This window comes from Rhipicephalus microplus, chromosome X (assembly GCF_043290135.1).
Source record: "Rhipicephalus microplus isolate Deutch F79 chromosome X, USDA_Rmic, whole genome shotgun sequence".
In the NCBI taxonomy this organism is placed as follows: Eukaryota; Metazoa; Arthropoda; class Arachnida; order Ixodida; family Ixodidae; genus Rhipicephalus; species Rhipicephalus microplus.
In genome coordinates, this window is record NC_134710.1 from 373,010,019 (window position 1) to 373,292,208 (window position 282,190).

Below are 282,190 nucleotides of genomic sequence, written 5' to 3' on the forward strand. Positions count from 1 at the left end.
CACCCAAATCTGAGTACACGGGCCTACAACATTTCCTCCTCCATCGGAAATGCAGCCGCCGCAGCCGGGATTCGAACCCGCGACTTGCGGGTCGGCAGCCGAGTACCTTAGCCACTAGACCACCGCGGCGGGGCACGGACGCACGGACAGACGGACAGACGCATGGATAGACGCACGAATGGCCATGCGGATGGACGCAAACAAGAACGAACGGAGGGACAACAGCACGAATTGGCTGGCGGACGCTTCACCCAACTCATCCTCCCGCAAAACGAATGGGCAGAGCCGGCACACAGACGATGACGATGATAATGACCCACAGTGGCGATGAAGACAAAGAGACAAGCGGATGATAGTGATTATAATCAAGCAGAGATGATGTAAATAACAAACGCCCGCACTAATTTTTAGTATTTCGTATACTATGCTACCAGCTACGTGAAAAAAAAATCCTCAATAATTTGTAGTGCTCTTCTTGAGTCAGAATATATTAACCAGTTGTCCCTTTGCTTGATTTAAGCAAAGAATTTTGAGACTTGTAATATTGCAACAAGCTCTGCTACTCTAGTTGACGTCTTTTGATAAAGTCGGAGATCCTGTTCTATTTTATATTCCGGTATGTGAAAAGGTGCAGTCAAGCTTTCATTCATCATATTTCTGTCCCTAAAAATACACGTGTAATGGTCTCGATAACTGCATACTTGCGCAAGCGTTAAAAATTGTGCTTCAAAGTATTGTATTGCAGACTTTTTCTCTATTCCTTTGATGTGAAAAGTGACTGCAGACGATACGAGCTGCCAGGAGGAAAGCTCATATCTGGGCACAAGTTATAATGTTCTTGTTGAAGTTTCGTCTCATAAGCTCGCAAGGTGTCACCAATTTGCCCGTTTCTTTGAATGAGTTTTTTACTATGTGAACGGGCATGATGTCTGCGATAAGCGCAGTAAGTGGCGGCAGAGTTCTTAAATGCGAATAAATGGAATTAGTGCTTTTTTTTTTCTTCTGCGATTACGAGGTCACTGAATTGAGCGTGGTAAACCCAGACAAATACGAAGACTGTGGGCTACGACGTCGTTTAGCTTAGGTTCAGTTGTCTGATATATACATATTGCATCTCTGGGAATGCATATGCGATGGCTTGTCCAACTATATCTCTATTAAATAATCCTCAGAAGAAATTCTGTGGTTGTTTCAACATGCAATGTTGTATGGGAGTATTTATTCATAGCTGACTAGCCATGTCCATGTGTATATCTATGAGCCACGCTTTTGAACAGCAGTAAAAACTGCAATGTTCGCTATGAAGCCTGCAGTTGTCAAAGTAACACACATCCAACCCGTAATAAAGCCAGCCGATCTTCTTACTATTTAAAAGAGCGTATTCGCCTTCTCAATGAATTATATAGAAGATATGTATCATCCCTGATCAAGTATTCGTAATTTTATCATCTTAACCACAGTCAAACCACCGCAGGCCCAAAACATCTAAAAAAGATACCATCGTAGAGACAAGCTTCAACTAATGAGTTAAGATAAATTTACGCGTAACATTAACATTTTTAAACTCTGCTGTAAGTAGTAAAGATTCCAAGTAGGGGCGGCAAGTAGGAGCAGACAGCTAGACGACGACCAAAACTTTCAGAAGCCACTGCATCTGCTCAACGTCAGCGTTTCGGATCTGGGTCCTTATTTAAAAGCACGCCTTAAGCTAGAAAATTTTCACGGGAGAACAGTTCATACAATCACGAGGTGGTATATAACATAAACGAAGCCGGCCGACCAATGGGAAAACACACGAAACAGAAAATCTGTGAATTTGACTCCTGGCATAAGCAACGTGTCGACCAGAAGCAAAAGCCAGCAACATTTTTCCTTTCTCGCTTTGTGTGTTTCACTTCGGGCACACCGGTCTGACGTCTACGTTTTTTGGTATGCGTCTTTCATATTCGGCACATTATATTCGGGAGTAAGGGCGTTTATATTGCTGGCCACTTCTGAGCGCAGCCCCGTTCTGAACTTATCTACAGCGTCATGCCATTAGCACGTCGATCCGTCCCTCATGCGCTGAACATGCTGTTGATAAACTGTGGGACCACATTAATGACTGAGTGAGCTTGGCGTCGTGGTTATAGAAACAGTGCATCGGTGAGAGCGCGGATATTCTTTCGGTCGATGCTTGATTACACACGCCGCTTTACTGCCACCGAATCAGTCTGTTTATTGCGTTTATTGCGATAGCATTTGACACTCATGACGGATTTTCGTCGTCACCATCATATCAAGGGTTTCGTGTGTGTGTGTGTGTGTGTGTGTGTGTGTGTGTGTGTGTGTGTGTGTGTGTGTGTGTGTGTGTGTGTGTGTGTGTGTGTGTGTGTGTGTGTGTGTGTGTGTGTGTGTGTGTGTGTGTGTGTGTGTGTGTGTGTGTGTGTGTGTGTGTGTGTGTGTGTGTGTGTGTGTGTGTGTGTGTGTGTGTGTGTGTGTGTGTGTGTGTGTGTGTGTGTGTGTGTGTGTGTGTGTGTGTGTGTGTGTGTGTGTGTGTGTGTGTGTGTGTGTGTGTGTGTGTGTGTGTGTGTGTGTGTGTGTGTGTGTGTGTGTGTGTGTGTGTGTGTGTGTGTGTGTGTGTGTGTGTGTGTGTGTGTGTGTGTGTGTGTGTGTGTGTGTGTGTGTGTGTGTGTGTGTGTGTGTGTGTGTGTGTGTGTGTGTGTGTGTGTGTGTGTGTGTGTGTGTGTGTGTGTGTGTGTGTGTGTGTGTGTGTGTGTGTGTGTGTGTGTGTGTGTGTGTGTGTGTGTGTGTGTGTGTGTGTGTGTGTGTGTGTGTGTGTGTGTGTGTGTGTGTGTGTGTGTGTGTGTGTGTGTGTGTGTGTGTGTGTGCGTGTGCGTGTGCGTGTGCGTGTGTGTGTGTGTGTGTGTGTGTGCGTGTGTGTGTGTGTGTGTGTGTGTGTGTGTGTGTGTGTGTGTTTAAAATGTCGAAGCAGCCAATCAGGACTCGAACCAGCGACACCCCTGGTTCCACAGATTGATTGATTTGTGGCGTTTAACGTCCCAAAACCACTATATATATGATTATGAGAGACGCCGTAGTGGAGGGCTCCGGAGATTTCGACCACCTGGGGTTTTTTAACGTGCACCCAAATCTGAGTACACGGGCCTACAACATTTCCGCCTCCATCGGAAAGTTCCACAGACAACCCAACCAGGCGCAATGTCTGCGCCAGTGTTATAATGGTGAGCTATTTATATGCACCATTTACAGCTGGTTGTACGCAGATGTCAGAGGAGCTTGAGGATGTTTTCTAGTACGCAATGCTCCTACAAATTCAGCCAGAATGAAAACTGCCCTTGAAACTTGTACGAAAAAGTGGTACCTTTCTGCGCCCTCTTGTGACTTGAAAAAAAAAAACACCACTGGGCACTACTTGCTTCAGATGCCACTGCGTGGCAGGAGACGCGTCCGCCACAGTTTACAAAAAAGCAAAAAAATATCTAATAGCGTCGGGTTCTATATTGTTGACACTTGCAGCGGGTTCCTCCTCAAACACGAAAGTGTAACAACTGCGACAGTTCACTCTTGTGCTGTGTCTAGCCGTGTGTCCTTTCATATACGTACCTCCTTGTGCTTCAGTGGCGCGCTGCAAGCACTTTCCGTTCTTCGTGTGACATTATATTCGCTCGTTATCGCATTCCTTGACTCACCCTAGCAGCGAAACTGTGACTTTTTGTCAGGAGATCTTTTATAAAGTTTATTTACTTTGAAGTCACCTCGTCTCTGTATCTACGGACTAATACAGTCACTTCAATGTGACGATACAGTACGGATTTCTAAATTTGTTATTGTTACAAGTGTGAAGACTAGAGGTGGGAGAAAAAGAGCAAATACGTAGAGTAAAATAGTGTTAATACCGATCAGCTATTCTTTTTCCGAGAAAACAAGGGGGAATAAAAATGAAGAAAGAGAGAGAAAGAGAAATAGGAGATTAGTGGAAAGGCACGAAGTGCGGCAAGACCTTATCGCTCGTGTCTATCTCGAATAGTACGCAACCCTTTTCTTTTCCCCCGAGTGTTTTCAGCTGCTTAGATTGTTCAAGTGATTTACTGTCTGCCTCAAACATAGACATTTGAGGTTGATTGAATGATTTGTGGGGTTTAACGTCCCAAAACCACCATATGATTATGAGAGATGCCGTAGTGGAGGGCTTCTGAAATTTCGACCACCTGGGTTTCTTTTACGTGCACCCAAATCTGAGCACACGGGCCTACAACAAATCAGCTGTCGCAGCCGGGATTCGATCCCGCGACCTGCGGGTCAGCAGCCGAGTACCTTAGCCACTAGACACCACCATATGATTATGAGAGATGCCGTAGTGCAGGGCTTCTGAAATTTCGACCATCTGGGTTTCTTTTACGTGCACCCAAGTTTGAGCACACGGGCCTACAACAAATCAGCTGTCGCAGTCGGGATTCGATCCCGCGACCTGCGGGTCAGCAGCCGAGTACCTTAGCCACTAGACACCACCATATGATTATGAGAGATGCCGTAGTGGAGGGCTTCTGAAATTTCGACCACCTGGGTTTCTTTTACGTGCACCCAAATCTGAGCACACGGGCCTACAACAAATCAGCTGTCGCAGCCGGGATTCGATCCCGCGACCTGCGGGTCAGCAGCCGAGTACCTTAGCAACTAGACCACCACGGCGGGGCGACATTTCAGGTTAATTATATCTCTATTGAAGATAATCTAGTTTGGCATTTAGCTCAACGCTTCACTGCATTAAGAGTCACGCCTTAACAATAATGCTTACGATGTTAATGGCAAATTCAAACTGGCCAGATAACCAGAAAATAATACGCACGGAGGCACCCAGCATGCTCCATAGAGTGAATGTCAACGCACTGTTCTTTCCGTCATCCTGCGCTGCGCATGGAAAGAAACCTTATACGCTCGCTAAAGTTACACGCAATCACACCGTATACAAAAGCGCGAGGCACAGCGTTGAAACTGCTTTTCAAGAGTATTCGCGCAAACTGGTGTCAGCTTTGGCAGCAGAAGAATGAAGATCGTGCCGCGCCAACCAGAAGTCTTCTCAGCACGCACCAATGCGGATATGCAAAGCGAGTTTCAGGCGTCGACGGTTGGTGCCGTCGAGCTTGGCCGGTTGTGAGGGTGCGTCGGCGAGCGATGAGTTGTCATGCGGGATGCTACGCAGCCGGTGCCTAGCGCACGCTCTCTCACGACGACGCCAGCAGTTGGCGTCCACGATTCTTATATGCGTATCTATCAGCAGCCTTCCGCATATACGCGCATCCAAGTCGCATTGTACTCCGTCTGCGATACGTTTATCATCTGCGCACCTGCAACAATGCAGTCGCCAGCTTGCGCCCAGCTATACGTCACGTGAGTTGAAATAAAAAAAGAAAAAGAATTGATTGATTGATATGTGGGGTTTAACGTCCCAAAACCACTATATGATTATGAGAGACGCCGTAGTGGAGGGCTCCGAAAATTTAGACCACCTGGGGTTCTTTAACGTGCACCCAAATCTGAGCACACGGGCCTACAACATTTCCGCCTCCATCGGAAATGCAGCCGCCGCAAAAAAAAAAAACAGCCTGTGTTTTAAAATGGCGTAGAAACGACCATTCCCGCCTATTGTAGCAAAATCCCATACTTGTTTCTTAAGCCATGACACTCGCTTTGTCACATTTATTCAGGCGAAAGCATTAGATGCCTCAGTGAACCCGAAAAGTTAACGCCGGCGTCGGCGCTTGACGTCATCATCACGTCACGAGATGGCTTAGCACGAAGACATTACACGACGCTGTCGCTTGGTCAAAGATGGGCAAATGCTGGAGGTACTGCGCAACCTTGTGAGCTGCACTAAACTTTACTCTTAGAAAGAGGGGTGGGGGGGCTAATACAATTGACTGACTGAGATGGCTTTGACCGCATAGTCGTGTTAAGCGAATGGATAAGGCTAAGACCGCTCAAGTTCATCGACCATCCACCTTTGCGTTACAGAATATCGGTGTAGCTCATGCACTGTACACCTTATCAAAAGATGCGACTTGCCTCTCAGCTCGTCGCAAGCGGCTTCTTTTTAAGCACCTATGTGCTTCCTTTTAATCAGATGATAACGCCTACACGGTGGCGGAAAGATTAACGCGAATGCACGCTCGACACGATGCAACATTAGGACAGCGATAAGATCTCTTCTTAACGAACAACTGATATCACTGATTAAGTAAGTAAAAGTATGTCAACTGGTATTGAACCTCATGCTTGACACCCGCGCTGAAATTGCTTGTCTCGTTAGAGACATTCTTGGAAACACCAATAGGATCGACGTGTTTAAGAAGCGCACAGACAACGCTCGTCGTCCTAGAAGGAAGTTATACAGCGAAGAAGACGGAACAGTGCACAGCGCCGTATACATACTCGGTTCCAGAGCCGCCTGGCTCTGTCGAGGCGTGCCCATGCCAAATTCCAAGCGGGCCGGCACCAACCGACTACGGATAAGCGGGCCGCCGGCACATATGGCGTTCGCGAGTGGTCGCTCATCGAGCGCCGTTTCATGCACACAGTCTGCGGCGTGGTGGTCTGCGCGCGCGTGTGAAAGAGAACCACAGATTCGTCCCGCATGCTTTGAAACTTGAAGGGCGCTGCGAAGACGGCCCACACAGTACGCTTTGGCGCACGCTCATTTGCATGCGTTCGTGCGCGCTCGAATTCGAGGCGACGTGCCGAAAGTTTTGGCGGCGAGCTGTTCCAATATCCCATTTCGTGCGTTCGTCCGAAAGTTCGCCGCCTGCGTCTCGGACTTCTCGAAAAAAGCAGAGGGAGAGAAAGAGAGAAATTCACACCCAAATCCTTATTAGAAATGTGTGAGTATGGAACTAGTTACCGCATAAGTACTATCTCCCAATAACACAGTCGTAAACAAAATGCTATGCTTAGCTTCATCTGCAAGACACCAAAGCACTTCCTTGATATATTTCGTTACACTTCCAAGCTTTCTCATACAATTCATTGCTTCATCCATCGCGGAGATGTTTCCAACGCGTTTCTTCCACATTATGCCAACTACACTGGGAGGTCGCTTAAAGTGCCAATGTTCTTCGTGAAAGCACGCGTTTCTGGGTGACTTATAACGATTCGCCCCACCCACGTTGCAACCATTCACCAGGAATAGGTGTTTCTGGCTACTCCATAAAACATTATATTCACACCGCCACGCATTGTGCATCGGCGCATATTTCAGTTACGACTGCTCCGATCACAGCCGATTGACGGCGACGCGGCGTTTCTGTGAACCGCTGTTTCAGGGTTTAACTTGCGCGATCAAGAGGTCGCCTCTTTCGGGGTGCCAACAAAGGAAACAAAAGGGTGGGCCTTTCGAGAACTGTGTTCGGCCGCCAACAAATATTGTCCCCATATGCGTGCGAAAAGAAGACAATTGTAATAATTGATGGGGTTTAACGTCCCAAAATAACCATTTGATTATGAGGCGCCGTATTGAAGGGATTCAGAAATTTTGACCCGCTGGGGTTCCTTAACGACCTTCTAAATATAAACACATGGGTCTCAAGCACTTTCGCCTGCATCGAACATGCAGCCGCCACGACCGGAATCCGATCCCGCGACCTGCGGGTCAGCAGCCGAGTGACTTAGCCACTAGACCACCGTCGCAGGTCGTGCGAAAGGAAGAGGCGCCTCACCCCGACCCCCTAATCATGTAAAGAGGTGTCAACTGCTCTCAACATTTTTGCTCAATCGTACCCAAAACTTCCAAAAGTTCTACAAATGGTGGTGTTACCTGTCCCGTCTCTCTTTATTGTGTAGGGCTATGGACATGCAGGTTTCCTTTACTATACTATACTGCGGCACAGAACCTTTTTTTATTTGTATTTGGCGGAACATGGGAAGGTAGCATACAAGAGAGCCGGCTGTCCCAACATCATAACAGATGTACAATAGAAACACACATTAAAGCAAAATTAAGAATAAAATAGAAAAAAAACTAATCAAATGCAACATGTACAATGCTATGTACATTATAGGGCATATAATACATGAATAAGTCCAGTATGTATGTTAATAGTCCAGTTAATATATCGGGCTCACACTACGGATATATTCCGTACAGATAGCGGCAAGGTATGATATGAACTACCACAGTTCATTAGATTTGTGTTCATTAAAAAATTGCGGAGGGCGCTCACTGCTCGCCTTTGATTATCCCAATGTGGCCATGGTCCAAGTACTTTGGTAATCATGAATGGTCGTCTGTCAAGTCGGTTCAAGCGATCCCTCAGTTCAGCGCGTTGTTGATCGTATTGCGGGCATTCTAAAAGAATATATGCTCCTCTGGCGCATCGATATGATCGCAGTGCGGGGACGTTCTTCTTTTTACGTGGCATAAAAAGTGAGGTGTGTATGAAACACCTAATCGTAGACGGTGCAATAGAGAGTCGAATGGTCTATCAATCTTTTGATTAGGTGAAAATCGGAGAGACCGATCTATTTGATATAAGAGGGAGGACTTTGTATTTTCGTTAAACCAAGCATCTTTGGATAATTCGTGGCACAGTTTACGTTGCCATAAAGAATTGTTTACTTAGCACCTTTTGCCCCGAAAAGCAGGAAAACTAAAGGCACGCTGCAGTGGGAAGCCATATATATATATATATATATATATATATATATATATATATATATATATATATATATATATATATATATATATATATATATATATATATATATATATATATATATATATATAACGGCGAGTGCCATTTTTTTTACAATCGATGCATTGAGCCTGCCCCCTGCCACCCACCCCTCAGCACCTTACTTGGTTTTGCACTGCATCTGCCATCGGCACACCATTGACAAAGTGATGATGACGTGAAAAATATTACATCATGTGAATGCACATAATGTGACCTCATGCAGCTTTTGTCCATCTGTGACGTCATCGTGACACGACGTCATTGGGTGACATTATTTTTTCTATCACTCGTGCTAACGGCGCCGACATTGTACGCAGGTAAATTTTCGCGTTTTAGTAGGCATCTAAGGCTATCACCTTAATAATTACTGGGGTTTCGTTATATGTCATATAAACACGATATATACGATTATTAGACATGCTGTTGAAGGGGGGGGGGGGGGGGGGGCTCCGGAAATTTCAATTACCTGGGGTTATCTAATGAGCATCTAAATCTAAAACGGGCCTCTAGCACTTTCCACCAGCCGAACATGCTGCAGCCGTAGCCGAGGTTCGATCCACGACCTATATGGGTCGGCAGTTGGGCACCGGAAAGATAATATCGCTGCAGCGGGTATGATTTAACGTTGGCGTCTATTTTTCATACGATAATAAATCTGAATACTGAAGTTAAGGACAACAATGCTTTCAAACACTCACCCGGCTTAAACCTACTAAGTGTTTTTCTTTGGTGTCCATTTAAACAAATTCAAAGTCGAAAATTATCATCGAACCTAGTCATGAGGGCTGGGTACCGAAGCACATGTATATCACCTTGCTCGTGTATGGCAATGATGACACATCGCGATTGCGTTTAGACTTATCCATGCACGCAACTACGACATTTTCAGGTGTAGTCATTGGTATCCTCTATGGACACGCGCTGACCATAGGCGCCAAGTACAGCGGTGGTGAAATCCGGCTGTTCATGTATCTCCGGCCAGAAGATAGATGCATCTGAGGTGAGTTTCAAGCATAACATCTCGTAGACAATTATTCCAGAAAACGGAATAAGTAAGGCTCCTCGTATATGGCTTTCGGAAGACATAGATACCATTCTCTCGGTTCAAGAAAGTCCGCGGAAAGTTGGCTCTGCACCTGTCGACAGGATCGCGCCAAAATGACGGGTCACCATGCGCGGCGTGGCTCGTCGTCCTGTTCGCTCATTCATTGAGTTACGGGCGAATGGTCTCGCAGAGCCCCCTACAATGGCTATTTGCTCGGTAATAGACGAATCTCGAAGGGAACGTTAAGGGCACGATGAACACTGTTATGGTGCTATCTCAGAACTGTATACCTCGTAACACCGCTGTCATTACAACGTTGTCGTCGTGTGATCGTTGTCATAGTGCAATCCGCTGAGTCATGGAGCTTCTCTAAAACAATTCGGAGCCACAATGTACTACACGTAAAGGACTTTGCAGGGCAAATGGAATTGAATTCAATGTTTGAGAAAGAGAAAGTTCAAGTGAAAGGTAGGGAGAAAAATGTGAAGATGATTTTCGGTTGCTACCCTGCACTGGGGAGGCTGTAGGGGGAATAGAAAAGTAAGAAGGAAAATAAAGTGAGAAAATGCATGAAAATTAACTATTGAAAAAAGAGAGAAAGAAAAAAACACGCAGACGTATGAATTGGAGAGGCAGATGCACGGGTTACGGCCACCTAGTTCAAGGCTCCAGTGGCCTCGAAAGCCCGCCGTACCTGGTCGAGAAGCGCCACTAAGGTCACCTTTTCATGCACGGCGAACCAGCTCTCCTAAAACTCCGTTATCGAATTTCTCGTCGGAATGTGAGGCACGCTAATGACGTGAGCTCACATTCACACGTAATGGGGCCGAGAGTCGGCTATCTTCCACACCACTCTCAAGTGTGCAGGCGTATGTTGCCTGGATGGCACGTTTTAAACGAAAGTGCGGATATGTTGTCTACAGGCGGTACCACCCACACACTTCCTTACACGCGCACCATGGCAGCGCGCGTCAACAAGGAAGAGGATACAATATCCCCGTGGTGTTCTTCTTAGTGATTCCGCTATCATCAATATCCTGTTAATCCATCAGTACGTCTTAAGCAAATACAAACCAGAAACTGTCGGAAATTTTCAACAGGTCAAAAATAAAATCTTTTGTTATTTTTGATGATATGAAAATGCTCATTGTATTGCGAATGGATGGAAGCGCAGAACATTCAAAACTATCGAACTGTTATTCGAAGTGGCATTTTCACGAAAGTGCAAAAAGAACGTCCTGTCATTGTTTTTCGTCAAGAGCGTACTCCAGTAACTCTGATAGATGGCGCACGTTTTCATCTTGAGGAGCATTTTAATTATACTATGCCTTATGCGAAAGCAGACTTTTCAGGCACGTCTATTTTCCATTTCTTGGCAGTAGCCTAATGCATGTATGACTAAGGCGGCGTCTCACATTTAGTGACGATATGTGAGTGCTCCCTTGTTGCCATCAGATACGTAGTAAAGCCATCCTGTTGGAATGCAGGGGGAAAAAAGTGGGTATATAAGGTCGATGGCTTCTATTCTTGTGCGGCGACGGTGTAAGTGACCCAGAGATTACGACGTTGAGAACGGGGTCCGTTCGTCTTTGTGCTGGCGCATAGAGCACGAAAGGGGGAGGTTCGGCATCAAAGACTTGGGAGAGGTCCGCTAAATCCCCGTTGGCCGGGAAGTCAAAGGCGGACAGCGGGGTTCCACGGCTCTCGCAGCGTCGCCCCTCAACGTTGCCGCGGAGGCTTTCGGCGGGCGTGGTATACGTGCCTGGAGTGTACGCCATGGTCACCGCCTTTGCGTGCCGCAAATCAGACGCCGCCGGTAATCCCGCTTGCGCGAGGGAAACCTCTCTGGAAAGCCGAGAAGTGCGAACCCTTCATTAAGACTTCAATCGTGAGCCTCTTTTTTTTCTTTGTTTCTTTTTTTCGCAGCAAACGCACCGGAAAGGCAGGGGTGAACGGACTTGTTATGGCGTTCGTCATGAAACTATCGGAACACTTACGCCCTTTTATTTGGGCTTGCGCAACAATGCTACGTACGCAGTACGTTACATTGCGTAGGCTGCAATCGAAGCACTCAACAACACTCTTAGTTTACCGTATCGACCATATCGACCATATTGAGATGAGTTTCTTCAACCTAGACATATGATATGGAAATGAAACAGCATTCGAGTGTTTCTTACCGCGTTGCCGTGGGGTAGCGGCCGTGACAACGGCCACTGTTATCCAAGTCAAACCAAATCGTTGTATCTGCGGTTTTACATTCTGTGCCATTTTAAAATCTCACGAGAGTGACACGTAGCCATAACGATACGTGCCGTTACGTTAGCGCGCCAGACTTTTTTTTTTTTTTTGGTATGCGAACGCATTCACGCGAGAGATACGTTAACGACAGCGCACGTGGACTTCACTGCGTACGTAGGCTCATTACGTACGCCCAAGTAAAGGTGTCTATTTTCATCACTTAACGGTGGCCCGCAACACGACATAGCAGGCGACGCATGCACGGGGGCAACAAACGTTAACGCTAAGCGTTGCGATCACGATTCTGAAACCACCTATGCCGTTACTTTCGTTGTCATGCTGGTTTTACAAATGGAGAATTTTACTTTAGCGTTAGCATGGCTGCGGAGGTAAAGGGAATGCAGAGGAAACTTTCCACAAGAACCGGTAGCAAGTTCTCTTTTCTTACACTTTTCTTTCTTCACATTCACATTAGAATTACTCCCAATAACATCCACTATTTTTTCCTTGGCATCATTGTCCGTTCTCATTATTATTGTTTCCAACGAAAAAAATCTACCTTCAATTTGCACTTCTTTCTTTCAACCATGAATGTAGATATTTAGAAAAAACTTAAGATTCAGTATAAGTGCAAGGGTGCCAGACGGGGCAAAAAAAAAAGAAAACTACGACCATCTCCCAGAAGCGAACCCTGATGAGGTGCGAAGCAGCAGCGTTGCCCTCGATCGGGTGGCGTCGCGGATTGAATGGCGCTAATGCGGGTGCTGTGGTGAGCGCTGGAAGATTCGTTTGGGGCGTTCGCTGGCGTAGGTCTTGTAGGTGACACGCACAGACATCTTTCAATGCCTACACTAGGCGCGCGTAGGTTTAAGTGCCAACCACTGGCACACGTATGCACGCGCCTACGCGTCAAAAGCGTCTGGTCGCGCCTGTGGAGTAAAAGGGCGCGCAACCACTGGCACGCGTCCACCGCGTTAGCGCCCACGCGTCCAAGGCCGATGCACAATGTTGCTTGACCGTTTGGCTTAGAACTGTCCAATCTCAGCACAGAACGGCACGTTCTTAACTGGAGCGGGTTTATATGTTTTAGACGATATGAGAACAAGTTAAAAAATTGATAGTGCTTCACCCACCACCGTTTAGACTACTTTAGAAGTAATTGACATTTCAGTGCCCATGTAACTACAGCGGTATGCACCAGAAATCAACATCGGTGCGTGCGCCACACCCGCGAATGAATATTCGCGTCTAGCATACTGTACGTCTATCATAGGCGTGTGCAAGGTTCTCCTTAGGGAGGGGGGGGGGGGACAAAAGTTTGTCCTAGTGCCCCTCCCCAGGGCTGACTTAGCGCCCCCTCCCTATTATGTTAACATATAGAGTTGACATTGAGCTCTCCCCTCCTCTCCTCTCTGCGGTGAATGAGGCGACGGCTGCCCTCCTGATCAGGTTTACAAACCACGGGGTTCCTATACCTGCACTACCAAATTTACTAACAATATCTTAAATAGGCTGGTACCTTCTGTATATTTACACAACATATTTTATATCAGTCAACTGAATAATCACGCCTGCAACTTCATGATCTGACAAATTTAAGTCAGTCATAAGACTGCAATTGAGGCCAGAGTAGCAGGCTTTCGGCTGATGTGTGTGTTTGAAATATCCTCAAATGCAACAAAGCACACCTGGTTCTTATTGATACTACAGATATTGGCCATAAGATAGGAACCAAATACTGCGTAGAATGCCTTCGGGCATTTTCCATAGTTAAAATGTGCTCTAATGCAAATAACTGTGCCTGACACTTCATGATGTCACAGATATCGGCCATAATATTGCAACTGACCCCTGTATGGAAGACTTCTCGACGTTGTCTTTAGTCAAAGTATTCTCTAAAACGACAAATGACACACAACTGTTCATGAAGTCACAGATATTGGTCATAATATTAGAACTGAAACCTTTATGCAAGACTTCTGGACGTTGTCTTTAGTCAAACTATTCTCTAACACGACAAACGACACCCAACTGTTCATGAAGTCACAGATATTGTCATAATATTAGAACTGAACCCTGTATGGAAGACTGCTGGACGTTGTCTTTAGTCAAAGTATTCTCTAAAAAGACAAACGACACCCAACTGTTCATGAAGTCACAGATAGCGGTCATAATATTAGAACTGAATCCTTAATGGAAGACTTCTGGACGTTGTCTTAAGTCAAAGTTCTCTCTAAAACGACACGCAACTGTTCATGAAGTCACAGATATCGGTCATAATATTAGTACTGAAACCTTAATGCAAGACTTCTGGACGTTGTCTTTAGTCAAAGTATTCTCTAAAACGACAGACGACACCCAACTGTTCATGAAGTCACAGATAGCGGTCATAATAATGGAACTGAACCTTGTATGGAAGACTTCTGGACGTTGTCCTTAGTCAAAGCATTCTTTAAAACGACACCCAACTGTTCATGAAGTCACAGATATCAGTCATAATATTAGAACTGAATCCTTAATGGAAGACTTCTGAACGTTGTCTTTAGCCAAAGTATTCTCTACAACGACAAATGACGCCCGACTCTTCATGAAGTCACAGATATCGGTCATAATACTGTAACTGAACCCTTCATGGAAGGCAGCCAGAATGTTCTCCAATGCAATAAAACACACCCGACACATCATGATGCAACAGATATTAGTGACCAGAGTGGAACCGAGCACAGCGTGGAACACTTTCGGATGGTATATTTATTTGTTTTCAAATACGGCAGCTCAAAGTGAGGCTACTACAAAAGTGGTGTACATATATACAAAATGAAAAGATTTAAACAGTAATATCACATTAAGTGTGCCAAGGTAAAACAAATATCACTACCCTTTAGTGCACCCCTGTATTAAATGAGAGAAATAGGATATTATTATAATACAAGTGCCTCCAAAAAGTCAGACACACTGGTATTAGGAATCAAACCAAGTAGATCAATCCAGTGTTTGATAACTTTATTTGAACGTGTTAGAGAGCTCTACAAATGACTTCTAAGCTGGATGGTGATCGCGGATCAGTGCTGTGTTAAAAACTTCAGCACTTTGCTGGTAGTTTAAATATCTTTTGACATCTACAAAATGCATCTGACACTTCTTGATGAGACAGACATTGGTTTTGAGATTACAGCCAAGCACTGTGGCTTTCACATGTCATCAATTGTCAAAATACCCTATAATGCATTAAAGCATGCCGAAAATTTTTGATGGGACAGATACCGATCACAGAATTGCACCAGAGCATCGTACAGAAGTTTTGGCAAGTTTTCCAACAGAACTAAACTGAATATGCTTAAATGCATGCATATATATAATCCAGATTAATGCATATATAAAAAAACTCAACAGAAATGAAGCACTCCTTGGAAACACATACAAAGGTTCAATGTTCGGAACCATCGAATAATATATTCAGCTCATTACAGTCTGTAGGAACAGATAAATACATGCACAGCTCTGAAAGGTCTCATAAGTCACATGAGGTACTTTTTGCATTTCTTCTATACAAAGTGCAGTACCGTACTAGTGCACCTTCATTCATTCTGTGCATACATGTGGTGATCTTCTCATCCAACTATCGTTTCATCGTGCTGCTGATTTCAAATCAGGTGCTTCTCGAAAGGTTTTCAGTTATCTGTCCAGCTGCAAACAGAACGCATGTTATGTTATAGTAAACTGTAAAACGACGGAGAAGCGCCTTTGTATGTCTATAGCTATGAGTATAAGAATGAACTATAAATTAAGAATGTATGTGTTAGAATGCCTCCAAACAACGTATGTGCTTGCGTGGCAGAGAAGCAGAAGAAGCGAGAAGTGAAATAGCAGGCAATACCAGCAGCACTTAATCATGCAACTTTCTTTGTCGATCACCACAGCAACGCACGCTCGTGTTTCTGTCTTGTACGTGAATGGAAATGAGACCGCTGACAGCTGAATGTTTCAACGTTGGTGGTACCCGACACAAAGTCACCTCACACTGCTACCAACCAGCGCACACTTGTTATTAGCTTGACAACACACGAAAACGATTTGCACCGAAGCCAACGAATGTTTCAGCGTCGTACAATCCGCGAATACACTTCTATAAGTACATACGTTTTCACATCACGGAAATGTGTTGGCTTGTGCCAGGTTCACTTTGAGCGATGATGAATACCGATGTTGAAAACAAACACAGTGCAGATGAAAACTCCTCCGTATGAACTACGCGATGTTTCGGGCGTCGTATATGGTGTCTATGTAGCGACGGAAACTACCGTAGAGTTTTTTCAGCCAATGTTCCTCGCATGTGCTGGTTCATACGAACTAGATGGTAGAGGCCTGAGCTGGATGCAGATAACACCGATATGAATTGCCTCCGCGGTAGGCGAGGGCTCACGCTCAAACCTTCGAACCTCCGAAGTCTGTTTACACTCGTTTTTAGCACAGAAAGTCACAGATCAAAGCACAAGAACACCGACATGCTCCTTTCGCTCGGCCGACGATCGCATACGGGACCGGCGCTAGCATAGCCGGCCGGCATTCACTGGATATGTCGGCGTCGCTCGAACTCGGCACGAAACTGCGTCACGCTGGTAGCACTCGCAGTCGCTCATCGTTTCGTTGTCGTTCTAGATTACGAAGCGGTCATTCAGGAACGTTTGGAGTAGTTTCCATGCTTGCTTTCAGCACTAGGCTGTGCCTTCGAAACGGCGGCCATTAGGCACAGCATTCGGAGTCATCGCGGCCTCTGGTTGGTTGGCGCGCGGCTCCTGAATGGTTGGCGCCGCTGTACGCGTGGTGACGTAGCGTACGCGTGGCAAAAATATCAAGCTCGGCTTGATCCCTCACGCCTCCTCGCGTTTGCCCCTCCGACGCCGATGCCAAGAGGCGCATTTGACGCTTTTGACGCGTAGACGCGAGCATACGCGTGCCAGTGGTTGGCACTTTATTGCACGTGAACCGACGAGTCAGTGATGTAGCGAACGGTGGTCGTGGCAGGTGCTGCTGGCCACGGACGCCTAGATTGGCGGGTACGGAAGTGTTTCTCCGGCCGTTCAGTTCGGTGCGTGTGCCATTGAAAAAATAATAATTGGAAAAGCTCCGATACGCGCCGCCACGCGACGCTCTTCTCCCGCTCTCCTGCAGACGACGCCGTGCCCTAGTAACGTTGGCCGTGCCGTAGACCTGCTTGGAGAAATGCCCTTTGGACGTCGTTCATGTGGTCTCTGAAATTATGATACGCTAATATGTATTCTTAATTGGACTTGATACACTGAGTGTTGTTCTCTGTAGCATGCTATCATCGACACAGAGTCAAGCAGCGTGAGGTAACTTCGTGCGGTGCAGCTGTTCGCAAATTTCGCCTGCATGATACACACATTAGGCTGACTACTTTATCTGCCGCGCTTTTCATTATTTCTTTTAGTGATCGTTTCTCCCATTTCCACCTGGATAGGGGCGCATTTTTTAGGAGGCCTTGTTCTCTTAAAAAGAATGCAGTTTATGCCGTTCAGCTCTGCATCAAAGCATCACATTGCTGGAAAACAAAACCGCAGTACTGGTAATGCTACAGTCATTTTCACCAGCACAATGATCGGCGAAATTTTCTTGTGGGCACGACACTTAACGTATTCTAATTTTCCACAGTACGAAAGTGTTGCGAATTTGACGTTATTATCTAAGCGCAGGCCACATGTATGCGAATATGAACGGAAAAATGATGGGCGACGCTGTAGTCGCCTGTGAATTATAGGGCACCAGGGATCTGTTACTCCATAGCCAATGTACTTTTTTCCCTCAGCTGAAGCTTGTCGTTTTGAAGCACGACATCGTCAAAAAGCTTGTTTCGCAGAAATTATGCCGTCATTATTTATGTGTGAGTGGAAAAGCTGCGTTGGCCGTGAGCGAAAATTCGAGGTAGATGCAGTGAAGATGGTGTTTGCACTTCGTCCTTCCTTATGGCAAAGTGTAGGTCTCCGCCGAGAAGAGAACCAAGTTAAAAACAATTGGAACCAATTGAAAAATTTTCACTTGGTTTCAATTGATTCCATTTGTGAATTAGTACACCAATGGGTCATTTGGACTATTTGGTTGTATGTCATGTGGGTCAAATGGTGTAGTAACGTATAACCAATATGGGCAATTAGGAATATTCTTATTCGGCCAATTGGTTGGATTCCAATCGCGTCAAATACTGCGGTCAGTACATGGCGGGAGCATAGACAGAAATTTTTTCAGGGGGGTTCACACCGACCCGATGGGGGGGGGGGGGGGCACAGGTTTCAGCTTTCTTCTGTGACGTCACTTTCGGTGGTAGTTTGAACAGATAGTGTACGTGTACATTAAGTCATGAGATTCCCCTTTCCCCATGCGTATGGTTGTTAAGAGAGTAAGTAAAAGTACTGGAGGAATGATTGATATGTGGTGTTTAACGTCCCAAAACCACCCTATATATATGATTAGGAGAGACGCCGTAGTTGAGGGCTCCGGAAATTTCGACCACCTGGGGTTCATTCACGTACACCCAAATCTGAGCACACGGGCCTACAACATTTCCGCCTCCATCATAAATGCAGCCGCCGCAGCTGGGATTCAAACCCATGACCTGCGGGTCAGCAGCCGAGTACCTTAGCCACTGGACCACCGCGGCGGGACAGTACTCTAAAAAGTACTGTAAAATACAGTAAACGAAAGACACATAGACCATGCGGAGCAATGGCTTCTCGTATTACCATTGAATAAACTATACTTCGAAAACGCATTATTCCAATGACCCACCCGATCGGAGAAGGCATCGTTAATCTGTGTAAAGCGTACATGGCGTAGTCCTCGTTCGGGGCAAAGTGCGTTTACCAGGTCAAGGACGGTTCCGCTTACATCTAGGAATGAGAGGTATACGCAGCATTTTTTTGTACATTAATAATTACATTTTGGTTTTGCTTACTTTGCTGAGCGAATTTATTACTGTCAATGTTTGTGACTGCAAGCCTATGGAAATTATATGTTAATCGTAATATCTCAAGCAGCCCTGACGCAGTGGTAGCTTTTAGTCAACATTTTTTTTTACTTTACTGCGTGAATCCAAGCATGCTTGCGGTGCACAATAAATATTTTTTTCGTAAGATATGCTGCATGTTTGCAACACGATTTTGCACACGTTATTTTCAGACGAAATCTCAGTTGCACTGTGAATTTTGATAAAAATGAAGTACTCCAATAGGTTTTATCATGCAATTTGCGAAGGCGATGTAATCATTGATGAGAAATGTCACTTGGTCTCAATTGAAAGTGCGCGTGCGACCGTACTATACCGATTCACAAAAACCAGCTGATTCGCTGCGTATATGTGCTAAAACACTTAAATACGCACTATAATATGCGGAATGTTCTCGTCTCTCTTTTTAGTAGCTTTCGTCACTCGACTCCCAGAAACGATAGCGTTGCGGCAAAGTGTTTTCCGTTGTTTACAAGTGTGCAGCCGACATTTCCCTTCAAATAAACAGATTCAGAACTGTACAGAATATTTCACCACGCAGCATACGTGTATTCATGTTTCTAGCATTTACTTCAGTCTGAACAGGAGCACACCTTGAAGATGCTTTCATCCCTTCTGCCAAAGAGGCATCAGCACACCTTGAAGATGCTTTCTTCCTTTCTGCCACATAATATTTCCGAATATGCCATTCCTTCCACTGCCGAGAAGTTTGCTGACGTGTACTCGAAAATGTCTCAACTTCGGCATCGCAAGGGGAGTTAGCAGCATGGGCTGCGAAGTGGAAGCAAAGGAAGCGAAAAACGATGAGCATGTCTGCGAAGCAAGCGGTTGCCAATTGCCCAGACGTATTATTCCCAAACGTGCACCGTCTTCTAAAGATTCCGGCAACTCTGCCGGTGAGCACAGCTGAAGCCGAACGCTCTTTTTAATCGCTGAGACGCCTAAAGCTGTACCTGAGAGCTACAACAACAAATGAAAAATAGTTTGGTGCCTACCCACCACCCAGCCCTAAGCTAAGTCGGCCTCAAGCTCTCACTTTAAGGCTATTGCAAATGGAGTCATACCCCAATCCACACGTCCCCCACGCCATATACCCGGAGCTCTACGATAATGATATAAGCAACCAATGCAAACTCACCCCGGCTACGCTTAGACACGTGCTCTGGGAGGGCACTTATATATATAACAATGTTAACCCTGATGCTACTTCGGTGAGGTGAGCGGCTGCCTTGCGTAGCTCCCGCCAAGCCGACCAGAAATGGGCCGTCCAGCCGGCCCGTGATGCAGCGGTTCCAACGTCAATCCCAACGTGGGAGCCCTGAGCACGTTCGCGTGCTTCTTGCAGGACACTAATAAATATTATTTCGTCCATCCATCGCTCTCTGAGCATTTACCGTGAAATACAAATCCACCCGGAAAACATTCTTTCTGTTCTTTACCGGGAACCTAGACGGCTTCAGCTAAGTGTGTGCGTATGCCAAGCATAGGCGCCTGCTACAAATCAAGGAAGAAAGTTAACTGAAGTTTTTCTTGGATTGAGATTTTCTAAACGACAGTGAAAACATAGTTCTTAATGATGAATTGATGTGGTTTAGCATCCCTAAACTATGATATGCTTACGAAAGGTGCCGTAGTGGAGCACTCTCGAAATTCTACCACTTTGGTTCATTAACATGCACCTGAATCAAAGTGCACGGGCTTCAAGAATTTTCGCGTACATAAAAAAAACGACAGGGATTCGATCCCGCTACCTGCGGGTCAGCAATGGAGCACCATAACCACTGCACTACCCTGGCGGGTAGTAAGAGTGCCGGTTTTGGTAAAATCAGTATGCGCTACTTTTCGTCCAGCTGTAAGGAAGCAAGTTCGACTGTATGAGACATATTGCTGAAAATCACTTTGATAGCACGGCACAGTGATTCCGTTCTCTCCCGTTGCCTACTTCTTGCTTTTCGGTGGCACCTTTTGCCTGCAGACGTGTTTCGCGGATACGAAAGGTGTGAATGGCCATGCAACAACTCAAATTTACATGCAACAATTCTCGCCGATTTCGCGTAACATATGGGGCATATAGTATGACAAGTAATACGCAGGATAATCTTCGTGTCAATTGAAAAAGACAATCAACAGTATTACGCAATGTAGTGTGTCTCTTTGCTGCGTGAAACATTCCTTGCACAAAGTTTCTTGTGCAAAGAAAGAAGATGAACAAAAATGTCAATGAGAAAAGTGTAGATCGGTTTACAAAACGTCCGATTAGACAGTTTTGGAGATTATATCTGTTAATTACTAGTAATTTTCAGCTAACTACGAATGCTCGCGAAGTAGAAAAAAATATCATGTGACAAACTGACTCGCACCTACGCGCGCCATGATTTTGGAGCTCTCCATGGTGGAGTTCTCTAACGTCCCACGCGAGAATGATACGCTTCCCTCGCACAGGTTCAGGACAGCGATAAGCAGTCAAAACGGTTATCGCTTTTGTGGCCGATATTAAAACGTGTTCGTCGCGAAGCCACCACCATCGTCGCGGCCCTGTCGAGACAGCGAAACCGGGCAAATGCTATGGTAGTTCGTACGTGGAACGTTGTGGAGGACTAGAATTATCGCGCACACTGGCGCGCGAGCGGGTTTGTCGCATGGTATTCTTTGCATTTCGCGAGAACTTGTAGTTAGCAGAAAAACACTAATGAATAACTGATATAATGTTCGACATTGTATAATCGGACGTTTTGCAAAATGATCTACAACTTTCCATTGAAACTTTTTATCCATCTTTGTTTCTTCAAAAGTTAGTTAATAAACAGATAAAAATAAATAATAGTTCAAAGCACAAAAAATAGCCTGACTAACTTCAAGCAACGGTCAGTAACACGCATTTGGTCATGTCGTATTTGCGTGCGTCGGCATTTATTAAAACTCTGGCTAAAGATATAGCTGGGGAAACCTATATATAATGTGTGGCATCTTTTTTCAGTTTTATGTTCTTTATTTTTGCACTGTTTGCCGCGCTGCCGAAAAATAAAAACTTGTCCTCACTACATCTGCTCACAATGCATTTCTCATTATGCTGCTTTAGGTTTATGACCACCATGTTTTTATTTAACAACCTAAGTTACATGCTGAGTATTTTAGTAGGCCTTTCTGAGGTTGTGATTGGCCTGCACGTTTGCCTAGACAACACTTCAGAGTGCTTTTAGCCGTGAGGGCATAGTAAACATATATGTATAAATATATATTGTACACTCGCATACAAACCAAGTTAGGTGTATGAACCGAATAATCTGTTTCGCGCATGTGTGTGTGTGTGTGTTTGTGTGTGTGTGTGTGTGTGTATGTGTGTGTGTGTGTGTGTTCTTTTGTGTGTGCGTGCGTGCGGATGTGTGAGCTCTTTCGTGCATGAGTGCATGCGTGCGTATGCGTGCGTATGCGTGTGTGCGTGCGCGCTTGTGTGTGTGGGTGAGTGCACCCACCTTAAGCTACTCCGCATCTGAAAATTATTCTTTTAAATTTTACTTAAAACTTCTTTAGACTGCAAGTAGCACACATCACTTTTTTATTTGTATTTAATTCATTTGATACGGTGTTACTGCGTTTTTCTACGCGCGAAAGAACCCGTCTTCTACGTGTACCTTAAACGCTAAGTGGCGTCTGTGTCTGTATGGAAATATACGCTGCTTGTGCTCAGCCATAACTTTCCACTGAGTTGTAAGACGCACGCCAAGCAAGACTACTTCGCGTAAGAGCACATTTGCAGGAAGATCTGCTCTTGTATAGCTTTCCCTTAATTGCCGAAAAAAGTTGTGTGCGAGTAAAGCAGGTAAGCTTGCGCATTGAAGGCGTCAGTACCCCATGATATCTCCGCTAACATTCATGGTGCAGCTGAGCTATCATTCAGATCGTTTTGCTCTTCTGAAAGCGGTCACCGAAAAATTAAATAAATCAATCAGTTGAGTTCACTCTCCTTTGTATTTTCTACTCATGTGCTGCAGAGGAAGGCACACAAGTTTTCTTGAAAACTGGCTCATGGATGTTCGCCTCGATCACTATCATCACGACAGGAGCTGGGGCACGAAGAAAAGGAAAGAATATAGCGCCAGTCACCATCAATTCTGTTATTTGTTCTCTTTGAGGTGGTTGGGGGGGGGGGGGGGGGCGACGAAAGATGAGTTGTGCCACCAGGCGCGCATGTCCACCGGGCGCACCATCGGGCGCGCCGATCCAGGCGACCGTGCACGTGCATGGCGAACGGACGAGGTGGCGCTGCGGGCGCCGGAGCGAGTGTGCGGCAGGCGACTGAGATAGTTACGTCAGGGCGGCACACTGCGAGGAGAGCGGTACGTCAATGCGCAATAGTGGCGTGTCCTACTTGGCCCCACGCCTCTAAGGTTCAGGCCCTTCACAAGAATTGCTCAACGAGGAGCGTGCCCTTTTTGTGGCACTATGGAGGACCTGGTTCACGTGTTCTCTCAGTGCGCACTACCAGCTGCCCTCCATCGAAGGATAGCTAGCTTGTTTGGCCACCCAGGTGTTCCTTTCAACACCGTTCGTTTTCTTCATCCCCTGTCGCGACAAGCGGCTAAGCAATACGTGCTTCCGCTTGTTGAGTGCTCCTACAAAGTGTGGGTGGCACGGTGCTGTGCCGTCTTTGACGGCAAGCGACCCGGGCTTCACGAAGTGCTTGCAAAAGTACGGAAGGAGTTCTGGTTCGTTCTCCACCGAGAGTGGCAGCACCTAGGTGCAAAGAAGTTTTACGAGACGTGGCACCGTCCGGCAGTGATTTTCAGTGAAGCAGGAGGGCAGATAACCATCAACTTCTAATGATGGCTTTCTCTAAGGCTCCACGACTAGGCCTAGTGAGCCAGTCACCCCCGAGTTTGGTCTGCATGGTCTTTCACCCGAGCTTCGCATGTGCTAAGGTGATCCTGTCACCTTGTCGGGCTTTACCCGCAAGGTCCGTGTTGGCCCCTTCCGTAGGCTCGGCAACTTTACCCGTCGAGGCGGAAGGTGGCTCCCTTCTTCGAGAAGGACTAAGCCGGCTTTCAGCCGTGCCGGTTTCCGTGGGTACGTTTGGTTTGCGTGCAGCGGCACTGGCCTCTGCACCAAATAGTAGTCCCGTAGACCCCACAGGGCGGATTGTGTCTTACTGCGCCCTTGTGGTGAGGAGACGGGCCATGACCGCAAAGCGCCTCGCGCCTGAGTGATAGCCCATCTGCCTGAGGGGGTGTCGTCGCAGGCTCTCAGCCGCGAGACAGTGTGAGGGCACGGGCACTTTGGTTGTGGTGACTGAAGTTACTGCGACCGAGGGCTCTCCGCTGCCACGTTTTTGGGTACGTCCGTTTTGCGTGTGGTGGCGAGAGCTACCGTGCCGAAGGGTAGCCCCTGTGTCAAGTCTCGCTGGGCCCTATCGGTCAAGAGACGGGCCATGACCGCAGCGCACCCTACGCGCTGCGATAGCCCACCTTGCCGGGTACGTTCACTTTGCGCGTTGCGACTGAAGTTGCTTCGCCGGAGGGTAGTCCCTTTGTCGGGCCTCCCCGGCTTGTACGCCGGGAGGCAGGCCGCGTCTGTTCGGCGCCTGGCGCCAACGGTGGCCCCCTTGCCAGGGCATGGCCGTCTGCCCGAAACAAATCTTCCCCCCACACAACCCTGGGGAGAGGTGGTGCCGGGACAGATGTAGGATGATGATGGGTTGATGAGTAAGTGTGACTCTGGACAAAGCGTTTCGGCGCGCGTCTCTTCCTATCTGACAACGGCACCTGCGGTGCGCGGCGCGTTCGTACGGAGGACAGCGTTACAGAGGCTAGTCAAAAAGTTGCTTCGCGCTTCAAATATTGAGGACTGTCAGTTTTTCGGCCCCCTCTGCCGTTATGACATGCAGGTGAAATGAAGTGGTAGGATTTTTAGCCATGTCTTAGTTACATGCCCAAATTCAATCCTATATAAACTATTCTTGCTGTACTAAACTCAATTGATATTACGACCTTGTCCTGGTCACTGGCATGACCAGTTCAATTGGATGAGCCCTGATCCACTTCTGTTCTTTTAGGGTGAGGGCCTCATGCCAGCAAAATTGATGCCTTCGGGTAGCATCTCAGGTTTTATTGGTCAGGTACCAGCTTATAAAGGAATCACGGGGTACGAGTGGCACTAGCTAGCGCGACTGGTATTACCTACAAAGATGCGCCCAGTGCCCACTAATGTGCATAAGAGAACGGCTACGTCGTATTTAGAGTTGTAAAAGATGAAATTCACTGCACAAAGACTGTAGGTTCAGCCCCTATCATCAGAATGTTGTATTTTTGTCCAGATTAAGTTATCTTTGTGCCATATTACTGCACTTCATTAAAAAAACTACGCATAACCTCCCCTCTGCCTCCACTGCCTTCATTTTCTGTCGACTTCACCAGGTTGTACCTGACAAAGAAAACCAGTCATCAATCTATTGTCATTATTTTCTTTTTTTTTTCTATTGTAGTGCTTTCGGCACACCAGAGAACCAGTAACCTCACTGTGATCTGCAAACATGTATACATATATCACAATTGACGTTCTGTAAGTAACAACTAAACAAACTAAAGCAACTTGGTCACTAGTTTTAATGAACCCTGCATCATTGTTGCGCATCCTGCAAGTAAGCTCAAGACCCCCCTTCCCTCCTTTTTTAAGGCACTAAAGAAAACAAAAATGGAACAGTACAACACAATCAAGTTGTGTTTTGATGCACCAGCAGAGAATAGCCCTTTTGGGATAATATAATAATAATAGTTGTTCAGGTTTAATGTCCCGAAACCACGATATGATTGAGAGACGCCGTAGTGTAAGGCACCAGAAGTTTCCACCATTTTGATTCTTTAACGTACACCTAAATGTAGGCCCGCTCGCCTCAAGCATTTTCGCCTCCATCGAAAATGCTACCGTCACAGCCGGCATGAAAGATGGTGGTTTTTTGCACAGTTAGGCCTAATTAGGAGTCGGGCTAGTTAGTTTTCATTCAACTTCAATTGTCTTTTGCAGCTCAAAATACAATTCTGACAGAAAAGAAGCGCACGCGCAGCACTGCTTAGTTCTTCCTATCTCAGCAAGGATGAGCTCACAGAGGTGTACACGCGCACATACACTTAGAAAAGTTTTCCGGAGTAACTGCGCACTTATCACAAAAAGGGCTCTTTGCTCCCCCAAAAGACGAAATGTGCGCTAAAGATTGCACACAGCACCGCAAGGAGGGGCACTTTCCTCCTTGTGGAGTAAAGCACCCATTCTTTGGGGTAACATGCAGGCATGTTACCCCAAATCATTCTACTGTGCAACAGGATTCCTGAAATAATTGAATACGCTAAGGAGGCTAAAAACATAACACAATTTAAGAAGCGAATTTACAATGTAATAAACAGAACACAAGTCTACAGTGTATGTAAAGGAAATATGTAATGTATGTAATATTTATAGTATTCACTGTTTTTCAACTTGTATTGTATTTCAAAATATGTTATGGTGTTTTGTACTGTCCTGCTCTACCTGCCCGAGGTGCCTCACGAAGAGGGGCCAAGTCAGGAGACACACTCTCCTTTTGCCCCCTTCGTGGGCATTTCTGCGGAAATGTCCGAATAAAATAAATGAAATGAAAATGAAATGTTGGCGCCATGTGCAAACGACTCATCGGTGCATACACAAGCCTGTTTCGTTTCGAACAGTTCTGTAGCGTGGTGTGGTGTAGTGATTAGTGTACGTGCAAGCTGACTGAATGATCGTGAGTTGATTGATGTATATGTGGTGTTAGACATCCCAAAACCACCATATGATTATGAGAGACGTCGTAGTGAAAGGCTCCGGAAATTGAACAGATGCAGCAAAAATAAAAGTGTCGCTCGCACACAGTCGTCATAAATTCTCCTCTCTTGTTTACATATGAATGCGAAGCAGAAGGCGCGACTCCCTCTCCGGCTCGGAAAGCACGTGGGCTGCGCAGCGCGTGTGTCGTGACGATCCGAAACTAATGGAACTGGGCTCATCACTCAGAGCCAGCGGGACACCTTCAGCGAAATCGCTTCGTCCGAGTAATAACAAAGAGTAACAGCTCGCCGACAACGAAGCAACTACGAAAGAACGCGCGCTAGATGCACTGACAATGGCGAGTGCTTTCACGTCATTAATTCAGCAACTGTACAGACAACACGATCGGTCGTGCGCCTTCTACGGTTGCATTGCGACTGGCGCAGCGTCCTGCCACTGTGTCCGTGTTCCGCGTGAAACTCACCTGCGTCAGCATTCTGCGACCGTGGTGACTTTGAGCACGGTGCTAGTGACAGTTGAATGTGGTTGCTGTTACGTTGAGATTACATGCAATGCTGGTGGAGAGTGTACCAAGCGGAACAGGAAAGGTGTTTTAATACGCACATGCAAGTTGTTACTGTACACACACAACACGAAACTACGTATGTGCACATGGTCCTCACGGCGTCTTGCTGGGCTTAACAGCGTCGTCCGTTGTCGCAAGCAGGAGCACTGCTCAACCGTCACTGACCTGCAAGGCGTTCGTCGTCATTCAGCTTCGTCATGGTGCCCAGCGCCATTTCGCTGAACACTAACTGCTTCATCCGCGTCATCCGCCGCACGACACATGGATATGCACTTGTTCTACGCACTGTTGAAACCCCGTGATGGACAAAGAGATTTGTAAACGTTGCTAAGAGTAATGTAACAGCCAGACGAACACTGCGTAACCAATAACGCGGCGCAGAGCACAGATATTGTCCGCCACGGCTCAGCACGAGACCTGGGGAGGCACACATTCCGCCGCCAGCCGCGGCCGCTCACTGCTAGACCAGCTTCACTGCGCAACACGTAACCATAACAACGCCGCCATTGTGCCTACTGAATATGGCCGCCATGATGTCATTTCCGCCACATCTTTTACGCCCTGCGCCGGCTGGGCATGCCCTCTCCTTACCTTTTTCCTTCCTCCGTGTAGTACAGAGTCTAGCAAATTACTACCTAGTGTGCTGAGCGCGTGCATTTTGTACGAGGTAGGATGGTCCGACAAGTGCATGACTGCGCTTAGTTGCCGCAAGCGGCGCTGCGAGTCGAGTGAGTGCCTGATTGTGTGAAGAAGTTCTGGTAGGTGTTCTGTGGTTTTCTCGTCCACTTGCTGCCGGAGCCTCGTTACGAGTAAGATAAGTGTTTGACAGCTGTTATCTGTCGTATTGTGAAGTTCGATTTAGCCAGATGTGAGCAGCAACATACTGAGATGTTAAAGGCTAAGGGGCAATGCAAAGAAAGGACATGTTTTGTGGCTCTGTGTCGAAGAGGTTATCGGTCGAACGAGGAAAGGGTATCTTTGTTCACCCAACGCCTCCTCTAGGAAGATGCTTGCCGCATGAAAAAAAAAAAACAGCTGCCACACCCTTTCCTTCCTTCATCATAGAGAAATAAAGAAAGGTGAAGAGTGGACACTCCCGTAGACCCCAGCGGCCCAATCGACCCTAGCACACCTGGTGGTTGGTGAGAGCAAGTGGCGTGCGCTTCCTGTTTCGGTTTCACTGGCGCAATTTTTGAATTTCTATTTTTTTATTTTTATTTCGATTAAGTTATAATAAAGAGAGATGCAGGTAGTGATAATTCACTACGATTTTATTCATCGCGCTTGTTCTTGTTCTTTTGTTCACTTGTTGATCACTTGTTCTTTTGGAACAAGTGATCAATGTATATATCAGTCAAAGAGACAGAGTATCCGCAATGTTTTATTCAAAGGGAAGGTAGAGTCTGAGAATATAAAAAGCACAATATGACAAAGGTAGACAACAAATGCATCTCGCCTTACAAATAAATTGTAACAAATATTGTAACAAATACAGAAAGAACACAGACAACGCACACATCGCTAGAGTTGGCAGAAGCCGAGAAGCTGGTGAAGTATGACACACTGGGCCCGTGGGTAAGTAAGGATCTATGGAAAAAACACAGCGCACAATGCTGAAGAAGAAGGAAGAAGTGACATATACACAGCAATGAAGTCGCGAGTCACGCCTGGGGTTAACCAAAATAATGCATAGAAAAAAAGAGTGCACAGAAACCACACGACACAATATAGCAGAAAGGCAAAGCTGCAGTGGGCTGGCTGTGCTTAAGAACAGCTAGCCCAAAATGAAAAAAAAAGCAGACTTGATGCCTGCTTGTCCTCAGAAAGGTAGGGCTTTGCAGCTTGCTCACTACGTGAAAGACAAACTTTATGCTACAACCATTGTCTTGTGGCTCTTCTTATCATCAAAAACTTAAGATCCCAAGTGATTTGCGTCTGGGTGTTGTTGTGACGCTTGCGAGCTAAAATAGATTGTAGTCATCACTTATCCAGAATTGTGAACCTTAATTGGTGTTACGAGAGCGGTATTACAGGGCTAATAAATAGCAGAAGGAAACCACTTTGGCTCATTATTTTTCACAAAGGCTCTACATCGTACGTTATCACTCACAAGCTATATAAAAATAAAATGGCAGCGTCCGCAGCCCCATCAAACGCTACAAGTTTGAGTATTCTTTTGAAAATTTTGATGGGCGAGATGAGGAGGTTGATGAGAAGCTAAAATACGAAAAGCGTGATAACGTGAACCGTGCCCACTTCATACTGTGTTCCTTACCCGCTCGAAGACATTTCAACAAGCGGTTTTGTTATCGATATATTACTTGAGCTGGAGTGATAAAGCATACACAGTGACCAAGCGAGCCACAGTAAAGTGTACAGTTCGCCCGCATTTGCTACAAAAATACAGACAGGATACCCAACATTCTTTTTAAGGTTATGCAAATCACTTCGAGCGAATACACAGTGTCCCTACTCCTCATAGCGGGTAACCAAAACAATGTATGCAACGAATGAGTGGTTAGTTTAGTGAGGCTGTCTCCGCAGTCTTTTGATAGTTTTCCGCTGTGCTGCTACTTTGGCTTGCAGATGTTTAATGGTTTGCTTGTACTTCATTGATGGAGACATTGTCGCTGGCACACAGGAACGCACTGCAATAAACAAAAAAATGGATGTAAAAGCGAAGAACAACTAATCCCATACGAGCACTTTCCTCGCTCTTTCAGACCCAAGGTGCACAACTTTCTGTGGTGCAAAGTTTTCGATTCCACTACCTAAAAACAAATTATTCACAATGTTGACAATGCACAAAAAAAATGAAAATCACTGAGAGCCCGCCCTTACATTTTGTAAGTGCACACGTAGTGTCCTTTTGAGGATAGTTTCCTCAGAATGTCCTAACCATAAAATAGCACATTAAAAACAGCTGCAATAAAAGCATAGTCACCATTTTCTCTAGGGCACTCAGACGAGGAGCTGTTGGCGGAGACATCTTCTGGAGGGTCTTTTGAAGCTTGTTCAGTGCCTCGGACAGTGCTGTCGGAACAACCTTGCGAGCGGCCTGCGGAAGTCTCAATATCAATCCACTCTGGTGTTGAAGTGAACATACAACTTACCGGTCACACAAGTTCCTTTTGTGACAGCTGAACGACTGGTTAAGGTTTTCTCCGGCAAGACGAAGTCAGCAGAAATTCTTTCACCAGCTACAAGGGAGCTGCCACCTGCAGAGGTTTGGTCAACAGTCAATTTGGGTAAAAAAAAAAGAAATCGCGACACTGAACGCACCCTGTTCATCGGGGCACCTCAATGTGTGGGAGCCGCTTTTTGAAGCCTCTACCGCAGGTCCTGAAGAAATGAAATTACGACAATGTGTCAGTAAGAGGCTTAAAATAACACACACTGAAGCTCATCCGCACCTTGCAGTGCAGCTTCTGCAGTCATGTCACAGTCACTATTTGAAGCGACGCTCAGAAAATCTGCATATATGTGCAGTTGGTACAAGTTACAAAGCTTGTAGCATGGGGAAACTTAAACAACTCTTTCAAACGCATAAATTGGTAGAACGCGGAAGAAAAGAGAAGGCACCAACAAGGAAACAAGTAATTGGTGATTTTTGGAATTATCAACAGTGCCAGCTTTCACTGATGAAAGGTACAGATGCTCGCGTCCGTGGCAGACGCAGCACGCGTCGCCTCGGCTTGACGCCGTGCCGCCTTTGCTATACTGCATACGTTGCACAATGTTCCCGTCTAGCCGCCGCATAGAGCCGCAAACTTTCTTTTTAGCGAACCTCCCCGTCCTTACAAGCTACAGAAAAAGGTTACAACTGCGTGAATGAGACGCCACGTAAGAAACAAACTCGCACACACGAAGCGCAACGTGTGTGTGTGCATCTTTCTATGCTTGTTGCATGGTGTCTTATTCGCACAGGTGTAACCGTTTTCTGAAAAAAATGACCGAACAAGACCAACAACATGTCATTCAACAAGCTTCGCTTGAAAACGTGCCTCACCTGTTATCTCACGCTTGAAAACGCCGACGCAGCCGACGTTGACGAAAGCGACGAAAGCTTCTCGCTGTCAGTCATGCATGGGCTTGTCGCTGGGTGGATGGTGTTTATGACAGTACGGCTGAAGAAAAATAATCGCGTAAGGTGTGTTGAATAAATTGTTTTTATGTATAAAGAACATGCCTAGTTTGGGCGTATAATTATTATTTTGTGAAAACAATTTTGTTGCAGTGATTATAACTGTTTTTGTTTTGCGCTTGCGTCCTCTGACGTTTGATGAGAGCACTAGTTGATTACGTAATCGTGACGCACTTCTTGAGGCCAGATTTCGCGGAGTGTCCTCTCTTGTCTTCTTCTTTCTCTATGCCTTCATTTTGAAAATGTTCTCGGTCGCTAGTGTCACCTGTGGCGAACGGTGCAACAACGCAACACTTTGCAAAGCCTCCGAAACAGTGGTGCACAGTGGCAGGTCTCTAACAACTCTCGACTGACGCGCCCTTATGGGTCGCAGATGAAAAACACCTAGCTTGTACCGCCCGTCGCCGTGATGATGGATGGATGCTATGGATGCTATGAGCGTCCCCTTTATAACGGGGTGGTGACAAGTATGCCACCAGGCTCGACAAAAAAAAAAAAACCTTTTTTTCTTTTTTTTTATGTTGGCCTAATGCCTCTACTTCGATAAATTCTATCTTAATGGAAAAAAAGGTAAATTTTCAGCTTAAGTTCTCTGCCAGTTACGGCACACTGTCCATATTTTATTTTTCCAATATTTATTTTTGTCCTTTCTCTCTAATTTTCTGCCACCAATACTCTAACCGTCTCTTACTTATTTCAATCGCGGGTGTGTTCAGCTTTCCATTGTTGTCCCTAAAACCCAAGGCTTCCTGTAGGCTCGTGCCCAAACGTACACCTGGGTGGATATCTCCACATTCAATCAGAACATGCTCCGCCGTTTCCTTATCTTTCCCGCAGCATGTGCATTGTTCTTCTTCTTTACTGAATCTTGCTTTATAACTACGCGTTCTAAGGCAACCCGATCTCGCTTCAAACAGTAAAGCGCTTCCCCTTGAATTATCGTAAAATGCCTCCCTCCTTATTTCATTTTTGCCCTTTCGGTAGTTACTCAGAGCCGGTTTTTTCTCCATAGCTGCCATCCAGTAAATCCTCTCCGCCTCCCTGACTTTTCCCTTAACGCTCTTTGTTGACATATGGCTCACAATACCAGCCGTATATTTACTAGTGAGTCTTCTAGTTCTTTTTCTCCACTGTGTGTCCACGCTCTTCCTATACAAATAACGGAACACCTTCTCTGCCCATCTACTCTCCTTCATATTTCTTAGCCTTTCTTCGAACCTTATTTTGCTCTGCGCTTCCCTCGCCTCAAAACCTGCCCACCCCTTATCGCCCTTCACAGCCTCGTTTGTCGTCTTCCCGTGAGCACCCAACGCGAGGCGTCCCACAGTCCTTTGATTTACATCCATTCCCGATTGCACCTCTGCCCTCATGCACACCACTGAGTTCCCAAAAGTAAGCCCTGGAACCATTACACCCTTCCACAGACCTCGAAGCACCTCATACCTATTGTATCCCCACAACGCTCTGTGCCTCATTATTGCCGCATTCCTCTTTCCTTTTGCTGCCGAGGCTTTTTCCTGTACCTCCATGTATCTATCACTCTCATTTACCCATACTCCAAGGTACTTGTATTCACTTACCCTCGGTATTTCTTGGCCTTGTATGGACACCGTCTGATCACAGGGATCATTGAATACCATCAATCCACACTTCGTTACACTGAATCCTAGTCCAAGAGCTTCACCTTCCCTTCCGCATATATTCGCCAGCTGCTGTATATCATCTCGACTGTCCGCAAATAAGACGATATCGTCCGCATAAAATAAACCTGGAAGCTTCTGCTCAATCATCATGCCGCCCTGTTTGTGTGACAGATTAAAACCAATGTTGCTACCTTCTAGCGCTTTTTCCATACTCACCATGTACAGCATGAATAACAGTGGGGACAAAGGACATCCCTGTCTCAGACCCCTGCTAACCTCAACGTTCTCTTTGCTACGCATTCCTTCCCACTCTATGCAAACTGTATTTTCTCGGTATATCTCCCTCAAAAGCTGTATACAGTCGTCGCCCATGCCCATTCCTTTCAATATATCCCACAAAATTTCCTGATTAACGTTGTCGTATGCCCCAGTGATGTCTAGAAAAGCCACGTACAAGGGCCTATTCTCTATTTTAGATATTTCTATACACTGAGTGAGAACAAACAGGTTATCGTCTAACCGCCTGTCGACTCGAAATCCGTTCTGAAGTTCTCCCAAAATATCGTTATGTTCGGCCCATGTTTCTATTTTCATTTTTACTGCTTGCATCGCCAACCTGTATAGTACCGATGTAATGGTTAGTGGTCTATACGAGCGAATCTTGTCCTTTTCTCCCTTGCCTTTATAGATTAAGTTCATTCTACTTTGTCGCCAACTGTCCGGTATTTGTCCGTCCTTTAAGCTTTTTTCTACTGCTTTTAACAATGCTTCTTTAGTGTTATGTCCTAGTTCGTTAATGAGGCTAACGGGAATCCCGTCTAAACCCGCGGCAGTGCGCTTTGGAATTTTTCCTTCGGCCTTTTTCCAGTTGAAATTATCAAGTACTAGCTCTTCCTCTGTTGCTTTCTCCGCCACACTTTTACTCACCGGGGAGATCCCCTGGACGCTCTTTTGAAACGAATTGGCTGTTACCTTTTGGATGTAACCTAGCGCTTCGTACCCTTCCAATTGATTTCCTCCTTCATCTAGAATATGTTGTTGCGTTGTGACAGACTTCCTACCTAGCGCCTTTATGTGGCTCCAAAAAATCCTAGGCGCGGCCTCCTTTTTTTCGTGTATCTCTGTCATCCAGCGTTCACTTTCACCTTTAATTTTTGCCTCTACCAATTTCTGTACAAGGGATTTTTTCTCCAAATATATTTCCCATATTTTTTTGACTTCGTCCTGCGGCCGCTTCTCCTTTTTTGCCTTTCTATGCTCCCGTGATGCTTCGCGTCGCTTCTCGATCGCCTCCCGGATTTCCTTGTTCCACCAACTTTTTGGCTTCCTTTTTCCTTTCCAGCAAACAGTTTTCTTCTCTTTCCCTATCTCCTTCGTCATTAGATGTAACAGCTCACTATACTCCCAGTCATTGCCTGGTATTTCGCCTACTTCTTCCTCGACTCTTGCGGCTATATTTATTATTTGTTTGTCATTTAAATACGAGCTGCCAGACTTTGATTCCATGCTCATATTTTTAGTTTCGTATCCCATTTGTAATGTTATTCGTTTATGATCACTACCCAAGCTGTTAATGCCTTCCTCGTCTATCCTCATTTCTGTCAGTTTGTGGTAAATTCCTTCAGTCATGAGACAATAATCAATACTTGATTGCTTGTTTCCGACTTCCCATGTGATCTGGCCGTCACATTTAGGCCCCGTGTTAACTATCTCCAGACTATGTTGCTCGCAAAGATCTAGTAATAACTTCCCATTGGTGTCTGAATATCCGTCAAGGTCATGTATGTGGGCATTCATGTCCCCTAGAAGGATGATTTCGGCCCCATTACCAAATTCCTTAATATCCGCACTCATGCAATCCACTATCTCCTGATTCTTTTCTCTGCAGTTATTCCCCGTCCACAAGTAGGCTACCCCTAGCCTCGTTTCCTTTCCACCTACTGTGCCCAGAACCCAGAGGTGCTCTGAACACGTCTGTTTCACTCTAACCCATTTGGCTCCGCGGTGAATTAGCATTCCTACACCCCCACCTTTCCTTTCCGATATGGTCCTGTTACACCCTTCCCAAACATAATTTTTAATATGTGGTGGCTCTTCCAAGTCTCTAAGGTATGTTTCTGTAACCGCATACACGCCTATCTGATCTTTGTTTAACTGCTCCTCAATCTCTAACCATTTTGCCTTCTTTCTGCCACCCTGCATGTTTATGTAACTAATTGCAACACGCGCCTTTTTCCTTTTTCTTTTACCTTTTTTCTGGTTTTTCGCAATTCTACCTGTCAAAGCGTCCTCCTGGTTGTTTTCCCTGTTACGAGCTACCCCGGACTCCGAAGGGCCCGTGAGCCCCCCAAAAAAGCTACTGCGCGTCCTGCCAGTCGCCAGCCCACCTCGTGTCCAAGCCTCTTATCGTAATGAATCTTGTCTCTTTGGAATCCACCCCACCTGTGCACTTCCCTGTTTAAATCCACTACCTCGAAACCCTTCTCTCGACTAATTCGCCATATCTCTTTGTTTGCGTCGACAACCGCTCTTTGCAGGTTGACGTTGCGTACTGGTACTTCCGGTACTGTGCATACTACAATTTGCACCTGGGGGGACACGGTGCGCATGTCATCCACCCCTTTCGCCAAGGTCGTCGCTAGTCCTGACGATTCTTTTTTCAGGACGTCATTTAACCCTCCCGCAATTACAACGAGGTTACGATTGTTAGCTTTAGCGGCGAGTTGTTCACCCGCTTGACTCATTACTGTCCCCAGCGTTTGTCCTGGGAACGTCCCTATCGCAACTCTCTTGTCGCCTTTCACCCTTTCTTTGATTGCCGCTGCGCATCGGACTAAATTTGAGTCACCGGCGATGATGACCTGTTCAGACATTCCTTCTGAAACCTGCACCTGGCTGCTGACTAGGTGACTAGCGTGAGTCACGGCTGCTGGTTTGCTCCCTCCCTCCCTCAAAACTACTTCCCGGTAGCTGGGCCCTGTGGCCAATGTATCTGCCTTTGTCATGCCTGTTTCCTTCATCTCTCCCGCCCGGGGGGTCGTCGCCATAATGCTTCCGCCGTCACCTGCGTCTTCGTTCCCCTTCACGACCTTCGATAGGCCCTTCTCGGCTGCCCGGAGCCTTTCCTCCATGGCTGACGTTTTCTCTCGCTCCTTCGCCAATGCATTCTCCAGCTCTGCGATTTTCTCCATGAGCCCACTCTGGACCGCCATCATATTTTTCATTTTCTCCTCGAACTCGCACTGTCTACACTTGGCGTCATCTTCTGCTTTCTCTTCCGCACTAATTTCCACCTTCCTCCCTACCCCGCACTCTGAACACTTTACGGTCTTTTTGACCATGGCTAGCTCAGTTTACCGATGCCCACGTGTTAGAAAACTGTACTAAAATACGCTGGTCTAAGCCAAAAAGAACCACAATAATACATAAATACGCTACACTTCACAGCACCTGCGCATGCACGTGGTCGGTCTACGCGCAGGCCTCAGCCACGTGGTGGCTGGAGCAAAAAAAAGACACAGTACAGAATACTAAAAAAAAAACGTACACCGTACTAGACCTAATCAAGCTTTACGCTAGCGCCTTACGTTCTCATAACGCTACATACAGAGGCAAGCTGGAAACATGCAAAAACACTTATCTGTAGCTGTCATTCCGGAGCTCTTCAAAAACACGTCCGACCTCAGGTACGTCAAGCGTCAGCCTCCGATATAGTGTCCGTCGCGAGCGCCACTGTGCGGAGCTTGTTTAAAACTAAAGGCAGGCCAACTCCGCGGGGAGCGCGAGCCATTCCTCAGGCATCTTTCTAGAGGAGGCGTTGGTTCACCGCACCGACGGACCCAGCACGGCTTGCAGAATGGGAAAGCAGGATGATGAGGGCAGATAGAAGGCTGACGCCGAAGGCTGTCGTTTGCGAACGGCATTTTGAGAGTGACTGCATCGAACGATCTTTTCATATTACGGTGAACGGTGTCGTGAATGAAACCGCCCGAGAGTAGCCGCGCCTGAAGCCCGATGCTGTCAATGTGTACGTGTGTGTGTGTCCGTGTGTACGTATGTGTGTGTGTGTGCGTCTGTGTGTGTGTACGTGTTTGCGCGTATGTGTGTGTGCGTGCGTGCCTGTTTGTGTGTATGTGCGTGTGTGTGTGCGTGCGTGCGTGTTTTGTGGGCGGCAGCCAACAGTGAGGTTATATTACGACATTATCTTCATTTGATATTGATAAATACGAGTACTGTGAAAGCAGTCGCGTAGGTATTATACAATAAAGCGTTTTGAAAAGAACTCTCCGAAAATACGGAAAAATTGAAAGTTGGCCTCGCGCGGCTAGGCCTACTGAAAGCTTCACAGCGCTTGCGGAGAACGCGGATTGAACGCAGATGGATGGATGGATGGATGGATGGATGGATGTGGGTGTACCCTTTAGACCGGGCGGCGGCTAATGCCACCTAGCCGTAATACTTCGTGAACTAACCATTAGATTTATCTTTTTTTTTCCTTTAAATAGTGAGGTTGAGGATTCGTACTTTGCAGTGAAGGGTTTCATTTTCACTCGTGCCTTGACTTTAGCCACCAATCAGATAACCCCCTTCTAGTTAATTCTACCCTCTTAAAGTCTATTTTGCCCTCCCTGTCCCTAAACCCCAGTGTTTTGAAAAACTCTGCGCCATCATCCTGAACTATAGGGTGAAGCCCTTTACAGGACATTATCAAGTGTTCGGCAGTTTCTTCTTCTCCACACGCACTGCATACTGTGTCTATCCCTTCGTATTTGGCCTGATATGTCTTGGCTCGCAGTACTCCCGTCCTGGCCTCAAACAGTAGAGAACTACCCCGAGTATTATCATAGATCCTTTCCTTGGCGATTTCCTGCTTAAAAGTTCGATAGATCTCTAGTGCGGACTTCTTAATCATGCCAATTCTCCACATGTCAGTCTCCGTTTTCTTCTCTTTCTTCTTAACCGATAGTTCTTTTTGGTTTGGCCACCTGCTGTTTTCTAAGTATTTACCAGTCGATTTTTCTGGTTCGCTTCCTCCATTTTGTATGGACAGTCTTCATGTAAAGGTGCTGAAAACATTCCTAGCCCAACGCTCCTTCCTCACTTCTCTCAATCGCTTCTCAAATTTTATCTTGCTGCTAGCTACCCTGCCCTCAAACGATGTTCATCTCATACCACCTTCTACTCCCTGATTTGGTGTATTCCCGTGAGCTCATAAAGCGATCCTACCTATTCCACGTTGCTTAATTTCTAATCTTGCTTGAACTTCTGATCTCATGCACAAGACCGCATTGCCGAACGTCAGACCAGGAACCATGACCCCTTTCCATATTCCTCTCACAACATCATACCTATTGTAACTCCACAGTGCCCTGCTTTTAATTACCACTGCATTCCTGTTTCCTTTAGTCGACACGTATATTTCGTGTTGCCTTAGGTACTCGGCCTCATTGCTTATCCATACGCCCAGATATTTGTATTTATCTGTTATATCTAGCGTGACCTCCTGTATTATAAGCTCGCTATCTTCGTTATCATTAAAAATCATGACTGCTGATTGTTCCTTACTGAATCTAAAATCCAACCTATCTCCCTCATAACCGCAGATGTCCATCAATCTCTGCAAATCTTCCTTATTGTCGGCCATTAACACTATATCATCTGCGTACATTAATGCTCGTAGTGCCTGATCAATGAGTTTTCCTTGTTTGACTAAAGAGAGGTTGAATCCAAGTCCACTTCCCTCTGATTTGGCCTCTACTCCTTGTAGGTACATCATGAATAACAAGGGTGACAGTGGACACCCTTGCCTAAGTCCCCGTTTCACCTCTGTGGGCTTGGATACCTGTTTTTACCACTTTATAACTACCTTGTAACTTTTATAGATTTCCTTTAAAAGATTAGTGACTCCATCTTCCACACCCAGTGTGTCTCATATTCCACACAAGTCATTTTGAACCACGCTATCGTACACTCCCTTGATATCCAAAAATGCTAGCCACAGGGGCCTGGGTTCCTTTTCTGCTATTTCGATGCACTGCGTCAGTGAAAACAGATTGTCTTCCAATCTCCTGTGTTTCCGAAACCCATTCTGCAGTTCCCCCAGCACCCCTCATCCTCTATCCATGCCTGTAGTCTTTCCTTTATAATCTGCCTCGCCAGCATGTAGACCACTGATGTCACTGTTATAGGACGGTAGTTGTTTATGTCATCTTTGTCCCCCTTTCCTTTATAGATCATGTTCATCCTGCTAAGTTTCCATACATCAGGGACTTCACCATCGATTATTGTTCTGCTCACTGCCTCTCTCAAAGTATGTTTAGACTTCGAACCCAATGTCCTTATCAGCATAATTGGAATGCCATCTGGGCCTGTTGGTTTACTACTTGGAACCTTCTTCTCAGCCCTTTCCCACTCTCGTTGTGAAAATGGAGCCATTGTGCCACTTGATTCATCTCTGTATATTGTGGTGCACAAGGCACTTCTTTGTTGAATTTTTTCTGCCACCCTTGTTCTTATATATTGAATAGCTTCGTCCCCTTCTAGCCTAGCACCTTTGGCTGTATTTAAAAACCTCTGCTATAGGATTGTTTCATTTCTTAGGGAGTTTAGATGGTTCCGAGATTTCGCAGCTGCCTTTCTCTCTTTTTTATGTACTTCTGCCAGCCACGGAGCACCCTTTCTTCTAATCTTTCCATTGATCAGGAGGGATGCTTCTCTTCTAGAGCTTAGAAAGATTTCCCATTTTATTTCAACATCATCTGTCGGTTACCCCGTTGCTTAGCATGTCTGTGTTCCCTAGAGGCTTCCCGACGTTTTGCTATGGCTCTCTTAACTTCCTTATTCCACCAACTTTTGGGTTGTGTCTTCTTTTCCGGGGTGACTTCTCATGTGCCTTAGCAAGCTCTAGCCCAAACAGTCTAATTAGATTTGTGTACGTCCACACAGTTTTATTATCTTCAGTGATTACTTTCTCAATTTGTTTAGTAGTAATTTCTATTTGTCTTTCAGAATGAAATTTTTTCTGTAGTTGCTCATCTTGTCTCCTTCCCACTTTCGCTGCTCTTCCGTGTTGGTCGCAAGCGCCACCGCGCGGGCTTGTTGAAAACTGAAGGCAGGCCAACTCCGTTGGGAGCGCGAGCCATTCCTCAGGCATATTTCTAGAGGAGGCGTTGGTCGGAGCATTGCTATAGCATTGCTCTGAGGAACAGCAACAAGACATATTTCTACTGTGGTTTCACGATTTCACATATTTGCGCCAATGCAAGCGCCGGATGATAAAGTTGTGACAGCAAGGTGGTAATTCACTACGGTGCTCCAGGGGATATTGTGCGTGCTTTCGTATTCAGTGGCCGATGTATGTGTTCATATTGACAAACAAGTAACGGTAAGAGATTTATACTGCTCCGTGTAGAGTTTCATGTGCTCTGTAATGTACTACGTGTATGTGTATAATGCGAAATGTTTTGCTGCGCAGGTTCACGATTAGTTCATTTCATTAGTTTTTCGTTGTCGATTATCTTCGACTTTTTGTGCTTTCATATAACTTTCTGACGCAGGTAGAAAGTTGTCCGTGTGTATTATGTGACAATTTTTATGTTCCTGAATGTTATCTGGTTTAGAATGCGACTTGTCGGCAGCTTCGAACCATCTCCTAGCGCTGATAGCGCGAGCCTCCGCCTTCGAGTCAGAGCAACCAATATGCTCACTGGCTGACTCTGCCAAACGCGCTAAATCCTCCAATGCTAAATGTTTATATCCCGGCAGCCTAGTTTATGCGCCCGGAAACCGGTGCAGGGTTTTCCATCGAAGGGGGGCACCAAAACTGCTGCCCCAGCATAATTTCCTACTACGTAAAGGCTCTACCGACTGTTCACCGGCTGTTTGTAGTACCATACCGGGGTGAAGCATGCACTCTCGTCGCAATCGCCGCCGTAAAGATAGGCTGGCTGGATGTTTTGACATGGTAGTATTGAAGCAAGCACTCGTAAACAACCTGCTTGTGCCAGAACTAAAAAGAAAGCGCCGCTGCTTTTACGTATTGATTTCAATAAAAACTCGCTTAAATCGGGCTTAATGCCATGTTGTAAGCTTCGTTTTTTCGGGTTTATAGAAACGTTGGACCCTGTGGATACCTGCCGAAGAACGGAAATTTATTTAGATGGGGAACTTGTAAAGTTTGTTTTTGTCACATCAGCTTTTAACTGTATCGTGTGTATTAAGATACCAGATATACCTTCGGTCCAAGTGACCCAGACTGTATTGCAATATTGGGCTGTTCAAATTTTATCTAGGGCATCGCAGATTCACGCTTTTTTTTTTTTTTTCAAATAAGAAATTACGAAACATGGAGGCAGATACTGTGAGTAATGATAAACAGCATAATTAAATTTGTATTAGTTGCCTCATTATACATAGTGTTCATGTGATGTCACTTCCGCCGTTGTAGCCCTCTTCCGGCAGGCCTGGGTACCTCCCTGGGTACCTACGGCAGTTCGCGTGCTGCAACGCGGTTTGTTGGGGGCTCGTCATCTGTTGCTGTGTACGATGTTGAATGGGAAGCATTGTGGTTTTTCGTTGTCCTACTTTAACGAGCTCATCAGATCATGAAGGCCTCGTTTTTTCACTCGATACAAGACCAGATAATAGAGATGGTCGGCACGTATACGAGCCGCCACGTACATTGGCTGCCTGCCACGGCCTACGAGGGCTCATTGTCTCACTACAAACACTACAAATTGCGTGGCCCGAGAACAAGTGAAAGCCCGAAGTCTCTCAAGCCGCAATTTTAAGAGTGGATGAGCGAAGCGCAGCAGCTCCCATCAAAAACAAGTCTTGCAGAGCTGGGCAAGTTTATAAGAAACATAATATTAATTATTGTGACGAGGAATATATTGCTGCAGCCCACGCCACCAAAGTAGCAGCGCCCCCCCCCCCCCCCCCCAATTGTTTTAAACAGTGCTGCTGTTGAGCCTCTTTGATTGAAATTTGTGGAAACAGCCGAAGAAAATATTATGCAAGGCAGATAGAGACTTCGCGTGGTGCATGCCGCGGTAATGCCGGCCATCACTTTCTTTTTTTCGCGTATGTTTTGACACCTTTTTCACCTTGTATTTTACTTTTTTATACGCTAATGTACAGTCGAGTGTCTGAAAATGATAGAGACCGTGTTAGGAAATTAATTGACCAATTTTTTAAAAAATCCCGACCCCCCAACTCGAACCGATCGGCTATGCTTCAAAGTGATTTAATATTGCTTTGCATCCATTTTCACAGTTTGTTTCGATGCAATACCCGAATTTCCGCGATCGCTATCACGATTTTAACCCCCTTCCTAACACGCTGACTGTGTGCACGCAGTGGCCGCGACAAGTTTGTATATACAGTATTTTGGTAAGCTATCTCTGTTTGCTGGTAAGTGCTTAGCTATGGCACTTACCCAGAATGAAGTTACACCTAAAGACACAAATATCACCAAGTTTCTTCAAGTAGTTTTTTTTTTTGTTAATCCGTGTCAGCCAAACACGCCGGTACTTTTCGGAAAATCGCTGTGTGCGTTCTCAATTTTAGGTAGTAACTTTCGGCGAAGAAACACCCTGAAGATCTGCTCCCTCTTCGGGGACTACAAAATCAACTTGCCTCACTAGCAGCCCTCAAACTTGCATCGTGAGGCAAAAATAAACAGGCGCAAGCACAAGGAGACAACACGACAGCGGTGGGTGACGGAGTCGGTAGGTACCCGGGCATGTCGGTGGCGCATTTCGGAAGTAACGAAAGGGCGCTGCGTGACGCATGTGCACACTATGTATAATTATATGAAATGTTCAAACTTCTGCAAATTCAAGCAAGCCATCTTTAATAGCATACCCTTTTGCTTTCTTTGTGCCTTGAGATATACAATCTGTCATGAAATGTGTTTTGCCAATGTATGTGTATAGTAAAATACTAGTTGAAAAAACTATTCAGTTGTACAAATTTTTTTTAATCCCCTGCGTAAGTTCCATTGGGCCCAATGCTATTACATTTAAGTTTACTGAAATTACTGTAGAGGGCATTCCAGTTCTCCAAACTTATTTTGTGGTATCATCCAATCCCTCTTTTGTCATAATGATGAGATGTTGCCTAAAAGATAAGTATATACAGCGCTTTGCATTCTGAGGACTAGGTCAACTGCAGCCCCCACGTTTAGACATGCACCACTCTGTCCACTGTAGATATCGTAGCAAGCATGCTACATCGGATGAAGAAGGAGTAGCCATTGTAGAGTCATTATGACAACTTGTCAGTGCAAACAAATAGGATAAAGTAACAAGGTACACAAACAAGTGCAGATTGAAACTTGGGTTTAATCGTAGCAGAAATATATACAAGAAAAGACGAGGGGAAAGCAGGGTTACAGGGGAAGGAACAACATCATGTTTTAGATTGTAAGATTGCGTTTCTTGACTACACCTGATGTTCTTTCCCCCTTAACCCTATTTCCTCCTCATATTTTATGCTATAGATTTATGCTACGATTAAACTCAAGTTTCAGTCTGTGCTTGTTTATGTACCTTGGTACTTTGTCCCATTTGTGCTGCAAAGTTATAATGGATCTATACCAACTGATGTAGTCAGGGGTCTGCCCATAGGACCGGAGCCAGCCAAAGTCTCGGGAAGATGTCGAGGAGAGGAGCCTGAGCCGATATGAGGAACGTTTATTTACAGAATTAAGATTTTGAAGGTTGCATGATACATGATTGTAGTAGCATCAGGAAGCTCTCGATAGGAGCTTCTGGGAGTGTGTACAGAGTGTCTCGACACTCGCGTTTCAAGCCCTGGTCTTCCCAAGATTCCCTGCTGAGGAAAACGATTGAGGCCTAGACAGTCCAATGAGATTCGTCTCAATCTCCACCCCCAAGATGTGAAAGTCAAACACTACCTCCTTCCCAACTGAGGGGAGAGGCACGCCCAGTTCATCGCACGGCGAGGGAGAAATATAACACAGCCCACAACCCGATAATATGCACAACGCAGCACAATGCAATAACGTGGTGTTGTTACTCCTTAGTGCAGACAAACTGTCTTGTCGGGTGCAGCGTTGACTCCTAAATTCGGGCTGCGGCGCTGGGCAGGCCACGGCTTCTGGTAAACTATGATGACATGAAGGCACCACAGAGTACGTGGGAAACGTACCCAAAGATGGATATGAGATGCTCGGCTAATTGTTCGGGCCGTCTCTTAGCACATTGAACAAAGCAAGCAGCCTCGACTTCCGACAGCTTTTCCTAAGCCGTCTATCGGTTGGGCGTGTTCAAAGGGTTTTGGCGAAGGGGAGACGACTGTGCTGAAGAATTCAAAGCACAACTTTCTGGTTATTGCTATTTTTGGTGCACTTCTGGTAGCGCTCACCCAGAACAAATCATGGTAGGCTTAGCTGCAATGTCTCACACATCCAACGGCACCAAGCCAGGGAGGCCGATCATAACACAACTAGCCCGCCTATCAACTCTTCTGCAAACCGTTGTAGAGGAAGCACCAAGAATTTAGCTAAAGACACCCTGATGTATTTGGAAAAATGGAAGTGCTTCGCTGCTGAGCAGTGTTGTACCGGAGAAATTCATGAGAGCTTGGGCACAGTGACTCAAATCATGACTGTAGTAATAGTCCTAAGTGCACAAGTGCAGGCAGAAATTCACATTCAAGTAAGCCCCATTGTAAATGAAAGGGTTTCAATTTCATTTCAACTCCTGATATTTTCTTTAGCTCTGGATAACAAATTTAAACAGGGCAATTTTAATTTAGGTATTTTCCCTTTAGCACACTTTTTTCTGTGGTCACTTGAAGTTCAGTCAAGGGAATTGTCACTGTATTGTGCCAAAAAGTATATTGCTAATTTAGCTAGGTGTTCACGTAAATATATTACACAGCAGAGGCATCTATTATCTGGAACAGCAATATATATTGCTGCAAATTTGAGCACTTGTATTGAACATTGTCATTGTTCTCCAGTTTCTGTTAAATACCTGCCTACATGCTCTGTAATATCATTAGAAATGCAGAAGCTTGAGCTAAAAACTGAGCAATAATTAATCAAACCTATTCAGCTGGCACTAGCACTTCAATTGCCATTGCCCGCATCTATCTTAGTACCAGAATAGTTTCAAGTCATGTGGTTACAAAAAAATTTTTGCTACACTGTATGACAACGACTCGGGCATCTATGCATTAGCTTTACGAGTCCTGCCATCTTGTACTTCATATATTTTCTTCCAGCAGGTTTATTTTTTCATTTTTTTTTCTATTTGATATGTGGCTTTAAACAGGGTAATTGCTTTTTTATTTACTCCTTCACGGCCAGTTTGGCATCAGAAAACATCATAAAAATATTTTATAGCTTTTGCAGATGCATAAGATGAATAACAATGATCTTCAAGTTTTCTGCAACACTGCACGCCCTCCGTTACTTCTCAGATGTCACATTTTTCCGTGCAGTGTGTACTAAAAGCTACTAGCATTGACATATTTTTTCCACAATATTGAGGAGTTGGTAAAATATCATCTCTTGAAGGTATTGCACTGGATTGTTTTTGACGAAGTGCTACCAGTGTAGAAAAATGATTCTCGCATGTAAGTAGAGGATATTCAGTATGAAGGAGGCCTGTATGTGACAGAAAGAGTCCATACTTCAAGTCTACTGCACATGCATACTGTAGTATATAGTAGTATAATATATAATATAGTAGTATGTGCCTCGCAACCCAAACTGGAGTGGTGATGATGAGTATGTACAGATGAGTAGATGGAACGCATAAATAATGCTCACAATACACACACACACAGAATTTGCAGCTACTCAAATACACCGCTGCTTCTCAAAGAAAAAGTGGACAGAGAGTAACGAAAGCGAAAGGTAGGAAGGTTAACCAAGCTCGGCTTGATTGGTTACCTTACACATGTGGTAGGGGAAAGTGGGAATAATAAATAAGATACAGAAGATAGACTTAGATAAAGAAAGAAAAAGAAATGAACAGTTAGTGAGAACACCTAACAGGAGCTGTTAGCTCATAGTCACTCGTGAAGTGCGATCACTTTCAGATAGCTCAGTAGGGCTTTCATTGCCTTGTGCTCATGTAAAAGTATTCAAACAACTAGATTGGTAATAAGTAGGATTGAACTTTAACAAAAAATATTTTAGTAATTTACATTTTGCATAACGCAGCATAAGCTTCACTAATGGTGGTGACAGATCACAAAAAATGATTGAAAAATTGGACAGAAAGAACCTCGAAGTAGGGTAGAAAATGAATAAGCAGAAGACAAAGATAATGCTGTGGAGTCTGATGAAAGAACAAGAATTTGCGATAGACAACTGGACCGTTTAACCAGTAAGAGAGTATGTTTATGAAGGTCATATATCAACTGGGGAGCCTACTTACATAAAGGAAATGCATTTAAGAAAAAAAGTGGCCTAGTATGCATATGGCAAACACTCTCTCAACTCCTGACCGGTAACTTGCTCTTATAATATAGTGGAAGCTGTTCAACTATTGTGTTCTGCCAGTTCTAGCATACGTGGCAGGAATCTGGATAACAAAAAAAAAACTAAAAAAAATGCTAAGGACCACCCAAGCATGTAATGAAACGAAAATCGACAGGGGTAAGCTTAGTGGATAGAAAAACCACAGTGGATCAGAGATCAGAGAGGAGTAACTGATATCTTAATAGATAGTAAAGGGGGAAAATAAACCTGGGCAAGTGGAGTCATGAGGGCAGAAAATATATCAGTTAGAACATTGGACTGAGAGATGAGAAGTGCTATCTAGCATATGAATGGAAGCACACATTTATCTTTTATAATTATCTCCAGGTTAATCTCTGTTCGGTCGAATGCATGTTTGCCAAAACATGATTAACATTACTTGTTGATTCCCCCAACACACGTCTGACTTCAATGCTCAAAGTTATTGACAGGGTTGCTTAAAAGTTATTGACAGAGTTGCTCTTATTGAATAACAAGTTGTTGGTGAACATGATGATCATTAAAATAACTATATTTCTTGGCGAAATGCAAATAAGCCCAAAAAACGTGGCAAGTGACTAGAAAATTCTGCAGGTGTCTCAGTGATAAAAAAAAGCCCAAATACATTTTCTATAAGCGGAATTGGCAACTCTGATGGAATGACAAAATTAAGAAGTATGCAGGCCTAAAATGGAATCGAATCGCACAAGCCAGGGTGGATTTGAGGTTTTGAGAGGCTTTGTTCAGCAGTAGACAAGCAGTAGACCAGCTGATGATAATCTCTGCTAGATTGTGGCTGCAACATAAGGCTGTGTGTGCACTGTGTTGGTTTAGCAGTTAGGGTGCTCGGCTGCTCACCCAAAGGCTGCAGGTTCGATTCTGGTCATGGCAGTCGCATTTCGATGCAGGTGAAATAGTACAGGCCCGTGTACTGTGCGATGTCAGTGCATGGTAAAGAACACGAGATGGTCCGAATTGCCAGAGTCCTACACTACGGCATCTCTCATAATCATATCGTGGTTTTGGTATGTAAAACCCAAAATATTGTTACACAAGGCGAGGTAACTTAATGTTACACAAGGCGAGGTAAATTAATGGGGGTTTTTAATGGGCCCTGAGTCCGCGATCACCGACTAATGATGATGATCACCGCCATGGCTCGTACCCACTCAGGGAGATCGCAGTGGAGGCAACGTCGTCTTCCTTCTCTGCCCACGCTTCCCTTGTTTTTCCTGGTATCAATATTATTATTGCTATTATCATCCAACATAATACTGAATCTTTGCAAGATTACACACAAAGCAAGGCTCATTTCACGGTCCTTTTTTTTTTTCTGTGCAACAGAATGGAAAATAAACTTTGATTTGATTTGATGTCCCTCCTTTTTTCGTTTAACCTGCTTACCGTGACACTTGGACCCTGCCCATACAGACAAACACATGCGCACTCCCTCTCTACAAGGTGTTTCTTTCACTCCAAGCCTCAGGATGTTTAAAAAGAGGAAGGGTGTTCTGCAAAGCAGACTTAGTACATGTTGTTCTCAGCAGACTGAATTAGTTGCTAGTATATTTGGGAGATTTATTTAGTTTATTATAATAACTCGTAATTTTGAGAAGTGCTAACCTACATTTAGGTAGGTTAGTGAGCCAATGTGAGCATGCTTAAATGACATCTAACTGCAATGTTTTTAACAGTGTACTAATTCAGTGTCATTTTTTTTTCAGCTGGGAAAGAAAGCTTGCAAAGTGTGAAATACCACATGACTACGCTGCCACCTGCATAAAAAAACCACTTATCCTATTGGAAGCAACCGTTCCACCTCTTGTCTCCTGACTGGGACCGTGTTCCTTATTTCGACAATGGTAAGGTGCGAGCACCAAGAACTTGTTGCAATTTTACAGAAAATTCCTGTACTGAATTATAGGGAGACCATTATTATCCTCATCTCTAAGCTAATGGCTAACATGCTGTTTTCACTGTAGCCTGATTTTGTAATTAGATTTTTTAGTGTTAGGTGTTGTGGGATAACTATACCCTAAAAAAAATCATAATTAAGGAGTATTTGTGCCTAATATTAATCATTGTCATCTGGCTTGCTTGCATTTCTTTCCTTTAAAACAGATGCTGTAAGATCGATTGCTACATCATGCTTGTACAGTAAAACCTCATTAATTCGAACTATATTTTGAAATACTGCTTAATTCGAAGGATTTCCGGGGTCCTGTATATTGCAATGTAAGTTTGAGTGGATAATTTCAAGTGGTGGCCGGCCCCAGTTCGGTTAATTCGAAAACTTTGGGTGCCAGTTCCAGATCCTGATTTCGCCGTGAATCGGCGGAAACAACGGCCCTTAATAGGCACAAGGCAGTTCAACGTAGCGATGCAAATGAGTGGCAGTTGAAGCACTCCAGCCTCTCTACTTCCAGCGCACACACAGACACAAAACGGTTTCGTGGTCAATCAAAACGTACGCCTGTAGAAAACGAAACATGCTTCACTGCAACTCAGTGGTGGTGCGCGGACAGCATATTGCATGTTTCTCACAACGTCAGCAAGTAACGGCTTATCCATTCTTTCTGGGAGTGTAAAGAAATTAATAAAAGACAGTTTTGGCAAAATTCGCGATGTATGCCAACCTACGATTGCCGGTTGCTTCAGCAATTCACGTCTTTGCACTGCTAGCAGAATTCTTGCCAACTCCTACTTTGAAAACTAAGTTCAAAAGTTTCAAAGATATTTTTTGCAGCCAAAACACATCGGGAATTTCATTGTACTGGCCATTAATAAATTCCTAATGATACCAGAAAGAATGTGCGAAGGGTCAGATCATGATGTACGAACGCAGCGAGGGGCAGACGATATGTTGCCCGCGTGTCACTACTGTGTTGCAGTGAAGATGTCTTGTTTTTCGCAGGTGCACATTCCAGTCGATCACGACAACATTTTTTTTTTTTTTTTTTCGGTGGCAGCAGCGGAGTTTATCATTCCTCTATGTTCGCGGCAAAATGAAGCCCAGGTATTGCTGGAAAACATAACCATTGACGCCGCAAGCTAGCCGACACAGCAAACGATGAGCACTGATTACTTTGAATAGTTCTGTTTCTTGCATCCAATTTTTTGTATGTTCTGTTCATTTGAAAACCCGCTTAATTTGAAGATTTCTCGCGGCCCAATTGACTTCGAATTAGTGAAGGTTTACTGTAGTTCGCAAGGCGTTTGTGGCTGAAACATCATGCCGGGACCACGGTGACAATGCAGAAGGAAGCAGACTAAAGCTATATTTGCATTCGCATGCACCCCAGATATCACGCAGCATGCTTTTAAAAAGAGAAGCAGTGTTATACGAAGCACACCTTATGCATATTGTTCCCACTATGCTGTAGCAGCAACTACAAATTTTTGTTAATGATGTTTAGTTTATTAGGCTTACATTTATAACTCGACAAATACTCACCTAATCATTAAAATCTCGCTGAGACAAATGCCGGCATCATCAAATCACATTTAACTACACTATTTTGGACAATGTACTAATTGTGTGTTAGCCTTTATTTTTTACCTAATTAAGGGAGCCCAAGAAATGTTGTGGGGTCTCGTTGTGGGGAGCATCATGCTCTTGTAGTGAACAGACACAGCAGACGCGGTCATACAAAACCAAAAAAAAACACGTTTATTTAACTGCCTTTAGAACGACGATATCGTCAGCCAAATTATTATACATCATTTGTGCTCAAACATGCTAGAACAACCTTACACATAATGATACAACACTCAACAGTATAAAAAACACAAGGCGGCAACGCCAACGCTTGACTCACGACTAGGGCCCCCGGCAGATGGCCCGCGGTGCTGTGCACCAGGGACCCACGCGAGAGACATCCGTTCGCGCTTACTGCCATGCGCCAAAGAAAGCAGCTTAGCTCTCTCGCGCTGCCACCAAGGCTTCCCACCAGGCGTCACCGCTGGCGCTACCGATCTAACCATGATGATGATGACAATGGTGGTGATAACAAAAGCTCGCGAGCAGAACGCCACCTACCACTGTGGCGACTCATAATACAGCTTATGTGCGAGACACGTGCAGCACGTGAGGCAAACGACTTTACAGGGGGTGTTAGCACCCCTACATCTTCCCGATTTTAATTCAAACCATATCCCGAAAAAACAGCAGCATTAAAGAAAACAGCTGCACAAACTCTTAACAAAAGATGACAACACATGTCCCTAAAGAATTTCTGTGCACCATGACACCGCTGCCGGTCGACACTGCTGCACTGTCTCTGCATTTCTGATGGAGGCGGAAATGTTGTAGGCCCGTGTGCTCAGATTTGGGTGCACGTTAAAGAACCCTTGGTGGTCGAAATTTCCGGAGCCCTGCACTACGGCGTCTCTCATAATCATATGGTGGTTTTGGGACGTCAAACCCCATATATCAATCAACCAATCAACTGCTGCACTGTCTGGCTCGACGACTTCACCTCAGTACCGATCCCACAAAGGCAATGTTTCCGTCAGCGCGAGGAACCATCACTCGTGCCAACACATCTTCTGGTTGCGACCAGCACTCACGAGGCCGCCGAAGTGCAGGCTGTTGCTCAGGTCCCAGGCATCCCCATCGCCTGATGTGTCAACCGCATTCCTGGTCAACGACCAAGACAAATGTGCAGAAGACAGCACGGGTTACATCACTCCCTCTGCGTACACTCAACACACTCGAAAGAACGATGCAGTAGGGCACAGGGAAGGGAGCTTCAGGCTCCTCGCCCACGTGGTACGACGGTCGGTACTGCTAGCAAATACATCAGCAGCGGCCGAGACGCCCAGCTAAAATGAAAACAAAGGTCGTTTTTCCTAACCCGTGCGGATAAAAAAAAAAAAAGAGGGAAGCAAAGTGCAACGCCGCAAGCCACCAAGTTGTGCCACATGGGACAAGCGGCCGCGCAGCGCCTTAGGCCTAATGAGTCACTTGACAACAACCGGCATCCACCCAGCCTAGACGCAGAAGAGGCAGCCGCAAGAAGACATCCACTCTGTAAGGTGGCCCTACTCCGCTCGCCGCACACAGCAGCTTGCCAAGCGATCGTGTCATGACGCCTCGGCGTCGAGCCGTAGACAACAGCAACGACGCCGGAGTCCCTGAGTCCAAGGAGATAGAAAAAGCTATTTACAGAAAAACGGACCACCGAGGCTTTCATACTCGCTTGCTTCGCGCCTTGCCTACAATCCACATGCTCTAAGCTTTGCTCACCCCAGGATGCAAACTGCATGGCTCTCGTCCGAACTCAACAACGTTCTTGAAAAACCAACCAAAAAAAAAAAAAACACTTGCGAGCAGGCAAAAAAAAAAAAAAAAACTCATTGTGCCAACAAGTTCAAACGCATCACAACAACTGACCTCCTTGCTCTCAACAAAGCACACCACTAATGCTAGCAATGGAAATCCCCCTCGACACCCCAGGCCTACTTTTCCCCGGCTCAAACAAAAGCTTGTACTGAACCGCAAAAACTGTCGTCCGATGCTCCAAAGGCTCCACGTTGGGCGCCAGTGGGGGGTCTCGTTGTGAGGAGCACCACGCTCTTTGAGCGAACGTACACAGCAGACGCGGTTGGACCAAACCAAACAACACACGTTTATTTCACTGCCTTTAGAACGATGATATCGTCAGCCAAATTATTATACATCATTTGTGCTCAAACATGCTAAAACAACTTACAGATAATTATGCAATACTTAACAGCATAGTGAACACAAGGCAACAGTGCCAACGCTTGACTCACCACAAGGGCCCCCGGCAGATGGCCCGTGGTGCTGCGCACCGGGGACCCACGCGAGAGACAACCGTTGGCGCCTACTGCCACACGCCAAAGAGAGCAGCTTATCTCTCTCGCGCCGCCACCAAGGCTTCCCGCCAGGCTTCTCTGCTGGCGCTATCGATATAGCCATGATAATGATGATGATGGTGGTGGTGATAAAAGCTCGCGAGCAGAACGCCACCTACCACTCAATGGTTGTGACCCTTGAAATGTGGCTTATGTGCGAGGCACATTGCCACGCAGCGCAAACAACTTTATAGGGGTGTTAGCACCCCCCCCCACAATGTAAAAATTAGGATGTGTCTATAGTCGACGACAACTTTCTGTGGCAGCAAAACCAAAGCTATGTGGGCGGAACTTATGCACATGTGATACTGTGCCAAGTAATCCACCGTGTCCGCCGGGTGTTTTGATTTGGAATTCACCAGTGCATTCCGCAACATTACATTCTCACATTGGTGCCGTGTGAGCAAAGTTAAACGTCCTTGCATGTTAGCATGCAAATAATTATCATCCGTGCGCAAGTAGCGTAGAAGTTGTGCAAACGTGAATGACATTTTTCGAAAGGGTATGCATATATATATATATATCTAATTTGCAAGAGTAGTATATCTTGCGAGTCATGAAATTTACATAGTTTGTAAGAGTGGTAAAACTTTGCAGGCAATAAATTTAAGTCATTTGCAAGAGAGGTGTAAGCTATGAGACACATTATTTATAGATTTTGCAAAAAGCAACTTATTGTTCAGCTGGTCTCGTCTGCAAAACACACAGGCTGTGTTTGAAAGGAAGTGTCATGAGGTGTAATGTTATTTTTTAATTTAAAGTAATCCAATAAAAAAGTGAAGCCCTTTCAAAAAATAGACTATTTCTTGTGGATGTCACCGTATTTAAATTCTTGGAAAACAACAACGTGCGAGATACGCACAAGCACACATCAAGGTATGATAGTTTACATTCACCGAGTTTATACTGTTGACTGTGTTTACATTAACGGGAACTCTTACATTCCACTTATGTAGCTGTCACTGTCATACCTCTTGCTTTGGAAATGTGACCTGAATAGAATTGCAAGCTGGTTGAGGTTTGCGTCGATGAGGCTTCCACATTGCCAAAAGTCCTCTTCGATCTTTTCAACATGAGTGCATGCCCGAACTAGTTATCTGGCGTTATGAGGTCAATGTTTTCGTGCCCTAGTTTTTCAATGCCGGCAAGGGTTTATGTTGCATTACTCGCAGAAATGGTATCTTTCACATGGCTCTATATATTAGTTCAATAGGTTTCAATTTGCAATGATACAGAGGAAGCCTCAAGACATCATGGCCAACAGCCTTCGCCAAAACATCCACAGGTTAGACGGAAAACATCTCTTTAAATACTGCAGCTCTGCCTTTAATTGGTCTGAGAAAAACGGGATATTCTTCTTTGTCAGTCAAGGCTGAATGTCTGCCTTTCGTGTTGTCGACGTTGGTACTTTCTCGAGGTGAACATTCATGGATAAAGAGCATTATTTATGGCTATGTCCGGCGTTGACGCAGGTTTCGTCAAGGTAGTATGTAGGTCTCGAAGTATAAACAACAAAAGTGAGGTATGTCATCGATCGCCAACACCGCATTTTCGTAATGCAGGACAAGCAATGTAACAATATGCACTGTTCAGCTGACCTAAGAATGCCCAGGCAATGAAGACATCATACAGAAAAAAAAACAAAGGAACACATGAATGCATCAGAGAAACTGCAGGGAGACGCGAGCCGCATCTCATGTCTTGCATCACACAAAGTACAGCGAAATGCAAGCCATGTCTTTGGTAGTTTCACAGCAATTTTAAAATAATTTCAGTTGCTGGGTGAATAAAAGAATCACTTATTCATTATTTTCTAACAAGATGCATCTTTCAGAATAGCTCCCATATGTGCCGTTTTCGATCGCAAAGTTGTCGAATGGTACGTAGGTACTGCCGTCGCCACACGTTGTTTCTCTCCAACGGCACGAAATTCCTCATCTGTTTGCGAAAGCAAAAGCGGATGCCAGTAAGCAGCCTTTGCATCATTCGCACACTCATTTCAGGCATATTCATGCCACTCACTGACCACATTTCGAGAGAGTTTTGCAGCAGTTGAAATTCAATTTTTCAGAAAGTACTGGTGCACTTTTTTTCGTAGAGCTGCCAGAGAGAAGCTGTCGTAAACTTTGTCTTGTTCTCCTGGTTTTCGTACATGCAGTTGTGGCTGGGAGACACAGGCGCTTTCACTTCGTTGACTTGGGCGTTACACCATTTACATCGAGCTTTATGCGGAATACACTGCATTCGCTAACGCCAATGAGTTCACTGACCTTCTGACATGCGCTTCGCACAGGCAGCTGAGAGTCTCTTCTGGTTACATGCGCGTATTCATTGTTCAGAATTGTCTTGGTCTGTATGGAGAGCTTTTCGTTTGACAATGCTTGTCATGGCTGCGAAGCTAGTGGGCTTGGGAGATGCAATGGACTTTCCTCCGTAGGCAGTGTTGAGCTGCAACTGGAAGACGCCATCTTTGTTTGAAGGTAATGTAAATGAGCAACGGAAGCAAAAAAAAAAAAAAAACCTGAGAGCATGAAATGAAAATTTCATTACTCCTCGTTAATTTTACTGGTGATTTAATAAATACCATTCATGAATAATGAAGCAGTCAATGGTAAATTTCAGTTGACCAGAACCGTATACAAATGCTTTCATTAGAGGATTGCATGCTGGGGCGCAGTAAAACAAGTGTGACTTGCTTCCGTAGCCTAGGCCTTGGTGCCACAGAAAGTTGTCGCCGAGTATAGATTGCCGCATGCGTCAGGAAACAGCGCCCTCAAATGAGATCACTGTGAGGTAGCCATTTAAGACTACGCTCCCTCCTTTTGTGGGTGATAGTGTTGTCACGTGTTTTTATACTTTGCATGCTTTATCAGTTAGAAAAAATGGGCATATAGTTAGTACATTGCTCAAAATAGCTCGGTCAGATATGTCATTTAAAAATGCCTACATACGCCTCATTGACATTTTAATGATTAGGTGGTGGGTACTTGTTGAAATATAAAAATAATTGAGACTAACTAAACCTCAATAATGAAAAATAAGTAGAGGCTACTACAGTATATTGGGAACAGTATGCACTTAGGTGTTCTTCCAAGTAATAACGTTTCCCTTTTTAAAAATCATGCTGCGTGATATTTGGCATACCCTGGGGGCTATTTTTAAGCAATTTGTAACAGCTCGAAGGAGGGATCGAACAGAATAATGAGAGGGAGCAAACATCCAATAGGCGAGCTGAAAGAACTCAGAAATGCTTAGAACGCATTGTCACTAATCTCTTTATTGGTAAGGCAATCGCCGGGCAGATTCTAAGGGCCAATTTATCGGACCTCTAAAACGCACCACGAAAGCTTGGACAATCGAGGGTAGACCACTTTAGTGTGCCAGCGAATGCTGGCTGAAATTCAAAGACCGAGTCAGAGCCAAGAACTGACAACAAAAATAAAATACTATATTCTTAGTTAAGACAGTATAATCATTACATAAACATCTGCATACACACACACTTGTATAGTAAATTCAAGTATTTAACAACTCTCATGATATTCAGGACCATGGAAAGAATCAAACCAATCGCACCACACGTGCAATCTAATGCATTACAAAATCTTCCGAACACTTAAAGTGTTGAAATCTTCACTGATCATGCCCAGTCCACAAGTTCTTGAAAAATGTCCCGAAAGTTTTTTTTTTTTTTTCGAGGAGATCATCCGTGATGACTCCAGCACTGATTGTCGTTGTTTCCTTCGTTGCCGGTCTGTTACACGATTCATGTGCCGCTTCACCGACAGTTCTGACTCCCCATTGCTGCCTGCTTATATCAGGCCGCGGTCGAATTCAAGAATATTCCACACCACTCACGTGTGCGCAGACAGACACCTGCCAGTGGCAGTCGCATTTGCTTCTCGAATCCTCTTGGTGTTACTCGGTGTTTGCTTTCACGGCATTGTGGAGAAGCGACCATTGCTGGCGCCTTGAATCGGGGCGAGGTATCGGCAGGTGCCATCTGTTTTGACCTGCTTTTGAGGGTGGTTTCAGTGCTCGTTTGTGACACTCGTAAAGGAATACAGAATTATTATTATAGCTGAACATTGATAATGACAGGCATTGTTTTTCAAAGCTGGAGATTGAAGGGCGGCACGACTTCAACAATTTGTGTTAATGCATTGAGTGGACGCTAGGGGGTGTCGCAATTTGGCGAGTCGTTCAGTGGTCATTTTCCTAAACAATTGGCGCACAATTGGGGTAAGCCAGGCACAAAACGGGCTAATTTGGTTTTCTGGGCTTAAGCACTTACTTTACGGTCCACTCCACATCGTCTGGAGGTCGTTTTGAATCCATTATATCTACAGAACAGAGCCTCTGCCCGTTCCATGACACATTCCCTTTTATCTGCATCGTAACTGCCTAGCCAAAGTATTTTCTGTAAAAATACATTTATTTACATCTCACGAAAATTGACTATTTGATCTCTGAAGTTGTCACAGTTCACAGGCGTTTCAAAATGGAGAAAAACTGAGATTGAAGGCACGAAACCTCGTCTGTTGCTAGTGGGACTCATGCTTGATTGATGATGATAGTAAAAGAGGCCATCGTTTTTCCAAGTTTTTTTCTTGTTTGATTTTTTCTGATATCGCACAAGGGAAGCCTGTTCAGTCATCTGTTATGGACCCCGGTGGTGAAAGAGAACTACCCTACTGCCACTGCCATTGTGATCTGATCACGGCTTTTGCTGTAAAATTTGAAAGCGCTATGGCATCTAGGGGGCATTGCCACACTTTTCACACCCGTGGTGGCTCTCGCTTTTTTTTCTTCCTTGTTGCATACTTGATGCTGCCTTGAAGGAATTTGGCCTGGCAAAAGAGCCTGTTGAGTCACTTAAAGGTTCTAGGCACCACCATTCCTTCTTTCACTGGTGAGAAAGAAACACCAAAATGAAAAAAAAAAAGTCGCCACAGTTCCATCAGCCAACACAACTCCTGCCATCATGCTTGCGATGTGCTCTAGGGTAAGGAAAAAAAAACAAAGACAACACATAGTGATGTGCAAATTCTCAGAAGGTATAGTTTATGGCCTTCTCCTCTCCTGCAATAGGAAGTATATAGGCCAGACCATGAGGTGCATTAATGAGAGACTAAAAGAGCATAATTATACTGTGTCACTTCTAATGCACCCTGGCCAGTTGGCTTCCAACTGTGCAGAATTTATGTGCACAGCGATTTTTTCCGGCACGAATGTTTTGGCGCTTTTTTGATCAGAAAGAGAAATCACAGAAGCTGTTTACATGCCTATCAGTGAAAGGTGCATTAGTACTCCCTCAATTGCTCTCTCTCGGGAAGAAATCAGCTTTTTGAAGGAAACCGTATCGCTGCATACGCTATTCTTTACACGTTTCAGTAAAATTCTTTGATGCCCGGATATGTTTTCTTTTTTGTGTTCTGTTTTCTAGCACTGAATTTCCCTCCCCTCTTTTAATTTTTACCTGTACACAAGGCTTTTTACGATCAAAATAAAGTAGTTGTTAGTTTTGGCATAACTCTGTGTCATCTCTGGTTTTTTTCCTTACCCTGCAACGCATCAGAAGCATAAAAATGTACCAGCTAGCCCCCAAGCCGCCTTATTAACTCCTACTACCTGCCATCTGTATATATATATATATATATATATATATATATATATATATATAGTTATAACGTGTCAGCAGAAAGCATAGGACTGGGTTAATTAGCAGAACATGAGGCTGCAGTAGGCATAGGCTGGCTGCTGTTGCTGCTGCTAATGATGTAGTTGATATGCCTAGTCAGCCCTTGGAATAACTACAACTACTTAATGTACACAAGGACATTGATCTACATTGTAATGCTTGTCGCCAATCAAAAAAGAATGCTGCAAATGCAGCTACTCGGTGGCTCCTTCAGATCACAGATTCCCTCAGTGTGTGGGATCTGCTGGAATTTCAGTTGTAACAGGGAATAATCACTCATTATGGGTACATCTGCAGTGGCGTACTGATTTGATGAGTTGTTTTTATTAATTTTTTTTGTATGCAGAAATGCACGCTGCTGCTAGACCTTCTTGTTGGTGTGTCTGCATAGCTTTTATTATAGTCTCGCTCGTACATGTCATCTCACTAACTGAAATTGTGTTGTCACTTCATGTGCAGGGTAACGGAAGTGATGAAATGCAGTTCAGGGAACTGCTGGGCAAGCTGGAAGCACTGTGGACAACAGAAAAGTTCTGCGAAAAACAAGATGACGTATGGCGCCTACTCAAGCGGGATGTCCCTCGAAGATCCAGGTTCACCTGTGACACGGTTCACGACTTGCTTGACATTCTCACTGACCGTGAGGTTATCACACCACAGGAAACAGTGCTCTTGAAGCGGCTCGCTGCTGTATTCTCAGTCCAAGAGGCCTCAGAGCATATTCAAGCATTTAGGAAAATACCGTTGGACCAGGACACCTGCAGCTTATGTTCTGCACCGTGTCAGGCACCGTTGCTGTATCGCACACCTGTTCAGGAAATCACTGGTGAGACATTCCCTATGATTTCACTCTCTTGGTGATCTTTGTTCATACTAGATAAATGTTAGCAACTTTTACAGCAACAAGTTTACAGGATTTCTCACGCACTGTTCGCGGAGACACTATAGCTGCCGATGCGACAAAAAAGAAATTGTAGAAGATGGCGTTCAGTCATCATAATGCAAAAATCACTGTTTCATGTGACCGTGCGAGCAATATTGACATGCATTGGGAACTGATCATCTAAATGTTGCGAGATGTGTAGCCTCATAATGGCTGATTCAGTGTAACACATGTTTTTAGAACATTGCTGTTGCATGAGCCTTCTACAAAAGTGGAAATGGCTGGCAGAGCCAAGTGCAGAAAACTGTTTCATTAGTTCAATATGTCATAAAGCTACTTTACGGTCTGAGATGATGTTAACAGGTAGTCTTAAACCACTTTTCTGATTAGTTATTGAATGACCTGATCATGGAAGTTTATTGCCTCGCAAATCATTTACAGCAAAAATTTCTTAAATCCCTCAAGAACCAACGGAATTGCAAGAATCAGTCATACGCTTTGAATGCCTCCGCTCTTCTGATGTCTCGACGAGTGCATTAAAAGCTGCACAAGGAAGGCGGAAAGATGTCACAACGTTGGTGTAATGACGAAAGGTCGACAAATTCACTCACGAGTTGACTCACTTAGGCTCACTAATACTCAGATAGAGCTGCGAGTCTGAGTGAATACGAGTGAAGAAAATTTTCGTGTGAGTCCAAAGTGCAAGATATACAGTTAAACGTGGTTTTAATGAAATTAATAAATTCCTGGAAAAATTAGTTATAAAGAGGTTTTTGTTATATGCAGGTATGGTACGAAAATTTGGAAAATAAATGCACAAATTAAACAAAAAAGGGACTGAAGGCAGAGCTAACCCCAAACACTCATTTTACAGTAAAAAACTGCGTTATTATTGCGATAGCAATTACATGGACACTCTCGGCTGGTTCTTGCTGTCACCGCCATGTTCCGCAGCAAGTCCAAATTGACTACATGTCCCCGCACATTGTAACTTTTACTAGCGGGTAAAAGCGTGAGCGCTGGTGAAGCAGAGATCAAATGAGTCAGCCTATCCCTATCGCCTGCAAAGTGCATAACGTTTCCCGCGTGTTCGAACTGCCATCGAATGCTCAAACAGAAAGTAAACCACCTGCCCTAGACAAGCATGAAACAATGTGGGTAGGGGGGGAATCGCTTGAGTAGCAATAATGAGCTCGCTGGCGCCCTTGCTATCTTGGCGAGTATCAGTGTGGTTTTAACGCGAAGGGACTGTGTGAAAAGAGCAAACGCAATCGTTCCAGTCAAAGTCGAAGACGAAGACGTGCAATTCTCCCCACCGAAGGATAAGCGCGCGCACACAAACATCTAACCCCCCTCTCCTCTCTCCGCATTATCGGGGCAAAGTACATGTGGGAGATAAGCGCCCATCGGCACATCCCGACAAGATGAGCGCCGAGTGCGGGCGGCCTTTGTTTTTTCTTCAGTTTTCATATATATATATAGTATACATATACTATACATATACGGTGAATGAAGGCGGCGGTTGCAAAAATACAGCCGAAACTGCCCATATACATAATTGCTATCGGAATAAAAAAAAAGCAAAGCTGAACGTCCTCGGGGGACACACCATGCGCGCGGACTGAAACTATACACGTGTGCACGGCATCGAAAACAAAGAGCAAACGACACAGACACGGTTAAAAGTATTCAGTAAAATGCTCTCCATATTCATCGCGGCCCCTACATGTGTGATGCTAACTAAATGTGTGGCACTGCCAACGGGCAAAGTAGTTTTTTTTTTTTTTGGTTTGGAGCGGGGGCACACTCGCGCATGCGACCGCGGCGGCGAGAAAGGGGGCAACGCCGGCTCGTAAGATGCAGACCCGCCTCACGCAGACCCGGCCCGCGTGCCTACCGCTTCGCGGCCTGCGTGCCTACCGCTTCGCGCCTCGGCGCCGCCGGAAGATGCATGCTCGTACCAAAATGCCGAAATGCGCAGCAAAATTCCAAGATTGTCCGTGGGGAAGATTCGTTATATCAAGGTTGTCTCCCGCATTACTTTGTTACATAGAGGTCGCAAATACATGTGCTCCTATGGAGCGACGGTTGAGAATGCAAAAATTTCGTTATATCCAGGAATTCATTATTTGTAGGTTCATTATAAGTAGGTTTAACTGTATTTCGTGAGTGAGTCTGAGTCAGCGCCACATTTTTTTCGCCGACCAGTGGACCTATCTACTAAGCTTCAGCATTACTTTCAGTCTTATTTGTATTATCTTTTATACTCGCGTCTACTCACACTCATTTCGAAGTGGTTTTGTTCATACATGACTTTAATATTTATTGATAAGAGGCATGAATTATATAGGAGGGTGTCTTGACCTCCACCGTCAACTCTTTCGGGGAAGTTCATGGTAGATAAAATTTTAAAGCATATGTGATTATGTTTTCCGGCTGTTGACCCAAAGGTCGCGGGTTCAATCCCAGCCGTGGCGGTTGCATTTCGAAGGAAACCAACTTGTAGAGGGCCGTGTGCTATGCGATGTCAGTGCACATTGTAGAAGAGCAGATGGTCGAAATTTTCGGAGCCCTCCACTACGGCATTTCTCTTAACCATATCCTGGATTCGGTGCGTAAAATTCCAGATATTATATTGATTTTATTTGTAATGAATTCCAACTTGCTCATCATTTTGTACATGTACCACTGCTCTTCAAAAGCATGGAGTAATTTATTGCATAAAGGTCACTTTGCATGCCCCCATCGCATCAGTACGTACCATTCTTGCTCACTATAATACATTTTATTGCCTTTTTAAAGAAGTGCTTCAAGTTAGAAAGAATAATTTTACAAAAACTATGAATTTATTAATACCCTCACACAATTAATAATTATTGTACATTTCGTTGACTAGTCTACGAGATTTATAATCTGCCTTTTAAAAAAAACTGATGAAATGGCATCATTCTGAAAACTATTTAAAATTTGTTGCCCGCACGGGCGTGCAAGCAGGCATTTGGCGAGTGGCGTCTCCACGGATCCGAGCCAACGGGGAGGTTTCGACCTCCTCTCAAACTTCGCCATGCGCGGCTTAGCAGTGTCTGCGGAAAGGGGGATCCTGAAGGTTAAGCCGATGCCGGGTGTTCGGGTTCGGACCTTTAAGGAGAGATGCGAGTCGAAAAATAGCGTTTTTAGCGAAATTTCTCGTATTTCTGATTTTTATTGCATTGTAATCTTCAAACCTTCTACTTTTATCTGTGAAAATTTCAAAACTAAATTCGAACCGCAAAATACAAAAAAGCGTGTATGAAGGCATCGCGGTGGCTCAAAATTTCGTGAATTTGCGCCGATATTGGCCATCTTTGACTGCGTGCTGCTCCCCGTCGCAGTGCCGCCCGCCATCGCGATCGGTTGGGAAAGTTGCGTCCGGCCTTCTTCTTACAGCTCCGACGACCGCCAATTTCGTATGTGGGCAAAAAAAATTAAAAACGAGGCCTTTTTATCACGTGGTTTGAGCGGTTTGAAACGCGCGGCACCCTAAGCCACATCGCCATTGGCTACCGAGTCATTGTCAGCTGTGTTGGTGGCGGCCATCGGCATTAGGTTCGTCTGCTTTTCTGCGCGTCTACGCATATTTTCACGATGACAAGCCCGAAAAAGTGCAACGTGAGTCCGCAGAAGTTTCGAACGAAGCACAAGTTCAAGGGAAGGCGGCGTAAAGCGCTCCGAACGACGGCGACGAACGAGAACGCGCCTACGTGTGCTAGGCCTGACGGCGGCATCGACGAGTGCGCGAGCGACAGTGGCTGCGATGAAGAGATTGACGCTGCGCTTTCTTTCGTCAGTGATTTGGAAAAGAAGCTCGGCTTCTTCGAAAAGACTAAAAACAGCGCGATGAGGTTTGTGCAAAGACAGTTTTGTGCGACACCCTCTTGCTGACGGCACTTGTGGCAGGTGCAGCATGCCCTGCGTGTGGTATTCAAAAACTTGCCATTCGGAAGCCGGCAGAAAAGCGCAAGGGACTTTCGTCGCTCCTCGAACTTCATTGCGAAAACGGCGAATGCTCAGCGACTGTTCTTTCGTGCTCCTATACGTCACGGCGTGTTACGGCGGACGGCAGCAGCCGAGTGAGCCAACGGTACGACAGTGGGAACTCCCGAGATAGTTTCGCTGTAAATGTGAAGGCGGTGGTGGCTGCACGCGCTGTCGGCATTGGGCATGAGCAATTGTCGAGATTTTGCTCCATTATTGGACTCCCAAAGCCAATGCACCACCAAGGTTTTTTTCGATAGCAAAGAAGGTGCACACTGCTGCCATGGCAGCTGTGAGTGAAAACTTGCGCTGATCCAGAGAGTTGACGAAAGAAGTAGCAGGCGAAACTGATGTGGCTGTTATGTTCGACGGCACTTGGCAGAAGAGGGGCCACAAAAGCCACAACGGGATTGGCGCAGTTATCTCCTTAGATACTGGCCTCTGCTTAGACTTCGAGGTCATATCAAATTACTGCCTGACATGCAGTAGGCACAAGGATATGGGCCCAGACGAAGATGTGTGGCAGGCATTCCATGGCCCAGTCTGTGAAAAAAATGCAGACTGTTCCTCCCATGCCATGGAAACAGAGGCTGCAATGCGCATTTGGCAGAGAACATTGACTTATGACCCCCCACTGCATTTCATGACATTCTTGAGTGACGGTGACAGCAAAGCATATAGTGCAGTTGCAGAGTCAAAAGTCTATGGTGCTGTCAATATAGAAAAAGAAGACTGCACTAATCATGTGGCTAAGAGACTTGGCACCGCGCTACAGAAGCTGCATGTGCCATTACCACGAGGGCAGAAAATGAAAGAGCCAGCCATTCAGAAGCTCCAAACATACTATCACATTGCCATAACAAGCAACAGGGGGAGTGTACGGGATATGTACACTGCAGTATCGGCTTCGTACTTCCACTCATGCTCTACTGACAATGCTGGCAGCCACAAGTTTTGCCCTGCAGGAACAGAGTCGTGGTGCAAATATCAACGCGCTGAAGCACTTGGTGAACCTGCACCGCGCCACACACCTCTCCTGACAAAAGCACAGGGATTGGCTGTTTTGCCCATTTATAAGTGGCTAACGGATGAGAAGCTCCTTGCTCGATGCATCAAAGGGAAAACCCAGAACGCATCGGAATCCCTGAACAGCAAAATTTGGCTACTTTGCCCCAAGACTAAGTTTGTCTCCCGAACGGTTGTCGAGACTGCCGCAGCTATGGCAATCCTGTGGTTCAACAAGCGTCATGCTACTTTCGAGCACATCCTGGAAGAGCTCAACATACTGCCATCTAGAGATCTAGTTACTTTCAGTGATTCCCGCGATGCGAGGCGCATCAAGAGAATGTCCGAGCAACTGACAGCAGAAGCAAGGGCCCACCGTCGTCGTGGAGTGAAAAGGACACGGCTAGAAGAGAGTGCTCCCAAGGACTGTGAGGGCACAACCTATGCTGCAGGACAGTTCTAGTAACTTGCAGTGCTTTTCAAAGTTCTATTGAACATTATGGCCAAAGATTATGCATTTCTAACAACTCTGTGATAAAAAAAAAGGTTTCAAACTTTCAAATGCGTTTTTCTCCTTTTGCAGTTTTGTGTGATGTGTGCTTCTTATACACGCTAGTTCGTATACTTAGAATTCTCATACCTCTATGAAATTTTGCACATAGCATGATGAAGGCCCATAGAGTGCAAGTATCTATTCAGGTTGTCAGTGCTGCTTGATTATGTTTTTCAAAAATTACATAACATTGAAAGCCCTTGGCAACTAGAGCCATAGTAAACTTTTCTATTTTATTATTGTATTTCACCTTTTTACGCACAAAATTTATATAGTTCTTTGCACTCTACAGTTCCAAAGGATCATAGTCAGCTATATCTGCATGCTTTATCTCAAATTTTTATAGGTCAAAATTGTTGCATAACAATGGCCATAATTTTGCAGTATCTGACCTGCAGAAAGAAAACCAAGCAATCTATATGAAAATAAATGACATATCTGAAAAGAGGAGAAAGAACTCTATTAGCATGCCAATTTGTGTTAAATTCAGACTCTTATTAAAGAAAATCGTTTTTCGAGTAGCATCTCCCCTTAAGCCCCCCCCCCCCCCCCGGCAGAGGCGATACACCCCTTTGGCCCCAGCTTCACGTAGACTTCACCCCTGGGCTGACCCGCCCAGAGGAAACTGGCAGTCGCCTTTTCCTATCTCTTTCTCTCCATACATATAGCTTCGTTTTTTTCCCCTGTTTTACTCTTTCCTGTCTTCTTCTCTCATTTAATTCTAGTTTTTCCCTGTAGCAAAGGTTAACCCTGTGTAGTTGCTCAACCTAGGGCAGTTATATTTCGTTATAGCGGCAATCATGGCTGGTTACTCCATGTGTTTGTTAATCAACTTTGTAGCGTCCCCTTGTTGGGCTACGTGGTGGGTGGCCACAAAACTTTTTATGGCAAACTCTTTTCCTGCCTTACCTGATCGCCACCCGAAAAGATGGCGCACCGATGGACTGTACTATTTTGTCCAACCCAAAGAGTCTTTCCCTAAGTACCCCATGATCCACATCCAACATGAAACAAAGACAGTTCGAATAATCTCACCGTTCCTTTTGTCAAAATCTCTCGCAGAGGCGGCATCGCCTCTGCGAGAGATTTTCCCGCCTACTCAAGATTATGCCCTTCGTGGAAAAAAAAAGGAAATAATACAACTAAAAATGAAATTTAACTTGTCTTTCCAAGAGGCATGCGAACGTTTCTTCCTGGACAACTCGTCTTTTTCCTCTTTCACCGATGTGACCACACGGGGCGCTGCGCCACACTTTTCCGTGCCCACAAGTTTCACACAGAGTGTGACTGTGGTCGCGCCGCCCCCAGCTGGAGCAGCCTGTACTGCTTCACCACCTGAAAAACAGGGCCGGTAGACACCTGTGTTCGCTGGACCCCCGGCCACTGCAAACGCAGTCAAGTCTGAAACCACTGCGAATGTGCCTGCTGGGTAGGCACTATCCACCACCTCACAAGAGGTGATAGATACAAGTCCCACTCCTGCGGCGCCTCATACGCTGAAGGATAGGCGCAACTGCTAAATCTATAACAGTTGCATCTGTTTCTGAGTGCACTGATACATAATGAAGGACCCCCACCGGTTCCTAGGTGGAAGATAGAGAAGGCCGATTGGGAACTGTTTCATAAAGCTGCTCACTTAAGTTGATCGGATATGTGGGGTTTAAACATAGGTGCAGCTCTAGACTATTTCACAGCTGTGCTTATTGATGCTGCAACAAAGTGTATCCCACAATCCAGATGGTTCGCCAAACGACGTGATCTGTGGTGGAATACAGAGTGTGGAGATGCACATAAAAAACAAAACAAAGCATGGAGGTCACTTCGGGACTCACCGAAAGCCGAAAATCTTGATAACTTTAGGGCCATTAAGTCTCAAGAAAGAAGAGTGCGCCGACAGGCTAGGCAGGAGAGCTGGCAGAAATTCTTAACAGGCATTAATTCGTATACAGATGCAGCTATAGTTTGGAACACGGTTAGTAAAGTTGCAGGAAAACAAGCACATTCACTCCCACTTGTAAACACACAGGGTGACAGCTTGGAAGACTAGGCAAACTCCACCGCGGCACACTTCAAGGAAGGTTTCCAGCTCATCGATACCGCCGGGTTTCATCGATACAAGGCCAGAATAGAAAAAAAAACTACAGCGCAAATCCACAACCCACAAGGCATACAATGCACCTTTCTGTTTAGGTGAGGTACAAACCTCACTAAACTGCTGCAATAAGTCTGCCCCAGGCTTCGACTGTGCATCATATCAAATGTTGAAACACCCGCCCACTGAAACCCAAAAAGCTCTTCCTCTCTCTGTATAAGGCTGTATGGTTTTCCGGCGAGGTCTCCTCGAGCAGGAAAGAAGCCATAGTTATTCCTATCTTAAAACAAGGTAAGGACACGTCCTCAGTTTCAAGCTACAGGCCAATAGCATTAACTAGTTGTCTTTGCAAGGTCTTCGAAAATGATAAACAGGCGACTCATGCTCTTCCTTGAGACTAATAGCCTACGTGACCCATGGCGGTGTTGGTTTCGAGAGGCTAGGTCCACCACTGACCACTTTGTCTGTACCGAGACAAAAATTCGTAATGCCTTCGCTCATAAGTCATTTTTTTGTGTTCCTCGATATGGAGAAGGCCTATGATACTACGTGGCACTTTGGCATACTGAGAGACCTTTCACACTTCAATGTGCGGGGTAGAATGTTGAACATAATCGAAAGCTACTTGACCAATCGCACATTCCGTGTTCGATTAGGCAGTGTTTTGTTGTGAACATTTGTCCAGAAAACAGGAGTGCCGCAAGGAGCTGTATTGAGTTGCGCTCTTTTCAATGTCAAAATGAACTCCTTGCGCCTCGTTATCCCACGCAATATGTTTTACTGCTCATATGTCGATGATGTACAGGTTGTTTTCGAATTGTGCCATCTTTCAATTTACGAGCGTCAGGTCCTTCTAGGTTTGAACAAAGTTTTTGAATGGACATCTGAGAATGGTTTTTAACTGAACATGCAATAAAGCACTTGCATCTGGTTCTGCCGAAAAAGGGGCATTCATCCCGATCCCGATATTGACCTGTATGGTCAACGTCTTTCTATATAGACTGAGCATAAAATTTTTGGTCTAATATTAGACACAAAACTAACCTTCATACCCCACATCAAGTATTTAAAGAACAGGTGAATAAAAATAATGAATATTTTGAAAGTGTTGTCCCACGCTACATGGGGTAGTGGCAGGAAATGCCTAATGAACTTGTATAAAAGCCTCGTACGTACGCGCCTAGACTAGGTGCTTTAACGCACCAGCCTGCGGCACCATCAGCCTTACAGATACTCGACCCTGTCCACTATCTAGGTATTTGCCTTCCTACGGGTGCTTTTTGAACTAGCCCAGTATTGAGCCTGTCATCATCATCATCAGCCTGACTACGTCCACTGCAGGACAAAGGCTTCTCCCATGTTTCGCCAGTTAAGGGGAGATGCTACTCGAAAAACGATTTTCTTTAATAAGAGTCTGAATTTAACACAAATTGGCATGCTAATAGGGTTTTTTCTCCTCTTTTCAAATATGTCATTTTTTTCATGTAGATTGCTTGGTTTTCTTTCTGCAGGTCAGATACTGCAAAATTATGGCCATTGTTATGCAACAATTCTGACCTATAAAAATTTGAGATAAAGCATGCAGATATAGCTGGCTATAATCCTTTGGAACTGTAGAGTGCAAAAAACTATATAAATTTTGTGTATAAAGGTGAAATGCAATAATAAAATAGAAAAATTTACTATGGCTCTAGTTGCCAAGGGCTTTCAATGTTATGTAATTTTAAAAACATAATCAAGCAGCACTCACAATTTGAATAGATACTTGCACTCTATGGGCCTTCATCATGCTATGTGCAAAATTTCATAGAGGTATGAGAATTCTAAGTATACGAACTAGCGTGTATAAGAAGCACAGATCACACAAAACTGCAAAAGGAGAAAAACGCATTTTAAAGTTTGAAACCTTTTTTTTTATCACAGAGCTGTTAGAAATGCATAATCTTTGGCCATAATGTTCAACAGAACTTTGAAAAGCACTGCAAGTTACTAGAACTGTCCTGCAGCATAGGTTGTGCCCTCACGGTCCTTGCGAGCACTCTCTTCTAGCCGTGCCCTTTTCACTCCACGACGACGGTGGGCCCTTGCTTCTGCTGTCAGACGCTCGGACATTCTCTTGATGTGCCTCGCATCGCGGGAATCCTCGGTGGTGCATTGGTTTTGGGAGTCCAATAATGGAGCAAAATCTCGACAATTGCTCATGCACAATGCCGACAGCGCGTGCAGCCACCACCGCCTTCACATTTACAGCGAAACTATCTCAGGAGCTCCCACTGTCGTACCGTTGGCTCACTCGGCTGCTGCCGTCCGCCGTAACATGCAGTGACGTATAGGAGCACGAAAGAACAGTCGCTGAGCATTCGCTGTTTTTGCAATGAAGTTCGAGGAGCGACGAAAGTCCCTTGCGCTTTTCTGCCGGCTCCCGAACGGCAAGTTTTTGAATACCGCAAGCAGGGCATGCCGCACCTGCCACAAGTGCCGTCAGCAAGAGGGTGTCGCACAAAACTGTCGTTGCACAAACCTCATTGCGCTGTCTTTCGTCTTTTTCGAAGAAGCCGAGCTTCTTTTCCGAAGCACTGACGAAAGAAAGCGCAGCGTCAATCCCTTCATCGCAGCCACTGTCGCTCGCGCACTCGTCGATGCCGCCGTCAGGCCTAGCACACGTAGGCGCGTTCTCGTTCGTCGCCGTCGTTCGGGGCGCTTTGCGCCGCCTTCCCTTAAACTTGTGCTTCGTTCGAAACTTCTGCGGTCTCACGTTGCACTTTTTCGGTCTTGTCATCGCGGAAATATGCGTAGACGTGCAGAAAAGCGGACGGACCAAATGCCGATGGCCGCCACCAACACAGCTGACAATGACCCGGTAGCCAATGGCGATGCGGCTTAGGGTGCCGCGCGTTTCAAACCGCTCAAACCATGTGATAAAAAGGCCTCGTTTTTTATTTTTTTTTTGCCCACGTATGAAACTGGCGGTTGTCGGAGCTGTAAAAAGAAGGCCGGACGCAACTTTCCCAACCGATCGCGATGGCGGGCGGCACTGCGACGGGGAGCAGCGGGCAGTCAAAGATGGCCAATATCGACGCAAATTCACGAAATTTTGAGCCACCGCGATGCCTTCATACACATTTTTTTGCATTTTGCGGTTCGAATTTAGTTTTGAAATTTTGACAGATGAAAGAAGAAGGTTTGAAAATTACAATGCAATAAAGATCAGAAATACGAGAAATTTCGCTAAAAACGCGATTTTTCGACTCGCATCTCCCCTTAACCCGGTCCTGTGCTTGCTGCTCCCAATTTATACCCGCAAACTTCTTAATCTCATCTGCCCACCTAACCTTCTGTCTCCCCCTAACTCGCTTGCCTTCTCTGGGAATCCAGTCAGTTACCCTTAATGACCAGCGGTTATCCTGTCTACGCGCTACATGCCCGGCCCATGTCCATTTTCTTTTCCTGATTTCAACTATGATATCCTTAACCTCCGTTTGTTTTCTAATCCACTCTACTCTCTTCTTGTCTGTTAAGGTTACACCTACCATTTTTCTTTCCATTGCTCGCTGCGTCGTCCTCAATTTAAGCTGAACCCTCTTTGTAAGGCTCCAGGTTTCTGCTGCGTAGCTAAGTACCGGCAAGATACAACTGTTATACACCTTCCTCTTAAGGGATAGTGGCAATCTACCTGTCATAATTTGAGAGTGCTTGCCAATTGTGCTCCACCCCATTCTTAATCTTCTAGTTACTTCAATCTCGTGGTTTGGCTCCGCGAACCACGGTATTGAGCGAACCACGGTGTTGGAAAAGAAAAGGAATAAAGGTGTGTAGGCTAGTACTGCAAAAGAAGAAAAAGAAGTTGAAAACGAGAAACGGCGTTTGGTCTGGTTTCTTCGCCGATCGGTAGTTTTCCTTTACATCGTGGTGCCGAAACCCCTCATGCGGACACGTCTCCTTCATCGCACGACTCGAAGGGGACTTTCTACTTGACCGCGTCGTTTCGCAGGCGGCGAAGACTGCAACGAATCGTTCCTGATCGGCGTAAGCCGGACTAGACTCCAGCACCGGATCTGATGGATCGCCTCAAGACCAAGCGCTCCACTCGACGAGCCCAGAACACCAAGCTCCTGCAAGAAGCAAGGTCACTGCTAATTGACCCTACCGCGGACAAGCCCAAACTCACAGGTATTTATGACCGTTTGTCAGCGAGCAACAACGAGCTCTCGAAGATCAATGATGCACTCGAGGAGCACGTAGCGGACGAGGAGCTCGAAACTGAGTATATCGCGGCAGCAGAGTATAACGAGAAAGCTATAAGCATACTCGCTGATATTCGCTGCAAGATAGACGGTTTGCGACATGGAGACAATACAGAAGCGGCTGCTCCTGAGAACGCAAACACATCACCTTTTGACGTGCCAACCGCAATTGGCCCAAGGCTGCCGAACCTTGGCATGCCAACATTTAGAGGTGATATACATGAATGGTCGGCTTTCTGGATGCAGTTTGAGCAAACTGTCCACCTGAACAACGCTTTGTCAACAACGACGAAGTTCTTCTATTTACGTAATTATCTTGCGGGTGAAGCGGCAGCTGCGATATATGGTTTTCCAACTTCCGAAGCCTGTTGTGCAGACGCCATCGAGTTATTGAACTAACGCTGTGGAGATCGAAAACGCATCGAGCAACACCACCTAGCAGCGCTTCGCAATCTACCTCACATCAAGTCGGGAAGCGACGTCCACGGCCTTAGGCGACTTTATGATGCTGTGCAGCTGAATATCCGTTGTCTAAATGCACTAAATGTTCCTACGCTTAGCTTTTCCGCTATGCTGATTGACATTTTACAGGAAGCCCTACTGTACGACATCATTTTGGCCTTCACACGTGCAAAGCGCAGTCAGGCACTAAGAGAAAACGGGTCTGCTGCCAATGTCTTTGAGCCAAGCGTGGTAGCTGCCACATCTGATGCGGAGTTAAAGGAGCTGCTCATCTATACACATATAGAGCTAGAAAGTCGGGAGCAGTGCAAGCCCTTTAATGACCGACTGCTGGATGACCGTGCACAGAGGACTCGAAGCGGCAGCATCAGCACGGCTTCCGTACTGCACAGCACATCGAACAGCTGGGGTGAGTGTTTTTTCTGCAAGTCGAAAAAACATGGCACCCGCGCTTGTGACGCGAACCTTGCCATCGATTCGAATAAAGGAATGCTTGCGAAAGACAACCGCTGCTATCGATGCACGTCCTGAGGACATCAGGCACTTCTTGCCGCGTCAAACTCACCTGCTCTAGTTGCCACGGGAGGCACGCATCAAATATGTGCGACCCGCACTATACATCGAACCAAACAGCGACACCTTCTCGTCCAGTTGACTCCTCCGGCAGCACAGTAGGAATGGTGTCGTCACAATCAGTTATGCTGTGTGAGAAGGATTCACTGAGCAGGGGCACAACAAATCACAGTGAAGTATATTTACAATTCTTTCGCGCCTTTGTCATCAAAAACGGCAAAACAAGGTATGTCCGAGGGATTCTCGATGGAGGGAGCCAGCGATCCTTCGTCACGGAAGATCTCGCCAAGACATTACACCTACAGGTGCTGGGCGAAACTCAAATTGCGCTGAATACGTTTGGCTGTTCATCACCAAGTACTGTGGAAAGACTTAAAGTGGTGGAAGTTCCTCTGCGTAGCCAACACGGTTCTGACACCTACACGGTGCGCGCAATCGTTGTTCCAGTTATCTGCCACGATATTGCTTCCCCGAAAGCTGACAGCCATTTGGTTCAGAACCTGTGTCTTGAAGGCAAGGTCATTGCGGATGAAAAGAAGTTTGATGCGGAAACGGAAAATAGCCTCAGCTTGTTGATCGGCGCTGACCACCTCTGGCAAATCATGTCAGGACGTATCGTCAAAAGTGCAGAAGTTCCAGGACTGGTAGCAATGGATACAGCTTTTGGATGGATGCTACAAGGACCCAGTCACGAAAAAGCCTATCTTGACTGCAGCTCGAGCCTAACGGTCTGCATTCTGAAAGTGCAAGCAATTGGTGATGACGAATCAACCTCGCAGACCTTGCAATCTTTTTGGCAACCAGAAGCAATGGGCATCGCAGATTCAACGGAACCTTCCTCCCATGAGCCCGTTGCACGATTACGTGAAACCATTAGCAAGAAAAGTGACAGACACACTGTGGCGTTGTGCCTTGGAAGGAAGATAAGGAACCGCTTCTAGGGAACAACCGCGAAATTCCGCTACCACGTCTACAAAGATTAACACGGAGGCTATCAACGATGGAAGGAATGTTGCAGCGATATGACAGAGTATTCCGGCAATATCTGGAGATGGGTCACGCGGAAATGGTGCCTAAGGATACTCCTCGGGATCGAGATCACGCCATATATTATATGCCACATCGGGAAGTAATAAGAGAGGAATCGTTAACTACCAAACTGCGTGTAGTGTTCGACGCATCGTCACACACCCAAGGTGTACCATCCCTTAACGACTTCTTGGATAAAGGAGTGAATCTCAATCCAGAATTGCTGCAAGTCCTTCTTCGCTTTCGGTGGTACCCTGTCACCATCAATTCCGACATCGAAAAGGCATTCTTACAAATTGAGATACAGGAGACTGACCGAGATGCATTCCGGTTTTTCTGGTTTGACTCTATTTCCGTAAGCCAACACCGTAAGCTCGTCGAATGGCGCATGACATGGGTACCGTTTGGATCAACGTCAAGCCCTTTCTTTCTCATGGCAACTATTCACTGCCATTCAGATAACGCATGTAAAGATAAAGAGCTCGCTTCTACATTAAAGAAGGCATTTCATGTCGAAGATTTATTGGTGGGTGTGGAGACATTCTATGAAGGTCGGCGCACCTATGAGCAGTCAAAAGAAATTATGAAAGATGCTGGCATGAGGGTCAGAAAGTGGAAGACCAATGACCATCAGCTGCAGAACATTTTTGACAACCAGGAGGAGCAAGTAGAAGGAGCATCCGGAGAAGCAGCTGCGGTCTTGGGAATGCAATGGGATATAGGAAATGATTACTTCAAATTTTCTTCCAAGTCTGTGGCCCAGTATTTAGTGGCTGGCCAGCTCGACACGAAACGTACCCTACTGAAGATTGCTTCTCGAATTTATGACCCACTTGGCATTCTGTCGCCATTCACCATCTTTGCGAAGCTTTTGTTTCAACGCCTTTGGGTTTTAGGCCATTCCTGGGAGAAAGAACTGCCCGCGGAGATCAAGACGCAGTGGACAGCCTGGTGTGCAGATGTAATACAGCTCGGCCACATAAAGATTCTGCGTTGCGTCAGAGACGGACTGCATGGAGCACTTAAGGGGAGATGCTACTCGAAAAAGGTTTTTTTTTAATTTCATAACCCAGCTCTTGAAATTTTAGGTGTTAGTAAAGCTTGCAGTGCTGATTTCATAACTGCAAATATTTTTTTGATAGCTATAGTAGTTCTGGAGTTACAACTTTGATATCAAAATATAGTGTTTTTTGTGCACATAATAAAGCTTACTAAAAATTTTCACACAGAATTGCAAAATGGCTCATTCTGCTGCACTTGAGCAGTAAAATACAGAAAAGTACCTCAAACAGAAAATTTATTTGCTAAATTAAAAAAAAAATTAAAAGTACTAAATGCATATTTTACATCTCTCTATCAGTGTATCAAGTTGTGTAACAAAAAATCTGTGATGTATTATGCAACCTAAAGTAGATACTTGTATTCTAGAGTGGCTGATTAAGCTCTGTGCAAAATTTCATCAAGATAGGACTATTTTATGCCTAAAAAAGATTGTGCACAAGATGAGAGAATTACCTCAAAATGGAAATCGAGAAAAACGCATTTGAAAGTTGTAAATATGTTTACTCATGATTACACAGTGCGATTTGCACAAAACTTGGTGATATCATAGAAGGGACACAGCTAGAGCACCTAAAATTGTCCTGCTCCATATGTGGATCCTTCTCGCCGCTTGAGAAGGGAGTCATCAAGGCGCGCTTTCTTTGCCACGTTCCGCCGATGGGCCCTTGCCTCGGCTGTTTCACACGCAGACATTCTTTCGATTCTCCTCTGGTCGCGGGATTGGCCCAGGGTGATCAGTTGATCTGGTGGGACTACACCAAGCTCCTCTAGCACATGTTCAAAGCTTGAATGTCCTTTATTGAACCACAACACGGCCATAGCAGCTGCAGTTTCCACTGTTGTCCGGGAGGCAAACTTAGTCTTCGGACACAACAACCAGATTTTGCTGTTCAAAGATTCTGCAGCGTTTTGGGTCTTCCCTTGGATACAACGCACCAGCAACTTTTCATCTGTGAGCCGCTTGTAAATGGGAAGCACAGCCAATCCTTGAGCCTTGGTCAAGATTGGTGTGTGGTCGGGTGGGGCCTCCCCAAGCGCTTCGGCTCACCTATGCTTGCACCAGGAAGTCGCCCCTTCTGGACAGTATCGGTGGCTGCCTGCTGTGTTGCTCGATGATGAATGGAAATATGAGGCCCAGATGGCACGATGCATATTCAGAATATCACCTCTGTTGTTTGTGATTGCAATACGGTAATAGTTCTGCAGCTTCTGAATTGTGCCATCTGTCAGCTTTTCCCCTCGTGGAAGTCGTGTTGGCAGTTTCCGAAGTGCAGTGCCTAGACGCTTGGCCACATGGTTTGTCCACTCCTCCTTGTCCACAACAGCTTCACCATATACCTTGGCCTCAGCGACAGCGGCATAAGCGTTGCTGTCCCCATCACTGAGGAACTTGGTGAAGCGCAATGGTGTTGTATATGAGGATGTCCTGCCCCATATGCGCAAAGCTGCCTCAGTCTCCATGGCATGAGAGGAGCACTCTGTATTTTTTTCGCAGACAGGTGTGTGGAATGCTTGCCATATTTCTTCCTCATCACCCAAGTCCTGGTGCCGGCTACGGGCAAGGCAGTAATTCGATAGCACTTCAAAATCTAGGCACAAACCAGTGTCCACAGACACAGCAGTGCCGATGCCATTGTGGCTCTTGTGCCCTCTTTTTTGCCATGTGCCATCATACATGACAGCAACATCAGCCCCATCCACTTTCTCTTTAGTTATCATCCGCGCTTTCGCCAGGTTTTCTTGCACAGCTTTGGTAGCTGCAGCATGAACTTTTTTGCCGATTGCAATAAAAGTCTTATGATGCATAGGCATTGGCAGTCCAAGAATAGCGCAAAAACGTGACAGCTGTTCATGCCCAATGCCTATTGCACGCGCAGCCACAACTACCTTCACATTGACAGCGAAGCTGTCGCCCGAGCTGCCGCTTCGGTAGCTCCAGTCATCACCGGCATCGGTGGGCTGTCTTTCCGGCAGAACACGCCGCGAACTATGCGCGGCAGAAACCACTGACTCAGGACACTCACTGTTATCACAGTGCAGCTCGAGGAACGAAGAGAGGCCCTTACGTTTACTTGCGGTGTCGCGAACGACGAGTCCAGCGGTGTGGCATGTTGGACAAACAGCACGGCTTACCATCGATGTCAGTGCGCCGATGTCACAAAATACTCCGCTCACAGAGCCACAAACACTCTTCGTTCTTTCGCTTTCAAACTGTTCAATCTTTTTTTCTGATGCGCTGATGAACTTGAACGCGGCGTCGATTTCGTCAAAGTTCCCGCAAGCCGCCGTATCCCCGCTGCCTTGATTAGGCCTAGTGGCCCGCGGCTCGCATTCTTCTACCGCTGCTTTGCGCTTCGGTTTACGTCGACGCTCTTGGTACTTGTTCTTGCTTGCAAACTTTCGTGCTCGGAAGTCTCGCTTCTTCGAGTTATCCATGGTGAACTCGGAAAAACATAGAAACGCACGGCAAGTGCCGATCGTCGCAAGCGCTCAGCGAGCGAGGCCGATCAGATGTAGCCAATGGCGGCCTCGGTAGCGTACCATGTGACCGGTAGAGATGCGCGAAGCGGCTGCAGCTTGGCTGTAAACCGACTTGGAAACGACTGTTTTGTGAAATTCCTCACTAAAATACGAAACTAGGGGGACGCCTGTACACTAGAAGGAGCCTTGATCTACACCACCGAACAAACCCCGATGGCGGACGTCATCGTATTGCCGAGTGGCGGATTTTCAAAAATAGCCGTCGGATTCGTGAATTCGCGACTTCGGCAGCTACCTTCACTAGCGCAGATCGACTTTTTACCACTTTCTTGTTTGAATTCAGCTATGACCTTTGGGGAAATGATAGTTGAATGATCAAAAGTGATTTTAGAAGCAATATCTCAAAAGTGGAAATTTTCGCAAAAAACGCGATTTTTCGACCCGCATCTCCCCTTAAAGAGGCTGAACTGCATATATTCGTCGACGCCAACCTGAAGGCTTATGGAGCATGTGCCTATTTGAGTGCATTTGATGAAGGTGGAAACTCCACTACTTCTCTGATAGTAGCGAAGTCAAGAGTGGCACCTATTAAGACACTAACGCTTTCAAAGCTCGAGCTTATGGCCGCGGTAGTGGGAGCCAGATTGCTAAAATACATTTGCTCTTCGTGGGATTTCAAGCATTTCCATTGCGTCATGTGGACTGACTCCATGATCGCACTGAGCTGGATCTGCAGAAACCATAGCAAGTGGAGTCAGTTTGCAAAGCACAGAGTGACTGAAATAGCGCAAGTTAAGAAAACAGCGTTATGGCGCTACTGCCCTGGCGAAGACAACCCGGTGGATGTACTGGCTAGAGGAATACCGATAAGGACTCTACGTGCATGTCGCTATTGGTGGTATGGACCTGAATGGTTGTCCCAGCAAAAATCAGGCTGGCCTCCAGAACTTAACCAGTACAAACCGAGAAGAGGCAGAAATTGAGACGCAACACGTATTTCTTCAAGTGTCGTCCATAAACTTACACCCGGTGATCGATATAAGGAAGCATAAAGACCTGCAGAAGCTCCTGCGCGTCACCGCCTGGGTCTTTCGCTTTGTGAATCGATGCCGTGGACTTCAAACTTTGCTCAGCGAAACAATTTTGACACGGGAGATAAGCAAATGTGAATTGTTTTGGATCCGATATGTTAAGCTGGAAGTATTCGCGAAGGACGTCGAACAACGGCAGCTTGCACACGCTCTCCCCAAGCAGTTTATCCTTGTCGAGTGAAAGCTCAAGACGGGTACTTTTTCAGAAAACAGATTGTAATGACTGGAATTGAGTGATGCTACTGGGGGGTGGGAGTATGTCGGAAAAGAAAAGGAATAAAGGTGTGCAGGCTAGTACTGCAAAAGAAGAAGAAGTTGAAAACGAGAAACGGCGTTCGGTCTGGTTTCTTCGCCGATCGGTAGTTTTCCTTTACACACGGTATTGAGCCTGTACGTAAAATCAAATGAATGGTCACTCCATCTGCAGAGATGTTACATGTATATTGTGTACTATCTCAAGGTTAGTGCTGACGAGACACACCGGACTCACTCAGCAATTAATGAGTTGTCCAGTTCTGCCTTGTTCAATAACCGTTCTTCGCTGAGGAAACAGGGGTGCCACTTCCAGAACACCGTTTGATGGCTCCCATTTTATATTCGTCACCGTGGCAGCGGCAGGTTATAGACTGTGATCTATCTTTCGTGAATGTCACTACCGCACATGTCTGCACCCACTTCCTTGAACTCCAACACAAGTACACTTGTCTAGAAGTCTTTACAGATGCGTGAGTCTCACACTGGTATGTTCTATTCAGCTTTTGGCTCATCTTTTTTAAATTTCAGCACGTTGCACCCCTAAACAAGCATTTTCACCGCAGAAGCTCATGCAATATCTGTGGCTGTTAGGCATATTAAGGAATAACAACTACAACGCGCGGTTGTATACACAGATTCGCTGAGCGTCGTAACATCTTTGAAAACCCTAAAAAAAACATAAAAATCCTGTCTTTTAGGCACATCTACATCTTCAAATGACATCTTGCTGTGTGCCGGGTGCCAGGGCACCGTGAGATCGCTAGAAATGTGGTAGCAGATCAGCTAGCTGCGTCTGCCCACAACCACGCACCCGCCAGTACACTCATGGCAGTCCCTGCACTAGACATGATATCTTTCCTACGACGAGAGCGCAGGGTGTGCTGGCAGCGCCTATAGGATAGGCAAACAGAAAACAAACTACAGTAATACCTGGTTAATTTGAACTCAGTTATTTTGAAATCTCACCTAATTCAAAGTATTTCCATGCTCCCGTGTTTTGTAATGTAAGTTTGAGGGGATAACTTGAAGTGTTGGTCAGCACAAGTCTGGTTAATTGGATAACTTTGGGTGCAGTGTGCCAATTCCCGATCCCAATTTTGCCGCAAATCCGTGGAAACGACGACCCTTAAGGCCATTAGGCAATGTACTTTAGTAATACTAATGACTGGTAGCTGAAGCACCCCTGCCTCACTACTTCCAGCACAAAAATAAAATTATATATTAAAAAAATGGTCTTGTGATTAAAATATGCACCTGTGGAAAATAAGACATGCTTCACTGCAGTACAGCAGTGAACAGTGCAGGCAACATGTCGCATGCTTCTCGCAACGTTAGCATGTCACGATTTATTCATTTCTTTTGGGAAATTAAATAAATTAATAAGAGACAGTCTGGAGAAATCTACGATGTATGCGAACCTCCGAGTGCCGTTTGCTCCAGTAATTTGCGCACTTGCACAGCTGGCGGACTTCTTGCCTGCAATGCCTACTTAGAAAACTCGGGTCGAAAGCTTCAGCGGTGATATTTTCCAGCCAAAACACATCGCATATTTCGTCACACAATTCATTATTAAATTCTTTGTTTTATGAGAAATAATGGGCGAATAGTCGCATCATGACGTGCTGACGCAGCGAGGAGAAGGCGACATGCTGCCCGCATGTCACTACTGTGCTGCAGTGAAAATGTCTTGTTTTTCGCAGGCATACAATTTCGTTCATTGTTTTTTTTTTATTGCGGTGACAGCAGTTAGGTTTGGGATTCGCCCTTGTTTGTGGCAAAACTGTCACCAGGTATTGCTGGAAACCAAAACCCTTGGAGCCTCAAGCTAGCCCGCAAGGCAAACGACCAGCCCTGATTAATTTTAATAATTTCAAGTTGCTTGCATTGCACATTTTGTATGTTCTGTTAATTCGACAACCTGCTTAATTCAATGATTTCTCATGGTCCCAGTGACATCGAAGGTTTTACTGTACATGTTATCAAACCGATACTTGGAAATTGGCCACCAGTATCCAGATCACACTACACACAAGTAACACAAGGCTACAGAAAAGACACACACTTTATACGCATTCATACCTTTTGTCTGGGGGTGACCAACTCATCTGTGAGAGATGTAGAGATTTACTCACGGTTGTCCACATTCTAGTTCAGTGTAGTGATTCAGATGCTCTAAGAAAAAAGCACTTTTTACTGCTCTACCCACAGCAGCTTCCACTACATCCTGTCATGCTCATCGGTAGGGATCCACTTTTCAAACTTCAATCACTTTTTACGTTTTCAAAACATGTACATAGTTTTCACCCCAATTTTGAGGTGATCCGTAGCTCGACCACTGTACAGAGGTCGCGGCTACGGCAGTCCTCACCACCGACCCTGTCATTTATCCCAGCTCCACATATTTTACGTTACTGCCATGATTTAAATACTTTAAAGTTTTAACCCGCCTCCAGGTGAGGAATCATGGGCCTTTTACAGCCCTGCAACAGTATCATTGTTCATGGTACTCTTTGGCCAAGCATGGCCCTTGCGCCATAAAAATTGCCCCGCCACGGTGGTCTAGTGGCTAAGGTACTCGGCTGCTGAATCGCAGGTCGCGGGTTCACATCCCGGCTGCTGCGGCTGCATTTCCGATGGAGGCGGAAATGTTGTAGGCCCGTGTGCTCAGATTTGGGTGCACGTTAAAGAACCCCAGGTAGTCGAAATTTCCAGAGCCCTCCACTGCGGCGTCTCTCATAATCATATAGTAGTTTTGGGACGTTAAACCCCACATATCAATCAATCAATCAATCAATGTGCCATAAAAATTCACATATCAACATAAATTTGTTAGACTGTTCTTACATGTCTGTTCGACTAATACAAAGCAGCCCCGCCACAGTGGTCTAGTGGCTAAAGTACTTGGCTGCTGACCTGCAGGTCGTGGGATCGAATCCTGGCTACTGCGGCTGCATTTCCAATGGAGGTGAAAATGCTGTAGGCCTGTGTGCTCAGATTTTGGGGCACGTAAAACAACCCCAGGTGGTCGAAATTTCCGTAGTCCTCCACTATATGTCTCTCATAATCATGTCATTTTAGGAGGTTAAACCTCACATATCAATTGACTAATACAAAGCGTGTCGTCCTAACACACAAGAATAAAACAAACATTCACATCAAAATTTATGCCATGGCTTTATTCACTGTGGTAGACAAATTTATACAAGTACAGTAAAAACTCGTTAATTTGAAGTTACAAGGGCCCCGCCGCGGTGGTCTAGTGGCTAAGGTACTCGGCTGCTGACCCGCAGGTCGCGGGTTCGATTCCCGGCTGCGGCGGCTGCATTTCCGATGGAGGCGGAAATGTTGTAGGCCCGTAAGCTCAGATTTGGGCGCACATTAAAGAACCCCAGGTGGTCGAAATTTCCGGAGCCCTCCACTACGGCGTCTCTCATAATCATACGGTGGTTTTGGGACGTTAAACCCCACATATCAATCAATTGAAGTTACGGGGACCGCGACAAATCTTTGAATCAAGCCGGTTTTCGAATTAACAGAACTTGCGAAAACTTGCAGTTAATCAAAGTAATCAAGGCTTATCATTTACTGTGCTGGCTAGTCTGCGGCTGCAAAGATTATGTTTTTCTGCAATACCTGGTCTTAATTTTGCTGCAAACACCGAATAACGGTGGGCCTCGCTGCTGCCACCAACAAAAAAGAAAAAGCGCAGGCGTCATCAACTAAAATGCATGCCTGCAAAAAACAAGATACAAGATATGCTTTACTGCTACACAGTAGTGACAAACGAGCAGCATGTCGCATGCTCCTCGCTACGTCAGCACGTCATGATGCAACCATTCGCCAATTCTTTCTGGTGAAATAAAGAATTTATTAAGGACCTGTGTGATGAAATTCGCGATATGTTTTGGATGAAAAGAATGACCATTGAAGCTTTCTAGCTTAGTTTTCGAAGTAGGTGTTGCAAGCAAGAACTCTGCCAGCAGTGCAAGCACACAGATTGCTGGAGCAACCGGCATTTGAATATTCGCATACATCGCGAATTCCACCAAACTGTTCTGTATTAAATTTCTTAGCAATCTCAGAAAGGAATGGGTAACTCATAATGCGCTGACGCAGTGAGAAACATGCAGTATGCTGTTCGCCAGTCACTGCTGTATTGCAGTGAAACACGTCTTGTTTCCCCAGGTGCATGTTTTGGTTAACCACGAGACCGCTTTTTTTTTTCCCCGCTGGAAGTGGCGAAGCTGGAGTGCTTTAGCAGTAACTCGTAAGCTTCGGGCTACGTTGAATTGCCTTAGGGCTCTTAAAAGCGGTTGTCTCTATCTATTTGCGACGAAATAGGGATTGGGCAATCACACATGGCACCCGAAGTTTTTGAATTACCCGACTGGTGCTGACCGCAGCTCAAATTATCCGCTCAGACTTGCATTGAAAGATGTGGGATCACAGGAGTATTTCGAATTAAGCAGGATTTTGAAATTACAGAGTTCGAATTAACAAGGTTTTACTGTAGTAATGTATAAGCTGATGTAAGCCTATGTGATTGAAAAGGATTCAAAACATTACATAGCCCTTGAAAGATTTTTACTGTGAAATGGAGGGTACCAGAAGGCATGCATACTCATATAGATTTAACATCAGCCAAGCATGAACGTTTCATGAGCTCTAATTAGATGTGCATGTATGTGTAAATTATTGTATTAATAACTCTGCATGCATGCTCTGTACACACTGTCCATCTGTCCATCAATCATCCATGCTTCTGTCCATCCTTTATACTAGTCGCCGACTTCAATGTAGACATTATGGACCTTAAGACATAGCTTTGCCCACTCGTGATCATTCACTTCGTGGAGGTGTGTGGTGTTTTTTATGTTTTTATTTTTCTCCCACCGACGAAATGTGGGTCAACGTCGGCCAGATGTATAGTCGGGTGGGGGTAGACGGCACTGTCCAGTATATGCCTAGAGCTAGTCTATATGGTTTTTCGACTGGTCTTCGGTACTGTTGTTTGAAAATAAAGCGTCGGATTGACTGATTCAATTATTTCTTAATTGATTCAGTGACTGAAGTAAATATGTATTCTTGAACACGTTGCATGACTAATATTAACTCATAGGAAACGGTTACTATGCACATAAATAAAAAGGTCGGGTCAGTTTTTTAGAATGCTAACCGATGATTTGATTGATATGTGGGGTTTAACGTCCAGAAACCACCATATGAATATGAGAGACGCCGTAGTGGAGGGCTCCGGAAATTTCGACCACCTGGGGTTCTTTAACGTGCACCCAAATCTGAGCACATGGGCCTACAACATTTCCGCCTCCATCGGAAATGCAGTCGCCGCAGCTGGGATTTGAACCCACGACCTGCGGGTCAGCAGCCGAGTACCTTAGCCACTAGACCACCGCGGCGGGGCAGAATGCTAACAGTCTTGTCCCAAAATAAACAAAAGACAAAAAAGGAGTCATGTGCCACCTGCTGCAAAAATCAAGAATTAAGTAGTATAGTACACTCATTCTCACACAGACAGGGCCACATGTTGAATTCACCAATGGGACGTTGAAGAACTCAGTTCTGTAGTGTGCTCTGTCATGCTTGACTGAGGGTGTTCGTACTTTCCACAGCACTACCAACAGCTTGTGAAACAGTATAGTTCATTGACCAGAAGCTTCATCTCCGGTCTCGCTTCTGCCAGCCGTGTCCTTTGTGCTCTGCCACCATAGACAAGGATGTTTACCTCATTTTCTAGCTCACAGTTATTGATGGCTTTAAAAAGTGGACGTGGCTGAGCAGGTTGAAATTATTAGTTTGATGCTTTCTCTCGTGCATGCATGCCCATCTTGCGCATGCGTATGTTATTGTGTTGCTGTCCCCGAAGACACACAGATTTCCGATATCTGGGAGAGGAAGTTTTATTGTCTAAAAAGACCAGCAATGATTGGCTCACACACATCTTTCTGTTGGTTTTGATAATTGTCTTCTCCATCAGCTATAAATAGCTTTCTTGTAGAACCAATTGTGGACCCTTGTCAGTATTGTCACAACTGCAAATTAGTTAGCACCACAAATCCAACTGCAATTAGGCTTGCATGTACCTGTAAAGAAGTCAGTAAGCTTGCACACAAGCTGCTGCACAAATTAGAAACATGCATGTGACTGGTTGCTTTACAATACCATGCTCTGATACTTATTATAATTAAGGGCCATATTATTTTGTTAATTGCATTCGTTTGCCATATACATCTTGACAGTGCTTTAAAAAAAAATGGAGCATCACCACTCTCAGTTAATACAGTTATAAATAGCTTTCTTGTAAAACCAATTGTGGACCCTTCTCAGTATTGTCACGATTGCAAACTAGTCAGCACCTCAAATCTAGCTGCAACGGCTGTGGCGGCTGCATTTCTGATGGAGGCGGAAATGTTTTAGGCCCGTGTGCTCAGATTTGGGTGCATGTTAAAAAACCCTAGGTGGTAGAAATTTCCAGAGCCCTCCACTACGGCGTCTCTCATAATCATATGGTGGTTTTGGGACATTAAATCTCACATATCAATCAAATCAATCAATCAAATCCAGCTGCAATAAGGCTTGCATGCACCTGTAAGTTTCTAAAACTTTAATTCCCTGGCTGAAAGAAAAGTTCCACTCTGAGCAGGGTTACCAGATTGGGCAAATTTTTGAGCTACCTTGATCTTGTCAATTTCATCATAAGGTTCCTGTTCAACCTGGTGGCATGTCAACAGCCACTGCATTTTCTGTTTCGACATTGTCATGAGCATATTAGGCATTGCATCTTCTTCTCTTCAGGCATGTTTGGGTCGGCTCGTCAAAAAAGGCACGTTATGTCCTGAACGTATATGCTACACCTTCATTTGGCGTTTGAATACGGCTCTGGAGATTGCACTGCGCATGCTCCTGGCAATTGCGACTTGGATATGTTTTGAGAAGCCAACGTTTGAAATCCTCCCATGAAGTGAACACACCTGCACAGTTTTCGTACCAAACACGTGTACCGTCATTCAAACTGAAGTAGACAAGTCTGAGTTTGTCTACATCATCCGACATGTTATGAGCGGCAACGAATTCATAGTGGACTAGCCAATCCTGAACATCCTCATGGACAGCGTCGTGAATGGGATTCGGCGTTCATGGATTTAACAGCGTATAGTGAATTGCACCTTCCATAGCACCTGAGCTGGAGCTGTTTTGGACTGCACTGCCTGAGATGCTTGGAGCCACCATGTTCTCTGGGAGAAGTTTAAGCTCAGGGCTACCGCAGTGAACAGTCATAACAACCAGTGCGGGGATAGAGCTTCTTGTACTCATAGGGGTTTGGTGCATAGCTTACACAGCACTTCCACATGTTCTCACGTACTAGGTGCTCAAAGAAAGGTACAAGCAGATGTGACTGTCAAAATATCAGACACAAAAAAGAATGTCTGGCTGGATCGGGTTCTTCATCTTCATCTCCTTCGTTCTTGTGCACCACTGTTCACTGGCACAAAACACCAGGTGGCAATATGAAACACTAAAGCTAGCATTATCGAGCTGGCCTTATTATTTGCACATTCTTCTGTTTCGCATTCGAAACTCCATTTTTTTTATGAAAAGTTAGCTACCCACACATGCTTGCTTACTGACATTTTGTGCATGTGGGGTTAGTTTGTGATTTTCTATTATCATATAAAAATCAAATGATGTAAGTTCTGAAAAACCTGCTTTTTTTACAGGGGCTAGGACACAGTCAAGTTTTCCAGTGTCTAGCATGCCCCGAGTGCATTATATTGCTACGTGCCAGTGCATGGAGCGGAAGAAGACGAAGGAGATAGACTGGCGAGAGCTAATCTGTGTGGCTGGCGCTGCTCGCCTAACCGGCTGAAAATACATCGGTAACTACCCCTCTGAGTCAGTCTCCTTCCCGTAACATATTTGGTGTAGTTGTGCGATCCCCGTCCTCGCCACGGAACTCCGAAGCGGACGTTTCGTCGCGGCTTACAACATGACTCGGCTACACCCTCTCCGGCCGCTCCCCCTTCTGCCCAACCTGTCAACCCAGCGCCCGCAATAACTTTCGTGATGCTTCCCGCGCTCAAAGACCCCGGCGTGTTCTCGGGCAGCGAGGGTTCCGACGTCGACCAATGGCTACGGCTCTACGAACGCGTCAGCGCCACTTACAGGTGGGATCCCACTCTTATGCTCGCAAACGTCATCTTTTACCTCGACGGAACCCCTCTTGTTTCGTTTGATAACCACGAGCATGACATAACAAGCTGGGACAGCTTCAAGGCAAAGATCCGTGAGCTTTTTGGCAACATCTCTTGCCGTCGTGAAGCTGCAAAAAATAAGTTGTCGACTCGCGCACAATCTTCCACGGAGCCCTTCATCGGTTATATTCAGGCTGTCTTTTCACTATGCCGCCAAGCTGACGAAAATATGTCTGAACCTGAAAAAGTTGCGCATATCCTAAAGGGTATCGCCGACGATGCGTTCAACTTGTTGGTATTCAACAATGTGTCGTCTGTTGATGCGATCATTCAAGAATGCCGCCGGTTCCAACAAGCTAAAAGCAGATGCATCTCCCATCAGTTCCAGCGCCTCCCGAACACCACTGCGACGTCCTCGTGTCTCGACACATATCATCCACCAGACACCTGTGACAACTTGACGCGAATCGTCAGGCGGGAGCTTGAAGCGGCTGCTCCAGCTAAGGTGGGACCAACGTCCCCCGACCCCACTCCGCTAATTACGTTGCCTCTCATTTAAGCAGTTGTCCGGCAGGAAATCGCCAGCTTGGGAATTCACTCTATCTCACCGCCTCCCCGCACCGACTACCAGCCCCGATACACGCCTGCACGTCCCTTCTCGACCGGCTCTCCCTCAACGTTCCGTAATCCGTCCGCATGGCGAACACACGATGACAAGCCGATATGCTTCTTGTGTCACAGAATCGGGCACATTTCTCACCATTGCAGAAGTCGCTGGGGTCCTCCTGCACAACCGTCCTCTCGTCCCTTCTATGCACGTCCTGCCTATCGCCATGAGACCAGCTGCGACCATTTTACCCAGGAACCTGCTTCTGAACAACGCTACTCCCGCTCTCCATCCCCCCCCAACGTCGCCAGTCTCGTTCTCCACAGCCCCGCCGACCATCTTCCCCCGCCTTCCCTCGAGGTTCCCCGACGGAAAGCTAAGCGTTGCAGCCCCCGGAGGTGGGGCTGCATCGCTCGGACTGACCGAAAACCCTCTTTTGACGATACCGATAAAACGGAAACTCATAGACGTACAAGTAGGCGGCGTACATGTCACTGCTCTTGTCGACACCGGCGCCCAACTTTCCGTCATGACGAGTGATTTTTACCGCAAGCTCAAGAAGGTTCTCACACCTGCGACCACACTCAGTTCGTCCGTGTTGCGGATGGTGGAATAACATCTATCGTGGGAATGTGCTCCGCTCGTGTCAGCATTGCCAATCGATACACAGTTGTTCTCTTCACCCTTTTTGATAAATTCCCCCACGACGTAATCTTAGGCTTCGACTTCCTGTCCGTGCATTCTGCCCTCATAGACTGTTCGACCAGTACGCTCCGTCTACACTTGCCCGCAACAGAACCTCTTACACAACGGTCAAGTTGCCTCTGCACAACGGGACACGCGCGCCTCCCTCCACAGACACTGACCTACATAGAGCTCGTCTCAATACCACCAGTTCCCGACGGGGACTATGTTCTGACGCCTATCACCGATGTCCTCATAAGCCGTGGCATTACATTATCGCACACCATTCTGTCCGTTCTACGTGCCTCCCAATTGTCAACTTTAGCTTGTCACCTCAAGTTTTGCCACAAGGGATCTCTTTGGCGTTGCTCTGCACCTTAGAAGACAATGCGGTACATGTTTTCGCGATGGCCGCCCCTTCTGACCCCCACGCTCAACATCAATCTGCCACTTGCTCCGACAGCGCTATTACTTCGATGATCACTTCCAACTTAACGCCGCAGCAGACTGATGAGCTCTACCGGGTTCTGCTGTCCTACATCGACGTTTTTGACATCAGCGACCGTCCGTTGGGGAAAGCTACCGGTATGAGCCACCGCATAAACACTGGTAATGAGCATCCTATTCATAGGCGTCCGTATCGGGTGTCGGCAGCCGAGCGTCACATCATCCAAAGTGAGGTCGACAAAATGCTCGCCAAGGACATCATTGAGCTATCCTGCAGTCCTTGGGCTTCTCCTGTAGTGCTAGTCCGCAAGAAAGACGGTGCATGGCGTTTCTGCGTGGATTATCGACACCTAAACAAAATTACCAAAAAAGACGTCTACCCTCTGCCACGAATAGATGATGCGCTTGATTGCCTCTATGGGTCCCACTATTTTTCCTCCATAGACCTTCGTTCCGGCTACTGGCAGATAGAGGTAGATGAAATGAACCGTGAAAACACGGCATTCATCACCCCCGATGGCCTATATCAGTTCAAGGTCATGCCTTTCGGCCTTTGTAATGCTCCATCCACCTTCGAACGAATGATGGACTCCCTGCTCAGAGGATTCAAATGGTCCACCTGTTTGTGCTACTTGGACGACGTCATCGTCTTTTCACCAACATTTGAAACTCACATAGAGCGCCTCTCAGCCATTCTGGGAATCTTCCGTCGCGCTGGCCTGCAGCTCAACTCGTCCAAATGTCACTTTGGACGCCATCAAATCACAGTGCTTGGCCATTTAGTTGGCCCCAACGGTGTACAACCAGACCCGGCAAAAATCAGCGCGGTCAAAAACTTTCCTGTACCACGATCTGCGAAAGATGTACGCAGCTTTATCGGACTATGCTTCTACTTTCGACGCTTCGTGAAAAATTTTGCGCACATAGCGAGGCCGCTTACGCAGCTCCTCAAGAAAGAAGTCCCGTTTTCATGGGGCTCCGAAGAGGCTTCTGCGTTCTCGACTCTCGTCGCTCTTTTCACTACCCCTCCGATGCTGGCACACTTCAACCCTGCTGCCCCTACGGAAATTCGTACAGATGCAAGTGGGCATGGCATTGGTGTAGTGCTGGCTCAGAAACAACATGGCCATGATTGCGTTATTGCATATGCCAGTCGCCTCCTATCCGCCCCTGAACGTAACTATTCGATAACAGAGCGTGAGTGCTTGGCTCTTGTTTGGGCGGTGGCGAAATTTTGACCTTACCTATACGGACGCCCATTTTCGATAGTTACCGATGACCACGCACTCTGCTGGCTCAACTCTCTGAAAGATCCATCAGGCCGCCTTGGTCGCTGGGCTTGGCGCCTGCAAGAGTTTTCCTATTCGGTGGTCTACAAATCTGGCCACCTACACCGTGATGCCGATTGCCTCTCTCGATACCCTGTCTACGATCCTGAGGACACTGATGAGCCCACGGAGAACTCTATCTTGTCAGTGTCCGACTTTCTTAATATTGGGGAAGAACATAAGCGTGATCCAGAGCTGCTTGACATCATCAGCCGTATGGAATCCTCCACAAATGATGCTTCCATCTGCTACTTTGTCATTCAAAAGGGTATCCTATACCGTCGCAATTTCCGACCAGACGGGCCCGACCTTCTCATTGTTGTGCCTAAGCATTTGCGCCGCTGTGTTCTCACCGAACTTCACGACGCTCCCACGGCTGGACACCTTGGTGTATCCCGTACGTACGAGCGCGTCCGGCGCCGTTTTTTCTGGCCAGGCCTTGCTCGTTTGGTACGCCGATACGTTGCCACGTGTGACCTATGCCAACGTCGTAAAACATCGTCGCTGCTACCCGCTGGCCATCTTCAATCAATTGATATACCCGCGGAACCATTTTACCGTGTTGGATTAGACCTGCTTGGTCCTTTTCCCACATCAACATTGGGAAACAAATGGATAGCCGTTATTACAGATTACGCTACACGCTACGCTATTACGCGAGCTCTACCGACCAGCTGTGCAACCGACGTCGCTGACTTGTTACGGGACGTTATATTGATTCACGGTGCTCTGAAACAGCTTCTCACAGACCGTGGCCGTACATTTCTATCCCAAGTCATCGCCGACATTCTGCGTTCTTGTTCCATGCAACACACACTGACAACCGCTTACCACCCTCAAACAAACGGCCTCACCGAACGATTTAACCGCACTTTTACAAATATGCTCGCTATGTACGTGTCGCCCGACCACCGAGACTGGGACCTTGCCTTACTCTACGCAACTTTCGCATATAATTCATTCCGTCACGACACAGCGGGCTTTTCGCCGTTCTACTTATTGTACAGAAGAGAGCCGACTTTACCACTGGACACAGTCATCTCAGCTCACACCTCGTCCACCACCGAGTATGCCCGCGACGCGATTGCGCGAGCCGGTCATGCCCGTCAGCTCGCTCGCGCTCGGCTGATGGCGTCGCAAACCAACCAATGTTGTCGGTACGATGCGGAACATAGAGACGTACATTTCACTCCCGGTACTCTCGTTTTACTCTGGTCCCCTCATCGTCAGCTGGGCCTATTTGAAGAACTTCTGTCTCATTACATGGGACTCTACCGTATATTGCGTCAAGTAACACCTGTCACTTACGAGATCAGCCCCATCTGTCCATCATCATCTACTATGCGGCCCAGTGATATCGTACACGTCTCGCGGATCAAGCCCTACAATAATGCGTCAGATAACGACCTTTAAAGCACCGGGACGGTGCCTCTGCCGCCGGGGGTCATGCTACGTGCCAGTGCATGGAGCTGAAGAAGACGAAGGAGATAGACTGGTGCGAGCTATCTGTGTGGCTGGCGCTGCTCGCCTAACCGGCTGAAAATACATCGGTGACTACCCCTCTGAGTCAGTCTCCTTCCCATAACAATATTAAAGTGATCTTGTGTAAGAACCTTTGAATGCCACCACAGGAGAATTAATCTGCCTAACTTCACGAGTGAACTTAGTTATGTAATACTGATATCAAATTCCCACTCCACTTGTACTAACGTCATTTTCCTATTCAGCTTTTGCTGACTCCAACTGTAATCACTCCTTGAATAACACCGAAGGTCGTAAATAAAGCAGTGCTCGCTTTTATTTTTCATGCCTTGGAATGAGACGTTTTGAAACTGGTCAAGCTGTTCCTTGAAATAAAAAAACAAATTGTGCATCTTTTCGCAATATTGTCTCATGGCCGCAACATTGACGAAAGTAGCAATTGGCATTCTTAAAACTAAACTTTTGTAGTGCGGTAGACTCGTGGCTCGAAAATAAAAATACATGCGAGTGATTCACACTGTAAACTAATAGTGACGTGAACGGTCGGTGGCCATTGAGTAGTCTTATCAGTGGTAAGGTGCGTCAGCATTTATGTGTGGCATCAAACATTCAAGTCTTATGATTGGCGGCTGTGCTAGTTTCGGAATATATTGTGTGGTTCACATTTACGCGCTCAAGTAATTGGCAGAATGCAAAATAATCTGAAAGGGGCTCAAACATTCGTGCACCGTTTGCCAAAGGCAGTCGTTGTACTACTTGTAATAAACCGGTTACATAGAAATACAAAAAGAGGCTAGCGTGGCAATGTTTTATGTAGATGTGTCTCTGCTAACAGGGTGCGTACAGGTCCTTGAAATCCTTGAAAACCCTTGAATTTAAAAACTGCATGTACAAAGCCTTTGAAAGTCCTCAAATCTTTTGCCATCCTTAAAAATCCTTGAATTTTGGGAGCAGTGCACTCTCATGTCAACATCAAGACCTCCTAAATGTGGTAGATTCGTGTGTCGACTTGTCAAGCTCCTCATTCCCAAAACAGTAAGGTGGCGTGGGTGAACATGGTCCAATTTTACAAAAGTGCATGTGAAAAAAAATTCATGGCGAGGGTGAAGCAGTGAATGCGATAGCAAGAAATTATAATGTCACTCGAAGAAGGGAAAGCAACTCTATACATGCGACGCGCTGCTCAAGCACAAAGGACACATGAAAAAAAGAAGGGCACAGGACGAGTGCTGATGAACAACTGTTGCAGCTCACCAAGAATGATGCTAAAAAAGAACACACATGTAACCATAGGATGAGTGTATATTAACCACTGTCACAGTTGTTATTTCTTGGTTGTTGAGCAATGTACTGCAATTGTCAACTGTGCACAAGCCAACGCTCTTGATGGGGTGGTGTCATCAAGTTTCAAGGCTACAGCAAGCACATTGTGGGTTTTCTCTATTTAGGCAAGGACACTCCACATGAATGGCGGGACTTGTGAAACATTTAGAGTATATTTTTAAGTCACTTCCCAAGTGTACCTAAAGGATCAACCTTCTAATTGAGGCCCATTGCGAGCGCATCCAACACTGACGTAGCTCTATAGGAAGGGCAGGCAACAAAAGTTCTAGTGACGTCACACCTGATTTGTAGTGAGGTGAGTGACCTTTGGACTTCTGCCATGTGCGTTCTGGCAAAGCATTGCAGCTGCTGCAGTGAGCAGTGTGTTGCTGGTGCTTGTGTGGCATTTGTGTGCGAGAGCGGACGATACTCAACATGATGGGTGCAAAGCTTTGCGATCACTTGACTAAGTCAGCTACACTGCTACGTACCTGCCCAACTAGGTGCCCACAAACATGAACTGAAAATTGTCCATATCAATAAGGCAATAAATTATTTAGCTGGAATAAATGAATCTTGGTGCATCTATCGTGCTTGTTAGAGCTATAGTTAGCGCTTGCAGCAAAAAGCACGCAAGCCGCAATTATTGTGGCACCACCCCTTTAAGACCTGGCAACACATACGCTATGAAGCCCTTCAGTGCATAACTTTATGACGCGGCATCATGCTCTCCCCTATGGAGTGTGAGGAAGAGGGTGCAAGAAGGTATTAAGACTTGAGTTTTTTTTTATAATTGCAATATCTACATATTTATTGTAAGTGCATTAAAATTGGTAATTTCTGAAATTTTTAGAGTGAAAAATGTCAACTTAGCATGCCACTTTGAGTCCTTGAAAAACTTGTAACAGGTTCTGTAAAGCCCTTGAATATCCTTGAATTTTCGCTTTGGAAACATGTACAAACCCTGACTAATGCCGCATATGCCACACACACTTAATGGAGTGCATTTTAGAACAAGTAGAGCACAGCACGTCTGAGCCCACTGTGCCCACAGACACTACAAAAATTAGTGCAGCTTTGCAATGTTTAATATGGCTGAAGCATAAGCACACTGAAGATACCTTTCAGCCATCTTGTTGGCAGCATTTATCATCTGGTAGTTGTGTATTTGGTTGCTTTATGATTATGTATTGAGTCTCTTGGGGGTTTTTTGTTTGTTTGTTGTTTCTTTAACATGATTTTGCAACTCTGACCCTGCGTTGCTACCTCACTGGGAGACGTTCCGGCCTTTCACGTTTATTTGACGTTGCTTCCCTCTCTTGTTTTTGCTGGACTGTGGAAGACTTTTTATTTTTTTATTTTGTTCCTCCCAGGTCAGAAAGAGTTGGTGTGCGCCATCCTCTATCTCTGTCAAGAGAATTGTACATGGAAGACAGTTGTTCGAGCATTTCCAAAAACTATAAATGTCAAGGAGGCCGAGATCGAGCGGCTGGAATCAATGGTATGTGCCTCTAAGCCACAGGTCAAGCGATGCCTGACCTGTTCTGGCTTTGAGGTTATGGAGTCCTGGAGGAAGAAACATCCACAGCATGCCACAGTTCAACTGCTACTTAAGTACCTGACCAGTGAACGGGTCAGTCCTAGGTATGCGGAAGACATAAAGAGTGACTTTCACATGACCATGACTGTAAGGTCAAAGTGCCTTTTGTGTAAGACAGGATGTGAGCTGCAGGCACAGCGTGGCGAGACTGTCTCAGTACAAATTGTCTGTGCACAGATTCTTAATCGAGACATTCGTGAAAGATCTTGAAGGTTGTGATATTTTACGATGTACTGTGCTCATGGATTCAAACGCAACAATTTAAGGCTGTGTAATGAACATACTTTTTTTCATTTTCATGTCCATCATCAGCAGCAGCAGCTTAATTACGCCCACTGCAGGGCAAAGGCCTCTCCCATGTTTCGCCTACCCGATCCTTTGTCTTCTGCTGCCCTGTTATGCCTGCAAACTTTTTAACGTCGTCTGCCCGCCTAATTTTCTGTCTCTCCTCTTATGCATTTGCTTTCTCTTGGAATTCAGAGAGCTGCCCTTAATGACCAGCAATTGTCCAGCCTACGCGATGCATGCTCGGCCCACATTTATTTCTTTTTCTTGATCTCAACTATCATAAAACCAGAAGATAGTTAGACCTCCCAAACTTTGAATCTCCGAAAAACAAAATTTTAGAAATGGCAAAGCATCAGGGCACACCCTTACATTGGTAAATAAGCGACACAACCAGCTTCACTGTGGTAACATTTTATTTTGTTTAGACACTAATCTTATGTAGTTAAACAGCAAAAGGCCACTAAGTGCTGTCACTCAGACTCATTCGAACTTGAGTCCGACGAAATCTGTTAAATGCGAAGCATTTCTTAACGAACTTCGGCGACCTTGAGCGTATCTATCTAGCCGCCTACGACTTTTAGCTCTCCTGGACATTTCGATAATAGTATGAATACCAAACTTGGTATAGCATAACATGACTGTATGAAAAACATATTTAACTAATCATAACATGAAAATCATGACGTTTGTCATGAACGTCATGATTTACATTTCATGGTCCTGCAACTCTAGCAGTTGTTTCGTTCACATGGCATGTTGCAAAACTGGTATGGTATGACATGATTGATTGGCGAACACAAGCGACAGACCCTCACGTGAAAATCATGACATGTATGTCATGTAACAACATGACTATATGCCACGCTCATGATTCGCTCGGGGCCGTTTCGCTGGTGGCACATATACCAAATTTGGTATTACAGTACATGAATGGGTGACGAAGGTATGTGAATGGTGCAAACATGATAATCATGATACGTGTCACGTAAAAACATGACTACATGCCACACTTATGATGCGCTCACGGCAGTTTCGCTAGCTTCATATATGCCAAATTTGGTATTACGTGATGCCAATGGATGACGAAGGTATGTGACTGGTGCAAACATAATAATCATGAGATGCGTTTCATGTAACAATATGACTACATGCTACGCTCATGATGCGCTCGCGGCCATTTTGCTAGCTTCGCATGTATGACATTCAGTATTACGCGACACGATCGGACGACATAGGTAAATGACACATCCAAACATGATAATCACATGCGTGTCATGTAACAAAGTGACTACATGCCACACTTATGATGTGCTCGGGGCTGTTTCGCTAGCTTCACATTTGACAAATTTGGTATTACATGACGTCAATGTATGACGACGGTATGTGACTGGTGCGAACATGATAATCATGAGATGCATGTCATATGAGAACATGACTACATGCCACAGTCAAGGCACCAATACATTTCGATGAGACATGGTGCGCGTGCTCGCCGGCGTTGCCACGCCAGGCGCCGCTCTTGCCATATACTCGCAGGCACGCGCCACGCTGCGTTGTTCTGACGCATGCGCATTTCAGCGCATCCGGGCACCAGACAGAGTGTCCCTTCGTCTGGTGTCCCTCCATAGTGTTGTCTGGGTAACACATCGGCGCAAAATGCAGCATGTCGGGTTTAGTGCCGGTTGCCGTCAAGCCGCCCCGACGGATGCTGGTTTCGGCGGTCGCGCCTGGCGTCAGACAATAGAGTGCTCGCGTTTCGCTAGCGTAGCCTCGCTGTGCCCAACGTGCACGTGCGTCAAAGCTGCATTGGAGTATGTTGGGCCCTTCATGATGCACTCGCGGCCGTTTTGCTAGCTCCACACATACCAAACTTGGTGTTACAGGACGTCAATGGATGACGAAAGTATATGACTGGTGCAAACATGATCATTCTGACACACGTCATGTAAGATTACGACAATATGCCACGCACATAGCGTGCTCGCGGCCATTCCGCTAACTCCACATATACCAAATTTATATACCAATCATATATATACCAAATAGATGACGAAGGTAAACGATACATTTAAACATGATAATCATGACACAGAAGTCATGTATGGCATCATTTACCTCCATCTCATAAGGTTGTGCTGATTTCATCGTGACATATCAATCTTTCTCATTCGTGCTTTGCATATGATCGATTCCTACTGTATGTGGGATCTGTCAATTTTTCTTCACTGTTAACATCCCAGATTGCATCGTCCTCTATTCCATTAAATGCCTTACTGATGCAGCGTTTGCGGAAAGATGGAAGTACGCTGCCTCAGCGCAAAGCCTTTCAATTTCAATAAATCGGCGCACCCATGATGGTGATCTCTTGAAGTCGTTTTACATGACATGCATGTCATGTAAAAACGGACCACATGCCATGCTCATAGCGTGCTTGCAGCCATTTTGCTAGCTCTACATATATTAAATTCGGTATCACATAATATGATTAGATGACGAAGGTGAATGACACGCCCGAACATGATAATCATGATTTTTGTAATATGTGGTTTGGACGGAGGCGCAGGGCCCTGCGGAGGTCGTTGGGTGCTGCGAGTGCCAAAGCGCACCTTCAGTTCGCGTGCGGAGCCACACTACCGCTGAGATCGCGGGGCGCGGCGAGTGCCAAAGTGCATCTTTCGAGCTTGTACGGTGTTCAATATATCTGAAGGCGGGTAATTGGTATGCTTTTACGAAGGAATTTTAAAGGGATTACTTGCGAGTTCGTGTTGTATATCTAGTACACCAAATGGTTCAGAGGATGGTGCACTATTCGCCAGGCTCTCAACTCGCTTGCTGGATTCCGGGTCGACCGGTTGTGCGCTCGCGCGCTCCGCGCGCTTGCGATCTCCGGCGTCAGCACGGCTCTGGCCGACTGGGCTCGCCCTACGTCACCTCCTGCCGCCGCCGACCTTCGACGGCAGTGTAGCTCTGACCGACTGGACTTGCTCTACGCTATCTACCGACGCCGAAAGGAGCTCTCGCAGGTGTGCCCCGTCCTCGGACTACAGTGACCGTGCTCCCATCTTTCCTATCTCTTCTATCCCCTCAGTTTGTCGTCGCTTGCTCTGGCTTACCACCTCACGTCTTTTCCTCTCTTCTTCTTCTTCCGCTTTCCTACACCTTTACTCCTACCCCTTTTTATTTCTTCTCACCCCCATCTCTTGTGAGCTACTGTGGAAGTGTCGCTCACTGAAGCAGACAGTAACGGGGCTCACTTTTCTCTTCCTTTCTCTTTTAAGAATCACTTATCACCAGGCTCTCTGGCATCAGTGATATCTCGCCAGAAGACTCTGCAGGGCGGGTGCGCGAACTTAACTTTTGCGTCCAACTCTGAGGAGTCGCACCCCGCCGTGGTAGTCTAGTGGCTAAGGTACTCGGCTGCTGACCCGCAGGTCGCGGAATCAAATCCCGACTGCGCCGGCTGCATTTCCGATGGAGGCAGAATGTTGTAGGCTCATGTGCTCAGATTTGGGTGCACGTTAAAGAACCCCAGGTAGTCGTAATTTTCGGAGCCCTCCACTGCGGCGTCTCTCATAATAATATTATGGTTTGGGGACGTTAAACCCCACAAATCAATGAATCAATCTGAGGAGTCGTTTGACAGTGACGAGGGGGAATAAAAAGACTTGTGAATAAAGCATTTCATCGGAAATATGGATGGGCATTTTTTGTTTTTAGCCATTTTCCTGTCATCATCTTGAATTTTGGTTCGGGGCCGAGCAAGAAACAGTTCAAGGCACTCACATGGAAGTTGAAATTGTACTGTGTTCTCTTGGTAGTGTTGCTGTGGAAGCATCATTAAAATTTGTCAGGAATTTATGCTCGACACCAAGCGAAGTAAATCTTGCGGAAGGCCCACTGTCACTGGCCTAGCCTTATTAGGGTGTTTAATGTTTTCCTAAAAAACAATAAACCTCTCCTTAAGACGTTCCACTTTCTTTAGTCTGTGCTTATATGTTAATTGGGCTCAAAATGGACTCCAGTGAAAACTTTTGTCAAAAGCCGAGCAAACGTCCCCCCCTGCGGGGAAGGATAAACCGACCAGATTGGTTGGTGGGAAGGGGGCTGCTTTCTCTGTTGAAGATGGCAGGAAGGAGAGCCAGTATAAAAAATAAAAAATGCACATACTTGTTTCTAGTGAAATGGTTTATTTATTTATGGATAGCGGAACTTGATAAACAACGTTAGATATGGCATTCGGTGTACTTATTCTTGTAGTTTTTTCTACAAAAACGACGCTTGTCTTGAAAAAAAAAGTGGTCACACGAGAAAAGGGGTGCTCTTGTTTGGTCATTGGCACTTGTCAGATTTCCCGAAAAAGGGAGGGGTATGCTCTTTAGGGTAACAGTGCTTGCTCCGCATTTTATGGTAGATATTTTGCCTCAAGCTTTCCAGTCTGTGGGCATAATTGTGGGTGCCATTGTGATGTCCTTAGTTTCGCTCGGCTTTTGCAAGCTACACCTGCCAATTGCAACTTGTTGCATAAATGCAGGCTTCTTGTTTCTCTAGCATAACGTTTCTCAGCATTTTTTCACTGCCAACATAAGTTGCTGGGCTGTGTATACTTATTCCTGGGCCACAAGGAAGAGGTCCACTTCCGTAAAAATGTGTATTTCAAGTATCAAAAGTCTAGAGAACAGTGGAAATTTTTCTGTGCACAATTTCGTTGGAACATTTAATATAAGAAGGTATAAGAAGATAAGTTAAAATTTTATGGCTTGTTTTATTATTTTTGATGCAATAATAGTGAGCAATAATAGACAGTGATGCCAAGGAAAGTGTAGGGGCTATTATTTAATAGTAATTATAATGTGAATGGTAAGAAAAATGGCCAAAAATTTAACATGCCGTTGGCAGAGACCGAAACTACAACCTTCGAATAATTTATCCAATCATCTACCAAATGAGCTAGAGTGGTGGTCATACCCTTGTCCGCTTTATTGGTTATACGATCATCAGCCTGACTATGATGCGGAATGCGACGTCTGCTGCACCAAAGAAGACATCGACCATCTGATATGCCATTGCCCTCGATTTGCCTCTGAAAGACAGAAGCTTTCAGACGCATTGAGACAATTGGACGATCGGCCACTCTCCGTGCAGATGCTACTGGAACACCGTCATCGCCTTTCGTCGGCTCAAAAAGCAGTCAAAGCTGTCTTGTGCTTTTTGAGGACTACAGGCCTATGTGACCACCTTTAACTTTTGTGTAGTGCCACCGCTGCATACGCGCCAGCCGATTGACTGACAATCCTTTTTTTTTCTCTCTCTCTCTCTTTCTCTTCTTTTTCCTCTCTCTCTCATCTTTATGCCCCCTTTCTATTCCCCCAGCGTAGGGTAGCAAACCGGGCATGTGCCTGGTTAACCTCCCTGCCTTCCCTCTTGTTGTTTACCCCCCCCCCCCCCCCCCAGCCTGACTATGCACACTGCAGGGCAAAGGCCTCACCCATGATCCGCCAATCTACCTGGTCTTGTGCTTTCTGCACCCATGTTATATTTGCAAACTTGTTAATCTGACTGCTCACGTATGTACATTTAAATATCTGGCAGTGTCAGTCAGCAATACTAGAAGCCGTGACAGCAAGTGTGGAATATTCCTTGTCTGCCTATTGGCATCGCGTAGCATGTAGTCTTATTACGTGCTGGCAGCTGACCAATAATCCCTTGCTTACTGCCTGGAAGCATCTAGTCTACCAAAACGACACCCTCGCTATGAAAGAAGAAAAGAAGCAGAAATTTCAAGGCTCATTTTTTTTTGTTGGACACAATACTAATAAATAGGTATAATAATAATGTCTAACAAGCCATTTATGAATTGCACGTAAATGAAATTCTTGAAAGACATTCTATAGTTGGGTTATCTTGCAGTGCAATATGTGAAATTAATGCTTGTTGCCACTTTTGTATGATACTGTATATGCACAAGTTTACTTGCTTCGTTATATACATGCTTTCTTCCCTGGTTAAATTTTAGGTTAGAAGTTCGCACATGTTTAGTTTCTTTGTTTTATGCCACCTAACGTATGAACCAACTATCCTACAAGATGTTTTACTAGCTGCTTTTCACATTAGTCACTGTGGCCTTTTCAACCGCATTGAAAATGCATCATTTCAACGTGTAAAAGTGCTCATTGCATTGTACATATGCTGCTGATAACATTCTGGCGTTACCCAACACCTCCGCCACTCTGTTATGTCTATGAGAGGGGTTTATTCAGAGCCGACCTGACGGTCGACTCGATGGTATACAGCAGTGAACGCGCAGCAGCGACCTCTTGCCACCATTCGAATGTCCTCTTCTTCTGCCACCACCATGTTCCCCGCTACGCAGATGCACATACCTAAATTACACATGTGGTAACAATATGAACAGTCTTTCAAACTATCATTAAAATTCAAGAGGTCAGTAGGCTTCATTGCAAGAGCTTGCTCTGTGTAGTCAGTTGTGCTTGGAAATTTAATGCTTTTTAGTTTCAAAAGTCACTGCATTGAACGCACATATGACATAAGTGTTAGACACACAACATGCATGGTGAATCTTTTCTTGGTGTTTGCACGTTCTTTTCATGTCATTTTTACTTTGTCTTCAAGCGGGAGTAGGGAGGCTTGAGGGTTTACTTCAGGTATGTATACATGTATATGCATGGTTGAGAAAAAGAAAAAGCTACTTAGTTGTAGCTTGGCAGTAGTGCGGAGTCTATTCTATAGAGGGAGTCTGTAATCTCTATATTCTGTGTAAAACAGTCTGCAAAGAACTGAATAAAGAATGTTTGTGAATAGACTTCACTGTGTAGTCATAATAAATGTGAATACAATGACACCCATACTGTTCACATTATAGACCACTTTCCCAAATTGCTGATTACTGTGTATCTTGTCCTTTATCACCTTCAGACATCAATTATGATGTAAATGTGTGTACCTTTATTAAATTTACAAAACATTTTCGCTTGATTATTCCAAGGTGCTTCATAGTCAGTGGTTGATGCAAGAAACAAGGTGGAAATATGCTGGTTCGTCGTTTTTTCAGTAGTTACTCTTAGTGTTGAATTAAATACATTTATGCTCCACTCATTGATGTTCTATTTTGGTAAAAAAATAAACTCAGGCTTGAACTACTTGGGCAATCGGTTGTATTCACTCTGAGCGAAAAAAACCATAAACTATGGCCAGGCTTTTGGAACAAGGCATGCCGAACACCTTGTTGAACGTGGTAATGTCATCAGCCAAGTTCTCCTCTGCAGTAATATGCAGCATAGTGGAGTTAAATAAGTGCTAGCTGCACGATCGGGAATCATGTTGCACGTTACGTTTCAAACCATTTGAAGTAATATCTACTTTATGTGAGACAAGCTTCTACAGTTGATGTGCACAATTGTGCTGGAAACTTACTGTAGTTCGAAGTTTGCGGGCTGTGTAGCATGGAAGGCACTGGTGAAAAACGTAAAATGCAACCCTATCAGCAAGCGAAGTCAGAAGAGTACCGCGTTCTACGCTCACGGGTTACACCCGATTGAAAAGATTGCTTTTCCTTTCGTAGAACTAGCGCTGCTTTTCATTGTAAGGCCGCTTCACGCCGCAAAAGCAGGAGACAGGGAGGAGGATGCAGGTGGTCGCCATGCATCTAGACGGCATCTAGACTGAACGTCGCCGGTGCTGCGGGTACCACGGGCTGGTTACAGGCGTGGTTTGGTCCCTTATGGCCGTCTATTTGCACTGTGAATTTGAGGGTGTTCAGTGGATACATTGGGAAATGTAAGAACGAACATTGCATTCTTTAAAATGTTTAAGAAGAACGCAACACTCGTTCAGAGTTCGGTGTACATTGTGGAAATCAAGGCTAACCCGCTGTCTTCATGCGGGCTTTGCTGTCTCTTTCTGCGTTCTCATGTGCCAACATTACTCTCCTCTCTTCTGCGATATGCCGCACTGGGAGAGCGAGGAGTGACATTTAACCCCGCTCACTCGGTAGCAGATGTCGACTGTGGCGCCGTGTGCGGCGTCTCGGGACGTTTCGAGCACGCGCATTGGAAGTGAGTCAGATCTCTGCGGGACGACTGAGGGTGAGCACGCATCTCTTTTTCGTCCGTCGACTCCTATTGCTTGGGGCTCGTCGGACTTCACCAATGTCGCCTCGTGCCCACGGCAAACGCTCACCTTTTGTTGCCCCTCGTGAACGCTAGACCGAAGAGCGGTACAGCGTCCTAGTGCGTCGTCAAACTGTGCTGACCCGTATCTCACTAAAGCCAACGCGAGTGCATTTTTTCCCTCGCTCGAGCCACCAGGCCCTTTGTCCCGGTGTCACTGTGAATAACTTTTGCCCAGGAAGACGTGCTCGCGGCACTCCTGTGTAGTAGCTCTTGCCCACGTTGTGAATAAGCCCTTTTGCTTTCCTGCCACGCATTTGCAACGGGCTCTGTACTGGGTTTTGGTGTTGCCACAGACAATAAAGTGTTGCGACGTTGAGCAGTACTGTGTTCTCGCCAGGGGGATGGTTAACGCATTCCCTGCGGCTCCCTAAGACCAGACCCACGCTAGTGGTCGAACTCCTTCGGGATACGTGTACACTACACTGGCGCCCAACGCGGCATCAAAAGCTCTAAGCTTTTGATTGCTCTTAGAGAGTCAGTTCGCCTGCGCGATTCGGGCTCGTCGCAACATGTCTCCTTCGTGGGATTTTTGTCTGTTGTACTTTTTAGCGGATGCCGCATTGCACAAGGAGGCTATTGCCTTTATTGACGGGAACCTTTCGGCACCCGTCCGTGTCGGCACTCTCTATTGCGGTGAAGACACGACCCGCCTATCCGCTCCCTTTGGAGATGGTGCGTCATTTCAAATGGGCCTCTTGCCCTACCCGAACGGTACACACAAGTGCCTCTGACTGCTAATGTGCCCTTCGGCATGCATGGCAGTTCGTCGGCACAGCGCTCGCAGTCGGAATTCCCTGCGGAATTGACGGGGCGCAGGCTTTGGCCCTCGCCAACTTTTGCCCGCCGTCAGCCGTGCAAGCGACATTTCTAACGCACGCTGAGCAGGTGCCTGAATTGTCGACGGTAGCCACACCAAGTGCGCATTACGTTCGACAGCAGGCGAATCCCTCAAGGAGCCTCTTTTGCTCTGGCAGTGGCGCGCAGGACGGTGGTCTGTTGGAAACCGTTCGCTGATTGAGCTGGGAGACTTCTCTCTTTCACTCGACCGCGCCGCTAACGCACCAATGGCTTCTTGCGAAGCTGGTGCGAAGACGCAGACGTTGCTACAAAATGCCGTGCAGATGATACAATTACCCTTGGGAGCTGTGAAACGCTTTTGGCTAGTCCGAAAAGCGATCACCCTGATGTTATGTTGCCTGTGCCAACCTACAGCGGATACGGTGATCTGCTCACCCCCCCCCCCCCGAGATTACCTAGACTCCTGTCTCGTTATCAGAGGACAATGGGTTTGAATGATCAGGTGGTGCTCAAACGCGTTGTTCCAGCTGCACTGACTGACACAGCGGGGAGATGGTATCGACTTACCGGCTATCGGGCAGCAACGCTCTAGAAGTTTCGTGAGGGCTTCTTGCGCAAATTCCTACCTGCTGACTACAAAAGTAGGATGCGGCAAGAGCTCGAGCTCTATACACAAGCTCCTCACGAGCCTTTACAGGAGTATGTACGTGTGATGGATGAACTTAACTCTATTGCTGAGCCTCGAGCGAGGAGCGCGTCGAACAGGTGATAGGGTAGGCACATCTGAATTTTTCGGCATACCTGTACAGCGGCTGCTTCCAGGATTTGGAGGAGTTGGCCGCCGAGGCAAAGCACATTCAAGGCGACCTTGCTGGGCGTGCCTATCGCCCGCCGCCACCAGCCAGCGATGCCCTTGAGCTGCGCTGCGCTTGGAGAGGGGCCACGACCCTTCCCCACTGGCAACAGCCTTGCGGAGCCACCTTCGTGTCTGAAACCAGCTGTGCGTGGGAATTGAGCGATTGCGCTCTTGATCTTTACACGCTTGAAAGGCGGGCAGCCTGCGCTGCACCACTTGCAACCTCCTCACAGGGACGCTTTCCGACCCAACATATGGGAGTTGAGGCTCGCAGAAACGTATCCTGTGATAACGTAGCGAGCCGATCACGACATCTAGAGGCTACTCCGTCTGGAAAAACAGACCCTGCTGACCCGCAGGTCGCGGGATCGAATCCCGGCTGCGGCGGCTGCGTTTTTGATAAAGGTAGAAATGTTGTAAGCCCGTGTGCTCAAATTTGTGTGCACGTTAAAGAACCCCAGTTGGTCTAAATTTCCCGAGCCTTTCACTACGGTGCCTCTCATAATCATTTGGTGGTTTTGGGACGTTAAACCTCGCATATCAATAAATCATGGGTAAACAGACCGTAATGAAGTGCACTGTTACCGCCGCCGTGAACGAGGGCACATAGTAAGGGAGTGCACCGGATCCAGGCCTTCTGCGAGGCAGGGAAACGGGTTAGCGGGTCGTTCCTGAATGCACGAGCGACCAAACCTTTGCTTCTTTCCTCGGCATGCAGGGCAGGCACTTTTCTTGCTGATGCACACGCGCTGTTCATTCCGGTAAATAATCCGGCCGTGAATTTTGGGCGTTGCTGGACATGGGCACTAGAGCTTTCTTGTTCGGTGAACAGGTGTCCCACTTCTAGAAGCACTTAGTGCGCTTGCGGGACAGCGGAACGACACTCACCCTTACGAAAGGCGTGGCCCATTCGGCAGGCGCTGCAAGGTTGACTGTCAGATAGGGAGATCGAATTAGACGCTGCCGTCTTGTTCATCTTCCAGGGCACGATGTTCCAGTGATTCTCGGTCGGGACTTTCTTCTTAGAGCCGGGATCGTTGTGTACATTGCGAATGGCTATCGAGATGGCCCATTTTGCCAACTCAAGCTGTTCATCAGCTCGTCAGCGCTTATTGTCGCCTTTGCCGCAGAAGCGTCGAAAACATGCCCTGTGCAGAGTTTGAGGCCAAGCCCCTGCTCAACGCATTCCTCTCACAGTCCCATTCGGGAACGAGAGGCACAACACGAAGTGTGGCAGCTTGGACTAGTTGGTATGACATGGCGATAGTTATAGCACGAGAACAGAACGACGACACAAAGGCAAATAGCGCTCGTGTCCTTCTTGTTTCTGTGTCGTTGTTCTGTTCTCGCGCTATAACTATCGGCACGGCACAAACTGTGTCCCGTGCAAACCTATGTGTCTTACTCTGGTGTTCTGCGCTCGTCGGCTCAAAACCCCTGTTTGGATCGACCAACATGACACGAAGAGGCACTACATCCTTTGGCCGCCTGTGTGACTCCGTTCGATGATACACAGAAGGCTCGCCTGTCAACACTTTTACGTCGGTACGACAAGCTTTTCATTGATCAACAAAGGGGCTGGTTGCTCGAGTGAGAGCGAAAATGCACTCACGTTGGCTTCGGAAAGATACGGGTCGGTGTAGTCTGACCACACACTAGGACACCGCACTGCTCTTCGGCCTTGCGTTCATAAGGGGCAACAAAAGATGAGCGTTCGCTGCGGGTGCGAGGCACCGTTAGCGAAGTCCGACGAGCCTCAAACAATAGGAGTCGATGGAAGGAAAAGAAATGCGTGCTCACCCTGAGTCATCCCGGAGAGATCGGACTCACTCACGACGCGCGGGCGCGAAACGTCTCGGGAGACTCCGCGCAAGGCGCCACAGTCGACATGAGAGAGGTTAAGCGTCACTCTATGCTCTCCCAGCACTGCAGACTGCGTAGGAGGGGAGCCATGTCGGGACATGAGAACGCAGAAAGAGGCGGCAAAGTCCGCGCAAAGGCGGTGGGCTAGCCTCGATTCCCGCATTCCCTTCTTCTAAATTTCCCCTTTACGGGTCTGCAAAGGCAGCCGAACGTCACCCATGTAGTTGAAATGACACTGCTATGAGCAACAGCTAATCTCAGCCCATCCCTGTAAACTGCTGCTAAAAATTACGACAAAAGAGAAAACATTAATAATGTAAAGGGGTTTTTGTTCAAGGAACTGAGCAAGCGGGTGGTAGCTCGAAAGGAACGCAGGTGGACACAGATGACGGTGCTCGATCGCCGATCTCGTGCCTTTTTCTTGTGTTGATGATAGTGTAACTGATGGTATCAACGTCTTTCTTATTCACTATAATTACCCCCGGCGAAAAAGTTGAAGCCATCCTGGCAATCTAACACGTGGGGACAAGCGGGTCGAAGTAGGGCTTGAGACGGTTTACGTGAACAATATCACGTCCACGCCGACGACGGTCGCTTGGTGGTGGGAGGGGTTCAATGGCGTAGTTCACAGCTGAGGTACGCTCGACCACGCGGTAGGGATTATAATAATTAGAGAGTAGCTCGGGTGATAGACCAGGGGCGTAGAGCGGTACATGCAGTAATACAAGTGCTCCAGGACTAAATGTTGGTGCAGAACGATGGTCGTCGTCACGGATCTGCTCTGGCGCTGTTGGTCGGCTGTAGTAAGCCGCTTGGCTAGCTTGTGGCACTCTTCTGCGTAAAGAGCGGCTTCCGAGGCAGGCGTGCATTCGGAGGGATCTGGCGAGTATGGCAGTAAAGTGTCGATGGTGTGGGATGGTTGGCGACTGTACAGGAGAAAAAAATGGGGAAAACCCGGTAGTGACTTGCGTAGCGGTGTTATACGCGTATGTCACAAATGGAAGAACGAGGTCCTAGTTTGTTTGATCAAAAGCAACATGCGTCGCGAGCATGTCCCCCAGAGTACAATTAAACTGCTCAGTCAAACCGTTCGTCTGTGGGTGATAGGCAGTACTCTTTCGGTGTACAATATGGCACTGTTGAAGAAGTGCTTGAATGATATCGGAGAGGAAAACACGCCCTCGGTCACTGAGGAGTTCGCGAGGAGGACCATGACGAAGCACAAAATGATTGAGTATAAAAGTTGCGACGTCTTGTGCTGCAGCTGTGGAGAGAGCAGCAGTTTCAGCATACCATGTAAGATGATTCACAGCCACGATAGCCCATCGGTTGCCTGCTGTTGTCAGTGGTAGTGGTCCGTAGAGGTCAATTCCTACACCGTCGAATGGGCGGTCTGTGCGTGGAAGGGGCTGCAATGAACCTGTTGCAGGATGTGGCAGGTTTTTCCGCTGCTGACATTCGTGGCAACCGCGAATGAACTGGCGGACGAAGGTAAACATTCCACGCCAGTAATACCTTTTTCATAAACGCTTATAGGTCTTGAAAACATCAGCGTAAGCACATTGTGGGTCAGAATGAAATGACGCGCAGATAGTAGAGCGCAGCGTTCAGGGAATGACTAGTAGCCATTTCCTACCATCTGCTGAATAGTTGCGCCAGTACAAGAGGCCATCCCGAATACTGAAGCGTGGAGCCTGGCGGCGCATGGTTCGAGTGGTTGGAAGTGTCGGTGCCTCGGATAGTGCGCCAAGAAGCGAAGCGATCCATGGGTTGTTGCGTTGTGCAGAAGAGATGGTGTCTTCGTCAAGAGCTGACAACGTGTTATCCGAGGAAACAGACGCCATTTCCGGGGATAGGGGAGATCGTGATAGTGCATCAGCATCGGTATGCTTGTGGCCGGATTGATATACGATGCGGATGTCATATTCTTGAAGTCGAAGAGCCCAACGGGCAAGACGACCCGATGGATCCTTGAGCGAAGACAACCAGCTAAAGTGCAGCCATAAAGGTATGGGCAAAACTTGACAAGCGCCCAAACGATCGCCAAGCATTCCGTCTCGGTGATGGTGTAGTTCGATTCAGCCTTGTTGAGAGTCCTGCTGGCGTAGGCGACGACATACTCAGCGAATCCAGGCTTGCGTTGCGCGAAAACCGCACTAAGGCCGACACCACTGGCGTCGGTGTGGACCTCAGTTGCCGCCGTAGGATCGTAGTGACGCAGTATTGGTGGTGAAGTGAGAAGATGACGAAGAGTACAGAAGGCTTGGTCACACCCAGAAGACCATGACGAAAGATCGGTGGCCCTGCCTAGAAGTTCGGTCAAAGGCGCAGTGATAAGAGGCGAAGTTGCGCACGAACCCGCGAAAGTAGGAGCATAACCCCACGAAGCTCCGTAACTGCTTCATAGTCGTTGGTTTGTGGAAGTCAACAACAGCACGTAATTTAGCCGGGTCTGGAAGTATACTGTCCTTTGATACGACGTGCCCGAGAATCATAAGTTGCCGAGCAGCGAAGTGGCACTTTTTGAGGTTGAGTTGGAGCCAGCATTCTTCAGGCACGCGAGGACGTGTTTCAGGCGCTCGAGATGTGTCGCAAAGTCTGGCGCAAAGATGACAATATCGTCAAGATAACAGAGACATATTTGCAGCTTCAAACTCCAAAGAACCGAGTCCATCATGCCCTCGAAGGTGGCAGGCGCGTTTCAGAGGCCGAATCGCATGACAATAAACTCATATAGACCATCGGGTGTCACGAAGGCTGTTTTTGGTCGATCGGCGTCTGCAAGAGGGACCTGCCAGTACCCTCAGCGCAAATCTAATTATGAAAAAAACTCGGCACCTTGTAAAGTATCAAGGGCATCGTCAATCCTGGGTAAAGGTTACATGTCTTTTCGAGTGATCTTATTTAGGCGCCGGTAATCCTCGCTTCTGTAATCCACGCAGGAGCGAACGGAACCATCCTTTTTTTTAACGAGCACTACAGGTGAGGCCCATGGACTTTGTGAAGGTTGAATGGCGCCGCGTTGCAGCAAATCGTCCACCTGTTCGGTAATAACTTGGCGTTCCGCCGCAGAGACATGGTATGGTCGTTGTCGTAATGGCCCATGGAAGCCGGTATCTATGTAATGCAGAGTAGTAGAAGTGCAGCCAAGTGAAGATTGAACAACATCGAAAGATTCGCGGTACTGGTACAGCAGTTGGAGGAGTTCAGATTGTTCAGATGGTGACAGTCCGTCTGCGATCGCCGAATCGAACACTTTCGAAGCCTGTAAGTCAGAGTGGTTAATAGCACTGACGGCGGCAAGGTCACTTTGCGATGATTCTTGCTGCACGGCGAAAATTTGTCTATTATCAATGGGCTGTAGGCATCCAAGAGATTCGCCTTTAAACAGTTTGATGGTATGTGGAAAGGGATAGGCAAGGTAGATAGCACTGGCTCCATTACAAATTGCGAGGGCTGAATAAGGGAGCAGAAGTGGTTTCCGACTTGGAAAGAGGCTTGATGGCTCAAAAAATGCTAATTCATCACGCATGCCGTCGGAGACTACAGGGAGCAAAACAGATGTTGTCGCTGGAATGTCAGTATCTTCTTTGACAACTAGCTTGTGTGCGGCTCGATTCGTGTGGTCCTAGGGCTGGTCGAACAACGGAAGCAGTTCAAGTTCGGAACGGGCACAATCTATAACGGCGTGATTACGCGATGGAAAATCCCAGCCAAGTATTATGTCATGAGAGCAGGAGGAAAAGACAATAAAACTCAACAATGTAGTGGTCCTCCGCAATTGCGAGTCGGGCAGTGCAGGTGGATATAGGTCGAACAGGTTCTCCATTCGCTGCACATAAGGACATCATATCAAGCGGCATGGTCACCTTTCGGAGCTTGCGGCAAAGTTTGGCATCTATAACAGACACAACGGCACCGGTATTTACAAGAGCGTATGCATGGGTGCCGTCTACAAAAACTTTGACGATATTTGAGGGCAAAGTGCGAGGACTTGAACGTTTCGACAGCGCAGCTCTTGCCTTCGGAACTGCGACGGCTAATTTCCCTCATTTTTAGGGGCTGGCCGGGGACGCATGAGTGACAAGGAGCGACGATTGGGTGGAGGCGAACGGCGAGACGAAGTTGCCGGATAGTCACGGAAAGGCGTGCTTGACTGATGATCCGAAGTTTCATACCCAAAAAGGGGTCGGTCCATGTAGTTGCTCCGTGATCGGGCGCCTGTGTAGCCGGGCACGAGACGACGTCAGTATCGGGAGATATGGCTAGGGCCACCGCATGCAAAACAGATCAGCCGGTTATCACGCGTTCGCCAGGCATTTGCAGCGAGGGGCGCCGCCCATGCGACATACGGCTGAGTCGGGGCTGTGGTAGCAAGGGGAGGGGCCCATGCGACAGAAGACTGAGTAGCAGCGGTGACACGCGGCAGTCCATTGAACGGCGAGGGCTGGTGTGGCTGCTGCCTCTTTACTGCGCCAGTGTAAGTAAGAGGCGCAGCGACAACTTGCTGCTGAAAGGGCACTGGAATAGTCTCTGCAATCTGGTCCTGAAGCTTATGTCGGAACATGGGAGCTAACGGGGTCAGTGGTCGCTCTTGCTACGGCTGCGGGAGCTCTTGGCGCTGACAAAACGGCAGGTGGGAAAGCTAACGTGTGACCTCCTCATGCACAAAGTCTTTCATTTGTGCTAGAAGGCGGGAGTGGTCAGGCACGACGTCCAGGGCAGCGAGTGATTGGTTAATTAGGCTGAAATGGACGACGGGTAAGAGCTCGTTGCCGTCGCAATTCGTCGTAGCTCTGGCACAGAATTACAACTTCAGACACTGTACCAGAAGACTTCGCTAGGAGCATTTGAAATACGTCGTCATCGGCACCTTTCATAATGTGCTGGATCTTGGCACTTTTGCTCATTGCGGCATCTACGCGCCTGCAGAGATCGAGAACATCTTCGATATAAGCGGTAAACGTTTCGCCAGGTTCTTGTGCTCGTGTACGCAGGCGTTGTTCGGTGCGCAACTTCCGCACGGCTGGGTGATCGAAAATCAAGGATATTGTCTGCTTGAAAGCGGCCCAGTTTTCGAACTCCGATTCGTGGTTTGTGTACCACAGATTTGCCACATTAGCCAACTAAAAGTTGACAGTGTTCAACTTGGCAGCGTCATCCCGCCTGTTTGGTCCACTGACTTTTTCGTAGGACGACAGCCAGTCCTCAACGTCCTGGTCTCGGTGCCCGAAAAGATTGGGGGGTCTCGCTGGTGAACCGGGCCGGGGAAAGTAGCGGCCGCAGGAGGTGCCTGTTGGGCAGCGTCAACTTGCATGGTTGACGGCAGGGTGCGAGATCGGAGTTCCAGGGTGTAGGTGATGTAGTTACCCAGCACGATCCACCAAATGTAAAGGGGTTTTATTGAAGGAACTGAGCAAGCGGGTTATAGCTCGAAAGGAACGCAGGCAGACCCAGATGACGGTGCTCGATCGCCGATCTCGTGCCTTTTTCTTGTGTTGATGATAGTTGAGCTGATGGTATCAACGTCTTTCTTATCCACTATAATAACAAAATAAATACATGACAGTATAAATAACTTTACGAAAGGGAGCACAGGAAAAAAAGGCTAGTGTTCGTGGTGCTAAGGCGGTATTGGGTTCACCGCGTGGAGGGGCAATAGAGCGTGACAATGTCCGCTGGGTGCGATGTCCATCTGCAAGATCAGAGGCGTGGAAAGAGTGGGCCCGGCGAAACCGCAGTCGGCAGAGCTCTGAACATGCGTTCTTTATTGTGCTTTCAGGCACTACTGCTATCCGTCGTATCGGCGGCACCAACTTCGGACACGCAACGACCAGCTACAGAGGCTATTACGACAGCGACTGACAGTGCAGATTACAGCTACCGCCGCATAACACTGGATCCAGTCAGCGCCACCACGGGAGCCTGGGGAGTGACGTCACCAGTGAAGCTGCTTATATACCCGACGCTGATGACCGAAAGGGGTTCCCTGATGGCTCGTGGCTGCTGTTGATTAGTCTGTGAGTCCGACGAACGCTGCTTTGGTGGTGGTTCGGAGGCCCCGAATTTCTGGCTCGATGACGGAGCTGGGACGTTGTTGGGAAGCCGGGCCTCTCCAGGGATCAGAGAGGCCGAACTGGACTCGGCTGTGAGGCGGCCTGGTGTTGTTAGGCACTATATAGCTGCTGTCAGCTCGCCTCGCGCAAGAGCCAAGGTGGAAGGGGCAGCAGGGGTTCTCGGCGATGGCCGAGAATAGGGCACAGCCGAACTGTCTGACGTCAGCAGGTCGGGGCCTTGAGCACCTCTAGTGTCCACGTTGATGGGACAAAGCCACGACGTGCACTTTTCCCGGGCACGCATAGAAGCGCCACGCTTGTACACACGCAAAGAAGCATGCACACACACACACACCGCCGACGGCTGCACGAGCAAAGGCACAAAGCGTCCTTCGTTCCTCGCTCCCTGCATAAGCACCAATGTTCAAGTTCGCCGGTACGAAATACAGCACAAAGAGTGTAAACAAACCAAAAATTACACTCAATATCTCGCTTAAAAAATAAAGACATATAATATATATATATATATATATATATACATATATAATATAATAAAATAAATGCTAATGAACACTGAATATTAGACAAAAGAAACATAAAAACATAAAACACACATGAACACTTAAAAAAAGAAACACTGGCAGCAGACTGGGCGGCGTCGACTTCTTTATTAAAACAGGCCTTAAAGAAGCTAACCGTGATAAGCATTTCCGGGAAGCCGAACCGGCAAAACACTTCCTGTGGCTTCTCAAGCACCGCTCGTGCTGTCATCTTCCGAAGAGGGAACAATTCCACCCGCTTCGAAAAGTGATCAACGACTACTATCAGGTGAATGAACCCCGGCTTACTTCTGAAAAAAGGTCTCATTAAATTGCAGGTGGTCACTTGCAGTGGCAGATCCAGAGGGGGGGGGGGGGTAAGGGCAATCGCTACTTCTAAAGCCTGTGTCAGCACCCCTCCTCACTTCAGTGCTCGTTGTCCACCTCCTGTCAGCAATTAGGACAAATGAGTCGAACCACTGTGAGCATTCATTAACAGTATTTATGCTACGAAGCGGTTTTTCTGCTAGTAAAAACAAAGTCACGACCACGCGCCCCCTTGTCCAATGTTACTTTATGCTTCCGGCCGCCCTAAAGTGAGTGGCTAGGTCTACCCCTGGTCACTTGCCACAGATGCTCACTTGCAATCTGTTTCATCAGCCCGGGCGGTTTGCCACCCCTTGATTTCACCATTTTACAGACGCCGTAAGAACGGCAATAGCGAAAAATGTCACGCTTTATACCGGGCCAGCTAAAGCAGGGTATGCGTGTAGCGCGCGCCGAAGCGAAAAGTTTGTAATCATCGCAACAAGTGTAAGCGTCGGGTGTGTTCTGTGCGTGCCGTTCGTCGTAGCAAATAGTATGCATAAATTTTGAACGCTTGCGAGCGTTAGCTTCTGCTACGATAATGATGGGCAAGTTTTATTGCCCGTCATTGTTGTCATTCGTAATGCGCAACGCCGTACGAGTGCCGTTGTGTGTAGCACTGTGGTGAAGTTCTGTGGACTGTGTCCTATTTGAGCGATTCTGTCCGGTGTTGTGAAGTGTGTTCATGAAATGGAAATCGTGAAATATTTAGGAGTGTACAGCTCAGTTTCCGATTTGTGTAGTTGCGTGCACGTGCCCTGAAGAGAAGCTTGCATACAAGACATTTTTGTGCGTGAACCCCCCCCCCCCCCCCCATTATTTAAGGTACGCATTATGATCGATTGTGTATGAATGCGTGAAGTAAATTATTGTAAACCAAGTTTAAAGCAAGTGTAAGTATTGGAATAAACTGTCAGATGTTTGACAGTAGCTGCTACTACAGTATCAATAATTTTGTCAAGATTGCATGCAGTCATGCTACATTACTTGAACACCATGACAACTGATATAATATGCGATGGTTATTGGCTTGCATCAAGCATTTGAAGAATAGTTTACAATATTTTAAATATCCTGCTGAAATGCCCATGTCTGTCTTGTTAAACGTGCCTCTGTCATCATTAAGTGTTTAGCAAAATATTTCAAGTACATGTCAGATCAAGAAAAGTTTAAACAACAAAAATGCTTATTATCGTGAGCTCAGTGCTTGATGCCTGTTTCTTCCCAATAGTGAACAGAAACTGAAAAACGTATGCCTTGTCTCTAAAGAAGGATGCCGTCTCTCAATCAGCTAAAATATTTTATCAATGAATTACATAAATACGATGATAATTAATCATTCTTGTCGGTAGTAGATATTTTGTAATTGGTACAAAGTAGCCAAAGAAACTTGTCGCCAATCCTGTACACTGATCTCCTGTCGTTGGTAGTTGTTGAGGCTTTTTAGGTAAATGAAATCAGCATAATCTTCCGAACGGGCTATAATGATTAAATCCAGCTATATGTGCATGTTTTTGCGAGGGAGGTGTTGCAAAGGTTTCTGGAGAAAGCTGGAGCTATTCCACTCTGTGAAGGTGGATGACCAGCCAAGCTGTGTTGCACAAGGATTTTGTTTGCTTACTTTTTATATTTATATATTTATTAAGACTTTTAGAATTTTAGCGCATGCTTTATTAAAGCAGTTCCACCTCAGTTTATGTGGCCTAGAAGTGCAACATGCAGGTTATGTATTTATGTATACATTTATTTCATTGCTAATTAATTTTTTCATACACATTTTTTCTGTCTAATTTTTCATGCACCGGTAGTGAATGGTAATGTTTGCGTCATTTCTGTGGTGCATACCCACTAGGAGCTTTCTGTAGACTAGGTATGTGTTTGCGGAGTCGCAGTACAGCCATACTTATTACTCTCATGGTTGCACTGACGTCAGTCAATTTGCCGAGTGCATCAGCTGCCAATTGAACTCAGTGTGGATGCACACTGTCTCTTAATTCAAAATTTTAGTCTAGAGACAGTTGACAACCATAATTTTCGGTTGAATATGTAAGATCGTGGAGTTGTGTGGACCTATACAGTAGAACTTCACTGATACATTCTCGCTTAATACAATTTCTCAGCTGATTGATATGTGTGGTTTAACATCCCAAAACTATAATATGATTATGAGAGACACCGTAGTGGAGGGATCGGGAAATTTCGACCAGGTGCCGGAGCAAGATGGGGCCCTTCGGAGGCAGCTCTCCTGCAACTGTACCAATCTTTATTCGTAGGGTACTTATGATACAGCATGCCCGTGTTTTCAAGCATGAAGCCCAGTTGTGCGAGCACGCTAGAAAGTATCCAAGCTCAAGGGTTGCGCACATGTTTGGGCTTACCTCAATGCACATCAACCAAGGGAACTCTCACCGAAGCTTGGGCTTGTCCAATCAAAGTATATGTGCTTTGCGAGCCTGTTCGAGTCCACCTTTGCCTGTTGACTCGACACAGGCAACATCCCCTATCAGCACTCTCTGCCAACCACCGAGACTGCAGCTATTCAAGAGCTATATCACGGCTTGAGAACATCATACCGCCAAGATTCTCTCCCCCACGTGTTCCTGAGACACCTCCGTGGCTCCTGCATAGACCACTTGTCATACTTCAGATTCCTGGGATTATGAAGAAGTCCCTTGTATCATCGATTGGTCTAAAGCAACTTACACTGCTGCACATTTATACTATGTACGACAGTGTGGTGCACGTATATACTGACGGATCTACCACGTCGCACACCTCCGCCACAGCCTTTGTCATCCCGCAGATGAAGATAGCTTGACGTTTCAAGATAGATCACAAGACCACATCAACAGCCGTGGAACTTGTTGCTATTCGGGAGGCAATACGTTTCATGTCGACAGAAATCGCTCGTAAATGGAGGATACTGTGCGATGCCAAAGCTGTTCTTCCAACCATCAATGGCTTCATGAGACAAGGTTGATATCATACTTTATCGATTGAAATTGCAGAGCTTCTTGGCGTTGCTACAAAAAATGGACATCATGTAACATTTCAATGGATACCTGTTCATTGTGGCATAATGGGCAATGAAAAGGCGGACGCTGAAGCTAACAGAGCTTCAAATAGTGCCCCGGAAGTGTGCATCGCATTTTCCCGGCAAGATACTAACACCCTACTTCGACGCGTAATGCGCAATTCCATCTTAGAGCACTGGCGGAAACCAGAACACCAGCACAAGCGGCTGCACAAATGGGACCCGGAAATGAAGTTTCGTATGCCTCAAAAATTAAAGCGAGGCATCTCATGCATTATCCACCGCATTCGCCTCGGTGTGGCTTACACGAGACGTTACACCCACTTGATTGGCTGTAATGACACAGGTCCCAATTGTGGTCACTGTCGGTTGCCAGAAACGCTTGAACATATATTTTGCGACTGTCCAGCATATGCAAGCGAACGTCAGCAACTGATATCTTCGATTGGCCGATATATTAGTCGACCATTAACCGATGAGATTGTGTTAGATCCTTGGCCTGATGCCAGCAGCACACATGTGGTTATACGAGCCGTCATCGCTTTCTTAGAAGCCACTGGACTGGATGCACGTCTGTAGAGTTACCCAGCCTAATAAGAACATATCATCTCTCTACCTTACCATCTTCATTCATCACTCTTTCACTTTCCAGTCACCCTACCCCTGTGTAGAGTAGCAGGCCAGAACAAACTATAGCTCAGGCCGACCTCTCTACCTTTCTGTAAATAAATTCTCTCTCTCTCTTGACCACCTGCGGTTTTTTAACGTGCACGCGAATCCCGGCACACGGACGTGCAGCATTGTCACCTCCACCGAAAATGCAGCCGCCGCAGCCCGGGTTGCATCCCCCGACCTGCGGGTCGGCAGCCGAATACCTTAGCCACTAGACCACTGCGACAGGGCAATGATTTCCCGCCTGCTATGCTCGCAATCATGAAAATAAATTAAACCAATTTGGATCATAAGTATTCTCAGACCCTGCATTTATTGTGCGCATTTTTGCTCAGAAACGTATCGACGTTTTATTGTGTATTGGTAGCCTGCATCATCAATGTAAGACATGATTCCAACATTGCGACTTAGGTAACTTTGAGGCAGTCTAATCACGTAGAGATTAACCTGTTTTGACGAGACGACGACGTCGCTGGAACGTTGTTGTGTCTCTGTGCATGAATAACAAAGGAACCAGCACGTAATGTACTGATAGCACTGACGTAGCATCAGAGTTTGCATCCCACTTTGTTGGTACTTCAACATGGCTGTTTTAGGGCCAGCAGTACAAGCCATTCATAGCCTTGCTGTCAAGAACATTGAGAATACTCGAGTGCAGTGTGATAGCATTAGCAGCACCCATTTGTATGCGTACTTTATTCACATTTACTGTACATACTGTATTCACATTTGCTTGCCATTCTTCATTTCTTTATAAACATATGAACTATGCTATGAAGGATGGAAAATTTGTGCACATTGTAGAATATTGGTCGTTGTAAACTCTCCCAGGGTGCCCATTGCGATTGCGACCGCAAAGTACTTACCATGTGTCTGTTAAACAAATCACGCTCCTGTGTAGCCGTGAATTTTTTAAATGCTGTGGTTGTTGAGGAGGATGAATTATAGCTGGGCACTTTGTAAAGGTTTGTTTTGCTATGACTTACATTAGTGGCTGATAAAACACTGGGCTTTTGTTAAAAGTAACCTGGAACGGTTTTGGTGATCTTGTACAAACACATTGGGCTGGTATTTTAAGTCTCAAGGGTTATTTGTAGACCGATTTGACCACTCTGCGTAAACTGTATAATTTCTGTATAATTTATTGCTACGCTTTAAAGCTGCCAATTGCTGCAAATCGGTGCAGATTAATGCGACTCGGCCGAATGCCTTTTAAACTGCCCATTCATAGAGCAACATGCTCTGCCCAGAGCTTGTCAGCAGCCACGTCAACATGGCTGCTTATCTGATTGGCTGTAATGGGCGGTAGAATGTGCAGAAGTAAGATCGACTGGTAGGGTGGCAGCACCTGTCGAAGCAGGTATCAACCACTTACTTCGTGGTCTTTGTTTCTGTTGCCAGATGGCGTGCGTGCTGCCAGGAGCACTGCGTGATGGCCTCCGAGACTGCACGCAACCTGTCAGTGTGCCATCTCGGAGGTCTAGACTGCTAAAAGCTCAAAACCGCGAGCACACTCATGAGAGCTCTGTGATCCCCAGCGTGCCTTGTGAGTTGCGGAGGTCAGGCATAGGTGAGGAGGGCATGATATAATTGTCTGTAGCGGCCTTGGTACACTGCGTGTCGCTCAATTTATGGTGCGAATGGTTTCATGATTGTCTAACCTAATTGCTGATAAAACTTTAAAAACCATTTCAGGGTCTCTTTAATGGAAGTTTGCCGAGCTGAATAAGCATTGAAGTACAAGAATGGGTAGGGCTACTTAGAGACAGGAATGCATAATGGAGATTCAGGTGGACGAGCGGCTTATGTGTAGAGATGGAGGGGCAGACACTTGATACTTCATGAGCTTGGAAAAAAGGAGGAGGTGTAAATGAACAAAGAAGAGGGATCTGTAGCTTTTGTGAGCGCTAAATGCACGTACGTTACACGAGTGAGGGACACAGGACAAGCGGTTCACTGGTCTTACACACGTGCATTTAGTACTTCCTAATGTTATGAATCAATACCAACTACCCTGAACCCAGTGCCTTCTCAGAGAAAGAGGAAGTGAAGAATTACAAAGAAGCATGTGGCTTGTGTAGGATGCTGCAAATGATGGTTGTGCCATCTGTGCATAGGCGTACCAGCTGGGGAGGGCAAGGGAGGCGTGATCCCTCCACTTTCGACAGTGGTGACTGTTCGCTGCACGCCAGAGAAAGCAACAATTGAGGCGAAGTTTTCCTTCACTATAGTATTCACTGAATTATGTTATTACGAGGGAATATTACAACATAGTGAAATTTCTCCAACATTGTAGTTGTGGCAATTTTTCTTGTAGGCTCTTGCGGTGCAGGCCACCTAAGCGGCCCTTTCGTGCTTTGTGTTGTAGCATCGCAGAGCAGGCCAGCGCTGAACAGGAGCCCAATAACATTGCATAACTTGTCCACGCTTTCGTTCCGCTGCAACTGGCTGATGCAGTTACGAATGCGAACGGGCAAACTTTTTATGGACTGCTGCTTCAAGAAAATTATTTTCTTTGATCGAAAATAGATATCATCAACGCTGCTTTGTCGAAGCTGCTGTGAGCTGATTAATGTTACTAATCTTTTTTAATGTTCTAGTGTTATCTGGAAGCACCAAAAAAGGGTTTCCGCTTTAGTCTCCGATGAACCTGATCAGCCTTGCTTATGGTAACTTGGAGCGATGGTGGCAGCTCGCAAAGTGGCGACGAACAAAGCAGTGCACTCGAGAACAGTGGGAATCTCACCTTTTCAGCTTGTTCTTTAACTTGATCCACCGGACCTAGGAGAAGGCGAAAGGGTATGGTTTTTAGCTCTATGGAGGCTTAATTGAGAGTCAGGCAAGTAGGTTCTCAGTCAACTCGTATGGTCTTTTGCAGTTCAAAATACAACTTGGTCAGCAAAGAAGCACACACGTGCAGTGCTGCTTATTTCTCTCTCTTCATCTCTCTGTCTCTCTTAGCAAGGACGAGCTCACAGAGATGTGTGTGTACACAAAATACTAAATGCCTTGATGCTGCAAGTAAAAATATTTTATTATGCTCATGTTATTTTATCTCAGAAGCTGCTATAAGTAACCGTTGATGATGTGACTGGCGGCTACTTTACTTGAATATTATTTAAAAGAATATGCTCTCCGACTATCACAAGAAGTTTTAGGTATTGTTCAGTGCATGAGTGCCCTGTTTAATGTGCATGCACTGTAATGAACACCGCTATATTTTGCAGATTCCTGACGTCATGTAAGAGGCAGGCGATTTTATGGCACACAGACAATTTTAAATGCCAAAGAATCAATGGCGAACAATATGCTGCCAAATTGAAAATAGTTTATTCTCTAACTTTTTCCATGGTTGCTTATAAGTGGTCCCTACGTGATGAATATTGTTACGTACAATCCAAATGATGCACGAATAACTGTTTATTGGGGCTAACTTGTGCCCGGCGTTTCCAAAAGGCGATCAGCTAAAGGGGTTCAATCTCCGAGAAACCCTCGAGTGGTGCACCATTTCTTTTTCATCGAAATCCCGTGCTGAGGAGGCGCGCGCCGTCACGGCCTTTTATTGTTTCATCATCAAGCCGCTGGTCTCTTGGGGTGCGCACGAACTAGCGCGCGTAGTTTGAATACTGCATTTGCCTTGCGTCAATATACATATATGTGTGTGTGTGTGTGTGTGTGTGTGTGTGTGCGTGTGTGTGTGTGCGTGCGTGTGTGTGTGTGTGTGTGTGTGTGTGTGTGTGTGTGTGTGGTGAGGCTTGCCCCTCACTCGCGAAAGAGTTGGTTCGCTCCTGCATTTATGGATTTTTTGTTACATTCATCCCTTTCTGAAGTCAATCCTTCAACCAACTGTAAAATCCCGGTGCCTCTTTGGATGCTGCATGGTTCTTCGAGGTCCGGCAGAAATTCAAGTCTGCTTCGGTTGATCTGTCTCTGGCTCACTGACTTCAATGTGTTTGTCTGAGGGAGTGAGTACTCTGTTCCTTCTCAGGATGCTGTCTTCCATCTGAACTTCATACGACCTGTCATAAATTCTCCTAATTATTGTCTTTGACTCATGCTGCTGTTTTCGTTGGTTGAACTGGGACATCCACTCACCCTTTCAAAGGCTTGGTGAATCATTCGCTTGTCTGTGATGGTAGCTCGTACTTTTCCGTCTCTTCTACATTCTTATTTCACTCACATCGACTGTTTCGGATTGCAGTAACTGTGAAGCTGTTAGCGCACTCATTTTAGTGTGGCAACTCATTGACACTTGTACTGGAGTACCATTCTTTTCTTGAAGTGATGTGTTTTGTTAATAAACAAATGTCATTTGTGGGTCTGAGTGGTTTCCATGTGCTTTTTTGGGGAGCATTTTCGCTCTGATTATGGCTGATTCAACCCTTCTGTTTGCACATGGGTAAACCGAGCTTCTTGTTTTGTGTTCGAAGTTCCAGCTCTTCTTCGAATTTTTGAATTATTTACCGGTGAATGGCAGGTCATTGTCGCTTATGAGAATTCTCGGCACCCAGTACACAGCAAAGTGAGTCCTTAGTTTCAGTATCACTTGATTCAAAACCGTCAATTTGACTTTGTCCACTTTCCAAAAGTTGCTGTAGTAATTGGCTGTAACCAAAACACTCTTTCCCTGGAGTTTGAGCATGCCTCATCTAACCCGTTCCTATGAATAGCTTGGTTCTTCATGGAGTGAAAGAGTTTCAGTTTGCTGAGCTTGTGCATACCTTTAGCATATTTCACACCTCATAATGAAGTGTTTCAATTCTGTGTTCATTCCTGGCCAGAAGACACACTCACGAGCGCATGGAAGACAGCTCTCAATTCTGAGATGCAATGTCTGGAGTTTCATTTTGCTTTCACCTCACAGAAACATTATAATAATTAGGCGTAATTTTTTGAAAATCAGGCGATTCTCAACAGGCCTTAATTCTTGGAAATGACTTTTTCAGAAAGATTTATTTCTGTGTGTCAAGTATAAGTGCATGCCTTTGGGTAGTTCATGTTTGTGTTGTGGCTAGCCTCAATGAAAGATTCACTTTAGTCTTTGCAGTAATCCATCACACTCAGTCACAGCTTTCATCTTTTCCAAGGTTTTCTTTCTCACAGGGACGTATTGCACGACGTGGATGTTCTCAAGTTCCTCTTCATTGCTTTCGTTGGGAAGGAAAGCCCTAGATATCATGTCAGCCAAGACTAATTCCTTTCCTGGTCTGTTTTTTATTGCAATGCTGTGTCTTCGCATCTGAAGGATCATGCTTTACAGTTATCTTCGAACTTGATCCAATCGTTTCTTCAGGATTGCTTGCTTCAGTGGCTTACAATCGCTCAACATCTTTGTTTCTTTTCCAAATGTATACTGATAAAACTTTTTTTAAAGTAGGACAATGACCAGAATATCCTTTTCTGTTTGTGCATAACAAACTACCATTGTCAGTGCTCGGCTGACAAAAGAGACTTGCTGTCCATTTTAAAGAAGAGCTGCTCCGAGCCAAAAATTGCTCATATCACATTGGATTTCTAGCTGCTTTGATTATTCAAAGGAAGGCTAGAAATGGAGCTCTTCTCGTGAACTCGTGCCTTTTCGAATGCTTTCTCCTGCTGCTTCCTCGTCTACTATGGTGCATTTTTGACAGTGAGTTTCTTCAAAAGCCTCAACATGCATGACAATTCAACTAGAAATCTGGAGAGGTAGTTCATTTTAGCTGAGAAGCACTGCACTCCTTCGAATCCGTTGTCTTTGGCATCTGCTGAATTGCCTTGACTTTATTTGGATCAAATTTTTCATAGTTAAGAAGGTGGTCAGTAAGCTTGGTTCGTCATCGATTACCCCCTCTTGAAAATTCAGCTTTTAGAAAACCTTGGCTTTAGTAGGATCTAGTACAACATCATTAACAGTGGACAATGTGTAACAAGCTCTCTGTAGAGCTTTGAGCACTTGTGGATAGATGGATACTCACATTGGTCCCTTTTTTTAATGCGAAGCATTCCTTAGCGAACTTCAGCGACTTTAAGCGTATCTATCTATCTATCTATCTATCTATCTATCTATCTATCTATCTATCTATCTATCTATCTATCTATCTATCTATCTATCTATCTATCTATCTATCCACGTACGACTTTTAGCTCTCCTGTCTGTTTCCATAATGGCATAACATGACTGTATGATGAGCATAAGTGACTAGTCGTAACATGAAAGTCATGACATGTATGTCATGAATGTCATGATTGACGTTTCATGATGTTACTGTTCTTGTGGTGCTTTTGGCCACATGACATGTCACAAAACTAGTATGCTGTGACGTGACTACATGGTGAACACAAGTGACACGTCGAAACAAGATAATCATGACATGCATGTCATGTAACAACGTGACTACATTCCACACTCATGATGCACTCACGGCCGTTTTGCTAGCTTCACATATATCAAGTTTGGTATTACGTGGCGTGAATGGACAGTGAAGGTAAATTACATGTCCAAGAGAGAGAGAAAAAAAAGAAGAGACAGGGAGGTTAACCTAGAAGAACTGGTTTGTTATCCTGTACAGGGGTGGGAAAAAAGGTCGGAAAGAAGATAGACATAGATATAAAATAAATTAGAAAAAAATTCACATGCGCACACATTCAGGGAGTTCCGATCACAGTCGTTTAGACAGGCCGGTTGAATGCAACAAGTGCAGGAGTGTCTTCACAGCCTTTTTCAGCGACATGAAGTCTTGCCGGTAGCGCAGGATTCTTTCTTCCGAAAGAGTCTGGTTGCCCAGTTCGTCTAGTACACTGCAGAGTGACTGTCTTTGCGTTCAGTATTGTGGGCATTCATAGAGAATGTGCCAAGTTGTTTCTTCACTGCCGCAATGGTCGCATGCAGCAGTGTCAGCCATTCTTATGCGGAACGCGTACTCGTTGGTAAATGCGACGCCTAACCATGATCTCCGCAACATAGTAGCGTCTCGTCGGCGTAATTCTAAAGGAATTCGAAGACTGAGAGTTGGGTCTGAGGTACGTAACCGTACATGGATGAAATATGACGCACAGCACGTCCATTGTGACGTGCTGTGCTTGCGAGAAAGCATGTGGAGTTTCCGTGGAGCATCAGTTCTGGAGAGTGGAATCAATATTTGATCGCTTTCAGTATGGGCAGAACAGGCAGCTCTATCGGCCCGTTCATTGCCAATTATTCCACAATGACTAGGAAGCCATTGAAAGCCTATTTCATGTGCTTTCTCAATGAATTGGTGAGTCTTTTCTGCAATCTCGAATACCAGCTGTTCGTACGGGCCGTGGCGTAAAGGTGATAGAAGGGATTGCAGTGCCGCCTTTGAGTCACTGAAAATTGTCCATTATTATGGCTGTTGATCGCCGATAAATTGCAATGCACATGAAAAGCTGTGAGCTCTGCTCTCGTCGATGTCGTAAGGTGGGAGGTCTTGAATTTTCTTGTCGTGTCTTTTATTGGTATAACAAATGATGCCGTTGAACTCTTCTGTAAAACAGAGCCATCGGTGTATACGTGTATACAGCCTTGATACATCTCGTATAACAAGTGTAGAGCAAGCTGCCTAAGAGCAGGTGACGACATATCTGCTTTTTTCTGGATTCCAGGTATAGTTAGCCTGATGTTAGCCTGAGTCAGGCACCAAGGAGGAGTTGAAGGCCTGGCGGCGGGTGTGAAGCATGTTGGCAACAATAACACACATAGATTGAGCTTGAGGCAGAGGCTTGCACTTGTCAAGCTCGGGGCACTGGGTCTGGGTATCTGCCTTGGACACGATAGGGCAAGGTAATGACTTGGCTGTACGCGAATGAGCTCACACTGGGTCGACACCTGGCCCAGACCGACTGTAGGGATCCACCTTTTTTTCACTGAACAGGATCTTTTGTATTCTTCTCATGTGCCTATCAACATACTTGTACAGTTGCATGAGATATGTAAGTTGCCGTGCGACCGTTGACTTGCCTAACATCCCAGGGGCCTAGTGGCATGAACAGTGCGAATCAAGATTGTGCATTCTTCTCTCCCTCGTTGCTTGTTGCATGCTACAACAATCACCCATAAGGCGAAATGTACACCTTTAATTTCTCTCAGTTTTGAGCCCCTCCTTCGTTGCAATCCAAGTGTATTCTTCGTGGGCTTTTATCTCCGCAGCCGGTTACTGAATTACTTGCGAAAATATGTTGTAGCTGGTGCTAGGCACTGCTTCTTTTAAACAGCTTCTCCAGGCGGGAGTGATCGCTGCTTAAGGAACAGCAAAAAGAGTGTGTGAAGCTTGCGTAATACCACCTTCTTCTCGAAAGTGTATTCTGGGACATGGAACTGCTGTAGTTCTTGGTTGTGACTCGCGTGATAACCTTCAAATAGGGATTGACTGTACACTTTATACATTCCTGGCTAACAGCCTTGACCGATAAAAGTGCAAAGCGCTGTCTGTAGCCTCTTATTACACTAAGGAAGGCTCTCAGCTGGCCTGCTCATTAACAATACGAACGATCCTTCGTCGTGACACCAAAGTTCCCTACACACACTGGACAGACTTTTAGTCTGGCTGGTGCACCACTCGCCTGCTTTTTAAGCTTCTCACCAGATACTGCATTTCCTAACACATCAACGAGACACGTCTCCAGTCAACCAGGTCTTGGAAACTGTCAGTTGACGGAAGATGTCGTAGATGCGACACTGCATGTCCAAAGCCTCTAACTTCATGACAACCTAACTGTCCTCTTGTCCCCTTGCATTGTCAGAATGCATCCTTTTTCTCCAGGGACATTTGCATTTACATACAAATGCCTCACCAGGAATACCCAATGGGCACATACCATCCTCATTGTCTCACTGGTGAAGACATGCTCACGTCATTAGATTGTGCCAGTCTAAACAAATGCTCACTTTAGACAGGCACGTTCTAGAAATGAAAGTCAACCGAATTTTATTACAATTGTTTCAGGCATTCACTAAGTGAAATTCTTTGAGAGCGATGATTTGGAGTGGTAAAAATATTGACCACAGAATTTGATTGGAAAGCAATACAACAAGAAAGTCTATTTTCTGCTGCAACAGCAGCGTACACTACATGTGACATGGCGGCAGCATTAAGTCAGTCACACTGAAGTTAATAAAAAGAAAAAGTACAGTGCATCATCGATGCATTCATTTGTACGAAACAAAGTTGACACTCAGTTTGTTTCAAACAAGTGTACGCATCGATGATGCCCTGTTCCTTGAGTGCACACTGAGTTGAAGATGTCCTGCAAGAATATTTTACAAGCTGAGTTTCACGTGGCAACATCTTCCTTGCATAATCCTGAGGTACATGCAAAAAGAATGAGCAAGGTTGGCACTAGCAAACAAGTGCTGGCAAACATAAAAATTAAAAACGAACGCAGATGACAATTACTGGCATACCTTGCGATATTTCATTCACATAGCAAGGTGTTTTTCTCTTTCCAATGAAAATGCAGCCGACGTAATGTGGTACCAAAGCATATGTAGCCACCACCACAGTTTTTTTAAGAAAACATTATGAGTTACAGTAACCACATGGGCCGTAACACTAGAATCTGAGCACTACAGTGACTTCAACAGATATTATGACTAGCATACGAGTATCAATAAGAATATAAATAGTTTTGTACTAATGTAGAAATGCAATGTAAGATTTCACTTTGCGTAGGATGTTGGTCAACACTACTTGTGTTGGTTGTGCACAAAAGCAAACTGTTTCGCATAAATGTACATCTTTTTTTTTGCTCCTCTGAAAGCATGAAACACACTTCTATTCTTATCATCATAATAGTATCCACACCGCAAGCATGCACAAGAGATTCTTTATTTTGGGCTAATGAATACTCGCACTTGAATATGTAGCGTGTGTTGCCAGAAATTATTTAGATCGAAGTGCTTCGATTTTTGTCACTTTTACTGAAAAACATGAAAGAAAAGCAGCATGCATCATTTGAAACACATGGTCCCTTTGGAGGGTGTGGCATAATGCTTAATTCTGAAGGAACACAAGCTTGTTAATGTTTGTGAAATAATAAATTGCTTTGTGTAACATGAGAAAACAAAGCATTGCAATTAAGTTCTGTGGAAACCTGCAAGGGGGCAGAATGGTTCAGAAAGGGAAACTAGACAACACCCGTTTGTGGCACGAGGCCACAAGGAAATCTGTACGGATTTCTCACAAGGGAAAGCTTCTTAATTGCCGAAAAATTTATCCTGGTCCGGCGATCGAATCAGAGACCAACGCCTTTCCGGCGCAGTCGCTCTACCAATGCGACAACAAAGTGACAGGTAGCAGAAAACAAAGGCATACAGGGGTGGCGCAAGGATTTCTTTACTATGGGGGGTCACCCGTGATACGCGAGTTCCTTCAGGGGGCAGGGACGCTGACAACTTCTGTGCTGCGTTTCAATATGTTTGCTTTTGTGGTGGCAGGGGGGGGGGGGAGCAGGTGGAAATTTTCAGGGGGCTCCAGCTCCCCACAACTCCCCCTCCCCTCCTGCTGGCACTGCCCCTAGAGGTGTACTTACTGAATGGCAGGCAACTGTTTGCCATTAGTAATCCCCTCGGCAATTTTCAGGATGCCAATTTTCCATGCAAAAATGTCGCTGCTCGAGAATTGTTAAAGTTAAACTTACCATGTAAGTGGCAACATGTGCTGTTTACACTTGCATTGAACCCCTTTAATTGTTTCAAACCAATAACTGTTATAGTAATTGGCAATGTGGTTGCAGACGCACTTCAAAAAACATTTTAGGTATTTGTTCAGTTGTAGTACCGCTGGTTCGATATGATGTCCTGCATTTGAAAGTTTTACTCTAAATTGGCAACATATTTTTTGGCTTGGGTTCAGGCGGGCTTTGAAAAAACTGATTTGGATTGATTCTTACTAAAAATTACTCCTTGGGTACAGTTTTTTTATTGGGGTTTGATGCGACACCATGGTGTTACTACAAATAATGAACGAGCAAATAACTTGCGAAGAAGGCATCTTACAACATGCATGCCAACTAGTATAAGCATGACGTGCACAGTGCCATCCTCGACGACCCACTTAAGGTTGCTTTCAGTGAAATAAGTTACAATTCCCATGATTTGTCAGGCTTAGTGCTTAAAAGCTCGTGCTTGGACATAGCTGAGATTTTGTTTTGAGGACATCAGGAGTTGGGAGGGAGGCAATATAATCACGATGTATATACAAATGTGAGTGTACTAGATCTCGCACAATCAAACTGAATCATTTTATATCCTTTAGCTTGTTTGTGGTCTGTAGCATAGGCAATATCGGAAGGAATGAAGCATTACTTGTTATGTGTGTATTTGCATTGAGTATGTGAAGGCACGATCAACTGACCTTTAGCACAATGGCTTGGCTGCTGTGGCTTTATAACAACACAGAGTCTTAAATTGTTTTCATAGTGTTGATGGGGCTGCTTTCATTATACTTGTTTATATGAATAGCTTACTGTAAAACATGCTCATAGTATCACATTTTCATGCAACGTATTCTGCACTGTTTTAAAGGGGTGCCCAAGAACTGCGAGTCTGTACTACAATCCAAGAACAACGTGACATGTTTTCCTGCGTACCCTATGCTATATCATGTGCAAGCTGCTAATAAACTACCTTGTGTAATGCAATCGTTATCGTCTTTCATTAGAGGATGCCAAAGTTATTCAGACAAAATAATGAATTGATTGCCCATACCTTGCAGCAGTTTACAATTGGTACGATAGCACATGTGGCTCAATGTTCTATCCTATGTCATTTGTTGCAAGCTTTCATCTCATTGTCCATTTAAAGCTTGCTAGAAGAAATGCACATGTGCTAGAAGGCAAACCTTTTTTTCTATGACGCCACTGAATCTATTTTAAATTTGAATGAGTATATTATCTTGGTATAGCTTAGAATGAAATACAGATACTGGGCAGCTGTGCATGTCATTTCATTTTATAGTTTTTAGCAAGTGCTGACCTTTTGACACTTTATCACTGTGCTATACATTTTTTAAATAAAGTTTAGTGGCAGGTGGTCAGCCACCAGGACCTTGTTTTGTAGGTTTTGGTGCCCCCTCTGTACTTGTAATGCTTTATACTCAATAAATGCATGAATTAAATTTGATTGACGATTGATTGATTGATTTGTGGGGTTTAACGTACCACCATATGATTATGAGAGACGCCGTAGTGGAGGGCTTCGGAATTTCGACCACCTGGGGTTCTTTTACGTTCATCCAAATAGGAGATTTGGCACTATGCATCACCACTGTGAGAAGAAGAAATACCACAGATTGATTTTTATCTACTGCTATTTGTTCTCACTGTGGTGATATCAAAAAGCAATTATTAAAATCAATATTGAATTTGTATAAGGATGCAGTGATAGTCTGATTCAAGACAAGGGAAGGCCATGAGCAACATATATATTTACTGCAAATAAAAACACTTTTTTCTCAATAACGTGATTGTTCTGAAGCAAAATTTTCTAGTGAAACAACAGCTACTGATAGAGTATTTCACATATTACAAAACACTGCAAGTAATCATCTTCTTGGGGTGTGCATGAGCATGTTGAGCCATTCCTGTTCTGCTACATGGCAACAAACTGTCACAGACGGACTAAATGTCTCATTATGCTGACTCAAGAAGGGCTTGCAATTTGCTGATGATGCTTCAGTATAACAGGAGCAATATGAAAGAGACTCATGTTATCGGCAGAAAACACTTCATGTTATCAGCAGAGAACAATTAGTGATCTACCCACTACATTTGCATTACTACCACAGGTGACAGAACGAAACGGCTCAATCGGCTTGTAAAGCATGACTGATATTTGATTTTAGGATGATACAACAAAAACATTAGCATGCCAATGCCCCATCTCAACTCCACATGTCACATCATGTTCACCCTGTAGCTAGTGGAAAGAGGTTATGCATACACATGTTATGCTTAGTAGGGCAAGGCATACAACGTTGATGCAGCCCAGTGTGAAAGCCAAGGGTTGGCACACCGGGCTCACACCCTCCTCTCTTTTTTGAATATTTCCCCCGTAGTATACAGAGTGCAAAATGACGCTCGATCACATCCACGGACTGGGCCCCACTTAAGATCATAGTGGTGCCCCTCCTCCCATTCCATGCCCACAAAAATTTTTTTTTAATCTGCCTACACCCCGGCGGCAGCCCACATACATTCTGGTGCTCACTTTAGTGTTGTCGATCGTTGCCGTGACCACGTGTACGCATAATGTGAAGGCACACAATTCATGCACATTTAGAATAGAAGGACATGTGTACAAAAAAAATAAAGTGCTGAAGCGCAAGCACTTTCACACCAGTCAGAATTCAGGATAATGTGGCAGATTTTGCAAAATAGTCTATACTGGTTAACTTGGCAGCCAAAAAAAGAAGACATCACAAATTGTATCACAAGTTGTCCCGAGGACAGCTAGTTAAAGCCAGGGCCATGCCTTGTGCCAATATAATGGTCTTGCGCAGTGTATTACAATACGTTGTGGCTGTTCTTGTTCATGCAGCCAGAGTTAAAGCGAACACAATAGTTCTCTCTGCCTACTGAGGAGTGAACAGATTTTGTCTCTTTGAAGCCTTACACATTTCAGCACATTTACATTTTTAGCAAGGTTTCTTTGCAAGAACCTTAAAGTTCATGAATTGCAGAAGTGACAAATGATTTGAATTTGCTGATACAATTATGCCCCAAAATGACTGCTAGCTGCAAATGTGTTTCAGACGGAGACCTTGTGCACAGCTCAACTGATCATAGAGGGAACGCCTTAGATGCTGCCCATGTTTTACTGCATTTGACACCCTGCTCCAGCTAGCAGAATATGAAATGGAGGAATTCAGGCTACCGTGAAGAGACTGAGATATTGAATGAGAAAGAAAGTTTACCTTAGAGTAAGCACAAATTTGCGTCAATGAACAAGATTCATGGTTTCATTGGCGTCCAAAAAGAAAAAAATGGATTTCATTCAAACATTCCTTTCACTGGATTACTGGGAACATAGCCAAACAGATGATTTCCTGCTAACAATTACTCAAGCAGGGGAAAAGGGAGTTGAAGCACAAAGATTTGTCATGCATCATCCACAGAACATTCAAGTGAGTGGAGAAACCTAATATTCTGAAATGAAAACCTGGTTATGACATCATGTTAGTGTCCATGTAGCATTGAGGCTGTGTTGGGGTATGTAATGAACCATATTGCCAATAGGAAAAGATGATGAGGTGAGCAACAGGAATGTCGTAGGGAATGGGTTATAGCAAATAAATTGTGAAACCTTCAAATGAGTTAAAATAACAGTGAGGTTTGTGGTGTCATTTTTTTACGTACACCAGTAAAAAATGTAGACACGTGTTTTCGACACCACCAAGGTGTCTTGCATAAAGTATAAACACATATTACGCTTCCTATTTGGATTCTTTTAAAAACAAGCTATAGCGCCGCTCATATGATGCATGACTACTTGATAAGCACATACATTTAATTCTAGCTTTAATGAATATATCACACATGCTAAACATTTTCTTCTAGGCTGAAACTTCAATTACTTCAATACTTGTCGAGGTCATTGTGACATGTTATAGAGCAAACTTGTGCGACACGGTTCGTGCCGTGCCTCTCGTTCCCGAATGGGACTGTGAGAGGGTGAATGCGTTGAGCAGGGGCTGAGCCCCGAACTCTGTGAGGGCACGTTTCCAATGCTTCCACGCCAAAGGCAATGGTAAGCGCCGGTGGGCAGATGAACGGCTTGAGCTGGCAAAATGGGCCATCACAATAGCCACCATTCGCAATGTCCACAACGATCCCGGTTTTGAGGAGGAAGTCCCGACCGAGAATCACTGGACCATTGATCCCTGGAAGATGAACAATACGACAGCGTCTCATTCGATCTCCCCATCTGACAGTCAACCTTGCAGCGCCTGCTGAATGGGCCACACATTTCGCAAGAAGGAATGTCGCTCGGCTGTTCCGCAAGCGTACTGAGTACTTCTGGAAGTGGGACAACACCTGTTCACCGAACAACGAGGTGCTAGCACCTGTGTCTAGCAACGCCGAAAATTCGAGGCCGGCAATGTTGACCGGAATGAACGGCGCGTGCGCATCAGTAAGAAAAGTGCTTGCCCTGTATGCAGAAGGAAGAAGCAAAGGTTCGGTCGCTCGTGCATTCACACACGACCCGCAAACCCATTTCCCTGCCTCGCAGGAGGCCTGGATCTGGTTCTCTCCCTTGTTATGTGCCCTCGTTCAAGGCAGCGGTAACAGCGTACTCCATCACGGTCTGTTTTCCCCGATGGAGCAGCCTCTAGCTGTCGTGATCGGCTCGCGACGTTATCGCAGGATACGTTTCTGCGAGGGTCACCTTCCACATTACGTTGGGTCGGAAAGCGTCCCTGTGTGGAGGTTTCAGGTGGTGCAGCGCAGGCTGCCCGCCTTTCATGCCTATAGGGACCAAGATCGCGACCGCTTCAATTCCCAAGCACAGCCGGTTGGTGGTGGTAGTGGTTAGAGGAGGAAGAATACACTTAATTTCTGCAACCCGGTAGGGATCACGGCACAGGCGGCGCTGTGAGGCTGTTGCCGGTGGGGTAGGGTCATGGCTCCTCTCCAAGAGCAGCATGGCTCAAGGCCATCGCTGGCTGGCGGTGGCGGGTGATGGGCATGGGCAGCGAGAAGGTCACGTTGAATGCTTCGCCTCGGTGGCCAACTCCTCCAAATCACAGAAGTGGCCGCCACGCAGTTATGCCGAAAAAGTCGGATGTGCCTGCCATATCACCTGTTCGACGCGCTCCTCGTTCGAGGCTCACCGATAAAGTTTATCTATCGCACGTACATATTGTCATGGGTATAAAAAGGTACCTCAGGTACAGATGCAGAAATGATGCAGAAGGGATGAAGACGACGATGTTGTTCTGAAGCCGTGTCTGGACTGCCCTGTTGTCCTGCATCCTTGCCCACTGTGTGCAGTGTTAGTCCAACCAGCGTTAAATATTTTTTGTGGAAATGCGGGGTAAAATTCCGACTCTGGATCTCCATATAGGGGACGTCAGCTTCGTCCAGCCACGATGCCTGAAGGCAGTGCGCCGTCTGTTCAGTCTACGCCTGCTCTGTCACCTGTGATCCCTTCTCATCTTCTCGATCCAGGTACATTTTGCGGCACCGACACAACTGACGCTGACGGGTGGCTCGTAACTCGTCAACGTCAGCAAGCAATAATACAGATGGGATGAGACGCTTATGCTGGCCAAAATCATCTTTTATCTGCGAGGTACTGCACGCGGCTGATACGAGACGCACGAGGAAGACCTGACGAGTTGGGACATGTGCAAACAGAAGCTCCGTGACTTTTTCGGCCGGTCAGTTGCTCCGCAAATGGCAGCCAGGCAGGAACTCGCGTCATGAGTTCAATCTTCCACCGAGTCGTACGTCACCTATATCCAAAACATGCTCGCCTTGTGTCGGAAGGCCGACAAAGACATGACCGAACTAGACAAGATCAGCAATGTGTTGAAAGGCATAGCCGACGATGCCTTCAACATTTTGATGTGCAAGAACTGTACCACCATTGACTCAATTGTCAGTGAATGTCGGCGGTTCGAACAAGCCAAAAGCAGGAGAATCACTCAAAGTTTTTTTTGCCGACTCCCGAACATCGCTGCGACTTCTTCCTGCGAGGATCCTGTGGCGCCACGTCCATTCGTGAATCCTCCAAACATCACAAGAATTGTCCGCCAGGAGCTAGCAGCCATGGCTCCTTCTGCTTACCAACCCCCTGTGCCTGACAACTTGTCCCCAATATCTCTTATTCGGGATGTTGTGCGACAAGAGTTTGCCAACATGGGCGTCTTAGTTCGCCCAAACTCCAGACACGGCCGCACAACAACATCGTCGTCTTCATCCTTTCGGCGTCATTTCTGCATCTGTGCCTGAGGTACCTTTCTATACGCGTGACAATATTCCTGTAAATACTCGTCAGAAGCTTGCGTACTCAGCTTGATCTCTCGCTGCGTCTACTTTCGTAGTCAGCTGGTACGAATTCACGCAAAAAGCCGTCGCGAAATTTCTCGAGGGTTGCTGCAGGGTAGCCGGTAAGCCGATACCATCTCGCCGCCGTGTCAGTCAGTGCATCTGCAACAACACGTTTGAGCACCACCTGATCATCCAAACCCATTGTTCGCTGATAACGTGACAGAGAGTCGAGGGCGGTGAGCAGATCACCGTATCCGATGTTGGCTGGCACAGGCAGCATAACTGTGGGGTGACCGCTTTTCGGACTAGCCGAAAGTGTTGCACAGCTCCCGAAAGTGCTTGGATCATATGCACGGCGTTGTGCAGCGTCTGTGACGTCGCATCGGCTTTGCAGGAAGCCGTTGGTGCGTTAGCGGAGCGGTCGAGCAAAGGTGAGCAGTATCCCAGCTCTCTCCGTGGGGTGGTTTCAAACGGACCACCGTCCTGCGCGCCACTCCCAGAGCAAAAGAGGCTCCTTGTGGGATTGGCCTGTTGTCAAACATAATGCGCACTTGGTGCAGCTACCATCGAAAATTCAGGCATCTTCTCAGCATGCGTTCGAAGTGTCGGTTGTATGGCTTAGGGTGGACAAAAGTCGGTGAGGGCCAAAGCCTGCGCCCCGTTGATTCCGCAGGGAAGCGACTGTGAGTGCTGTGCCAACGAACTGCCATGCATGCTGAAGGGTGCATTAGCAGTCGGAGGCACTTGTGCATACCGTGCGCATAGGGCAACAGTCCCATTCCGAAACGACGCACCATCTCCAAAGGGAGTGGATATAGTGTTACGACCGGGGTTTGCAGGCACCGTAGGTCCGGGATGAAGTTGTCGAGGCAGGAGGAAGAGAGACTTGAAGAGGGTTTATTTACGTTATGTACATGGGGAGCCCTCGTACATGACGAGCTCTTTCTTTCATGGCGAGCTCTCGAATCTGGCGTTCCTCTTCATGGTGCTCCTTCGAATGAGCCGGGTGGCTCATTATAACGGGTATGTTCAACCCAGATCTTTAGATCAGGGAACATATGCAGAGGTTACTGTCCAATCACAGATCACACACAGCCGGCGAGGGTGAAGAGCAAGCACGGCCCACGTGAACGTCCAATATTTAGGCGTGACTCTGCACTTCAAGGGGGTGCCAGCGGGGCCCTTCCCCGTCGTGTATGTGCCACTGGTCAATGCGTGCCAAGCTGATGTCAGCATACATCAAAGGTTCCGCCGATCTGTTCGCTCAATTAACGGGGCGATTTGCGGCTGCCACCACAGCATCTTTCAAGGAAGCTGCTGTATTTGTTGTCCTCTTTCGAACGGCTTCGCCTTCCTTTCGTTTGCCTCTTTCTTGGGGACTTTCGACGCAAAAATTTTGGTCTGTCTGTCTGTCTGTCTGTCTGTCTGTCTGTCTGTCTGTCTGTACATTTGTCTATTTGTTTACTCCTAACGGTATCGGGTACATTTGTCTATTTGTTCACTCTTAGCAGTACCGGGTACTTGAAACGTCCGACCCCATCTGCAGCGCCCACCAATGTTGATCAAGTTTTAGCGTTCATACTGGTAGAATCGTCATATAATAAGCAATTATTGCGCAAGCCTGGGGCACCATAATAACACGTATTCTGCATGTGCATCTTTTACTAGAAAAGGCATACATAGGTAATTTTAAGGACCGTACCCAAGTAACCACGGATATCCGGTAGGAATACGTCGGGACGTCCGTCTCGGATATTCCGGACATCCATCAGATATCCGCGGACGTACAATGTACGTCCAATGGACATACTGTGAATGTACAAAGGTAACAAATTTGTACGTTCGCTCGTCATCCGTCTTGGACAGCCGACACGGACATTAAAAGGACCATCAGGGGATATATTATACATATACACAGGTACATATATGTTCATAATAGATATGTATATTGATTTCTTATTCATTGTGCATAAATAATCTACCCCGTAATGGTCCTTTGAATGTCCATACGGCCTGTCCGAGGCTGATGTTGAGCGAGCACAAATACCTAGCTATATATATATGTGTGTGTGGGTGTGGTAATATCGAGGGTCCTTGAGGTTTTGTGCACTCTCGCAATTGATGCTTGAACGTCTTTCACAAGAACCCTTTTGCTGCAGATTAAATATCAAAGAGCTAAAATTATTTCTGGTGCAATGCTAAATTAAAACAAGATTCATGGACACAAATAAGGTGACGACTAGGGATCCGGAGTGCCAATTACCAGCTGTTTATTGATGGTATAAGCTAGAAAAAACAATCATGCACAGCGACGTGAAAGAGTACAGCGAACTTTCATGCCACTGTGCATGCTTAGAAGCTTATTTGTTTTCAAGCTTTTACCATCGATAAAACAGAATAACATATGTTTGGCAAACTTAGGCATCAACTTGCCCAGGAACAAGTGCTAAAGCGTAAGAAGATTGGGCTCACACAAGGTCTCAGATGCAATAAAATGTTTATTATCATTAGGTCAAATCATGTACTCTAGTAATAATGAATAAATAAATTAAGCCAACACTAATTAAATCAAGTACAATGTTCAAGTTGAAGTGTGAACACAATGATGAGAATAGAAGCACAGCTCCACACAATTCTAGCAGTGAAGGTAATACAATGAAAGAAGTTAACTGTGATTATTTCATTTTGTAATATCAAAATTAAAACTTACAGGGTCATAAAGACACAAGCTTTGGTACAAACAAAAAATGTCAAGAACATTTAGCAAGAAATAAAAAAGGTTTAAGTTAAAAACTGACAAAATCCAGTATGATGCAAAACACCATTACAATACAATACTGCAGAACAGGCGACAAATATGACTGTTGCAAAAATACAAAAACAAACATGAAATGGGAAATACCAAAAAAATGTATAAGACAAATTCACATCATGGAAAGCACAGGGCTCAATTCCATCACATGCTGAAAATGGATGACACAGTTTTATTGTTTATTAAGTACAATAAACATTAATCATACATAAAACTGTCGTTCGCCCAGAAGCATTTTAGAGCTCTACATAGAACAATGCAATGGGACAATTAAGATACCCTTATGACATGGATATCTCTTAAACACTATGAACAGTCCTCACATAGACATCAGTTTTAATTCAAGCACAACCAATACACCTCTTTATCTTTGGAGAATGTGAATGTTTATTGCACAATAGTGGCTGTTTCGTTTCACTGCTAGCACAATATGGTGACCAAATAACTGTCATATTAAAGGGGTAGTGCCACCATTTTTTTTTAAGGACAGTTTACTCTGCCCTACAAATCTCCTGTGTATAGAGATAGCTCGGAGCAAGTGTGAAGTACAGCAAATGCCGAGATAGATTATTTTGGAATTAAAGCCAGAAGGGTGTCTTGAAGGGCCAGTTGATACACGATTTGCATGAGCGCATGACTCAAACTATGTACCTAAGAGACGACAAAAATTTATTGTCTTTCCTGTGCTGAGCAAAGCACCAGGAAATACCCAGCACAAGACAAAAAATTTCCGCCATCCCTTACGCACGCGGTGCGAGCCATGCACTCAAGATCGTTAGCAAAGCAGGCGTAAGGCTTTCTCGGCAGCCTATGCGAAAAAGTAAAGTAACCCCAAAGAGCATGCGTGCATAAAGAAGCACAGGACACAGTACGAGGAATGCATTAACAATGTATTACGACATCCCGTTGTCATGTGGCTACACCTATGCTGGACAGACCAGTCAATGTTTGAACGATCACCTGAATGAGCACCCGTTCAATCTCAAGACTTCAACAAGCAGCACCTTAGCAGCCCATTGTTCCTCGTGCAGCTGCACCCAGCTCTTCCATAATTGAAAGATGCTTTCACGATATCGTAACAAGATCGAGTGCGAAATCAACGAAGCCTTCCATATTAGGAAGAAAGGACACGTGTGTCAGTGAGCCTCCACTTGCCCTCCTCGAAAAAGAGAACATGTTTCTGAGCTGTTAACTTTGGACATTTTGACTCGTGAGAGATTCATCTTGCTTTTCATCTTTATGAGCAAGTGTTGTAGTCCTATTTGTTTTTGCAGCTCTATATTTTCCCGTGTAATAAACACACACACAGTTGTTCCTCAGTTCCATTGTTCCTCAGTGTTGTGCGGTCATTCTTTCTTCGTCCCAATTTAGTGCCATTTTTCCCTCAGTACTAGTAAAGCCAATTTTCCCAAGGTGCACCTCGCGACATCGACACTAGCTTGACGTCAGGCTACAGTACTAATTCTGGCGACATCATACAGGATACTCGCCTGGCCATGGGAACATCACAATTTCTTGCTCCAGCATGTGAAGAGCTCATATCGCGACTTGAGAGTACAGTAGGAACCAAGACTAGTTTTTAATAACATGTTGTAATTACTTTTTCAGGGAGCACTTACACTTATTTTCTAGGATCAGCAGGGCTTGGCTTAACATTTAACGCAACGGTGGTATAGTGTCTAAGGTACTCAGCTGCTGACCCGCAGGTCGCGGGATCAAATCCCGGCTGTGGCTGCTGCATTTCCGATGGAAGCGGAAATGTACGCCCGTGTGCTCAGATTTGGGGGCACGTTAATGAATCCCAGGTGGTCGAAATTTCCGGAGCCCTCCACTACGGCGTCTCTCATAATCATATGGTGGTTTCGGGATGTTAAAGCCCGCATATCATTTAACGCAAGAAAACAACAAATTAAAACTTTCATGTAACAACCACTTAAAGGGGAACTCCGGCGTTTTTTCAATATTAACTGATTTCAATAAAACTTTAAACATGTGTTTTCATTGGTACCGTGATAATATGTGCCAAATTATGCACCCTAAGTCATTCAGTTTCTTGGAAAACAAATTTTAAAATTAGTAGCCGATTCTGCAATCACACTAGTAAACGCAGGCCACCCTGTGCATGTGACGTAAGGGCCTACTCTTTTTGGAAAACCCTGCATTCCCCGGCAGACAGATGCAACGTGCGCTTTCTTCTACGAGGTGACAACGCTAGCACAGTTAAGTTTTGTCAGCTGTATACAACGTGTTCGTCATCGTTGATGTCGGTCTTACAATATTGAGCAACAAGAAAATCGATTCGGGGCATGTCAGATGCTTCACGCGCCGGCGGGTCGAAATCAAAAAGCGATGCTTCTGCGCTGAGATAGTAGCTGCAATCATTGCTGAACTTGTCACTAGTAAGTTCAGATGCTCTGGCACAGCTTGCTTCTGCGTCGATATCGCCAACTTGCTTTTCGCGCATCAGAAGAGGAATGTGAGCTATGTGTGCAACCTAGCAAGCCGCGGCGGGGTGTAGCCGATCTCGTGACGTCATCAGCGACGAATTCTCGAGACGTCATCTGATACCCACCATGGATGACAGAGCAGCTTCCCATTTTGGTCTTTGTTTTGACTTGTCGCTTATTGCTTAATTAAAATTACTGACGAGTACCTGGGCAAAATTAACCACCTTAGCCTTTGCAGGATTGTCAATACAATTTGAAAACAGCATTATCTCAGTATGGTCGAAAATGCACCGGAGTTCCCCTTTAAGAAAACAAAGCGTCTCTTCATAGCAAAGCGGTGTGTCAAAAACTGTTGAAGAGTAATCTATCCTAAATGCAATCAATTCTTCTTTTAGTGCCCTCAAGACAGATGAAGCAGTGGAATAGTAACAAATTTTCCGTGCCAGGGTAACCTAGCAACCTTGAATACATTTATTAATGGCCAACATTTAACACCAGAAAGCTATGAAACCACAAAAACATCAATGGTGCCAGAAATAAATGGCTTCTCATACAAGTTTTCTTTTACTTTGAATTCACGGCCAATGATGCAGGGCACCTTTTGGCACATATGGTGCTAACAACACATTAAGGTGAGAGAATTGTCTGCGCTTTGCAGGCCCAAGGCATTATGTCTAAAGGACTACTTAGCCAAGCATTATGCAGCTTTTTCGCAATCCCCAAACACAACAGGTGCATATAGTCCAGTGGTGCAGAGGTCACACAGTCTATGGGCAGTGATGGTAATACTGATGCGCCCCGGTGATGGTCAGAGTCAATCTGACGCCTGAAAGAATCATCCGTACGCAAAGTGGATGGCGTAGTAGGGAAGCTGAGTCGACTGTTTCTGTATGTACCCTCAGCTGTGCACTTAGGACACCCAGAATAACCTGTATGTCCTTTAATCTGAAACACAAATGATCGTGCTGGGGCATCCAAAACAAAACACTTCAAAGAAACATCAATTAGGTGCCCATGAAAAATCATTCCTTGGGAAAGAAGCTGTTGCAGGTCACTGACAAGTTTGTTGAGAAACTCATTGGCTGAAGCAGGCTTTCCTGGGCCTGCGAAAATTCCAACTACAAAGGGTGGTATTCTTCGATCTTCACGAATCATGCACTGTATGGGCCACAACTGCATGGTGGAGCTTTTGGAAATTGGCAGCCCGTCAATGTTAAAGGCAAGAGAAACATGACTGCCTTCATAACGTGCTTTTGACAAAGCATTCTCGAGGCTTTTCTGTAGCCCAAAGTGGCAGTAATGTCCCGGTACCATTTAACTGACAACAGGTGCACGCTGTGTATCTCTAGGCGTGGCGAGAAGAGTATGAGCGTCGCTAGGCAGAGATGAAGAATCGAAAGTACTGACCTTGAGAATTTTTAGAAGAGCGGACAAAGCTGTATGAGTAACATTTTCTTTGATGACCCAACTGCGCAGTGACACAACAAAATCTTTGTGCTTTGACAATGCATCAGTGGAAGATGAACAAACAGGTACCTCCGGGACTCCGCTTACAGGAGAAGGCACATCGCTGAGTTGCATTGGCGAGCCTTCGGGTTCAGTGTGCGATGCTCCGGTGGACGAACAGGGTGAACATTTTGGTAGGCGATGTGTCCGTTGAGTAACTTTCGGTGACGCAAGGCGAACTGCCCTCAGGGGGCGCCGAGCTGCAGCAATCCGCCTGAGTAGCTGCTGATGTAGCCGCAGTGTTTTCGTCAGCCCCAGGCACGCAAATGCTCGCACACTCACTGGCACAGCATGTGATACTGCATGCGCGTAGTGTACCACATGCACTACTGCATTGTTCGAAGTTCCCGATTCCTTCAGACGTTGACGGCTGGCTGCCGGCTTGAAATCCGAAATCCCGAAATATTGCCTTTGTTTGCAATGACGCTTTCTTGCGCGTGTAAGACTTTTCCTTCGCTTTAGGCATGCTGGCACCTGCGACGGAAACACATTGTAGTACTCATACGAAGTTCTGAAGTCTTTGACTGTATTCTTAATAAATAAATAGATGTAGCTGTCTTACCTCCGTAGCTGGGGAAGAAAATAGAATCGTATCTGCACTGGCGCTACAAGCACGCCGCCATTATCCACAGGACTAACAAAACAAATCCAGTGGCTTGGCTTGACTGGGCGATGGCTCGCCAAACGAAACTTTTTTTTTCTTCGCTGTTTGGATAGATCACCGTCAATATAAACAACGTCGTTAACGTAGCTTTATAATATTTAACAATTAGGCGGTGTATTACAACCGTTTTTGATGATAATTATTATCAAATAACCTAAATTGAAAACGCCATTTTTGTGACTTGTTTCAGTTTTTGAGAGAGACATTTGCGACGCGGCAGCAGTGTCATCGCTAGCACCGTGTGTATCACCTTCCTCCGTGGTGTACCGCATGTAACTATTACATTTGTCGGGTTGTCGGGTTGCGCTCGCTCCGTGGCATTTATTTACCTAAATTATTCTTACACGTGATTTGTAATAAACGTTCAGCAGTGAAAAGTTAGTCTATTCAGTGATAGATTGAGTGTATGGTTTTATTGTATATCTTTTGCTTTAGTGGTCAACGGGATAAAAAAATTTAATTGATTTCATGGAACAATTATTTTTAAAACTGTTGGTCACTTTCGACTGACAAAAACTAGTAAGATAAGTGCACGATATACTACAAGCAATGCACAGTATACAACATAAATTATACGAGCACATATATTTTTAACCCTGACAAAAAGTGCACATGCCTTAAAAAACCCTGAACTAGATGCTATATTTTTTTTACGTTTCAAAATAGGATTGATATGTGGGGTTAACGTCCCAAAACTACCATATGATTATGAGAGACGCCTAAGTAGTGGTGGGTTCCGGAAATTTCTACCACCTGGGGTTCTTTAACGTGACCCAAATCTGAGCACACGGGCCGACATTTCTGCCTCCATCGGAAATGCAGTCGCCGCCGCCGGGATTCGATCCCGCGACCTTTACGTTTCAAATAACCGTCGCATTCAGTTCAGAATGCCGTGAAAATTAAAAAAAAACAATAGCTCATCCTTGAAGGGCTTTCTGGTTTCCCCAGCGTGTGTGTTGGCCTGGGAATCGGCATGCGAGTCAGCTCATGCCATCCACGGAAACTGTCTGCTCACAGATACACACATTCGCCACTACTCCGGCCGCTATACAAGGAGATATGAGCTCTATATCTGAAAGCAGATCACTTGTGGATCACCATACGCAATTAAAGCCCCACTATTATCACAAGATTTAGAAAATTTCTGATGACTGCGAGCATAGGATATGCTCATGCACTGCAGTACTCCAAAACTAATTTCAATTCTCATGTGTTCTTTGGGGCCCTTTGATGGATAGCCAGTGGACATTCGCAACTGGCTGTCCGACTGAAATCCTGTTCGGATATCCACCAGAAAGCCACCTAGTACATCCCGTCAATGGACCTTCCTTGTACGTCCAGCGAATGTCCGTGCTGTGTCCGCTCTGGATATCCGAATTTTTCGACCTTTGGATTCATAGCGGACAGCCGACGGATATCCGTGGTTACTTGGGTAGCGCTTATTACGCTGCGCTGACCATACAATGCTTGCACGAAAAGGTGAGTTGCCAACGCTTTGCTAAGACGCGATAGTGGTGGCACCTCCCCGTCACCTTGCGTTCTGCACCTTATCACCTCTGAAATGGGCGCACACACCCGTCTCATAGCAACACGCTTCGTTTTCCAAGAACACTGCCAGGTGGCGCTCATGTCCCACGTGGGACGTGACTTGATGCGCTCGTTCGCCTCCGCTGCATGTTCGAGGCACTCTAACGCAGCGCCTCTAAAATAACTTTCACTGATTTTTTTGGGCAGAACATCAAATATATTGTTCACTCTCTCCACACGCAAGACTATCGTCTTTCGACGACATTTGCAGATTACATGCAGATACGGGGCCAATTTCTTCTTTTTCGTTTTGTCCGGTGGCTCGGACACATACAAACAGACTACAAACGCCTAATTCTGTAACACATACAAACGCCTAATTCACATACAAACGCCTAATTCTGTAAACTACCCTCGAACGTTTACCAGCTTTCTTCAAGCGGGCTGTGCTCTTCGTCGTACTCTTTCCTTTACGACTCCGCTTCCGTCTACGCTTCTTCGCCTCTCGCTCGCATCTTCTGTACACTCTGCTTGTCCGAAGCTGGTGTTCTTGCCTGTGAGGCGAACTCTGCTTGGACCCTGCATGCAAGATTCACCGTCAGGACAGCCTCACTGTGTCTGTGCCAGATGTTCTAAAACTATCTCAGCTGTTTCGCTAGATTTACCCTGGCACAGCATCTCGTTGTACTTATTCTGGCCTTCATCGGCCTCTTAAGCGTCGCAACATTTGCAGTTATCAAAGTCAGTTCAATCTTGTTACCCTCACAGGTGCTAGACTTTTTTCTACGGCTTCGATCTCAATCGCAACGTAGTCACCATTTAACTAGTGGTGCACTAACATGATATTTCATTGTGCCTACGCATGACACGCAACAGAAACACCATGCACAATTTTCTGTCAGCTGCCGTAACCTTATTTCGAAGGAGCTCATCTCATCAGCCCTGCAACTCGCTCTAATACGTATCACTATCCCTCCAATAGATATATGTGTATATATATACAATGCATATAGGCTACCAAAACGATAGGGCGCTAACGAAAACAAAGTTAAAACTAGTTATGTACAAAACAACTAAAATAACAAACAAACCATTCCTTTCAACAGTCCTGAGTCAATATTTTTGAGATGCTAACAGCTGTTCACAACAACTTTGAGTCGAACTCGTGGTGGTAGCGCCTGGAACGATCTTCTCGACAAGCGGGTTGTACAACACACGTATAAGTGAATCGCCTTGCTACCTAAAGTGCCAACCACTGGCACGTCTATGCCCGCATCTACGCGTCAAAAACGTCAAATGCGCCTCTCGGCGTCGGAGGGGCATACGCGAGCAGGCGCGAGAAATCAAGCCGGGCTTGATATTTTTGCCACGCGTACAGCGGCGCCAACCAACCAGGGGCTGTGCGCCAACCAACCAGAGGCTACGATGCCTCGGAACGTCATGCCTAATGGCCACCGCTTCGAAAGCACAGCCGACTGCTGGAAGCAAGCACGGAAACTACTCCAAACGTTCCTGAATGATCGCTTCGTAATCTAGAACGACAACGACACGACGAACGACTGCGAGTGCTACCAGCGTGGCGCGGTTTCGTCCCGAGTTCGAGCGACGCCGACAAATCCAGGGAATGCCGGCCGGCTATGCTAGTGCCGGTTCCGAGTGCGATTGTCGGCTGAGTGAAAGGAGCATGTCGGTATTCTTTTGATCTGTGACTTTCTGTGCTAAAAACGAGTATAAACAGACTTCGGAGGTCCAAAGGTTTGAGCGTGAGTCCTTGCCTACTGCGGAAACAATTCAGAGCGGTGTCACCTGCATCCAGCACAGGCCTCTGGATGCAGGTGACACCGCACAGGCCTCTGGATTCTAGCCACCCTACCTCTACCGTATAGTTCGTAAGAACCAGCACATGCGAGGAACATTGGCTGAAAAAACTCTACGGTAGTTTCCGTCGCAACATAGACACCATATACGACGCCCGAAACATCGCGTTGCTCATACGGAGGAGTTTTCATCTGCACTGTGTTTGTTTTCAACATCGGTATTCATCATCGCTGAAAGTGAACCTGGCACTAGCCAACACATTTCAGTGATGTGAAAACGTACGCACTTATAAAAGGTATTCGCGGATTGTACGACGCTGAAACATTCGTTGGCTTCGGTGCAAATCGTTTTCGCGTGTTGCCAAGCTAATAACAAGGATGCGCTGCTTGGTAGCAGTGTGAGGAGACTTCGTGTCAGGTACCACCAACGCTGAAACATTCAGCTGTCAGTGGTCTCATTTTTATACACGTACAAGACAGAAACTCGAGCGTGCGTTGCTGTCGTGATCGAAAAAGAAAGTTGCATGATTAGGTGCTGCTGGTATTGCCTGCTATTTCACTTTTCGCTTCTTTTGCTTTTCTGCCACGCTCAGTAGCATATACGTTGTTTGGAGGCATTCTAACACACACACTCTTAATTTATAGTTCATTCTGATACTCATAGCTTTAGGCATACAATGGCGCTTCTCCGTCGTTTTGAAGTTTACTATAATATAATGCGCGTTTTGTTTACAGCTGGACAGATAACTGAAAACCTTGTGAGAAGCACCTGATTTGAAATCAGAAGCACGATAACACGATAGTTGGAAGAGAATATCACCACATGCATGCACAGAATGAATGAAATTACACTAGTATGGTACTGCACTTTGTATAGAAGAAATGCAAAAAGTACCTCATGTGGCTTATGAGACCTTTCAGAACTGTGCATGTATTTATCTGTTCCTCCAAACTGTAATGAGTTGAATATATTATTCGATGGTTTCGAACATTGAATCTTTGTATGTGTTTCCAAGGAGTGCTTCATTTCTGTTCAGTTTTTTAGTATATGCATTAACTTGGGCTATATATAGGAATGCACTTAAGCATATTCAGTTTAGCTCTGTTAGAAAACTTGCCAAAACTTCTGTACGGTGCTCGGGTGCAATCCTATGACCGGTATCTGTCCCATCAAAAATTTTGGGCCTGCTTTATTGCATTATAGGGTATTTTGACTATTGATGACATGTGAAAGCCACAGTGCTTGGCTGTAATCTCCAAACCAATGTCTGTCTCATCAAGAAGTGTCAGATGTATTTTGTAGATGTTAAAGGATATTTAAACCACCAGCAAAGTGCTAAAGCATTCAACACAGCACTGATCCGCAATCACCATCCAGCTTAGAAGTCACTTGTAGTGCTCTCTAACGCGTTCAAGTAAAGTTATCAAACACCGGATTGATCTACTTGGTTTTATTTCTGATACCAGTGTGTCTGACTTTTTGGAGGCACTTGTATTATAATAATGTTCTATTTCTCTCATTTATTACCGCGGTGCACTCAAGGGTAGTGATATTTGTTTACGTTGGCACACTTATTGAAATATTATTGTTTAAATCCTTTCATTTTGTATATATGTACGCCACTTTTGCAGTAGCCTCACATTGAGCTGCCTGCGGCGGCTGCATTTCCGATGGAGGCGGAAATGTTGTAGGCCCGTGTGCTCAGATTTGGGTGCACGTTAAACAACCCCAGGTGGTCAAATTCCGGAGCCCTCCACTACGGCGTCTCTCATAATCATATGGCGGTTTTGGGACGTTAAAGCCCACAAATCAATCAATCACATTGGGCTGCCGTATTTGAAAATAAATAAATATACCATTCTAAAGTGTTCCTTGCTGTGCTTGGTTCTAATTTGATCACTAATATCTGTTTCATCATGAAGTGTCGGGTGTGTTTATTGTATTGGAGAACATTTTGGCTGCCTTCCATGAAGGGTTCAGTTCCAGTATCATGACCGGTATCTATGACTTCATGAAGAGTTAGGTGCGGTTTGTCGTTTTAGAGATACTTTAACTACAGACAATGTCCAGAAGTCTTCCATACAGGGTTCAGTTGCAGACCTATGACCAATATCTGTCTTATCATGAAAGTTTCAGGTACAGTTAGTTGCATTAGAGCATATTTTGACTACAAAAAATGTCCAGAGGCATTCTACGTAGTGCTTGGTTCCATTCTTATGACCAGTATCTGTTGTATCATTGAGATCCAGATGCGGTTTCTTGCATTAGAGCATATTTCCAATACGCTTATCATTCAAAAGCCCTCCGCACAAGGCACAATTACAGCCTCATGACCTAAATTCGTCACATCATGAAGAATAGGGTGTGAGTTGTTGCATTGGAGAACATTTCAGCTGCAGACAATGTTCAAAAGCCTTTTATACAGGGTTTAGTTCCAATATTATGACAAATATCTGTGACTTCATGAACAGTTGGGTGTCATTTGTCGTTTTAGAGAATGCTTTGACTAAAGACAATGTCTAGAAGTATTCCATACAGGGTTCAGTTCCAATATTATGACCAATATCTGTGACTTCATGAAGAGTTGGGTGTGGTTTGTCGCTTTAGAAAATACATTGAGTAAAGACAACGTCCATAAGTATTCCATACAGGGTTCAGTTCCAATATTGTGACCGATATCTGTGACTTCCTGAGCAGTTGGGTGTCGTTTGTCGTTTTAGAGAATACTTTGACTAACGACAACATCCAGAAGTCTTCCATACAGGGTTTGGTTAGGAAGGGGGGGGGCACTGCGACAAACTTTTGCCCCCCCCCTCCTTAACTAGAACCTTGCACACGCGTATGATAGACATGCAGTATCATAGACGCGAATGTTCAATCGTGGGAGTGGCGCACGCACCAATGTTGATTTCTGGTGCATACTGCTGTACTTACTTTGGGCACTGGAATGTCAATTACTTCTAAAATTGTCTAAACTGTGGTGGGTGAAGCACTATCAATTTTCTAACGTGTTCTCATATCCTCTAAGGCATACAAACCCGCTCCAGTAAGTAACGTGCCGTTCTGTGCTGAACTTGGACAGTTCTAAGCCAAAAGATCAAGCAACATTGTGCATCGGCCTTGGACGCGTGGGCGTCGATCAACGCGGTTGACGCGTGCCAGTGGTTGCGCGCCCTTTTCCTCCACAGACGCGACTAGACGCTTTTGACGCGTAGGCGCGTGCATACGCGTGCCATTGGTTGGAACTGAACCCCGCGACGTTCCTCGAAGCAAACTTACCGTCGTCCCTTCCTGCTACTTCGCGAATCTCACCCCATTCAATGCACCGCGAAAACAACGGAAGGGTCTGTTTCCCCTCTGACCACTTGCGCACACAATGCACTTCTCTTTTCCTTGCTCCTAGGCCGCTCGGACGCTTGCGATACGGCGACTTTCTCGTAATTTCGCTCCGCCATTTGAACACATTCCTCAAACGCGTCCTCATTTTCGCCTGCTTGTTTTTAGGACGCTTTCTTCGTTTTGCACGCTTCTTGGTGCCGTCTACGGAGCCTTTCGCCCACCTTTGATGCTCATCAGCACCCACATGCTTGTTAGATCCTTCGCGCGCACTGTCCCGTTGATTCTCTAGCAATTTATCATTCGAACACTGCCGCGTACTATGCGCTTTTCTTTTCTGGCGACTCGGACGCATGCGGCACAGACCCGTCAGAGATGACAACGGCACTTTTCTCGCGATTTCACTCCAACGTTTGAAACGCTTACACAAATGCGTTGTGCTCATCGCGAGCTTTGCCTTACTGTTGCCCTTCGGACGCTTTCTCCCCTGTGCACGCTTCTTTGCGCGGACTTGGGAGCCTTTTGTCCCACACTCACGTTCTTCATCATCGATATGCTCCTCCCCTGTCTCGCGCGCAGTCCTGATAACTGCCTATCAGTTCATCGCTAGACCGTGGCCGCGTAGATTGCGCTTTTCTTTTCTTTACTCTCCGGTCACTCAGACGCATGCGATTCAAGCCAGTCAGAGAAGGCAACGGGCCTTTTCTCGCGAATCCACCACGCCGTTTGAAGGTCCTCGTCGAACGCGCCGCGCTGATCGCGAGCTTTGCCGCGCTTCGGATTTTTGGACGCTTTCTCCGTTTGGCACACTCCTTGGTGCAAACTTTGGAGCCTTTCGTTGGCCCCTGACGCTCATAAACATCGTCTATAGGGCTGCAAGGTTCAATTCACGTGGAACGCCCTGCTAATTTTAACTTTGTTTCCACCACCACGGAACTCTCACACTCTGCTTTAACCGTGAGCTCTTTTAACTCGGAACGGGTTAGAACCTGAACCATGTCCTTACAAGTACTAGCCTTCTCTTCGGCCTTAAACGACACCGCCGCTACATCGCACCATTCGTGCGCTACATCTACGGATGTCTGGCCCCTTTGCTGCAATGCTCCCACCTTACGATGCATCCTTTTTATCTCCTCATCTAATTCCTGCATCTTCTTGTTATGGTCTTCATTCCTGTGCTCTATTTCCTATTTGTTCCTCTTGTGCTTTTCTTCCTCTTCCTGATCCATTAAATACGTATTCCCGAAGTGCTCGATTTCCACCTTTACACTATTGCTTTCGAGAAATACTTCACGGAGTTGAGATGCAAGCATATCGTCGTTAAAATTTAGGTCAACATTCCAACACAGGTTTTCCAGGTTATGCTTTGCTTTGGCTCAGCTGTGACAAAACAAAAACCCTCCAGCGTTTCCATTCGGGGTCTGGAGAAATTAGAGACTGGCGAATTCAACAGCGGAGACCACAAGCTTAAGCACAGAAGTAGTACTACGTGGTCAACCTCCCTCTCTAACCTGTTTCCTCTTTCTTCCTCACTCTACTGATTTTTACATCTCTAATTTTACTCCAACGTACCTTTAAAACTCCCGCAAAATTTAACACTTGTTCCTTTCACAAGCTTCTTTTCCTTAACCTACTTGCTCAGATAAACATCCAGTGCTGCACTGTGCCGAGATAAAAACCACAGTGGCCAGACAGTTGTTAGTTATACCTATCTTCTAACGGGTCTAGGCTAAAAGACTCGATACATCTCAAGCACTAAGTCAGGCACTCACCCCCAATACATGCGGTTGTGGTACGCTGCGCCGATCCCGCCGAATTACAGAGCTAGGGCTTTCGGCTAACCTCCGGTCCATGTCACTCTCTGTCGCGGAGCCGTATCCCACCGCTGCCAACCAGTTGTTGCAAACCCCGGTCGTAACAATAGGCGCCTTGAGTAAGCGCAATAGGCGCTAAAAAGGACAGCAGACAAAAATCCCGCGAAGTAGACATGTTGCGACGAGCCCGAACCGCGCAGACGAACTGACTCGCTAAGAGCAGTCACAAGATTTGAGCTTTTGATACCACGTTGGGCACCAGTGTAGTATACACCTATCCCGAAGGAGTACGGCCACTAACGTGGGTCTGGTCTTAGCGACCCGCAGGGCACGCGTTAACCATCACCGGGGCGAGAACATGGTACTGCTCAAAGTCGCAACACTTTATTGTCTGCGGCAACACCAAAACGAAATACAGAGCCCGTTGCGAATGCGTGGCAGGAACGTGAATGGGCTTATCCATGCCGCGGGCGAGAAGTACTACACAGGAGTGCCACGAGCATGTTTCCGTGGGCAAAAGTTATTCACAGTGACACCGTGACGAAGGGCCCGATGGCTCGAGCGAGGGAAAAAATGCACTCGCGTTCACTGCGGAGAGATACGGGTCGGCACAGTTTGACGACGGGCTAGGACCCTGTACCGCCTTCGGCCTAGCGTTCGCGAGGGGCAACAAAAGGTGGCGTTCGCCGCGGGCGCGAGGTGCCGTTGGCGAAGTCCGACGAACCCCGAACAATAGGAGTCAATGGACGAAAAAGAGATGCGTATTTACCCTTAAGTGCCAACCACTGGCACGCGTATGCACGCGCCTATGCGTCAAAAGCGTCTAGTCGCGCCTGCGGAGGAAAAGGGCGCGCAACTGCTGGCACGCGTCGACCGCGTTGACGCCCACGCGTCCAAGGCCGATGCACAATGTTGCTTGATCTTTTGGCTTAGATCTGTCCAAGTTCAGCACAGCACGGCACGTTCTCAACTGGATCGAGAATGTATGTTTTAAAGGATATGAGAACACGTTAACAACTTGATAGTGCTTCAACCACCACAGTTTAGACTATTTTAGAAGTAATTGACATTTCAGTGCCCAAAGTAACTACAGCGGTATGCACCAGAAATCAACATCGGTGCGTGCGCCGCTCCCGCGAATGAACATTCGCGTCCATCATGCTGTACGTCTATCATAGGCGTGTGCAGGGTTCTCCTTAAGGAAGGGGGGGGGGCAAAAGTTTGTCCCAGTGCCCCTCCCCAGGGCTAACTTAGCACCCCCTCCCTATTATGTTAATATATGGAGTTGACATTGAGCTCTCCCCCCCCCTCCTCTCTGTGGTGAATGAGGCGTGGCTGCCCTCCTGATCACGTTTACAAACCACCGGGTTTCTATACCTGCACTACCAAAGTTACTAACAATATCTTGCATATGCTTGTACCTTCAGTATATTTACACAACATATTTTATATCAGTCAACTTAATAATCACGCCTTCAACTTCATGATCTGACAGATTTAAGTCAGTCATAAGACTGCAATTGAGGCCAGAGTAGCAGGCTTTCGGCTGATGTGTGTGTTCGAAATATCCTCTAATGCAACAAAGCACACCTGGTTCTTATTGATACAACTGATATTGGCCATAAGATAGCAACCAAATACTGCGTAGAATGCCTTCGGGCATTTTCCATAGTCGAAATGTGCTCTAATGCAACTAACTGTGCCTGACACTTCATGATGTGACAGATATTGGTCATAATATTGCAACTGACCCCTGTATGGAAGACTTCTGGGCGTTGTTTTTAGTCAAAGTATTCTCTAAAACAACAAATGACACCCGACTGTTCATGAAGTCACAGATATCAGTCATAATATTAGAACTGAAACCTTAATGCAAGACTTCTGGACGTTGTCTTCAGTCAAAGTATTCTCTAAAACGACAGACGACACCCAACTTTTCATGAATCACAGATATTGGTCATAATATTAGAACTGAAACCTTAATGCAAGACTTCTGGATGTTGTCTTCAGTCAAAGTATTCTCTAAAACGACAGACGACACCCAACTGTTCATGAAGTCACAGATATCGGTCATAATATTAGAACTGAAACCTTAATGCAAGACTTCTTGACGTTGTCTTCAGTCAAAATATTCTCTAAAACGACAGACGACACTCAACAGTTCATGAAGTCATAGATATCGGTCATAATATTAGAACTGAAACCTTAATGCAAGACCTCTGGATGTTGTCTTCAGTCAAAGTATTCTCTAAAACGAAAGGCGACACCCAAGTGTTCATGAAGTCACAGATATCGGTCATAATATTAGAACTGAAACCTTAATTCAAGACTTCTGGACGTTGTCTTCAGTCAAAGTATTCTCTAAAATAACAGACGACACCCAACTGTTCATGAAGTCACAGACATCGGTCATAATATTAGAACAGAATCTTTAGTGGAAGACTTCTGAACGCTGTCTTAAGTCAAAGTTTTCTCTGAAACGACAGATGACACCCAACTGTTCATAAAGTCACAGATATCGGTCATAATATTGGAACTGAATCCTGTATGGAAGACTTCTGGACGTTGTCTTTAGTCAAAGTATTCTCTAAAACGACAAATGACGCCCAACTCTTCATGAAGTCACAGATATCGGTCATAACACTGGAACTGAACCTTTCATGGAAGGCAGCCAAAATATTCTCTAATGCAATAAAACACACCCGACACATCATGATGCAACAGATATTAGTGACCAGATTGGAACCGAGCACAGCGTGGAACACTTTCGGATGGTATACTTATTTATTTTCATATATGGCTGCTCACTGTGAGGCTACTGCAAAAGTGGCGTACATATTGACGCGTGTGTACTGGTGGACCAAAACGACAATAAGGGGATTTGGCGGACACCAGGTAGTGGAGCTCTGGCTGATTGAAGATAAAGAAGGCGATCTTGCTGTTCGGCTGCTGAGAGTCGCTGTGTCAACGTTCATCTGCCTTTGGTTCGCGCTGCACCGCGACACTGGTGGAGGTGCTGGGACGCAACCCTACCTAATGCTCCATACTCCCACTGGGAGCCGTTCATCTAGCTCGGACGCATTGTCACCCATTGCAACTCCCGTGCACCGGTTCAGTCGGCGGCTGATAGGCCTCGCTCCAGAGTTCACGCCTTCTACGAAACCTCGCAAGTGCCGATTACCTCTCCAAATGGCCAACGCCAGTCCGCAACCAGCGCCCCAAGGCCCCCTGCCAACACAGCCTTCACAGGTAACCATCTTTCAACCGCTGGTTCCCTATCACTTTAGTGGCGGCGCCCATGAGGACGTGGACGACTGGCTTGAGCACTACGAGCGTGTCGCCAAGATTAATCTGTGGCCTGAACAAGAAAAGCTCTCGCGCGCCTATTTCTACCTTGACGGCGGTGCGAAAATTTGGTATGAGAACAGAGAAGCCAGTCTGTTAACTTGGGGCGACTTCCGACAACAGCTTGTCGATACGTTCGCCAATGTCGATCGACGCGACCGTGCGCAGCAGCTGTTGGAGCTACGGGTTCAAAAACCCAATGAAAGCGTTACTGTGTTTGCTGAAGATATGACTCGTCTTTTTCGTCGAGCTGACCCGAACATGAGCGAAGATAGGAAGTTAAGCTACCTCATGCGCGGCGTTAAGGAGCAACTTTTCGCCGGGCTACTGCGCCACCCTCCAAGTACCGTAGCTGACTTCATCAAGGAGGCTACGGCTATCGAGCGGGCGCTCCATCAACGATGCAGGCAGTATCAACGAATGTCTAGCAGCGCCCCAATCAATGCTATGCTGCCGCCATACCTGAGGATCAAAGCTCCCTGCGAGACCTCATTAGGGAGATAGTTCGCGAAGAACTTCAAAAGTTCCGGAATCCAGTTGCTCAAACCCCCGTTGCGTCCGTCGCTGAACTGGTACGCGACGAAATCCGCCACGCCTTTTCTACCGCTGGTCCTGGGGACGAGCACCGTGCCATGAGCTATGCCGATGCTCTGCGACGTTCACCATCTGGTACATCGCCGTCATATCACCCAGTGCCGACGGCCCCTTGGTCACCGCGGCAAGAGCAGACCCTGAGCCGACCGCCAAGCCAACCAACGTACCACCAGGCGTCCACAGCAGCACCATGGGCATCGTCGCAAGAACTGAGGCTCAGACGTCCACCGCTCCGAAGAACAGATGCATGGCGCACAATCGATCGACGTCCACTATGCTTTAACTGCGGAGGCGCAGGTCATATTGCCCGTCATTGCTGGCACCGCAATGATTCGTTCCGCCAGCTTCGAACATGGTCTGACGATCGACGTGCGAACGAAGAATACATACCACGCCGGGAGGACGCCTCTTTCCATGGAGCCCGTTCTCACTTTTACGAATACCGTACTTCTGACGAGGAGGCAATACCTACCCGCCAGCCAGGTCTGGGACGTCAATCCCGCTCTCCTTCTCCCGCTCATTCACCTTCGTCACACCGACGTACCTCCGCGGACGTTAATGCAAGAAGGTCACCCAGCCCGCGACGGGGAAACTGAGGGCGGCGACCTCCGGGGGTAAGGTTGCAGGCCACGAAGATGACGATGAAAAGCCCCCATTACACGACGCTTTAAATACGACAAGACGTGAGAGCGACGACATTGTGACCACTGACCTGAGTGTTTTTCTTGACGGCCAGAAAGTAACAGCCTTAGTCGACACCGGTGCCAACTTTTCTATCATCAGTCAGGACCTCGCCATGCGCCTCAAAAAAGTCAAGACACCGTGGACAGGCCCTCAAATAAGGACGGCAGGTGGTCAGTTATTGATGCCCTCTGGGAGATGCACAGCGAGAATTGACATAGGAGGTTCTTCTTTTGTTGCGTCGTTCGTCGTTCTCGCCGCATGCTGCATGGATCTAATTATTGGTATGGACTTCTTACGAGAGTACGGCGCCGTCATCAATATCCCAGACAGTTTGATTACATTCCGCAACAGTTCGGGCGCACCTGATTGTACACAAGCGCGACCAAACCAATTGCGTCTAACTGATGACGATGTGGTTCTCCCTCCACGGTCATGCACGCTTGTTTCTGTGGCAGCCGCTGTCCAGTTTGACGGCGAAGGAGTAGCAGACCGAATAACCTCGCTCCTCTTCACACACGGCATTTCCGTCGCAAGAGGTATCGTCAGTGTCACCGCTGGACGCACGGACTTGCTTCTGACAAATTTTAGTGATGAGCGCCGGCACCTTCCAAAAGACATGGCCGTCGCTTACTTCGACGATATCACAGACGCAGAAGGCTGCTTGGCAGTAGTCGACGAGGCGCCAAAACTTGATTCGACACCAGTTCTTGACGTTAGCTTTACTTTGCCTAAGAACGAGCGAAAGAGGCTTCTTGAGCTACTGGCCGAATTCAAAGACTGCTTTTCGACAACATCAAGAGTTGGCCGCACACCTCTAACCAAGCATCGGATAATTACCGAGGACATGGCGAGACCAATTCACCAAAACACCTATCGCGTGGCTGCAAGGGAACGCGAAGTGATACAAGAGCAAGTCGACAAAATGCTAGAAGATGACATCATTCAGCCCTCAAAAAGCCCCTGGGCGTCACCTGTAGTCCTCGTTAAAAAAAAAGATGGCAGCCTGCGCTTCTGTGTAGATTACCGAAAACTCAATCAGGTGACAAAGAGAGATGTGTATCCACTTCCCCGTATAGATGACTCTCTCGACAGACTTCGACATGCTCGTTACTTTTCATCGATGGACCTAAGGAGTGGGTATTGGCAAATCGAGGTAGACCCAAGAGACCGCGAGAAGACTGCTTTTGTGACACCAGATGGCTTATATGAATTTAAAGTCTTGCCCTTTGGTTTATGTTCAGCGCCTGCTACCTTTCAAAGACTTATGGATACCGTACTTTCTGGGTTGAAGTGGAAAACCTGCTTGGTCTACCTTGATGATGTCGTAGTTTTTGCCGCAACATTTGACCAGCACCTTAAAAGACTTGAGGCAGTTTTATAAGCCATACGGTCAGCGGGCTTGACGTTGAAGCCTGAAAAATGCCACTTTTGCTATGAAGAGCTGCAATTTCTTGGCCACGTTGTCAGTCACGCAGGCGTTCGTCCCGATCCTGAAAAGATCGCAGCTGTTGCACAGTTCCCGGTGCCGACTGATAAGAAGGCTGTCCGACGATTCCTCGGACTATGTGCGTATTATAGGCGATTCATCGCGGACTTTGCACACATCGCATCACCGTTGACCCGCCTCACGAGAGAAGACGTTGCTTTCCAATGGAGCAACGAAGAGGAAGCTGCTTTTAGGAACCTCCGCCAGCGACTACAGACGCCTCCAGTGCTTGCCCACTTTGATGAGAAAGCCTCAACGATGCTACACACGGATGCCAGCAATATTGGTTTGGGAGCTGTGCTTGTGCAGCTGCAAGAAGACACAGAAAGAGTAATCGCCTATGCAAGCCGAACACTAACACGCGCCGAGACTAATTACTCCACAACCGAGAAGGAATGCCTCGCCGTGGTATGGGCGGTCACAAAATTTCGTCCGTATTTATACGGCCGCCCTTTCAAAGTCATCAGCGACCACCACTCACTGTGTTGGTTGACAAATCTTAAAGATCCTACCGGGAGATTAGCGCGTTGGAGTCTCAGGCTGCAGGAGTACGACATGACTGTCGTACACAAGTCAGGAAAGCGCCACATGGACGCCGACTGTCTATCCCGCTCACCCATTGAATCGGCAACTCTATCCGATGAGGAGGAAACAGCATTTCTCGGTGTGCTTGACTCAACCGCTATTGCACAGCAACAACGTGGTGACCCTGAGTTACTTGCACTAATTAATTACCTGGAGGGAAGATCTCAGAAGGCACCAACTGTTTTCGTAAAAGCGCTGTCATCATTTTGCTTACGGAGTGGAGTGCTATACAAAAGAAACTTCTCTTCAACAGGATCTGCGTATTTGCTCGTCATCCCAGCAGCCCTTCGCTCCGAAGTACTCGAAGCATGCCACAACGAGGTGACTTCAGGCCACTTAGGTTACACAAGAACGTTGGCCAGAGTACGGCAGCGCTACTTCTGGCCAAGACTGACCGTAGCCGTAAAACACCATGTTCGTACTTGCCTCGACTGCCAGCGACGGAAGTCACCGCCGACTAAACCAGCTGGCCTCCTGCAGCCCGTGCAGGTCCCAAGAACACCATTCGACCAGATTGGCATGGATATTTTGGGCCCACTTCCTACTTCTACTGCTGGGAACCGCTGGGTTATTGTCGCGACTGATTACCTTACCCGTTATGCTGAAACAAAGGCTATCCAGAGAGGTACAGCAGCGGAGGTGGCACAATTTTTCATCGAGAACGTTGTCCTGCGGCATGGTGCACCAAGCATCGTAATCACAGACAGAGGAACTGCATTTACGGCAGCTCTTTTGGAACAAGTCCTCATGCTGAGTGGAACAACCCATCGCAAGACCATCGCCTACCACCCGCAAACGAACGGGCTTACAGAGCGTCTGAACAAAACAATTGAAGACATGCTTTCAATGTACGTAGACGTCGAACACAAAAATTGGGACGAAATCTTGCCATATATCACGTTTGCATACAACACTGCCAAGCAAGAAACAACCCAGATGACCCCGTTCAGCCTAATTCACGGAAGGGAAGTACGAACCATGTTAGATGCGATGCTAGCGCACGAATGGGACGACATCGAACAGGACGCCGAGATGTTTACAGAACGAGCGGAAGAAGCAAGGCAACTAGCACGCCTGCGAATCCAGCAACAACAAGAGTACGACGCGAGCCGCTACAATTCTCGCCGCAGAACAGTCGTTTACCAGACCGGTGACAAAGTATGGGTTTGGACGCCCATACGGAAACGAGGACTCTCTGAAAAGCTCCTGAGGAGATACTTTGGGCCATATTTAGTACTGCGACGCCTGAGTGATGTTACCTACGAGGTCGTCCCCGACACTTCATATAGTACGAGGCTTCGCCAGCACCGTCCTGAACTAGTTCACGTTGTGCGCATGAAGCCTTATGAAAGGTAGTCACTGCGCAAGACAATTCCTAAAGAACAGATAAAAAAAACTGCACTACTGGTTTAGCATCGGGGCGATGCTCATTAAGAGGAGGGCAAATGACGCGTGTGTACTGGTGGACCAAAACGACAATAAGGGGATTTGGCGGACACCAGGTAGTAGAGCTCTGGCTGATTGAAGATAAAGAAGGCGATCTTGCTGTTCGGCTGCTGAGAGTCGCTGTGTCAACGTTCATCTGCCTTTGGTTCGCGCTGCACCGCGACAATATATACAAAATGAAAGGATTTAAACAGTAATATCACATTAATTGTGCGAAGGTAAACAAATATCACTACCCTTGAGTGCACCCCTGTAATAAATGAGAGAAATAGGACATTATTTTAATACAAGTGCCTCCAAAAAGTCAGACACACTGGTATTAGGAATCAAACCAAGTAGATCAATCCAGTGTTTGATAACTTTATTTGAACGTGTTAGAGAGCTCTACAAATGACTTCTAAGCTGGGTGGTGATTGCGGATCAGTGCTGTGTTGAAGACTTCAGCACTTTCCTGGTAGTTTAAATATCCTTTAACATCTACAAAATGCATCTGACACTTCTTGATGAGACAGACATTGGTTTTGAAATTATAGCCAAGCACTGTGGCTTTCACATGTCATCAATTGTCAAAATACCCTATAATGCAATAAAGCAGGCCCAAAATTTTTGATGGGACAGATACTGACTGATCAAAGGATTGCACCAGAGCACCGTACAAAAGTTTTGGCAAGTTTTCCAACAGAACTAAACAGAATATGCTTAAGTGAATGCGTATATATAATCCAAGCTAATGCATATACTAAAAAACTGAACAGAAATGAAGGACTCCTTGGAAACACATACAAATATTCAATATTCGGAACTATCGAATATATTCAGCTCATTACAGTCTGGAGGCACAGATAAATACATGCACAGCTCTGAAAGGTGTCATAAGTCACATGAGGTACTTTTTGCATTTCTACTATACAAAGTGCAGCACCATACTAATGCACCTTCATTCATTCTGTGCATATATGTGGTGATCTTCTCTTACCACAATCGTGTCATCGTGCAGCTGATTTCAAATCAGGTACTTCTCACAAGGTTTTCAGTTATCTGTCCAGCTGTAAACAGAACGCGCGTTATGTTATCGTAAACTGTAAAACGACGGAGAAGCGCCATTGTATGCCTATAGCTATGAGTATCAGAATGAACTATAAATTAAGAATGTGTGTGTTAGAATGCCTCCAAACAACATATGTGCTACTGAGTGTGGCACAGAAGCAGAAGACGCGAGAAGTGAAATAGCAGGCAATACCAGCAGCACTTAATCATGCAACTTTTTTTTTTCGATCACCACAGCAACGCACGCTCGAGTTTCTGTCTTGTACGTGAATGGAAACGAGACCGCTGACAGCTCAATGTGTCAGCGTCGCTGGTACCCGACACGAAGTCACATCTGACTGCTACCAACCAGCGCACTCTTGTTATTAGCTTGGCAACACACGAAAACGATTAGCACCGAAGCCAACGAATGTTTCCGCGTCATACGTTTCGCGAATACACTTATATAAGTACGTACGTTTTCACATCACGGAAATGTGTTGGCTAGTGCGAGTTTCGCTTTCAGCGATGATGAATACCGATGGTAAAAACAAACGCAGTGCAGATAAAAACTCCTCCGTATGAACTACGCGATATTTCGGGTGTCGTATATGGTGTCTATGTTGTGACGCAAACTACCGTAGAGTTTTTTCAGCCGATGTGCCTCGCATGTGCTGGTTCATACGAACTAGGTGGTAGAGGCCTGCGCTGGATGCAGATGACACCGATCTGAATTGCCTCCACGGTAGGCGAGGGCTCACGCTCAAACCTTCGAACCTCCAAAGTCTGTTTAACACTCGTTTTTAGCACAGAAAGTCACAGATCAAAGCACAAGAACACCGACATGCTCCTTTCGCTCAGCCGACGATCGCACGCGGGACCGGCGCTAGCATAGCCGGCCGGCATTCGCTGGATTTGTCGGCGTCGCTCGAACTCGGCACGAAACCGCTTCACGCTGGTAGCACTCGCAGTCGTTCGTCGTTTCGTTGTCGTTCTAGATTACGAAGCGGTCACTCAGGAACGTTTGGAGTAGTTTTAATGCTTCCTTTCAGCACTCGACTGTGCCTTCGAAGCGGCGGCCATTAGGCACAGCATTCGTAGTCATCGCGGCCTCTGGTTGATTGGCGCCACTGTACGCGTGGTGACGTAGCGCACGCGAGGCGAAATATTAAGCCCGGCTTGATCCCTCGCGCCTGCTCGCGTATGCCCCTCCGACGTCGACGCCGAGAGGCGCATTTGACGCTTTTGACGCGTAGACGCGAGCGTACGCGTGCCAGTGGTTTGCACTTTAGTCGTCCCGGAGAGATCTGACTCACTCCCGACGCGCACGTGCGTGAAACGTTCCGAAATACTCCACGCACGACGCCATAGTCGACATCCGCTACCGGGTGAGTGGGGTTAAATGTCACTCCCCTCTCTCCCAGTGCGGCTGACCGCGGAGAAGTGGAGTCATTTCATGACATGAAAACGCAGAAAAAGGCAACAAAGCCCGTGCACAGATGACGGGCTAGCCTCGATTCCCACAGTGTTCAATGTGCGCATTCCAGCTTATGTTTGACGTAAAAGATACACCAAGGTATTTAATTGAGGATCCTGGGCAGAAGGTAGCACCGCGTATTTTATATTGGTTTGCGTTCGGACGAACAGTTGAAGCGAATCGCATGTGTTTAATCTTTGAAATAGTGATTTCCATTTGCGACATATTTCACCATTCTGTACAAATTCAAATATATCAAAATACCTTGGGGTACAATTATATCGTATCGTGACACAGTTTTAAAGTATCTTTACCGAGCCCTGGCTTAATTAAATGTAGCGCTTGTGTTTGCTAGGATGGCAGCCCCTAACAGTGCTACATAAATCAACGTCAGTGAATGGCGCTCAACTACAATCGACGTTAACACGATGTGCTGCCATTGTCATAGAATTGTGCTTGTCTGAGCTTGTCGGGTGCTAATTGCGAGGGGGTTTAATCAAACTATTCGGACAAGCACAGAAGATGAGGTGACGGGGCTCTAGCCAACTACTTGGAGAAGCACAGAAAGGGAGACGACACACCGCTGGTGTGTCGTCTCCCCCTTTTGTGTTTCTCCGAGCATAGTCGGCTAGAGTCCTGTCGCTGCTTATCATAGGAGTACGTATGTAATGTTTATTGGATCTAATCTAGTCCATCACATCTAAATTTCATTTTCGCAGTACACAATAAAGTGCATTGCAAATGCCCCGCCGCGGTGGTCTAGTGGCTAAGGTACTCGGCTGCTGACCCGCAGCTCGCGGGTTCGAATCCCGGCTGCGGCTGCTGCATTTCCGATGGAGGCGGAAATGTTGTAGGCCCGTGTGCTCAGATTTTGGTGCACGTTAAAGAACCCCAGGGGGTTGAAATTTCCGGAGCCCTCCACTACGGCGTCTCTTATAATCATATGGTGGTTTTGGGACGTTAAACCCCACATATCAATTAAAGCACATTGCAAATGCTGAAATTAAAAGTTGTGCTAGCGCGGCTTAACTTGACTAAGCTCTGGTCACCCGTACAGCAGAAGTTAATGAACGAATTATAACAGCAAGTTTGGCCTATTGCCGCGTGCATAGCTGTATTTAGCGGCGAGATAGCGACGACAACGAAGAACGTGGATTTGCTTGAGAGGCGCAGAGCAGGCGAGTGAAGAAGACGACACCCTTAACGACCTTCTCTGAGAGCGTCTCTACAAGTTCCACTGTCCGTGTTTTTAAATAAACCCCCTATAATTTATAACCCGCGACACTGCTGGAGGAGCTGGGTACTACCACCTCAAGATCAGCGACCCTGTGAGAAGCCCCGAGTCCAGCCCTACGAGACAGCCACGCGTGGACGCCTGTGCACCGCTCAAGCCGTCGCCTTGAAGGTCTTGAACCAGAATTTGGCCTTTTAGAGTGAGCAACACTTCCGACAGCCTACCCTACTCAAGAAATGGCAAGGAGTCTTGCACAGGTGACGGTTCAGAATATGCACATTCCTGAACCATTTCATGGTCGGTCGAACGAAGATGCGCAAGACTGGCTTGAGCAGTTTGAACGGGTAGCTAAATCGAACTACTGGAGTCTCGATGGAAAGTTCTTCCACGTATACTTCGCCCTTGAAGACGGCCCGAAGACGTGGTTTATAAACCGGGAGGCAACATTGACGACATGGGAGGAGTTTTGTCGTCGGTTTCGTGACACCTTCGGTAACGCGGACCGACGCGAAAACGCACAACGCCTTCTTGAAGGACGCACCCAACAGCTGCATGAAAGCGTCGCCATGTTTGCTGAGGATATGGTGTGTCTGTGCCAATGCGCGGACCCCAACATGCCCAAGGCTCAAAAGCTAACTCATCTCATGAGGGGCGTCAAAGAGCAGCTGTTTGTTGGTCTTGTGTGCAATCCGCCAACAAGAGTGGACGAGTTCAGCAGGAAGGCCACCGCAATAGAGCGTGCGCTGCAGCGACGGTACCGACAGTCTGATCGCCCGGCCACCGGCGCAGCTGCAGGCGCCACCGCACTTACCGCAAACGACAAGTTTTCTCTACGCCACCTGATTAGACAGATCGTGCGTGAGGAGATCGCGAAGGAGAACACAAAATACACACTGCAGTCACAGGCGCCCCCGCAACAGGAGTCCACGGTAGCCTCCGTCGCTGAAGTCGTTCGCCATTGACTTTGACAAGCGTTTGCCTCTCCTCATCAATATTCCGCTCCACCGCACCGTCCAAACTCGTGTACATAGGCAGACGCTGTGCGTCGTCCATTGGCTCCAGAAGTATCCTACCTGCCGAACGGATACAGCTATGCAGACGCTGTTCGTCGACCCACGCCCATGCTAGCGCCGCAGTACCTCAAACCGTATCCTGTGGCAGCCTGGGCTCAGCAGGATTCTGTCAGGCGACCCTATATGCGGAAGACCGACATATGGCGCACTGCAGAACGCCGACCACTCTGCTACAACTGTGGAGAGCCAGGGCACATTTACCGTTTTTGCCCACATCGCCGAGCTGAATACCGCGGTAGTGCACCTACAGCTACGCGCCGACAGTTCGACGAAAGCCGTGCCGCCATCGATGGCGACCAGGCTGGTAGGCGGGAAGGCTCTTGTACCTTCCGGGCGCGCTCACCATCCCCGGCTCGCTTTGGTTCACCAAGCCGCCGTAGTTTTGCTGACACCGTCAGAGGTCGGTCTCCCAGCCCACGGCGGGGAAACTGAAAGCAGTGACCTCTGGGGGGAAGGTTGCAAGCCGTCGAATTGCCTAAAATCCCCTACTGCTGCCGAAAATGAACACAATGCTTCAGATACTCAAAGACATCAACGAACGGACAATCGCATTAACTAAGGGGCAAGCGGATCTTCAAACAGATATCAGAGAAATCAAGTCCGGCCAGCAGGCAATAGAAACAAAGCTGGTTGACATTTTCGGCCGTCTTGAATGCTTAGAATCAAAGTCGGATGTGATAGAGCAGATGAGTGGTGACCTGGCGGCTGTCAGCGACGCCGCAGAACGCTTGATGTCGCAGCAGGACGTCTTGCAATCTCGCCTGGACGACCTAGAGGACAGGTCATGGAGAAGTAACCTGCTCGTTCATGGCATCCCGGACTCGCGGGAATCGTGGCAAGACACGGAGAAGAAGACGCTAGCTGCACTATCAAGTGCGACAGGAAAAGCCATTACTGAAAACGATGTCGATCGCGTTCACCGCATAGGCACCTTTTCCAGCTCCAAAACTCGTCCGGTCATCATTAAATTTCGCAGCTTCAAGATGAAGGAAGCGATTCTTTCCGACCGCGCTGTTTTAAAAACTAAAGACATTGCGGTATCGGAAGATTACTCCGTCGCAACTAGGCAGGCTAGAAAGAAACTTGTAGAATTCGGCAAAGGCCAACCCCACTCTCCCCAATTCCAATTGCGCTATAACAAACTAATAATAGATGACCGGTGCTTCATGTACGATACCGTGTCTGACAGCGTAAAAGAAATAAAACGGGCGCCACTTACTGCGCCACTTCCCAATGCCACGTCCGCCGCACCGCTTTTGGCGAGTGCGTCTGCGTTGTCCGGCAGGCCCACCAGCTAGGAACACGCGAGGGGAGCTAGAGCACCGACGCCATGTGTCTCCGTAATTCTAGCAAATACTCGCAGTGTAACAAGCAAACGGGAATCCCTTAACTCTGTCATTAACACCGTTAGCGCAGACATCGTAGCACTCACTGAAACATGGTTGCACACACACATTCATGATAGTGAAATTTTCGACGTGTCCTGTTTTAACATTTATCGCTGCGATCGCACTTTGCGTCAAAGCGGTGGCGTATTACTTGCTGTCAAAAAGTCTTATCCATCTCACTTAATTCACGTTCACACTGATTTAGAATCTGTATGGTCTTGCGTTGACATTGGGCACCGGAAATTTGTTATGGGCGTTTGTTACCGTCCACCTTCATATCCCCCAACGTTTGTGTCTGAACTACACGATGCGCTGAATATTGTTTCTACACGACACCCCACTGCTCCTATATTCCTTATGGGTGATTTTAACTTCCCACATATTTCTTGGTCCTCGGAAACCCTCGCATCCAAACCACCTTCATCTCAAACAACAGAATTTCTCAATCTTTGTTCATTATTTTCTTTTTCCCAGCTCGTTTCTGAACCGACTAGAACCACGCAAGAGACCGCGAACATACTAGATTTGATATTAACTACGCACGCTAATTTTGCTTCCCCGATTTCATACTTACCCGGTCTGAGCGACCACTCGCTCCTTTCATTTAATATAAACGTTCCACTAAGCAAGGCTACGACCTCAACTAAGCAAATTCGCGACTACTCAAGAGCAGACTTTGAAACTATTAACAACCAACTAGCTTGCTTTCTGGAGATTTTCTTGTTGCATTTTGATACGCGTACCGTTCAAGAAAACTGGAACCTATTTAAAAATAAAGTTCACGAACTAACTGATAAGTACATCCCTCTGCGCACAATAAATTCCAACCCGGAGGCGCCTTGGTACAACAAGCAGTTAAACAGGCTGTCTAATCGAAAAAAGCGCTGCTATCGTCTGGCTAAAAAATCCCTGAGTGATTACCGATGGAACGCATACACAACCGCCAACAAAGCATACATTGCAGCAGTAAAACTTGCCAAATCACACTTTCTTCAGCGCACCCTTCCTTCTATGCTTATTGACGACCCTAAAAAATTTTGGCGTGTGATCACTCCTTCTAAAACGAATAGTATTACATTGACTGGGCCAGATGGTTCCATTATACCCTGTAGCGAATGTTCTTCCCTACTCAATGCAGTTTTTTGCCAGAACTTTGTTGTTTCTTCTAACCCCTCAATACCTGAACTTCAGAACTGTAATTATCTCTCCATGGACCCCATTGTTACTGACTCAGGTGGTGTATGTATAATAATCCAGTCACTGAAACCCTCATCGAGCCCCGGTGTTGACCTTATTAATACGAAGTTCTTAAAAAGTACTGTTGTGTATTCCTCTATTATTTTGTGCAAAATATTCCAGCAGACCCTCGACACGAGCATCCTGCCGGCGGATTGGGAAGTCGGGAAGGTGGTGCCACTCCATAAGTCCGGTAACAAACATACGCCTAACAATTTCCGACCCATATCACTAACAAGCATTCCATGCAAAATTCTCGAACATGTAATTTTTTCCCATCTGGTCAAATTTCTTGAATTTAACTCTTTTTTCTCACCCGCGCAACATGGTTTTCGAAAGAAGTTCTCGTGCGAGACCCAATTGCTTTCATTAACCCACAAGCTACACTTAATTTTAGATCGCCGTTCATCCGCTGATTGTATCTTCCTCGACTTCTCCAAGGCTTTTGACAAAGTGTCTCACAAACTACTCCTTTACAAACTAAGCAAGTTAAATCTAGATCCTAAGTTGTTTGCATGGATTGAGTATTTCCTTTCTAATCGTTTCCAGTTCGTCACAGCCAATAACTATGACTCTTCACCCAGTTCGGTTCATTCCGGCGTTCCCCAGGGCTCTGTCTTGGGACCACTTTTGTTTTTGATATACATTAATGACCTACCTAGCTGTGTTCTCTCTAATATTCACTTGTTTGCAGATGATTGTGTTATTTTTCGAGAAATTAACAACGATAACGACGTTATGGCACTGCAATCGGACATTAATGCAATTTCTAACTGGTGTGAGCAATGGTTAATGGAACTTAATACAACTAAATGCAAAGTCTTACGCATTTCAAGAACAGCCCTTTCGACGGGTTCCTATTACCTTAACAACACACTTCTTGAACCTGTGACGTCGTACCGATACCTGGGAATTCACATAACAACTGATCTTACCTGGTCGCTTCATATTAATACCGTTATTAATAATGCTAATCGCCTGCTTGGCTACCTTCGCCGCAACTTCTTTTCTGCACCTACCTCTTTAAAAACACTTTTGTATAAATCATTGGTTCGTTCTAAACTCGAATATGCATCATCCATTTGGGACCCGAGCCATGACTATCTGGTGGCATCACTTGAGCTCGTGCAGAACAACGCAGCACGTTTCATTCTCGGTAATTTCACTCGTGCGGCAGGTGTCACGTCCATGAAAAACTTGCTTCAATTACCCACTCTAACTTCGCGCCGCAAACACTCTCGCCTCTGTCTCTTTCACAAAATTTACTACCATAATTCGCCCCTATTCAGTGAGTTAATTACTCCTCCTTCATATATTTCTTCTCGTATAGATCACCGACACAAAGTAGGAACAATACCATGCAACACCAATGCCTTCTTTCAGTCATTTATTCCTCGGACGTCACAAGATTGGAACCGCCTTCCCGGACTGACCGCCGCAATCGAAGACAACCATCAGTTTCGTGCAGCTCTAGCTAACATTGTATGATTAGGGCCCATGTATGTTTGTACTTATATGCTTACTACTTTTGTTGCTGCTTTTTAGTTTTTTGTATAACCTTGTAACCCACTCCCCTCTGAAATGCCTGTAGGCCTTGAGGGTACAAATAAATAAATAAATAAATAAAAACACGTGAGAGACGACGATGAAGACTCCGCCGAGAAAACTGTGACTGCCGACCTCGCTGTGACGATTGACGGCGTTGAAGTGATAGGCTTAGTCGATACGGGTGCAGACTTCTCCATAATGAGTGAATGATTGGGATTGGCAGACGAACTCAAAAAAGTCAGGATGGAATGGACGGGCCCTTATATCCGAAATGCTGTAGGCCAGATAATGACTCCCACGGGAAAATGTACAGCAAGACTCACGATTGAGAATGTGGCTTTTGTAGTCACATTTCTGATCCTACCGGAGTGCTACAAACCTATGACACTGGGAATGGACTTCTTAAGAGAGTACGGTGCTGTGGTCAACATACGCGATGGTGTGATCACATTCGCCGCTGAAAAGTCTGTGACCCATAATCCAGACCAAGAACCCAGGGTGTTACGTGTGGTCGACGACGACGTCTGCGTGCCACCAATGTCATGTAGTCTTGTTTCCGTGTGTTGTGGCGTGCACTGTAATGAAGACGCCATAGCCGAACGCATCACTGCCCTTCTTTTTCGCCAAGGCATCGCCATCGCTCGTGGCATCGTCAGCTTAGTGGATGGGCGCGCAGAGGTGCTTCTGACCAACTTCTCGAATGAGCGCCGGCACATCGGTAAAGGCATGGCTGTGGCGTACCTCGAAGAGCTCGACTGCTCTCACGGCTGTCTTCTCATGCAAGGGGAAGCCACAGATCAATCACCTCCACATACACGACCAGTCGATATCGTTTCGAGTCTCACACCGACTGAAAGATGCTGTCTTAAGAAGTGGCTCGACCGGTTCAAGGACTGCTTCTCATCGACAACACGAGTGGGTCGAACGCCTCTGACTAAGCATCGCATCATTACGGAAGACACAGCAAGACCGATCCGACAGAACCCATATCGCGTCGCTCAGAAAGAACGTGAAGTAATCCAGCATCAAGTTAAGAAGATGCTAGAGGGTGATGTAATCCAACCATCAAAGAGTCTTTGGGCATCGCAAGTGGTACCCGTGAAAAAGAAAGATGGCAGCTTGCGTTTCTGCATCGATTATTGTAAGCTGAACCATGTTACAAAAAAGACGTTTATCTATTACCACGGATCGATGACTCGTTGGACAGGCTACGGCATGCGCGCTACTTCTCGTCAATGGACCTTGAAAGTGGATACTGGCAAATAGAAGTAGATGAGCGTGACCGAGAAAAGACCACCTTCGTTACGCCAGACGGGCTTTATGAATTCAAAGTCCTCCCTTTCGGTCTATGCTCAGCCCCAGCCACGTTTCAGAGACTAATGGATACCATTCTGTCCGACCTGAAATGGAAAACATGCCTTGTGTACCTCGACGACGTGATCGTTTTTTCGGCCACGTTTTAAGAGCATCTAAAGCGGCTACTGTCAGTCTTTCAAGCCATATGGTCCGCTGGACTCACACTCAAACCGGAAAAATGCCACTTCGGCTTCGAAGAACTCCAGTTCCTGGGACACGTGATATGTCGCGAAGGTGTGAAGCCTGACCCAGATAAAACGGCAGCCGTCGCAACGTTCGCAAGGCCTGTTGATAAGAAAGCGGCCAGGCGTTTTCTGGGTCTCTGCGCCTACTACCGGCGATTTATAGCAGGCTTTGCACACATCGCCTCCCCACTCACCCGCCTTACAAGAGAAGATGTTGCATTTGTATGGGGTGAAGAGCAAGAAGCTTCGTTCAACGAGCTGCGACAGCGTCTACAAACTCCACCTGTCCTCGCTCACTTCGACGAGAATGCACCAACTGCCATCCATACAGACGCCAGCAATGTTGGCCTAGGTGCTGTTCTTGTCCAATGCCAAGATGGTGTGGAGAGAGTGGTTGCCTACGCTAGCAGAACGTTCACACGCGCCGAGTCCAACTACTCAACAACAGAGAAGGAGTGTCTGGCTGTCGTTTGGACAGTTGCGAAGTTCCGCCCGTACTGATATGGCCACGCTTTCCAAGTCGTAAATGACCATCACTCTCGTTGTTGGTTGACCAACATGAAAGACCCATCTGGACGTTTAGCACAATGAAGCTTACGGCTCCAAGAGTACGACATGGCCGTAGTTTACAAGTCCAAAAGGCAACACTTAGATGCCGACTGTTTGTCAAGGTCACCGATTAAATCACCGGCTATAGGGGATGATGAATTCACAGGTTTTTTAGGAGTTGTTGATGCAGCTATTATTTCTCGGCAATAACAATATGATCGGGAGCTCAACTCGCTTATAAAATTCTTGAACTGACGAGCCGCCAATGCACCAAGAGTGTTTTCAAAGAACTTATCGTCATTCTGTTTACGGGACGGAATTCTGTACAAAGAGAATTTTTCATCAACAGGTAGAAGCTATCTGCTGGTAGTTCCTGGAGCTCTCCGCCGCGAAACTTTACAATCCTACCATGACGAATCCACTGCGGGCCACCTCGGCTTCACAAGAACACTGACATGCATCAAAGAAAAATATTACTGGCCAATAATTGCAGCAGAGGTGAAGCATTACGTCCAAACATGATTTGACTGTCAGCGGCGCAAGGTACCACCTGTCAAACCCGCTGGGCTATTACATCCTTCTCCCGTGCCAGAAACCCCGTTTTCTCAAATCGGAATCGATTTGCTGGGCCCATTCTCAACATCGGACAGCGGCAACAAATGGTTTATAGTGGCGACGGACTACCTCACCCAATACGCAGAGACCAAGGCAATCGCGAGTGGCACAGCAGCTGAAGCGGCCCAGTTCTTCATTTAGAACATTGTCCTGACACATGGTGCTCCAGCTGTCATCATAACAGACAAAGGTACCGCGTTTACAGCCGAGCTTTTGCGCACTGTGCTTACGCTCAGTGGCACAGCGCATAGGAAGACGACAGCTTACCACCCACAAACGAATGGGCTTACAGAACGACTTAACAAGACAATTGCTGACATGCTTTGCATGTACGTCGACGTGTAACACAAGAATTGGGGCCGAATATTGCCGTACATCACATTCGCGTGTAATACGGCGCGCCAGGAAACAACAAAAATGACGCCGTTCGCACAAATTTATGGCAGAGAAGTTACTACAATGTTTGACGCCATGCTGCCTTGCGATTGCAACGATTCAGAGACAGACGCCGCAGACTTCACTGAGCGCGTCAGGAAGCAAGGCAGCTTGCCTGCGTCAAAATAATGAACCAGCAGCAACTTGACGCCCTACGGTACAACTTTCGCCATCGATTCGTCATTTATCAACCAGGAGATAGAGTCTGGGTTTGGTTTCCTGTACGACGACGAGGCCTCTCTGAGAAACTCCTACGCCCATACTTCGGACCCTACAAGGTTTTGCGCCGTCTTAGCGACGTGACGTACGAAGTCGTGCCCGACGCCTCCTCCTGTTCGAAACGTCGCCAGCATCTGCCTGAGACAGTGCACGTGGTCCGCATGAAACTTTACCACTCTCAGTGATGTAAACACCTGCTGGCCGTATCTCTACCTGTTGAGCATCGAGACGACGCTCACTCTGGCGGGAGGGTAATGCCGCGTGCATAGCTGCATTTAGCGGCGAGATAGCGACGACAACAAAGAACGTGGATTTGCTCGAAAGGCGCAGAGCAGGCGAGTGAAGAAGACGACAATCTTAGCGGCCTTCTCTGAGAGCGTCTCTACAAGTTCCACTGTCCGTGTTTTTAAATAAACCACCTGTAATTGATAACCCGTGACACTATTCTCAAATTAACAATAATGACAATGTCGTAGTGAAAAACAGTAATGTATGTGTTTTCAATTTACGATCACCTTATTTAAAACAGTGCATAAAGAAAAAACATGTGTTTGAGAAACCCCTGCACACAAAGAAGCGTGAGTAGCGGCTCCAACACAATCGCATAATTATGCCCGGCAAGGTTTTGTTAGTAATGTTAAAAACGTCAACATCTTTGGTATAGGCCATTTAGTGTGGTTGCGAGTACATAATCAAGTTTTTGACTCATAATGTGTACGCGAGCGGAAAGGCGGGCGGGCGGGCGGGCGGGCGGGTAGGCAGGCAGGCAGGCAGGCAGGCAGGCAGGCAGGCAGGTGGGCAGGCAGGTGGGCAGGCAGGCAGGCAGGCAGGCAGGCAGACAGACAGACAGACAGACAGACAGACAGACAGACAGACAGACAGACAGACAAATAGATAGATAGATGCTCAATGTGTCTTTAGAACGCAAGGATATGCTTCGCATTTGAAATTTTCAGCTCTGAATGAGGATCGAACCGAGGCCATTTGTGCGGCAATCAGGTTTCTACGGCAGAGCCACGAGAGTCGCTGAAATTGCTTCAGAAAAAAGTACTATATCAATGCCATGTAGTGGAAGGCGTCTCCTTAATGCATTGTATAATGCGTGGCAGAAGCGTCGAATCGCACAAAGTGTCAGACGATGTGAATTGAGCAATGAGCATAGTTCGGCAAAACTTGCGTAGCTCACTCAAACTCACTCGCCAAATATATTTTGAGCTTTGGACTCACGAAAATTTCCCTGAGCTGGACTCACTCGGACTCACGCTCGCAAAAATTTTCTTCAGCCGGACTCACTCGGACTCTCCAAGACTACTCACCCCTACTCACTCAGGCTCACGGCTCGATCTGAGTCAGTCCGAGTGAGTAGACTCATGAGTCCGTCAGCCAAGGATTAGCTTTTTCGACCATGATGTCAATGCTCTTTAATACCAATATCTCACGTAATCGGTGCTCTTCTCGGTGTCATTTGGCATAGCATCTTCGAAAAAGAGTTCTAAGGGCTTCCGAACCGGTAAGGTCATTTTTGGAAGATATGAGATCATGAGATATAATAACGGAGAAACTTCCTCAAAGATTTGGTGGGGGGAGGTCAAGGCACTCCCATACGTAATTCGCGCCTCTAATAATAAATATTTAAATGGTGTATGAACGAAACTGCTTTGGAATACCTGTAAATAGACGTGAGTATAAGCATGAATCCAGGTAAGGCTAATAGTAATCTTGAAGATGACTGTATGAGACTTTAGGTCAGCAAAAGTATCTTTAACTCGCTCAGACTCACTGAAAAAAATATTGTGGGCTTTGGACTCACTCGGGTTCACACTCACGAAAATTTTCTTCAACCGGACTCACTCAGACTCACGATACTATTACACGCCCGGACTCACTCAGACTCAGGCTCAGTGCTCGATCTGAGTCTGAGTGAGCCGATTTATGAGTGAGTTCGCTGACCGATGACAATGAGTGAGTGTTTTAAAGGCCCGCCCACTACAAAACACTCGGACATACTTATTCATCATCAGTAACTGAACCATCAGCATAGTGAAACGCGGCGTACGATCGCGTGTTGCCGTAAAGCGGCGTAGTGGGCCCTTCGCTGATTCAAGAAAGAAATAATTATGGCGTAGTGGGCACTGAACAACTGCTATAGGAGGTTATGGTGTCAAGGGACAGTGCGTTCACGTGCCGGAGGACGTTCAAAAGATGTGCTGAGTCTTGCTGCGTAACCTATTAAATGACGTGGATTTGTACGTCAGCATCAAGAAGTTTCGCACCTATAGTAGATTTTTGTGGCAGGAATTTCTCATAAAACCCCTCACGGTACCACTACACTATAGCACAAAGCAGTGCTCTTCTAGACCAAGCAAAAACCAGAAATCTTCGATGAAAACGCCTTGAATGAACAGTTTTGAAACGTACATAATAGTTTGCATCCCATTTCTATAAGGAGCTTCACTCATAGGCTGCATTCGTTCACACAACAACTGCTAGCTTTTTCTTTCTGTCTCTTGCCTTTGTTTCTTGCTATTTATTTCTCTCTAAAACTATTTTTTCTCGCTCTTTCTATTTTTTCTCTCACACTCTTTAAATTTCTTGCGTCCTCTATTCATCTCTCCTTTTTTTGCTTATTCTTTATATCATTTTCTCTCTCTTACTCTCTTTCCTTTCTTTCTTTTTTTATCTCCATGTTTTTTATTTCTTTCTTTCACTCTGTGCGTGTGCTTTCGCCCATCCGTATTACAGCATCCCACGCGTTACAAGTCGGCACAAGGGGCAAGCGGTGCACGTGTTCGGGTTGGGGGGGGTGAAGCAGAATATGGAGGAGAATGTGAACCGGCATGATAGCTTTTGCGAAGGTAAATTGGTGATTCACCGAGGAGGTAAGACCTAGTCAGTCTTTTTTTAGTTTTTTAGTGTTTGCCTCCCGCCGGAAAATTGCGCACAAAATACCAATATACAAATAAAAATAATGCCAGGCCTGCGCGGAAAGCGCAGCAAAGTCACAGCGAAAGCTAGAAGAGCGGCCTTTCAGGGTCTGTTTTGAAACGCTCATTGGGAACTACTGCAGGCACACTTGCTTGATACCCACTAGGTAATTATAATAAAGATATTGGGGCAGTAGGTTGGCATTCGCTTTGCTGTTTTTGGTCATTCTTTTGAGAAGCGTGGTATCCGCTAAAGATTTGCGCGGAATTTTGTGCCCTTTGTCCATGCAGTGGCTGACGACGATGAGGAATTATGGCTGCAGTGGGTATGCGCCACAGTTAATAGGGGGACAAGAACAAACTTTTGTGATGAGTTGTAGCATTAGACTGCCCACTCGTTACGCTATTCGCATTGTGGACGACTGGTTGTTCTTTCGCTGTTTTAAAAAGCTTTATAGGTCGTATTAACGTGATTGTCACAAGGAAACGACCACTTCGCCTTGCAAGGTGGATGGCTTGGCTGCTGCGGTACAACTTCGTTGTACAGTTCCGGGGTGGGGAACACAACAAAGTAGCAGATGCTTTGTCCCGGCTTCCTGTACCAAGCACAGAAGACGGCCTTAAGATTGAAGAAGAAATAGTGTCCATCGCAACGTTTTCAGTTCACATCAATTACCTCCGTATTGCCACAGCCGAGCATTGAAAGCTGCAGCAGGTCGCTCAATTCGTTCAGGCTACATGGCCAACCAAGAAAACATCGCCGCCTGAACTAAGACCTTACTATGAGGTGCGGGAGGAACTATACGTGGTGGATGGCCTGTCGATGCGCTCGGAACGCGTTGTAGTTCCAGCCAAGCTCACAGCTGCATTTGTTCAACTGGTCCATGAATCGCACTCAGAAATAGTGAACACAAAGAAATGGCTCCGCGAAAAGTACTGGTGGTCAGGTCTCGACAAACAGGTTGAGAGTGCTATCCACAGCTGTGCAACCTGCCAAGCTGCAGACAAGAGTGTTAAGAGCTACCTCACTCAACTGCAGCCAGTAGCTCTTCCTGATCGGCCTTGGAGCAAGATAGCTATTGATGTTGTTGGGCCATTTTAGCGTGCATCAGCTGACTATCGTTTTTCATCTCTGTAGTCGATTAGTTCTCGAAGTAGCTGAAAGTATCCTTCTGACGTGAAGTGTCCTCCCGCACAGTGCTTGACTTCCTCTTGTCGATATTTGCACGGGAAGGCTATCGGTTGAGCTCGTCTCGGATCACAGACCACAGTTTACATCTCAAGAATGTCAGTCTTTTCTTCAAAAGAGGGGTATCAAACACAGCTTTTCGGCTGTGTATCACCCCCATGCCAACGAACAAACAGGTCGAAAGGTTTCACCGTGTCCTCAAATCATACTCTCAGTTGGCAATACTGGAGCAGCGCCCAATAAAAAAGTACTGTTACAGAGTACTTGAGAATATACAGAGCCACTCCTCACAGTACCACTGGACTCTCTCCGGCAGTGCTTTTACATAGCCCACACATGAGGACATCTTTGGATGTCGTTGGCTATCACACTACGAACTTCTTTGGAGATCCCGCTCGGGAGATGTCTTCACTTCACAAGAGTGTGAAAGAGCGCCAACGTAAAAGCAAGGATTATGTTGACCGGCCGAGAGCTGCCTAAGTACACAAGTTCCAAGTGGGAAAGTAGGTACGTGAGGGTCAAAAAGCCAGTCCCTGGTCCGAAAGGCAATTCCACTTTTGGATCTTTGAAAGTTCTCAAGCGAATAGGACTCTGGTCCTTCAGCCTTGAAAATTGTCGCACGTGGAATGCCTGTCAATTGACTGCAGTTCCCAAGGAATATTTGTCGCACCATGCGCTAAAATGGGACGACAACGGACACTCCAACGACACGGTGCAAAGTAAACCGATGCCTAGCAGAATGACTCGCTCTTCTGAGCTTCGCCAGCACCCTGCTCCTAATGCTGACGATCGTGATGGTGATAGGGCTTCAGTACATAGTGGTGGTGATAGTGCTACAGTGCGTGGTAATAGTTATAATGCTCCAGTGGTGGTGATTGTGCTCCTGTTGATGGCGCCGAACGGGCTGGTGGATCACTAACTCTTCGTAGGTCCGCAAGAAACTGAAGACGACCGACAATATTTCAGTACTATATTTCAGACGACCGACAATATTTCAGGGAGGCATTGATGTAGTGTCAAAGGTCGACACTACGTTACCTTAGTTACGTTCCGCTGTCATCAAGAGATGGCGGTACCCTTGACATTCACAAAAACGACTGTCACCACAATAAAGGAGTTCTTGTGTGGCATGGGTTGAGTGTGTTCGTTGTTCCCAGTCGTGCCGTGTTGCCGACACTACAGCGTTCCTTCCCAGTCACTTTGTAGGGTAAGCCTTTAGTAAACATTTCGCCACACATTGTGTATCAAAGGAACATGATATTGATTGGCAGTGCAGATGTACTAGCCACTGTGTACTGCAAAGACAACCACAAAGACTGCAGGCACCCTTCCTTTTGTTGACACATGCTGCTTGTGCCATCTCTTTGCACAATTACGATTGGCCCAGCAATTTGTCTGGGCAGATGCTATTGTGCGTAAGCCGGTCTGCTAGGATGCTTTCAACCCCATCGGCGCCCAGTTTCCAAGACGCTGTCCTGTAGATGTTCCAGGTAGTGGTCGGGTCACAACGAAAACTTCGCAAGACAACCCTTTTGGTGAACGGATTTGAACAGCGTGGGACGGCGCCACTGCACGTGGAGGTTCTCATGGAGTCAACCTCTCGACTCGGCTGTCGTCGCCGACGCGAAATCGTCAAAAAAGCGCCGTAGTCCGGAAGCGTGGGAAGACGTCAAAGAAGCCGTTCTCAAAGATCGAGCGTATGAACTGCCATGTTCGAGAGAGTTCTGGAAGCCTGTAGCTAAAAGCAGCCATGGACCACTGCTGACGTTCGTGTCAGCGGCCATCTCCCCGGAGGAGCTCAACTTTCCCTCTCCGGACTTTACTTCCTCGCCCTGCGGTGCCTTCAAGGCGGAGGCCGGGTGCGTCATTGTGTGGTGCACTCGTGATGACCATTGCACATTTTCACTCACGTTCTTCTTCCCACGAGTGGCCCAATTTCTGTATCCTTTCTGGTGGGTGGACCGCTGAGACGTCACGTCACCTTGTTTGTGGCAAGGGTGGTCACCGCCTTCTTCGGACCTCCATGTGAGGGGACGATGGGCTATAAAAGCCGGAGACTTTTGTAAATAATCACTGCATCATGAGCTGAATCTTTGTACATAGCTGATTCTCTGCTGAATCTCTGTACAGTTCTTTCAACTATCATGTAAATAAACCTTACGTTCTATCTTTCTTAACGCGTCCCCTCACTAGCGAAGATCGGCTATGCGGACGACGGCGGGGAGCCAGCTACTGTAAAGAAAGACGCCGTACCTTCTACCATCAACCTCGAACCCTTAACAACTGGTTGGCAGCAGTGAGATGGACCTCACGACACGGTGCTGTGTTGTGGTAAGTGCTTGGTTTTTGCTTTGACTTTCCAGGCTTCGTTTTGTGAGTGAGTCAAGTAGAAGCTGGATTGTGTGTGAATTAGGGAGATCATCTATTTGTGAGTATTAAGTTGAAGGGATCACCTAATTATGTGTGAGACGCAGGACCAATGTAAAACAGCAATCATGGCGTGAAGGTCAATGCTGAGAGGGGAACTTTTGGCTGTGAGTAAGCATCTAGGAATTTAAGTAGAGGAAGGAATGGGCAGGACACCGATTGTGAGGCTGATTTTGCAGAAAGCCAGTGAGGAGGAGATTAAAAACGTGGTAGAGACTTTCGAGAAATAGAAAGAAGAAAGAGAATAAAAGGAAAGAAGGGAAAGAGAAAAACGTGAGCGAGATAGCAAAGAGCGTGAGCGAGTACTCGACCTAGAGATTGAACTACCCAGACAACACAAACACAACCTCAAGACATCCTCAGTATGCCCCCGTAAGGACAATCCGATGCCCTCAGAATGTCCTCTTATGGTACTAGAAAGGCACTTATCCCGTCCCCTTGTCCGTACACATAACAATCTCAGCACATCCTCAAAACAACAATTCAGGACTTTTTCAGTATCTTTTCAGAACAACGATAGCGTGGCCGGTTTGGTACTGTGGGCAGTGATACTACTTAGGATTTACTTCTTTTCATGACATTTTCATACATCAAAAGAAAAACACCGGCGAAGTCTCGAGTATATATACTGTACCAATCAACAGAGAGGTGACAGTGCTGGACTTTTAGAGTAAAACAAACAAAGCTTGTTGACTGAAATTTATTTATTTAACAGTAACCAATCACAATAGACAGCTTTGTCAGGCATCCGAGTAAGCGTATAGTCTGAAAAAGAAAAGCAGTATCAAGGCAGTCAACACAGCTAAATCAACTACGTTTGTAATCTTCTTCGAAGGTTTGACACAGTGTCCTCATCACCACGTGTATCGCGCCCAATGCACTCACTAGTGCTTGAGGCTCCGCATGACAGGCTATCAGTACACTCGACACGGGCGTTCACTTGACTTGCCGGGCCATGTGTCAGATGCAGAAGTCGATCTTTTCACGTTTCGACCAGGCTGCTTCGAAGCCCAATTGATCGCGATTGGTTGTTGTTCCAGGCTGCTTCGAACCACACCTCGCCGCGGTCGGCTGGTGACAATGCATCCATGATCAGTCTGAATGTTGAGCAGCCCAGTGCACCCATCAACATGACAATTTACCTACCGTCATCACCTACGACTTACACTCTCACACATATCTCACTTTTAACCACGCGCACAAACAACAAAGGACACGAACCTTCACTAGTTCACTGCACTTTCCCCACTCCGTGACTTTCTCTGACAAGACCGCCGCTGCCATTTTTTGACAGTCAGTTGACTTGGAATTGCTTGGCTACTTGACTATCTAGAATGGTGCCGCATAGTCAATGGTTGCCAGCTGCTAGTTTGTTACTACGCGCTACAGCGACGTATAATGACAATGGTAGGGCTGTGACATTTAAGAACACACTGTTTCAAATGGACATTTCGCAATACCAGGTTCGATACCTAAGTCAATTGATTACGTGTGTCTCATTAAGCGCGTTGCATAATTTGAAAATTTTCTGCAAAAAAAACGTGGCGGAAATATACAATAACTTTGTGACTGTAAGAAACAAACGTGTGGAGAAAGTTTTCACGTATGAAATGCATCTAGTTGGTGCGCAAAAGTCTTCAGGAATTATATCTAAGTGCTCAGTGCAATGCTTTTGTCATCTCCAAAAGATCCTTAACATGACCTTTTCCGGACCAATTGTTGTCCTCAGAAAGCACTCGAAAAGACGTTTCCGGGGCAAACCAGCTTGTGTCGTCTCAGTAAGTACTAAGGTCAATGAGAATTGTGCGAGGATGATTGTACCATATGAGGACGACCTCAGGACATCGAGTGTTGTCTGGGTATATATATTCATTTTTCGGACAGTACAAAAAGCATTGCCCGCAGTCAGGACAAAAGGAGGTGGTTAGCCCCCTGACATGGTCCTGCTCGTGCTGGGCGTAACAGTAGCAATAGAAACAATATAAATTATTGCAATGCGCACACATAAACATATATACCTACATAAAATATATACATACAAATAAAAAAAGTAACAAAAGAAATCACTATTGTACCAATAGAAATTATTGCTGAGCACACATAACATATAGACATACACAAAAATATATACATACAAATAAAAAGAGCAATAGAAATAACCATTATAACAATAGTATTCATTGCTGAGCACACATAAACATATATATATATATATATATATATATATATATACACAAAAATATATACATACAAATAGTATGAGAGACTGTAGCTCACCCTACCGTGCTGAGAGTGCACTTATCCTAAGTGTTAAAGAGGGACCGAATTTTCATTTTGAAATTTTTTGAGTTGGTGCACGATCGTGCTAGTTCAATTATTGCAGGATGCTCATTACATAACTTCATAATTTGGAATTCTATTGTTTGCATTCCATAGTTTGTGCGTGTTCTTTCCACAACTATGTGTGTTTTACGAAGGTCGTGGCCGGTGTTCCTGCTTAAATAGTGACGGCTAAATGAACCCCAGTCTCCCGATACTTTGCAATATATGTACATCGAATATTTTATTTTGTAAACAAGGCAGTATTGTGGAATTCTGTACTTTAACATGAGAGCTGACGCATCAACATTATACCCCGAATTAAGTAGTCTAACTGCTTTCCTCTGTAAAGAAGAAAGCTTTTCATTATCAGTCTTAATTCCTGTTCCCCACACTAACGAGCAGTAACTAAAATGAGAATGTACTATGAAAAAATACAATTCCTTCTTTAAGTTAGTTGTTAAAAAGTTACGTAAACGGTTCAACATGCCTATAGACTTCGCTACCTTCATCCTTACATTGTTCACGTGTATTGACCAACTTAAATTTGATTGAAAAGAAACGCCTAGAAACGAATGATTGTGTACTGGATCTAGTTGCGAATCGCCGTAGTATAGTTTCATAATGTAATCTACTTCTTTATTTTTAGGATAGAAAAGCATGAACTTTGTCTTTTTAACATTTATTTTTAGTTTATTAGAAGATACCCAGAGATTAGGCTCTTTCAACCAGTTGTTTGACATCGCCTCTAGCTCCTTCAAATCATTCCCAGAAAAGAAAACACTTGTATCGTCAGCATACATTAATACCTCCCCAGTAAAAAGGATATTAACAATATCATTCACATATGTTATAAATAGTAGAGGGCCCAGTACAGAGCCTTGGGGCACACCATATTTGATTACAGTTTCTTCAGATTGAGCATCCTGGAGACAAATGTACTGTAGTCGATTGTGCAAATAACTACGGATAAGATTTTGTGCTTTACCTCTAAAGCCGTATGCTTCAAGTTTACGGAATGAAATTTCGTGTTTGATGGAGTCGAATGCTTTTTGGAAATCTAGATATATAGCGACTGTAAATAACCTGTTTTCAATATTTTGGATGATTTTATCTTTTATTCGTACAAGTGCCTTTTCTGTAGACTTTCCGTTTTGAAATCCGAACTGTTGCTCTACAATAACACTTTTCGCTGACAAAAATTTATTAAATCGCGTGCATAAGACTTTTTCTGCAACTTTAGCAAATGTTGATAGTACAGATATTGGTCTATAATTACCCAACTCATTACACTTGCCGCCTTTATGAAGTAAAGTCACACGAGCAATTTTTAGCCTATCAGGATAGATACCAGATGATATCATTTCATTAAAAATGTGCGTTAATGGCTTTGCAATGTCATGTGCCACGGCCAGAAAGTCGAGGCAATGAGACGGAATATTCAGACATTGTAAAGTGCGGTGCAGTTCAGAGCCGTAGAGAAGGCTAGCATGTGTGAAGGCAGCAGCAGGTTCAAAGATGAACCGAATGTGAGAGCTGCGAAAGATGCTGCTCGATAGAAAGATGGCGCCGAACGCCAGAGCGAGTGCGACGAGGTGCTGTGCGAGTTAAATGCTCGCGAAACAGCTAAAATAGCTGTAGAAAAGCTGGTACAGACCTCCACTGTGGTTGTCGTGATGGTGGATCTTGCAAATGAGGTCAAAGTGATCAAGAACAACGGAGAAAGCTTAGGAGAAGCTGCGAATGCAGAGTGCGAGGGAAAAAGTACGGTTGTAGACTGCTCGCAGCCATGCGAGCTAGAGTGTTTGAAGGAAAACATCCGCACTGTTCCTGAGTGTGTTAACCTATCCGCCAGTGAGTGTGAGAATAAAGATGGTTTGGTCGAAAATGATTTAAACTGCGTGAGTGGGACAGCTGACAAAAACAGTGAGAGGGTCGAAGACATTGAAATGCGAACCGAAAGCTCGGAAACTAGCCGGAAAAATTGGCACAGACGCAAAAGACGCCGGAGAGCAGCGAGAGAGACAAAGATTAATACGCGTGGTAAAGAAGGCTCAAAACATTTGAGCGTAGCAAGTAGTACTACGTGTTTTGCGTCAGCGTCAAAACTGTTTTGCATGCATCCGAGACGCCGGATGAAAATAAAAGGGAAGGCAGGTTCTTCGCGAAGGCAATCGCATAGAAGGCGTCGATACTTTAGTTCTATCGACAGCACGTTTCAGAGCTTGTGCGAGTGTAGGTTCAGCACAGGTGAGTCGGCCCGACATGGCAACAATGTCAAGAAATCGAACTGCCGAAGTGCTATGGAAGGTAGTGCAGAAGCGCCCTTAGGTTGTAATTCCACCGATGACGCAACCCGAGGCTCACTTACTAGTAGTGAGGAAAAGGTCGGTCGCAAATGTCGCCGTAAGAGCGAAGCGTACGCGCGCGACCAAGCAAAGGGATGACAGAGGTGACAAGCAGCCGGACGAAAGAAAGAAGGGTAGCTCATCGGCCAGTTCATCGAAGAGGCCTTTGTGGCTTGAAGTAAGGCTCCAGCGGCAAAAGGATGGGCCACGGCGCGCATCCTTGCGACAGAATGCATGCCGGAGATTTACAGCTTTGCGAGGACGGGAGTGTCAAAGGGGTCCTAGAAGAAGGGCCGTAGTAAATAAGCGCCACGCGGGTGCAAGAAAGAGGACATCGCCACTCTTTCCGACGCGTTGCTGGGATCCCCTCCTCCAGATCGGCAGAAGTCGGCCGAAATTGCGAATGAGACGTAACGCTGCCGTTCAGCTGGTAGCACGTACATGGTGTAGTCTCAGGCGTTTTCAAAGTACGCCAAGACCACGACCGCCGCGTGCAGGATACAAGAATGAGGGACAGCTGTGAGCTGGAGAATGTGACACAGGAGTTTTCTCGGAAGCATGTTTGTGTGCTTATTTTCGGTTTTAAAGCAGTATTGCTGTGTCATCTCTACGGCTAGTTTGCATGAATACTCTCTTTCATTGCCCCGCCGCGGTGGTCTAGAGGCTAAGGTACTCGGCTACTGACCCGCAGGTTGCGGGATCGAACACGGCTGCGGTTGCTGCATCTCCAATGGAGGCGGAAATGTTGTAGGCCCGTGTGCTCAGATTTAGGTGCACGTTAAAGAACCCGAGGTGTTCGAAATTCTGGAGCCCTCCACTACGGCGTCTCTCATAATCATATGGTGGTTTTGGGACGTTAAACCCCACAAATCAATTAAATCATTACTGTTTTTCATTTCTGTTTTTAAGCATTGTAAGCGGCTTTAGTTAAGCTTTTAACTGAACCGTTAGGCGTTATGCAGAAGCAGTGACCCGCATCGGTCCACCAACTGCGTGAAAGGAGTTTTTTTTAAGATATGAGCACGTAAGTCGTAAATGAAGAGTTGGTACGCCCACTAATTTCGAAAGCGTGGTAGCGTTGACGAGCGGAACCGAAGTTTGGGTACTTCATGCCTTTTTTTTTGTGTGTAGTGCGAAGTTGTACATCGTCTTAATAGAGTAAATGAGTACTGTTAAAGAAGGTTTTAGAATAAAACCAAAAGCAATTTTCGAAATGCTCATGTTTGAAAATCACTTGATACAAGGTTTTTAGTCCAAAACTTACGCAAGTTTTGTCGGGTTCTTATGACGTGTGTGGTATACAGCGTTATTTTTCTTCGCGGGTTGTTTTTTGTGAACATTTACGTTCATATGTGCGTTTAGTGGTGCCTAGATTATATTGTCACTTGCTACAAAAGGTCTTCAACTAGGAGGAACTGAGCCGGCGGGGAGACGCACCGAAAACTGGCAAGATGGCTGCTTCAATAATCAACAACTAGCCAGAGCACGCGCTGCTCCAGAACATCGTCTTCCATTCTCGCGGGCAGCCATGGCTTGCGCTTGCCGTAACTAGCGGCCGTAGCGCGTTGTAGTGCCTTTGTTTCGGCGTACTTCGTCAAATGGTCGGTGGCTATTACGATCCACTTGTTGCCGGCAGATGATAGCAGAAAGGGTCCCAGTAAATCCATTCCTATTTAATCAAATGGCGCTCTGGGTGGTTCTATTGGTTGAAGAAGCCCCGCGGGCTTTATTGGCGGGGATTTGCGGCGTTGATATTCCCGGCAGCTTTTAACGTATCGCTTAACTGATGCAAAAAGCTTAGGCCAGTAGTATGCTTGTCGAACTCGAGCGAGAGTTCGAGAGGAACCTAAGTGACCAGATGTGGGCTCATCGTTGCAGGCAAGAAGAATGTCGCCACGCATGTCAGTTGGCACAACTAAAAGATAGGTTTTCTCATTGCCGTTGGAATTTTTCTTATAAAGGACCCCATCTCGCAGACAGAACGACGACAAACTTCGAGAAATACTTCGAGGTATGGACGAGTTGCGTCCTTCAAGGTTTTCGATAACTGCGCGAATTTCATCGTCCGCACGCTGTCGCGTAATCAGATCTGTTGTAGTAAGGGCCCCAAGGAAACCATCGTCGTCCTCGGTGTCGTGGTCACAAACTTCGACAGGTGCACGTGATAATGAATCAGCATCTTCGTGCTTGCGGCCCGATTTGTAAGCGATCGTGAAATCGTATTCCTGCAGACGAGGACTCCATCGTGCCAGTCCCCCACACCGGGTCCCGTAGGTTGGCTAACCAGCACAACGAATGATGGCCGGTCACTACCTTGAAGTGGCGTCCGTAAAGGTAAGGCCTAAATTTCATCGTGGCCCATACAAGATCGAGGCACTCTTTCTCTGACGTGGAATAGTTGACCTCGGCGCGGGAAAGAGTGCGGCTAGCGTACGCTATCACTCGCTCTGTGCCATCTTGTTCTTGTACGAGGACAACACCAAGACTCACGTTGCTGGCGTCAGTATGAATTTCAGTATCAGCGTCTCGGTCAAAGTGAACGAAGACTGGTGGTGTCTGCAAACGCTCCCGTAGTTCAGAGAAAGCTGCGTCCTGTTCTTCCTCCCAGACGAATGGAACATCTTCACGAGTGAGTCGAGTGAGCAGTTCAGCAATCCTAAAAAAATTGGCTATAAAACGGTGATAGTACGCGCAGAGCCCTAGAAAGGGACGCGCTGCCTTGTTATCACGTGGAACAGGAAACGAGGCCACGGCGGTACTTTTGTCAGAGTCTGGTCGAGTACCATCCGCACTGACAACATGGCCGAGAAACTTAAGTTCCTTGTAACTGAAGTGGGATTTTTCTGGTTTCAGTGTCTGGTTAGCAGAGCGGAGCGCTTTCAGCACATTCTGCAGACGCTTCAGGTGTTCCTCAAAGGTGGCAGGAAACACGACAAGATCATCGAGGTAAACTAAGCACGTGCGCCACTTTAGACCGGTAAGAACAGTGTCCATCATTCTCTGGAATGTCGCAGGTGCAGAACAGAGGCCGAAGGGAAGCACTTGGAATTAATATAGGCCATCCGGTGTAACGAAGGTGGTTTTTTCAGGACCTCGTTCATCAACTTCGATCTGCCAGTAGCCACTTTTCACTGAGTCTATCGATGAAAAATACTTGGCCCGCCGCAGTCTGTCGAGGGAATTGTCGATGCGAGCCAGCGGATAGACGTCTTTTTTAGTTATGCTGTTAAGTTTCCTGTAGTCCACGCAGAAGCGCAGTGATCCATCTTTTTTCTTCACGCGCACGACCGGAGATGACCAGGCACTTTTCGAAAGTTGGATAATGTCATCTTGCAACATCTCTTTGACTTGAGCATTTATAACGTCACGTTCCTTTGCCGAAACGCGCGGTAAGGGTGTTGTTTTATGGGTGAGGCATCGTTATACGTAATTATTCAGTGTTTGGTGATCGGTGTCTGACAAACCTTCGAGGTGGACGCAAAACACTCTTTAAATTGATATACCAGTTCACGTAGCTCGGTCTGCTGTTGTTCCGAGAGGGTCGAGTGAACATCAACTTTTCCAAGTAGTGAATTCACGTCGCTTGGTGTCGGTCGAAGCCCGTCGTTGGCTGATGTAGATGCGAAGCATTCAGAAACGTCTGCGATAGGGTCGGCGAAAGCGATGGTGGTGTCACGAAACAGGTGCCGGTACTCGTTACTGAAATTAGTCACAAGTAGGGCAGAGTGTCCGTAATAAAGCGTGGCGAGGCTGCGTGCAGCGTAGACACCTAGCGCGAACAAAAGCGTCAAGGTGCCTTCGGCGACAACCTCACCATCCCGTAACTTGTCAGACATTACATCAACTAGGACGCTTGAACGCGGAGGCAACGTGATGCTGTCGGCAGAAACGCGAAGCGTGCTGTCACGGATGTCGTCAGGTTTGTCGGAGGATCCAGCTGTCGAAAACGTCACGGTACGCTCTCGAAGATCGATAATAGCGCCCTGCTCCGGCAAAAAGTCGACTCCGAGGATTAGGTCTCGAGAACATTCAAGAAGTACGAGGCAGCTGGCGAGAAACGTACGTCCCCGAATGCCCACTATGATAGTGCACATGCCGATTGGGGTGACAACGTGCCCGCCGGCAGTACGAATTTGCGCTTCGTACTAAGGCGTTACAACTTCCTTTATGTGCACTGCTAGTTTCCCGCTTATGATCGAGTAGTCCGCACCTGTGTCCAATAATGCGCTAACGTCGTGGTGACCGTCGACTACCACATGTATATCTAGAGAAAATCTGCTTCTGGCTTTCGTCGCTGTCGTCGGGGAATCACTCCGCGTCCGTGCTTGCGTCGGTGGGAGGCCTTGCTTGCGTCGAGTGTCAGCGGCCTCGCTCCCGAAGGTCGCTGTCGTTAGTTTTCCCGCCTAGGGCTTGGCGAGCGCGCCGGCGCCGCTCCTGGGAGGTTCCGGAAATTTGGAGAAGATCGCCTTGGGGATGGGGACCGCGACTGCCGCCGCAATGCCATGCGCTGCTGTGAGAGGCAATCTTTAATGCCTCTTGGTCTTTCGCCAAATCTCGGCTGTGGTGCGTCGACGGCAAAACACTGTAGTCCGAGACGACGATAGGGACATTCCCGGTACACACGTCCAGCTTCACCACAGTGGTAACACAGTGGTCGTCTGTCCGGTGTGCGCCATACGTCGGATTTTCTGGGACGCGGCTGTAGATTTTCTAAGTGCTGAATTGGCTGCAGCGAAGGAAGTGCATCCTGAGGCATAAGATTAACGAAGCGTAGTGAAGCAGGAATATATCGGCTTACAGCTTCTGCGTATGAAGCACGATGTGGCTCCGCCGGGACAGGCGGGACATAGCTGGAAGGCGGCATTTGGAGAGCCTGTCGTATTTCGTTTCTGACAAGGCTGCAAATAGACCCTGCAGTAGGTTGGGACTGGCACTGAATCTTTTGCAGTTCGTCGCGCACTACCGATCGAATGAGATCGCAAAGAGACTCGATGTTGATGTTGCTTGCCACACCTCCGATCTGACCTATTGACGAAGCGGCACTCACTTGCCGGTCGTACACAGTAGAGCGCTGCTGCAGCACTTGCTCTATGGTTGTGGCTTCGGTCAAAAATTCCGTCACGGTCTTAGGGGGACAGCGAACGAGGCCAGCGAAAAGCTGCTCCTTCACTCCTCGCATTAAATGACGGACCTACTTTTCTTCTGCCATGTCAGAGTCGGCTCGATGAAAGAGGCTAGTCATGTCCTCGACGCGCATCATAACGTTTTCATTCGTCATTTGGAGCCGCGGCTGAATCGCTCGCTCGGCTCGTTCGCGGCGATCGGGATTGGCCCAACTTGCCAGCAGGTATTGATGAAACACGCTCCACGAGGGAAAAGGCTCACGGTTTTCGTACCAAGTACGAGCGCCGTCCTCCAAGCTGAAATACACGTTCCTCATTTTGTCGAAGTTGGTCCAACCATTGTAATCCGAAACCCGTTCGAACTGTGCCGGCCAGTCTTCGACATCATCCAAGACGGAACCGTGGAACACCTTCGGCACACGTGGCTTCCACAGCGTATGATGCGTGGCTGCAGTGCTTTCCTGCTCGTTGGAGGCTGTAGCGCTTTCCGTAGCGTTCGGGGATGTGACAGACGTCATCTCGGGAAGAGGTCCACGCTCAGGAGGTAGTCCTCGGAGTCTTCGGCTTGAGCGGTGGACAGGTGTTGTCACTGCAGGTACAGGGCTACCTGGAGGCGTTTGGAACATCGGCTGGGGGTTACCCTGCACCTCCACCAGTTGTCACGTGCTACAAAAACTCTTCAACTAGGAAGAACTGAGCCGGCGCGGAGACGCATAGAAAACTGGCAAGATGGCTGCTTCAATAATCAACAACTAGGCAGAGCACGCGCTGCCTCAGAACATCGTCTTCCATTCTCGCGGGCAGCCATGGCTTGCGCTCGCCGTAACTAGCGGCCAAGTGGCAATATGGATGTGACCTATGGTTAGGTGTGTGTTAGTAGGCTAGCGTTCTTTTAATTAGAGTATGATGTCGTGCTAGAGCGCATAGCAAAGTCCTGTGCGTTCTTTAAAGACATGGGCTGACATGAGGCCACATCCAGCAAACAAGCGTGTAGTACGAGAAGTTTATTCCCTTTATTTTGTCATTTTAGTGAGTGCTTAGGGATCGTGTGATCTCTTGAGCTGAGACTTGCGCTTTACCGAACGGTGAGGTTAGGGATACGTTTCAGGTAATTATAAGACGTAGTTCGATCTGTTGTGAGTAAGTTTTCGTTGGTGTCAGGGTGTCCTTCAAGTAGGTACTTATGACTACGCCTTGAAAGTATGTTTAGAGAGAATGAAGAATGCGCCCAGTTACTTAGTGTAGGTTCATGCAGCATTCCTGTGAAGCCATTGTAGTTGGTTGTGTTTCATGAAGTTAGTCATGAAGTTAGCAGATGCAAGTTACAACTTAGTAGTGTGGATTGTAGGAGAAAGCTAGTTGTGTGTTTATGGTTATCTGAGGCCAAATTGAATTTGCCTTTGTGTGCTTTTCTCGCACGGCAAATTGTTCTATCTTCAGTAGACATTTCCATATCTATAAATCTTGTAATTTTGGCAGCACAAAATTCTGTTAAAATTTCAGTAGACTTTGTTTGTGTTTCTTAGAAGCCAGGGGGGTTTTAAGCGAGTCCAATGCACTTGGCTGCAACTATTGAGTTGTGTGGTTTGTTTTGCTGTTGTCAATCATTGTGAAGTAGTCTGGTAGTTAGTTGCAAGTTTGCAGCTGGAGGTTCCAAGCCAGGCCAGCCTGACCTCGTCACCAGCCATTCTCTTCGTGCCCAGCGGTTGGGAGCGCTGGCCAGCCAAGATTTTCCGGGCGGCGGAGGAGCTGTTTCGTTTGGCCCGGCAATTCGTCTGGGCAGACGCCATTGTACGTAAGCCGGTCTGCTAGGATGCTTTCAACCCCATCTGCAAGACGCTGTCCTGTAGATTTTCCAGGTAGTGGTCAGGTCACAACCAAAGCTTCGCGAGACAACCCTTTTGTTGAACGGATTCGAACAACGTGGGACGACGTCACTGTGGAGGTCCTCTCGACTCGGCTGTCATCGCCGACGCGAAATCGTCCAAAAAGCTTCGTCAGTCCGGAAGCGTGGGAAGACGTCAAAGAAGCCGTTCTCAAAGATCGAGCGTTTGGACTGCCATGTTCGAGAGAGTTCTGGAAGCCTGTAGCTGAAAGCAGCCATGGACTGCTGCTAACGTTCGTGTCAGCAGCCATCGCCGCGGAAGAGCTCAACTTTTCCTTTCCGGAATTTACCTCCTCACCCTGCGGTGCCTTCAAGGTGTGGGCCGGGTTCGTAATTGTGTGGTGCACTCGTGATGACCATTGGACATTTTCACCCACGTTTTTCTTCTCACGAGTGGCCCGATTTCTGTACCCTTTCTGGTGGGTGGACTGAGACGTCACTTCCCCTGATTTGTGGTGGGTGAAAAATAACAACGCATTATTCTAAGGTCGTAGGTTCAATGCCTGCTGACGGAAATATATTTTTCACCCACTTTTCTTGCTTCTTACTTACATTACATTGGTTCTAATAACTTTCCCTATACATTCCTTGGCAATATTGTCTGTTAGATATCATTAATATTGTGTCAAAACACGGAAAAATGAGCCCTTAGGCATACACTTCTTTCCCATATATATATATATATATATATATATATATATATATATATATATATATATATATATATATATATATATATATATATATATTGAACAGCCACATCCATGCCCCGCCGGGGTGGTCTAGTGGCTAAGGTACTCGGCTGCTGACCCGCAGGTCGCGGGATCGAATCCCGGCTGTGGCGGCTGCATTTCCGATGGAGGCGAAAATGTTGTAGGCCCATGTGCTCAGACTTGGGTGCACGTTAAAGAACCCCAGGTGGCCAAAATTTCCGGAGCCCTCCACTACGGCCTCTCTCATAATCTTATGGTGGTTTTGGGACGTTAAACCTCACATATCAATCAACAGCCACATCCAGGGCGAGTAATGCATTCGGAAAACTATGCATCCGCACTCGCGTTCTCAGACACTTATAAATGATTAAATACTTCCTTCCAATAATTGTAGAATTGTGCTTTCTCAGATTGCGGGATCGAGTGCGCCAGCCAGTTATCCGACGCTATTCACGTAACAGTGATACTGCCCAAGGTATGGTATTCTCATCATTCGCAGCGCGCCGAGTTCAGTAAAAGTAATGTACGGCCCGAAAAACGTTGTTTCATATGCGACTCGTAGAACACGTGATTCTAATAACATTGCCGATCCGATAAACGCAACCATCGCACACTGTTGGTTACTGGTGCGCGTGACATCGCAGCCGAAATCCTTTTAACAGGAAGTACTGGTGACCTTGAGCCACAACTAGCAGTGCTAACGCCTTGTCGCCGTGGCATATCTGCCCACCAAAGTGAGACCCCGCTGCCTGAGAGCTATCTTCTTTTGCGAGCGCTGCTACGTACGCCAGGATTAACGGAGATATGGGCCAACTGATCAGCTGTTGCGAATGCGAGTGCTGCAGTGGTGCTCGGTAGTGGCTTCGTACTCAAGTGCGAAGGCTCTTTGTATCTCCGGTGGCCGAAGAAGAGGTGTCGGTGCAGCAGCCTGAGCAACAGCCGGAACAGCAGCGAGGACCGGAGGAGCCTGTTGACGCTGCAGGGGCTTCGCGGTCGTCCGTTCCCGGAACTGCCGTCCAGAGTCCTTTTGATTCCGGAGGTGGTGGCCTTACGCCATCCGTGGGTGACGCAGACACGGAGGGTTTCCTTTCTGCCGTCATGTCTCCAACGAGCAGCAGCATGACCCAAGTCACTCCGATGACAGGGTCTTCCGACAGCCGTGAAGAAAAAGCCACGCAGTACACCGGTAGCTCTAGCGGGCTGAGTTCTAGCACCTTTGGGAGTGAAGCCACCTTGCGAGTGCCTGCCACCAACGTGAAAACAGTAAGTGTTTAATATTCTTCACTGTAACACATTAGCCTTGGTTGGATTTGAAGCGAAAAATTCTGTTACGCCATAACCTGCCATGGTGGTCTAGTGGCTAAGGCACTCGGCTGCTAACCCGCCGGTCGTGTGAGCGAATCCCGGCTGAATTTCTGATGGAGGCAAAAACGCTTTAGGCCCGTGTGCTTAGATTGACGTGTGTATTAAACAACTCGGTGGTTGCAATTTTCGGAGCCCTCCCTTACGGCGTCTCTCAAAATCGTAAGGTACTTTTGAGACGTTAAACCCGAACAATTATTAGCTTCAGGCCGTAGTTACCGCGTCCAAATTAGTTGCGTTTTAGAATAACGTTTGCGGGCGTTGCGGGTGCCATATGAGTATTAGACTAGCTTTTGCCCTCCGGCACACCGCAACGGACGATCGCAGTGACACCGTATACCCTTGCTACCACCGCTTACGGGCCGCATACACCGCCCGCTGTTTCAGATTTTCTGCGGGCGGGCCACAAACGGCAGCTCGCGTTACGACGCATGCGCGGTAGCAGCGACCGCACCGCAAGGGCTTGCGGTGCGCTATTCTAAAATTCCCTATTTCATTTACTGTTGCACTTCTACATATCCGCCATTCAATCGTGTGGCCCGCACAGTATTTCTCTCGCGCTCTTCTCAACTTTTTTATTATTTGAACCATTCACAGAGGGTACCTATACCGGCATTGGATTATCGAGCCCCTTGAATCTTCGCTAAATTTTCGATGTTTCTGCTCTTCCAGGTGCCTTGATCCGCCACGCTGTTCCAAGATAATTCCAAGGGCGGACTGTAGCGGCACCGGTGTTTCTTCTTCCGGCATGCTCGTCAACTCCTAATATTACGCGTTGCACCACGTCTTATCCAATGTGGTTTTTAATTTTTTTAATCTCAATAAAACCTTCCGCTTCTGCTATCTGTCGCTGCTTTCATCTTATCCCTTTCTTGTGTGCCTGCCTGGTCATTTGCCCCCTTAGCAGTTCTGGACGTTCTTAGAATGTGCAATTCGCAGACATTTCTGCTGACCCTAATTTTCTTTCAAAATGACAATGCTTTGTGAGCCCACACAATGCCACTTATCCACAGCGCGAATTCTGCGACTTCAGCTGTCGTTTACATCACAGACATGCGAATTCCGCAATCGCGCCTAGCATGTTCATACCTTATGCTCATTCATGCCTTGTGCGATACTTAAATCGTTAACGGCAGCTTGCAGCTAACGTGCCGTAGTAAGTATACGTACAGCAGCTTCCACAGCCACGCGTGATCCCGTCTGTGCGCTTGATACGCAGAACTTCCCTGCGCCTGCTACGTACCTGCAGTTTTTATTAATGTACAAGGCTTGCCTTTCTTTGCGTCGTCCTCAATTTCAGCAGGCACGTTAATATCTTGTACGAAATCTGCGGACTTTTTAGCGCATACCTATTGATCAAAGAAAATAAACCGAAAAATAGCTAAATGTAACCGCATTAAGGAGGTACAATTAGCACGTGTACGTGTTCTCAACTCTATTACATGCCTTCTCATCTTGATAATTGAACCAACTTTCTGTAGCTTGAAAATTTCTAGCAATGAATTTTATTAATACTGAGCGGAAGTCACTTATTTTCGGTCTCTGGGAATCGACATTTGAAGAGACAACGGACATTCAAATGTGTTTTTTAATACATGTTCGGGCATACTACTTAAAAAAATGTCTGATAATTTATTTGTTTTTTTTGCAAAATAAATTAACCAAAGTGCTCGCGTTAGCTCATCTCTGAAAACTCATTTTATTTGCCTCTCTTGTGTCAAGCTGTTGCAATACGACTGACTCGCCATTGTGGATATTTTTTAAAACTGCATCGCATCAGCCTGACTATGCCCCCTGCAGGGCAAAGGCTTCTCCCAAGGTCCACCAATCAACCCGGTCTTGTACTTTCTGCTGCCACGTTATACCTGCGAACTTTATAATCTCATGGGCACACTCAACTTTCCGTCTCCCCTTCGTGCGAATTCTCTGCGAATCCAGTCAGTTACCCTTAATGGCCAGCGGTTACCCTATTTTAAGTTAAACATGTGAAACTCTGATGTCGGTGGCGGCGTCGTACACGAGAAACCTGCGCTGGTGAGCGCACAGAAATGCCACCATTTAAGCTGCGCCAATCTCACCCACGACCTACTGTATTTTACTGACCTGTCCAGTGAGCGAAGCGCCAGCACGCCCTTTCTGGTACTGGCGCCTGCCGCTATGTGCTCTGTGGTGCTACAACTTACCCCATCCGCACCGGTTGCTGACGGCCAAAACATAGGCCGCCGCGCTTTTTTTTTTTGTTCGTCTGCTTGCGCGGCACCGGGAGAAGAGCAGCAATGTTTACGCGTGCATACACTCTGGACAATTGAAAAAAAAAGAATAAAAGCCATTTTTTGAATAAACTTAAAAGTACAATGACGATCTTTTGCTACCATTTCTTCGTGCCGAGCTGCGATAGAAACGTGCAGGTAGGTGCAATTTGTACACCAGTGAAACGAGGTTTCTTGGTGCAAATGAACCATCACGATGGTGGTGTACTGCGTGCCTTTCTGCGAATAAAGGCAAGGGAAGACTTCTTATGTCACTTTTCATGAGTTTCCAGTGATCGAAATTGGTGAAAAATGGATCAAGGTGATTTCTAGAAAGGGTAAGTTTGCTCAATTAGGCGTTGTCTGGCATGCTGAAAATGTAATGGGTTGATAATGACTACGTGTCTTCAAAAGAGTGAGTTGCTGGGCTGGTTGGTGGTGCATGACAGACTGAGATGCATATTAGCGCAAAAAAATAAATAAACCAACAACCTCAAGAAAGTAAATGACGTGCTACACTCACAAGTTTTTATTAGCAAAAAAAAAAAGATGACAAGAGTGCACATATGGAAGCCATGTAACTACATGTGGTTATGCAACTAGGTTTTTAAACACACCCATTGTGGGAAGAAGCAGCTTCTTCGAGATTGTTTTGGTAGTTTAATTACATTACCAAAAAGAGCAGAGATCGTTGCATAAGTGGATATTTATCCTCTGTCACTTAATTAGTTCGACCTCGAACTTGGAGTTATGTGCTACCGCATCTGATATAAACGTGTTAGTTTACCCGTCTACGCGCATGCATGACAAAGGGACATATACGAGAAAACTTTTCTCCTAATGAAAAGTTGTGAGTAGCATGTGTCCTTGTCTTTTTTCTTGTGGTCATCCGTTTTATTTAGTGCTAATGTATCTCAGCCAGTTACGTGTGTCACATGGTTAACGCGGTGAAGTCATACGCTCACTTCATAATTATGTTTTATTAACTTCGCCACCATGGTATAAACTTCTAACAGCATGATATACTCCTTAGAAAAGAACAATAAATTTCGTATTTTATTCACAATAGTTCACTGGATGTTCATCTTCCTTTCAAGGTGCTGGCAATAAAGTTTGGCTACCACATTACAGGTCGGAGGTGTGCAGTGTGCACTTTGCTCCAACCGACTATAAGCCGAGACTAAAGATAAAAAGACTGAAAGCGGATGCTGTGCCGTCAGTGTTTCAACACTACCCAAAGTACATGGCGCTGCCCGTGGCAAAAGTCCGCCGCACCTTGAAACGTTCAAATGTTCAGGAACAAAAAAAAAGTGACTAACAATGTATAATGCTTGACGTCTCCCCACGGCTCTTGCATACAAATTGGACCAATGAAAACGAATTTCAAGAAAAGGCGTATAACAGAACACAATTTTTTAGTGCAGGAAGAAAACAGGTTCAGCCCCGGTGCAGCAGAGCTTGACATCGGGCGACATGTCACCAGTACCATCCGTAAACACAACTGCGGGACCGTCCTCAGATTTTAAGCACCCTCCCACCGAATTTGAACACACAGAACCGCCCGAAACTGCACCAGGCGAGAAAGTAAAAAAAATACCGACACGCCTTGACCACGCAAACAACTATAACCAGCCAGAAGATGCGCCATGTCATGACTTCCGCAAAATCATCGTGCCGAAAATGCCAAGCCATGGCAAGGAATAATGCTGAATTAAAAGCGCAAATTGCCAAGCTGAACCGTGAAGCTACAGACGTTAATCTGCTCTCCAAAAGAGCAAACGCTGCAGTCTTGCAGGTAAAGTTGTTTGCTGTTGGTGCTGTTTTGTTTCAAAACAGTTGCCGAGTGTTTTTTTATTAATTATTCGTGTACCTGCGATCTACATTTGCCATTTCAGACGAAGGTATTTATGCGCAAAATTGTCTGTATTGGGTTGTTTTCTATGCGCGCTAGATGCCGCGGCCACTGTCAAATGTCATAGTCCTTGCCCTTTCTTGTCCAGACAGTAAATTTAATCAAGCTTAGTGTGCGACAACAAGTCTACCGTTGTATGCACGTATAGCCGGTATCATGAGTTAAATAAACGTTTGGTGGGCCAGCACTTTTTACAACGTGTCTCTGTCATCATTCTTTCTTGTTTTGCACGCTGATACATGTGTTTGTATCTGATTTGCGGTTCTCTTTGAAAAATAATGCAGTGAAATGTCAACTAAAATGCAAAAGAAGATTCTCAAAGTCACATGAAATAAAATCATTCAAGATACCCACCATATTTACTCAATGCGTGATGAAACTCTTCTCGAACCGGCGGTAACCCATGCATTTCCATGCATCCACCAGCGCTCAGCTGGGGTAACTCGAGCGCCCCCTAGGCGGTGAAGTTCGGCATCCGAGTCGGCGCAGGCAGCTCCGTAGACCACCGCCAGCTGGGCAGGTCAGGAGTAAAGTAGGTCGTGGTCCCACCGTACCCAGCTTTCCTGGATGGATGGATGGATGGATATGGCTGTACCCTTTAGATCGGGCGGTGGCTAGCGCCACCAAGCCGTAAAACCTAATGAACCAAAAACTATATTTTTTTTCCCTTGAAAAGTGAGTTTGAGGATTCGTAACCTGCAGTGAAGAGTTTAATTTTCACTCGTGTCTTGACTTTAGCCACCAATCAGATAACCTCCTTCTTGTTAAGTCTACCCGCTTAAAGTTTATTTTGCCCTCCCGGTCCCTAAACCCCAGTGCTTTGAAAAACTCTGCGCCATCATCCTGAACTATAGGGTGAAGCCCTTTACAGAACATTATCAAGTGTTCGGCAGTTTCTTCTTCCTCTCCACACGCACTGCATACTGTGTCTACCCCTTCGTATTTGGCCCGATATGTCTTGGTTCGCAGTACTCCCGTCCTGGCCTCAAACAGTAGAGAACTACCCCGAGTATTATCATAGATCCTTTCCTTGGCAATTTCCTGCTTAAAAGTTCGATAGATCTCTAGTGCGGACTTCTTAATCATGCCCATTCTCCACATGTCAGTCTCCGTTTCCTTCACTTTCTTCTTAACCGATATTTCTTTTTGGTTTGGCCACCTGCTGTTTTCTAAGTATTTACCAGTCAACTTCCTGGTTCGCTTCCTCCATTTTGTATCGACATTCTTCATGTACAAGTAGCTGAAAACCTTCCTAGCCCAACGCTCTTCCCCCATTTCTCTCAATCGTTTCTCAAATTTTATCTTGCTGCTAGCTTCCCTGCCCTCAAATGATGTCCATCCCATATCACCTTGTACTCCCTGATTTGGTGTATTTCCGTGAGCTCCTAAAGCAAGCCTACCTATTCCACGTTGCTTAATTTCTAATCTTGCTTGAACTACTGATCTCATGCACAAGACCGCATTGCCGAACGTCAGCCCAGGAACCATGACCCCTTTCCATATTCCTCTCACAACATCATACCTATTGTAATTCCACAGTGCCCTATTTTTCATGACTGCTGCATTCCTGTTACCTTTAGTCGTCACGTATATTTCGTGTTCCCTCAGATACTCGGTCCCATTGCTTATCCATACGCCCAGATATTTGTATTTATCTGTTATATCTAGCGTGACCTCCTGTATTCTAAGCTCACTACCTTCGTTGTCATTGAAAATCATGACTGCTGATTTTTCCTTACTGAATCTAAAATCTAACCTATCTCCCTCATTACCGCAGATGTTCATCAATCTCTGCAAATCTTCCTTGTTGTTGGCCATTAGCACTATATCATCTGCGTACATTAATGCTGGTAGTGCCTGATCAATAAGTTTTCCTTGTTTGACTAAAGAGAGGTTGAAGCCCAGTCCACTTCCCTCTAATTTTGCCTCTAATCCTTGTAGGTACATCATGAATAATAAGGGTGACAGGGGGCACCCCTGCCTGAGCCCCCGTTTTACCTCTGCAGGCTTGGATACCTGTTTTTCCCACTTTATAACTGCCTTGTTACCTTTATAGATACCCTTTAAAAGATTAGTGACTACATGTTCCACGCCTAGTGTGTCCAGTATTCCCCACAATTCCTCTTGAACCACGCTATCGTACGCTCCCTTGATATCCAAAAATGCTAGCCACAGGGGCCTGTGTTCCTTTTCTGCTATTTCGATGCACTGCGTCAGTGAGAACAGATTGTCTTCCAACCTCCTGTGTTTCCGAAACCCATTCTGCAGTTCCCCCAGCACCCCCTCATCCTCTATCCACGCCTGCAGTCTTTCCTTTATAATTTGCATCGCCAGCCTGTAGACCACTGATGTCACTGTTATAGGACGGTAGTTGTTTATGTCAGCTTTTCCCCCCTTTCCTTTATAGATCATGCTCATCCTGCTAAGTTTCCATCCATTGGGAACTTCACCATCGATTATTATTTTGCTCACTGCCTCTCTCAAAGCCTGCTTAGACTTTGGACCTAATGTCTTTATCAGCCTAATTGGAATGCCATCTGGGCCTGTTGATGTACTACTAGGAACCCTTTTCTCAGCCCTTTCCCACTCTTGTTGTGAAAATGGAGCCATTGCACCACTTGATTCGTCCTTGTCTATTGTGGTGCATAAAGTACTTCTTTGTTGAAATTTTTCTGTCACCCTTGTTCTTATATATTCAATAGCTTCGTCCCCTTCTAGCCTAGCACCTTGGGCTGTAGTTATAAAACTCTGCTCTAGGCTCGTCTCATTTCTTAGGGAGTTTAGATGGTTCCAAAATTTCGCAGCTGCTTTTCTATCTTTTTTATGTACTTCTGCCAGCCACTGAGCTCCCTTCCTTCTAATCTTTTCATTGATCAGAAGGGATGCATGCCTTCTACAGCTTAGAAAGGTTGCCCATTTTCTTTCAACATCATCTGTCGGTTCACCCCGCTGCTTAGCATGTCTGTGTTCTCTAGAGGCTTCCTGACGTTTTGCAATGGCTCTCTTAACTTCCTCATCCCACCAACTTTTGGGTTTGTGTCTTCTTTTCCGGGGTGATTTGTCACGCGTCTTAACAAGCTCTAGCTCAAAGAGTCTAATTAGATTCGTGTACGTCCACACTGTCTTGTTATCCTCCGTGATTACTTTCTCAATTTGTTTAGTGGCTATTTCAATTTGCCTTTCTGGATAAAAATTTTCCTGTAGTTGCTCATCTTGTCTCCTTCCCACTTTCACTGCTCTTCCGAAACTTAGCTTGATACGTTTGTGATCGCTACCCAGACTTCTGGAGCCACCTTCATCTATGTGCATTCCCCTGAGCTTATCATACATCCTATGTGACATCAGTGCATAATCTATCGTCGACTGAAGCCTTCCTACCTCCCATGTTATTTGCCCTTCACACTTCTCGGTACTGTTGCAAATTATCAAATCAAGCCTTTCACACATATCCATGATCATTTTGCCTGTCGGGTCGGTATACCCATCTATATCTTCTATGTGCGCATTCATGTCTCCTAGTATAATTATCTCGCACTCTCTTCCTAACTCCTGAATGTCCTTTGATATACACTCTACCATTGCCTGGTTTTCCTCTCTGGCCTTTGCTCCCGTCCACAAGTACACGAAACCAAGGAGTGTCATTTGACCTGCCACTTTCCCTTTTAGCCATAAATGGACACATAACAGCCAGCGCCTCTAGCGGTCCCTGCTCGAAGCTAGCGTGTTTTCAATGGAACCGGTGAGTTTTTCTCAAATAATTATTTGTAGAAGGCGAATGTTGAAAAACGCAGACGAGCACGTCTGGGAACCTCAACGGACGAGAAGGCTGCAGTGATATCAAGTTGAGGTAAGCTTCAACTTTGTTCTCAGAGCAGTTAAAGATCGTACAATGGGAGTATGTGGAAACGGCAGAAAAAGTGGCCTGTTTTTGGAGACAAAAACGTTCACTGCAGTAAAACTAAGCAGGTTCGATTAATGGTCAGTGCACCGTATGTATAGTCTTGACGCCCAGCTTTCGATTGAAGTCATTCTCAACGTGCCACAATTGGACATTGATCCCTAACGCGTTTTTTGCAACGCGGTCCTTCGATTGCTTGTGGTATATTGATAAACTCTTGCTTATCGCAAGCGGGCGGGCGTAATTCGTGGCCGAGTGCATATATCGCACAGTTGCGGGGAGCATCATCAGCGCGCCGTCACAGGTTAAACAGTGTTTTTGTTCTGAATGTCTACAGTAACCCTAGGCACAGACGCCAGCACTTCAAGACGTTGCTCGAGAGGGCAGTTGAATTAGCCGGTCCTCGGCCGCTTGTCATGGTCGGTGACTTCAATGCGCCACATGGCTTATGGGGATACGTGTATGAGACGAGAAAAGGTCGCGACCTCTGGCAGGACGCCACCGAACTAGACCTTACCTTAATCACTGATAAGGCTTTTCCTACGCGGATAGGCAACTCTGCGACCAGAGACACGACGCCAGACCTCGCTTTCATCAAGAATGTCGAAAAGACTACATGGGCCAACACCACCATGAATTTTGGCAGCGACCACTACGTTCTGCAAACTTCTACTATAGTGGACCGTAGCAGAGTCCGAGAGTTCACGGTGGTTGACTGGGATCTTTTTCGCAGCATTCGCGGTACAAGGGCCAGTGCTCCTGACTGGCCCTTGTACCGGAATGGTGCAAGGGCATCCGCAGAGATACCACCGCTGCCACCAAGAAGATAAAGACAAATTTAAATGTGCAGAAGATGGACAGTAGGCTTGCCCACCTGCTCGAAGCCAAGACAGCTCTATTTTCTCGATGGAAGAAGCAGAGGCACAACCGTAGGCTGCGGCAAAGAATATCAAAGTTGAACAAAGAAATCGAACAACATTGCGACACACTGTGCAAACAGCAGTGTGACGAGTTGTACGAGTCCTTCGACGGTCAAATCAGAAATGGCAAGTCCTGGCACCTTCTGAAGCACCTCCTGGACAAGCACAGCACTAGAGCCAACCGGACACACACTTTAGCGCGTGCCCTTCACGAAGCCACCAAAGAACAGGGGGTTGACGAACTCGTTACCCGATTAGTTTCCAAGTACCTGCCGGTCGAACGAGAGGACGAAGATGGCGTGTTCCCAGAGTATGGCGGTCCTCCTCTACCTGAACTAGACGAAGACTTTTCAGAGGCTGAAATCAGGAGAGTGATACTCATGCTCAATCGCAAGTCGGCACCAGGGCCAGACGGGATCACGAACAGAGCCCTCAGAAACCTTGACGACGCATCCATAGAACGTCTGACTGGTTTCATCATTGAAGCATGGAAAACGGGAAGGGTTCCTGAGGAATGGAAGCTAGCTGACACCGTACTGATTCCCAAGCCAGGAAAGTCTCCTAGCGTTGAAAATCTTCGCCCCATTTCCCTCACGTCGTGCGTGGGCAAGGTGGCAGAGCACGCAATTTTCAACAGACTTAACGACTACCTGGAGGGAAATGAGATTTATACGCACAATATGATTGGGTTTCGTACCGGCCTTTCAACGCAGGATGCAATGCTGCTCATTAGGCACAAAGTCCTTGATAGATACTCTAGAGATACAAAGTCTGTTCTTGGCCTAGACCTAGAAAAGGCCTTTGACAACATCAAGCATGAATTCATCTTGGAGACTGTGGCGAAACTCGAGCTTGGGCCCACGCTGTACAACTACATCAAGTCCTTCTTGTCTGGAAGAAAAGCGAGGCTGCGCATCGGGAACTTCTTCTCTGACGACGTACCCCTCGGACATCGAGGCACGCCCCAGGGGTCTGTGATTTCTCCAGTGCTGTTCAATCTCTGCATGATCGGACTGTCGAAAAGACTGGCTAGCGTGGACGGCATCAAGCATACCATCTACGCTGACGACATCACAATCCGGTGCGTTGGCGGCAGCGAAGGCCGGGTGCAAGATGCCCTTCAAGAAGCAGTCACCGAGGTGGAATCGTACTTGCGCCAAACGAGACTCAGATGCTCACCCGCCAAGTCGGAGCTCCTGCTCTATAGAAAAGAACGAGGTGGCCGACCTAAGGGATGGAAACCCGCCGAAGAAAGCGATATACACATTTACATGAGTGACAGCGAGGAAATCCCCAGGGTAGACACCATCCGGATCCTCGGCATGTTTATTGAAGCGAAGGGTGGCAACGGTACTGCTCTGCGGAAGATTGTCGCCAAGACTGACAATGCTTTTCGACTCGTCAAAAGAGTCTCCGGGAGACGTAGAGGCCATAAGGAAGACAATTTGTTAAGGCTCATCAATGCGTTTGTGCTCTGCCACTTTACCTACGCCGTTGCCATGCACAACTGGCTTAGGTAGGAGTGGGACATGCTCGACGTGATTATCAGAAAGACCGTCAAGAAAGCACCGGGGCTTCCCGTACGCACACACACCGAAAACATGCTCGCGCTCGGTGTGCACAACTCTGCTGCCGACATAGCGGAAGCGCAGCAACGCTCGCAGCTGGTTCGCTTGTCCATTACGACGGCTGGTCGGCGCATACTTGGTGAGCTAGGTTTTAACCCAATGGAGCTGGAAACAAATAACGTGCGCATATCAAAACATATACAGGAAAACGTCATTGTTGCCCCAATACCCCGCAACACTCACCCTGTGCACAACGAGGGACGTCGTCGGGCAAGGGTGACGGCTCTACTGAAGCAACTGGGAAAAGGTGGCGTAAATGCAAGTTTCGTTGACGCTTCAGCATATCTAGACAGCGAAAAGTTCGTAGCGGTGGTCATGGACCAGACGGGCTCGACTACGAACTGCGCCACAGTACGCACAACGAATCCCCAGGTGGCCGAACAAGTGGCCATCGCACTCGCTCGGCTAAATGGTCGGTGCGAAGAGGTGTACAGCGACTCCGAATACGCAGTCAGAGCCTTTCAGAAGGGCCGCATATCAACACAGGCAGCCAGGATCTTGAACAGCTCCACCAGCGATACGATTGTCCCTCACACCATACATTGGTTCCACGCGCATGTCGGCTCCGTAAACGGCGTTGCACTGAACCCGAACGAGTCGGCCCACATAGCAGCGCGCGCACTCACTGACCGCGGTGCTCTCGACCTGGGCGACGGCTCCAGTGCCGACGACGTGGGACATAAAGACACACCTACTACACACAACGAGATTACCAAGTATTACTACATGGCGAGGCGGGCATTCTCAATGCCACATCCAAAACTCAATAGAGCACAGGCCGTCTCGTTGCGCTTACTTCAAACCCATTCGTACCCATCGTTAGCATACCTAAATGCAATTTATCCTCACAAATTCCCCGATGCCGCCTGTGCCGCTTGCGGGCAGACCGCTACGTTAGCACACATGCTCTGGGAGTGCGGGTCGCTTGGGCCGACTTATAGCAAACCCGAGTGGGATGCGCTTCTGCACAGCCCAGAACTTCAGGACCAAATTCTGGCCGTCCAGTGTGTCCGCGACAGGGCCGTCAGGCTAGACCTGCCGGTCCCCACGTGGGAGTAGCCGGGTGACGCGTGGCAACTTCAGCGTCTGCACTGGACCATAATAAAGTTGTTCTCACTCACTTGTCACAGGTTCAATGCTGCACGTTAGGTCATTTTTTTTTCGCCCGCGAATTAGTTTTATAACATCCTACAAAATGTCGCTACTAAAACAAAACAAAGAAGTTTCAGTTTCGATTTCTCGCACGTACCTGAGGAGTATTTTGTTTTTCCTAATTTTTATTACTTTTTTTAAATACTGCACTTTTAAATACTATCCATTTTTAAATGCATAAATATGCATTTTTAAATACTGCACGCATATCCCAGTCTTAAGATGTACATTTGTAATTCTTACTTTGTTCTTTCAAACATCCCAAGGAAAACAACGCTCGTTCAAGTTAGGTGAACAAAGCTCTTTTGTTTTTTCGTACGCGTGTGTGGATTGAAGACTTCCTGTTTTCTTGATTTCGTTATACTCTCCTCAGGTCCCTACAATTCACTGATGTAAAGAACATGAACTAAGAGTAGAGAAGTGAGGCATAGTGTAAGGCGAAATTACACGTTTCGCTGTTGCTTGTGTATATATATCGCCGTTTTGACGTGTGTATACATCGCTGTATATCTCATACTTATTTTTGTCTCTTATGGGTAAGGAGGCGATATACGTAATATATATCGCCGTATGTCATATACCGCAATATATACTACATATATCACCTCCTTATATTGGGGTAAACCATAATTATTATTGAGGGGTAAGAGCTTGTCGAATACGTTTGACGGGTCATGACATGATTAACTTGCAAATGCCATTGCGTACATACGTCGTCAAAACCAACGTTATTAGAACCTGGTTCTAATAACGTTGGTCAAACCTTTTGCTCCACACATATGTGGCACATGCCCACATACTTTGTGTGGTGGTATTCAAGCAGACAACATAGGTGATTGACAGTTTGTTGACCCTGGAGCGGCGGGAACAGACATTTATCATTTAAGTGCGAGAGCGCCAAGAAAAACTGCAACCGGCAGTGTTGACGAGGTGAATGCAGAAGTTTAATATTATGGTCCCAGAAGGAATGGAAACCAAGCACTCTGCGTGGAAATCAAGTACGGTACCGCAGCACCGTGTTATTTGGAAAAACACCCTATTGCTGGCGAAACGGTGATTGTGGTTGCTGTTGCTGGCTATTCAAATTTATAAACATCACATACATGAACTCCTATGACACAGGATTCACGTCGGCTTAGCGTCAGTTATACACTTCATCGACATCCACTGAAGTTTGTCTATGCACCACTAACCAGAGTTACCATTCTCGCAAGCACAAGTGCTACATATCCGCTTACTTTTGTGTTGGTAATAACCATGATACTGCCGGCATCGTTGCAGAACTGTAAACATCTAGTTATATAAAGCATACGCGACCGTTCAACATATGTCTTAGTGACTATATTTGTACATGTATACAGCATGATTTGGTAATGTTTCGCCTAATTAAGAAGTACAACAAGGCCACACTCTTTGGGCATGCTTCGCATCCCTATCGCGAAGCCCAGTGGCACAGGCCCAGCGCCATACCTCATTACTGGTGTGGCAATTTGGGCTAGTTGGTATGACATAACGATAGTTATAACGCGAGAACAGAATGACGACAAAGGAACAAGAAGGAGACGCCTGTTATGTGCCTGTTATATTGGAACTACCGGAAAGTGTCGCAACGGTCGACTGAGAGAAGACGCTGACAATGCTAGAAACACGAAAGATAATTTTCTTGCTCAGCACTGCACTGAGTGCAACTGTGTGCCCCTTTTCAAGGACACAGTGACGCTGTATAAGCACAGGGATGAGAGCACCCGAGTCATCGTCGAGGCCACTCAGATGGCACGCGAACTGGTGTCATGCATTCGAAAGACCTCCGTGTCTCTGTCCAAGAAGGAACTAAGGTTCCTCGAAGGTATCAGTGCGCGCAACTAGTAATAGTACTTTCACTTTTATTTTTTTTGTTTCGTTTCCTTGTACATGTTTCTTTGTCTTTTTTCTTTGCTTCTGTTTTTCCCTTACTTATCAATTGCTCTTTTGTGTTTAGCGCTCGTCTCCTTTTTGTCCCTTTCTCGTCGTTCTGTTCTCGCGCTATAACTATCCTCATTGCTGGACCACTGTAGCGCTGACACTGGGACACTGGCACGCTGGTGCTGCACATGTTCGGGCAGCGACTGTGAACGTTGACTATAAAAGTACGCGGTGGCGAATGCTATATTGACAGACATCAGCGGACGGCTTGCATATACCCTTCAACGTTCTTCGCTCTCAACGAGAAGCGACTGTGCGGATTCCCCTTTCCTACCGAGAGCGGCTGTGTTCTGTTGCAGCAGCGTTTTGTAGAGTTGCGCAACACTGGATGTGAAAATTTAGCCTTACTTATTTGTCGCTACGGCACTCATTACATCAACTTCGCGGTGAAACTGAAAATTTTTTTTTTCATTTATAAGTTGTCATATCTTGTGCTGCATGAACAGAAAACGACCGCCATGCCTTCTTTTTTGACCGTTATAAAGCTCTGTGCGCTGCATTCGATAGGTTTGTGTGATAAGACGTACGTAGATCAAAGCTTTCAGAAAGCTGCAGAGACTGGTGCTGTCACAAAAAACAACAAACCTTCATCGATAAAACATATTTTACGATGGCAAATAAGTTTTTTTTTGTTGCTTGAAAGAGCAAGAGAACCTGCGCTAATGCACTTTTATCACGTTTCAAAATTTCGTGGACAGTATGGTTCTTTCTACGTTTCTTTTGTGTTTCATTTGCTCCATTCCTTCTGTTATTTCTTGGTGAAAAGCGTATACATATACCTATGCTCAAAAGTATAGCCAGCTGTCTTACGCTTTCCGCATTTAGATGGCCGGTATCGCAACCTGTGACCACTGTGACAACAAAGATTGATTGACTGATATATGGGGTTTAACGTCCCAAAACCACTATATGATTTTGAGAGACGCCGTAGTGGAGGGCTCCAGAAGTTTAGACCACCTGGGGTTCTTTAATGTGCCCCCAAATCTGAGTGACAACGAAGAAACCATTCAATATATATTTTGTGACTGCTGACAGTATAGTGGACAGCAATTATGTCTTTGCAAGGAGCTCAACAAATGATATAATCAACGTCTGTCGAAGAAAAAATACAATATTACAGCTGGGTGAAGGTTCAACTGATGAGAGCGGCTCCAACTCCGAGCGACTCGGTATTCAGGCGACCCTAAATAGGCTAACGGCTTTTCATGAACAAGAAAAGCTCTTATGAGGGCTACCAAAACATTGCTGTTTGAGGTAAACCTTTTTCTAATATATGTTATTTAGGTTGCTTATTTTTTAAATTCGCATAGTGTTTTTAGGAGTTTATTATTACTTCTTACTTATTACTTTTCAGACAAAATATGTAACTTATCGCAGTTTATATATTACTAATCCCCAACTCTGTGAAAAATTTACGTCTGCTTTCTTAGTTTTTCCACATTGCTCCAAACTAGCTTTCACTGGTCTGTAAAGACAAGAACATCATAACACAAGGAGTATAATTTAACTCTAAGAGAAGCGCGCACAAACACAAGCACGATTAAGTTGAAACGCTTGAATACAGGACTTTGTCCGTATAACAATTCCAAAGCTTATGGTAATTTATGCAAATGTATACTTGTAATCAGTGAAAGAATATTTTACGAGGCTGTTGTCACTGATGAAAGCGCACTCCTTTCGAGTGGTGATTCCCGGCCACTGAAGAAGGGGGTGTATCAACATACGAAGTGATATTTTGCTGTGCTGCTGAACCACTTGTTAGTATAACACGGTGGTTCTACGCCTAGCAAGCTCTTCGTCTAGGTTGCAAAAACTACCACTGCCTGTCATCCGCGAAGCTCCGGTGACTCGTCAATGGTGATGAAAATGGGGAAGTTTTTTCATAAAAAGGTCTGCCGATGCAATGTTTTTCGCATTATCTTCATATAGTTGTTTACGTATTGAGGAGAGGGTACGAAGCGAAGACACGCTGGCACTAAAGAAATCAGTTCTAGTCTATCCTTGTGAAAGACAAGTCTCTACACAATCCCTGTTTTCAGATTGTTCATCGCAAGCTTCTATCTGGCTGTTTTTACGTTTTTTTATATTTCTGATATAGTCATTCAGTACCTGGTATCGTGCATGCCACCGGACACTTATTCGAAAGAGTCCAAGAGATTCATCTGCCATGTTCTGTAGAATCACAGCAAAACTAAGGTTAAGTTTATAAAAACCAAACGAGTCGACCGATGGCGAAGCTATGTCGAGGCACAACATCAGGCCCGTGTCAACCCCTCCCCCTTCCCGATTTTTTTTTGTGCTATGGCATACTCAATGAAAAAGGCCCATTTCAAAAAGATGTCCGCTCCCCCCCCCCCCAACTCCGCAAAAAAAACCTGGCTTTTGCAGCCGACGTGTCAATGACGGCTTAGATCATGCTCATTTGATAAAAGCTTAGCAAGGTTATAATCGTCGTTTGTAATTAGGGTACCCTAATGCTTCGCCTTTAGGAGTTCAATGCGATAGCAATCTTCTATTACTATAGCGCGTACTTCAAACACTTAATGACAACACACCAGGTATACTTGTAGAATATTTTGCCGCCAGTATGAACAATGACATGGTTTATACCATCCTGTTGTGCCCTCACCTACCGCAAACGGGACAAACATGCACGTATGCAGCTTACTCTAAACCACCGGCATATCTCGCTGAACTCTACGCTATAAGGGACGGCCTCAATGCATTGCGGCGTTTTGTTGAAACGAACCACTACTCTAAGCTTGTCCTTCGCACTCATTCTACGGAAGCAATTCAGGACATCCGCCGCGTGGCCCAATCGACAGTGTTTTCAGACGCCGTCCATCAGCTGGCAACTAACATCGACATAACCTTACGCATCGAATGGGTTCCACAAGCGGCAATGTCTGGTCAGTTAGAGGCGGATTCTGCCACTCGCTTCCCGGCCATAATTTACCCACCGGCACTCTTCCCTGAAGACAACTGCGGAAAACTGCTGCACCAAAAGGAGTGCCTCCGACGCACAGAGTGGTTCTAAAAGAGAAAGGAAAAGTGAGCCCCGTAACTGTCTGCTTCAGCGAGAGACACCTCAACAGTAGCTCACAAGGGATGGGGGTGAGGAGAGATTAAAAGGATAGGAATAAAGGTGTAGAGAGAGAGAAAGAGAGATAAGGCAAGCCAAAGAGCGACGACATGTCGAGGGGATAGGAGAGATAGGAAAGATGGAAACACCGTCACAGGAGTCCGAGGGCAGGGCACTACTTGCGAGAGCTCTTGTCGGCGTCAGGAGATGGCGTAGCGCAAGTCCAGTCGGTCAGAGCTACACTGTCGTCGGAGGTCGGCGTCAGGAGATGACGTAGGGCGAGCCCAGTCGGCCAGAGCTACGCTGACATCGGAGATCGCGAGGGCACAACCGGTCGGCACGGAATCCAGCCACACGAGCACTCATACCACCGTTTGGTTCTGACCTCCCTAGGGGCTTACCCGCTTAGAGGCGGTAGCGCTTCGGAGGCTGAGTGGGGGTCGTTCTACGGTGAAATTTTTAAAAAATGAATCAGGGCGGTGTTGACCTGAACTATCCACGACCTCTTCTATAGTTCCACCACAGTAAAAATAGAGTGGAAGTGCAGTTTGCAGCAAAAATGCTTATCTGGTAATGGTTATAGAATTAATAGTGCTGCCAATACTTGGGATGTATTTATTGTGGTAGTTCAGGGATTACAAAAAGAAAAATAAACCTTCAGCTGATCCTATGTTTTGCTGCTTTAGAGTTGTCTCATCGGGGCTAATTATTTTTTAAATATTGGGTATTTCGTGTATGTACAATTAAGTTTGACTAGCGAATGCTATTTGGTCCGTTATTTAAATATTTGCACACCCCTAGTAATGTTGTTGCTACCAATGACACACCATCTTTTTGTGTGAATGTGATTGGGCATCTGTAAACATCACGAGGGCTTTTTGTTTTTTGTGCTGCATCCAATCTCTCATTGAACGAACCCTTGCACATGCCTCAAGGTATGTAAATGGAAAAAAAGAAAACGCACCTGGCTACAAGTGATGGCAATTCGTGACATGCAATGCAAGTAAAAACATAAGTGTACTTGGTGAAAGTTGCTCTTAATCTTGCCGTTCATTAGCAAGAAGGATTAGTTGATTACACATCTTTTTTTTTATTCTTAGCTGACGTCAGTTAATTAAGCATAAGCCTGTTCATAAGAACTTATTTGTTTATCATTGCATTATTTGTGCAATAATGATAAATACACAAGGTCAGACAGCACAAATAACTCTGCTGAGATAGGAATGAAGGTAACTAAGAAACTACAAAAAAGAGTAGATTTTAATATTCAGCACATGCCAGACAAAATGCAGTGAGTGCCAATACATTGCCAAAATTCTTGCCGAAATCATGAGTGGAAACTGGATAAATTATAATTGTTAATATCAAATTAAACCACAAGACATTATTAGGAAAACTGCAGTGTTATGGAATTCGTGGTGTAGCCTTAAATCTGATCGAAAGCTACCTAACAGACAGACACCAGTGTGTATCTAGAAACAGGGGAATTTTGTCCGTGCAAACTGTTAAAGGTGGTGTTCCCCAAGGCAGCATATTGGGTCCCCTTTTGTTCATTATATTTATAAACGATATTGTACATGTTTACCCTTCAGCCCAATACCTAATTTACGCAGACGATACAAGCTTACTTTTATCAGGTACAAATGTTAGTCATCTAGTAAATACTGTTAACTCAACGTTACAAAAGATATACAGCTGGAACCTTAAAAATTTTTTACCTATAAAGTGTCTCAAAATAAAAGCTGTTCTGTTTCGTGCCAAATCGCCCCTCAATGAAACCACTGAACCCTACAATCTCATGTTAAATAGCAGCATAATGGAATTTTCTTCCACCGCGAAGTCTTTGGGCGTTGTTTTCCATGAACACATGAAATAGGATTATTACACGGAATTTTTATACAATAAGCTTTGCAAAGTCTCGGGTGTCTTGAGAAAATGTCACGGTTTATTGCTAGTTCCTCAAAAACTTCTGATATTTAATGCGCTCTTTACATCACATCTGAGTTACTGCAACCTAATTTGGGGTAATGGAACAAAGCAATCTATTAATAATCTTATTATCTTACAAAGAAGGCACTAAGATCTGTTGCTAACCTCCCTTTTAATGCCCATATTTCACAAATATTTGCTAAATACAAAATAATCAAATTAAACCTGCTCTGCGAATATTCTTTAGCAGTCTTCTTTAGATCTGATATCATAAAAGGACGTGGCTAAATATATACATAGTTTAGCTAACTTGCAATTAAATCCTTACGCGCCTAAACCGACACTCTTAATATTGGCATGTGCCGAGAGCGCGCACAAATTATGGCTTTCAGACATTAAGTTATTGCTTGCCGAATATACTAAATAAATTAGGAATTAATATAAAAATGTTCGTATGCTCTCTAATATTTTTATTTTAAATATGCTTTATTAATTTGTGTGTAGTATTATTTTCTGTTTAATTTTTTCTTTCGATGTATAGCATGTGCTTTTTTGGTTAGTGTAGTTTGTTTGATTTTTTTGTTCTGATGCAAAGCATATGCATCGCTGGTTTAAACTGACCTGTGTTTAATTTGATTTTGCCGTTTTTGTTGCCACAGTTGCCATGGTGGTATGAGGCTTTGTCAAGCTGTTTTATGCAGCTTTTTTCCTCTGTCTCAGCCACTTAGTGTACAACAGTACGAGGTAAATAAACTAAACTCAAACTCATCAATAAAATGTATTTTTTTAGAAGCTTTGGAAGCATCCATTTTCTGGCTCAAGTTGAGTTAAATGCTTACATAATCTGAGTGCTTTATTGCAAAACAATTATAAAAACAAATGTAAAACCTCACATCAATATTTCAATTTTGTCCTGAAATAAAAAAAAGAAAATGCCATATCTTAATTGTTTTTGCCAGAGAATTCTGGATATGAGAAGATTAATTAAGGCTGTCATAAGATATGTTGAAAATTTAAAAAATTACTTGCCACTGCAGACTGCTTGGGGAATGTGAAGTTTATGTATATTGTTATTACAGGTATGTGAATTCAATTGCTTTATATATTTGTCACAGCAATAACGCATGCAGAAAACACGCCATATTCAGATGTTTTTTTGGCCTTTCGGGATAAAATATGTTTTTACTTGGGATAAATTTAGCAAATAATTGACAAGCCTGACAACTAAGTACATGCGTATTGCCACGTGTGTTTTAATTTCGATAAAACCGATTTCACCCCCACATACTCTAAGCAACGCTCGGCGCAGCAGTTTTTCAGGAGCTCCGTGATAACTTGAGATCACACTGTTAAGTTTGTGGACAGGACGCGAATAGTCTACTGCTTACGCAGCCACCAGCAATAACCCCAGAATTTTCAATAGCACTTGCATAAAAGCTGATGCGCTGTAATGCTTGTCAGATTATTGATGGCCGACGCTCTGTTTACTGCTATCAGGGCAGACTATGTATTGCTTGTAGTTTGGCTTTCTATACTTCAGGCAAAGTATCGCTGAAATAAAAAGTTTGCTCTCAACCCCGCCGACTACTACAGTATTCAAGATCATGACCACTTGACAATATTAGTTTTTATGTCTCTCCAAGAGGTGTTTACATCTATAAATCCAGAAAGTTGAAATTTCATTTTTTAGAAATGTACAGATGTATAACTGCAAAATTATGAAGTCTAATACTAATAGCTACCTTTTTTTATTGTGAATTCATTTGGTGAAGCAGAGCAGTACAGAAGTACCACTGTTGATGGAGACTATGTGACAAAGCCCATTGATCCTTAAAGCAGCTTGCTTTTCAAGCTGTCTAGCATGGTGTATGAGTGAAGGTTTCTAAACAAATTTCCAAAGGAAGCAATTGTTGCGGATGATTGCGACCGCACAACAACAAGCAGGAAAACCAAAGAGAAAGAAAAATGGGAGGGCACAAGCGGTAGAAATAAACATGGACGTTCTTTATGAAGGGCTCTGGTCTTGAATACGCCACAGCAATGACATGCTGGCCACAATGGCCTGCTTGTGGTCCCCCATTTTTTCAGATTAGCAATGGGATGTAAAGAGCTCTTATAATTGCACAGCAGAAGTCCTTGGACACCATTATTGTCAAAGAACTCGTGCACAGCTAATGGTTGAACAATTCACACAAATAAAACACAGTTCGTTATCTTCCATTTAATTCATAATGCTTTTTCACCTACCCCGGCTATTACTATGAGGAGCCACAGACATCTTTGTTCCACTAAGTTCACATTCTTGGGAGTACTCCTAGATGCTCATCTAAAGTACTATCATCACATTTCACTTATAAGACAGAGGATTGCTCATGGTATCAGAACAATAATTAAAGAATGACCATGCTTCAACTTTGCTTAAGCTATACTACGCCATTATCCACAGTCATATTGCCTACTGCACCACGTCATAGGCAAACACCTATCCATCTCATATCCTCCCACTTCGTCTCCAAAACCAAGCCATTCAAATCCTAGCATTCAGTACTCTATTCACCAGCATGCCCCCGCTTCTTCAGCAACATAGTGTACTAACAGTATGTAATTTATTCAAACATAAACTGGGGATTCTTGTATATAAGTGTTTTAACGCTTCCATAACAGTCAATGTCATGCGAAAATTTCAATTGGTAGACGCTAATCCCACCAGGTTCCCCTCTAACAACAATTTTTACTACCACATACACGCACTATTTACGGCAAACACACTACCATAATTGCTGCCATACATTTTTGGAATTCCATACCACTATGCAATAAACAATTGTCATTCAATACTTTTAAGTAGATTTGAAATGTCTGGTGTATCATTAATTGAAGTCCCGTTTGTTCAATATTCTACCATCGTCTTTTTCATAGCCATGCATAAATACTTTGTGGGCCCGTGTGCTCAGATTTGGGTGCATGTTAAAGAACCCCAGGTGGTCGAAATTTCCGGAGCCCTCCACTACGGCGTCTCTCATAATCATATGCTGGTTTTGGGACGTTAAACCCCATATATCTATGTATGCATAAATACTGAGGATTGTTTTATTACCATTTCTGCTGGAATTTACATTACAAGTTTGCTTTGTCTTTGTTTCTATCATAATTACTTGCCACATTTTAGTTGCCATTTTTCTATAGTTATCAACATGTATATTTTTCACAGGAGCCTTGAGCCTTTAAGCTTTGTGCTATGGGACCTCCTTCTGTATATACTAACCCATATTCCTTTACGTATTTTTCAACACATAAACATTTTTGACCGACTGACCTACATAGCCATAACACAGCAGACAAATTGACAGGACAGACCCAATGGCTTACCCTATAGAATTTTAATAGTTTAAAATATCGCCAGCAAAAAGCATTTTAATTCAAAGATAATGAGCATGCTTTAAATTTTAATTCATTGCGCAGTGGAAAGTACACCCAGCCCTCGAAAAGTTGAGGTAGGTTCGACTTTGATTTCACCTCTGATGACAAACAGTACTGTGGTGTAACTAAGCTTGCAGATGACCTAACCGACCAGATTTTGCTTGTTTTAGGCTAAGTGAAAGCGAAAACATCCAGCACTACAAACTGTGTTAGCGATTTTTTTTATTCAAAGTAAATATGAAGTCTCCATGGGAGCAGGTTTGCTATGGCAATTCATGGATTCATTTTATATTTTTAAATGTTAGCAAAGGTTATGCTGCCCAACAGTTTCTTGTCAATCAAAATGAGAAATTATGTGCACTAAACGCCTTCAGAAAAAGTCTACAAAGACGGATGCTGTCCTTGTTGCAGTACTCGTCCACACTGAGCCGAGCAGCAGTACGCGGCAGCATCTCAGCTCCAGTCACTGATCCACATTGCTACAGGGGCCAGCCTAGAAGTAGCAGAGGATAAAACAAAATGATTTTAAATTTTAAATTCAGCAACCTGCTGTCTAGCGACATTTATAGTTCTTTTTAGGACAGTTACATGCAAAGAAGTCTGCGCTTTTAGGTGTGTCAACATCACAGAGCAAGTCACAGAGATGTCGTAACATCAAGTACAAAACCGACCGCTGCACAAGTGGCTCAATCAAAGACTGAATGCAAGGAATGGAAGCAGAGAGAGGTTTGCATTGTCAAAAAAATTGTGACGTAATCCCGTATTTAGTCTACCAGACTGCTCGACCATTCAATCTGAATACACATGAATCACAATAGTGAATAGGAGCGATACTCCAATAGCGAGATGAAAGACTGCCAAGTAGTTTCCAACTTTGTGTGGTTGGTTGCCGCAGCTACACGTTTAACAAAGCGAGAGTGAATTGCACGACAACAAAGAAAGAAGCACCGGCCATCCTAAAGGCACCCAGAAGCTTCTACGAAAGACGGTGGTGCAGTATCTGTATTGGGGATCCCACTAGCTGATGTGTAAAACAGTAAATGCTGTCAAGCTTTGAGAAGAAACTGAAGCTCTAAAACTGACACAAGCAGGATTGATCACAGTGCCCCTTAAGGACCGTTCTCACCCTCCCTGTAAATAACATCGGTAAATAAATGTTTTTCAGCAGCAGCCATTCATACCAATTAAAAGATATTCAATATCTATCATAACTGCTGTCATTTGGGTGGTCATGACGGCATCTAGTGGACATACATGAAGCTAACCAAGCAGTTCACATGATCTGGCATAAAAGAAGAAACAACAAGATAATTATACTGCTACGTTGCTATCGCATAAAGGGTGAACCATTCTGTGATCAGAAGACGACGAAGAGGACTGGTTTGCTCGCTCTGTGTGCTGCGCTCCGATTTTACCGGTGTAATGCACTGCCAAATAGTCACGTCCCGTCTCATTTCACGTAGCATATTTGTGGTGGACGTGCTGGTCCTTCCCTGTACCTATCACGAAGCTCCGCAACGGCCGCATCATCAGGGGTCCTACAATGTCACAGGTTCAAGGTACATCGTCTTCCCCACGCGCCTCTTCTGTGACTCCTACCTACGCTGTCCTACCTCCTGCTCGTGATCCTGGCGTATTTTCCGCACAGGATGGCCTTGACGTTGACAAGTGGCTCAACGTGTATGAACGTATTAGCGCCAGCTATAGGTGAGTCCCATCACTCATGCTTGCAAACGTGCTTTTTTACCTTGATGGCCCTCCGCGGGTGTGGTTCGAGACGCACGAAGCCTACATTACCAGCTGGGACACTTTCAGGAAGAAGATCCGTGACCTTTTTGGGAACACCGCTGCACGACAGATAACTGCGCGAAATCAGTTGGCTACTCGGGCACAGACTTCTACCGAATCCTACGTCACGTATATTCACGACGTCATCGCCCTTTGCCGCCAGGTTGACGAACACATGCCCAAGCCTGAGAAGGTGTCGAATACGCTTAAAGGAAACGCCGACGATGCCTTCAACCTGTTTCTATACACTAATGTCACCACCATCGACGAAATCATCAAGGAGTGCTGGCGGTTTGAACACGCCAAGAGCCGCCGTATCACGCAGAGATTCACACGACTGCCCAACACGGCCGCAACTTCATCGTGTGAAGCCGCTCGCCAACCACCCACCTATGACCACGTCATCCGAATTGTTCTTTGGGAGCTTGAAGCTGCCTGTCGAGCTGCTATTCAACAGCCTGCTTGTACAACTCAAGCCACTGACCCATCACACCCATCGGTAGCCTTCATTCAAGCTGTGGTAAGGCAGGAGTTCACTAATCTCGGTCTTTCGTCAGCGTGTCCCATGACTCATCCTGAAGTACACCTATACCTCTCAGGTAACGCTCGCCGATCTCCTCTATCATTGCCCTTCCAGAACCCTACGCAATGGCGAACCCCTGACGACCAGCCGATCTGCTTTTCCTGTCATCAACCTGGACATATTTCTCGTTATTGCCGTCGCCGCTGGTCCAACCCACCACGTCAGAGGTACCCTACTTATATGTGCCCTACCACTTCTGGACGTCTAGCCGCTACAGAGTGCAACGTTTACTCGCCGCCTCCTCACGATCCTCTCCCCACAGACGCCCCTTCTTCCGGTCACCGCTACTCCCGCTACCCATCGCCGCTACGCCGCCAATCCCGCTCTCCGCCGCCTCGGCGCTTTTCCTCGCCGAGCTTATCTGGATGATCGCGGCAGGAAAACTAGATATTGCAGCTTATGAAGGTGAAGTTGCAATACCAACAACGCCCGGAAACCCTCTACTGACGCTGCCCGACACCACAGTCTCAATGAAGTAAATGTCGACAATGTTCCTGTTACTACCCTTGTTGACACAGGCGCCCACCTGTCTATTATGAGCGCACATCTACGCCACCATTTTCAGAAGATCATGACGCCCTCTACGACTCAAGCCATACGTGTTGCCGATGGCGGCGCTGTAGAAGTCATCGGAATGTGCACTGCTCGTGTCAACATTGCTGGTCGTCAGGTCGTAGCCCTTTTAGGAGCGAAGCTCCTTAAGGCGTGGGTTGTGCGTCCCCTGTATGTAGCCACCTCTCGTTCAGTTCTAAGTATTACGCTAGCCACCGCCCGATCTAAAGGGTACAGCCATATCCATCCGTCCATCCGTCCATCCGTCCATTCGTCCGTCCATCCATCCATCCATCCATCCATCCATCCATCCATCCATCCGTCCGTCCGTCCGTCCGTCCGTCCGTCCATCCATCCGTCCGTCCATCCGTCCGTCCATCCATCCATCCGTCCATCCATCCGTCCGCCCGTCCGTCCGTCCGTCCGTCTATCCGTCCGTCCGTCCGTCCGTCCGTCCGTCCATCCATCCATCCGTCCGTCCGTCCGTCCGTCCGTCCATCCATCCATCCGTCCATCCGTCCATCCGTCCGTCCGTCCAAAAGATGCAAGATGTTATAAACTAGACGGCGGTACGTGTAGTTGATTATGAAAGATGCGAGGTGTTATAAAATAGGAATGATGCCACATATGGCGCGTGTCATCGTTCGATATAGTGCGGCGACGTACGCTAGGGGGAGCGTTGCAATAAAATCGAGTGGGCAAAATGTACGGAGGATTCATGGTTTACCAGGTTTACCTCCGGAGCTTCGCCCACTCATCATCATTCACTTCGTGGATATGGCGGCTTTTTTTTTGCAGTTCTAGATCATTGCCCCCATGACCTCATACTAGGCCTTGATTTCCTCTCTGCACACTCGGCTTTAATTGACTGTTCTTCTGGCACGCTCAGCCTCGACCTTCCCCTGCTCTCTGATGCCTGTGAAAAGCCCGTCAGCCACTTGGGTCCAACCACTTTTGTTTGCTTGCTGCCTCGAGCTCTTACATACGTCTGTCTGTCATCGACCCCTCCAGTTTCCGATGGAGACTACATCGTTACACCGATAACAGACGCACGACTGACGCGCAGAGTTACAGTGCCGCATACCATCGCCACCATAGTGGACAACTGTGTGTTTCTTCGGCTCCTAAATTTTGGCCTCATTCCTCAAGTGTTGCCCTACCAGATGTTGCTTCCTCAACTCACTGCCATAAGAGATGATGACAGAAACATTGCCGCTGTAACTGTTCCAGACCAAGCCGAAGTCTCACGGTTACCACTTCTGCCGAGGCCATCTTTAGAAATATGATTGGACAAGACCTTTCGCCTGATCAGGCCAACGCTCTCTGTCGCGTTTTGGCTTCCTACGGTGACATTTTTTGTATCTGTGATCGTCCCTTGGGCCAGACTAATATTGTCAAGCACCGAATCAACACTGGTGACTCTGCGCCCGTCCACCGTCGGCCTTACCGCGTGTCCCCATAAGAACGAGCAGTGATTCAGAAGGAAGTGGACGACATGCTATCGAAAGACATCATCGAACCATCGTCAAGCTCTTGGGCCTCCCGAGTGGTCTTGGTAAAGAAGAAAGACGGCTCCTGGCATTTGTGTATTGATTATCGGCACCTCAACAAAATAACCAAGAAAGACGTGTATCCTCTTCCACGTATTGACGACGCACTTGACTGTCTTCATGGCGCCATCTTTTTTTCATCTCTCGACCTCTAGTCTGGCTACTCGCAGATTGCTGTAGACGAAATGGATTGTGAGGAAACTGCATTCGTTACCCCCGACGGCCTTTGCCAATTCAAGGTCATGCCGTTTAGTCTCGGCAACGCCCCAGCAACCTTCGAGAGAATGATGGACACGCTGCCTCAAGGATGTAAATGGGCGACGTGCTTGTGTTGCTTAGATGACGTGATAATCTTCTAACCCACCTTCGCCACACACCTTGGACACCTTTCGACCATTCTATCAACATTCTGACATGCCGGCCTCCAGCTGAATTCCTCGAAATGCCGCTTCGGTCTTTGTCAAATTACTGTGTTGAGCCACCTTGTTGACGCTTCCGGTGTACGACCAGACCTGGCTAAACTACGCTCAGTAACAAACTTTCTCGTTCCGCGCTATATCCGTGATATGCGCAGTTTTGTGAGCCTATGCTCTTACTTTTGCCGGTTCGTAAAAGACTTTGCGGCACTCGCACGCCCACTCACAGACCTTCTCAAACATGACGTCCCATTTTGTTGGGGTCCTTTTCAAGCTTATGCTTTCTCTCGACTAATCACCGCTCTAACGACACCACCGATACTTGCACATTTCAACCCAAATGCTCCTACAGAAGTGCGGACAGACGCTAGCGGTCACGGCATCGGCGCAGTTTTGGCCCAAACTCAGCGGGGCACTGATCGAGTAATTGCATACGCAAGTCGTCTTCTTTAAAAGTCGGAGCGTAACTACTCCATAACAGAACGAGAATGCCTTGCCCTTGTCTGAGCAGTTTCGAAATTTTGCCCTTACTTGTATGGCCGCCTATTCCTTGTCGTTGTCGTCACAGATCATCACGCCCTCTTTTGGCTTTCTTCACTGAAGGACCTTGCTGGATGACTTGGTCGTTGGGCGTTGCGTCTTCAGGTGTACTTCTACTCAGTTGCTTACAAGTCTGGACGCCTCCATCTGGACGCCAATTGCTTGTCCCGATGACCTGTTGACCAACTAGATGAATCGGCCGGCGAGCCTGGCCCCAGCATCATGTCCATGTCTAGGTTTTGTCAGATTGGTGACGAACAGCGTCGCGATCCTTCCTTGCGGTCACTCATTGCCCGTCTAGAATCTGACCCTAACGACGTGTTACGCCGCATGTTCGTTCTCCTAAATGGCATGCTGTACCGTCGTAGCCCTGAACTAGTTCTAGTCGTGCCTAACCATCTCCGTTCACCGGTTCTGCATGAGCTTCACGACGAACTGCCGGCCACTTGGGTGTATCTCGCACGTACGGCCGCGTTGGCACCGCTTCTTTTGGCGTGGTCTCGCGTGGTCGGTTCGTCGCTACGTGGCCTCCTGCGATAAATGCCAACGTCGAAAACAACCTGCCGCACCCCCAGCTGGACTCCTTCACTCGATCTCCATCCCTACCGAACCTTTCTTCCGTGTTGATGTAGACCTCCTCGGACCATTTCCTGAATCAATCTCTGGGAAGAAGTGGGTCGCTGTTGCTATAGACCATGCGACCAGGTTTGCCATCACCAGAGCGCTCCCCACCAGCACTGCTACTGACGTTGCTGACTTTTTGCTCCGCGATGTAATTATACATCATGGCGCTCCTCGGCAATTGCTCACTGATCAAGGACGCGCATTTTGTCACGCGTACTCGACGACCATTTGCGCTCTTCCTCAACGCAACACAAACTGACCACTTCCTACCATCCTCAAACAAATGGCCTTACCAAACGCCTAAATCGCACCCTCACAAACCTGCTCTCGACGTATGTCTCATCTGACCACCATGACTGGGATCTAGCGCTACCTCACGTGACGTTCGCCTCTAATTCATCTCGTCATGATACAGGAGGTTATTCACCTTTTTATATGCTCTATGGCCGTAATCCGACCTTACCACTGGACACCGTACTACCGACTACTACACCTCCGCTGAGCGAATACGCACGTGATGCTATCGCTCGTGCCGACCACGCACGTCAGATTGCCCGCTCTAAGCTGTTGGAGTCACAAGCAACCGAGAAGGCTCTCTATGACAGCAAGCATGTCGACGTTGACTTCTCACCTGGTTCTCTAGTTCTTCTTTGGTACCCAGTTCGTCGTGTTGGAGTGTCAGAGAAGTTGCTATCTCCGTACAAGGGACCTTACCGTATCATACGACGGGTAACGGACTTTACCTATGAGGTCATTCCAGTCTCCGGAACTAACTTGTCTGCAAACACCCCCAGTGACATAGCCCACGTCAGTAGGTTGAAACCATACCTCCCTCCTTCTGAAGAACACGTATAAAGTGCACTGAGTCAGTTCTTTTACAACCGGGGGGTAATGCAACGTAGCTATCGCATGAAGGGTGAACTATTCTGTGATCAGAAGACGACGAAGAGGACTGGTTTGCTCGCTCTGTGTGCTACGCTCCGATTTTATCGGTGTATATACTCTGCCAAATAGTCCCGTCCCGTCTCATTTTACGTAACAATATCATGAGTGCCAGATTAATGAAGTAATGTTTAGGCAGCTGACTCAACATATGGTACAATCACAGCACTTTTCTGCACCGTTGGAGGTCACTCACATGGACTTAGGAGAATTTTGTAAAAAAGATCCAAAGGTTATGACTTGTAAAAGGTTGGTGGCAGCAAAAGCAGAAAAGGCCATACCAACAGCCTAATTACCTTTCTAAACTAAAAGATGTCTAACAAAAAGTCAGTATTAGTGCGACAGTAAACCATATTCACAGAGTCATCTACCCAATAAACGGACCAATCAACAGCGAATTGCACTCAGGTTTACAGCTCTATGTCATTAAGCAGTTAATGGGCTAGTGAAGCCAGCTAATTAAGACATATTGTAATACTTAAGCATGTGTCCAGACTTCCCAGAAGGATGCAAGAGCTGCCTTTAAATGACGTAGCTCATCGTGCACAGCCCTAAAAAGCATCTCTTGGGTGCACACTTCTTATGCATTTTTACATCTTTTTTACCAGCCAACGTGGCTGTGAGTTGAAATGATGATCAGCCTGACAGAAGAGAAAACTAAAGAGGGTGAAGCTAAGTAAATAAAGTGAGTGAAAAGGAACTTCGACAAAAAACAGAATACAGCTGTACCAAGAATTGAGGTTCGAGACTTGGTGCTAGCGATGAAAGAATTGCGAAACTCAGCAGCAAGTCACAGAGGGTCATTCTCTTTTGTCAAAATGGAAAGCTAGCAGGGACATTTAAACATTGCCCAATACGTTGGCCTCAATAGCTCCTACGGAATGGCCTCTACAGCCAACATTCTAAAGGAGTACGACACCACTTTTCAAAGGTGAGGTTACCCTGCCATGCAAGTTTTATGGATACAAAGATCACTCTGAGCAAGTGAGAAGCAAATAAAATCGTGATAAGATATATTATTTTGTATAATGAAGTCAGGTTTCCCGTGGCACATCAGGCAATTCTAGGGATTTTATGCTACAATCTGGCTAGTTGTGATGACATCAGGTACCAAAACGGCCACTCAGCGTCATGAAATCTATCAAAATGACTGCTTGTGGGTTGGCAATGGAGCCACAGTGCGTAGCAGCCAAGCGAGTTTCACGATTTCTCGCACAAGCACATGACGAGGAGCTCATATTGTGTTACGATGTGAGGGCACTGTAGATATAGAAACTAGTTTTGAAATGATACTGTTATTACTTTTGTGGTGTACACTCGCACTTTCCAGTACATTTTCTTGATCCTTGAAGGTTGGGCCTTTCATTTCACGCAAGAAAATAAAAAAAATTGCAGTTAGTACACCTTTATCATCCGGGGAGGTAAGAAAATAAGTGCTGCGGAAGTGAAGCAAGCTTAAGCAGTTGCAAAAGACAAATGATTTCTTGCATAGACAACTAGGAGGACTGAGGTATTAAGTAAAGAAGTTAGAAATGATGACAAGAAGAGAGTGTGTCTCTGTGTTATGTGCAGTCTTTTTACATACCACCTGTTAGCAACTTGTACGATAGGCCAAGGTTAGTCTGCATTGAAAGAAAAATGTGAACTAACTTTTGCAAGATCACCAAAATTTCAGTATGTTTTTCCTGAACAATGCATGACAAACATGTGTCAATATCATAGCATTGTACCATTTTGTTAGTTATACCTTTGAGTATAAGTATGGTAATAATGTTAGCATAATCTGTACAAATCAAACATTACCTGTCAACCTGAGGTGTAATGATGTTTTCTTTTTTTTTTTCATAAAGCCAGAACTAGCACTGTTCCAAAGGGCCTAAGGAATTTCTCAGCAGGGTGCTGCAAACAGAATATAAACTGTTCATAAACTGATCATTCACAGCCCTACAGCTAGTGTAGCACTTCCTGTCACGTGCACTCGGCACACAATCATAATTCATTTAACCTACGCGAACATGCATTCTCTGTAAAAGGCAATGCCGAGGTTGGTGCATTTTTTAACACTATATATATATAACGCGCAACTTAGCTGTAGCTGGTTATTCTCTTCATTCACAGGACATTTGTCATTTAATTTACGTGTAAAGAATGCAAGCTCAAACCGCTAACGATTCCGGATTGCAGTTTTGATGTACACACTGCACTCTTTCCCACACCAACTGCAGTTATTTGCAACATGATGCTTACTCTGGGCACGCGATCGTAAAGATTCCCACATGCCTTCCCCAAAATACATAGCAGCTATGCGGTGAAGCCTCAAGTAACGTGTGCATACTTCTTTATTATTTTATAGCTTTCGGCAAACACTCAAACCTGTGGGTTGCAGTTTAATTTTCTTTTTGTTGTGGTTTCATTTATGCCACTGAAGTCTATGCGCACTAAATGCAATGTGCAACAGCAGCAATAGCCGTGCTCGCGCTGGGTAGCGTAGTAACCGAAGCTGTGCCTGCCCGAGCATCGTTTGTGAACTTGAGCGCACCGACGGTCTCGTAAGCAAGCATTTTATGGCTCTGTTCAGAACTGCAAAAATAACTTACCGAGACCAGCATCTCGACGTCTTCTTAATCTTTACTGTATACGACGGTCCACTTCTTGGTGTAACCTGCAGCCGTTGAAAGCGGACCATCACTGCCGGTGGCAGTGAAATGCAGCTTCGGTAGAGGCTCGCTCACAGCATTTCTCGGCACACTTGAAGTTTCCACAGGTCCCTCGAAATGTTTGGGAGGCGTTTTTCTCGATCAAGATCACCTCAGAAAACAAAGCGCGCGCGAAGTCTTGCCTGGCAGCTGCCTGCAGCATCGTCATGGGCGCAGACATGTTTGCTGACGACATCACGCACGAACCAATGAGCGCACAACTTCCGAGAGCCTTATAAGAGCGCCTGGCGCAGTGCATTGGAGGGGGGGGGGGGGTCTATCAACTCGCCTTTGTAAGTTTGCGCCCCGGCTACTCTGCTCGACTTCTGCTCGAGACTTGGCTAGCTGCTTCGAATACATCACGAGCGAGCAAAAGGGCACGAAGTTATAGAAGAGACCCACGCCGAGGGAGGCACTGCGGAGCGTGGCGCTGTCAGTCAATGTGGGGAGAAAACTGGTCACTGGAGTGTTGGCCCCTCAGCTGTCTCTTTCAACCTGCCTTGAAAACGCGTTGCTTTGCTCGCACGCTGCACGCGTTCTGCACGTGTTTTTGAGAGTCTCGCGTCGCGCGCGGTTATGATGTATACGCTCTGTCCGCATTTAATAGGATGCCGCAATTGAGGATTTTTTTTCGTGGCAGCGATTTGGTAAAAGGGCAGCGAAGCAAGTTGTAGCAGACGACGCCGTCCTCGTCAGAGCGAAGTGCGTTTCGCAAGTGAAAGACGACGCTGTTTACGACATTAGAGGTGGATAAAACTTTCTGTACGTTCATAATTATATACCTGTTTTATTTGGTTTGCTGCGTGTACTATGCACTATGTTTGTTACTGGATGCATGGGTAAGGCCGCTTTTCATGCTTTAAGTTAAGCGGTTCTTGCGCTGTGACTGCTATTATTTGGCATACCTTAATTTACTAGCACCCACCCAAGTTACCGTGTGGTATATACACAGCGCTTCAAAAATAAATGGTCTGTTTGGGGCTTCTTTCTGACCCACAACGAAAATTGACATCTATCTCGCGTGTCCTTCCTTGCATTATCACCGTTCTCATCGCGGGTACTTTGAGATCACGAACAGCGTGCGTACCATCATGATGAGCGCCCAGCTTTCAGAGAAACTTTTTTGTGTGTGTCTAATCTGCAAGGGAAGAGCGCAATGCTATAAAGGCATTTTATCTTGGTCACGTATCAAAAATGCACCGTGTTGTTCGGGCTGCCCCTGCACACTCAGTAACAACTCGTTCACTATATCTGCCATCGGACGTGCAACAACGGTTTATGCATTTTTTTTCTTTTTTTCATAGTTGTCGTGTCCACTCAAGCGGGAGCGTCGCACCTCCAGCGGCAAATGTAATTGCATCGCTGGCGTCTCTAGCGATTCTAAATCGCTTGAAAGCGAGTCATAGACATCGAGGAAAACAGAGTTCTCTTCATCTTGCATTGCTGGGTCGTCTTGAGCAATACCTTGTGCAACAGCCTGCTCCACAAAATTTTGTGCTGATCCGGCTGCCCTCACAGAATGACGCTTGCACCTAATCAAAATAAGGTTGTGGCAGAGATTAGATCGTGCCGTTCACAACAACGTTCATACGTTGGAGTTTTTCTTATGCAGATATTGTACGGTGATCATCATTGAGCATATCTGTAGTGCGACAGATAATATTAGTTTTTTTATCATCTTCAAGTATAAAATGTACAAGTCTGAAAATGAGTAGACGCGGTTTCCGTGATCCTGTTAGTAACGCCTTAAATTCACAAAATAAAACAAGTACTGCATATGAAATCAAACTCTATAAAAACATGTACGGTGTCTAAATGCCCCATTAAAAAAACTAGCAATTGTGTCCATCTGTGTGCACAGCAACACTTCATACAAGAACTTCACGGAGATAGCTGCGTATGAAAATTTATTGATTAAACATTTTACATCGTCTGTTGCTTGAATCAATTTTACTTTGTACGAAAACTATCAAAAAGTAATTTGCTTGTTACTAACCGCGTTCCAATCTTACCCTTAAAATGTAACGGTGCTAAAGTGCCATGTTATATCTAAACCCTTCTATTTTCGCTTGACTTGATAATTGCGCATACGCGGAACGAATTCTCTCTGAGCTTGAAATCAGGAATCAAGAGTCCTCAGAAAACGCTTTAAAATGCATAGATAGTTATGCGCTTCACTGCCTATGATATCTCTGCACCGTTTCCGCGTGAGATGTCCGTTTCTTGTAAGCCGCTGGAAACACTGTCGGTACATACGACGGGTGCAGACTTGAATCATTTTTGCAGTTTCCCACAAAATGTCTGCTACAAATCATTGTCCAAGCCTTTGGCAACCACACACTTCCGTCGGCGCTGCGTAGATATAAAAAATATATAACCACACATCACCAATACCACATTTGTACACAGCTTCAACTACTACGTCCCCTACAATATCCAATGATAGTAGCAGCATAAACACATTTCTTCGCAATTTTTTTAACAGTGCTCTAAAGACGGACGTTGAAAATTTATACTTTTAAGAGGGGGACGTGCATCTCCCAGTAACTCGATAGATTAGAGGAACGGTGACGCAGGAATTAACACCTGTTATTTTTGATGCATTGTGTGCCTGCTACTTTTTATGAAAAAATTGTTTACTTACTTTTTTCGGCGCGCTGTTTTAATCCATTCCTGTTGTCTGCTTGTTTCGTACCATCGGTTTGGGAAGCGGTAGAATTTCACTGGTGGAGTCGACCCCTTCGTGTTTGCATGGTTATTGTGACTGTTGACGACGCCGCAATAGTTCCCCCTTTTCTGTTGGGGTGACATCGCAGAACGAGGGACGTTTCACGTGCAGCGCGCGCTTCGCAAATGCGTGGAAGCCAAAGGGAGCGGAAGGGTCGGAAGACTCTACTGTTGTGCGCTTTTTCTGGCAGGGCAAAGGCGAGCGCTGGCGTCGCCGTGCAAACTTGAGCAGGTCTCCCCTATACAAGCGAAAACGTGCGACATCACATCGCTTATATTACGTGACATATTCGTTCTTCGCTGCATTCGCCCACTCGAGTCCGCAGATAATGCTCCAGTTTTTACAGCGACGACACACCGTTGATTGTGGTCACTTCATTGAATATCAATTAAACAGTGAAACATTATTTATTTGTAAATTACTTCACCATAAAATATGGTGAAGTAATTTATTACTTGGCCACCTGAGGAACTTGCTACCTTGACTTCTTTTTTATCAAGACCTGAATATAATGTTAAGATTCATTTCGTTCATTCTGAGTCTTACCTTCGCAATAGAATTACATCACCACTGTCCTCGACAATTATTTTTCATCTCTCCCAGTGCCAGTAGGTCCGTTCAAGTGATGAAAACCTGTTTGCTGGACTATGCCATATGTGACATGTCGCTCAAGTGTCTGTCTCCGCATTACTTAACGAATACAGCCGTCTTTTGTAAACTTTCTACTGGCAAGTTTTTTTATTTTATTTTGTTCTTTTTAAAACTGGTTGCCTCAGACAAGCTTATAACGCCTCTGCTCACCACTGGATAGCCGCTGTTACGCGCGGCGCCTGGGCCGACGGGGGCACGACCTGCTCTATAAACTTTTTTTTTATATAGAGCAGCTTATAGAGCAGTTTTTATAGAGCAGTTTATAAAGCAGGTCGTAGACGGGGGAGAGCGGCGTTCTTTGTTCATCAAACAAGTCACCGAAGGGTTGCCAACCTGGTGTCCGCCATGTATCATTGTCCTTCTTAGCCAGGAAGTGAGGTGGAATTCTGACACTATAAGACGTTCGACGAGACGACCACAATGGTTTCTTGGTGTCACAGGTGCAGTGTGGTGGCTACGGCACAATCAAAGACGTTGACTTAAGCAAGTGTGAGTGGCACCGTCAAAAATGGTGTGTGTGTCTCATGATTGCAGAAATCGGGTGCTTTTCTCCTCTTCTAACCACTACCACCTGATTCAAAAGCGAATTCCGGACCCATTCCCTGATTTAATCAAGACACACACTTTATGATGAGCCACCCAGCCCATTCGCAAGAGATCTCTCACCCTGTCTGTACACAATATAATAAATCCTCGGTTAAGTTTGCCATCCTACTTCTGAGTGCACATGCGTTTTCTTTTCTGTCTTTTCTGTCGAAAATTATCAACTTTAACACTGTTGACAGGTGATGACATACCCTGAGTAGGTTCGAGCATGTATTATGCCTTGACGCTTTTAATCTTCATTAAACTTCTCCCTTTCGCTTTCATCATTTGGGGCTTTGTGTAGTTCTTCATCTAACGCACTGCATTCGTGCGGCACTTCTACCACTCCATTTCCTCTGTATATACGCCCTGTTTTGGGCACGATCATAGGCTGCCATCGTGGACGGATAATTATGCCGTTTTGCATCTGTATGAGTACTCGAATAGTGCTACGGTGAACTCACACGCATCAAAACGCTGGGCCAGTACATTCAACGTCGTATGACCATAATCATTGCTAATTACGACCTAGAAAACCAGCGAAAATTGCTTTTAAGCCTAAGATGGCAGCGTCTATGCTTTAATGTAACTGATGCATTTACTTTTTGTCAATTTGTCCAATATGTCATTTCGTGCAGCAGCCGCCGAACTTTTGCAGGTGTTCATATAGTGGTACTCTCGGTCTCTGAAGCTGGATTAAGATAACTAAGAAGCCTGGTTGTTACTGGCTAGATAAAATGTGAAACGAAGCGAAAAATCAAAATGAAAAAGAAGACAAATCTGTGAAAAGTCAGTACTGGCGCATAAATGGCACGCCGATCGCGTCAATGAAAATTGTCGGTGGCGGCGGTGCGGCGAAAACTCTCGGCGGCGACGCGCCGTCCAGTCGGCGCACACCTCTATATGTAAGTAAAGCCAACGTTTCTAGAACTAGTTCTAAAACGTTGAGTAAAGCTGTGGTAACCAGGGTGAATTTTTCGCAAGTTGCCATCTTATCCATAGTGGATAATGAAAAAAGTATGCAACTAAAAAGCATGGTTGTTATGTTATCGTCGTAGTCTGCAAATACAGCTGCCTAATGCAGTGCTTCAAACCCGTGCAGACTTCGAAGGTTAGATCGCAATAAAATTCGATGTGCATGTAATTTATTGCAACAACCATTCTATTCACCATGTGATATGATTGCACTAGATACACACAACATAACTAATTTTATCGTATATTTCTCTCTTTCGAAAGTGCCAGGTGTGCAAGCAGGTGAACATTTAAAAAGATTTAAGTTTATAAAGACAAAGGGAGCATATTAGTGCCATGTTTAAGCGTATTGCAGCCCACAAAAACAGCATCTGACCAAGTTGCATCTCAATTCCAAGGGATTTGCGAGCACACATGCCCGAGATTCTTTTAGTCTCGATGGAGGCGAAAATGCTGTAGGCCCGTGTTCTCAGATTTGGGTGCTCGTTATAGAACCCCAGGTGGTCCAAGTTTCCGGAGCCCTCCACTTCAGTGTCTCTCATAATCATATGGTGGTTTTGGGACGTGAAACACCACATATCAAATCAACTGTGGTATTTCAATGCAAGACTGAGTTTTAACCCATGCGATGCAAGTTACAAATGAGCAGAGGGATGAGCACACATACCACCAGCAGCTGCAGTTAGGTTTGTTGAGCACATGTGAGAGAGAGGGGGCCAAAAAGAAGATGGCTTTCATTTTGGAGCTAAATCATTTCGGTTTCCTTTAAATTACATGGGCCTAAGATAGCACTTTATCTCCAGTGCTTCACTAAAGCTCATGGCACAGCCTAATTGATGGCCTTGCTATGTACACGGACCTTTCAAAGAGAACTTCATAATGCAGTTTGAGTGCCTTTTAAGCAGTTTCATCTCGAACATGTTGGCTCTTGGGTGCTGCATTTAAATTCATTTATGTTTTCTTCTGTATGTCATGCTCTCTCAAAGTTCAAAAGGGTACCACAGCATTTCTTCAACATCGTCAAAAATTTTGCCGACTAAAAGGGTACACCAGCTTTTCTATAACTTGGTCAAAATATTTTGCCTATATATAGTCAAAGCTATGGTGTCGGGAGTCACCTCATTGCTTTGGTGTGCCTTACAAGTGCCATCTCTAACACCCGACACAAATAGCCGACGACCTCAAAGATTCGCTACGGTTGCTATGTGCCAGATGGTATGTGTAAAAAGTGACACTCATAAGCTCTGGTTTCAGATAGCATGGGCTTTGAGGGTATCAAGTATCCAGGAGGCGCGTGATCTACTCGGGCGGCGTGCCTTACAAGTGCCATCTATAACACCCGACACAAATATCCGACGACTTCAAAGATTCCCTACGGTGGCTATGTGCCAGATGATATGTGTAAAAAGTGACACTCATAAGCTCGGGTTTCAGATAGGATGGGCTTTGAGGGTTTCAAGTATCCAGGAGGCACGTGATCTACTCGGGGGCATTAGACGTTCGACTCGTGCCACGATATGATGTATATAGGGCATTGCCCACTCATGAGCGCTGCAGCTATAAATAAACCAGTTCAGTTCGACACTACCACGCATCACTATAAACATAGTGTCAGAAGTTTGACCAGCGACACCTCGCGTTGCGAAGTGATTACTCATCAAAAAGTACAGTCATGACTAAATTGGAGCTAGGCTGCTGTCAACATAGTAATCATTGAGTTAACTTTGTTCACTGCAGGAGGAAGGCCTGTCCCTATGGAGGAAGGTAAAAGGCTAGAGTGAGTGTCATATCATAATCTTGAAGCCTAGTCATACAATAAGTGAGGGCTATAGTCATTTGATAAGCTTGTGCAATTATCGGTTTGTTCACTTTGGTCATAGTTGCGTCTTCAGTGGGCACTGTGCTCGAGAGGCACTGGGCCCTGGTTATCGAGAGAGGCAGCAACAGAGGAGGTTGGCTTGCCAAGGATAGCAGAGTGACTCTTGTGATGCTCTCTCTCAGTCTTTCTTTCCTCCATGCCTTTCCCAATGATTTCCTTTTTCACCCTGTCTTTATGAGCTGATTACACTTTATGCTTGAAAATTTCGTGTTTTTTTTTATCACCTGGCTGTTTCTGCCATCCTCAGCTGCACTTCCCATTCCTTGGTATTCATTCTTTTGCTCTAACTGACCACCATCGTATCTGAGCTGAATAATGTTACACTGCATGCGGTAGGGCATTTAAAATTTCATGCCAGAAACAGCCAATGGTCACTTGCTGTCTCCATCATCGTTAACTAACACAGTAGGCAAATCTGACAGTCCGTGAATGGCAATTTTTTTAAGTTTATTCAGACAGTCATGGTCTGGGATGAAGAGCCTAAAGGCAGATGCAACTGCCTGACAAAGGCCCCCTACCCATACATTGCTCAGGGGTGGAAAGCCCTGAGCAATGTATTGAAATTGGTCGACAATATTAAAAGTCACATGAGACGACGCGTAGGGACTGCAGCTTCCATGGTGTACTGTCAACAGCAAAGGTATGCAGGAGGTTGAATCTAAAAGAAATGCGAACTTCTGCTATATAAGTATGTATTGCTTGTAATAAAGCTGGTGGCTGTATAGGTCAGGATGCCAAGCACAGTGTGAAAAATTTATTTCTAAATTATATTCCCAGACAAAGGGGGAATTTAGCTTTCACAAACATTTTGCGTCCCGCAAACTTTTGCTGTTGATAGTACCTCAACATGCTGCTGTCATGCACGCCCGAATCGAATGTAACAGTCAATATGGTCAAAGAAAAAAAAATGCTTAATTCCATGATGGATGGCAATGCAACTTTTTGATCCTGCGTCTCCCATATGTCATAGCTCACCCTCACCTTTTTTGTGTATGTTACAGCATTTTTGCGGCAATGAAAGAAAAAAGAAAGCATAATGGGATTGCACTCACATTATGTCGTAGCTCTGCTGATACTTCATAGATTGGGATGTTTTGTGGCAAAATATCTGTGAGGAAACATAGTTAATGAGCAAGATTTTTACATGATAACTGAAAGAGATGTTGCAGGGCCCTTGTATATACTGGGTATTGGATTTTACTGAAAGTTCGCATGCCTCCTTGCTGTGACCCACCGGTGGTACATTTGTCCTTCCTCGGCCCATAGAGTACTCTTTGAAACCGCCATTGGAGCTGTCGTTGAGCAGATGAATTGAAAGCTATGCCATGTCAATCTGGGCCAATAATAAATATAATACTGGTGCTTTTTTTAATATCTGCAAGCACATAGGATTTCTAAGAGCTTAGAACTTTGTGTGCATAGGGTTATTCAATTGGGGGCACGTAACATCCTAGCAGCACCGGCCCCCAATGAGGTGTTATGTTGTCAACTTTCCCAGATGGAGCCACTCGATGATACCACACTGATTAAAAAGTAGTAGAACAGAAAACGTGTACAAACTACATCTGCTGCACTTGAAGGTACCATCTACTGTTGAGGGCTTGTCCTGAAATACTGGTGCCAGTGAAAATACAATATCTCAAGATGATAGAAACAAGCCTGTAATATCATAACGATTTAGTGGCTCAGGTGTTGTGCACAAGGTACAGCCGTCTGCACCTTTAACACGTCGCCAGGGCTAGTTTGATTGATGCCAGCCGCAAAGTGCTGGGCGCTTTTGCCGAGATAATAACTCAGCAGGCTTGGATAGTATGTCGGCATGTATGGTTGGCATCTTGGCAACGGAGCCCAAGCGTACGTCGTGTCAGCGTCAATCAAACTGCTGCAGGACACGCGGCGGAGCGTTAGTGTTAAAGGTGCAGACGGCTGTACATAATCTAATCCTGGCTGCGTGGCTCTTTTTTGATTGAAGTGAAATGCCACAATAGTTGTGTGCCCAGCAATGAGCTCACATTATCTTTTTCTCTGCTGAAAAAAAATTGTACCCACTTGGTTTTCTTTTTTTTCTGAATGGCACAGCATGGCCATCTGTGTTCATCTAGTCTTAGAAATCACAACTAGATCGTTGTTGAGATAGGTTCACCACATGAGAAATTTTTGCTTATGGTGACTCAAGTTGTCATTGGTTAATTCGGTAAAAAATTTCATGGTGAATATACTCATCAATGGGAACTAGAAGGTTAAAAGACCAAAAGTGTTCAAGATTGCTTGATCTAATATAGCAGTGTGCATCATAATCATATCTTGATTTCGGTATGTATAAGCCTCAAAATATAAGACTAAAATCCATTTGCCGAGCATATCTAAAACTAAAAATTTCTATGTTTCATAAAAAGATCTTGCGAGTCAAGATACTAATGAGGTTTCGATTGCATCAAAAAGTGAAGGACCTTCAATAGTTAGCAGAAGTCCTTTGACTTCACAAACACACCAGAATACTGTTCAATATTGCCATTCTTTCATGGTAAACTTGGACTTCGACATTATGTGCTGCAGAAGGAGGTCAACTTTACAAAGCAGAAAGTGTGCCTTTCACGTCACCTACACTGCACATATTGTGAATCTTTTCGATCTGTTGTGGGTCATTTATAGACCACGGGCTTCCTGCTCAGCTCAAGCACCTTTGCGCCATTGGAAAATCTATGCACAGGGGTGCAACAGCCAAAATAGAATTAGGAGCAATTTTCGAAGCAGCAAAATGTTACTTTTGAAGCACAAAAATGCAAATCTGGAGCAGGTTATAGAAACAAAACATCGACCCTACTAGTTCTCAAAATTATGCACGATTAGTTGAACAAAATGTGCGATGTCCCGTAATTAGTGCTAACAGCTCCTTCAAAATCATAATGCACATTTTTGCAGGGCATGAGTGTACTGCGGCAAAGGTGAATTACGCAGCATTCTGCACGAGTTAGAACAAGTCATGAAACACCGCTACAGTCCCACCACCTTTTGTTGCTTTTTTCTACAATCTGACCGGATAAATAACAACGGCGCGCACTTGTTGGACCAGTGAGACGGCACCGGATATCTATTGCTCGGATGACGCAACTTCAAGACAGAAAAATGTATTATGTGCTGTTGCTATATCAACCAACATTGTCGCCGGCAACACCAATTTTTGCAGCACATCGTGTGTGTTTGTGTGCGGGTAACGCGGCATATACTTCCAGTTTTAGTTGCTAACATGCCATAGCCATGTTTGCTGTCTAGAGAGTTCATTTTGTTTCCGCGAAGCGTTGGTGGCTACAGCAACTCCTTTTGTTTTCAAATTGCGTTGTCCCGCCAATAGGTATCTGCAGCAGTCAGCGGACCAATAGCGCACGGTTTTGTTAGTTTGTCTGGTCGACCGCGTGTTGCGAGTGCCCAGACCTAATGGGAATATATTCTTATACCGTGTTTGAGATTAGGGTCGACCTGCGCACTTGGATTGATTGATCATGCAAGCTGTATGCAAATAGTCAACGTGGTCGCCATTTCTCACCGAAATTAGCGCAACTGAGAAAACTTTCGAGATTGGTCAAGCATTTTGGCACAGCTTGGCGAAATTTCACCAAATTTTACAGTTTTGGCGCAAAAATTGAGAATTATATCCAATTGGTGCAATCGGTGCAGCTGTTGCACCTTTGTTTACAACGAGTTTCTCTGGTGTAATTTTTTTTTGCAGCATCGCCTCTACATGACAGTAAAAGCCAATATGTTACCTTGCCTTCTAACAAGATGATAGTGTAACATCTTACTTTTCACTATTCCATCTAATAAGTAACAGAATCATTATGGCAGGAAGGCACTCTTTGAATGGCCGTATTTTCGTGTACATGCAACGAACTTTGCTCTGGTAAGGAATAAGAATGTGGTTTTTATGCACAAATCATTTTTGCCAAAGTTGGATTCTTTTGCAAGATGCTTAGTTTCCATTTATAAAAACATAAGATGTTCGTCACCACAAGTTGAAAGAAAAAAAAGAAGCCAATTCAGTGGTGTCTTTGGAGATGTGTAGTGGTGCGTGCGAGGATCAATCCCATTTATCAAAAATCAAGAGTGCTTTACTTGATAACAGGTGATTCACTTGATTATAATGTTATGGACAAGCTCGACAATAAGAATACACTGCTGTGTTAAGAATGCATGTTTTTTTTTTCAACTACATGTATATTGTAGACGAGATTCACAGCTAATAACATTAGCCCATTGCATGCATTTACTAAACTCATTGCTGCATAACTTGCCTGATCTTGACGATAGGATCTTGGTGAAATTTATGAAACTAATTAGAGAACTGAAATTAATTACAGTAGACATTGATAATTTCTAATCACGGAATTTTATTTTCTGTGTGTGGCATATTTAAAGCAATTTGCATGACAACTGTTTTACATCAACGATGGCTCTTGTTTGCTATGTTGAAAAATTGTCCACTATGTAGGCAAAGCTGTGGTGGCAAGGGTGAATTTTTTGCGAGTTGGCATCTTATTCATAGTCGAGAATGTAAAAATTATGCAAATGAATAGCATTGTCGTTTTGTTCATTGTCGTTTTGTTCAACTGAATTGGCAACTGCCAATTCAGTTGCCTAATGCTGTTTCCTGAACCTGTACAGACTTTGAAAGTTAGATCACAATGACATTTGAAGTGCATGTAATTTATTGCAACAACCACTGAATTCACCATGAGACGGTTGCATTAAATGCACACAGCATAACTAAACTTATCGTACATTTGCACCCTTTCAAAAGTGCCAGTTGGGCAAGTAGGTGAACATTTAGAAAGATTTAAACTCATAAAGACAAAGGTAACATATTAGTGCCATGTTTAAGTGTATTGCAGCCATAAAAAACAGTTTCTGAACAAGTTGCATCTCAATTCTAAGGACAACTGCCTGAGATTCTTTTACTTTTCTACACTAATTCATAGAACAATTTTCGAAACAATCAACCTGTAGTCTTTCAAGCTATTGGGTGGCACAGGAATTTTCCTTCATGAAACAATCATGCAGTGCAACTGATTTTGTAGTCACACTCATCATTCTGTTCCATTCCAATGAGACACCTTGTTGATGACAGGCAGGAGACTATTTGATAGCTTGTAGTGAGTGCGATCTCAGTCAAAGTGAGTAGGTGGAGACTTATCACTGTCATCAGGAAAAGTAAAATGCTTGCTAAGCTCAATAGCCAGGAGTGAACGTATGAGCCCAACACCACCTGCCCTTTCAGGTGCTGGGTGACAGACCCTCCCTGTGCCAGCAGGCATGCAAAAGTGCTGTTGTGTAAACTGAACTTTCAGTAGGTTGCCAGCATGATTGTGTAAGAGGAAGTTTTTTGAACCTCGCTCTTTTCTCTCTTAGGGCAATTGTACAATGTGCGGGAAGACTAAGGGCAGGCCATCACAGCGGACAGAATTCATCCCCCGTCCACATGGAGAGGTGAATGGAAATTTTGCTGCATACTTCCCAGTGTCATTATACTGCAGCCGGCAAAAAAAGAACTCCAGGAATTTTTTTTCTGGAAAGCACAAAAAGGTGGTGTTTAGCATAATAAAAATAAAACGATTTCTGTAATCGAATTCTGTCTACGCTTCCTGTTGTGTGTAGAAAAAATTCTGATATGCAATCCAAAACATACTAATACACGGCCGAGATACAAGTACTTCATCGGATACATAAAATTTTATGGTTCCTTATCAATTATTATGTGCCAAAATTCGCACTTGCTGCGATGACGATTTGTGGTGAATTTTATAAGTGCAGCTAGTTAGTTGCTAGACTGAACAATTGTACCAAGAATAATTTACTTTTAAAAGAAATGCTTTAAGCATAGACAAAACCAGCTAACTATAAACAAACTGCAGTTAGTCAAAATGTACTTTCTATATTGCAACATATATTGAAACTACTTGTATGTAATATTATCGCTATGAACAAAGTGCAGAACCACAAAAACAATCAATACCGTGTTCGAATGCCAAACAACCATGTTTGAAAAATGTTCACGTCAACTTATAAATTGAACTTAAGTAGAGCGTCCTCGAAGTGCGAAAACATCAGCGACACAAGAAAAATGGGGGGCACGCGAACACCATTGATCACAGCCGGTAAGGTAGCATATCGCATGTGAGGCAAATGCGCTAACTTCTGAAAGCAGAGCTTGCACCATGGTTGCCGACACGCGAAACTGGGTCGCACTAAAGGGAGCTTATATCAGCGCGAAGCAACGCATTGAAACAGACGTCACAGACGCTTACGGCACATATGCATCACCCCTAGCGAAAGTACACCGACTACACGAGAACTGTGCGCTCAGCATCACAAACTTGCCACGATAATTGATAACAATACTTTTGAAGCATGATGTGAAATTCTTCGTTCTGGAATCATCTAGAAAGAGCTGCATGTCAGGAGACAAACTGTCAACACAACTTATTCTCATTAAGCTGCTATTCCACAACAGAATAAGGCGTACCATTCCTAATGGTCAATAAAATAGAAGTACTCCCTTGTGTACTCTTTTGTAGAATGGCCCTGTTTATAATGAAGATTTCTAATGACTACGCCTGCCACGCGGCTTGGTAGGTTATGGAGCGATTTCCAGCGCAACGCATGCCACATCACTTTTTTCTAAACTATAGTAAATAAATGACTCTGCAATAGCCGCCAATCTATTCCGTTTAAGTAAAGTGTGTACAAGTGGCCTGGCTGCACACCTTATAGGGCCACTCAGCTAGTTTGACAATTTTGAGCTGACAAGTGCAACGCGTAGATGGGGTGTTCAAGATCACGTCTGCCAAAATTTGTAACACTACGCCCCGCGGAAATGGATCAAATTTCAAGATGAACGCTACTACCCATCTCTTTTGCGAGCCCGCGCCCAGAGAATTAGGGCATGACGCACGCGTAAGCAAGACTCTACGTACACGGAAGTGCAGTGACATTGGTTCTCTACGTAGACGACTGTGCCCCGATGTTGCCAATAGTGGCACCTGACAAGCATGGCGAAAATCATTTAACATGACATGTGCAGTTTATATAATTTGTAGCTTGAATAGAATAATAAAACTCTGGACAAATAAAAAAGACGCAGTAGGAGAATGTGCGCACGTTTTTTCCATTTTTTTTTCTCGATGAATCGCAACTACATGTAGGGCTAATGTGCCGGCATTTCATTTGCGCTCGTATCCCTGCGATCAGCACATCGAGCAGATGACAGCCGTGGAAGCGAAAGTAATGTTCCTACGCGTTTACGCACCCATTGTGTTCGTCCATTCTACCGCGTCTAAGCCGCATTTCCAAACAATTCTGCAGAAACAGGCAGTAGACCATAATAAAATGCTGATTAAAAAAAACCTGTCGGAGAGGGTACGGAAGAGACTTGGCTTGCGAACGCTACACCGAGGAGCAGCAAGAATTTCGAGCTCGCCTCCTCTCATCCTTGTTTCGTGCTGCTTAAAAAAAAGTTTTCTCAACTCGTAATGACCCAACTGAAAAAAAAATTGTGGCAAAATGCTCCTAAAATTTGTTATGGGGCCTGGTGAGTGGCCGTTTAAACCTAGTGTGACGTCCCCGCAAACATGGACTGAACCCCGGTCCTTTCAAGATGTTTACGCTCGTTTCTTAAACCCACGCATTAAAAAAAGGAAAAGAAAACCTTCGGTGTAACAAATGGGCATTCCGGAGTGGAGTACCCGGAAGGATTATTTCTGCTGTTCTGCCCCCCCCCCTCCCACCGCGCGCAAACACGTGGACCGGGCGGCGCCTTGTTGTCTACAGACAGTGTGACAGTGTACGGTGGCAATAATCCGCGCGCACGCTTCAGATTTGTGGCATGGGGGAGCAGCAGAGCACCTTTTGTTGGTTCGGGGAATGCGACCCTGCTGCAGCGCCTGCGCAGGGTCCGGCCTAACTTTCCGTCAGCCTCCGTGGCTCCAGGGCTCATTACTGCGTTCTGCGCGGATGGCCATCCGCGGCGTTGAATGACGAAGAAGCGGCGGCTGCGGAGAATTTCGCGGGAGACACCGAGCTGCATGGAAACGTTGAGACTCGGTCTAGACATCGGCTCATCAAGTACCAGAAACCGGGACAATCGGTTCGGCCGAAAACATTTCGGCACAACACTGCAAACTCCGAACGTTAGCCATTACAGACGACGCACTTTGTCGGAAGCATCGGGACCATTGTTCGCCCGTAATTAAAGTGTCTTGGGACAGCTCGCCCATCTCTCTCTCTGAGGCTTGAGTTTTTACATTGTTACTTGCTCGGATTTGTTTGGGAGAGGGTTTTCTACTGGTGTGGGCGACGGGGGCGGCCGTCGAAGATGATACACTCCGACTGACAAGAAAATATGCCGCGTCGATAGTGGCGATTGGTTTGGTGCCCCGGTAGGGCGGAGTCTGAACCCGAGAAAAGCGGCCACGGGTCAAGGAAGGAGAGAGGCGAGGAGAGTCATTCCCAGCAGAGGAAAAGAAGTACACGGCGACGGAAGGGGACAGATCAGACCTCGACGCAAAGAACCAACCTTCGGCCCCGACTCGCGCAGCCAACTCCGAGGCTCCGACTACAACATGGACATTCTGTGAGACGAACTTCACCTCCCTTACTCAAACGAGCTTAGCGGGAAGGGATGCGGCATATTGAGACATTGCGCAGTTTTATGAATTAAGGACTTTATCATTTGTGTCGTCGTGTGTTTACTCTGTATTGAGGCACCCTTGTATTGTCAACGTTACTTCGCTTATGTATCTTGCTTCGCGTGTCGCGAGTGTTTGCTGATGTGTTACAATTTCGCTGCACAACAGGTGATGAGATAAGACAAGTAAAGATCACAGACAAGCTATGACGTTTTCCCTACACAATAGTGTCGTGCCTCGATAGGAGGCGGGGAAGGCTGGCTTGTGGGAAGAGATGAAGCAGCCTCTTACGAAGCGCCTCTCCGACGACGTTACGAAGGGCGCCACCAATTTCACCCCTGCAACCACTGTTACAAAAGAAGGCGACGCCAACACGGTCCCGAAGGAGCCACTGCTCCGATCTCCGCCGACACGGTCTCCAGCCGTTTGGTAGCGTAAGTTTTTCAGCTCGCGACTGCTTCTGCGCAGAGCTGATAGACGAGCGGACGAGACGACGGTGAGTTAAACAAGGTTTATGTACAGCATATATACAGAGGCGTTACAAATTCGGCGCTGGGGCCGACAGCTTAGAGACCCGAAGAGCCGAGCTCTCCTCTCTAACACATAGGTCTACTGCTTGCGCCACGCCGCAGGGCTTCTTTCATATGGACCGGGTGGATTCTTTGAGTAACCATATGTCCAATCAGAAGCGCCGCTGGTCGTGAGGTCAGAATCCTCCAATGGTGTCACCGCTGGGCGGCGTCATTCTCATCGAATCTGGAGCCGCTGCGCTGCGCGTCTCTGCACCCAAGGACGAGTGACGTCGCCACGCATTGCGTCAGACTTGCCAGACAGGAAGGCGCCGATGGCTTGCTCGACGGGCTCGCTGGCTGAGGTGACTCACTGTGCGTGCGCGGCAGAGAGGCACCGCCACGTGATGACGCCGTTGGGTTGTTCGCGTCAGGTGGGCTCGCGGGCTGGCCTTGACACAGATTGCCTTTTTCAGAGGCATGGAGGTTCGCTATGGACTCGCAGGCATAACAGCACCCCCGCCGCCAGACAATGCACCGGGAAGATGAGCTGCTTCCACGTGGCTCGGATGTCAGGCACGCTCGTTCGCCAGGTCCCTCCAGGTTCGCCTCCAGGGCCATGGGGAGAATGCAGCTCCAGACTCCGTTCCGGGAACACATCTCATTGTTGAGGACGGATCCCAGCTCCACTGGCTTGTGGCCTCAACTTGTCGACCAGCTTCGCTCGTCTCTTCTGACCATCTTTGGTCTCAGCACTTGTCGATGGTTCTGCAACTTGTCAAGAACCGTTCGACAACAGACAACACACGACACAAGCAAGTGCCCTCGGTCACCCGACAGAACACCAGACAAAGAATAGTACAACATATACCTAGCTACGTGTCTATCGGAAGTTCGTTCCCTCTACATCAAGAGACGCGTGTGGGACACAAGATCTTAAAATGAGAACTCAAATTTTTACACGTACAACAACGAAACGAAACAGAATAGAACATAAAGTTGGCTCCTTGAGCTTCTTCTGGACGAAAGCGCTCAGCTAAGGTCGTTATGAGGTCAAAATTTCGCCCCGAATCGCCAGCGAGAAACCGAAGGGTGGAGAAGGTACTAACACGCACCGCTCAATGCGTCTGCATTAGCGTTTAGCTTTCCTTTGTTTGTTGCGAACGTCAAAGTTGTGCTGTTGGAGTATCATGCTCCACCAGTAACCGGCCACTTTTAGGTGACGATACCTATGTGGTACTAAGGGCTGCCCGTACTTACGACGTTGCACATCTGTGTAACTACAATATGGGAGTCCATATTTCTCATAAAAGGAAACATTTCTTCTCAGGTCCTCCTTCCGGACTTCACTTAACCTTGGCTCTAGATTCAACTGCTCCAAGATTACCTCCGATCCCCTTTCGATTACATCAGTAGAACTCAAAATTTCTGCTCCCTCTTCCACTGAAGCAGTCAACAGCAGATTTACGACCGCTTGACGTTGAACGTATGGTTTCATCAAGTTACTGTGGTAAATTTTGTTCGGCCGCCTTTCTAATTTCACTTTATAATTGGTATCAGAAAGCTTCATGGGTGCCTTCCGGTTGTCCGTGAATTTCACCGCTCTCTGACAAGTGTCGCATGAGCGTACAAAGTCTTCGATATCCTTCCAGCATTTCGGCCAATAAAACTCAAGGGAAACTTTAGCCTTGGTCTTTTTTATGCCGAGATGCCCTACCCATGCGTTTTCATGCGCCAGTTCCAATAGGTGGCGACGATACTTTTGTGGCACCAAGAGCTGCTCATACTTGCGACCTTGCGCATTTGTGTAGCTCCGATACAAAAACCCTGCTTTCTCAAAAAAATAAACATTCTTTTTCTTTTTTTCCCAAGTTTACGCTTTCCATTAGCGCTTTTATCGAGAGGTCCTCACGCTGCTCTCGAATGAGCGTTTCTCGATCAACCCTCGACAGCTCACTCCAACTTTCCGCTACAGGTGAGAGCGTTGCACCCATCTCGCTCTGACTCAATGGTGCCACGTCATCTCCCCTTGCTACGGAAACCACGCCAGTCGCTTCGGCGACGGGCCGCTCGAGTGACTGCTCAAATGACTCACACGGAAAATTTCGTGTCTGAGGTTCCGTCGACTCGCCTACTACGAACGGTGGCAGTCGGTCCCGAATTCTATAACCGCTGACCTGAATCGTCGGAGAAGCTATGCTAGGCGCCTGCGAACACTGTAGGATTGCCAATTCAATTTGTTTTAACTCAAGGCGCTCCTGTCTCTTGGCCTCCTCACGGCGTGCTCGCCTTTCAGCTTCTTCACGTTCACGAACTTCTCACCTTTCAGCCTCCTAGCGGCGTGCTTTGATATCCTCCCAGGCCTCATCGACTTCCTCAGCCGACACTCCTTCATTCCTCATGATCTCGAGGATTGCTTGCTTTCGTTTCGCACGGCCCAAAGTAATGCCGAGTTCCTCACAAATTTCGATGAGTTCCTTCACTTTAAGGTTCTCTATCGTTGTCACAGAACGAGCGCTCAAAATGGGCGCGCCGCCAAATTCTTGCGATAACGCGCGGGAGAGACGCCGCGAGGTCAACGGAAAAAAAAGAGAAAACAAGCATCCAAGGACTCCCCCCCTGGCGCGCGGCCCTCCCCTCTCGGAAGCGTAGGTTCGCCCACGAACCTCCTCACCCCACAATGGCGGCCGAGCAAGCACTCGAATGTTCTAGATGGAAAGGGGCGTGGTGAGGCCGGGTTGAGTCATCTGTCGCGGACGGCATTCGAACCGTCTCGCCCTCTCCCCAGCCTTCGCTGCGTATCGCGCCGACGAAATGACGAGAACTTTCTGGAATCTCGCGCGGAAGGCACCGTCGCGTGATGACGCCGTTGAGTTGTTCGCGTCAGGCGGGCTCGCGGGCTGGCCTTGACACAGATTGCCTTTTTCAGAGGCATGGACGTTCACTGTGGACTCGCAGGCATAACAAGCCCCGGTATCGACGAGGCGAGGTAAAAGTTCAAATTGAAATGGTTTCACGGCGTCTCCCCGCACGTAAATCTCGTTAGGAGGCAGGGGGCGTCGTGATCGGTATATTTATGTACAACGCCTGATGTCACAGTTGCATAGGACAGCATATACGCTACTTTCTCAGCCAATTCGAACACGCAATTCGCTTTCAAGGTCCCTTTCCCTCACCGACAGGTGCAGCAGAGGCTGGGCAGGAGATGGTACGCGAGGGTAATTCAGTGTTGCTGCCTGTATGACCTATGTTCTCCCTCCATCCCGCTTTTCGTTTGGTTTGAGATGTTCGATAAGATATTAAAATTTTGTGCATGTGTGGAATGAAAGCGTATTGAAATGTGTGTATCCTCTGTTCGGTTGTGCCGAGAGTGGACAGTGCAGGTGAAGTGTGTGATGTGCTCGCATGATAGTGAACCTTCCGCACACATGACTGAACGCTGCGTGCCAAACCATCCTACGAGCAGCTCTGACCATTGTGCGTTTATGTACACGCGTCATCCACGAGTTTCTGCGGTGATTCTGAAGGTTTCAAGTGTGTCGTGCGCGGTAGAAACATGGGATCAAAGTGCTTCGTGATGTGTGTGATGATACAGCGACAATCACAGATTGGTTGCTCTCAGCAACGCGCTGCCGCCAGGGCTGAATCACGAGTGTGCTGTGTTCGCATACCGTATTCCTAAGACTGCCGCAATGTCTCAATTTCGCTGCGCAACCCGAAAGCGCTATGCGCCCGCTTTTCTCGTGTTTGAATTTCCCCGCTGGGAAAATTCTTCTGCAAGATGGATTGTGACGTCCTCGCAAACACGGACTGAACCCCGGTCCTTTCAAGATGTTTACGCTCGTTTCTTAAACCCATGCATTAATAAAAAGGAAAAGAAAACCTTTGGTGTAACGAATGGGCATTCCGGAGTGGAGTACCTGGAAGGATTACTTCTACTGTTCTTGCTCCCCCCCCCCCGCCCGCGCAAACACGAGGACTGGTCGGCGCCTTGTTGTCTACAGACAGTGTGACAGTGTACAGTGGCAATAATCTGTGCGCACCCTTCAGATTTGTGGCATGGGGGAGCAGCAGAGCACCTTTTGTTGGTTCGGGGAATGGATGGATGGATGGATGGATATGGCTGTACCCTTTAGATCGGGCGGTGGCTAGCGCCACCAAGCCGTAACACCTAATGAACCAAAAACTATATTTATTTTTTTTCCTTAAAAAGTGAGTTTGAGGATTCGTACTTTGCAGTGAAGAGTTTAATTTTCACTCGTGTCTTGACTTTAGCCACCAATCAGATAACCTCCTTCTGGTTAAGTCTACCCGCTTAAAGTTTATTTTGCCCTCCCGGTCCCTAAACCCCAGTGCTTTGAAAAACTCTGCGCCATCATTCTGAACTATAGGGTGAAGCCCTTTACAGAACATTATCAAGTGTTCGGCAGTTTCTTCTTCCTCTCCACACGCACTGCATACTGTGTCTACCCCTTCGTATTTGGCCCGATATGTCTTGGTTCGCAGTACTCCTGTCCTGGCCTCAAACAGTAGAGAACTACCCCGTGTATTATCATAGATCCTTTCCTTGGCAATTTCCTGCTTAAAAGTTCGATGGATCTCTAGCGCGGACTTCTTAATCATGCCCATTCTCCACATGTCAGTCTCCGTTTCCTTCACTTTCTTCTTAACCGATAGTTCTTTTTGGTTTGGCCACCTGCTGTTTTCTAAGTATTTACCAGTCAACTTCCTGGTTCGCTTTCTCCATTTTGTATTGACATTCTTCATGTACAAGTAGCTGAAAACCTTCCTATCCCCACGCTCTTCCCCCATTTCTCTCAATCGTTTCTCAAATTTTATCTTGCTGCTAGCTTCCCTGCCCTCAAATGATGTCCATCCCATATCACCTTGTACTCCCTGATTTGGTGTATTCCCGTGAGCTCCTAAAGCAAGCCTGCCTATTCCACGTTGCTTAATTTCTAATCTTGCTTGAACTTCTGATCTCATGCACAAGACCGCATTGCCGAACGTCAGCCCAGGAACCATGACCCCTTTCCATATTCCTCTCACAACATCATACCTATTGTAATTCCACAGTGCCCTATTTTTCATGACTGCTGCATTCCTGTTACCTTTAGTCGTCACGTATATTTCGTGTTCCCTCAGATACTCGGTCCCATTGCTTATCCATACGCCCAGATATTTGTATTTATCTGTTATCTCTAGCGTGACCTCCTGTATTCTAAGCTCACTACCTTCGTTGTCATTGAAAATCATGACTGCTGATTTTTCCTTACTGAATCTAAAATCTAACCTATCTCCCTCATTACCGCAGATGTCCATCAATCTCTGCAAATCTTCCTTGTTGTTGGCCATTAGCACTATATCATCTGCGTACATTAATGCTGGTAGTGCCTGATCAATAAGTTTTCCTTGTTCGACTAAAGAGAGGTTGAAGCCCAGTCCACTTCCCTCTAATTTTGCCTCTAATCCTTGTAGGTACATCATGAATAATAAGGGTGACAGGGGGCACCCCTGCCTAAGCCCCCGTTTTACCTCTGCAGGCTTGGATACCTGTTTTTCCCACTTTATAACTACCTTGTTACCTTTATAGATACCCTTTAAAAGATTAGTGACTACATGTTCCACGCCTAGTGTGTCCAGTATTCCCCACAATTCCTCTTGAACCACGCTATCGTACGCTCCCTTGATATCCAAAAATGCTAGCCACAGGGGCCTGTGTTCCTTTTCTGCTATTTCGATGCACTGCGTCAGTGAGAACAGATTGTCTTCCAACCTCCTGTGTTTCCGAAACCCATTCTGCAGTTCCCCCAGCACCCCCTCATCCTCTATCCACGGCTGCAGTCTTTCCTTTATAATTTGCATCGCCAGCCTGTAGACCACTGATGTCACTGTTATAAGACGGTAGTTGTTTATGTCAGCTTTTTCCCCCTTTCCTTTATAGATCATGCTCATCCTGCTAAGTTTCCATCCATTGGGAACTTCACCATCGATTATTATTTTGCTCACTGCCTCTCTCAAAGCCTGCTTAGACTTCGGACCTAATGTCTTTATCAGCCTAATTGGAATTCCATCTGGGCCTGTTGATGTACTACCAGGAACCCTTTTCTCAGCCCTTTCCCACTCTTGTTGTGAAAATGGAGCCATTGCACCCCTTGATTCGTCCTTGTCTATTATGGTGCATAAAGTACTTCTTTGTTGAAATTTTTCTGTCACCCTTGTTCTTAAATATTCAATAGCTTCGTCCCCTTCTAGCCTAGCACCTTGGGCTGTAGTTATAAAACTCTGCTCTAGGCTCGTCTCATTTCTTAGGGAGTTTAGATGGTTCCAAAATTTCGCAGCTGCCTTTCTATCTTTTTATGTACTTCTGCCAGCCACTGAGCTCCCTTCCTTCTAATCTTTTCATTTATCAGAAGGGATGCATCCCTTCTACAGCTTAGAAAGGTTGCCCATTTTCTTTCAACATCATCTGTCGGTTCACCCCGCTGCTTAGCATGTCTGTGTTCCCTAGAGGCTTCCTGACGTTTTGCTATGGCTCTCTTAACTTCCTCATCCCACCAACTTTTGGGTTTGTGTCTTCTTTTCCGGGGTGATTTGTCACGCGTCTTAACAAGCTCTAGCTCAAAGAGTCTAATTAGATTCGTGTATGTCCACACTGTCTTGTTATCCTCCGTGATTACTTTCTCAATTTGTTTAGTGGCTATTTCAATTTGCCTTTCTGGATAAAAATTTTTCTGTAGTTGCTCATCTTGTCTCCTTCCCACTTTCACAGCTCTTCCAAAACTTAGCTTGATACGTTTGTGATCGCTACCCAGACTTCTGGAGCCACCTTCATCTATGTGCATTCCCTTGAGCTTATCATACATCCTATGTGACATCAGTGCATAATCTATTGTCGACTGAAGCCTTCCTACCTCCCATGTTATTTGCCCTTCACACTTCTCGGTACTGTTGCAAATGATCAAATCAAGCCTTTCACACATATCCATGATCATTTTGCCTGTCGGGTCGGTATACCCATCTATATCTTCTATGTGCGCATTCATGTCTCCTAGTATAATTATCTCGCACTCTCTTCCTAACTCCTGAATGTCCTTTGATACACACTCTACCATTGCCTGGTTTTCCTCTCTGGCCTTTGCTCCCGTCCACAAGTACACGAAACCAAGGAGTGTCATTTGACCTGCCACTTTCCCTTTTAGCCATAAATGTTCCTTGCACTCCTGCTTGACCCTTTGCCAGTCTGTACTTTTATGAATGAATGCCCCAATACCACCCCCCTTTCTGCTGCCTTCTGTTCTGTTACAATATTCCCACGCGTAGTCCGGATTGTTCGGAGGTTGTTCCATGTCCCTGAGATGTGTTTCTACAAAACCGTATACCATCGGCCTCTCTTCTCTTAGCTGTTCTTCTATCTCTTCCCACTTCAGCCTGTTCCTATCACCCTGCATGTTAATATACCCTATGTCTGAATTGGCTCGGCGCTCGTGGCTACGTCTATTTATGCCCCGGACTCTACCTATCTTAGATATTGGTGCCACTTTGGAATCGTATCTGTCCATACCAGCTGTCGAAGAGTCTCCCTGGTTGTTTTCCTCGTTACTAGCTATCCTGCACCCCGAAGGGCTCGCTTGCCCCCCAAAAAAGCTACTGCGCGTCCTGCAAGTCGCCAACCCACCTCATGACCTAGCCGCCCATCGAAGTGAATTCTGTCTCGTTGAAAACCCCCCCACCTATGCACCTCTCTGTTTATTTCCACCACCTCAAAGCCTTTCTCTCGACTCATCCGCCATATCTCTTGGTTTGCGTTGACCACCGCTCTTTGCAGGTTGCTATCACGCACCGGTACCTCCGGTATCGTGCATATAACTACCTGTACCTTAGGAGAAGTGGCACGCATGTCATCGACGCCTTTCGCCAGTGTGGCTGCTAGTCCTTCTGCATCTTCATTGAGGACATCGTTTAAACCGCCTGAAATTATCACGAGGTTTCGTCTATCAGCTGTCGTTTTGAGCTTTGCGCTCGCTTGCCTCATGACTGCTTCCAGCTTGCGTCCTGGGAACGCCCCTACCGCAACCCTCTTGTCACCTCTTACCCTCTCTTTGATGGCTTCTGTGCATCGATTTAAATTCGAGTCCCCGGCTATTATCACATGCTGTGACTTTTCAGCTGGAGCGTTCTGCACCTGGGGGCTACTTGCACCTGTGACGCCGGCTGCTTTGTTCCCTTCCTGCCCCACCACTACCTCGCTGAAGCTGGGCCTTGCGACAGTTGAACCGGCTAAACCTGTTTTTTCCAAGCTTGCTTGCTTTTCCATCTCCACCGTTCTCGTTGCCGGTTCCTTACTGTTCTCTCGGTAGGTCGCTTCTTTGTTCAGCTTCGCTAGCGCTTCCTCGGCGGACTTCAGTCTTTCTCCCATTGCCCTCGTTTTTTCTTGTTCTGTCGCCACCGCAGTCTCGAGCTCGGCGATTCTCCTCAGCAGTTCACTCTGGGCAACCATCATTTTCTCCATTTTTTCCTCGGCCTCACATTGCCTACACTTCGCGCCGGCCTCTTCTCCATCCGCTTCTACGCTTGGGTCCACTTTCAAACCCACTCCACATCCTGAACACTTTACGGTCTTTTTAACCATACCTTTCTGACACCAATTGTCCCTATACTCAATAATTACTAAACTCGAGCCCTGCTGCAGCGCCTCTGCCGGGTCCGGCCTGACTTTCCGTCAGCCTCCGTGGCTCCAGGGTGCATTACTGCCTCCTGCGCGGATGGCCACCCGCGGCGTTGAATGACGAAGAAGCGGCAGCTGTGGAGAATTTCGCGGGAGACACCGAGCTGCATGGAAACGTTGAGACTCGGTCTGGACATCGGCTCATCAAGTACCGGAAACCGGGTCAATTGGTTCAGCCGAAAACATTTCGGCACAACACTGCAAACTCCGGACGTTGGCCATTACAGACGACGCACTTTGTCGGAAGCATCGGGACTATTGTTCGCCCGTAATTAAAGTGTCTTGGGACAGCTCGCCCATCTCTCTCTCTCTGAAGTTTGAGATTGTACATTGTTACCTACTCGGCTTTGTTTGGGAGAGGGTTTTCTACTGGTGTGAGCCGCGGGGGCGGCCGTCGAAGATGATACACTCCGACTGACAAGAAAATATGCCGCGTCGATAGTGGCGATTGGTTTGGTGCCCCGGTAGGTTGAAGTCGGAACCCGAGAAAAGCGGCCACGGGTCAAGGAAGAAGAGAGGCGAGGAGAGTCATTCCCAGGGGAGAAAAAGAAGTACACGGCTACGGAAGGGGACAGATCAAACCTCGACGCCAAGAACCAACCTTCGGCCTTGACTCGAGCAGCCAACTCCGAGGCCCCGACTACATGGACATTCTATGAGATGAACTTCACCTCCCTTACTTAAACGAGCTGTGCGGCAAGGGATGCGGTATATTGAGACATTGCGCGGTTTTATTAATTAATGACTTTATCTTTTGTGTAGTCGTGTGTTTACTCTGTATTGAGGCACCATTGTATTGTCACCGTTACTTCGCTTATGTATCCTGTTTCGCGTGTCGCGAGTATTTGTTGATGTGTTACAATTTCGTGTAACAGAGATGCCGTTCACGGACAGTATGTGTGTACGCCATTTGCACTTGCTATTGAATTAAATGCGTCCATGATTAAAAAAGATCTTGACGTCTCTTACTTCCCGGCCCCAGCACGAATCATTGTATGTGGAAAGTGATTGAGACACGTAGCCAAGAAGGAACCGGATAAAGGGGGGGTTGAGGGGTCTTCCCTCTCTTTGGCGATCGGTGGCGTAGTGGGGACGTCTCACTAGTATCGTCAACCCGCGCTTTTCTCAGCGACGGCGGACAAACCGAATTCTATGCGGCCACACTGTGGCGCTGTCTATTGCTGGCGCGTTGATGAGCATAGCTAGAGGAGGTTGATGAGGGGGTGTAGCTGGTGGCAGCACAACAAAATCATTAACTCGGAAATGCCACCCAAAACACTTACCTTAGGAGGAGATTTCAATGCTCCTCACTGTTATCTCCAAGACTGATTCAACGAAGGACCACAGAAAAAATTATAGTTTTGTGGAAAATTAAAGTCTTCTAATGATTCGCATATGCAGGTGCTAGCAAATCAATGTATCTTTCGTTGTTTGCGCGTGTCTTGGCGTGATATTTTTTAATAATGCAGTTTTAGATACAAAGCATTTCTTTGAAGCGCTGAAACTTTGAGTGGTTCTACCTATCCATTATAGCTGCCTTGGCACGTACGTAAAACGTCTGGATTCTGTAGTTGCCTTCCCCTTAAACTGGTATGAGCTAAAATTAGCAAATGATTACGTGAGTGTGTGACGAACATGACTGAAAGGCCACGAAATGTATGACATATGAATTCTTGTTGCTTGCGGCATGAAATACTTTCCCTCAGTCGCGTATGGCTCATATACCCACCCACCATGAGCCGTAGAATGATGGTTGTAATTAATAGAACAAACGTTTTATAGTAAATGTGTGTGCGTCTGAACTTTTGGTGGAATTTCGAGGTGTTTCTGCGGACTACACAAAGAGAATTAAAACCACAGGGACATGAAGACAAGCCAGCGGCAAGCGTCACTAGAAGTAAAAAAAGAGAAGAGAGTGTAGAACGCACACCTCTCTTCAAGAAAGACACAGCCGAAGAACAAGCTAGACCAGGCCGCTGTACTTAGAGGTTTCGTGGCCGTGCTCGCAGAGGTCCTGGCACTTGCCTTCTGGTCCTTATGGTGGATCCAGCTGGGACACGCCCATGACAAGGGCACTGTTCGTGGAGCTCCTACAGTCTGTTTGTTCCCTGGTGATCGAGGTCCGAGAGCAGAGGTTCCTGATCGTTGCCGCCACCTGGGACGGCTGAAGGCCGTGTTCAGACGTGAGGTCGTCCGGAGGCCTCGTCTCCTGCCATGACCGCACGCGGGGCGTGTGTCGCCTGCATGCCTGAGCTCTCTTTGACAAAGGTTGTTGCCAAATATGAACTGCTGCCTCCTCAAGACGCTGGTTCGAATATCCGTCAGATATCGTTGTTTCATTCCGCGTTTTTAGGACTTTCAGTTTAGCTTGAGAGTGTTATTTCTGTGCTTGTTTTGTCATAGTCCATTGAGTTCCTTGTTGTAATGAATGTTGTTTGGAACCTACACAGGCATCATCTCTTATCATTCGTTTCGTTAACCACGCACAGGCAAACGTGACAAACCACCCCTGTAGTTACACTGGTATAGTATGTGTGCCACACCGACGTTCGAAGGATATAGCATTGTAAATGCCTGTTTGCCGGGAAATTTCAGCAGGCACAAAAAATAAAAATTACGAAACCAAGCGAAGTTGAAACCAGGAATTCGCTTAAAGGGCAATAACTTATCACTGCCACACTGATGCTTTAATGTTCTGCAGAAAAATATTTTAGTGGGAATGTCAGGGAAACGCAATTGTGGTTTTGGTGTTGGCCAATCACTTTGTCAATGTAACAAGCAAAGGCGTGCGGTGCTAGTGTTCCTCGTCAGAGGGGGTGGGGTGAAGGTTCATCCCAGCTTCCCCTCGGCCTCTTTCTTTCATGTCAGTTAATGTATGAGTCTGACTTTGCGTGGCAATTATTGCAAATAATGCAATGTGGGTTTCTGAAGGTGGGCCCAAACTTTGCAAATCCCATTTGTTGCCTAATGTTAATTGTAGTATCATGCAGCGAACGCACCGCACGGAGAACACAGGGCATGGCGCTGAAGCGCTGGCCGACAAGACGTACACCGCAGCTGGTAGCAAAGCAGGAACTTTATATATATATATATATATATATACACAAGCACCACAATATATAAATATGTACAGTGCCCTAGGGACCAGCCAATCGGTTCCAAAACCGGAACCAACACCCCAATACCACATCTCCCCCCCCCCTTGAAATTAACAGCATGCGGGGTCTTAACACGTAACAAGGCAAAACAAAAATAAAAATATACACTATAAACAGACAAGTAAGGAAATGCACAATATTGTCACAAAGTAACATGGACGCAGGCACAAAAGCAGGGCGTTTATTTTCGTGACCAAAGGCCAAAAGCACGAACACCAGAGCCCGCGCCCACACGAGCACTTCGTTATCCTCCTCAAAGGCTGGCCACTATAGTTGCCAGCCTACCTTGCGTCAATTCCCCCCTTTCAAGAGCGACCGTCCCGGTCGATTACTAAAATGCTAGAGGTGGCCATGAAAAAAAATGGTCACGTCAATGAAAAAAAAAACACAAGCCCACACTGTTTTGGATAATAAAAAAAAGTTGGAAGTGTTCATAACTCGCGGGCGGGGTACGGTTTCATCCGTGCTACATGGACTACTTCTGGACGTGGACGTTTTCGGTTTGAATTGTTATCCGAGCTTTGAGGAATTACCTCGTAATTCACGTCACTGAGGCAGCGCACAACTTTGTAAGGGCCAAAGTAGCGTCGCGATAGCTTCTCCGAAAGCCCACGATGTCGAACTCGTGTCCACACTCATACATAGTCACTTGGTTGATAGTGGACGTTCCTTCGGCCTTGGTTGTAACGGCGAGCGTCGATATCTTGCTGCGTGCGAATGCGGTTCTGTGCAAGCTGGCGGGCTTCCTCGGCTTTCTCAACGAAGTCGTCAACGCTGTCATTTCCGCTGGTGTCCTGGTCTACGGGGAGCATAGCGTCTAACGGTGTTGCGACGCGACGGCCATAAACAAGCTCGAATGGTGTTAGGTCTGTGGTCTCTTGCACAGCAGTATTATAAGCAAACGTCACGTACAACAAAATTTCATCCCACGTTTTGTGCTCTACCTCAACATACATAGAAAGCATGTCGGTCATTGTTTTTAAGCACTCCATCAAGCCGTTCGTTTGGGGATGATAAGCTGTTGTTTTTCGGTGGTTAGTGTGCGTCAGCTTGGTGACTTGTCGCAATAACTCTGCCGTAAATGCTGCTCCCTGATCGGTTATGAGAAGAGCAGGTGCATCATGACCCAAAACGATGTTGTGGATGAAGAATCTGGCGACTTCAACTGCAGTTCCACTAGACACAGCTTTGGTTTCTGCATAGTGAGTCAGTAGTCGGTGGCGACGATTATCCACTTATTTTCTGAGGATGACGTAGGGAATGGACCAAGAAAATCCATTCCCACTTGCTGAAACGGTGTTCGAGATGGATTCAAAGGTTGGAGGAAGCCGGCGGGCTTTGCGGGTGGAACTTTACGCCTCTGACAGTCACGGCAGGTGCGGACGTAGCGCTGAACGTACGAATACAGCTGTGGCCAGTAGTACTTTTGTCGGATGCACGCTAATGTCCTAGCAAAGCCTAAGTGACCGGCAGAAGGATCGTCGTGGCACGCCTGCAAAACTTCGTCATGCAGTGCCATTGTAACGGCGAGGAGAAAAGTTTTCTGGCTGCTCTCAAGATTTCTCTTGTAGAGAATATTGTTCCGCAGGCAATACGATGCTAATCCATGTGAGAGCCGGCGTGGGACAATAACGTCTTCTCCTTGAAGTTGCTGGATGACAGGTAGTAGCTCAGTGTCCTCACGTTGAAGCTCAGCCATCCGTAGCGCATCGACAATGCCAAGAAACGGTAAATCTTGTTCAGTGTCAGATGACGTCTGGGAAATAGGAGCACGAGACAGGCAGTCAGCATCTGTATTGTTATGTCCTGATCGGTAGACCACCGTTATGTCGTACTCTTGAAGGCGGAGGCTCCAGCAGGCGAGGCGGCCTGATGGATCCTGTAGATTGGCAAGCCAGTAGAGCGAATGGTGGTCACTGACCACTCGAAATGGCCGGCCGTATAGGTAGGGTTGACACTTGCTAATAGCCCAAACGACTGCTAGGCACTCGTTTTCGGTGGTAGAGTAGTTAGCTTCTGCTTTTGTGAGACTGCGGCTCACGTAAGCGATCACACGCTCTGCGCCGTCCTGCCATTGAACAAGAATGGCTCCGATCCCTACGTTGCTGGCGTCCGTGTGAATCTCAGTGTCGGCAGTATCATCAAAATGTGCCAACACTGGAGCTGTCTGCAGTCGATTGCGTAGCCCTACGAAGGCTTGTTGTTGTTCTTCCGTCAATATGAAGGGTACATCTGGCCTTGTCAGTCTTGTAAGAGGTTCCGCAACTTTTGAAAATCCTTTGACAAAACACCGGTAGTAGGCGCAGAGTCCGAGAAATCGCTGAAGAGCCTTCTTGTCTCCAGGACAAGGGAAATCGGCAACAGCAGCCAACTTCTCCGGATCTGGTCGAACACCCCGCGGGCTCACCACGTGGCCTAGAAACTTTACTTCCTGATAGTCACAGTACCACTTTTCGGGCTTGATAGTAAGGTTCGCTCTTTTTATTGCAGTGACGACACTTTTTAGCCTTAAAAGATGTTCGTCAAACGTGCTTGAAAACACAACGACATCATTTAAGTATACAAGACAAGTCTGCCACTTTAGTACAGCTAGTACAGTGTCCATCATGCGTTGAAATGTGGCGGGAGCGGAGCAGAGACCGAAAGGCAGCACTTTAAATTTGTAGAGCCCGTCGGAAGTGACGAACGCGGTTTTCTCACGGTCGCCCTCATCAACTTCAATTTGCCAGTACCGTGACCTGAAATCCAATGATGTAAAAAACTGGGCATGGCGTAGACGGTCTAAGGCGTCATCAATCCGTGGCAGGGGGTAAACGTTGCGTTTTGTGACTTTGTTAGGTCGTCGGTAGTCGATGCAGAAGCGTAGTGTGTTGTCTTTTTTCTTTACTAGGACAACAGGTGACGCCCACAGACTGGTCGAGGGTTGAATGACGTCATCATTCAGCATTTCTTGTACTTAACGCTTAATCACCTCTCTTCCCTTTAGGGACACACGGTATAGATGTTGGCGAAGAGGCCGCGCCGACTCCTCGGTAACAATGCGGTGTTTTGTAACGTTAGTACGTTGAACTTTAGATGCTGTGGAGAAGCAGTCCGAGAATTACGTCAGAAGGTTCAGCAGCTGCTATTTTCGTGAATCTGGCAAGTCCGGATTAACGTATATGCGGCTGCCCAGGTCAGCACAAGATTTTGCATGCGGTGAAGTCGTATTCATTGCGCTGACATCGGAAAAGTCGGCGGTTTCACTGAGGAAAGCGACAGTGGTGCCTCTAGGGACGTGCTGAAACTCGTTGCTGAAGTTGGTAAGCAGGACTCGAGAGCGTTTATTCTGTAACCGAACAAGGCATCAGGCTATGCAGATATTTGGTTTGAGCAGCAGCGGTATATTTGCCTCTGCAATACCTTCATAGTCATTGAATTCGTCGAAAACGTCCCAGGTTACCAAGGTCAACACGCTACTTAATCTTCGGTGGTAACGTGAGGTCATCGTCAAGAATTCTCAAAGACTCAAAGCATTGGCGTAACTGTTGTGAGGGTTGCGCGCTAGAGCGTGTGCCGTAGAAAACGTCACCTGCAACTCTTGCAAGTCAATCACGGCTCCGTTATTGTGCAAAAAGTCCAGTCCGAGAATCAGGTCCCTCGAGCAACTAGGCAGTATTACAAATTCTCCGAGATACGTAAATCTGTGAATACTGACTCGCGCTGTGCACCGTCCCACCCGAGTGAGAAGATGGCCTCCGGCCGTACGTATCTGTGACCCAGCCCACTGGGTAGAAACCTTCTTCAGCCTGCAGGCAATACCCATGCTCATAACGGAAGTGTCTGCTCCAGTGTCGATTAGTGCCATTACTTCTTCGTCGTCCACGGTTACCGCAATGTTTGATGTCACCACTCTTCGTACCACGTTTTAATGCGTCTGTACATCTTTTTGCTGCCGTCGCTGTTGTCGTAGTGGAGAATATTTTGTAGAGTCAGCGTCTGCGGCCTCACCTCCGGAGGTCGCTGAACTCAGTTTTCCCGACTTGCAGAACTAGGTGAACGGTGTCTCGGAGCGCCGCGTGAATATGCTGGGCTCGGTGACCTGTAGCGAGCAGGCGACGACGAGCGGGGCTCGTGCGACTGATGTTCGATACTGCGATGATTCGAGATGAAGCTCTCTATTTCCAGTGATCGCTCGCCAGGTCGTGGACGAGGGGCATTAGGCGAAAATCCACTGACACCCACACGGTGGTATGGACATGTTCAATAGACGTGTTCGGCTTCCCCGCAGTGGAAACAAAGGTGCCGGTGGTCGGGTGTACGCCAGATGCCACTCTTCCTCGGTCGTGCTTCGGCGATCAACGGCGGGCTGTGAGGACGGAAGCCTACCTCCGTTTGTTAAGTGCGTCGCTCATTGGGGTAAAACACGCTGGCTGAACTGCACGATGGAGGACGTCGCACTGCTTCCGCCTAGCTCATTTCGACACATTGCCCCTGTCGTGGCGCCTCGGACTGTGGGGGAGCGTGAAGGGCTTGCCGTAGCTCGGCGCGTACCATCTCCGCAACGGAGAGCTGCTCTACAGGTGAAGCAGTCACCTGCATCTTTTGTAGCTCCTCCTTAATGAGAGCTCTGATGAGCTCTCGCAACGCGCTGATGTCATTGCCGAGAGTGACAGAAGTGACCTCACTTGGAGGTACACCCCGGTTACACTGCCTGGCACGCTGTTGAAGGGCCCTCTTCATGGTAGTGGCTTCCTCATGGAACTCCGCAAGTGTCACAGGCGGGTTTCGAATCAGGCCAGCAAAAATCTCTTCTTTAGTACTACGCACTAAGTGGCGGACTTTTTTAGATTCAGTCATAGAGGGCTCCGCACGCCTGAAAAGCCGATCCATGTCCTCTAGGTAAGTCGTCACCCTTTCATGAGAGCCTTGAACCGGTGCCTCTATACCATGCTCCGCTGTCTCTTTCCTGTCCTCTCGGGCAAAGGCCTTGAGGAACTGCCGGTGAAACTCATCCCATGACGTAAGTGTTGCTTCATAGTTCTCAAACCACGTTTTCGCGGAGTCCTCGAGAAAGCAGTACACATAGCGTAGCTTACGCTCTGGGGTCCAATCGTTGATGACGGCGACCCGGTCGAAATGCTCGAGCCAGTCGTCGGCATCTTCAAAAGCAGCTCCGTGAAATGTCTTCGAGGTCTTGGGCTGGTTGACAACCAGGTGCGGTGGTGCTGGCGCGGTGACGTTAGGTGGTATTTGGTTCATGGTCCTCTGATCATTCTCTTGTCATTTTGGCAGCAGTGGTTGCGGCTGTGTACAAGCATTGACCCTTGTGTTCACTCCGTCCAGGTGGTGAATCTTATCTGCACGGCTCACTGGACAGCGCTGCTTAGCTGCTGCTGCTGTATCCTCGGCACGTGCAACTACGTCACTGAACTTCAGCCGCTACGTTCGCCATCTACCGGATAAGGAGCCCTACAAATAGATCATCGTTTGCCATTGCTTGTCATTTTGGCAGCTGTGGTTGCGGCTGTGTACAAGCATTGACGCTTGTGTTCACTCCGTCCAGGTTCACTGCTTCTCGGTGCACTCCTTTCTGTTTTGCGTTTTTTCTCGCTTCCGCTGCTGCCTTTATTATATTTTATATAGTTTATTTTCTTTTTTTATTTTGTGTCTTGTGTTCCGTATTTTGAGTTTACTCTTATCATTACTTATCTTGAGAATGCCGAGTTGCGCGGAACTAGCAAAGAAATTACAGGCTCTTCGGCAGGAGGTCACAGAAATGAAAACAAGCCTTGTGATGTTCAATGACCTCTATGAACGTGTAAAGAATGACAATGAGGCACTAACTAAAGAAAACAAGGTCCTGAGGGATGAGAATAAGAAGCTCAGTAAACAAATGTGTGATCTCGAACAATACTCGCGACTTAATAATGTTGAACTGAAGGGAGTCCCTGAGACAAAGGGCGAAGACTGCTTGGCAGTCGTCCAGGTTATCGGTGAGAAGATTGGTTGTTCAATTGCCGATACAGACATAGACGTCGCGCATCGGGTGCCCGCAAAGAGTGGAAGCAACATTATTGCGCGATTCTGGTCGAGAAACAAGAAGGCTGAATTCGCTAAGAATGCAAGAAAGGCACGCCTGTCTACCACAGATATAGGGTTTTCTCAGAGCACAGGCCCTAAACCTGTGTATCTGAATGACCATCTCACACCAGAGCGAAAGCGCCTTTTTGCACCGGCACTTGTGCTTAAGAAAGCGAACCAGTGGAAGCATCTCTGGACTGACAATTGTACAATCAAAGCCTAAAATGCGGATGACAGTCGCGTGTTTCGAATTGCATGCGCAGAAGATCTCCGAGTATTCTCTTAGATATCCTATCAGTCCCCATTTTAAACCGACCTTAGATCAACATGGCTGCGTTCTCGTGCCAGCAAACATCAGAATTGCTACTCGAGAAGTCACCATCCCTATCACTACTTCACTTAAACATTCGCAGTCTTAGAAAGCACCAGGATGACCTTGTTGCGTTGATTTCCTTGCTTAAACATTCATTCTCTGTCATATGTTTATCTGAAACTTGGTTGTCTGGTAATGAGGATAACTTGTACGGATTACCAGGTTATTATTCTGAATACTGTAATCGGGAGCTCTGTCGTGGTGGCGGTAGTGCCATACTTGTCAACTCATCCTTAACCTACACACGCCGTAGTGACATAACCTTCAACAATATTTTATGTGAATCTGTTTGGCTTGAATTCAACCATAGTGTTATACCATTAAATAGCCGTAGTACTATTATAGCTTCCATTTATCGGTCACCTTCGTCGTCGTATTCCGCTTTTTGTAATCAGTTAAGCATCATTCTTATTAACCTAGTAATGGAAAATAAAAATGTTGTCTTATGTGGTGATTTTAATATAAACATTATTGATCCTGATAGTGCATCGTGCTTAGAATATATGAACTGTTTATACTGCTATGGCTTTACGTCGCATATCTCAGCACCAACTAGAAACAATATACTAGGTTCGAATACCCTAATAGATCATATCATCTCCAACATTTCCACTGAACACGTTGCAGGTGTAATAGATCATAGCATTACAGACCATAATCCCGTATTTGTTCATTCTGGGCTCTGAAAATACCAAAGCCAGTAACATCTTTACGAAACGCCGATTCGATGCGGACAAGTTTGTGCAAATAATTAGCACAGTAGATTGGACATCGGTGACTAATCTAGACTGCGCAGAAAAGGCTTTTGAGTCTTTTTCAGAAGTAATAGCTTCAGGTATAGATGCATGCACCACTTCCACTACTGTCACGAAGTGGTATCGTTCCCCTAGAAATCCATGGATAAGCAACTCGTTGTTGAAATCCATTAATAAAAAGAATAACCTTCAGAAGAAACTAAAGTCGCAGCCTTATAACCTCGCATTAAAATGCCGCTTTCACAAATACTCAGCAACATCTTCCTTACTTAGGCGTGCTAAGCGCAAATACAACCGGAATCTCATTGTAAAAAACACAGGTAACACGAGACGCTGCTGGAGGGCACGGCGGCATCCCCTCGAGCATGTCTGACTGCGCATGGCTGATCGTGCAGGTTCTTCTTGTCTGCTCAACGCAAGGGCCAGCTCTGCTGGCTGATCCTGGACAACCGCCTTGGAACAATGACTCGCCTAACACGTGGAGCACTTCGGTGCCACCGGATCATCAAAATATCAGCCCGATCACCGCCCTGGCGCCCCATTAGCTGCCCAGCCCGGTGACGTCACCGCTTCCTGCTATAAAGCCAGTGGACATCGTTTACTGCATCAGAGGGCACGGCGGCATCGCCTCGAGCATGTCTGACTGCGCATGGCTGATCGTGAAGGTTACTTTTTATGATACTTCCTTAGGAAAATGTACTAGTTATTATGGATTAGTAGTGCTGCCGTGCCCTCGGCGTTGTTTCTGTATAGTTGCTGATTGTTGGTCTGTGCTACTTCTCGTATTGTGCGGGGACGTAGAGACGAATCCCGGTCCGCTGTTGACCTCAATGAGCATAAAGATGTGTTAAGTGCTATTCTTGAGGAACTGAAAGAGATAAAGACTGCTGCGAACAAGCGCGATGAAACTCTGACCCGTATTAGTTCAAACCTTGATGATGTTCTGGAACTGTCAAAAGCAAATAAATAAAAAATTCATACCCTTCAGCACACCGTTGAACAACTAGAAAAAACTGTCACAATTCAAGGCAAGAGGCTTAATGACTATGAAGATAGGTCACGACGGAATAACTTAGTAGTCTATGGCATACCAGAAGGCCCAGAAGAAACCAGAGAAGTCCTTGAAGACTTAGTTGTCCGACGGGTTTGCAATGATGAACTAAAAGTCGCTGTCACCTCTCTCGAACGCATTCACCGAATTGGTAAACCCCGAAATGATAAACCCCGGCCAATCATTCTCAGGTTGTACAATTACAACGAAAAAATAGCCATACTAAATAACTGTTTCAAACTAAAAGACAGCGAAGTTTCCGTGTCACATGACTACTCCCAGGCAACGCAGCACATAAGAAAAATACTTTGGCAATCTGTAAGTTCTGATAATAAGGCCGACAATAAGATAAAACTGGTTCATGATAAACTGCATATTAACAACGACATTTATGCGTGGGACGAAGCAAAAGATTGCCGGGTGCTCGTGCGCAAAGGTAAAAAACGAGAACTGAGCACTAAATCGAAAAACACGAAAAAGGCGAACGAATGACTTCCGGATTCTACAAAGCAACAACCGAAAACACTGAGGCTCATTTCCCTTAATGTGCGAAGCTTATGCAACAAACAAGGAGAACTGGAACACGTGTTGTTAACATATGACCCGCACATAGCTGTCATCTCCGAAACCTGGCTTTGCCCAGATTTGCCTGATAATTACGTGATTCCATCTTCATATACGTGCTATCGCAAAGATAGACTTACACGAGGAGGTGGTGTGGCAATTCTTGTGAATGCGGGCCTTTCATCTATTTCACTGCCTGCTGTTAACCCTGACCACGAAAGTGTCTTTTGTAAAATAAATATTTCAGGAAACCATACTGTTATTGCGGGAATTTATAGGCCGCCGGGAGCTCCCTGTGAATTTTTACTTGAACTGTATGATCATTTGGCAGTATATAAGGATCAGAACATTATTGCTGCGGGAGATTTCAACTTACCGCACATAGATTGGTGCTCGATGTCATCAGGGGGCACTGATACAAAGAACTCCGAAATCCTTCTAGATACTTTATTAGCTTACAACCTTACACAGACAGTGCTATATCCAACACGGGTGACTAGCACTGCTTCCTCCATTCTAGATTTAATTTTGTGTTCAGCCAGCTTTACTGATCATACCACAGAAATTCACGAGGGAGTCTCGGACCACAAGCTCGTATATTTTTCCTGCAAGCTTCCAAACCGAATCAAGTTAAACAACGCTAAATTCGTAAAAGTAAAAGACTACAACGCAGCAGATAACCCAAACATTGCCCACCATTTAGAAGAAGCATTACTGACATTTCACGATGACGATGTTAACGTCTTATGGGCAAAGTTTAAGTCATGCTGCAATTATTGCATCAATAAGTTTATTCCAGATAAAATGAAAAAAAATCAACAAAGCCAATCCTTGGATAACCAGAGAAATTATACATTTAAAACGTAAACTAAAACGGTACCGAAAAAGGCAGAACAGGGATGCCGCCCTCCTTTTTAAGCTAAGTTCTAAGTTGAAATCTAAACTACGAGAAGCTAAAGAGCGCTTTTATTCAACCACCCTTGGGTGCTTTGCTACCGAATCCCCTCAGAAATTCTGGCAATTTTTATCAAACAAGGACTCAAGAAGCGTAGATCAAATAGCTGTTGGTGCTCGCATTGTTACAGATAAAAAAGAAATTGCTGAAACGTTTCATTCCTATTTCCAGAGCGTATTCTCAAGGCCAGCCACGCTGGGTAATACGCCTTACGTCAAAGATAGCAACCAATATATCCATATTACTGTCGAAGGTGTTACTGAGCTGCTCTTACGATTAGACCATAAAAAATCCGCAGGACCTGATAACATTCCCACCGCATTTCTCAAAAGATATGCAGAGCTCCTAGCTAGATTCTTGGTACAGTTGTATTCTAAGTCTCTTGAAACTTCTTGCCTCCCACTTGAATGGTTGGTTGCCCGAGTGAAACCAATTTTTAAAAAAGGCTCTGTCACTGATTATTGTAATTACCGACCCATATCTCTCACTTGCACAGTTTGTAAAGTTCTCGAACACGTAACTGCTAAACACCTAAATGATTTTCTTGACAACAATAATCTTCTTACTAACGTACAGCACGGTTTTCGAAGAGGTTTTTCAACTGCAACTCATTTAGTAGTTACCGTCCATGAGATGGCACAGGTACTTGACGAGGGCGGACAGATTGACGCAGTTCTAATAGACTTCTCGAAAGCGTTCGATAGAGTTCCACACTCGAAACTAATAACAAAAATGAAAAACTTAGGCATTCCATCACAAGTCTTCAATTGGGTCATTTCATACCTAACTGGCCGCAAACAGTATGTTGAAATTGACGGTGCCTGTTCTCGTTTTCTTGATGTTTTCTCTGGCGCCCCACAGGGTTCGGTCTTGGCACCGGTTCTATTTAACATTTATATTAATGATCTTGGCCAAATTGTAAAGCCCCCTCTACGCCTTAAGCTGTTTGCAGACGATTGCATCATATTTAGCCACATAGTGTCTGCCGCTGACCAGCACGTTCTTAACCATGCTTTGCATGCAATAACGGAATGGTGCAATAAATGGGATATGCTTATAAATCTCGACAAGACAGTTCACATGTGCATCTCCAATAAGAATAAATCTCACTTCATGTATAGTCTTGGCAATTATCAGATTAAACAAGTGGAGGAACATAAGTACCTGGGGTTAACCTTGACGTCCAGACTTAACTGGTCAACACATATATATAACATATGTTCCTCCGCGAGAAGGAAGTTAGGATTTCTGAAGCATAAATTAGGTGATGCCCCCTCGTCGCTTAGACTCATTGCATACAAATCCATTGTAAGACCCACCCTGGAATACGGAAGCATTGTATGGGACCCCCATACTATGACTAATAAAGAAAAGCTTGAAAAAATTCAGAGATTGGCAGCTCGCTTTATTTATAAACGTTTTAGACGTCGCGACTCCCCTTTAGCTATGTTGGAGCTCGCACACCTAGAGCCATTGGCCAACCGACGTAAAAGTGCCCGTCTAAACTTTCTACACCAGCTATATTTTAATAAATTGGGAATCCAGTCACAAGATTACATAGCTAATAACCCTAGTCGAGCGTCTCGACACAAACATAGCCGAAGTATTACACCGTTCTTTGCTCGTACAGACCAATACAAATATTCATTTTTTCCCAGAACTGTTTCTGATTGGAATGTTTTGCCAGAGTGTTCACCCTTGCTATCATCCAATGCATAATGATTGTATACTTACCTGTTGATTATGTACCCTCACATTCATGTGTCGATCTTGCATCCGTACGCATGTCTTCTGGATGTGTACATCCCTCTCCTGCTTGGACCTCTCAAGGTTCGCAGTATTGTACAAATAAATAAAAAATAAATAAAATCATTAAAAAATTTTTGAACACGAAAAACTGTTCAGAGCCTACATTAAAAATAAAGCAAGGCGATGAATTGTATACCGACCCTGTAAGAGTGGCCGCCACGTTCAGTGAGCATTTCTGCGCATCTGCGGATACGCAGCAATCACCAGGTCAATTACACAATATACCACGGTGTAGTCATTCTTTTTATCTTCATTCCACGTCTGCAGATGAAGTCCTTCAGGTCATCACATCACTAAAGACCACAAGTGCTGGTTTAGATCATATTGATTCTCTTAAAGTAAAACTAGTTTCAAACTTAATATCACTACTTTTGGCAGTAATTATTAACGAGCTGTTTTCAGCGGGTGTGTTTCTGAGCTACCTTAAGGCTGGTAAAATAGTTCCAGTTTTTAAGAAGGGTGATAAGACTTTTGTACAGAATTATAGGCCAATCTGTATCCTGCCTTTCTTCGGTAAGATAATTGAAAAGTTATTCCACATTAGAATAATGCATTATCTGAAAAAAATTTAATCTTTTATCTCCACAACAATTCGGATTCCGTCAAGTATATTCAACTGACCTGGCACTAATTACCTTAACGGAGGAAATTAAACAAACTATTGATAGAGGGTTACTTGTGGGATCTGTGTTTATCGATTTGACGAAGGCTTTTGACACTATAAATCATCACGTTCTACTAGCTAAACTCGAATCATTTGGTATGTCTGGTCCGCCACTAAGTTTTATTAAGAGCTACCCCAGTAACCGGTCTCAAATGCTTCATGTTAATGGCCATCTTTCAACGCCCAAGTTAATTAAGGTTGGTGTTCCACAGGGATCAATTTTAGGCCCACTTTTATTTTTGATGTTTATTAATGATCTACCTACCATTCTTACAAGGACCAAGTGCATACTTTACGCTGACGACACAACCATCTTTCAGTCATCTAAATCAGTTTCTTCACTCCAGTCTAACCTCAACACAGATTTACATAACATAACTTTATGGTGCCAGGCCAATTATCTTCAGATCAATGCTACTAAAACCGTGTTTATGTTGTTCCATTCCCCGCGCATTTCACTTGACATACAACTTCCCTTCACATTGGTAATACCGTCATAAACATTTCCAGTGAAGCGTGGTTTCTTGGCGTCATCTTAGATAGCGAACTAAAATTTCATAAACATGCAGCATCACTCGCTAAAAAGATTGCATTTGGTATTAACGTAATCATCAAGACACGAACTTATTTTCCGCCTCACATCATACGTACATTGTATTTTGCTTATATTCATAGCCATATTTCGTATTGCGTATCATATTGGGCCAACACATATTTCACGCACATCTATAGTTTGCAGCTACTCCAGAATCAAGCAGTTAGATTAATGACTTTCAGCCCATTTTACTTCTCCTGCATCTCGTTGTTTTCTCAGCTTAACATACTCCCATTGAGACAATTATTTTGTCATAGAATGTCCATTGTCGCCTTTAGACTCATCACGCATGACATTTTTATTGCATGCATTGATCATCGTCACTTAACTAATGGTAACATCACCCGGTTTCCCAGTGCAATAATCTTCTTTTGCTGGCCGTAAGGACAAACTACGGCAAGTTCTCAACCTTATTTACTAGCATACCTATTTAGAATTCATTGCCTTTCGAATTGAAATCATCGCATAACATCCACATTTTCACTTCACGCAGTAAGAAATATTACGTTCAGGAACTAATCAACTCATCCGATTTGTGTAATTAACTGTTAATAGCTCTCCACAGTTCTATGCTATTTTACTACTTCAATTTGCCTTTGTATAATTGATAACACTGATAATGACACGTTTTGCATTTGTCACGTAGAGTTCATTAAGATTGTTTTTTGTCTTCACTTGCTTTTGACTATTTCCTTGTTATTTTTCAATAGTGAGTATTACCATTATGTTGTGTATTGATCGTATTTTATTGTTAATCAAGATTATTCACTATTACTCACAAGTCCGTATACTATTGCTGTATTTTTTGTAATTACCCCATCCATGTAGCCATAGGAGGTCCCCCTGTCAGTTTCTCTGAAGCTTTGGGACCTCCTGCTGTAATAACGCTAACCATGTAACTCAACTGAACTATTTAATAAACTTGACTTGACTTGACTTGATGTTCAGGCAGCAAACCGTGCTGTGGCTTGAGTTCCTGGAGACGACGGCTGGAACGTACGTGCACAGAGGTAAGCTCGGCTGCGCTACTCGATGGGCTTGCTTCAGGGGTGCTCTCTGGGGACCGTATCATCTACCGTACCCCGCAACTCCACCAGAAACTGTCACAAAGGCACAGGGACGCAGGCACAAAAGCAGGGCATTTACTTTCGTGACCAAAGGCCAAAAGCACGAACACCAGAGCCTGCGCCCACACAAGCACTTCGTTATCCTCCTCAAAGACGGGTCACTATAGTTGCCAGCCTACCTTGCACCAATATAACACAAGAAATTGCACAACAAACGCAGAAAGACAAAGCACATGCTACAAAGCACACTGTGAACACCACCCCATCATCCCCTCATCCGAGAGAAGATGTCCGCATAGTCACTGCGATTTAAGTGTGCGGTGCTGACAACTGTAGCGGTGCCATTTCCACGACAGGCATTGTTGCCGCCCACAGCACTCCGGTGATATGTAAGAATAGGCCCATGTGCTGTCCTTCAAGTGTACTTCTGGCACAGTAGGGGCCGGAACAAGCATAAAACGACGCTCCGATGGGACACGGCTCGGCGTCACTGGCTGTGCACAGAACAGGAATGGGCACAACCGGTGCAGACGCGACCAGCGGAAGCAGCTCCACCGAATCGAAACTGACTCTTAATCTTGGCTGTCATGCTCGGTCTATGCATCTGTGCCCCTCCGGTGGACGGCAAACAAAGACAGCATCCCAGAGATGATCATCAGTCGGAAGAAGTACAGCCGGAGTGGAAGTAGCAGCAGGCAGAATGGGAGTAGCAGGCAGAAGCGAAGTATGGAAAGATGAGATGAAAGTGGGTAAGGTATGGTCAGCAGCAGCCGGCGCGACTGGAAAAGCCACCCTCGCAGTAGAAGTACTCCCTGTCGAAGCATGCACAGTCCGGGTATGCCCAACTACAGGCGACACGGCAGGAGCAGGTGCATCAAGAACACGATCAGCTGGAACGCCAGACAGGTGCGGCACCAGTGAGCACACTCTCAATCTGGGCCGGAATCGTCGTAGCCGCTTGCAGGATAGTAACTGTATTGGTCACCGTCGATGTACCGTGATGACCGGTTGACTCCATAGTAGTGCGGCAGACCCGCGCGAAGTGTCCACTATGCCCGCACCGTGAACACGTCCGGCTCCTGGCAGGGCAAGTGGCGGAGTTGGCCCAATGCCGCGTCAAGCCTCAGCAGTAACAGGCATTCACGCAAGCCAGCGACAAAACTGGAGAGGAGATGTCCGCAGCAGTGACAGGCGAGGAGGTGCACGCAGGAGAAGCCCCGCCGGTGCCATCTTGAACCGGACGCAATGACACGGTGTTGACTTGTGCTCCCGATAACTGTAGCAACGCGCGATCGATGTGCTCCTTCTCTTTTGCTACGTCGTGCGCCTTCTGTAGGGTGAAGTCCTTGCCCATTTTGAAAAAAATTCTTTGGAGGTGCGGCGACGCGATGCCAGAGACGATCTGGTCGAAGGCGAGGACATCGCCCGCGGCGCTGAATTCACAAAGCTTGGCTACTCGGCCTACTTCCTGAATGAATTCTACCACTGACTGGTCTGGGCCCTGACGCAGGGCTTTGAAGTGGGCGCGCAGACACGCCGCGTCCGATTGAGGGTCAAATATTTCATTAGGCAGCGCATGGGCTGCGTCGTACACATTTGGTGTTGTCTTCTTCATTGGCCGGTCGGCTCCCGGCTGCTGCTCATCTCTGGTCGCACGTAGGTAGGTGTTGAGTCCCTCGACGCCTAAGGCGTTCAGGAGCAGCGCCTTCTTGTGCTCCGGCGTGGCGTCCCTAGCAGTGGCGTCGATGTTTATATCGTTTATTTCTGAATATATCGTTTATAGCTGAATAAATAGGATGCTTTATGTTTGCATGTACCTTTATAAAATAAGTGAAACTGCTATAGGATCGCTGCAGGTGAAGTGACCACTGATTTGACTCTACATAGAGACTCTGGATCGGACTTGTCCTGAAAGCACCGGTTGCCAGTCGGATACCAAGATGGTGAACGGGGTCTAGGATTTTCAAAGCACTTGGCGTTGCGGAATGATAAATTATAGAGGCGTAATCAAGGCGCGACAAAACAAGGCTTTTGTACAAGTTCAAGAGACACTTCCGATCACTACCCCATGTTGTACGTGATAGGAGCTTTAGGAGGTTCATCGCTTTCAGACATTTCATTTTTAAATGTTTAATATGGGGAATAAACGTGAGCTTAGAATCTAAAGTGCTTCCTAGGAATTTATGCTCGCTGTTTACAGAGAGTTGGTCTCCCTTAATCACAATATTTGGTAGTGGAATTACCCCTCATTTGTTGGAGAAGAGTACGCAAGTACTTTTCTGGGTGTTTATTTTAAAACCATTCTCCGCCGCCCATTTAGAAAATTTATTCATTCCAAGCTGCACTTGTCGTTCGCAGATAGACATATTGCATGATTTGAAACTCATCTGCACATCATCAACATACGCAGAATAAAACATCGCGCTTGGAATGACTGACTGCAGGGAGTTCATTTTTACAAGAAAGAGTGTGCAACTAAGCACGCCCCCTTGCGGAACACCAGTCTCTTGGGTAAATGATCTAGAGAGAGCATTTCCCACTTTTACGTGAAAGGTTAGGTTAGACAGATAACTTTTAATTGTGTTTAGCATGTTCCCATGGATGCCCATGGCGGCAAGATCGCGTAGGATCCCGAATCGCCATGTGGTATCGTACGCTTTCTCCAGGTCTAAAAACACCGAAAGTACAAACTGCCTATGAATAAATGCATCTCTGATGTATGTCTCTATGCGAACAAGGTGGTCTATTGTCGACCTCCCCTCTCTGAAACCACACTGAAGGGGGTCTAGTATACTGTTACTTTCTAGGAAGTGGGTTAAGCGCCGGTTTAACATTTTCTCATAGATTTTGCATAAACAGCTTGTTAACGCTATTGGCCTGTAGCTGGCAGCCAAGGACGGGTCTTTGCCTTGTTTAAGTACCGGGAAGACTATCGCTTCTTTCCATGACAATGGAATATATCCAGCTTCCCACATGGTATTGAAGAGGGTTAGGAGCGTTTTTAGTGCTTCTGGGTGAAGATGCTTGATCATTTCGTACGTTATACGATCGCCACCTGGCGCCGACTTGTTGCAGTACACAAGAGATGCCTTAAGTTCAGCTAATGAAAATGGGCAGTTGTAAGCCTCCTTGGATGGACGTTTAGATTTAAGGGGTTGCCGCTCTTTGCGTTCTTTGAATCTTAAGAACGTTTTTGTGTAGTGCGATGCACTTGAGACGTATTCAAAATGTTCGCCTAGGCAGTCCGCCTGCTCCTCCAGGCTCTCCCCTCGGCTACTTACCAAAGGTAGGGGGTGTGACTCCCGACCCATTAACTTGTTTACCCTATTCCAAACCTTCGTTTCGTCGGTGTAAGAATTTATACCGGAGATTTACGTATTCCAACTTTCTTTCTTTGCAAGACGACGCGTTCTTCTGGCTTGGGACTTGACCTGTTTGAAATCGTTGAGGTTTTCAGCCGTTAGGTAATTTCGGAGTGTTCTCCAAGCTTTATTTTGTCTATTGCGTGCTTTCTGACAATCGTCGTTCCACCATGGAATGTGACGTTTATTGGTCATTCCGTTGGCTTGCTTGATACATTTCACTGCAGCGTCAATAATAAAACCTGTTAGGTATGCTACAGCATCGTCTATATTAAAATCAGCAATCTCATCTCCGTCTAAAAATGTAATTTCTCGAAACAGTTCCCAGTTGGCTGACTCGGTGTTCTAGCGAGGAAAGTCAGGCGAGCATGTATCTTCTTTTGTTAACTTTAACATAATCGGGAAGTGGTCACTCCCAAAAAGGTTCTTGAGAACGAACCACTCCGGATATGGAATTATAGCACTCGAGACAATACTCAGGTCTATAGAAGAGTATGTGTTGTGTGTAGTGCTATAATACGTTGGTTCTTTTTTGTTTAGTAGACATGCACCTGACGAAAACAGAAAGTGTTCTATTAGGCGTCCTCGCGCATCTAAACGGGAGTCGCCCCATAGGGGATTATGTGCATTTAGATAACCAACGACTATATATGGCGGAAGAAGTTCATCAATGAAGCTTTGAAATTGTGTCTTTGAAAGTTGATAGCACGGGGAAATGTAAATAGAGGTAATTGTTAGTAGCTTCCCGAACAGCACTGCTCGGACAACAACTGCCTCAAGAGAAGTTCGGAGGTTTAATTGCTTACAGGCAACACCTTTATCAACTATTATAGCGACACCGCCCGACGAAGCGGCAGCGTCGTCACGGTCTTTGCGGAAGATGGCATAATGCTTTAGAAAGTTTGTTTGTGTGGACTTGAGATGTGTTTCCTGAACACACAGCACCTTTGGAGTATGTTTATTAAAAAGTTCTTTATTATCATCGAGGTTATGGAGAAGTCCTCTCACATTCCACTGTAAGATCTGTGTATCCATTTTAGATGTATTTTGTGCTGTGTGCCCAAGGATGGAAAGTTTGCTCACGGACCCTTTCCAGGGGCCATGACACGAGATTTTTCTTTCTTGGATCGGTCGACGGAGTCGCGCCGATCCTTAGGCGCTGGCTGCGCCCTCATGCTCGGTGTTGTGTCCATTGCCTCTTGCGAGGCGCTGGACACGCGCTCTTGCGAGCGCTGCATATGTTTTGAGGGCCTCGCCTCAAAAGACGAGACCTTCGCGGCCCCCAGCCCGGATGTTGGTGGGTCTTTCTTGGATGGCGGAGCAGCACTGGCTGCAACCGCTGAGGGGGCGGATGGCGTCAGCGCTGGCTCACTACGCGTGTGCCAGACAGGCGCCGGGGGCCGTCGTGGCGCTGCCCCCTGACGCGCCACTTCGGCAAAGCTGGTTTCTGGTAGGCAGGAAACCTGCCTTCGTGCCTCTCTAAATGAAATGTTTTGTTTTACTTTAATTGTGACAATTTCCTTTTCTTTTTTCCAGCATGGGCATGACCGCGAGTACGCGGCATGCTCCCCATTACAGTTCGCACAGTGAAGAGAGTTTTCACAGGCATCTGATGTATGTTCTTCAGCACTGCATTTCGCGCAAGTTAGGCGGCCTCGGCAGTTCTGTGAACTGTGGCCGAACCGCTGGCATTTGAAACATTGGAGAGGGTTTGATATATATGGCCTCACTTGAAGCCTGATATACCTAGCCTCAGCGGAGTCGGGCAGTACACTTGAATTGAAGGTGAGTATCAGGTGCTTAGTCTGGATTTCTTTGTCATCACGCCCCATCCTTATTCGCTTCACGTTGATGACATTCTGTTCGCTAAAACCCTCCAGGAGTTCAGCCTCCGTAAGCCCTAACAGGTCATCATCTGAAACAACGCCACGGCTGGTGTTCATGGTTCGGTGTGGGGTTACTATTAATTTGGTATCTCCGAATTTCACTAGATTAGACTATTTTTCATACTGTTTCTGGTCGCGGAGCTCCAACAGGAGGTCACCACTTGCCATTCTCGATGCTTTATATCCTGGGCCAAAGATTTCTGTCAAATACTTTGAAACAAGAAAAGGTGAAATTGTTCTCACTGATTTGCCGGGTGTGTCAGCGTGGATAACGTTGAATCGGGGAACGGATACTCTCTGGTGACCAAAAAACTGGAATACTTCATCGGTGCGCCCTCTTTTCTGAGGGCGATCAGGGAGTGGGGGGAAGGAACTATCCATAAGAAAAGGTTTATTTTCGGCAGCGGCGCCAGCCACCCACCATGGAGTCCTACAAGGAGACGCTGCAGGGTCTGTAAGCACAGGACCTGCAGACGCCAGCTGTACACCCCCACTATAACCGAATATGGTGTATCCTAGGTAGGATAGCCACACAGGGTTAACCCTTGCCGCCAGGAAACACGGAAGTCAACGGAAAAGAGTAGAGGACAGGAAAGATTTGAAGTAAGAGAAAAGACGAAGATGTGAGGGGGAGACAGGAAAAGGCGACTGCCGATTCCCCCCGGGCGGGTCAATCCGGGGGTGCCGTCTACGTGAAGCCAGGGCCAAAGGGGTGTGTTGCCTCTTCCGGGGGGCCTTAAATGTCCCATCACCCAGCGTCAGCTCAACCCCCAGGATCCCCTTTTCCCCGTACACGGCAAAGCCACGCACGGCTAGGCGTGGGACGGAGTAGAAACTCCCCCGTTAGCTCGGGTCCGTGGTGTCGCTACACACCAAACGCCTACTTGCGCAGGCGCCCCTGCAAGGCGTGCATCATCGACAGGAGCAAGAGTAGCACTTTGCGAAAATGACGAAGACACCTGTGCTTTAGACGCTTGTGCGAGAGGCAACTCAGCCATTTTGTACGGCTGCCGATTTTCTGTGGACGCTATACTATAAGCATAGATCTCGCCCCGTCACATTTGGTAGACGTGCTGGGTAACCGCCTTGCAACGGAACTTCGCAGCGGCTGTTGTTTGAAGGGTCATTCCGCAACGATGACGGAAAATACGGCGTCTGCATCTGCTCTTGGTGTTCCTGCGGCTAGTGATGATGTGGTGACATCTCTTTTTGCGACCACAACCTTCGTGCTCCAACCCCCGCAGGATCCTGGCACGTTTAGCGGTTCCGGCGGTCCAGATGAAGTGGACGTTGAAGATTGGCTGGCAGAGTACGAACGTGTGAGTACTCGATACCGATGGGGCCCAACTCTTATGCTGGCGAACCTGTTGTTCTATCTTAGGGGAACCGCCAAATCGTGGTATGAAAACTATGAAGCAGAACTTGGGAGTTGGGCAATGTGCAGGGAGAAAATGTTGGGCCTGTTCGGAACAAAATGCTCGCGTCTCGGGCGCAGACCTCGACAGAGTCGTATGTCTCGTATATAGAAAATGTGTTAGCATTGTGTCGCAAAGCCAATGCCGAGATGCCGGAGGCTGACAAGGTCGCACATGTCCGCATTCAACCTCCTATTCTGCAAAAGTTATGCTACAGTGAATGCCATTATAAAGGAATGTCGGCGCTTCGAGAAAGCGAATAGCTGGCGCATTGACAGCGTGTTTGCCCAAGTTTCGAATATGGCTGCGTCGTCTTGCGAAGACCGTGCAAGAACACAGCCGCCACCTCTAGATTCATCGGATCAGGTGACTCGAATTGTACAGCGCTAACTTGGAGCCATTGCCTCTGCTCCGGCTCACACTGCTGCAAGTGACACGACCCCACTCACTGCTAACATGGTTCAAGCCATCGTCTGCCAAGACCTCGCTAGCATAGGTATTCCCTCGGTGTGCGCTTTGCCCAGCCCGCAGTGAGCTCCATGGCGTCCACCCTCGTCCTATAACGAGCAGCAGTTTACAGCCCGATCTTGTGACCTTGCTGCGTGGAGAACCGCGGACAATCGACCAATTAGTTTTCGTTGCCACAGTATCAGTCATGTCCGTTACTGCAATCACCGCTGATCCTCGCCACCTCGGACGTACTCTGAACCTCAATACCGACAGGACAGCACCCGCTCTGCATCTGCCACGCAGCCTTCTTCACCAAACAACTACAGAAGGTTCAACAGCCGATCTCCATCACCGCATGGTCGTCAGACGCGTTCGCCTCCAGGACGTCGCCAGTCGTCCCACTCACCGCAGACTCGCAGGCTGTCATCTCCATTCAACCCCACTCCTGCCTACCCGGAAAACTAAACGGTGCAGTGGCGGAAGGTGATGCTGCGTTTTTAACTCCCTCTACAAATCCTCTCTTGACGCTTCCGACGAGACAAAGTTTGTTAGACTTGACGTTGATGGTTTGGCTATTTCTGCCCTTATAGATACTGGAGGGCACATTTCTGTAATGAGTGCGAACCTTCGCCGATGCCTACATAAATGCTCACGCCTGCTGCCTCCCGCACACTCCGAGTCATTGATGGGAGGACACCTGCCGTTCAAGGGATGTGCACGGCCCTTGTGTCCATTGCCGGTCATCCTACATTAGTTCAGTTTGCGGTCATTGAAATGTGTCCTCATGACCTAATACTTGGCTTGGACTTCCTGTCACGTCATTCTGCCCTCATTGATTTTGCCACTGGTGCTCTTCAGCTTGAGCTGCCACAGCTTGCCGATTTTGCAGCTGACCATTCTCCACGTTTATGCTCTCGTCACCACGTTCGCTTGCCTCCGCAAGCTGCTACATATGTCACTTTGTTGTGCTCACGTAATGTGCCCGATGGTGACTACCTCGTCACTCCTATAGTCGACGATGATGGCTCGAGACAGTGGTTATAATAAAGACAGTGGTTATATAAGACAGTGCTGATAATACAGTGGTTATACCTCTATTCAACGTCAGTCTCCTGACTCAAGTTATTCCACAAGACATGTCTTTGGCCACCCTATCTCCGCTTGACAGCTGCAACGTTACTGGTTTGGACACCGATGCTACATCCCCCTGTCTTGGTCGCAATTACACTCTGCCTGCCGATGACATTAACAAGATGATTGCTCCCGATCTCACTCCAGCACAAGCTGCCGGCCTCTCTCGTCTGCTAACATCAGAGACATTTTCGACTTTGACCACCGCCTTCTCGGTCAAACAACTGCAGTGACTCACCGGATCAACACTGGTGCTGCCATTCCTATACGACAGCGTTCATATCGCATATCTCACAAATAACACCAAGTGATTCCGAATGAAGTGGACAAAATGATTACTAAAGGCGTCATAGAACCATCCTCCAGCCCCTGGGCCTCCCCAGTCGTGCTCGTTGAGAAGAAGGATGGCAGCTGGCGCTTTTGCGTGGACTATCGCCATTTAAACAAAGTCATTCATAAAGATGTCTACCCTTTGCCTCGGGTTGATGACGCCCTCGATTGCCTCATTGGTGGTCAATACTTTTCGTCTATCGACCTTCGGTCAGGCTATTGGCAAATTTCCGTCGACCCCATGGATCGTGAAAAAACCGCTTTCGATACGTCCGACGGCCTCTACCAGTTCAAAGTCATGCCGTTCGGACTATGTAATGCGCCAGCAACTTTCGAGCGCATGATGGACTCTGAGAATATAAGTGACTCTGAGAATATAAGTGGCCCGTCTGCTTATGTTACTTTGAAGATTTCATCATCTTTTCACCTACCTTTGACAGCCATATCACACGTCTGTCAGTCATTCTGGATGTTTTTCGAAGGGCCGCTCTCCAGCTCAATTCTGCAAAATGCCATTTCGAACGTCACCAAATCACCATACTCGGCCACCTTGTCAGTGCCGCTGGTGTTCAACCAGATCCCGACAAGGTGCGAGCAGTACAAGAATCTCCTGAATCACGTTCAACCAAGCACGTCCGAAGTTTTGTAGGGCTATGTTCCTATTTTCGTCGATTTGTCCACAACTTCGCCGACATTGCTCGACCGCTTACTGATCTCTAAAAAAAGGACGTTCCCTTCGCATGGGGCAAAGAGCAAGCGGACGCCTTTTCGGCTCTTATCCGTCTGCTGAATATGCCACCAATACTGGCCCATTTCGACCCTGCATCACCTACAGAGCTTCGGACCGATGCCAGTGGCGATAAAATTGGGGCGGTCCTCGGCTGACCACAGCACAGGAAGGACCGCATAATTGCTTACGCCAGTCATCTTTCACCTGCCGAACGGAAGTTCTCCATCACTGAGCGTGAATGCCCAACTTTAGTGTGGGCTGTGGCAAAATTCAGGCCTTACCTGTATGGCCGAACTTTTTCCGTTGTTACTGACTATCACGCTCTCTGCTGGCTCTCATCGCTAAAGGACCCAACTGGACGTCTCGGTCGCTGGGCGCTGCATCTGCAAGAATACTCGTTTGTGGTCCACTACAAGTCGAGACGCCTGCACACAGATACAGACTGTTTGTCACGTCATCCGGTTGAAACGCCCGACGTGACAGACGTTGGTTCAGACCCCTGTGGGCTCTCCATCTACGCTTTGGGTGATATCTCCACCGAACAACGACGTGACCCACCGTTACTCTCTATCATCGAGCGTCTCATCTCTGCTCCAACAGACCATCCCATTCGCCCGTTCGAACTGCACGATAACATTCTGTATTATCGCACCTTCAACGCCGATGGCCCGGAATTAATACTCGTGCTTCCCCATCACCTGCGTTCCAGCGTTCTTGAACAACTCCACGACGTACCTACAGCCGGTCACCTAGGCATCTCTTGTACCTACGATCGTGTGCGACGTCGCTTTTTCTGGCCCAGATTGTATCGTTCTGTGGTTCGCTACGTCACTGCCTGCGATCGCTGCCAACGTCGCAAGCGCCCCTATGTGCTACTGTCCGGCCTCCTACAGCCCATCGACAGACTAACGGAACCATTCTTCCCTGTTGGCCTTGACCTTTCGGGCTCGTTTCCTACGTCCACCTCCGGGAATAAATGGGTTGCAGTCGCCACAGATTACGCCACACGCTTTGCCATCGCTCAAGATGTGCCTACAAGCTGTTCCACTGACGTCGCTGACTTTCTCTTGTATAAAGTCATTCTTCATCATGGCGATCCACGGCAGCTGCTTACTGATCAAGGAAGGTACATCTTTTCACGTGCTGTGGATGACATTCTCCACACCTGCTCCACTAAGCACAAGCTTGCCACCGCTTATCATCCACAGACAAACGGATTGACCGAGCGTTTGAAGCGAATGCTGACGCAGACGCTGTCAATGTACGTTTCACCAGATCTCCTTGACTTGGCCAAAGCATTCCCCTTTGTCACCTTTGCGTAGAGCTCTTCACGGCACGCACATCTAGTTCATTGTTCCATCGTTTTATTTGCTATTTGGCCGACATCCAGCGTTACCATTTGACACGCTCCTTCCTTCGGCTGCCCCTTTGTCCACTGAGTACGCCAGCAATGTCGTTTCTAGAGCCCATGCAGCCCGTCAGCTTGACAATGATCAGCTGCACTTGTCGCAAGAGCATCAAAAAGACCGTTATGACAGTCGCCATCAAATCGTGCACTTCCCGCCGGGGTCTCTGCTACTTCTCTGGACGCCAAATACCGCCAAGTCGGCTTACCAGAGAAGCTACTACCACACAACCATGGCCTCTACACAAAGACAACACAAACACAACCTCAGGACATCCTCAGTATGCCTCCGTGAGGACAATATGACGCTCTCAGAATGCCCTCTTATGGTACTAGAAAGGCACTAATCCCGTCCCCTTGTCCATACACACAACAACCTCAGCACAATCTCAAAACAACAATAGGACTTTTTCAGTATCTTTTCAGAACCACGATAGCGTGGCCGGTTCGGTACTGTGGGCAGTGATACTACTTAGGATTTACTTCTTTCCATGACATTTTCATACATCAAAAGAAAAACACCTGCGAGTTCTCGAGTATATATACTATATCAATCAACAGAGAGGTGACAGTGCTGGACTATTAGACTAAACCAAACAAAGCTCGTTGACTGAAATTTATTTATTTAACAGTAATTATTCACAATAGACAGCTTTGTGAGGCATTCGAGTCAGCGTATTGCCACGTTCCATTTCCCAAGTTTTTGTTATCGTCCCAAAACACCACACGATTCTCAGCGCAAACCGCGCCTGCAGTTTTCGAGAAGGTTCCGGACTGTAGTAGATCATTTCGATAAGATCACGCCCACTGTGCGAGCGGTACAGGTTGTTCTGGAACCTACGCCACCACCAGCGATAACGCTAGAACATTCGACAGCAAGAGTATAAATGCCGACGCGCTTCGCTGCTTGTCAGTTGTTGATCGAAGGCTGACGCTCCAATCGCCGCTATCAGTCCGATACTGCTATCTGTGCGAGACTGCTGCTGTAATTGGACTTTCCGTTTACCGGGCACAGGTTCGCCCAAATAAACAGTTAAATCCCAACACGAAGTCTGCTGTCTTCAGCCCCGTCACGACCCCATGACAGTATAGTCTGAAAAAAGAAAAGCAGTATCAAGGCAGTCAACACAGCTCAATCAACTACATTTGTAATCTTCTTCGAAAGTTTGACACAGTGTCCTCATCACCACGTGTATTGCGCACAATGCACTCACTAGTGCTAGAGGCTCCGCATGACAGGCTATCAGTACACTCGACACGGGCGTTCTCTTGACTTGCCCGAGGTCGGGCCATGTGTCAGATGCAGAAGTTTATCCTTTCACGTTTCGACCAGGCTGCTTCGAAGCCCAATTGATCGCGATTGGCTGTTGTTCCAGGCTGCTTCGAGCCACACCTCGCCGCGGTCGGCTGGTGACAATGCATCCATGATCAGTCTGAACGTTGAGCAGCCCAGTGCACCCATCAACATGACAATTTACCTACCGTCATCACCTACGACTTACACTCTCACACATATCTCACTTTTAACCACGCACACAAACAACAAAGGACACGAACCTTCACTAGTTCACTGCACTTTCCCTGACAAGACCACCGCTGCTATTTTGACAGTCAGTTGGCTTGGAATGGCTTGGCTACTTGACTATCTAAAATGGTGCCGCATAATCAATGGTTGCCAGCTGCTAGTTTGTTACTACGCGCTACAGCGACGTATAATGACAAATGTAGGGCTGTGACATTTAAGAACACACTGTTTCAAATGGAAATTTCGAAATACAAGGTTCGATACCTAAGTCAATTGATTACGTGTGTCTCATTAAACGCGTCGCATATTTTGAAAATTTTCTGCAAAAAAACGAGGCGGTAATATACAATGACTTTGTGACTGTAAGAAACAAACGTGTGGAGAAAGTTTTCACGTATGAAATGCATCTACTTGGTGCGCAAAAGTCTTCAGGAATTATATCTAAGTGCTCAGTGCAATGCTTTTGTCATCCCCAAAAGATCCTTAACAGGACCTTTTCCGGACCAATTGTTGTCCTCAGAAAGCACTCGAAAAGACGTTTCCGGGGCAAACCAGCTTGTGCCGTCCTCGGTAAGTACTAAGGCCAATGAGAACTGTGCGAGGACGATTGTACCATATGAAGACGACCTCAGGACATCGAGTGTTGTCTGGGCAAAGTGTTACGACAACTCAGTGACGTGAACTGCGAGATCACACCCCTAAACAATGCCTATTCGACCCCCTCACTCCAAACGAACGTTGTCCACATTTCCAGACTCAAACCGTATCACCCTGCTAGTTCGTCGCTGCCGCACCAAGCACTGAGATGGCGCTTCCACCGCGGGGGAGTGATGTTACGGTGCATCATTGACAGGAGCAAGCGTGGCACTTTGCGAAGATGACGAAGACGCCTGTGCGTTAAATGATTGCGCGAGAGGCAGCTCAGCCAACTTGTTCGGCTGCCGATTCTATGTGGTAGCTATACTATAAGCCTAGATCTCGCCTTGTCACAATATTGTCGCGGTACAGCGCGAACCAAAGGCAGATAAGCGTTGACACAGCGATTCTGAGCAGCCGAACAGCAAGATCACCTCCTTTATCTTCGATCAGCCAGAGCTTCACTACCTGGTGTCCGCCAAATCCCCTTATCGTCGTTTTGGTCCACCAGTACACACGCGTCATTTGCCCCCTCTTAATGAGCATCGCCCCAATGCTAAACCAGTAGTGCAGTTTTCTTTGCCTGTTCTTTAAGAAGTGTCTTGCGCAGCCACTACCTTTCATAAGGCTTCATGCGCACAACGTGAACTAGTTCTGGACGGTGCTGGCGAAGCCTCGTACTACATGAACTGTTGGGGACGACCTCGTAAGTAACATCACTCAGTCGTCGCAGTACTAGATATGGCCCGCAGTATCTCCTTAGGAGCTTTTTAGAGAGTCCTCGTTTCCGTATGGGCGTCCAAACCCATACTATGTCGCCAGTCTGATAAACGACTGTTCTGCGGCGAGCATTGTAGCATCTCGCGTCGTACTCTTGTTGTTGCTGGATTCGCAGGCGAGCTAGTTGCTTTGCTTCTTCTGCCCGTTCTGTAAACATCTCGGCGTCCGGTTCGATGTCGCATTCGTGCGCTAGCATCGCATCTAACATGGTTCGTAATTCCCTTCCGTGAATTAGGCTGAACGGGGTCATCCGGGTTGTTTTTTGCTTGGCAGTGTTGTATTCAAACGTGATATATGGCAAGACTTCGTCCCAATTTTCATGTTCGACGTCTACGTACATTGAAAGCATGTCTTCAACTGTTTTGTTCAGACGGTCTGTAAGCCTGTTCGTTTGCAGGTGGTAGGCGGTGGTCTTACGATGGGTTGTCCCACTCAGCATGAAGACTTGTTCCAAAAGAGCTGCCGTAAATGCGGTTCCTCTGTCTGTGATTACGACGCTTGGTGCACCATGCCGCAGGACAACATTCTCGATGAAAAGTTGTGCCACCTCCACTGCTGCACCTCTCTGGATAGCCTTTGTTTCAGCATAACGGGTAAGTAAATCAGTCGCGACAATAACCCAGCGGTTCCCAGCAGTAGAAGGAAGTGGGCACAAAATATCCATGCCAATCTGGTCGCATGGTATTCTTGGGACCTGCACGGGCTGCAGGAGGCCAGCTGGTTTAGTCGGCGGTGACTTCCGTCGCTGGCAGTCGAGGCAAGTACGAACATGGTGTTTTACGGCTATGGTCAGTCTTGGCCAGAAGTAGCACTGCCGTACTCTGGCCAACGTTCTTGTGTAACCCAAGTGGCCTGAAGTCACCTCGTTGTGGCATGCTTCGAGTACTTCGAAGCGAAGGGCTGCTGGGATGACGAGCGAATACGCAGATCCTGTCGAAGAGAAGTTTCTTTTGTATAGTACTCCGCCCCGTAAGCCAAATGATGACAGCGATCTTACGAAAACAGATGGTGCCTTCTGAGATCTTCCCTCCAGGTAATTAATTAGGGCAAGTAACTCAGAGTCGCCACGTTGTTGCTGTGCAATAGCGGTGGAGTCAAGCACACCGAGAAATGCTGTTTCCTCCTTATCAGATAGAGTTGCCGATTCAATGAGTGAGCGGGATAGACAGTCGGCGTCCATGTGCAGTACCACCTAGACTATTCACAAGGCCCGTTCATACTCCTCTCTCTAGACGGCATACGTCACGCTAGTTGTCCGACTGTCCAGTGGCCGAGGACGCGTCGCTCAGGTGGTGGTTTTGGTGACCCCACGCCCTTTTTTACTCCGAACGGCGGACAAGCCTTGACAGGTTTGCCTTTTATCGCTACCTGCTTCGCTGGTTAGACTGCGTTAGGCTTGGTGCTGCATTGCACTGCTCTGAGTGTTCGTCCATTCCCACTTGTCCTATTTTATTCGTGTTGCATTTGTTAGTATGTGATTACACATCGATCAGTGCGACATGGGACGTTGTTGTGTTCCCGGGTGCCACGGCAATTATGACAGCGGTCCCAAAGTGCGTGTTTTCGCATTCCCCAAGGATGAAGCTCAGAAGAAGTCTGGGATAAAAGCCATTCCTCGAAAGGATTTCACACCAAGCATACACTCCGAGATGAGAAACTGCTGAAATTTGTCTTACCGGCTCTATCGCATTACTGATGTTCTGGCTCTGTTACTGTTGAAAGGAGCGAGTATTGTGAGTGGTGATCGTAGTTTTGTCGCGCTTCAGGCAGGGCAGTGCGATAAAATAAAACAGAAATACTCAGGCTTGTGTCAAAGTTCCCATCAGCCCGTTTCGTATGAAAGTAGTCAAGTCACTGTTATGCTTGGCGCAGGTCTCTGAACTCCGCTTCCTCGAGGCTGACTTCATCGCAAAGCTGTCACATTTTGGCGCAGCGTCGGGACGGACATTGACAGTCGACAGGGAGAGGGTGCGCCTAGTGTCAGATGCTATACCTTCGGTGTTTCTGAACTGTTCGTCCTACCTGAGCACGAATCGCAATTGTCGAGAATCTCTTGTCTCGAAACTAGCTCTGAAAAGAGCTCGTTTCGAGCTCGTTTGAAAAGAACATTCGTCTGCGAATGCTGCTGATGCTTCCACAGCCAGACATCAGCAGCGAAAGTGACACAGAAATATCGAAACAAACTTCTCTGTTCACATCTCAAATGATGAAATTTCCAACCCAAAGCATGACATAGAGGTCGTTGCTTATATCACTGGATATTGTGCTCATTCAGCTCTGAAGAAGCTATCATGCGCATTTTGAAGCAGCATACTTGTCCTGGAGAGCAGGAACATAGATGTGGAAGGTAACACAATGATTGACAACTTGTCAAGAGGAAGCTTAAAGTTTCCGCAGCCATGTACTGTGCACATGTTACTGGTGACAACGCTTGTTGTCGAAAAGCTCATCAAGGGAGAAAATGCAAAGGCGTTCCTCGCGTCGAACAACCAACGTAGCATTGTCAGCTCCATTACCATATCACTGGTAGGAAATGTTGAGCTAGAGACTTGTGAAAATGGGCATACCTCTGAGACTATCGTGCGGCATGTAGTGCGTGTTGCAACAAATGTCGCTCTGAACAACTTTTGTAGACTTCGAAATGACACCATCCAAAGCACCGCACAAAAAAAGCAGCTGACAGAAAAATCAAAACTTTGAACAAGAAATGAGGTAGGATGGTTTTAGCCTTTCGTCCTAATAAAACCACTTCTACAAATGCATTTCTGACTATTACAGTTTGATGACTAAAGTGTAAAGGCCGGCGTAAACAAATGCAGACCACGCAGGAACAAAAAAAAGAAACGCCGGCTTTCAATCAGTGCCCCCAGCAAACATAACGAGAACGAGTGGCGACGACGGTCGGGGTGCAGGTGGGCAACTAGCGTGACGTCACGCTCTCCCTGGAGGGGCCTTGTCAGTAGTCTAGGTGGTGTTGCCATGTGGCGGTTCCCTGACTTGTATACGACAGTCATGTCGTACTCCTGCAGCCTGAGACTCCAACGCGCTAATCTCCCGGTAGGATCTTTAAGATTTGTCAACCAACACAGTGAATGGTGGTCGCTGATGACTTTGAAAGGACGGCGGTATAAATACGGGCGAAATTTTGTGACCGCCCATACCACGCCGAGGCATTCCTTCTCAGTCGTGGAGTAATTAGTCTCGGCGCGTGTTAGTGTTCGGCTTGCATAGGCGATTACTCTTTCTGTGCCCTGTTGTAGTTGCACAAGCACAGCTCTCAAACCAATATTGCTGGCATAAGTGTGTAGCATCGTTGGGGATTTCTCATCAAAGTGGGCAAGCACTGGAGGCGTCTGTAGTCGCTGGCGGAGGCTCTTAAAAGCAGCTTCCTCTTCGTTGCTCCATTCGAAAGCAACGTCTTCTCTCGTGAGGTGGGTTAACGGTGATGCGATGCGTGCGAAGTCCGCGATGAATCGCCTATAATACACACATAGTCCGAGAAATCGTCGGACAGCCTCCTTATCAGTCGGCACCGGGAACTGTGCAACAGCTGCGATCTTTTCAGGATCAGGACGAACGCCTGCGTGACTGACAACGTGGCCAAGAAATTTCAGCTCTTCATAGCAAAAGTGGCACTTTTCAGGCTTCAACGTCAAGCCCGAAGAACGTATGGCTTGTAAAACTGCCTCAAGTCTTTTAAGGTGCTGGTCAAATGTTGCGCCGAAAACTACGACATCATCAAGGTAGACCAAGCAGGTTTTCCACTTCAACCCAGAAAGTACGGTATCCATAAGTCTTTGAAAGGTAGCAGTTGCTGAGCATAAACCAAAGGGCAAGACTTTAAATTCATATAAGCCATCTGGTGTCACAAAAGCAGTCTTCTCGCGGTCTCTTGGGTCTACCTCGATTTGCCAATACCCACTCCTTAATCCCATCGATGAAAAGTAACGAGCATGTCGAAGTCTGTCGAGAGAGTCATCTATATGAGGAAGTGGATACACATCTCTCTTTGTCACCTGATTGAGTTTTCGGTAATCTACACAGAAGCGCAGGCTGCCGTCTTTTTTTTTAACGAGGACTAAAGGTGACGCCCAGAAGCTTCTTGAGGGCTGAATGACGTCATCTTCTAGCATTTTGTCGACTTGCTCTTGTATCACTTCGCGTTCCTTTGCAGCCACGCGATAAGGGTTTTGGTGAATTGGTCTCGCCCTGTCCTCGGTAATTATCCGATGTTTGGTTAGAGGCGTGCGGCCAACTCTTCATGTTGTCGAAAAGCAGTCTTTGAATTTGGCCAGTAGCTACAGAAGCCTCTTTCGCCCGTTCTTAGGCAAAGTAGTGCTAACGTCAAGAACTCGTGTTGAATCAAGTTTTGGCGCCTCGTCGACTACTGCCAAGCAGCCTTCTGTGTCTGTGATATCGTCGAAGTAAGCGATGGCCATGCCTTTTGGAAGGTGCCGGCGCCCATCACTAAAATTTGTCAGAAGCAAGTCCGTGCGTCCAGCGGCGACACTGACGATACTTCTTGCGACGGAAATGCCGTGTGTGAGGAGGAGCGAGGTTATTCGGTCTGCTACTCCTTCGCTGTCAAACTGGACAGCGGCTGCCACAGAAACAAGCGTGCATGACCGAGGAGGGAGAACCACATCGTCATCAGTTAGACGCAATTGGTTTGGTCGCGCCTGTGTACAATCAGGTGCGCCCGAACTGTTGCGGAATGTAATCAAACTGTCTTGGATATTGATGACGGCGCCGTACTCTCGTAAGATGTCCATACTAATAATTAGATCCTTGCAGCATGTGCAAGAACGAGAACGATGAACGATTCAACGAAAGAAGAACCTCCTATGTCAATTCTCGCTGTGCATCTTCCAGAGGGCAT

General features: G+C 46.2%; 2 protein-coding genes, 2 long non-coding RNA genes and 1 pseudogene across 12 annotated transcripts; 1 reads left to right on the forward strand and 4 right to left on the reverse strand.

Moving 5' to 3' along the window:
• Window positions 1–30,230: 30,230 nt before the first annotated feature.
• LOC142776386 (uncharacterized) lies at window positions 30,231–31,574 on the reverse strand. Its single transcript, XR_012887500.1, has 3 exons — window positions 31,405–31,574; window positions 30,678–30,737; window positions 30,231–30,613 (listed from the first exon to the last, which is right to left on the reverse strand). It is a non-coding gene; the product is annotated as an uncharacterized LOC142776386 (long non-coding RNA).
• Window positions 31,575–40,313: 8,739 nt separating this feature from the next.
• On the forward strand, window positions 40,314–234,233 carry LOC119161075 (uncharacterized). 9 transcript variants are annotated; one of them, XM_075879990.1, is made up of 5 exons: window positions 40,314–40,566; window positions 48,405–48,542; window positions 58,721–59,087; window positions 176,048–176,185; window positions 234,096–234,233. In XM_075879990.1, the coding sequence occupies exons 2-4, from the start codon at window positions 48,540–48,542 to the stop codon at window positions 176,152–176,154; spliced, it is 477 nt and encodes a 158-aa protein (XP_075736105.1). In that variant the 5' UTR covers window positions 40,314–40,566; window positions 48,405–48,539; the 3' UTR covers window positions 176,155–176,185; window positions 234,096–234,233. The 9 variants fall into 9 exon arrangements, 8 of the variants coding, with proteins under 8 accessions (XP_075736105.1, XP_075736104.1, XP_075736106.1 ...); XM_075879989.1 differs by lacking the exon at window positions 234,096–234,233 and adding an exon at window positions 183,180–188,613; XM_075879991.1 differs by lacking the exon at window positions 234,096–234,233 and adding an exon at window positions 187,698–188,598.
• LOC119161074 (uncharacterized) lies at window positions 74,659–76,870 on the reverse strand. Its single transcript, XM_037413403.2, has one exon. It carries the CDS (start codon window positions 76,612–76,614, stop codon window positions 75,223–75,225), a length of 1,392 nt encoding a protein of 463 aa, XP_037269300.2. The 5' UTR covers window positions 76,615–76,870; the 3' UTR covers window positions 74,659–75,222.
• Window positions 135,817–140,748, reverse strand: LOC142776387 (uncharacterized). The gene is made up of 2 exons (XR_012887501.1): window positions 140,664–140,748; window positions 135,817–140,575 (listed from the first exon to the last, which is right to left on the reverse strand). It is a non-coding gene; the product is annotated as an uncharacterized LOC142776387 (long non-coding RNA).
• LOC119161944 (UPF0598 protein CG30010-like) lies at window positions 233,271–234,283 on the reverse strand (annotated as a pseudogene).
• Between the last annotated feature and the right edge of the window lie 47,907 nt (window positions 234,284–282,190).

Bases quoted from the DNA above. Each gene is read 5' to 3' on its own strand.
- LOC119161075 (XM_075879987.1), top strand. The intron at 59,088-93,459 runs GTGAGACATTCC...TGTTCCTCCCAG, and splicing joins ACCTGTTCAGGAAATCACTG to GTCAGAAAGAGTTGGTGTGC.
- LOC119161074 (XM_037413403.2), bottom strand. From the start codon at position 76,614: ATGGATAACTCGAAGAAGCGAGACTTCCGAGCACGAAAGTTTGCAAGC.